Below are 226,392 nucleotides of genomic sequence, written 5' to 3' on the forward strand. Positions count from 1 at the left end.
GATCAAGGGGATACGCCTGGATCAAACGTCAAAGGATTCCCCGTTGGATCTATTTCTACAGACAGACAGCACTCACCTTGGACAGCAGAGGACTTGGGCTTTTGTTGCTAAAGTCTTCATGATAGCTGCATTAGAGGAGCTCCTTCGCTTAAACTTGAAAAGCAAATAATTTAAAAGATCGAAGTTTTGCGTGAAGTGCACTTATTTGTTATTCTCGTTTTATTATGAAGGAAATCCAGCTTGTGCTTATAGTTGTCAGTGGTGTCAATCTTTAGAGTCGACGTTTTGTCTGCAAAAATACTGGACATTTTTTCTGCCTCCGTGCAGGTTTTTTATATTTGCTAGTTGATCTGTTCATCATATGTTGCGAGGCGCACTTTGGATACCAGCTCAGGACTTTACGCGTTTCAACTGGAAAACCTATTTTTTAAATCTCAGCAAATTACACATAATTGTGTCCGCTAATTTTTTCCTCTTAGGCCCGTCCCCTCCAGCAACATGAGGCTCTTTCCATCGCGATTGAGCTATCTGTAAGTATATTTCCTTTTCTTCTTTACGCACTAACAGCTGTTCTTTGCTATATTTATATTTGAATCTAATCTAATATTTTTTCTTCCAGATTACTTCACCTCTTTGCGTTTTGCTACTATGCTCAGGTATGTGCAACATTTTGATTCTATATTAACAACTCCATATTTTTCATATTTTCACTGGATTGTTTATACTTCTGTTGGAAAGTATTTAAAATATCGTTACCTAAATCATATTAATATCCAGTTTGCATAAACGCGAATTTTAGTTTCCTATTTTTTAGATTTGCTTTAGGCAGATAAGTAAAAGTTCAATTGAAATAAGCCACTAAACACAGTGAGCTTGGAGAAGGTGTTACGTGTTCTTATCAGATGGGTATCACAGTGGGCGCAGTAACCTGGCAGGTAACACTACCATACTGGCACGGGGCGCGTGTGCATGAGCGCGTGAAGTATGCCAGGCTTTAGTCAATGATGAAACATGTCGTGGGGAGATAAAAACATAAGGGGTACTAAACTTTTATAGCCATGTCCTCTGCGCTTTTAATAAATCATTAGAACCAATAGGTTGTCAGCCTTAAAAGCGCTTGCGCACGATTTGGACAATTTGTAATAACGTTTGTGGGGAATTTTTTGCAATGAAATTTAAACCGTCAATTACAGTGTCTCAATGTTAAAGCAGTTTATTTTAGTTTAAACATATCAAGCGCCTTTTGTCTGATTAAATGAATATGTGATTAATAACTCTCATTTACGTTACTATACTTACTGTGAATAGTCTATAGGCCTATAGAGAGAGCAACATAATTTATAGGCCCATATAAACGAATGATGAAACAATTTATGCAAGTATTGATTATATGGTATTTAATTTCTGACAGGTAACCATTCAGTCCCCGCCTAATTTTACACAGCATGTGAGTGAGCAAAGTAAGGTGACGGACCGGGTCAGCCGTAGACTCATCCGGACCTACCAGCTTTACAGTCGAACCAGCGGCAAGCATGTGCAAGTTCTGCCTAACAAGAAAATCAACGCCATGGCCGAAGATGGCGACGTTCACGGTAAGAGCATCATCCTTATTTTTCATACAAACACGCTCTCAGTTCAATGATATCAAAATCCTTTGGGATGCTGTTTAATTAATTAAAGGGATGATTTTTCCTCAATTATTATGTCTCTGCTTGTTGCAAAATAGTTTTCAATAATTTTCAGTTTCTTGATTAAAAAAACGTGCATTAAATAGCTTGGCATCTGGTCAGTTGGTGAAGTTTAAAAAGAGGCGGAGAGCAAAACAAATGTTAAATGGATTTTAGATTGTTGAAGGTGATTCTCTAGAGGGACGCGCGGGTCTGGTAGAGCCATTAGAACTCATCTTACTTCAACCTTCTAAACATTTCCTGGAGAACATTCCCCTTCTCTCCTGACCAACTCGAGGATGAAAATATGTCTAGCCCAATTCTGACCCTTTCGTTTGCTTTCTAAGGACAGTCCTGTTGAAAGATCTCATACAACCTCAATGAACTCTAAATAACAGTTAGACGAACATATAGGTGGTGTTTTATTGGCTAATTATTCAAATGATTTCGTTTAAAGAAATCGAGGGTTAGCAGAGATATTGTAAAAAGGTCCTCACAAAAAGTGACTTTCATATGATTCTGAAAATAATAACTGATTTATGTTCAATTTGTTTTATGTTATTCTTCTTTTATAATTAATATACGTAACAATCTTATTTATGCATATCTCTCTCATGTGGTTTAATTACATAAACCCAATATTTATAAGCTCTGTTATGGTATTTTTGGAAGACTGGTTCTGGCTCTGCATGGCTGTGGTGACATCCATGTCACCTGAGCATGTTGTAGAGACAGCAGGGCTGTTAGTTGGGGCCAGTGCCTGGCTCCAGATCTGGGCTTGTGGTTAGGCTCTTTACCAGCAGGTTATCTGACCCCCTCCATTTGAACCATAACTCTTTACGATCACTCCGAGTATGGGGGCTGAATCAGAGAACGGCTGCAAGTGCTAATTCTTGGCATGGAGAATATATATTTCCCAGGAAAATTCTTAACATATCAATTTTTTTATCAATAAAAAATAGAAATAGTAAAATGTATTTTTTCATTCCGCCACTAAAAAGATTGTATATTTATATTACATATTTACATTTCTTTTTTGGTATGTTGATGACATATTAATTTACATATTGTTTATGCACTGAAAAAGTTGAAAGTCCTGCCAGGAAGTTTTTGGTTCCTTTCAAAAGAATTAAAGTGCACGTGTTTTTATCATTTTGCTAGAATTAAAGCTTACATAAATCCTAAAGAGTGGTCCCTTTGGATTTCATACGGTTATGCCCATGTGTGTATCTGTAGGTGTATGTATATTTTGATTTGTGTTTCTTTCTAAGTCCCATCATCTGACGTCTATTCATTTTTTTATTTTTACAGCCAAGCTCATAGTGGAGACTGACACATTTGGGAGTCGGGTACGAATTAAAGGAGCGGAAACGGGCTTCTACGTTTGCATGAACAGGAGGGGGAAGCTGATTGGCAAGGTAAGAGAAAACATCACCATTTATAAGTTAATTCAATAGAATATTATGTATCGGAGATTGGTTTGGTGTGCATCACAAGTGATAAGAAATCTTAGGCAGGGAAAGAAAGAAAAAATTCACACTTAATTCACAAAATATTACAGACTACCGACTGCTTCCTATCAGCATTTTAAATGCTTGTGGAGTTCTCCTCTGATCTCAATCTTACCAAGGAGATTTTCCAGAGAGTCAAACTAGTGTTTATCAAAGAGCTACGCTTTTATCTGTTAGTGGGCACCGGCTCTTTCCTGGGTGCAGTAGGCACAATCGAGTGTGAAGAATGGGATCTTTCTTCCTTTTTTAGCTGGCTACTCTTGTTCCAATGTGGATTTGTGCCTTCTCCTTGCTGTGCATGGTAATAAAGTGGGATGGAGGTTCGGCCCCCACCTCCCAGCACCCTGCCAGGTGGACCATCTGCTTGGCACCCCTGATCTTATGCTATCTGACATATTGGCCGCCCAACGACAGCCTGCATGAGAGCGTTTTTTTTCTTGTGTTGCTGTTTGTTATTGGTCAATACAGGAGTCTTTTTTCGGTTTTGGATTTTAGATTTTTAACAGGCCATTTTGTTAAGAGGCTGGGGAAAGATTTGGCTCATTACGGCATTTATGTGTTGCATTGGCCGGATAACATTTAATGGTCCTGTTGCAATGCTCACTAAAGTGGTAATGTTGAAAAATCTAATTATAAATGAAGAGTTTGGTTCCAAGACTAGACTAAACGTTTTTAACATTTTTCAAAAATCATGTTTTTTTATCTTTTAATATCAATCATACTGCAGTTAGTTTGTTTTGAGTTAAGCCATAAAAAAAAAATACAGCTAACTAACACAATAAAACAATAAAAACATGAGAACATAATAAAAACGATTTTTGAAAAATAAACAAAACGGAGTTATCTCATTTTGGAACCAAACTCTTCATATATAATTATACGCAAACAGTCATATACAGGTAGTATACATTTGGAATATATAGAGTTGATGTTTTTATCGATCAGTGTCTTGGGCTAAGTGTTAGGAATATATTCTGGATTCAACTTGTTAAAAATGAGTTAAACGGAAGGCAAAGTTGAAAACTGAAAGGCATACTTTTTGAAAATGCCCTAGTGTTTACTGAAGAGAGAAAGTCATTGGCTTCTGCTGTCATTTCTCTCTCTTGATCTTGGATCATAATGACTTAAGCATAAGCTGTGTGCGTATGGGGAAGAGCTATGTAAACTGGAGCAGACGTTTTTCAAATACTTTTCGATAAGCGGCTTATTCATAATGTGATTTGTCTTGTCTTTACAGAATAACGGTCATGGGAAAGACTGCATTTTCACAGAGATAGTACTGGAGAATAACTACACAGCTCTACAGAATGTGAAGTATGAAGGCTGGTACATGGCATTTACACGCAAAGGCAGACCCCGCAAGGGCTCCAAAACCAGGCAACATCAACGGGAAGTCCACTTCATGAAGAGGCTGCCCAGGGGACATCAAATCGCAGAGCACAGACCCTTTGATTTCATCAACTACCCTTTCAACAGACGGACTAAACGCACCCGCTACTCTGGAGAGCGTTGAAGAGTGACGCTGGAGGAGAGAAAGTGAAAAATACTTCTATTAAATAATCTTGTGGACTCCTGAAAACATTTTTGTACTGAGCAACAATATACCTAACCTTTAGTTTTTTTTATGAATTTTCAGAAATTACGAAAAAAAAAGAAAAAAAATCTCAAGAAAAAAAGAGATTTATTTTTGTACCCCTGACTTTTAGTACTGACCTGTGTCAAATGATAGAAAATCAAAGCACGGGACATTTAAGTGCTGACATTGTAGTAGTGCGTGGACTTCTTCCATCTTTCTCCCTTTCTGGTTTGTTTCATTTGATTTGGATGGTTTTCGAGTAATTTATAACTCTTCGTAATGCTGCTCAGGGGGACTTCAAGGGCCCGAGAGAGAATGCACTGACAACACAAGGCTGTATTCGGTTACACAGGCAGCCGGGGCACCTCTCGACCACCCAGTGATAAGATACCCAGCTCATCTCTCAGTAACCTCTCTGGTTCTTGATTCTGGAACTCTCTAGAGATAAACACGGTTAAAGCAAACAGAGCTTTAAATACATATTTAAATGTGGCAGCTACAATTTAATGATCACAGGTTTCCTACCGTGAACTGGAAGTGTAAATTCCAAGGTGTATAAATGTACGAAACTGTAGGAAAAGCTTTGTTCTTTGTTGCATTTTGTTTGTCTGTTTTTTATACAAATATAAATATATTTTTATTTGAGGATGTGTAAAATAATTTTAATGATGGAAATATTTATTTAAAAACGTGTAATAAATTTTACCTTAGGATACTGACGTCCGGCTCATCTTTTGTCTTGTGTTTTTGCATAATGAACCCTGTTTCAAAGTATTCCTTTGCTATTTTAAGGAATTTGTATACATTTTGTCTGTACAAGACACATTGAGCATCTACATGTCATTATCAACAGCAGCATTCAGCTGTCGATTAATCTCGAATCATTTTTAGGTTTGAAAGGCCTCATCTATAGAAAATAAGGCTAGTGCAGTCTTTGTATGAAACTTGTCATTATGTAATATATTCATAATAAAAACCACCATTGTTTGCATAACCCTTCTGGTTAGTGACCAGTACGGAGTGAGACACTGGGTCTCTCCCCCCAGAATGTTTGGAATGGCACAGCTCAGGTCAACGGCTCAGTAGGGCGGTCTCTCTCCAGGGGGCTATACTGTTTGGTCTCTCCTCTGGCTGAACTGGACATGCTGCGGCTCCCTGGCCCTGGATCCTCACCCTCAGTCAGGTGTTTTTCTTTAATCTCAGACCTTTAACTCCCTGTAGCTTAATCTGATTGGAGGAGTATCTGTTTTGTCCGAGCGGGGTGGTGTGTGTTTGCGGACAGGGTTCCAAGGAGCCGAAAGCTAAGATCAGAGGGCAACATATAGTGAGAAAGAGAGAACAGGGATTTGTGGTCTGAGATCACTATCACCTTTTTGTTTGTGATGAGGAGGATTATTAAAGCCCTGAAATACACATTACTACAGGTATGCTATGTAAATGATCAGAGAAAAAACATTACACATACAACTAGTTTCTTTTATATTTTCAAATTCATTTTTTAAAAGGGATAGTTCACCCATAAACTAAAATTCTTTACTCACCCTGATGTCATGCCAGAACGTAACCAAACAACACTGACCCTCATTGACTTGGACACTAAACCACTGAAACATTTCTCAAAATATCTTCTTTTTTGTTCCACACAAAGTGTCATAAGCATGTTTTTAGTGACATGGGTGATAAATGATAACAGAGTTTTATTTTGGGGTGAACTGCCTTTCTTAACTGCTTCATAAAAGCATCCTTAAAGTGTTGACATGACAGAACCCATGCATATTGTTGGTATCTCCATATTTTGTGATTTTTATTTTTTGCCATAAATCATTATTATTTGTCACACTTTATGTTTGTCACTGGGTTTTGCAAATATCTAACCAATACAGAGTATTAAATAGTGCTTGACAACTTTAACATCACAGTATTTAATCATTTAAAAAGTAGGCCTACCGTGTTTTTTCTATTTCCTGAAAAACAGGATTTGGACATCCAGGGTTTTGGATGGACAGCGACAGCACATTACCTATTTTAAAAACACTCACGTCCATGTCTACATAACTACTTAAGGTGAAAAATACACATCTTGATTCCAAAACTGATGTGACTTTCAAATAAAGTGGTTGACTTTTAAACCCCTGTATTTTGTTAGCCAACATTTTTTCTAAAATAAGGCTGACAGGGACAGAAGCACACAGTAACTAGTAAAACAAAGTGGAATTTCTGAAAAGGAGTTTGGTTACATCAAGAAATCACCTATAATACAATATGTGCATTACCAATCAACTACACGTTTGATGTTCCTAAACAATAGTGATAATAAATTAATTTATTTGTTCTAGTCAGGTCATAGTGTTTCATGAAAGAGAAAAAACACTATTTACAACCGACTCCCTGCGTTTTCACATTGATGACGTCTGCTATTGATTAACAGACCTTGACGGTTATTCTGCATTATCAGGCCTCAGTTTCCCCTGAAATTTGTCTCCGTGACCATAAAGTTGTAGGAAACCCAGGGGATCCAGCAGGTTGTGGGAAAAATCACACCTTCTGTGCAGCTTGTGATGGCATGCAAATGAAGAGCAATTCCGCTGAGAAAAGAGGGGACGCAAAACCGCTTTCATCCATTATATTGAGCTGCAACCGTCATCCTTAACCCCTGATAAACAAACAGGGCTACCTTCTTAATTTGCTTAGAGAGCAATTTAGACTTGTACAAGGCCCCCTGCTGAACCGTCAGAATGGCAGGGGTGAGAGAATGGGATGACCCAGACCTCTAGCTGCCTTTACTTCACATTCTGCCTAACCTTGGTCATAAAATCCTTCCTGCAAATTGGATCTCAATGGAGGAAACGTGGTTTCAAATGATGCAGATAAGTCTGCCTCAAGTGCCATTTCTATGAACAAGCAATTAAAAGTCTATATAATTGCAATTAAACGGCTAGATAAACCTAACTTCATGGTGCATCTGCAAATAATTTTACACTGCAATCCACTTCCAAAAGAAGGCTGAAGGTCAGCTGTATGCCTGTGATCTAGGCATATTTTAAATGATGAGAACAATCTTGTTGTTGTAATTTTGACATATTCTGCAAAATTGCAACAGTATCACAGTCAAACTTTCAGATTTCAGATCGCAAATGCCAGCAGCCAACTGTTAAGTTATAATTGAAATGCAAACATTGTTCAAAGAGAAGATGGGACTCAGCAGTTTACCTATTTGTATATGAAGCATATGGAAGAACTGTTGACTTTTCCAATTGGAGCTGTAATCTTTTGTTTGCCCATGCATTTCTAAGGCTGATTGTCTGAATGATCGGAACAATTACAGCCTAAATGTGTTTGCCAGCCACACAGAGGACCCTGCACCCCTTCTAAAAAGATCAAAAGATTCCCCCTCCTTCTTCATTTCCTTTCAGTCATGTCAATTCAGCTGGAAAGCCAACCATAAATGAATTTTTAGAACTTTTAGTATGTGGGACACGTTATCTCATTACTGAGGAAATACACATTTTATTTACAGGAATAGCTAACTCATAAATGATGCTTCTGTCATTATTTACACGCCCCATTTTTGTCCATATCTGTTGCATTTAATTTTCTGTGGCGCACAACTCATTATTAATCTTTGTGCCGCTCTACTCAACAGTCTGTCAACATTGAGAAAATGACAAAAACCCCCGCTATTAATGAGTCTACACAAATTGTATGCTCTTCCGCAGCTATAATTTTCCACTCCACTGTAGCTGTGAATAGGGTAGCAGGTGTAAGACTTGATCAGTGATGTCACGAGACAGGCAAGACCCAATGATGTGATGATGCTGATGTCACTGACATCCAACTTGACGTGATGCATCAAAAAACATTGCAGTCATTGGTCCCTCAGTTATATGTCCAGTTCATTTATTAAATAAAAAAAAACCCAAAATAAATTGCAATGTAAAGATGTATTTAAATTCGGATAGTTCACCCCCCAATAAAACCCCCACCTGTATGGCTTTCTTTCATCTGCAAAACGCAAAAGAAAATATTTTGAAGAATGTTAATAAGCAAAAACCATGGTTCCCATTTACTTTATGGACTCCAAACTGCAAGTCAATGGGGACCTACGGTTTTCTGTTGCACTGGTTAACTGGCCAAGCATAGCAAAGAGGAGATACAAACATGCAAGGTATGTGGATTTTTTTACCTTAAATCGTGTATACGCATTGCATTACATCTAAAACAAACGATAATATTCGTTTTAGCCGTGTCATATGACCCCTTTAAATAAAAAAACCGGCGTGCATTCATCAGACTGTGATTTTAACTGCAGTTGCGGCATTACGCCACAGCAAAGGCGCTGTTTCGTTATCAGCACCAGTGAGTGAGGCGCTGAAGAGTCGCAGTACAAGGAGTTGTATTTCACGGCTGTTCAGGTGAACATTGTTTCTTTTGCATCCAAGTACGTTCAATTTTTTTGAAAAGTTTCCTTAAATTAACCTGCTGTACATCATTGTAATGTATTAAACTGTGCAGTTGGCTCGTTGAATCAGCGTTATACTGTACACAGCGAGTTTGCCGGTATGAACGCAATTGTGATCAGAACGACTCGTAAACTAATGACTCATTTGAACCGATTTGTTTGAACAGTTGAAACTATTCAGTCACTAGCGAATATAAGAGAAAAGTGAATCATTTAAAGCTCAGTGAACCACAAGAGAACGCAGGATGTGAATGAGCTTTGCTTATTTAGTAAAACTGATGAGTTCAGTTGGCTATTGTGGGCTGAAATGTTAGTTGAAATGATAAAAAGCTTATTTGATTTTAAGCAACTTTTCTGTTGGTTGGATAAATTTTAGGTTTGATTTAACTTAATAATAAGTCACTTTCATCAAATTTTTAGAGCCTGAAGTGTTTGGTTAATCCATTTAAAGGGACAGTAGGCCTACACATGTATAAGATCAGGATGGCACCACCTGCACCTCATTTTGAGCCAGGAAAAACCCTGCTTAAATATCCCTGAACAGCAAACAATCTGCCATTTGTTTGTTTACAACAGCAATAAAAATTGTTAAGATTGTTGAGATTAATATTTAGAATTATCAACAGTGTCCTCTTGAAACCATTATTGTTGAACTCTGAAACGTACGAATGAGGTTCGAAAACCACAATTACTTGAGCAATGGAGAGAGAGGATATGGCTGTTTAAGAGGTAATATCTGTGACAGTGTATTGAACTAAACTCAGCTCAGTGAGGGAGTGACTGAGAAAGTAAAAAGATACAGAGGCCTGCGTAACATGGTCACCACGCTGAATGGGCTGAGGTCAGGCCACCACTTTGGTTCAAACAAAGGCAGCCATCAAGTAGTCGCATTACTGACAATCACATACCATAACCTGGGATCAAATGGCCCCATTGTGGAGCTAATATAAAAACCATGTTGTACAATGACAAGCAGTGAAAGCTTACATGAGATGGGGTCCTCTGTCAATTACAAGAGGCTCGCCATAAAAAGAGAAGAGGAGGATGAAGAAAAAACATCAAGGCAATTGAATGTGTCATAGAGTGAGGGTGGACAAGCTGAGTGATTGGAGGACAGGCCGAGTGAAGAAAAGAAGAAAATTGCATTCCACAAGCAACTGAGCATGTCTTCAGAGAAATAAAAGTCTTGAAAAAGAAGCCTGAATTCTGGGTCTGGACTTTGAAATGCTCCCTTTATTGTTATTTAGTTACAATTGACCTTATAAGTTATTATTTATCAACTGAACAAAGCTATGAGATAAAAATGTATTTAAGGTTATCTTTTATAAAGCGCTGTATTATAAAAAGATTAATAATAATCAATGCATGTTAATAAATATGTTTATTTTATCACAGCACATTCACAGTGGTGTAAAATGGCATTACAGAGCCACTTTATTTGATATGAATACATTTTTCCATTTGGTTGATTGACACAACTGGTAGTTGCACAAGTCTGTTCCAAAAATCTGTAGACAGCGGTTTCAATGAATTATAAAAAAAGGCTAAAAAAACACTAATACAAACTTATTTTGGACACTGAGATCCAAGGAGGATCTTATTAAAAAACATGGTTTGGGTCAACATTGGTTTATATTGTTACAGTAAAATTAAAGTACTCATACTGCAAAACAGGTTTTTAATCATACCACACATCCATATAAACTAATAAATGTAATATAAATATTTCATTTGAGCATTTTTGGTCATTTAATTGAATCTTGATAATCATAAAAAATGATGCTACATTTATCACACAGGTTCACGTTGTCTTCTCACAGACAGCATTAACAAAACCATTATCATCATCAAAATCAACAGAAACTCTAGTTACATCCTTCAATCCTACATTAAATCAACCACAGTAAATGGGATCAATGCCAACTGACCCTTTTATGTTGTAGCCGCGTATATCAATCTAAACAGCGCGCTGCGTGGATCATCACGTGACTCTGTTTGTGATGGCTTCCTGCGCTTCTAGTGTCTAGGTCTACACGCTTTGACAGAAACATGGGATTTTGCATATTCCTGCGTAAAACCGACGAATGTCTTCGTAACAAAAACCTTCATATTAGTCGAGTTGATAAAGAAAAGAGAGCAGGCGCCCGTCTGGAGGAAAATCCGCGATGTTTCTGTTTAGTTTACCCGAGGATGTGCTCTTGCTCGTGCTGTCTTATCTGGATAACAGATCACTTTGCCGTCTCTCTCAAGCGTGCAGGAGAAGCTACCAGTTCATCTCCAGAGACGCGGTGTGGAGGAGAATAGCTAAAGGCATTATTAATACCGGACTGACACGACAAGGAATAGACTTGTAAGGATTTTAAGATGAACTAAATGTGTGGCTAGCTAACATGATTTGGCCTACGCTTCGAATAAAATAAATACGTAGGCAGCGTAGGGCAAAGCACATTCAAAGAAACAGTGACGTAATGATAAACAGCGTAACTTGTGATTCACAAAGGCACTTACGCTGACAGTCACGTGCGTCTTGTTTACATGCGCAAGTGTTAGGGACGTTTTAATGAATGAGTAAAAGGTTTTAGTAAAAAATAAAAGGTTTTACTGGTTTATAAATATGACATTGCTAACACTTTACAATAAGGTGCTATTTGTTAGCAGTAGTGAATGGATTAGGTAACATGAGCTAACAGTGAACAATTTAGTTTTTCAGTATTATTAATCCTGGTTAATGTTAGTTCATGTCAATACAGTTCAATACAATTCATGTTAATTCGTGGTGCATTTACTCATGTTAACGGTGACAACGTTTGATTTTAATAATGTATTAGTAAATGCTGAAATTAACATGAACTAACATTAATAAATGCTGTATTAGTACCATTGTTAGTTAATTTTAGCTAATGCATTAACTAATTGTTAACAAATAGCACCTTATTGTAAAGTTTTACCATGACATTTTATTGTAGTCAATCTGAAGTTTAAAATGAATGTCCAAAGTTTAAATTTAGATATATTTACATAGAACCCCCGTATTAAAATCCTGGTAATTTTGGCTTTTAATCGCACTCTTACCTAAATTTAACATGGTTTTAATACAGCTATTAAGGTATTTTTAACAAAACCATAATTTACCATTGTCTTACTACAACTAACAATACTACTCTGTAGTAAAACTATGGTACTGCAAATTTGGTTTACACTTTTGCTATCAAAAAACCATAGTTTATTTTCCTTTACACTTGCCAAAGTTACTGTATTTTATTATTTAAATTACTCCTAGCATATGTACAGTGGGTTTGAGAGCTTGGTGTATTTCAGCTGACTAATATGTCAGTTGTTACACTTCTTGTATGTATGTAAAATTGTATTTACTTTATTCTGAAAAGAACAGTTAACAATCAATCTCCTATTCATTCATCACCAATTGTTTCAGATGTCCTTCAATTTCTCTGAAGGACAGAGTGAGGGTGTCACACAACTGGAGCCATGGAGTCTGTCGTACAGAAGTTCTTTTAAAATGGAAGATTAAGTGAGTTAAATCATATTTTATGTTCATTAATACCCTGAACCCTGGTCAGATAAAACCTGCAATGACAGGATGCAAAAATAACCTGAATCCTACACAAACTGTCTTCCCATACAGATAAGGAATGTTGTGCATGCCAGTAAAACAATCTTGTAAAGAGTGTGAAGGAAAATTCCAAAGATTATTGGAATATATCATTCTTTAATTTTTCAACCCCCAAATACATATTTTTTATAATGTATTCCCTGACTTGGGGAGTGTCAGTGACCTTGCCAATATGGACAAGACATTATTGTGTGATTTTTTTTATTAGCCCTCTCGTCACCTTAAGCCCCAAGATACAGATTGAACTACAGTAATAACCTGTGTAGGAGTAATTTCCATTCCTTGATTGTTCGCCTACAGCCTGTTGCCATGGATACAGCTGGACTGCGATGTGCTGTATCTCTCTCAGGCAGCAAACATCAGTGCGTATCATCTGAGAGCTCGAGGGGGAAAGTTGCAGAATAATCGAGTGGCCCTGTTCACGGGACACCAAGAAGATGTGTGCAGATTCGTTCTGACAGACACACACCTTATCAGTGCAGGAGGGTAAATTATTTTTCTCTGTTTACAGTCTTTCATTTTGATAGTTTTTCATACTTCTTTATATGTCACACTATGGCTTCATTTTTTTTCCAGTGATGGTAAAATAATCGTTCATGACAGAGGAAGTGAATACTCTATTGCGTATAATGGTCACAAACAGGAGGTGAACTGTATTGACTCAAAAGGGGGTGTAATAGTCAGTGGGTCTAGAGACAGGACTGCAAAGGTGAGCTTGTGAACTGTATTTATTGTCTATACTCTTACATGTATAGCCACCCCAATAAACAAGCATGCTTCTCCCCAAACACTCCATTGGCCTCTTTCCACTCTCTGTGTGGCATTGAGCAGATTTTAGCCTGTAGGTACTTTACAGGAAGCGATTCAACCGTGGGAAATAAATCTGTGAGTGATCATACAGATCATCCCCCTATCTTAAAGGAACAGTTCACCCAAAAATGAAAATTCTGTCTTCATTTATTCACCCTCAAGTTGTTCCAAACTGGTGGCCAAAAACTGTTTGGTTACAAGCATTCTTTCAAATATCTTTCTCTGTGTTTATCAGAACAAAGAAATTTGCACAGATTTGGAACAAGTCCAGGGTGAGTAAATGATGACCCAATTTATATTTTCTGGTGAACTGTCCCTTTAAATGATCACCTCTGAATTTGGACCCTGTCCAATTCAATCACTGTAACTCAATGTAAGTTACATTTATATTTAAGGATGTCTTTATACGGCCATAAATTCAATTTTACCTTATACCCATTTGTAAAGTGATCCTGTGCTACTGCTTGGTGGGTCTATTTGGTATGATGTCATAGTTAATAGATCCCATCAATCTAGCAGTGCTGGACAGTATTGAAGTTTTAATTGTAATCCTCACTAATTTGTGTAAGGGGGATCTGCCAAGGGGGTAAACAATAAACAGTGACACCGTGTCTACACCGGACGCAATGCAACAAAAGACAATAAAACGCATTAGAACACATTATAATTTTACATTTTGTCCGACAATCCCATTAGAACAAGCCATGTGTCATGTCGCGTCGCACCGGTCGTGTCCAGTGTAGACACGGTTGAAGTACTTAATAAAGTATTTTAAAAAATCAAGCATTATGCAGTTTGTGTGTAAATGTTTTCATATTTTACTATAAAACTAGATGAAAATTCTGATCAATAACATTTCTAAGCATTGTGTTAGTACTAAAATAACTTTGATAAAAGCATACAACAGTAAGCAAATTGCATTAAAATGGTTGCATACAATATGCTTATTTTTTCTTCATTTTAGATTTGGTCACTGACATCAGATCGACTCAGAGAGTGCTTGCACACAATTCCCACGTATGATCGAGTGTGGTCAGTAGCCATCAGCCCATCTCTAAGGTAAATCTGCATCCATTACTTTTCTCTGACTAGTATGTAGTTAAGAGTCATAGTAATGTCTACAACACAGCAAATATATTTCCCGTTTTACCCACGGTGCCATTCCTGTTGTGGTCACTCGTCTCACTTCATACTCGCTGGTTTTCTCAATTCTTCTGTCCATATGAATCACCAGCAGACCTGAACATCAACCTTTGCTTTCATCGAAGAGAACTTGAGATCTTTCAAATAATTAATGTATCATTGGGTTTGAAGGAGAGGGGTGGGGGTGGCGGCAGCATTACGGCTTGTGTGAGGTGAAGTGGTCATAGACAGGGTAACCCAAAGCAGGTGGCCAGACCCTTTTTTAATACATACTCTTCAATTTATTGCCATGCCATTGCTTTGAAGTCAATTAGTTCACACCTCTGAAATGCAGATGGAGAAGAATGTGATCCCAGCCCCTAAAGACATGAAAGAAGAATTGTGCCTCCTCATGGTTTGGAACAAGCCTCTTTTTAAACACTTAAATTGTGTAGTTGGACCTGGATCATACTGCATACAGTTTTTCTCATTTCTCTCAGTGCTCATAAGGAAAAAAGTCATACAGGTTTAGAACAACACGGGTGAATATGAATAATGACAGATTCTTCATTTCTGGGTGAACTATCCCTTAGAATTGTTTCAGTCTACAACTGGTTAACCGCGTCTCCCCCAGTACATCTGGGAAAATTTCCTGATGTGATGAGCTGTTTAAACAAGTGTAGGATGGAGCAAGACAGGCGGAGAGGGAGAGAGGGAAAAACGTGCAGGATGTTATAGCAGAGCGTGGTTTAAGTTCGCTGCTGCTGTCTTTGATTGCCGGAGCATGTATACTCCCACACACTTAATGACACACAGATACATGAAGCTGTAACATTAGCACAGAGTCTCCACCTGCCCCTGATCTGTCAAACGCACCTTTACAGTGCTGGCGAACGAATGGAAACACAGTGTGCCGGGAGACGCTAAAGGACACTGGCTGGCTCGGCCTTGTTCTAATCGTCTCATCTTTTGTCACGACATGGCTCGAGCGTAGCGGAAGAAAGCTGCCGCTGCCTGAGCAGATGCAATGGTTCAACGCAGTTTTAGCCACTCAGCCGAGGTATTAATCCCCGCTGCACGTCTCCACGGCCAAGAATTTAGATTTCAAAATAAGAGACGATTATCCACGTCATTAATTCTCCAATTTGATGGCTGAAATAGCAGGCCTCCGAAACAGACTGCTGCACCCAGATAATGGACCGCACTTCTTTACACTTATCGGCTATGGAAGAAGTTAATGAAATTGCCTTGAAATAGAGGCGTCAACTTAACTATAAACAGAGTTTTAAAATGTATCATTCTGTGGTTTGTTGGCCGCGCGAAAGCGAAATTAAAGCGCAAAAACAACCATTGAGAGAGAATTTCCACTTCGTCGACCACTGTGATTTTGAAATAACTTCAGAGTGGGATACCGCTTTGTTTTTACTACTACTACTAAAAGGAGTTTACCTGTTGAAAAGCTTTTCAACTGTTTCGGAGGATTAAGCTTTCCTACTTTGCACCAATCAGAATTGCGAAAGATAGACGTAGAGGTTTGAAAGTGAGGATTTCTTCATAATGATGGCGCTGTGTGTTTTAATTTGGAAACCTGAAGGCAGGGATGGGAACCCCTTGTATTGCAAATGTAATTGTTCCAACGTCACGCTTGAGGTATCTAAAGGGCGAGGAGTATGAGAGGAGACGCTGCAGTGAGCAGGAGAAGGGGTGGAGGACAAAGAACAGAGAGGAAGATGTCGGGAGAGTGTGCATATTGGTCGCCTCTGACACTCAGGTGTTAGGGGTTGTATTGTTTCAAACCAAAGCAAAATCACACTTTTGTATAAAACAAAAGAACCATGGAAGAAAATATAGGCTTTTTGATTTTCCCGCAGCCATTTGACTTTCTGAATTCTGACTCTATTTACTTTAACTCATTCGATTCTTGATGTCGAGTGTCGATTGTTCACCCAAAACTATTTGTTCCAAAAATGTTGTTCTTAAAGGGATAGTTCACCCAAACATTAACATTCTGTAATCGTTTACTCACCTTTGATTTGTTCCAAATCTGCATAAATTTCTTTGTTCTGATGAACCCAGAGAAAGATATTTGGAAGAATGCTTATAACCAAACAGTTCTTGGACCCCATTGACTACCATAGTATGAAAAGGTTTTACACAAAATCGCTTTAGTATTGCAGTGGTTGTTCAGATGACTTTTGTGCTATATTCCAAGATTTAAGTCTGTTGTGCACACAAAACCATCATAAGACATCACAAGACTCAGATGCTGTCTACACGTTTTCAAAACGCTCTTCGTCCACACTAGCGTTTCAAGTGTTTCCCAAAGGCTGCCCATCCACACTGAAATGTCTGAAAACGCTTACATCCATATACTGCGCATGAGTAAAACCTATGACACGTCAGCATGTGTCATTTCTGTCAGGCATTATTTACTTTCTGCCTTATTATGTTGTGGCAATATGGAGCAAAGACACAGGAAACTTAGATGTTGCTGCGGGTAACATAACACAAGACTATAAAGCTGCAAAAGTGAAAGTGAAACTTAACTCACGCTCCGCTGCCAAACAATAACTGCGAGTAACTAAATGTTCTGTCTCCTAAAATGCAATCTAAAGTATGCATGAACTGACATTAATGCTATCAAACAACTGAGTCACATGATGAAAAACGTGTCATGGTTTTAAACCCTGCCGTTTTCCTCATCCACACTACAATGCGAAAATGGCGTTTTCAAATGTATCCACTTTTGAGTGCATTTTCAAAAAGCTCAGTTTTCGTTGACAGAAACACTGTGCCAGTGTGGACTAAAGGCCAAAACGGAAAGAAAAATATGCGTTTTCAAACGAAAACGCATTAGTGTGGACCAGGGGCGGTTTTAAGGTGGGTGGACATCCGGGGCTTAGGCCAGAGACCCCCAAATATGTGTTCGAATATAGTGGCGTAGCAAGATCAGGTCCGGGCCCATATGCAAAAACTTTTAGGCAGCGGCTATTTGCACTAAGTTTAAATAGCAGTAGGTTCTGTTTACACTAAGTGAAAATAGCACTTCTTAGCGATATGCTATTTACACTACCTGAAAATAGCTGTATTTTCTTTGGATTAAGTAGAAATAGTAGTTAGATGTTATTGGTACTTAGAAATAGTGGCAGATAAAGTTACTCTTTGTACCTCAGTATTGTTGTGCATTAAACATTATGTAATAATAACAGAGTGTAAATCATTATATTTATTAAAATTACTAAAATGATGGCAATGTATTGAGATGATAAAGCCCTACACCTACCCCTATCCTTACGCTAAACTTTATGAATAAAAATGAATTTTAAGTTAACAAATGGCCTTTATGATCTGTAATGTGATAGAAAAAGGTAAAAGAGAGTTTTCAGCGCTAGGTGGATTCGAACCCCGGTCTCCAGTGCCAAGCTATACAGACTTTCCTCCTTACGCTGTTTGAAATGCCGTCGTTCTTACACGTTCTCTTTTCCAATCACACATTGGTGGGCAAAGCTATTGCAAATAGTCTCTGCCAACAAGGCGGGATATTTGTACTTGGTGTAATAGACATTCCGAAACTTTAAACAATCCACCTCCGTCTGTTCGCGACCGCATTGCGCATTACTGGACATCGGTTGTTTACTCAGGTTTGTTATTTAAAGAGCAGGTTTCAAGGTTTTTGTAAGTGTCCTAATGTTGTATTAGAGTCCCCAACAACATGTTCAAATGCATCAAAGGTAAAAAAAACAGTGCTATTTTCTTAAAATAAGTATTTAGTATCTATCCATTTCTCAAAGATCCCTAAACGATTCCTCCGAAGCTGTTCAAATGTTCCGCTTCTCTAAGCTCCTCCCTACCGCGAGTCCAGTGTGCTCCGATTGGCCAACTGGACCAATCAGTTGTGATTGGTCTTTCTTCATATACTACGTGTCAGAAACAAAATGCCCATTATGACAGTTCTTATCTCAGGAAGGTTTTTGTAAACAAAGACGCTGTGTGTAAAAATGGCATCAGTATTACCATATCACAAGTTTTTATCTTCATAAACTTATCTTCATAAACCATTCAGACTATTGTTTTCTGTTGATCTTTTTTCGTCATAGCTGTGGGAGAACAACAACGGCTCTATCCAAAAGTTGATCATTACTTTGATTATACAGAGAAAAGTAACTGAGCAAGTTAGCGAGAGCTTCCAAAGATAATACACACACCTTTACATAATAAAATGATATAGTGCTGCAGTCCGTTTTTAAAATAATGACAAGCAAACCGTTTTGTTTGAAGGGGATCGTGACCACAGCTAAACTTTGCACACTTGACAAAACCATAATGTGAGACACGTTAGCAAAGTGCTACCGTGACTAAACGATAAAGGGATACAGTTTGTACAATACTACGACATGTAGAACGACAACAGTCTACAATAACCGCCACATTATTAGGTAAGAGTTGGATTATTAAAACTGTAACACTCTTAACTTATACGTTGTTTACCTGGAAACCTACAGCTGTACTAAATATACAACACGGATTAGCACAATTACTTTAACGTATATTGTAAGCCCTCAATTTAACATGTACACATAACGTATTTATCATACTTACAGCTTGTGGTTCTGAGACGCTTGTTAGTCCAAATAAAGTTGGTATTGACTTATCTTTAAGGGTCTAGCGGCTGGCAAATCCCGCGTTGAACTCGCCAAAATTTGAGAAGCAGTCGTCGGTAAAATGACGAGCACATTACACAAGGTTGGAATTGTACTGCAGTGGTATCGTGGGGAAAAAAATGTAACCACTGATCCTTCACATCGTCATCCTTTGACAGCGAAAACAAAGTACATTTGCGTTCACAGCACAAAACACAGCGTCCCCTCGACATGTTGTATACAGAACATTACCTGAAGTGCTAGTGGGCAGGTCAGAGTGTTCCTGTTTCGCGGGAAGGCGGGGATTGTGCTGATGCATTATACTGTGACGTATCGATGTTACACTCAAAAGAGTCGAAAGCCTAACGATTTGTTTGGGCGGTTCGGAGTCGACTCCTTACTTTGGAAGCCAATATCTTAATTTATCATGGACTTTTTGGAATAACAACTTTGCAGATCGTCAAAATTGAAGGAAAGCTACGTTACACACTGAAATGCCGGTAATTTTATGAGATTCATGAAACCTGCTCTTTAAATGTTAATGCGCGTCAATCGCGCTCAAATAGAAATAGTAATGGCAGATCCCAAGGGAGTGCAAACTCCCAAGTGCCAGAAAGAGGGAAAAAGCGATGCAGCCAGAGTTTTGCACTTGTTTTTACACGTAACATGTGAACGGCCCTAACATTTCTATGATAAAACAGTTATCAAACATTAAACATTTAGCTACTTATATCGCGCATGCTCTTTCACAGTTAAAGCGGACCATAACCTCGGCTTCTGTCCATAGCAAATCCCACCATCTTTCATTTGTTTGGCCACCTCAGTTAGATTGATATTGACGAGCTCATTCAGAGTCCATATAAATTAAACTTCACACCATTTCGACACAGTAAGGTAACAAGTAATGTTGTTCATTATACATTATACAATAATAATAAGAGTGTAAATGATTGTATGTATGATTGGGACAATAAAAACCTCTCTACTACCCTTTACCTCACCATACACTTTTCAAATATTTTCTTAATTTTGTTGAAAATAAATGACTGCATGATCTGATATGTGATGTGAATGTAGTTCGGCAAAAGGTGGATTTGATCTTGCACTCTTAGAGTCAGTACTACTTGTTATACGTCTTACTCACTACACCAGAGAAACTGCTGGGTAAGTGGCGTTGTTTTTACACTCTACATCTTTATACGGAGAAGGACCCACTCACATTTGCCCATGGGTAGACGCGCAAAAGACGCAAAATGTAAACAGCCCGATTCGTACACGGCATGGTAATAAAACATTCAGGGATTTACCGAAAACTTTCGGGGCTTCAGCCCCCTTATAGCCCACCCCTAGCGCCGCCCCTGGTGTGGACAAGCTCTTACGTGACGCATGTGTTTTATGATACTTTTATGGTGCTTGCGCTTCCTTTGGAAGCCCCAATCATTTGCATGAAAAACATCCTTCTTTTGTGAGTCATACAGGTTTGGAACAACAATAATTTAATTTTCCCTCCCTCATTGCTGTCAGTTTTTCCAACGAACGTTATCTCAAGGTCGGTTTATAGTATAATCTGGCTAAAGTAAAATGCCAAGGTTGACTGTGGTCTGTCTTTTATCAACATGACTGATCCAAAGAGTGTGTCAGTCCAGTGGTCCTTGTCATTTTTCCAAGATTGCTTTTTTGGTAGCTTGGGTACATCATAGTGTTTCATTCTTTTTAAAATAGGCCATCTTCTCAGAGCAGTCACCTGCGTTTCTGAAGTTATATGGGAGCGTAATGTGTGTGCGCATTGGGCAAGACTAGTCCTGCGCAGACATGAAGAACGCCATGGTGGCTACATGACTTTCACAGCTGATGTTGCAGTGTAAATGCTCGCTCTGAACTTCCCTAAATGGTGTCATATGGCTAGCGGTCCCAGTCTTAACTGTGAGACCAATCCAAAAAAAAGGCCCCTCTCCCATTGCGAAGGTAATGGGCACTCTGGCTCCCTGCATTGTTCTCATTTCTCTCCAGTGGGCTGTTCTTCTGTTCTGAATTCCATTTACAATCCCATATCAAAGAGACAGCGCCCATATTGAAGAAAAAAAAACATCATTCAAAGCAACCCAAATGATTCCTGATTCTTGATCTGTAACCAGTGAGCTTGACTGGTTAACCCCCCCTCATTTCAGTCTTGTCTTTGTCTGCTTTGTCAGACATCAGACTCTCACCCCAAATGTTGATTCTTCTGCTCCTGTCCAAGGAAAAGGCCTGATTGCTACTAATGGCCTCTGATTAGCATACATTTTATCTTGAAGACACTGTTTTAGAATCTGGAAGATCTCGTTCAGTTGGTAATGTGGCTCTCAGAGGAGAAAGCAACACTTTTAAGTCCTTCAGTTGCTGTAATTGGAGGTAAACTGGGTTGAGAGTTTAAATGGCAGTTAATATGCATACTCTATTACATAATAACACAGTTTGCTAGCAAGGTTATTATAGTTTACTAAAACTAACATTTATCTTAATTAGAATCAATAACAAGATCATCCTAAACATTAATTTAAAAAATGGCCTCAGCAGAAGTGTTGCCTCAGCAAAAAAAAATAAAGAGTTTGTTTAAAAAAAACAGATAATGACAAATGTTCAAAAATCATGTTTTTTGTTTTGCATTCCAGGTGATATCAGTCAAACTGCAGTTGGGTTGTTTTGATTAAGTAATAAAAAATAATGCTAACTAACACAATAAAACACAAACACATGATGGCACAATAAAAATATTATTTTTGAAATATTTTAAAAACAGACTTTGCTAATGAACTCTTCAAATAAAAATTAAACTAAAACTGTAGCCTAATCAAATAAATTAAACTTACATAGGAATAAAATAAATAAATAAATGTATGTGAAAACCAGGGCCGGTCTATCGGGTGCTGGGAGGGCAGTGTTCCTCCAGATTTTTTTGGGTCCCCCCCAAAAAAATATCTAGCTGACAATTAAAATGATCAAAAATTTAATTCTTCTTGTTAAATATTTACTAAATACTCATTTGTATTATCTATTAAATATTGATATGTCAATTTAATCACAGAAAAATGTAAAAACTATTCATGCAATGAACTTTAATTAGCCTATATATCTGTTCAACCAGAATATGTAATTGCCCCCCCCCGTCTGATAATTCTAGGGCCTGGTAAAAACCAATCTAAAATTCTTTAATCTAATTATTAGATTATAACTACCATCAAAGTTCGTCTTCAATCATTTTCTTACTATCATTAAAATTTTTGGCATGTTCTTACTCTGTCGGTATTAAATATATCATAGTTCTTGAGATTATGTAGAATGATTTTATGTAGAAATAAAAAAAATGATTCACTGGCAGGGAATTCATGTTTGAAATGAGTTTGAAAAAGTTTATTTTTCTTTTAAGATGCTCCCTTGTTTCTATTTGCAGATAAAATCTGGTAAACTGATAAATGACAATGTCTATCTTTTTTAATATTAAAAAGTGTCTGTGGCAAATTATGTAAATTATAACTTTACAGTCTTTCAAAATATTTCATTTATGTTTCAATATCCTCGTAACAATTTGCACGAATATTTTTAAGTAAAATTTGCTGCTATAATTCAAGTACAACTAACTAACCATAATAAAGTAAATTCTACTTATTAAATGCATTTAGTTTTTGTTAAAATATTAAGTAAATATTACTAAAAGGGATAGTTCACCCAAAAATGAAAATTCTGTCATCATTTACTCAACCTTAAATTGTTCCAAACCTGTGTAAATTACTTTGTTCTGTTGAACACAGAGAAAGATATTTAGAAGAATGGTAGCAATTTTCAGTTCTGGGACAAATGACAATGGTAGTCAAAAGTGCCCCAGAACTGTTTGGTTTCTAAATTCTTCCAAATATCTAATTTTGTGTTTAACAGAACAAAAAAAAACTACAATCATTTTTTCTACTATGGTATTGAATAATGCCCCAGAACTGAAAATTGCTAACATTCTCCCAAATATCTTTCTTTGTGTTTAACAGAACAAAGTAATTTATTCAGGTGTAAATGATGACAGAATAAAAATTTTTGGGTGAACTTTCCCTTTAAAGTAAACAAACAAAAAAAGATTACGCTGAACAAAAACATGTGTCTAAGAGGCTGTTTACACGAGACCGGTTTCAACTAAAAACTGAAAACTTTTTATGCATTTTGACTGTTCATTTACACGAAAACGGCGTTTTGAGGGTCTGAAAACGCGAACATTTGAAAACGGATCCATGTTAATGCAGATCGTTTTGATAACACTGTCATGTGTACGTGAAACTTTTCAAAAACGCAAAGGAAAAACTTTTCCGTTTTTAACTTACTCTTAACGCAAACTTCCCGGTTCACTTACTTTCATATTGAAATATACAATGTTTTACAACATAGATGGTCAAGTAAGAAGAGACTGGTGGTCTCTGTATTGGCATTAGCACAGTTACTGCTCAATAAGTGAAATAACATACTTTATGACTAATATCGTGCCTCCCTCAGCCTAGGCACAAGCACTGCTCTTCTGAACAACGATAACCACAAAAAAAACCCAAACTTAAAAATAATACCAAAACTCTATTAAATCTCAAAGATAAATCAACAAAAAACACGAAGTCTTTCTCTTTACTGAAAAACACTTAAAATGACAGGTAATCTGGAAAACTAATCTCCTAATGCAGTCAGATGCAAAGCATGCTGGGAACTGCAGATCAACTGCCAAGATAGTTAAATCTACAAAAATTATTTATGTAGTAAAAAAAGTCAAGTTAATTTTACCAATTTAAATGGGTTTAACATAATAAAATTGAGTTGGATTTACTTAATAATTCGTTCAATTAAAATTACTCAAACAAAATAATTAAAACCTTAACAACCAAAATTATTAGATTTTATTCCCTAGATTTTTACGTTATTTTAACTCGATTTATTTTTATTTTAAAAACACGAACGTAATTTTACTAAGTATATTTTAATAATTTATTTTCATAAAATAAACTAATAATACTAAGGCACATAATCATTTTTTTTCAGTGTGTCTAACAAATCCCGTGTGAGAGTCTGTGTCCTTCCCTTATTACCAGTAGATGTAGAATTAGTAGGCAGCGCGTGTCTTGTGATAAATAGTTTCCTGTAGTGTCAGACATAGCTGATTCTTACAGACAAGATGAGGCTTGTTGAGTTTAGAAGAATCCATCAAGAACTAAGTAACTCTAGCCATAGTGTGTGTATCTTATAGCACACTTTCGCACTGTGCATCTGTTAGCAGGTTTGTTTGTTTGTTGTTGTTGTTTTAGTTTGATTTTCGAAGCATTTCACTTTTTTATAGAGAACGTAGCGAAGAAGCCCAGACATCCGTGTTATTTGGTTCGGTTCATAGCACTCTTTAAGCTTGTTTAGTTTTTCCAACATTGTTTAATTGGAGTTTAGATGAGGAGGCCTCACTCGGCTGATCAAACACATTTGTTGGCCTACGCTGAAATTCTTGTCTCTTTGTCGCCCAGGGGAATTTCCAAACCTGACTAATCAATGTCATACACGGACAACAAAGTATTCTGTGTAAACACTTGTAAGTGTTAATTTCTAATTTCGAAGCTTCCTATATGTTGTGCTGGGATAGGCCATGTCGCTATGAACAGAAGCTCCCTATCTAGCTATCTATCTGCCTCAAAGAGCACAGTGCACACACTACCTCAGCAGTTGCAATGAGCCCACAGCGAGCAGGCAGGGGGTATGAAAGGAACAGGGTGCAAGCGTCTAAAAGAGAAGCAACCCCGATGAGAAGTGAGAAAGGCTCCTTTTTGGGGAGGCCTGTTTTGTTTAGAGTTGGTGAAGCACAACTACAAAGATGTTGCAGGGGTACTGCCTTTGAAATTTTCCAAAGAAAATGATTGTTGGATAAACCGCCCCCAAAATGCCACTCTGCGGCAAACGAAGGGAGCGTGACCTGTGACCCTTGGTATAAAAGTACAGCGAGACGTACCCCTCCATACCACCCTAAGCTCGCCCCGCCCCGATTTCACCCCCTTTGCTCCACCTCATTCAAGCAATAAAGAGCAAGAGAAGGAAAAAAGGCTGAAATTCATGTCATTCATTTTGGCTTCTCATCTCTCTCTCTCTCTCTCTCTCTCTCTCTCAAGGCTGGGAGGGCGAGCCGTGTCTTAGGAGTCAAGAATTCAATTAGTTAAAAAAGGGGGAAAAACAAGAAAGAAAGCAAGAAAAGAAAGAGTCTGCAACAATAAAGCGATAACGGACAGAATGTGCGTTCCCACACGTTAAATACAGGCCGTTCACTTCTGAAAGCACAGCATGGGAGCTATAGCCTCTGACTGCAGGTGGTGTCCTGAATAATTGCAGTCAATATGCCCTTTCTATGCAGGCTTTGCACAAGCAGATCATTACACACATGCCACATACAGGTGTTCCTCGGCATATTTGAGATGGAAACCTTTGCTATTCCCGAAGACACATTTTTGCTCCGAAGTTAGCTGGGGAGTTGAACTCTGCTGCATGACTTGCTTTGTTCGTTCTTAGCCAGACATAAAACGAAACAAGTACAGTAGTGGTCAAAATGTCCAGGGGTGGGACATAGTTGCAAAATGTTTGCTTTTACTGCCCTCTCGGGTTAGAATAAAATATAATCTGTATGGTAGAAAATGGTGAAAACACTAAACTTTAAAGGTATTCATTGGTCAAACTAATTTGGCAAGCCACATCATATCATGGAATTTGGGTTTTATTTTAATATAGAAAAATGCATAGAAAAACAAAGTTAGCAAGAAATTCTTTTATTAATCTTTGTTGGTCCTCTCGTTTTGTAGTCATTCTCCTGGGTCTTGAATCAGTAAACAAGTGTTGTGTGTGAAATTTATTTAGCCTCCTTAAAGGGACAGTTCACCCAAAAATGAAAATTCTGTCTTCCTTTACTCACCCTCGAGTTGTTCCAAATCTGTATAAATTTCTTTGTTCTCATGAACACAGAGAAAGATATTTGGAAGAATGCTTGTAACCAAACAGTTCTTGGCCACCATTGACTACCATAGTAGGAAAAAAGACGATAAATTTCTTTGTTCTGTTGAACACATAAGAAAATATTTTGGAGAATGTAGGAAAGCAAACCATTCTTGGGCACGTTTGACTACCATTGTCATTTTTATTAGTCAGTGGTGGCAAAGAACTGTTTGGTTACGAGCATTCTTCCAAATATCTTTCTCTCTGTTCAACAGAACAAAGAAATATATACAGATTTCGAACAACTCGAGGGTGAACTGTCCCTTAAAAAGCATAAGACATTCTAATGGCGCTTTTCCACTGCATAGTACTGCACGGTATGGCGCGGTACAGCTCACTTTTGGGGGTTTTCCACTGGGTACAGTACCTAGTAACTGATACTTTTTTTAGTACCATCTCGGATGAGGTTCCTAGCGTACTGTACCGATACCAAAATGTGACGTGATTACACAGATCACTGATTGGGCAGAAAGAAATCTGTAAGATTTCACAAACTTTCTCGTATTTTTAGAAGTATTTTGTATTGCCGCCATCGATATGCTCTATTACTCGTGTGTTTATGTCACGTTCACAATGATACTACGGCAGTAGAGGCGGCGCAACTATGACGATAAGTTTATAATCCCCACCCTCTTTGAAGCGGTACTAAACTGCTGTGGAAAAGCAGACTGAGCTGAAGTGAAGTGAGCTGTACCGAGTCGTACTAAACCCGACGGTACCATGCAGTGGAAAAGCGCCATAAGCTAAGCTTCAGCTTATACTCCATGTACAAAAATGCAACAACGTTTTTAGAACGTGGTTTGGTAAATTTAAATAAAATTAGAAGACATCAATTTTGGCCAAGACTGTATATTCAGATACATTGTGAAAATGGGCACAGTGCAAACGCAGACCAAATTACAGTTGTTTTGGACTTTTTTTATATTGAACATGCCTGATAGCTTTTGAATTTGTTTTCATGTCAGATTTTTCCCCATGGTTGAATCACTCCGGCAGGTGTGGGTCAGAACATGCTGCAAAATAGTCTTGAAAATCCAACTGAGGAAAAAATGCTTAAAATTTGTGGTTGTAAATTCCAAATGAAATTCCAGTCCTAGCACAAGCGGCACATCATAATTGTCACTTGTATCGTCAGTGTGATTAAAAGTTTTAATGTTACCGCAGGCAGCTGCAAGAAAATGTGGACTTAACTGTATTATTGTTTGAGTCTAAATTAATGTAGGGTTGTTCTACTCGGCTAAGCAAAAGGTGGTGTGTGGAATGTTCCTCTGACCTCGGATTGCAGAGGACATGAACAGAAAGCCAAAAGGTCTGTGAACTCGGGTGTGAGCTGAACAGGGGGGCGGGAGAGGGGGGTTAGGGGTAACTGGGCTAGAGGACGGGGCAGGAGGGTCGACACAGAGAGGAAAAGAGAAAGACCCTGTCTATTGTCCTGCTCCAGCCAATATAAATACATCATAACCCTTTTCAATTCAAACATATTTAGAGACTAAGATGAAAGCACTTTAACATCCCCTTGAACAAAGCCATGGGTCAGCTATAACAAATGAACAACATCCAAAGCAAGGCTAATGCACGGGGGGTTAAACTCCCTTTGAACCCTGTCTTTACCCATGGGCCTTTGGATGCGACTCGGATACTCGGAAAATCTTTTTCACCTTTTATTCTTTTTAGAATTATCTTTTTAAATTTAAATCTTTTTTATATGGCAGAGCTCTCTCTCACCCATATGTTAATCTTTGCTTTTAAATAGTTTTACAGTCTTGCAATTCACTCTTAAAACTTTTTCTTGTAAATATATACTTTTTATGATTTTCCTAGTTAAATGAATAAAACTTTAGCTGCTTACATTCAGATCACACTCGCTTAACATGGTGGCTGTTTTTTGGGACATATTAGATGTTTTCTAGCTGGTCCAGCCTGGTGTACTGGTCAAAACCTGGACAAGCCGGTTTTTTATGTTTTCATTTCAGGGTAAAAATATATTTATTCCATAGAAACCAACATAAAAAATGTAACATTCATTTGTTTTGGATCTTTTTTTAAAAAGACAGCATACGGTATCACCGCAGTACACTCTTGACATTTCTAGCTTGCGGGTTCATTCACAAAGCGTTAGCGGTGGTCTTGACCCAATACGTGTGGTTGCTTGTGTTGGTGCTTGTGTTGGTTTGGCCCTAACAATGTTGTTACTGTGGAGTCCCTCTCTCAGCAGGGGCTGAATTAAAGTTTGTGTGACCCCTGCACTAATTTCATGCTGCACAGTTCCTCGAATAATGATGTCAGTTGATTAGGTTACCAAAATGGTTGTGTTGGCAGTGAACCCCTGACATGTTCTAATGATCCCGAGGCGTGCTGGTGTTTTTGGGGCAGAGGAGTTGGGGTCCGGTGTGGGTAGCGTGGGCAGAGGGGGTTCGGAGGGAGATTGTGCGTGGTTTTCCCTTTAGAGGGGCCTAGGGTCGAGGGAAGGTGGAGGCACATTAGGCGAGAGAGAGGCATTGACCTTTTACAGCTATAATATCACTGGGAGTCCCTTTCAGATCAATCAGAACTTGTCTGGGAGACAAAAATGTATTTAATTGTGGTATTCTGCAATTGTGTTTTTTTCTCTTTTTCTCTCCCTCCCTTGTGTTTTTTTCACAATCGGACTCAGCGAGGGATAAGTAATTGAAGTAATAGAGAGTAATAAGGGCTGGGAAGAGAGAGCTTTGGCCTTGCCCCTATTGTATCTTGTGTCACACGGGTTCAAAGGTCAGGGAGCCTGCATATTCTATTAGGGCGCACGGCCTTCATTGGGGCAAATGAGTTTACCCAACAGTAATTAAAATGCCAGCACTGGCCAGGCGAGCTGAATATGGTTGATGGGCCACCGCTAACTGGGTTGACAGCTGCCATGGCTGTCTTTGCCAATATGCTCGGACCCTCAAAGAACAAACCATCTGAAGCCATCACGGATGTTCTCTCAACTTTACGAGACTTTTCTCTTTTCCCCTGTCTAGCTCTGTTTTTGTCCCGATATTTAAGCATTTACATAAAAGGGCTTTATATTTCATAGGGCTGTCAAATGATTAATCGTGATAGTGTTTACATACTATATGTCTTTATAAACACATATGCATACATGCATATATTTAAGAAAAAAGTAATAAACATTTGTATTGGTGAATATTAATAGATCAATCTAAATATTTCCTAAATATATATATATATTTCCTAAAGATCTAAGTCTAAATATTTCCTAAATATATATATATACATGGGTATGTTTTTGTGTTAATAAATACAAAATAAATATGCACAGTACATAGATATATATCATGTAAACACAAACTTTTATTCTGGATGCGATTAATCGTGATTAATCATTTCACTGCCCTAAAGTCTTAGGAGCGTTAAGTGGGTGTACTTAGTTTCTCATGTTATATAGGTGTTATCTATAAAAATGTGTTTTTTGCTTTTGATCTTTAAAATAAAAATGCAAGAGATTCTACTAAAAATAAAAATACAATAATATACGAATATAGTATACACATAATTAAGAATATATATGTACAGAACATAGACATAAAACTAAATATTTACAAAATTGAATTAATATAATTTATACACAGTATAGCATATGCCCTGGTCTGCTATACATGTGAAAAATGGTTACACAAACACAACAAAATATGTCAAAAACCAGCTTAAAGTAGTCTACACTATTTGAAAGGCTTGTAAATGTGTTGCTGGTTTCTGTAAGAATTAGGTTTACATGTATGTTATAGTCAGTGGTGGAAATGCCCGAAAGTCCCCCGGGGAACCCAGTTGGGGACATATTTTGTATGTTATTTAGTATGTATGAAATGATGAACAATGTCTAACAAATCCTCACTTCTCTATCTTCTAAAATCTGTGTGTGTGTGTGTGTGTGTGTGTGTGTGTGTGTGTGTGTGTGTGTGTGTGTGTGTGTGTGTGTGTGTGTGTGCGTGCGCGTGTGTGTGTGTGTGTGTGTGAGTAGGAGTTGAAGGGTCACTGTCAATATCTGTTTTCGCACTGGGGGTTCGGAGTTGGACACCAGGCGCTACAGAGCTTATTCACACAGACTGGTTGTTAATTTGAGGCCACGCTGGTATTCCATTGTGAAGCCCATTTCTTTGCTTGATGTTAGTGGGAGGGCACAGAGCCCCATGCTCTTTCTCTGGGTTCTCTCTGGAGGTACGAAAGTATGCGAGAGAGGGAGACGCAGAGTCGACCATAGCTTTGTGCCTCGCGTTTTTACGCGCCATGTTAGTGAGCTGTGTGTCACCACACACACTTTACATAGTTGGCACAGAGACTAAGAAACCATTCTGTCAATGAAAGAAACCATCCCAGCAGGGCATTTGCGGAATACCTGAGTGTTAAAACAGCCACATTCCTGCGTGTTCAGTAGTGTGAGGACCCTATTGTTCAGCTCACCTCCGAACACAATGCAAGGAGCAGCAGAGCCTTGAGCCTCGCCCGCCAATCCCAGCTGTCCAGGAGGGCTCTAATCCCTGACTGTCACGCAGGTCAAAACTACAGCAGTCACACACCCGCCCACCCATACCTGCGCAACTAATTTTAACCTGTCACACAACTCAAATGGGGCATCTGAGTGTTTTTGTTTCTTTTCCTTTGCTCGCCGTTCCTCCTGTTTTCCCTAGATGTCTGGTGAACGAAAACACATCTGTGAACAAATCCGCTGTCTCAACATACCCTTTACACCTCGCTGCGCTCCATTCGCTTTTTAAAATTTGTTCTTAATGCGCCGTGTGTAATCTCTCCGGGAGCCAAAATATTACTCCACTGTTACATCATCCGTCCAGTATTTAAATGTTAAAAGCATTAAATGCTGGAACAAAGAGTGTTTAAGCATATGTTGTGCGAGGGACTAAAGACTCTTACTCAGACTGTTATATGAGTTTATTATTATTATTTTATTGTTATAATATTATTGTTATTCAGTTAAAACAACTTCAAGGTGTCTTGACAAATTATTAAAACACCTTTAATAGAGAATAATTGATATGTCTAATACTTACGTTTTTTTTTTTAGCAACTTTGTAACCGGAACAGCCTGCTGTGAGAATTTTGCTCCTCTTCGAATCTGGGATACTGAAAGGTAAATTTCTTTTATTTGAGTTATATTATATTATATTGTAAAATAACATACAGTAAATAATAAAATAATTTGTTAAACATGTCTTATGTTTTAAAGGGACAGTTCACCCAAAAATAACAGTTCTGTCATTATTTACGCACCCTCAAGTTGTTCCAAATCTTTATCTTATAAGATATTTGGAAGAATGCTTGTAACCAAACAGTTCTTGGACCCCATTGACTACCATAGTAGGAAAAATTCCCAAGTGCCCCAGAACTGTTTGCTTTCCTACATTCTTCCAAATATCTTCTTTTGTGTTCAACAGAACAAAGACATTTATAAAGCAATTTTTCCTACTATGGTAGTCAATGGTGGCCAAGAACTGTTTGGTTAAAAGCATTCTTCCAAATAACTTTCTCTGTGTTCATCAGAACAAAGAATACAGATCTGGAACAACTTGACGGTGAATACATGTTGACAGAATTTTGGGTGAACTGTTCCTTTAATGCACAAGCTTTTAGCAGTATTCATGCATTGTATATTGTTTTTTACCTCAGAAACTTGTATTCATATGTATAAATATTTAAAAAATGGTTTATTGCACGAAGAGTGAAAGAATCTTATCATTCTAATATCATATAATCGCTGCATTATCTCCTCAGCTCACAGTCTTTCCTCTTTGGGAAGTTCAAAGCTGACTTAAAAATTCCTGTCATGAAAGGCCAGGATTAAACCTGATACAACCTGACTGGTTTCCGTAATTCCCCAGCTTTACCTGCTGAATTCAGCCTGCTCGCATGTTGTCAGTCAGGGAAAGTAAAAGGTGGGGGGTTCCGGAACAAAATGACAAGGAAATTCGAGACGGGAAAAATTGCAGTGAAGGAGCAGAGGCGATTCCAGACAGATTTCCCTGGGAATCACATGTTCCATAGAAGACCGGAACACTGAAGTTTAGGTTAATGTGACTCACTGATGTGCTTGTCGTTTGATCTGTGAAGCAGAGGTAGCCAAAGTCAGCCTGATGGAGACACGTGGGCAGTCTGGTTATCAGAATGCAGATGCACGCACAGGTGAACTGGACATTGAATCACCAAGTACAACCCTGTTAAACTAGGAACCACGGTTGCACAGTACTGTGGGAGGCATTATTCATTCTACCTGATGTTGAAGTCGCCTGCTTTTATTCATCTGCATCTTGATTTCATCATTTCAAACTCATGGTCTTCACAAAATGTTGATATTTGATTTGAATGAAAATGAATGATGTCATGCGTGTGAGGAACGAAGGGAAAAGTAGTGTCAGAATTTTTAGTATATTCTATCAGCGCCTGAGTTTTAAGCATGAGGTGTGTAAAACACAGGGCTGGGTGCCGGAGCTCTTTGTGACCTGTCCTTTAGTCATATGTGTTGTCTTTCCTCCTGTCTTTGTGTGACTGCACCAGGGTCGGTCGCGTCCTGCTGTAATGTGTTCCCGTCTAGTAATCAGGTGCACCTTGTGTGAGGAGCACAAAGCCGCCAGTCACAGGGGGCCGAGAAACCGACTGATGAGTGGAGGGCTCGTGGGGGGAATGGGGGCTGCGTGTTGCTCTGTTTGTGTGAGTGTGTGTTCTGATGTCTCCCTTTTAAACATTTCCCAGACAGGCCACCAGCATAACCCTTTGAAAACCAGCACAAACATGACACACATTAGAGCGGTTACATTTACCCTGATCATGAGAGATATCAGGAGAGATATTCGACCCGCTTGCCGCAACAGACACGATTGTAGATTTTTTTCTGTTTGGAATGGGAAATCAACATTGCAATAGAGATCTTTTTAAATCCTATTAGATCTTTCTTTCCCCTAAAGATCAGTGATAGTAAAATTGAGACCTGCTCAATTTCCTATGAAAAGGACCGCAGTAATATTACATTTGTCTCATCAAGTTTCAGAAGCAATTTTGAAGGAACCCATCACCCAAAAATAAAAATTCTGTCTTTATTTACTCACCCTCGAGTTGTTCCAAATCTGTATAAATATCTTTGTTATGATGAAAAAACAGAGAAAGATATTTGGAAGAATGCTGGAAACCAAACAGTTCTTGGCCACCATTGACTACCATAGTAGAAAAAATGACAATGGTAGTCAAAAGCGCCCCAGAATTGTTTGCCTTCCTAAATTCTTTAAAATATCTTATTTTGTGTCCAACAGAACAAAGAAATTTACAAAGCAGTTTTTCCTAGTATGATAGTCAATGATAGTTAACGATGCCTCAAACTGTTCTCAGATTTACCTCAATAATATATAAGTAAATTTAAGTACAGATTTACTGAAAATAAGCTTTTGAACAAGCAACTGCCCTCCATTCCAGAATAATTTACACCATTTCTCATATCGAAATAATTTGTTGAGTGAAATATAGTGGAGGATCCTTAAAACACCAGGTTCAACTGTGATCTAAGCACCCAAAAGGTTCCAGTTTCTGATTTTTTGTTTAGCCGGCTACTTCAAGTACTTTTCAAATAGTGGCAAGAGCCGCTGACATCTTCTTAACATGTTCTTGAAAGATCAGGGCACATTTTAAGGAGTGCCTGTTGACTAGGTGGAGAAATAATAGACAAGGACGTGTACGGACCGAGATCACTCAGACCCTCATGTCTCAAAGTACCAGCTGACCAGCTGCTTGCTGAACTAATTAAGAAGCTTTGAGGGAAGAAAAAAAAGAGTTTGAGTATGAGGGAAATAGAGATTTCACTACTGTTTGCAAGCACATTAGTAGCATTATGTATTCTTTACTGCTTTTGTAAGTGGAATGCCTAAAATATTCTTGATAATAATCAAACTGAAAAGAGACACCATCTCCAGACACCAAATAATCAAATGAGAAACTGATTTTTTGTACCAGTTTTGTAAATCGGCAATCATTTTCTGTACATTAATAGTTAAGAAAATGTCTGTTCCATAGAAAAAATAATATGTTCGGAATGAGTGTGAGTAAAAAAGAGAATTTTCACTGTTGGATAAACTATAATTAAATGTTTTAGTCCAGATTGCTCGATGCCTTAGGATTTTTCTGTCAACTACTATTTAAAATGTGTTTATGAAGAAAGTCCTGATTTCATACTTCTTCTCTCGTCTCTTGCTCGCTTTTTTCCTCTCTCTCTCTCTGTCTTTAATGTCTTTCACCTCTTTAAGGTGAAAAAGTCTATGATCTCCCAGAAACAGGGACTCACAAGTGGTGCTTTCAAAGGACCCCGAACTTTTCACAAGGCTCTTGCCATCAAAGAATCGCACAATTGTCCAGAAATTCTTCACATTTTTCCTCTGAAAGACAGGGTTAAATGGCTGGATCCTACCAAGAGCTGTGTTATACAAATTGCAATCTCATTGTTTTTAAGGGAACGCGTGTGACATTTAAAAGTCTTCATTGTCCTGGCCCATACCGTTCTTTTTTCTTCTTTTCCTCTTTGCTGGTGGTTATTTCGACTGTGGGCTAAATTGGATGACATGCAGACAGAGCAATGCGATTTCTGTTTGTTTTAGATCCTGAAAACCTCAGCAGGGCTCTTTATGTACCTGTCTCACATCCTTTCAGGGCACTGACTGTTTCCCATAGCTTCCCTGTGCCAGTTTACCCTCTACACTTAACCTTACAAGAGCGTTAGCTCGAAATGACCTTTTCCTGTGGATCTAACACCCAAAGAAATGTCCTCAGCATTGCCCTTTTTCAAAATCCATCAATTCATTAAAGTTCCCTTTCATAAAGTGTGTGTGTGTGTGGCCCAAATGGTCGAACAGAGACAGAGGCCTGTTAGGGAGGCCAGCCCCACCATTTTTCTTGATGGCCCAGAGACCATAACTCACAACTAATTACCAACACATGCCATTCTTTATAGGGCAGAATGGGGATTTAAAAAGTCCAGAACAATATCAGAACATTAGAAGGAGGACGCTTGCATTTGCAACTGTCAGATTAGCCAGTTGTTGTTGCTTTTTTTTTTACAAAAATTAACTTTGTGGTCTGTTGAGCCGTTTGTTTTTGTAAACTAACGGTACTGTTTAGCGTGTTGACAAAATGTTTATTTGCGCTCCTACTTGTAAGTCGCTTTGGATAAAAGCGTCTGCAAAATGAATAAATGTACTATAGCAGTGCCATATCTATTTGAAAGACACATATTATATGAAAAGATGCATTTACACTGTAAAAAATGTTGGTGACATACATTTTTAAGTACAATCAACTTGGCTTTACAAGTCAAATAGTAAGTTTTGAAAGTTGATAAACCTTGAGATTAAGTTTATTTAATTTAATTTAAATGAGTTAAACTCCTTAACTTTGATGCGTTAAAGTAATGTTAAAAGAGCTGAATTGACTCGTAAAGCCAAATTTGTTCATTTTGGACAGTGTATAAATAGCATGTGTTTAGTATTTATTAATGTTTTCAAAGCATCTGTTCACTTTTTTTGCATGTCCACGTGGAATCTGTGCTGTAGAACTTGTAGAAAATCTTCCTGCTGATTTTAAATGAAAGTCCTGCTTGTTTACTACATATTTTTGCCATTTTTTATGTTTTCAGCTAGCAAAAAGGGTGTTGTTCTCTCAGATCTGTGTAACACATTTAACCTATTTATTAAAGGGATAATTTGCCCATAAATGAGAATTCTGTCATCATTTACTCACCCTTACTTTTTTTACTCACTCACTTGTCATTTCAAACCTTTTTGACTTTCTTTCTTTGGCAGAACAAAAAAGAAGATACTTTTATGAAAGTTGGTAACCAAACAGCGCCGGCACCCATTCACTTCTACTGTATGGACACAAAACTAATGCAAGTGAATGGGGGCCAGTTAACAACATTCTTCAAAATATCTTCTTTGCTTTCTGCGTAATAAAGAAAGTCATACAGGTTTGAAATGACAAGGGTGAGTAAATGATGACAGAATTTTTATTTTTGGGTGAAATATCACTTTAAGCGTCAACCAATTTCACCAAAATTGTGGGTTTTTTGCAGATTTGCCCGGGACCTGTTGATAAGTAATGCACACAAGAACAGCCAGTGATATTAAGGGCATTTTTTTGCTTCAGCTTAAACATATCCAGGGGTCAAAAGAGGATTAGGTTGAGGTCAGTTGTGTTTTGAAGAGTGCTTTAGAAGTATATAGAAAATAAAGCATTATCCGTCAAGCTCGGCTGTCTTTATGTGGTGGCCCACGGTGTTCTTGTGATCACTTTAGCAGATTGCAAATATCACAGTCACCCCCAACTTTGTGTGTTAGTGACCAGTAAGCTTGCACATGTCTGAACGGCAAAAGCTGTGAAAATGCATGATACGGCCCCAGTTATTGTTATCGAATCTCTAGTTGTGATTGGTTAAATTTTTGCCTGCAGTTAATGTGAATTTGTTCAAACGTTGTTCATTGAGTGAGCACTGTATATGTATCACTCCTCTGGGAGAGTCGATGTCACCGCGCTTTCGTGTCTTAATTCATATGTCCATTTCACCTTCTGACCTTAATAAAACGCGTGCAATCACTTGGCTAAATGACTCCTGTACTCCGAGTTTAAATCGAAGATCAATTTCTCCTTAGCCGCCCTCTAACCTTATTTCACTCAATCTAAAGCTCTCGTTTAACCAGCTTTTCACCCTTCGCTGTGATCAGACGGCGGTTCGAGAAGGGACGGTCTCCCAAATAGCGCTGTAAGATCAGACGCAGGGCCGGCCGCAGAAGAACAAGATCGCCTGCCATGCCGATGCAGTAATTTAAAAGATTATATGGTTATCCTCCATCCTGTAATCTTCACAGGTTCTCTCTAAAAAGAGAAGAAAAAACATGGGACACATAAAACCTGTGACCTAACAATTTAAGAATCCCGTGCGTTTGCTGTTGTACTTGGTACGGTGCTATTACTGGCTTTAAAATCAAAGCACAGATGTGTGGGCTTCTTTTACGATGCTTGTTTTTCTCACTTCACGCTTTGACATTTGCAGAGGCCCGAGCAGACGCCCGACCCGAGTTTACACGATTTCCTAAAGCAATTAAAAAAATATCCGATGCAAATTGCCGTCATGGGTCTGTGTTGTGTAAATAAATGTTTCGCATCAATTAATTGATTGTCCCCATTGTTCTGCACTGTCATCAGTTCAAGTTGTTGGCAGCATGTTATTTTAGCAGCAAGGGGTAAATGATGGGTTCTTGCTTTATGCAGATGCCTGAGGGCTAGAGCAGAGTTTGTCTTTAGGCCCACCAGGGTCTTGGCCTTTTGCTTCTACTGGACTATCTCTTAAAGAGCCTGTGTCTAAGAAAGACCCCCCTTGTATCCCCCAGAGCGAAGGTTGGGGATTACCAGTTTGCCCTCTGTGAACAAGCTCACAGGAGACCTCAATCGTGGGGGGCGGTCGCTATGGCCGTCGGGCTCCACTAAATGGTTGCTAGGGACCAGGTATCAAAGGTCCGCAAGTCGCACACAGTCACGGTCATGGAGGGAATTAAATAGCAACAAAGAAATTGTGATTCTACAATAATCTGGCCTCTGCAGCGTGGACGGGGGTGGAGGGCGCCGCGGGCCCGTTAAGACTGTGATCATAGGAGCGTGGTGCTGGCCCAGACACCCCCCCTCAGCCTCTATCTTTTTTCTTCTACCCCTTTCTTCTACTCCTCCTGCTCCTTTCCTCGTCTTGCATACATCTGGGAACGTACCTCGCCGCAAACTAATCTGCTTTACCAGCCCATTCAAACACCCAAATGTGTTTACTTATTATCTCCTTGTCCTAAGACTTAATTTAGCCTTTGTGTGCTCTGTGCATGTTGGAAACACAGGAATATAGTGGGATTTAGAGGTAATGAGAGATTAGGTGAGCGAAAGACGTTTGGTTAGAAATTAGATCTCTATTGACTCGGAGATGTGAGGCCTGGAGACGTTCCAATCTCAAGAACGAGTAAACACGACTTGTTTTATGTGTCTGCCTGTCATCGAATCACTTTGATAAAAGCGATACTCAGACGCACATGACCTCCCTCGTCCAGTCGCTTTTTGACTTGGGGAATGATAGGCCTGCAGCAAGTGTACGTCATTCTCTCCCGGGTGCTTGTTAAGTTCCTGTCTGTGTTTTTATTCATGTATTAATCTTCTTCAATGATGGTTGACAAGGTATAATCTGTAGGCTTCGTCTCTTATCTCTCTTTCTGTTTCCCAGGTGTCACCTGGTGTCGTGTCTCGGTACGGAGTTCCGCCGAGGTGCAGGTGTGTTGGATATCGTCTACGAGTCTCCCTTCCAGCTCCTCACCTGCGGATACGACACCTTCATCCGCTACTGGGATTTGCGCGTCTGCACCAGGTAACTGGCTTCTTGTGGGACACCCCGAAAGATGGATTTGTATGATGTCGTATGTTGGCCGAGAACCCACAATAGACTCTGTGCTGATTCAGTGCGATTCAAGGCGAATTAGGCTTAGCGCTTACATTGACCTGTGCTGTCAGCAGATTTGGCCTTGTCTACAGAGAGTAATAAAGTTAGCCGGTGCATCTCACAGAGCCAAGATTAGTGTTCTCTGTTAATCTAATAAGCCCTCCTGTGCATAGAGTACCGTTTAGATAAAAAAGAAGCCAGTCTTGAGCCTTCTCTTGGGTCTGTGGACACAATTGTTCCTCGGAGAGATTGAAAAGGACCCTGGACCCCCTCTTAGAGAGAGGCTATTGCAGAAGGACTCTCACCCACCCAGGTCCATGCTGGTTGGTGGGCCATATTGATGTGGCGCGGCGTGTCTCCAGGGCAACGAGGCGGGTGCTGGGGATCAGCAAGCTGCTTTTGGGGTGAAATAGGGCTCTATGTAGGGCTTTAGGGAGGGGGACCCTCACAATCGCATATGGGCAGTCAAGTAACACAAATCAGAGGTGATTGAAAGAAGGCCCTGGAGAGTTTGGGGAGGGGCAAATGTCCCCTCTTAAGATATCAATAATTCACAGTAAGACCAGTCAGGGGCTAATATGTGCTACGTCTTGATTCAAAGCCGTTAGTCATCTGAAAGTCATCATCGACTGTAAAGAGAAGGCACTTAAATTCACTTAGAACGTAAACTGTACATCATGGTTAAGTGTGTGCAAGTAATTTTAAGATTAATTGGGTTGAATTGGAAGCAAGCGCTTGAATTGTATTGCACTGCACAATTTTCTGTTTTTCAGTAAAAATACCTAAATATGCATAGAAGTTTATTAGTACCCTAACTTTGACTTCTCTAAGTTTAGTTAGATTTATGCTTAAAGAAAAAACGCGAAAAAACAAAAAAATCTATTAAAAAAGTTCATATTGCTGATGTCCTTCTGAAACCTTGTAACTCCATGTTTTGTGATTTTTATTTTTTGCTCAGAATCATTAATATTAGTCACCCTTTATGTTTGTCACTGGGTTTGGCAAGTATCTGATCAATAAAAAGTATTAAAAAGTGCTTGTCAACTTTGACAACACAATGTTTAATCATTTAAAAAGTACAGTGTTTTTTCCATTTCCTTAAAAAGAGCAAATTTGGACATCCGAGGTTTTGCAAGGACAGCGATGATATGCAATTTTGCTTTAATTTTGTTCTAAAAGATTTTAGCTATATTCTACTGGAAATCAAGTATCTTAGTAATGTTTTACCTAAGTTACAGGCTTAACAATGAAAAACAAGGTGATAAAGAATTAAAAGAGTGATTGGATGTTTGCCTGCTTGCACTCTTCACTCCTATCGGTTGACTTCACGTGTCTCAAAATACACACAATCATTTGGTTTTACTTCCATGTATCCATTTGTTTTGGGTTAAATAAGCAGGTGATGCTGTCTGCGAACTACATTCGGAGGCTGAAGTGTTTTTGTTTGCATGTGTGCATATGTGTGTACACATGTGCAACACAGTAAGATGCAATCCAGACGTCTCCCGCACGCTTCTGCTGCCCTGCTGTCTGCCACGCCGCCCAGTCACACTCCCTCTCCATGATTTATTCAACACACCATTAATGGAGAATTGATCTCTATTGGCTCAGCACGCGCACAGATACTTTCCTTATCATTGTTTCTTTTCTTCCCAACCTGCTCTAAAACAAGAGAGCCCCTTTCCGTAAACAATGGATGAGGTTTCACCCTTGTGGCCCGCCAGCGCAAATAAGACACTCGCCTTTAAGTCACGCGAGCAAAGCTAGCCATGGTGGCTTTGGCCCTTCGCTTTAGGACAGCTGGAGTTAGACTCTTGCTTCACATTGTCTCTATATATGCAAAAGCCCATTTATATTATTCTTTTAGTTGGTTGTTTAAAATATTTTAATGTGATTTTAACGTGCATTCTAATTTCGGTGATAAATAACTACAAATGGAAATTAGTCACCTGTTGATTTCAGTAGTAGTTCACTCAAAAGAAAAAAATTATTCACTTACTACTATATTATAGTATAGTATATACAGCCCTAATTGACAGCCCTAAAATATATATATATATATTAGGGCTGTCAAGATATAAAACATTTAATCGCGATTAATCACATCCTTTTCGTGCGATTAATTGTGATTAATAGCACACGTATAGTGAAATTAAACACACTATTTATTTTGTTTAACATGTTTATTTTAGTGCTGTCAATCGATAACAACATTTTTAACTAACTAATCACACAGCTTTGATGTTTTTAAATATACTTTTACATTCTAATAATTTCACATTTTATCTGTGTTCCTGTGTAGCTCAGCAATCCCAGGGAACACACACTGATGAAAGACATGTATAGACTAAAATGCACTGTAAGTCGCTTTGGATAAAAGCGTCTGCCAAATGCATAAATGTAAATGTAAATGATCTCCAAAAGAATGCAGAAACAACACATTTCTTTAACAGCCTCGTTTTATGAATGTAAGCCAACATTCTAATATTGTTGGCTTTGCAACTGATGTCTTTATTAAATATATTGTTTGTTTCTACTAATCAAACCCATTATAATAAGTGTGCCCTAATATACAGAAAATAAATAAAGTTCTCAAACACTTTACAGTCTTTACTGCTAAATACATGAAATACAGAAGAATCCTCATTAAAGCTACAAAATCACATTGATTTCTTCTTTTCTTTTGTTCTTTGATCAACATTAGTGACAGGACGCAGCCTTTACACCAGACGGGATCGCTGTCGCGTTGCGTTGAGCCGTGTTCCACAGCCAGAAGCTGTCAATCTATACTGGACGTGTCAATACAACCATTTCAAATCTCTCCTAAATAGTTTAATGGCCTTTATATTAATAAGAGCGTGATTATATAATGTCATGCTAGACAGTAATGACAGAAAAACGAATGTTGCGTTAATGGCGTTTAATATTTTTAACGCGTTAATCTGAAAGAGTTCTATATATAAAGGAACAACGTCTACATTCTGCAACATTATATATACTGTTTTTAGGAGCCGTATGCAGGGTTCACAAACTGTGTGTGTGTATATATATATATATATATATACATACAGTATCTCACAGAAGTGAGTACACCCTTCACATTTTTGTAAATATTTTACTATATCTTTTCATGTGACAACACTGAAGAAAATACACTTTGCTACAATGTAAAGTAGTGAGTGTACAGCTTGTATAACAGTGTAAATTTGCTGTCCCCTCAAAATAACTCGACACACAGCCATTAATGTCTAAACCGCTGGCAACAAAAGTGAGTACACCCCGAAGTGAAAATGTCCAAATTGCGCCCAATTAGCCATTTTCCCTCCCCGGTGTCATGTGATACAAGGTCTCAGGTGTGAATGGGGAGCAGGTGTGTTAAATTTGTGTGTCACTCTCTCATACTGGTCACGGGAAGTTCAACATGGCACCTCATGGCAAAGAACTCTCTGAGGATCTGAAAAAAAGAATTGTTGCTCTACATAAAGATGGCCTAGGCTATACGAAGATTGCCAAGACCCTGAAACTGAGCTGCAGCACCTGGTGGCCAAGACCATGCAGCGGTTTAACAGGACAGGTTCCACTCAGAACAGGCCTCGCCATGGTCGACCAAAGAAGTTGAGTGCACGTGCTCAGCATCATATCCAGAGGTTGTCTTTGGGAAATAGACGTATGAGCTTATATAATATAGCATTGCTGCAGACGTTGAAGGGGTGGGGGGTCAGCCTGTCAGTGCTCAGACCATACGCCGCACACTGCATTAAATTGGTCTGCATGGCTGTCGTCCCAGAAGGAAGCCTCTTCTAAAGAAGATCCACAAGAAAGCTCGCAAACAGTTTGCTGAAGACAAGCAGACTAAGGACATGGATTACTGGAACAATGTCCTGTGGTCTGATGAGACCAAGATAAACTTATTTGGTTCAGAAGCGTGTGTGGCGGCAACCAGGTGAGGAGTACAAAGACAAGTGTGTCTTGCCTACAGTCAAGCATGGTGGTGGGAGTGTCATGGTCTGGGGCTGCAGGAGTGCTGCCGGCACTGTGGAGCTACAGTTCATTGAGGGAACCATGAATGCCAACATGTACTGTGACATACTGAAGCAGAGCATGATCCCCTCCCTTCGGAGACTGGGCACTCACTGTAGCATCATTGTAGCAAAGTGTCATTTCTTCAGTGTTGTCACATGAAAAGATATAATCAAATATTTACTAAAATGTGAGGGGTGAACTCACTTCTGTGAGATACTGTGTATATATATGTGTATGTATATATATATATATAATATATATATATATATATAATTGTTTGTTGTTTTTTGTACTTTGTAGACCTTAAAGCTATATTTTGTGTTTCGCTCATGTTTGNATATATATATATATATATATATACCGTACATGTGTATGTGCATTTAAACAGGAAGTGTGTGATGGAGTGGGAGGAGCCTCACGACAGCGCCCTTTACTGTATAAAGACAGACAAGAATCACATGATTGCCAGTGGCTCATCATATTATGGAGTAGTGCGGCTTTGGGATAAACGGCAATCCCGCTGTCTACAGGTAACAGTGAATGTTTTAGCACTTTTTTATTCAATGTTTATGTTTTTTCGTTACTGTATTAAAATTCATATTTGCAATATTTGGTTGGCAGACGTTCCAGTTGGCACCCACCACCAGCAGCCCAATTTACAGTCTGTGTTTCAATACCACTCACCTGTACGCTGCTGTGGCCTCCATCCTCTATTCACTTGACTTTCGAACTGTGAAGTAACCATGCTTTTACACGCACTGTTACTTCAGAATTGTCCTGTTATGAGGAAGCACTCATCTTGCCTTTTAAATGATTGGGGCAGCTAATAATACAGTCTTCTCCTGGTGGATATTTCCCTCTAGCTTGCTCTGTGGCTTGGCTCTTGTGAGTGTGCAGGGTTCACGACCTTCTGTGGCCCAAGTCTTAACGGACTTAACACATTGCCAGCGACCTCTGGGATGTCTAAAACAAATACTGCTCAGATCTGCCAGCGGCCACTAATGGGATTTATGTTAAACCACAGCTCATATGATAATAGATAGATTGTAACTGAAAGTCTATTTTTCCAACAGTGACACGAATAAATGTGTTTCGTAGTCTTTGTATGTTGGTTTTTTTGGTACGACTGTGTCTGCTCTGTACTTCTTAGTCAGTTACGCTTCAAATGCTTCGGTGACACCTCAGTAATGCCCTGTTCACACATACAGGGGTTTTATCACTGGAGGTCACCGAGTGGCCATGGTGTTTGTCGCCAGTAGCTATTCATACTGCTCCTTAACGTTGTTGGTGGGCTGCGCACTGGCATCACATTTTATATCACATCACATCTGATCAATTGACATTATCTTACAAGATCATGTATGCTCCAGTGCTTTCTATTGGTAGCTGTCACATCACTGTTCATCTTCATAAAGTTTCTTAACTTTATTTTAAACTTTATGAATCTTCCTGTGCTACAGTTGATAGAACATTGCATTAGCAGCGCAAAGGTCATGGGTTTGATTCCCAAGGTTCACACATCTGATAAACGTACACTTTGGATTAAAGTATCTTCCAAATGCATAAATGTATAACTTAAAAAGCTGTTGTATGTGTGAACATCCCTAAAACTAAACAATCAGAACTGTTGCGTTACATGTGTTTGAATAATCTCTCGCTGGTGTTCCTAAAGAGGCAAGAAAGACATTTGGTGACCCACTAAGTGTTTTTGACTAGTGTTATACACCGTAAAGTGAGAAATCTGAGGTCAAAGGTTAAGTCTTAAAAGCTATGGGTGGCTGCTGGGTTTGTGCAGGAACGGACATCTGCAGGACAAGAACAGAATAACCCCAAAGAACAAAGCAACATGCCTCTGTTTACCCCTTCTTCTTCGACTCACAGCAGAGCAGTAGCTTAGTGCATGACCATCCAGAGCTGGTGGAGGCCTGCACTGACACAGCTAATCCATGCCATCCCAAAACAAATACCTCACGCTTCTGATGTTGAAGCCTCCTTGGATTTGACTCAGTCGCAGGATGCCACTGCAATGACATTGTCCCGCTAACCCTCTTGTTTCCTTTGGGATTCCTCTGTGATACCTTATATGTCCCTCAATGTATCATATAAAATGCACGGGTGGTAGTTATCACTGTATTAGAATTGTTGGCGTGTTTAGGTCCATTCAGCAGTATTCCACAAATTTAGCCTTGTAGCTTATTTGGTAGAGCATGATGCTAGCAAGACCAAGATACTTGGACGATTTTATAGGAAACACACAAACTAATCAAATGTACCTTGGATGCATACATACAGCAAGAACAAGAAAAATAAAGAGACCATTCCAAATATTCATTTAATCAGCATTTCTAGATTGTGGCCATTCCAGTCCAGTGTCGGTTGAATTTCACAAAATCAAACTTCAGGAGTGACAAAGTCATCCAACAGCAATGTGAAAGACTGACAGCAAGACACGTGAAAATATCACATTAAAAACTTTTCCTAAATATAATTAAATAAATAAAAATATAAACAAATATTATTGTTGTATTGCTTAAAAGAGAATATGAATTTGTTTTCTTTTCAATATTCGAGATCTGAAAAAATACATTTTGTCCCGTCTCTCCACAGTTTTAATTTTCTGCAAATAGAAACAATATTTTTAAAATTTGGGAGGAATATTGTTAGTAGTTCACAGAATGAAATAAATATGATAATTTTACCTAAACACATGCCTATAAATAGTAAATATGAAAATCAGAAAAACTCATTTTGAAATGGTCTCTTATTTTTTCCGCCACTGTATATACAAGAAATTAGCAGAAGGAAAATCTTCAGAAACCATCTGGACCTGATAACAATTTACCAGCATTAATGAAACGTGTGACACATGACCAGCTACAATACACATTTTGCGGAGCTTACAACATTCATGCAACATATTTTCCCCATGCCTTGTTTATACAGTACTGAGACGATGCCCAGAACAGTTGGCAATTGTTCTGTGCGTTCTATTCTGAGAATAAGACAGGATTCACATTGGGTGTATGGGATTTATAGTCAATCGTGGAATAATTGGATCATATGCAATGTGGCACAATCCATTAGCTGATCTTGTCATCGAGGATAAAAGCAATGCCTACACCTCCGTGCAGATATTGTACAATCATGCAGGCAATATGGCCTCCCGGGACTGAAAGATGTGGTCCGTTTAATAAATAATAATCCATTGGATTGGAGCTCAGTGTGAAAATGTGCACTCAGTCATTTTGAGGATGACATTGTGGATATTCCTAAAAAGAAAGCAGTCAGTTTTAGACTCTGTGGTTCAACGTGACTAAAACTTCTCTCAATTATTTCTCCGATTCTAATTTGACTGTTTACAATCATTGTCTGTTTGTCTAGCTAGCATGTCTGTCTGTCCCTTCACAAGGTCATTAACAAAAGCCCCTTTGGGAATTGTGGGTGAGCCACAAGCTCACAGTTTCTTACAAAGGTAATGAAGACCTTCAGAAGACGTGAGGAGGGGTTGGAGGCACCTTATGGGAAGAGGATTTGAGGATTACATTTTTCGAACCTACAGTGACACAAAAGAACACACACAAACATTGTTCTCAAGATCAACCGATGTCACGTCTGCCGTAATGTGATTATTTATTCCAGCCTTTTGTTCTCTCTGATCTTCACACTTGTCTGCGCATGCAGCACAAATTCGGAAATGCTGGTATACAAAAAAGGGACGTGGGATTAAACCACTTTACACGCTTCGCACCTGCACAAATCGCTGTAAAGTCATACTTGCAATTTAAGCTCGGTGTAAGGACAAAAGGTCTGTTACTCTTTGCGCTTGAAGGTTAACGTTTTCTACCAGTATTACACAACAAATATGTTTACACCATCAGGGCACATTCCAGCTTTGATCTCAGAAGAAACATCTGGATGACAAGGAGCCCTCACACGAAACCAACGTCGACGTTTCTGAAAGCATTATGATCTAATTTGTTGTAATGCATAGGTCCGGTTGTTTTGTTTGTTTGTACAGCATCTATTCTCACGCTGGACACATGCTCCAGCATCTCAACGCTGTTCAGAGCAAAAACCGCTTCATAAATTTAGATTTCGAAAGACAGGTTGAAGGCTGTAATGATGCATCTCGTGAGCTTTCTGGCATGCCTTTTTAAAGCCTCAATTATACTGTGATTCTCCCGGCAGATGTTGGAAGAATAGTGGAAAGCTGAACTATTTAACTGGGAGAGCGAAGTGTTTAGCAGGTGAAACAGTATCCGTCATGTTACCTTAGACTTTAGAAGGGTGGGAGCTTGTGCTTTCTCATGCTTAACAGAACATGTTTAGAGATAAACACAAAGTCTGATTTTTGAGGTTGGTCAGCTTAAGATGTGTGACTATTAATATGACAATGGAATGCTTTGGTGTATTTCATTCTTTATTCTCTTGCATGACAATCCGCAACTGTTCTCTTTATTTACTGACTGGATTTCAAACGTAATGCGAGATGAAGTTAAAAGTTTTGCTTGGCCAAGTTCACTGGACTTAAATGGAACTAAGGACTTCCTTAAGTGCAGGTGACCCTTGTTTCCTACAGGACGATGCTTTTCTCAAGCTGCATTAGCTTGTGGTTAAATATCAGGTGTCACAGTGGCTGATCACACACCCAAGAATAGGCTTCAACCCACACATCTCTGTGGACTCTGGGGTAATTTTACACCAACAGTGCCATCTAAAGGTCACAAGGAGGACATGTCCAAGTATGACTTCTGAATACTTCATCTTTTTGCTTATTCTGTTAATAAAATTTATATTTTTAAAGGGATAGTTCACTCAGAAATAAAAATTCTGTCATCGCCCTCATGCTGTTCAAAAGCTTTATATGACTTTTTTATATGGAACACAAAAGGAGGTATTTTGAGAAATGGTTTTGTGTCCATACAATGGAAGTTAATTGGGGCCAATGTTGTTTGGTTACCAACATTCTTCAAAATATCTTCTTTTGTGTTCTACAGAAGATAAAAGTCATACAGGTTTGGAATGACATGAGAGTGAGTAAATGATGAAAGACGTTTCAGTTTTTAATGCATACAAAGGTCATCTTTGCCTCAACTCAGAGCCAGCTTTCGGTTTTCATATGAATCAATTGCAAAAATACATCGACCCTGCCCCAAACCACAGATTCATTTGGAATGCTGTAAGCACAGGGCTTTAAATGTTATGCAAAACATTGCGTGACAAAACGCAAACGAGAATGACAGGCGGCGTATCTCAAATTGATCCTCATCATTTAACCTTGTTGATCTGCTACATGTATCCCCATTGAGCATCGGAATCAGATCCATCTGTCAAACACTTTCAAAGGCATTAGAGCTCGAATCAGAAAGGGGTTGACAGAGGGTGAACGGGTGGAGGGGTAGCCCGAGTCAACGGTCCTTCCCCACCTCTCCACTTCTGCTGTGGGAGAAGCCCAGGACCTGTCACTCATCTGTATGCCAGAACCGAAGAATACATGCCTTTCATGCGGACCTCCAGCATCTCTCCTAAAGGAATCCCACCAGCAGTTAATGAAAGGCACCCTTTCCCTAGAGGAGAAAAAAAGCTAATTTGAAGAAACTCGACCCTACTTTGCAAATCAGTCAGTAGATATCTGATTGTCACTCCAAGAGCTGGGGTCTAATCCTATTGTCTTTTCGATAGGATTACTTGTGCTGGGTACCTCTCCCCCTTTGGCACAGTGCGGGAGAAAAGGCAGATTAAGAGGATTAGCTTGTATCCTCCTAACTGTCAAACTGGGATGTAAGGATCCATTGACATCGCTGCTATGAATGAGAGAAGTGGCTAAAAAAGAGAGAAATAAAAAGCAGTGGACAAGAAAAATTCCTGAAAGAACAATGTGATTTGTTTGCTTTTGTTCCTTTTAACTTGGCTCGGTTCAAAGGGCCTCACCTAAGAAGCCGCGGTCCGAAACTGGAGAGATGTGGCCCTGGAATAAAGCAAGAGCCCTTAGCTATGTCTGTCAAAATAACATTTAGCACAAAATAAACAAGTTTACTTGAGAGACTACACTGATTTTTTAGGGATCAGTGGATTTTCAACAACAGCGTATGCTTTGCTTGTGTTCGAAACTTGAACAATGCTGCCTTCCCGGGCATCAGGAGGTATAGGAAGGCATAAAGACAAAGACAAAACATTTAACACCTGTTTGGTTCTGAAGGCAGCATTGATGTGTCCTATAGCATCCTATAATCCTGTGTGTATGGTTCGGTAGTATGTTGAACAAATAAAATTGGCATTGTGGCATTGTAAACGTATAAATACATTATTGTCATGTTTATATAAATGTTATGTACATTTTTGTAATGCTTCTGATTCTATTATAAGAAATAAGCATTACAACTGTGAAATGTTTGTTTGTTATCTCTAACGGTCATCTGGATTTGTGCTAGATCATTAGGCATGATGTTATGGTGCATTGGAAGTCTTAAAAGTTTCCTTGAAAGATATCTTCATACAGAAACACTGCCTGTTAAATTATTGACAAAATTATCATTTGTTTTCTACGCATGGAAACTGGTATCATAGTTAACAATCAAGTGTTTATGTAAAATGCTTAGTAACTAATCATTTTTTGTTTTTATGTTCTGCTTTTACAGACTATTTTTGTCAATGAAACGATTGAAGGACGTAAACTACCAAAAGTTGTTCCAACTTTCAGGCACTAGTAGCCAAAGACTAGTTTCCATAATAAATTACTTTTAGAATTATGAAACTATAAGCACTTTTCATCAGTTTACCCGTTTTACTACACAAATATTAAACCGTGCGTAATTTTGCATTGTATCATATTCTACAACTATCTGTGTTGTTTACATGTGAGGAAATACGCCATTTCCTGTCCCTTTAAATTGAAAGTCAGCTGAGTTCTTGATCTCAGCTGGTGAAGAATAACAAAGTTACGCCCTAATCAGTGACGACATCGGGTTAGTTGTTTTTAAACGACAGATAAATCAGCCTATCGCTGCTCTCTCCATTTTGCCAAACCAGGAAGTGTACGCTTAAACGGACGAATAGGCAGCCACAGCGGGGGCGGGGCTTGTTCAGACATTCAGTGTTTGTGAGCGAGTTGAAGGAAAGAGACGCAAGTAAAGCTAGCTCGCAGGCTAGCTTAATGTCCTGCCGTCTCGCAGATGTGTCGAAAGTCACAGGAATGGGCGGAATGTGGGGGGTCCAATACATCAGATTGGGAATGGGGTTGTTTATAAGTAACGCAGTTATTGGACCGGTCGGTTCGGTGTCAGCGGAAGCAGCGTTGACCGAGGTAAAGACACTGTTAGCATCCTTAGCTTAGCCGGCAGACTGTGTTTCTAAAACTAACGAGCACCCTACTTAGACAGCACTTTTGTGCATCGTAGGGGCGTATGACACCTGATCATGTTGCCTAGTTAGACAGTTCACTAGGCTTTGAGTCACAGCCTCTGTTTTTTAATTCGGTAACAGCTTTAGATTTTGAATTTGACAAGTCGTACGGTTTTTTTACATAAGTTTCGAAGCTCAGCTTTGTTGTGCCTCAGGTAAATTTGTCATTTTTTGTAACCACAAAGGTTAGATAGGTGACAATAACCTGCATGGCTTTTATTATGTTTGTATTATGTTACTGTGTTTTAGTTGGTGTTTGTGTTAAATAAAATAATTTACATTTACAGATGTCTGTAAACCAAGAAAGTTTAATAATTAGTTGACTGGAATTGTCTCTTCCCAATCTTAAATAAAATGTGTTCCTGTCAAAAAGCGAGAGATTAAGAAAGGTCTTTTAATAGATTATGAATAGTGGTATCTCCTGCTTTTAGTTAGTAAATGTCTTTGTTAACAGTCTCTATTGATCCATTTAACTACAAAGTAAACACACGCTGTTATTCCTTTGTTACATCACCTCATCTTGATAAAACAAACTCATAACAAACCAGTGTAAAAATTCCAGTGTGAATCTTCGAACATAATCCAATCTATGGACTGTTTGTTCTGTTTTTGTTAAGATTAGGATGTAAGGAGATAGCCTAAGGAAAGTATCATAAACATTTCAGACATGTTTTTCCTTTATGTGAGCTGTTCAAATTGTAAAGAATTTAAACAAAATAATCATAATATACAAAATTATTGACAAGACACAATTATAATAAGGTTAACAAATGCTCAAATTAAACACTAATGAATTTGGCCATGGAATACAGCCCCTCGGGCATGTTGAGGGCCAGGTTATTTTCATGTGGTTATTGTAATAGTTCAACGATAAATGATTGTTTAGTATCAGTGTTGAATTGTACAGTTGACAGCGAGTGACGCACAAATATAGGCAGGAGTGAAATGCACATATAACCAGCCTCTGTTTCTATAACAATCACATATTTAAAAGGTTACAGATGGCAGACTGAGGCTGTTTTGACTGGCTGGGCTTTTGTTCTGGCCTTGACTGTGAAAGGAATGTATATAGGGTGATGCTCTTATATTGTTGTGATGTAACAAGTGTTAGATCAAGGTCAGAGAATGGAAAATGAAAACCGTAGGGATTTGTTTGTTGAATTTGGGTCTTAATGCAAATGCCCTTCTGATATGAAAACTATAATCTTATCTCAGATCTAATCTGCTAACATGACAGAAACCACAAGCTTTGTTGACAGCAGTATCACATATTAGACAATGAATTGGCGTTGAATCTTCTGTGTTGCCAAGTCAACATGAAACTAGCAACCAATTTACATTACACTTTTCATTACCCCAACCCACACAAACAATATGTGTTCAAAGAAAATACATTAAAGGGACAGTTCATCCAAAAATGAAAATTCGGTCTTTTACTCATCCTCAGATTGTTCCAAAACCAGTATAAATTCCTTTGTTCTGCTGAACAAAGATATTTGGAAGAATGTCAGTAACCAAACAGATCTCATCCCCATGTACTGCTATAGTAGGGAAAATAAATTCTATGGGAGTCAATGGGGGATGAGATCTGTTTCTTTTAAATATCTTTCTTTTGGTGAATAAATGATGAAGGAATTTTTGGGTGAACTATCCCTTTAAAGAAACATTTATTTTGCAGTTTATTAATATTTGGTGGCAGTTTGTCATTCATGGGCTATAAAGACACGATTTCTGTTCATCACGCGTTAAGAAAATTTAATTTGTGGGTTTGTTCATTTTTATACATCATCTACTCTGTCACTATTATTTGTTAATCTTTGTTGTTTTTTGTCTTATTTTCTAAAACATTATAGAAGTGAAGAGGTGCAGCAGGTGCCTGTTTAATTCATACATACAGACTTTAGTTCACTAGTACATAATGGACAATGACCTCTCTCTTATTGTTACATTTGGCAGCTCAGTTTGTTTTTTAATAAAGTTAAAGTTCTACCAACTTGTGGTTTCTGTAGAAGCATATATCATTGTTTAACAACAACCTTTAGGCTCAGTGTAGGCCTGTCATAAAAGGTTTATATATTATCACTAAAAACAGTTTCTCTACAGAAAAAAAATACTTCCAGTACTCCACTGTTGTGCTTTTTATAACCACAAACATGTAATTATTACCTAATTTTTTACTCCACGTTAACCTTTTAACAAATATAATTCAGCTGTGCCTTTTTATCGCTGTTCCCTATATGGGCTTTTTGGCACTATGTTAGTTGCTTTCTGTTCTTGCACTGGTATGCAGTGCACTTTTGCTTTCTGCAGCTTGTTATCGCCAATCATTTCTCAACAAAGCGCAACAGAATACCGACAGAATTTACTCCACCTTTCTCTAGAAATACTGTATATTGTGCATCAGAGAAGCTTTCAAGTTCATAATCTTTTGCAAGTGTGCTTTGTATATAGCACAACACAAGACAGATCAGCAGTCGTCCTCCAACTCTTGTGTCTGTATGGGGGGGGGGTGACAGAGAGGAGGGACAGACCGCTTGTCTGTTCATCCTGTTTACTTGCATTCCCTGGCAGTGCTCGCCGGGTTTGAAATGCCATGAGGGAGGCTGAGTGTGTGTGTTTAAATTGAGAGCTCCCGCTAATAAACGGGCCAGTTCTTGTCATACTGTACCATGTGTGGGTCGAGGCCGGCCCAAGCCCAACCTCCCATCCCTCCCGTCTTTTCATTGGCCTTTACAGCTCTGTGTGTATAAGAACTGTCTCTCTGCTGGGTTGATTGTTGATTTGACCGTCGGATGTCTAGGATGCTTTTTCTCTTGGGCTTTAGACAGGTAATGCTGGGAAAATGATTAAAAATGGATATCAATGTTTTATTAAATAGTAGCTTAATGTGCATTGTTTATAATACATTCTGTGTGCAGAGTTATTTGCTTCTCAGTTGCATTTGTGGTTTAGGCCCTGTGTTTTTTTATCAAGTCACCTGCAGTTGAAACAGGATGCCACTGTGTTGGGCCATTTCATTTTTTATTTTTGCTGTGCTACCGTGCATATTTTGTCTGCTTTGAACCACAAATAATGTTTGCATTTAATTTAGAAATATATTTGAATGTTCGTTGAGGTTTTTTCAATATCATATAGTAGAAAGCAGCCATACCGTTTGGTTGGCAGGAAGTCTTTAACCACACTATAGCGCCATGGAAGGAAATAAAAGACTATTCTGCTGATTGTGCTCATGATGTGTTTTGTGTTTGGTCTCGCAGAACCGGCTGCTGTGTATCGGGGTGAACAACCAGAGCTATTACTGCAATTCAGGCTACTGCTGTGAAGAGTCTCAGTGCTGCAACAATTTCTATGAGGTTTGGTGTAAGTATCTCTCTGTCCCTTCTGCCTATATTTTCTGTTCGATGATCAACACTCAGGGTCATTTATCAGTGAGTCCTGGATGTTTTATACTTTGATACTTTGTCGGTTTTGGTTTAATTTCACATCTCTCTAAATGGGCAATTGTGTGGTATGTTTCTCTTGTGGTTTGTTTTGCTCACTAATGGTTTTAAAGGAGTAGTTCACCTTCAAAATGAAAATTCTGTTATCATTTACTCATCCTCTTGTCTTTTGAAACCTGTATGGCCCGATTCACATTTCACGTCTTTTCCGCGCGCATATTCGTTATTTTAAATGTAGACGCGCGGCAGGAAATAGGGGGCGACACGCTCTTTCAGAAAAAAATCTCAACTTTTCAGAAAGCCGCAAGAGCACCGCAGGTCATGTGACAAGAACCAACCAGCCAATATAGACAAGCTCAATGAAGATGGAGACACAGATGATTACAGCATAACTAAATCTAGTAGCAGAGTTATTGCAAGGTATTTTCGGTGCATATAATCCATATATCCTTTGTTTATACCTCCTCGTCTCAACGGCTATCGTGGCCCATGGTTGCTTAGCGACGACAGCACTGAGCCCTGAGGCACCCCTGTATTGAGATGTTGGGACTCAGAGACCTCACCTCTCCAGGATACTCTAAATCAGTGGTTCCCAACCTGGGGTTGCCAGAGTTCACATGAGGGGCGTGAGAGCTGACATGCTTTGGGGTTAAATAAAGCTGCATAAAATATTCCACTAATCATTTTAAATAAAAATATTTTTGTATGTTTTAAAAAAATCATGTGCTTACAATGCCAAGATAATGCAGTCAAAAATAGTTATATCTTATATCTTATTGACCCTTTGACTTTACAGTATCCCATACATATTGTACATATAATATATTACCTACAGTATATGTTTGTGTCAAAATTATCCTCTTACACAGAGGCATTATGTCTGGTTATTTACAGGTAATAATTATGTCGCACCTGCATTTGTTCTCATGTTTGCTGTAATCAGTCCAGATCTTTGATGCCATCCATGGGTGGCATTAGTGCTGTCACGATTATGAAATTTGATTGACGATTAATTGTCTGTTTTTGAGCTTTGACATTTAATTCTCATTCATTTTTGATTCAGCAATTGAAACGACCATATTGTTCTGAATACAAGACTGTGTTTTTTTCTTGGAAATACATCGGAAAAAATTGGGTCATCGTATATTTAAGGTTTAGGCTTTTACCTGTCAATAAAACAACCACCAAATACTTGTAAATTAAGTAAATTGATCAGGTGTGAATTGAAGCCACCATTAAAATTTGATTTCAAATTTTTTCTCACTTGCAAGACTACAGTAAAATTTTACTTGTGTGTTAATGAAATTTTGGTAGACTGGTTTTCACACTGAGATTTGCTTAAATAATATTAAATTGTACTGCAGGTAATTTGTATATGTTTTAGTTTTTTTTTTAAGTGATTGTGTTGTGGTGGTACATTTTACAAGTATTACCATGCTTTAGTAACAATATATACACTAAAATATGCAATATGCAGATGCACTACAGCTCCCCCTAGTGTCTTCTATAGAGATGTGCGATAATTGCGATGATCCGAAATCATCGCGATGAGGTCAAACAATCGCGATGAGACGATTATTTAATAATCGTGACAGCCCTAGGTGGCATGCCTTAGATGATGTTTAAGTCGTGGCTTATATTTAACACAGCAATTGTTTGTTGCCATAAACTGAAATGAGCATTAAGATGTTTAATCACACAGCTTACTGCAACCACATATGGTTAATATTAAATATAGTCCCAAAGTGACCCTCTGCGCCATAGCTGTCACCAGTTAACCTTTTAAAGATTTGGAAAGCTCAAGATATTCAAAACAACTTTATTGCAGCACTAGTGTTATACAGGTTATTCATTATCAGGATGATTTTTGCATGTTGGATATAAGTTTCAAGTCATACACTGGCACTCATCTAGTTGTTGTTCTGCACTGTTCACACCTGTTGGCAATGTTCCTGCATTATCAAATTACCCCTCGCCCTCTGGTGTACCATCTATTTTAATAACTGAGGACAAACCTCATCACCACGGTAATTACAGCACATCATATGCTGAGTCAAGGGGCTGCAGTTGGGCTTTTTTACAGCGTGCCAAGTATGTGCGACCAGGACAGACACAAACCCAGTGTAACTGGATCAGGCCAGCTCCTTTAAACAGCTGCTTTAAGTTTCTGTATTAGGAAAAGAAGACCCTCGTCTTCCAGAAAAAGTCTCTGCTTTATTTGGGGCAAAGTTTTACACACTTGCATCTCACATGAAATTGAACCACACCTTTCTTTCTGTTGGTTGATGAGTGTCCACCCAACTTATCCCTCGATTTGATGCCAGATATTAAGTTCTATAGTCTTTATGTTGTCAATGTCATTCCAAATTTCGAAACAGAGAACCCTTGATACTATGATTCAATTTGTACGTTAGTATTTTAGAACTCTTATGCATACACGTATATAGGCTATATGCAAAGGAACACTATTTTTAAAGTGACAGTACAGGAATTTGGCCATCAACATTTAACCTGATAATATTGCTTGATATACCCTTTTATTATGTTTAAAAAATGTTTACAAGATGTTTTGATCCTTTTGTGATTTATCTTCACATTTTTGGGGGGCTTTTTACCCTGTGGTGTACACAACATTGTTTACATTTAGTCATTTAGCAGACGCTTTTATTCAAAGCGACTTACAAATGAGGTAAACAATAGAAGCAATTGGAACAACATAAGGACAACAAAAAGCATAAGCGCAGTAAAACTGGTCTCATATAGCCTACCACAGTATACAAAGCTATGTTTTTTTTAAAGGATAGAAAGAGTAGAAAATAGATAAAGTCAGAACTAATCGGTCAGGTGTTGACGGAAGAGATGTGTTTTCAGCCGATTCTTAAATATGGCTACAGAATCTGCTGATCTTGTAGCAGCGGGCAGATCATTCCACAAATGTGGAACAGATCCAGAGAAGGAACGTGAGTGATTTTTTCCTTTTTTGGGATGGCACTACAAGACGTCGTTTGTTTGCAGAGCGTAGGGATCTGGCGGGTATATAAGCATGTATTAGACAGTGAAGATATGGGGGTGCCGAACCAGTGGTGGTCTTGTAGGCCAAGAGCAGAGCTTTGAATTTGATGCGAGCGACTATAGGGAGCCAATGTAACATAATGAAGAGAGGAGTGACGTGTGCTCTCTTCGGTTCATTGAAGACCACTCTTGCCGCTGCATTCTGGATCATCTGTAGAGGTTTGGTTGTGCGAGCTGGGAGTCCAGCCAGTAGCGCATTGCAAAAGTCCAGTATGGACAGGACAAGAGCCTGGACTAGGACTTGCGTAGCATGCTTGGACAGGAAAGGTCTAACAGGGTTCGTACGGATGCTTTAAATCCTGTAAAATGATTGAATTTGAATATAGTCATTTTAAGGTTAGAAAAGTGATTGGATTTGGGATCAAGTGCTTAAAACTGCCTAAAACTTTAATTTCGTTGCTTTCATAATAATTTTACGGAGAATTTTTCTTTTGAAATAAAATATACATTTTGCACATAACGAAAATACGAAAAAAATCGGCGCATGGCTATAATGTTATCTGCCAGTCTTTTGGATGTGCGCCCTCTGGTGGATCAGAGTAGGAGATGAAAATATGCCGGGCGTTTGCCGTTTCAATGCTCGTTGGCTGGAGGACGAATATTACAAATTATGGCTAAAACGTGGACCAAATCCTCGAGTGGCCACCTGCAAAGTATGCAAAAAGGACGTGCAGCTCTTCACCATGGGGCCAGCTGCGCTTTCAAGTAGGGCTGTCACGATAAACCGACGATAAATGTCACGTGATTTATGCACAGCTTTTGAGTGAAGTACGGGAAAATGCTGCTGCATCCGAAAGCCAGAGGGCACTCTTGTGCGGAAACTCCAAATACGCACTGCAGAAGAAGACCATGACACCTTCTAGAATCTAGGAAATGCCTATGGACATCTTTTAATCACTGTTACTCAAGCCTCATCAGGTATTTTTATGATAATAAAGTATATAATGATCATGTTTGTCGGGTGTTGCTTTTTCAAATGCACATTATAAGCGACTCAAACTCGCACTGCTTTTAGATCAGCAGCATTTCCTACTGATCCCAGAGCCGTGCTTCATGGACAAGCTACGCATTAAAAAAATATTGACACATTGCATATCGCAGCCAGCTCAATTGCAATAGGATTTAGTGGTACCGCAATAAAATATCGTGCAGCCCTACTTTCAAGCCACATGAAAGGTAAGTTTTTCGATTATTTCGAAATTTTCGATTAGGCCAATTAAGTTTAAGGTAGATGGAAAAATTCGCGAACTAATTAATTTTCGGGAGGGATGTAAAGTGTAATTGTAGGTCTTTTTTGCCAGATATGGTCGGAAATGAACAGGGACTCAGGCAGAAATTAGCCTATCTTACTTAAAAACTACGTTAAGTTGTGTGTGTGTGCTCACCGACTGAATTCTGCAGTGTCGCGAATTCTTTCTTTCATCAAACAACAAAGTGGTAATACGATGTTAACGATATCAGGGATTAGATTTTTTTCGTATAAATAAAGTTATTTTTATTTATTTTTTTTAGCTCGCTGGGATCACCCGCGTAAAGTGCAAAATGTTTTTGTGACGGGGTGGGGGCTGGGTGCTGTGTGGTATAAATGGCGTAGATGCGCCATCTAGTGGCTGTGTATTGAAACAGAGAAATACATTCCTGTTTTAGTTTTTTAACACTACACAAAAGTTTGAACAAAATACAATCAAGGGAACTTTTATAACGTAATGTTAAACAAATATCTTTAAGATTGAAATACATATGATAGATATGATAACCAGTTCATGTTTTTTCTTCTGAACTGTCACAAATTTACAGGTGGGGCATTTTCCATACTGTTAAAACAGTACCTTAGTCTTATCCTAAAGTAATATTGACAAACTAAATATATCATTTGAAAGCTTACAACCTACTGTTCCCACATTTGGTGACAAATTTTCAAAACAAATTACATAGGAACAGTATTATATTAATTGCATTTTAATGAGCAAAAATTATTTTAAATTTAAAGAAAAACTTGATCGATTCTCTATTTGTGATGCGGCGGCAACCTATAATTCGCACCCATGTTCTTTCCATGTTTCTTTTGTGTTATTTTATTTGGTCAAATCATATCAATTACAAATAAGTGCCCACAGTACTGTATAGGATGTCTGCTTTGTGAGTTAAATGACAATTTGCTCAAGTCTTTTATGGAATAAATTGAGTATAGTCAGTATATAGTATAATTACATATAATTGGCATACAGTATAACTATGGATTATCTACAAAAGAACATACAGTATATGTATGTCAGCATGTAATTAACGCAGTTGTAAGTGACTGGAAAAGTATAAAAACACACATTAAAAGTGCTTTTAAAGTGCTGGATTTTGAAGTTGGAAAAGGTGTAAGAACCCTGGTCTAATTTTCCTAATGTTGTAGAGGATGAATCTACAGGACCGGGTGGTGCTGGCAACATGAACCCAGAAAGTTTAGCTGATCATCAATTACTACTCCCAGGTTTCTGGCCATTCTGGAAGTTGTGATGGTTGAAGAGCCTAGTTGAATGGAGAGGTTGTGATGAATCTTTGGGTTGGCTGGGATTTCAAGCAGTTCTGTTTTTGCAAGGTTCAGCTGCAGGTGATGGTCCTTCATCCAGAGCGAAATGTCACTCGGGCATGCTGAAATGCATGCAGAAACAGTCGGATCGTCAGGCTGAAATGACAGGTGGAGTTGTGTATCATCAGCTGAGCAGTGATAGGAAAAGCCATGTTTCCGAATGACAGAACCTAGGGATTTCATGTATATGGAAAAGAGTAACGGTCCAAGCACTGAGCCCTGAGGCACCCCTGTATTGAGATGTTGGGACTCAGAGACCTCACCTCTCCAGGATACTCTAAATCAGTGGTTCCCAACCTGGGGTTGCCAGAGTTCACATGAGGGGCGTGAGAGCTGACATGCTTTGGGGTTAAATAAAGCTGCATAAAATATTCCACTAATCATTTTAAATAAAAATATTTTTGTATGTTTTAAAAAAATCATGTGCTTACAATGCCAAGATAATGCAGTCAAAAATAGTTATATCTTGTATAAAATAATTATTTCAATTTTTCCGGCTCTATCGGCAGACATACACACGGGGCTTCGCGGTAGCTGGAAGCACTGTCATTGGCTGTTCTCGTTATGAGACTCACATGAGAAACATCCTCTGTCAGGCGTCAACGTTCGTGTTAACATAAAAATCAAAAGGAAAAATAGCAGAGAAACATAAATGCGGTGGTTCTTCTTCAGAAATAAAGGAAAAGGTTTAGACGCTATGACAAAACCTACGTAAATTTAGGTTTTATTAAAGGACAAGACAAGTCTCGGCCAGAATGTGTGTTCAGTGGTGAAAAATTGGTAAACGACAGCATGAAACCAAGCAAAATGAAAAGGCACCTTGTAATTACTGCTTAAAAATAAGCAGTAATTGACAGTAGCCTATATCTCTTTATGCAAGTATAGCAATGTTAATGTTTAACAGTTCTTTCATAATGTTGTACATAACTCTGTATGTTCATACAATAACCCGAAAATAGACTGAAACAACCTGAAAAATAACCTGAAAATTTATTTGAGTATTCAAGTAAAAATGTCATTAAAATCTTTTACTCATATTACTCATATTAAAATATTACTCATATGTAACCATTTCATTTAATTTATTATTCAATCATTTCATGTATTTATATTTACTATCTATATATGTGTGTGTGAGTAGCAATTATGTGTGTATACACATACACACATATTTGAGGGTTGGGGGGGCTCTGATTGTCATATACAGTATGTACGTGGGGGGGGGGCAAGGAAAAAAGGTTGGGAACCACTGCTCTAAATGACCTACCTGAGAGGTAAGACTTGAACAATTATAGCACCACTGCAGAGACACCCATAGCCTTGAGGGTCGACAGGAGGATGTGGGTGTTAACGGTGTCAAAGGCAGCAGATAGAGCCAGTAGGATAAGTACAGATGATTCAGAGGCTGTTCTTGCCAGTCTCGGGGCTTAATTGACTGAGAGCAGTGCAGTCTCGGTGGAATGACCGCTCTTGAAACCAGAAAGGTTGCGGTCCAGGATGTTGTTCTGCATGAGAAAGGAGGAGAGCTGGTTAAATACAACACGCTCAAGAGTTTTGGCAATGAAGGGGAGGAGAGATACCTGTCTGCAGGATTAAGAGTGGGTTTCTTCATTAGCGGGGTAATACGGACCTCTTTGAAGACTGTGGGAAATGTACCAGTGGTGAGAGACGAGTTTATAATGTGGGTCAGAGCAGGAACAACCGCTGGAGAGATGACCTGGGTGGTTAGAAGAAATGACCTTGGAAACGTCATCTTCAGATAAGAAAGAGAAAGAGGGGAGCGAGCATGTAACGGGAGTTTGGGCGTGTACAAGAGGCGGCGAGGAGAACTGACTGCTGATGGTTGTCGTTTTCTTTACGAAGAAAGACGCAAAATCATCAGCTGTTAAGTCCAATGGAGGTGAGGGGGCAGGCGGGGCAAGGAAGAGCAGAGAAGGTTTTAAAGAGAGTATGAGAGTCAGGCGAGTTGTTGATTTTAGAGTGGTAGTACTGAGTTTTCGCAGAGGAGACATCAGCAGAGAAAGAAGAGAGGAGAGACTGATAAAGACAACATTGTTAAACTTGGAGGAATCAGACTACAAATAGATTACTTATCGTGTCTTTACATATTAAGCTGGGATAAGAGAGAGCATTGCAACATTGAAAAACATCCTTGACCTTTAACTTCTTTCAGTCTTGTTACATTTAAATAGATCCTAACTATTAAATACAATCCCAACCAGGCACTGCAGAAGTGTTAAGTGTCTAGTCACTTTCTGTCCCTACTGAAATGAAGTGACACAATCACAGCCAATCAGATCTTCGGACCAATGAGCATTCACTGTGCATGAGGACACTACAAAATAAAAACAAAAAGATATTTCAAAATCCAGATTACAATGCATATGAAGGATGGCTGTTTTAAATTTGCTGCACTTAAAGGAACAATGTTGAGATTTTAGCGGCATCTAGTGGTGAGGTTGTGAATTGCAACCAACGGCTCACTCCACCCCTCCCATTTTAAGCATTGTGAAGGTGTTTTTCTTTATCATGGAGAGGATAATGTCATCATCCACCACTTTTATCTCATATGAATGCCCAGGATTTTTTTGTTGCTGAGCTCAGCGGTGTGTTTTTTTTTCTTTCTCACATGTACCAAATTGTTGGTTTGGCCACTCTTAATGTTCCTGGCAACTTTCTGATGGATTTGTTGTGTTTTTGAAATCTAACTATGGTCTGTTTCACTTGCATGGAGATCTTCCTGAACCCCATGATGTGGGTTCACAGCAACAGCTTCCAAATGCAAACACCACATGTAGAATCAACTCCAGACCTTTAACATGCTTCATTTATGAAGAAATGATTTGAGGAAAAGCTCATACATGTGAATAAAACAACTTTTGATTCCACTGTCCAGTTACTTTTGGTCCCTTGAAAAAGAGGGGAGCCTCATATTAAAGAGCTATAATTTCTAAAGCCTTCAGGTAATCTGGATGTGAATACACTCAAAGTAAAGCTGAGAGTGTGCACTTTAAGACAATATCCATTATAAAACTGTAACTCGAATACATTTTGATACACAGATAAAAAATAAAAAAATGTGCTTCTGTCCAAATATTTATGGGCCTAACTGTAGCATTCTGGTAATAGATCCTCCTTAATATCACACATAGCACCTTTAACATCAACATTGCTTTGTTGTTGTTGTGTGTTGTAGGGCTGTCACGATTATGAAATTTGATTGACGATTAATTGTCTAATAAATCATTGCGATTATGGCGATTAATTGTCTGTTTGGGGGCTTTGACGATTAATTGTCTGTTTTTGAGCTTTGACATTTAATTCTCATGCATTTTTGATTCAGCGATTGAAACGACCATATTGTTCTGAATACAAGACTATGTTTTTTTCTTGGAAATACATCGGAAAAAATTGGGTCATCATATATTTAAGGTTTAGGCTTTTACCTGTCAATAATACAACCACCAAATACTTGTAAATTAAGTAAATTGATCAGGTGTGAATTGAAGCCACCATTAAAATACTATCAGTCATAGAAAAGCTTCTAGTCTGTTTTTTTCTCACTTGCAAGACTACAATAAAATTTTACTTGTGTGTTAATGAAATTTTGGTAGACTGGTTTTCACACTGAGATTTGCTTAAATAATATTAAATTGTACTGCAGGTAATTTGTATATGTTTTAGTTTTTTTTAAGTGATTGTGTTGTGGTGGTACATTTTACAAGTATTACCATGCTTTAGTAACAATATATACACTAAAATATGCAATATGCAGATACACTACAGCTCCCCCTAGTGTCTTCTATAGAGATGTGCAATAATCGCGATGATCTGAAACCATCGCGATGAGGTCAAACAATCGCGATGAGACGATTATTTAATAATCGTGACAGCCCTAGTGTGTTGTTTTCTCAGGGTTTTGGTTGGTCCTGACGCTCATCGTCATTCTGGCCTGCTGCTGCGTGTGTCACCACCGTAGAGCCAAACACAGACTACAGCAGCAACAACGGCAGCATGAGATCAACCTCATCGCTTACAGAGAAGCCCATAACTACACCTCCGTACCATTCTACTTCAGTCAGTACCCACCTCAATCCTCTCTTTTCTTGCCTGTAGCTCTCCTGATAATCAATTCAGTCAGCTAACCGTAGTCTACATGATAAATATGATTAAAATAATCCTCTTTTCCAGGGTTTCTGCCTGGCTACCTTTTACCACCGTACGAGGAAGTAGAGAACAGACCTCCGACCCCCCCGCCTCCATACAGTGCCTCTCAGCCAGGCCAGTCCACCAGCACTGACCCTCTGTGTTCTGATCCACCGAATGAGCTCTGTTCTCCTCTGCAGTCCAGCCCTGTTGCCTCTGCATCAGAGAACTCTTCCCCAAGACCCGGCATGGAGCAGACACATTCTCCCACCACGCACCGCCCTACCAGAAACACCCACAAACCATACCTCAATCTAGAAGAGGACGGGCAACTCCAGCAGGTTGCGTGTGCCACCTCACACAGCCTTGTAAAACAGGGTGGCAGCAGTGAGGATCTGACAAAACCTGGAGATCAAAGTTTGGACTGTTCTCCTGACAGCAAAGACAAGACTCCAGGGCGCCACAGGCGCTTCACAGGTGACTCTGGGATTGAGGTATGCGTGTGTAGTCAAGGGCCTGGAGACGAAGAGGAGATGAAGGAGCTGGTAGGTCACATAGACGGAGAGATGCTTGAGGAGCAGGACTTCTGTGATAGCTGTAACCCTCGCTGCATTGGGCCTGGGGATGAGGAGCAGGTTCCGGCCACGTCCGACGGGGCTCTGGAGCACAGAGAGAGTCAGCGGCCTCCCGTCAGCCTCCATCTGCACACCATCAACGAACAGGAGGGTCCACATCAAGGCAACAATATGGATCCGCAGAGTTGAGCACAAGCTGTTCCAGCAAAGACTCGCTTTAGACTCGTTTTTCCCTTTACTTTGTCAGTTTGTACTGTCAACAATGTCACTGAGTAAACTGTGTGTGTGACGGTTTTAAGAGGGTGAAAATGTGCGACTTCTACGGTTTGTATGGATTATTTGTATAATCTTGTAAGGACATTAATAGGCGTGTTGCCTCGAGAGAGGTCATGATCAAAGCCACAGGGGAAATTTTGTTCCTCGGTTTATAGCCTTGCCGGGTTGATCCACAGCTCACAATGGTTTTGGAGGGCTGATTTCCTCCCACGAAGATAAAGATAAGAGGTCAGGGTATATTGATCTGTGGTTGTTTTGGTCACATTCTTACCTTTAATATCGTTTTTAAAATACTGCCCATCTCATAGGAGCAAGATTACACCATGTAAGAAAAAAGGGTAAAGACTGCCATGGCATACCAAAGAGCAGTCTACTAAAACTTCAGAACTTTAATAGTTTGTTCTTAAAGGTCTTGTTTATTTTTTTCTAAATGTATGATCAGGATTGTCAATGCATGATGTTATTCAGAAATGAAGGAAAGGAATAGTCTCATTTTTTTTTGCTGGGTATGGATGTTTGCTTTTGCCTTGTTATTGTATTACGTGGTCTCAACTTTATCTGAAAAGATACCATGTTTTGCATGATTATTTGCAAACGGAATAGATCCACAAGCAGAAATCCACAGTTGTCAAATACCACATGCTGTGAAGTTTATTATGCAAAGACTCGTTAACTTTAATGAAGGCTGAAAATATATTTGTACATAGACCTAGCTTGTTTATTAACAATAGGTGCCTTTGTTGATTTCCAGTAGTTCATATGCCTTAAAAAGTACAATTGTGTGTGTGGTCAGATTTTTGCATAGATTAATCAAGGACCAATGATGAGTAAACAGTTTTGATCAATGGTAACTTCTTGTTTGAGAGGATCACTTGATAAGCCTTCCATCGAAACATATCATTTATGTTTTGCCTTAATTTAATTTCTTGATTCTAGTGCAAGTTGTTTTTGTATCTTAACACTGTAAGGGAACTCTTGCACCACTAATAGTAAGGTGAGTTATGTATAGACTAATACATAGAATAAGCTTTTAATGTGTTTATTGTAGCAGATCAGGTTATGTTAGTATTTTTTACAGCGGTAACACTTAACAATGAGTTGCTATTTGTTAACATTAGTAAATGCATTAGCTAACAATTAACTATTTCGTTTTTCAGTATTTATTAATCGCTGTTAATGTTAGTTCATGTCAATATTTTGTTTGAAAATGTTTGATTTTCAAACAATGTTTGATTTTAATACTGTATTAATAAATGCTGAAATTAACATGAAGTAACTTTGATAAATGCTGTATTTGTGTTGTTCATTGTTAGCCAATGCATTTACTATGGTCAACAAATAGCACCTTATTGTGAAGTGTTACCATTAGCACTTATGTTTGGTTAATAATGAGATGGACTGTGTTTCTTTGTGTGGCAGTGAGACTGCCTTAAGCTGCTCCACTGCATTCCTCACACTGTCCGTGTGTTTGGATTAGCAGTTAGTTTTCCTGCGATGTCTCAAGAGCTAAATGTAAATGGGGGGGGGGCTAATTTTCTTTAAAACACACAGCAGTTAAATTTGGTTCCTACTGCGTTGGCTGGAAATACTGGTTCTGGAGGTGGATTCCAACATAGACTCTGTGCCTTTGGAAAATTTATGTAGCAGTATTGTCGGACTAACCCCTACATAGAGAAAGTGTGGACCTTGAATCATTTGGACCGGTAATTACATCATAAATGCATTTATTGTAATACTGATTTCTTTGGCCAAAGATTGAAGCCATCTGTTCCAGCATGGTGCTCATGTAGTCTATTCTCTAGCTCTCTCTAGATCCCAATTGTTTTCTTTACTGTTTGAGACCAAAGTTGTTTAAAAGTGGAAATCTGAGTCACAGTTTGGGTTAGCTTGCTGTAAACAAGTTGTTTGATTGTCATTGCACTGTTTTGACACTGATGCAGTGTGATTGTGTGATTTAAGGTGATGAAGGCTTTGCAAGCCAATTGCTATCATTTCTTAAGCTTTGATTTTAAGCCTGGTACTACGTTTTAGTTTTGTATCTGTAGTCACTTTCTTTTTCTATATAAAACTGTATTTTCTGCATTTTATAAAGACTCAACCAAAACATGATTATGTTCCATATGGATTAAAAAATCTTGTAATTTAAAAAGTCAATAAATTAGTTCTGTTACTTATTCTCATCCAAAATGTCTGGAAGTTTATTTGTTTTATGTTTAAGATAAAGAATTCACTTTGTGTCAAGAAACTCATTCAGAAGATTTTATTTTTCAATTTATTTTCATTTAACAGTCAGCTTCACGATAAAATATTTACATGTCTCAGGATTAAAAACAGAAGTAGGAAAGACACAAAATACATCAACTCAGCACTTCTACATTTGTGGAAGCTTTTCCCAGTCTGCTCTAAGTCTAGCAACGACCTTGTATTTCTTGGGTTGAAGAACCACCCCAAACTTTCCCTGGAGGTCGGGCAGAGGATGGCCAGCGGGCATCTCAAGCGTAAACCTCTGCAGAATCCATGAGAGGAAGAGAAAGAGCTCCATCTTTGCCAGCGCTTCGCCGAGACAAACGCGCACTCCTGCGCCGAAAGGCAGATAGCTCGCTGGTGGGCAGCATAAACCATCGCCCTGCTCGTTCAGAAATCTCCCTGTCAAATTAGACAAAGCGCTGTATTAGATTGCTGCCATGTTTCATTTAATACTAATTCTAAATTCGAATTATTTTATTGTTCATAATCATATTAAGTTATTTAATTATCACCTGGGTCAAACAGCTCCGGGTTTTTCCACTCTTTCTCGTCATGATGTAAAGACCACAGGTTAATAATGACTCGCGTCCCTTTCTGCACAGTGTACTCTCCCACACTGTAAACAGTAAATAAATCAATATTGTTGTGTTTTTAACGTGTAGAGTAATGGCTGGAATACACTACAAGACTTCTAAAATTGGAACACATTTTTTTAATGCACTTGCACATTTTGAAAGTTTCAGATAGAAACACACTAACTGATCAAATCTGCAGACTGGCACAGTCTTTCTGCAACAAGTCCAGACTGAAAATCTGGGAAAAAGTCTAGTGTATTTTAGCCTTAAGTGCGAAGACACTGTAAACGAGTAAATACGTCAGTATTGTTGTGTGTTGAATGTGTACGTTAACTGTGAGGTTGTGTGACGTCAGTACCTGGAGTCCTGGAGCGCCACGTGAGGGATGAGGAGAGGGGAAACGGGTCGGATTCTCAGCACTTCTCTTATCGTGGCTTCTAGATAAGGCAGATTTCCTCTGTCACTGAGCTGAGGGTGCCTGTCTTTTCCAACCTTAGCGTCTAGCTCCTCCTGAATGTTTCTCTGAACCTATAACGTTCAACGTGTTGTTAAAAATCAGTCTTTTTTATGTAAACCATTCAATAAACTCAATTGTATGCAGGTACACTACCTGTGGATTATGGACCAGGTATGCTATCGACCATTTTAGGACAGTGGTAGTGGTTTCCACCCCTGCCCCAAAAATGTCCCCCACAGTCATTAGTACGTGATCTTCAGTTAAACCAACATCATGAGTGTTATTGTTCTCTGAACTGCGTTTGGCCCTCAGCAGTGCATCCACCAGATCGCGCTGGACGTTATCATTGTAATTCACCTGTAGAGGGAGACAAATCTCAGGTCATCGAGAAAGAAATTGACGATGAATAACTTTTTTTACAGCTGTGCATTAGATCTGCATTGTGTTAAAATAAAAAAAGTGATGTTTACCTTGTGCTCTTCATATTTTCTTTGAAGTAATTTGTCTCTGATGGAAACACATTGTCTCAAGATTTTGAGGTCTTTATTTGGAAATATCTTGGAGAAGGAATAAATTGTTACAATTCAGAATTCAGAATATACAACTAAAATTAAAAATATATACTTCTAGGAAATAATAACTGAGAAAGCTGAGCATTTTTTCTTTTTCCCAAGCTTACCTGCAGCCATGGGAAAATATCCACCAAGCTGTCTTTGGCAACAGTATCCACAATTCCCTGACTGTACTGGAGCATAGACTCAAACTCAGCATCCCCACGTTTATATGAGGAGCTGAAACACAGGGCACACACTACGTTTGTGACGGCACGTGTCAGCTCTGGTGCCATATCCACTGCACTGTTCTGAGTCTCAGTCAAAACATCACACATAGAGCTCGCCTCTCTGCAAACTAAAGGAAAAAGCAAGAGAAAATGAGAAAATAACATTGGTTCTCTAATGTTGTATATTCTGTATACGGCAGGGTTAGGAAAGTCACTAGTGAAAATGCTTCTGTTTAGCTTTTTCGAAATGTATTACAGATTATTAACACCATCAAGTTCAATTGAAAAATTAACATGAATTCTTGATTTCATTGTATTGCCTTATAGTGTTTGCAATATTGACAGCATGCACTTGATCTGCCATTTACAAAAACATAAGTTCATGTAAAATCTGATGCTTCATCATATTATGTTCTTAAGAACATTTTGTGAGTTACTGTGATTACAAGGAAAGAGGAAACTCCATTTGTAAATTTCAGATGGTTAGTGTAGCCTACATGTGCACATAGACATAGCAAAATCTGATGAAGATGTATTCTTATAGAAGAAGTGATATACTCACTTATCTTCTCAATAGAAACAGATCCTTCTCCAAACATGCAAAGAGCCCCATGCACCATTTTCCGATGGAACTTCCATGTGGAACTGTAGTCAGCAAATGCTATGTCTTTTCCATCTCGAGTTAACAAGTCTGTTGTAACCTTAAAGAGAATCATGCAAAGCTTCATGTAAAAGTTACATAGACATAATACAAGTTTAGTTACAGTTAACTTACAGTTCGTGGCCTTCCTGCAAATATTTTTCCTTTTTTGATCAGGACCTCTTTTGCATGATGGTGGTTGTTCACAATAAGAACTTTGTGAGAACCCATCATGAGGGAATAAAGATGTCCGTATTTCTTCTGAAGCTGCTGAAAGTGGATGTGTGGGGCAATGTCAGTCATGAGACTGAGAATACTCCCAATGATAGGCAGTGAGGGGAGGCTTGGGGGAGATCTGTTGCCTGGCATGAATCCATTCATTTTTCTTTTGAGATACAGCACTGCCAAAGCAACTGCAGAAAACAGACATGAACAAAAAAGCCATGGCATAATATGGGACTCAGACATTGTCGACTACATTCAAGCAAGTCTCCACCAGCTCTGCAAACCAGCAATATCTGTGTGAGCAAGCCAGCGGGAGATTTTATGTGAATCCTTCAATGCCAGCTCCTTGACCCTGAAATAGTTTAGCTTCAACTTTCAAAATGTCATCAGTGCGGGTTTCAACAAAGCTGCTAATTGCTATCTCACATTCAAAGGTGCAAAGTGTAAGAATCTATTATTGTCTTTCTTAATTTCTTTCTTTTTTATATATAACTATTTGCTTATTTTATATTTTATTTGACTGAATAAATTAATAGATCATAGAACGGAAAAAAACCTGTAAAAACTAAAAATTTTATATTCAGATTATTTCTGGCTAAGAAGCAAAATTACTGCATGCGGTATAGAAAACAGTTGACACATCCACTCTTTATTCAGATATTTTATTAAAGATGCAGTAATTTTTGTATGCATGTGGTATTGGTGTGTTTTGTGGAAGATTTTCAAACGTGATGTTTTGCCTTAAGTGTGGTGTTGTGCATTATGAGTATAATGATGAACTAGTGAATTATATTGTTTGTGTAAACATAACCATGATCCTATATTATTAAGGAAACTCTTAGTGTCTTTTGGCTAGGAGATACACAACCTATAGATAAACTTAGCTGTGTGACATTTACAAGAATGCAATGTATGCAAAGTTAAATATGTGAACATCCAAATATGGTATAGAGCAGTGGTTCTCAACCTTCTCATGGTCGCGACCCCCTGTAAACCCATTTAAAGAACTGGCACCCCCCATACTGTACATTGACGATAGATAAGATCATGTGTAAAATATCTTAGATATAGTTTATATATATATATATTAGGGCTGTCAAACGATTAATCGTGATTTATCGCATCCAGAATAAAAGTTTGTGCTTACATAATATATGCCGGTGTTCTGTGCATATTAATTTTGTATTTATAAACACATACACATAAATGCATATATTTAAGAAAAATATAACAATTAATAAACTTTTATTTACAATTTCAATTATTGGTAAATATAAATTAATATATTTAAAATTTCCTAAATATATAGAAAAGTATGTGTATGTTTTGTCTTTATAAATACAAAATAAATATGCACAGTACACATATATATTATGTAAACACAAACCTTTATTCTGGATGTGATTAATCGCGATTAATCGTTTGACAGCCCTAATATATATACAGTATATACAGTATATATATAAAGAAGTAAAAAATACCTGTATATGACAAATTGATCAGACTATAAACATAACATACTCTGCTGATAAAAACAAAAGAAACCATCACAGAAATGTATGGTTTCCATTAAAATACCATTGTGAACCATTAGCTTTTTGCATTAAAACCATTACAAAGTTGTAGTGTTTTAAACATTATTCCAAAAGGATTAATCTGCCAGATCACAAGAACGGTGCGCGTTTCATTGATTTTAACGTCACAATTTATAATACAGATGCGGTGTGGTGTCATTTACCTGTCCAGGGTTTTTCCTGCATAGAAAAATTGGAGGCGGCCGTCTCCGGCAATGTCGTGCCGCCTCAGGCTCTCGCCAAAATTATGTTGTGAGTCTTCACAAGAAATTCTGCGTGCATTTAACAGACTGTCATTTGTAACTGCAGTTGCGACATTACGCTACAGTTGAGGCGCTGTTTCGTTATCAGCACACTGAGGCGCTAAAAAGAGTTGCAGAACAAGAGCCAGCCTGTGTTTCACGGCTGTTTGTTTTGCATCCAAGTACGTTTAATTTCTTGAAATTTCTTAAATTAACATGACGTACAACATTGTGATGTCTTTAGCTGTGCAGTTGGATCGTTGAAAATCAGCGTATACTGTACACAGCGAGTTCGCCAGTATGAACGCACATTGCGTTTAGAACGACTCGCACATGACTCATTTGAACCGATTCATTTAAACGATTCATTCGGGAGAGAGAGACTTGCGCTTATTCTGAAATTACAGTCTGAAAGACAAACATACTTATATGATCTACCTGTTTCTTAAAATGGTGTAGAGGTAATTGCTGCTGCTTCCAGAATGGACGTTTGCCTACTTTGTAGATATGCTTTTGTGCGCAACCTAAAATTGCACTGCGCAGGACCTACAAACTGTCTGCGCAGCCGCGCACGCATGCAGCTTCGGAACATTGCCGTCCGCCAATTTGCAATCGCGTTCCTCTGTGCATTCGCGATCGAGTTCCAAAGATTGGGGTTTCGGGGAACCGTCATAGCCTACATTTCAGTGGCGTAGCTGCGGGTGTGCCAGGGTGTGCCGGTGCCACACAAAGTGGCAGATGGCACAACTAAAAATAAATGCAGATTTTTTTAAGTCTTAAATTAACCCTTTGGCGCGTATACGATCACACTGGTGTGATTAGAACATTCGGCGCTTTGGCTGGCACTGAGCCAGAGACAAACTTACTCAGTCCTCTCACATATCACAACTATTCAGTGCTTTCAATCACATAATGTTTATTTTAGGCTTCATACATTTAAATTCACGTGCTGTAAATGCGGCACAAACAAACATGACTGTTAGCTCAACTAACGCGATCATTATAAAAGGTTTAAACAACAAAACACATTCATATAGATACACATAGTCAGCAATCGGAATATCAGATATTTCATATCATAGTTAACAAGTTTGTGAATATTTTGAATAAAAAAGAAAAATTACGTAAAATCAATACATCAGTCATACAGCTGCTGTCGTTCTGCGGTGTGTCTGTCACGTGATTAAGCAGTCCCGTGTCGCCATGGAAATATTAAAGCGATAAGTTCTAACGGTTGCCTTGAAAAAAACTCACGCCTGGGAGTTTAGCGGTTTGACATTCGGACGTTTTTAAGTTGTGAATCCGCATCGCGCTGCTGTATGAACACGTTATCTTATTTTGCACACCGTGATTTCGTGAATTCATGTGAAGCGGTTTCCCCGACATGATATCCGCGTTTTATTTTTGCGACTTTTTTTATAAACGCGTATAACTCACGAAGCTGAAGACTTAAATACTTAAAACGACCGTCATCTTGTCCAGTTTGATTCGTGAATTTTTTCACAGTAAAGTTTTTGTCTGTCAAATCGTGTTAAGTTGTTAGATACGGAGGATGACAAATACACAGTCTTTACCATTGACAGCTACTTTCATTGTACATGCACTCAAATTCCATGCCAATTTACTTGTTTACGCAGCCTAATTGAGAAAACTTTCACAAACAAATTTCGTCTTTTTTATATAATCTTACATCTGTGTTTATTATGTCCTGTAATAATAACACTAACGGTTCGAGATATTATACATAACAAGCCTATAAATTAAACAAGACAAGTGAGTCATACAAGTAATGGTACCGTTGTGATTGGTGAATTGTTTCAGTGTTTTCATTGTTTCAATGTTGCTTTACTTAATATGGTTAGTTTCACAAATGGCATTGCAATTTTGTCATGTTCTTATTCATAAAAAAAGCTGCATAACTCTTATAAGTCACCATAAAAATGTTCACAAATTGACTTATAGTATATAAGTACTAATAGTGATCTATGGCTTAAAAGGAACAGAAGGCATACTATTCCTAAAAATGGCCTGCAGTCTCCTACTTAAGTCTTTTTGAGTTTAAAATGAATATTTAGATTTGTGAAACATTTCACAGATCAGTATTTGCCCAAAAACATCTCTTGAGTCCTTCAGGTTAGAGTAAAATCAGTTTACAGGTTACGACAGTCCATCGCCACTCAACAAATGGCCTAAAATGGTGAAAAACACTCTCTTTAGACTAAACTTCATTTGTGAAAACTTTCAAATTGATTTGACTATTTTGCATGGCCTTATGTGTATTTAAACTGCATATTAATAGTGATCTATGGCTTTAAAGGGACAGGACACCTACACAACTTAATAATGGCCTCTTACTTATACTTAAGTCTTTTTGAGTTTAAAATGAAATATGCAAAAACATACTTCAACGAATCTTTCAAACTGTCAGAAACAAGATGTTCTGGTCTGATGAATCTCAGATTCATGCATCATGTCTGGAGAAAAACAAGCACTGCTCAACACCTGTACAATACCGTCTTAACAGTGAAGTGTAGTGGAAACAGCATCATGATGTGGGGGTGTTTTTCAGCTTCAGGGACTGTACACAAAATACGGAGATAATGAGCATGAAAACCTAGCCCAGAACATTCAGAACCTCGGACAGGGCAGAAGGTTCATTCTCCAACATGACAATGATCCTAAGCACACAACTAAAACAATGCAAGAGTGGCTTATGGACAACTCTGTCTATGTCCTTGAGTGGCCCAGCTAGTGCTTGAACCCAACTGAACATCTCTGTAGAAACCTGAAAATGTTTGTCTACTGATGATCTCCATCCAACCTGACAGAGTTTGAGAGGATCTGAGCAGAAGAATGGCAGAAAATTGCCAAATGCAGATGTGTAAAGCTTTTCACATCATACCCAAAAAGATTTGAGTCTGTAAAGGCGCTTTAACCATTTTCTGAGTTAAGGGTGTGAATGTTTTTTATTTTTAATAAATTTGCAAAGCTGTCAAAAATCAGTTTTTTGTTTTGTCATTATTGTGCATGGAGTGTAGATTAATGTAAAAAAAATCATTTAAAGTAGTTTAAGATGAGGCAGCAGCATAACAAAATGTGAATAAAATGAAGGGGGTTGAATACTTTTGCAAGCCACTGTATATCATAAATCTTCTTTAAAGGCGTACTATTTCGACTTGGCATTTGATTTAGTATGAACTTTGCTCTTGTATGCATTGTCTGTTTTGTTTTATTGTGATGAGTTGTGCATTTGAATGTCATGGTTTTAGGGTTTCATGTATATAGTGCTGGTCATAACTTTATGGAGATGCAGATTTCATTTTCCAACAGGACTTGGCACCTGCACACAGTGCCAAAGCTACCAGTACCTGGTTTAAGGACCATGGTATCCCTGTTCTTAATTGGCCAGCAAACTCGCCTGACCTTAACCCCATAGAAAATCTATGGGGTATTGTGAAGAGGAAGATGCGATATGCCAGACCCAACAATGCAGAAGAGCTGAAGGCCACTATCAGAGCAACCTGGGCTCTCATAACACCTGAGCAGTGCCACAGACTGATCGACTCCATGCCACGCCGCATTGCTGCAGTAATTCAGGCAAAAGGAGCCCCAACTAAGTATTGAGTGCTGTACATGCTCATACTTTTCATGTTCATACTTTTCAGTTGGCCAAGATTTCTAAAAATCCTTTCTTTGTATTGGTCTTAAGTAATATTCTAATTTTCTGAGATACTGAATTTGGGATTTTCATTAGTTGTCAGTTATAATCATCAAATTAAAAGAAATAAACATTTGAAATATATCAGTCTGTGTGTAATGAATGAATATAATATACAAGTTTCACTTTTTGAATGGAATTAGTGAAATAAATCAACTTTTTGATGATATTCTAATTATATGACCAGCACCTGTATATATTTATGTTTATATTATTGTCCATACTGTTCAGCACTTTGGTCAGCCTGGTTGCTGTTTTTAAATGTGCTTTAGAAATAAAACAAACTTGAAACTTGAACATCAAATATCAAATTTATCAAACACATTAATTTATTATGTAAAAAATAATGTATGGCATCTAATTTTACACTGTTGGGAATTCAAGAGAGTAAAATCAGTCAGTGCAAGTTTTCATGAAGGAGTGTTTACTCAACACTATATGTTAAAAAATGATGAGCTGTCATGTGATGCAGATTTCTCTTGTAAACCGGAGATAATTTACAGTGATAACTGTGATCATAAGGTTTATGTATGTCACGACAGGAGGACAGGTAAGGGGAAGAACCCAAATGCAGGCAGCAGTTCAGGGGTTAACAGATTTATATATTTAATGACAAAAAACAAAACACCCACGATGGGGATATAAACAAGAAAACAAGATAACAGGAAGCAGGCAGGACGTAGACTAACTAAGATTAAACTAAAAATAAACAACACTAGACAAAAGCTAAACTAAAGACTTACTAACTCGACTTGACTGGGGGTTTTCACAGGACCACAGCAAACACGGGCTACATCAAATACACTCGACGACACCATATACAATACACCAGCACAGGACAAAGAAACAAGAGGGCATTAAATAGGAGAGACAAACGAAGGATAACGACACAGGGCAGGTGAGGGTAATCAGACACAGCCGGGAAACAATACAGGAAACGAGAGGGGCGGGGCCAATGACGAGACACTGGAGAGAACGCATATTATTGTCAAAAGGACAATAATATGTTTCTCTCCACACATAACCAAAGGGTTTGTCATGGCTCTGCCACAGGACCAAGAAAAACATGACTAATAGAGGCAGAGCCATGACAATGTAGGCCTAAATAACAATAAACATATGTAAGTAATAATAAATAATGATATATGATAATAATAATGGCATAACACATAATAATAAATAAACAGTAAGCATATGTACATGTAGTTCTTGTTGTGATCCAGCTTGTGTTCCATGTTCATTGTTAAGTTGGATTTGTGTTTTTGAGTATGTCCTGTTTCCTGTTTCATTTTGTTGTCCTAATATTTTTGATTATTGGCCTCATGTTGGTTGTCTTCCAGTTGTTTCTTGTCTTCTCGTTTATCCCAGTGTATTTAAGTCCTTGTGTTTTAATTGTCTGTGTCAGTCGTTGAGATATATGATGTTATTTCATGTTCCGTTTTAACTTGTTTTGTTCCTTTATTAATTTTTAGGTTTCACAGGTCTCCTGCCCCTTTAAAGCCACATCTCACAATAAATTATGAAATTAATAATGAAATGTTTTCGCAAATGAAGTTTAGTCTAAAAAGACTGTTTTTTTTACCATTTTAGTCCATTTGTTGAGTGGCGATGGACTGTCATAACCTGTAAACTGATTTCCTTTAACCTGAAGGACTCAAGGAATGTTTTTTGGGCAAATACTGATCTGTGAAATGTTTCACAAATCTAAATATTCATTTTAAACTCAAAAAGACTTAAGTAAGAGGCCATTATTAAGTTGTGTAGGTGTCCTGTCCCTTTAAAGCCATAGATCACTATTAATATGCAGTTTAAATACACATAAGGCCATGCGAAGTAGTCAAATCAATTTGTGAAAGTTTTCACAAATGAAGTTAAGTCTAAAGAGAGTGTTTTTCACCATTTTAGGCCATTTGTTGAGTGGCGATGGACTGTCGTAACCTGTAAACTGATTTTACTTTAACCTGAAGGACTCAAGAGATGTTTTTGGGCAAATACTGATCTGTGAAATGTTTCACAAATCTAAATATTCATTTTAAACTCAAAAAGACTTAAGTAGGAGACTGCAGGCCATTTTTAGGAATAGTATGCCTTCTGTTCCTTTTAAGCCATAGATCACTATTAGTACTTATATACTATAAGTCAATTTGTGAACATTTTTATGGTGACTTATAAGAGGTTATGCAGCTTTTTTTTATGAATAAGAACATGACAAAATTGCAATGTCATTTGTGAAACTAACCATATTAAGTAAAGCAACAGTGAAACAATGAAAACACTGAAACAATTCACCAATCACAACGGTACCATTACTTGTATTACAAAAATAAAACGCGGATATCATGCCAGGGAAACCGCTTCACATGAATTCACAAATCACGGTGTGCAAAATAAGATAACGTGTCCATGTATACAGCAGTGCGATGCGGATTCACAACTTAAAAACAACCGAATGTCAAACCGCTAAACTATCTTTACTGCGGTGCCAGACCGCCATTCTGAACATTTTAAACTTACGTGTAAGGGTTTTAATAAAAACAATTATACTCGTGGTATTGTTGTTTACTTACAATATTTATGGATATGTGGCGAGTTTAGTTTTACACATCAGCCCAGTGTATTCTGTAACGTTATATGCAGAGTTGGTTTTTTTGCACTTTAATCTGTTAATAAATGTGGCACACCCAGTTTTTCAAATGCACACCCAGAGTCTCTTTTCTGGCTATGCTACTGCTACATATGTTGCTGAGAATGCAACAACACATGCCAGGTTACAGGCATGCTAAAAGTAACATATGGGAGGTAACAACGAACTGTATTTATGCATTTTGAGACAAGGGCCCGGTTGCATAAAGCACCTTAAGTTTTGCCCTTAAGTATGACACTTAAGGGGTGATTTTCCTTTACCAAAGACAATAGGAGAATAACTTAAGTAAAACTTGAGGTATACTTAAGGACACATTTAAGGGAAAATTACACTTAAGGTGCTTTATGCAACCGGGCCAAGGTCTTTAGTTGCTCAACTCTGCTTGTTGTCTATGATAATAAAGTCTATCTTTTGGCTACGGAACCCACAGTTTTGAGACTGATTCTTCATAGCTAACAGGAAATCCTCCACAGTTTGAAGTAAACTGAAGCTGGGCTTTGAAAAGAATTTGAGGAGGCATTTACTTTGCATTTTTTTGCCAAAAATATTTTGTTAAAAATTAAAATTAATTAAAATTTAACATGCGGTGTCATCAAAAGCAAATATTGTTTAAATTGTGAAAACTAAATGTTGAAAGCATGCTGTATTTTTGTGACATGAATAAAGTAAGTATATTAGTATTTCGTGTTAACGCATTTTCAGTCTTACGCTTAAAGGGATACTTCACTCGAAAATTCTGTCATCGTTTACTCCCCTTCGAGTTGTTACAAATCTGTATAAATGTCTTTGTTCTGATGAACACAGAGAAGAATGCTTATAACCAAACAGACCCAGACCCCCCCCCCCCTTGGCTCCCATAGTAGGAAAAATTACTTTATAATTTTTTTGTTCTGTTGAACACAAAAGAAGACATTTTGAAGAATGTAGGACAGCAAACAGTTCTGGGACACTTTTGACTACCATTTTATTTTTTCCTACTATGGTGGTCAATGGGGGGCAAAATCTGTCTGAATTTACACAGATTTGGAACAACTCGAAAGTGAGTAAATGATTACAGAATTTTCCTTTTTGGGTGAAGTATCACTTTAAATTGTTCCTCGCGAGTTTCCGTAGTAAACAGGAATGGCTTCCTCCGAGACGCAACCTCGCTTCGGTCAATCTGTTAAAGGTTTATTATCTGATAAAGTCACTTCTTGTAGTGGGGATGTCATCGCTCTAACTCGTCAAGTGTTAAAAGGATCCCGCAGCCAAGAAGTAAATATTGAAAACGTTATTTAATAAGATTATTATTATATTCACTGCTAAACTGAGATAGCCGCCTGGCTAACGTTAGTAGTGAGCTGCCTACATAGACAGTGACAGGGTGATGTATACAGTAGGTTGCATAGGTAACGTTAGGCGGCTCCTTCGGTTTAGAGATGCAATCAGTGACTCATAACGTGACTGCAGTTAAACGAAGTCATAATATTTTCTTGTGCTACAGCTACTCAGTCAGGCAGCGAGAAATATGGTAATTCAAGAAGATACCATTCTGCACTCTGAAGATGTAAGTTAAGTGATTACAGACTGATTTTATATTTTACTCTGATTTGTATGACGCCAGTTTGATCTGTAAATAAATTAATGTAAATTAACTTTGAAAAGCAAAAGCCATATCTTTACGTGTCTTTTTTTTACAGAGTCTACGGAAAATGTCTATTATAACCACCCACTTGCAATATCAGTAAGTATAAGTGCTGTATCTACATCAACATGATGAACACTAACATTAATGTCTCTAAAATGACAGAATGTTAACTTGTTTCTTAAATGTATAAATGTAGGCCTTTACCTAATAACCTGTAATTTGAACAGATAGCAAATTGTATTTTAGTTGCTATATTTATCCTATTTGTGGTATTTCACTGTTTTGATGATTAGCATTCAGAAAAAAAAAGCGTAAATGGCTCCAAATGTTTGACCCATAATGTGACAGCAAATGACAAGCTGTGAACTAGCAGGTTATAACTTATTACAGTGGACTAATCAGCTGTAAATAAAAACACACAATACCACATAAATCTATTGTTTATTTCCCTCTTAACTTTAGGCAAGAGGCTATTCAAAAGAAGTAAGTCATAACATTGACATAATTTCATGTTTTTATGTGACGCTTTGTTTATGCGCCTTTGGAATTAAAGCAACTCTTTCTCTCCTCTCTTTGTCTACTTTTCAGTGTGGAACACTCAAAAAACCTACAGGACCAGCTGAGACATTTGATGAAATAATGAAGCTGAGCTCTTCTAAGATCACACTGTGAATTCAGCCTCCTTTTCATGTGTTTTTTATTGATTTTTAACAATAAATCGGGCATTGTGTAGCAAACACTGCTTAACTTCTTTAAGAGTGCAGATGATGGTATTGTAAAAAGAAGATTGCTCTTATAAAAGATACACAAACCAATATTGTCTTTGCTCTATAATCTGCTACCGGATGGCCCCTGCAAAATTTCCACAAGACCTTCAAGTGAAGGTTTTTCTGTAAGAAAATCTTTTCATATTTGTCTTCTTGTACTGATAGTACATCGACAAAAAATGTGTTTTGTCTTTCTGTTTTAAGCAGGACAAGGTTGCGTAGGAACATTTGCTTTGATTCATTTGCTTTTTTAGGACTTGTTTAAAAGAAAGTTCTATTTACAAATTGTGTTTTCTTGTTATATTATTTATGTCTTGTTTTATAATGTTGTTGTGCCATATTTACTTGAATATATTTGTATAAAACTTCACACAAAACATTTCTAAGCTGTTAGTTAATGAATGAAGTTAATTAATGAAGTATCCTTGGTCTATAGTGATCCAGCTAAATTAATTGTATGTGTACAACAGAAACATGTCATTTGTTGATACGTGGGGTATGTGGTGAAGTTTATCCCACGTGCAATATCAGCAGCCCCTCTGCAAGGGCAAGCAGATGGATGTCCTAGAGAGCAAGGCCTTGAGCAGAACTCTTCAGGGTTCTACTACATATTCTTGACTAAGTCTGTGCATTTATTATTCAATTTAAACATAAACATTGAATCAAAAGTTTCATTAGATGCAAACAATTGCATTTAGAAAGCATTTGCAATGGCAATTGCAGACTTTAAAAACAACAGAGCAGAAATTTGAGATGATTCTAAATAATCAAGACTTACATATGCAGCAAATCCCGTGATAATAAAGGCCATACATTAAGTCTGATTTCTTGACAGTCTTGCAATGCACATTAACACTCGCAGGATCATAGAAGTCAGGAATAAAAACCTTGATATGGAAAGAATGTTCTGTACCTCCCTTAGTTCAGCTTATCACTCTTCAAGGTCTCTCTTCTAATGCATTCTTGCACCACGCAAAGAGCTCGTTGCACATACAAACGAGTGTGTTCCTGTAGTTCATTGGTAGAGCAGTGCTTTAGCAACTCAAAGGTCATGGGTTTGATGACAGGGGTCACAAATACTGATCAAATGTATTTGTGATGTATTTATAATGTACAGTATAGGTCGATGTGGATCTCTCTACTTTGAAGCTCTTTTGTTGGGCGATTTTTTTAATAAACCACTTTTAGTATATGCAATTTCAAGCTTTTCCAAATATGGCATTAGGCACTTCACCGTCAAAACATGGTTGTAATGTTCTGCAACATATTAATGTGTATTTGTTGTTAATTGTAGTGGTAAATGTCAATGCAACACGCACATAACACACAATGATGTAAATTATACACAAGAGGTACAATGAATTTAGAATAAGAGGGATGTTATTAGTAAGGTTTTGTCTCCCTCTACAGGTAGAACATTAGCAGAGCGTAAACTGTTTGCTTTGTTGTACAGTCCAGTGATATTCGATGAAGTAACGTAAGAGCACAAATAACTTTGTTTCATGGCGTGACGTAATAATGAACGAATGCTTTATGTTTATTGGGTAACTAAACTAATCTTCACTTTCGGATCTGAGCTATATAAGAAATGAATAATATTCCCTTCGTTCTGTTTCTCTCCGATATTTTTTCTAATGTTTCTTGTTAATAGTTTAACCCGCTAAACAATGTGTTTCTCCGATGTGTTTTCCTCAAAATCCTCGAAACGTTAATGCAATCTATTGGCTAGTAGTTTAATCGGCGAGAGACTGTTGGCCGCTGGAGAACACTCCTACCCTTTAGGTACCCCTTATTTCAACCATTGATTGGTTTTCAACAACACCCACTACCGCTTGTAAGGTCCTTGGGTCCGCCTCTCCTCCGGCATTCCGTGCGTTGTTATTGGTTACGGCCTTCGATATCCCAGCCGTAATTTGCATACGTCAACCGGTTGGTCAAAACGAACGTCCGTCAAGCGACATCCGTACAAACAGCAGTTTACATAGAGCGTGCTGGTGTGTCATCGTGCTGCAGAGAGGCAGCGATACGCGGTGAGTAATGCCGGCCTCGTCGCTTGATGTCAACCAGGCTAAAGACAGGATGAAGGCGGACTCCGAATCCCTCTGACTGTGGCATCATCCGTTCATTCAGTAAAATCTGCCCATTGTCAACATGGCAGAGCAATGGACCGCAGTGCCCACTTCTAATATGGCGGCGCTGAACCGGGCTCGATCATTGACTGTTATTTTCTTAATGGTCAGCGGTTGTGTGATCGGCTGCGCGGACGGCAAAGACGCGTCGGACGAGACTGTCATCATCGGTATCCGACTCGAGGAAACAGACGAGGTGTCTTTTATGGACAGAGGTTATTTGCGCGTCAGCGAACGATCTCGTGTCAGGTTAAGGGTCTACGGGCAAAACATTAACAACGAGACGTGGTCCAAACTCGCTTTCACGGAACACGAGCGCTCGAGTGACAGCGGCGCACCTGCGGAGAGTTTCGGGGACGCACCTGCCCCTCGTCCCTGTGGCATCCGATCCTCGGACATCATCATTCTTCCCAACGTGGAAGTGAATCGAAAGACTTCTGGGATTATCGAAATAGAGGTGAAACCGCTGCGAAAAACAGAGAAGAGTAAATTGTATTACCTGTGCATCGCCACTCCTGTACCTGCCGCACCTGGCGCGCAGGACTTGTGGTCAGAAAGCACATGGGTTTATCACGACGGGCATGACACGAAAGTTCTCGTGGTGGAGGAGAAAAAGTTTCTGCTGCCTTTCTGGCTGCAGGTGATTTCTATTGCCATGTTGCTGTGTTTGTCCGGTATGTTCAGCGGGCTGAATCTGGGACTGATGGCGTTGGATCCCATGGAGCTCCGGATAGTCCAGAACTGCGGCACGGAGAAAGAGAAAACTTACGCAAAGAAAATTGAACCAGTGCGCAGCCAAGGAAACTACCTGCTTTGCTCTTTACTTTTGGGAAACGTTTTGGTCAATACCACTTTGACTATACTGCTTGATGACATTGCTGGTTCAGGTCTTATTGCTGTAGTGGTGTCCACTATAGGAATTGTGATATTTGGAGAAATTGTGCCACAAGCTATTTGCTCCAGGCATGGGCTCGCTGTAGGTGCAAACACAATATTCCTCACAAAGTTTTTCATGATTCTTACTTTTCCTGCGTCTTTTCCTGTCAGCAAACTCTTGGACCATGTCCTGGGTCAGGAGATAGGCACCGTGTACAACAGGGAGAAACTTCTGGAGATGCTCAGAGTGACGGATCCGTATAATGATTTGGTAAAGGAGGAGCTGAACATCATCCAGGGCGCTCTGGAGCTCAGGACTAAAACCGTAGAGGATGTCATGACACCTCTGCGAGACTGCTTCATGATCGCCAGCGATGCCATCTTGGACTTTAACACCATGTCTGAGATCATGGAGAGCGGCTACACGCGCATACCAGTGTACGAGGGGGAGAAATGTCATATTGTGGACCTGTTGTTTGTGAAGGACTTGGCCTTTGTGGATCCAGATGACTGCACTCCATTGAAAACCATCACCAAGTTCTACAGTCACCCTCTTCATTTTGTCTTCAATGACACGAAGCTGGATGCCATGCTCGAGGAGTTTAAGAAAGGTAAAGTTGAATGCAGCCAACCCTGTTCCTGGAGGGCGACCTTCCTGCAGATCTCAGTTCCAGCCCTGCTCCAACAAACCTGTCTGTCATTTGCTAGTAATCCTGAAGATCTTGATTAGCTGGTTCAGGTCGGTTTAATTGAAACGTTTCAGAAAGGTAGCCCTCCAGGAGCAGGGTTTGCTTACCCCACTTTTACAAAAACCCTTGGATAGTATATCGATCATTTACTGTTGGATGGTATTAAATAGTTAATATTAATAATTCATTCTGAAAAATTCCTTTCTTATTCTAAAACTGGGGGTTCATGAATGCCCTAAAAAAATGATACAAACCAGAGAATCGCTTGCAGTATTTAGCTTTCAATGCTCAGGATAATAGTTTTGTTTATTTTGATGAAAGGTCTGTGATAAAAACAATTGTTAAAAGTGTTTACAGGAGCAGAGTTCATGACAGGTCCATATTCGCTCATATAAGTGTGTATTCAGCAAATTCAGGTTTAGATAAAATCTGAGCTTATGTTTTATGATATCACAGCCCATAAAGCTGTTTTATGATCGCCGGTTAGATTTTCATGCCTAAGGAACCCCTCCTTCAGCAGGCAGACAAATCGGTCTGGCTTGCAGTTTTCATTCGCTCTTCCTGAGCGGTCAGAACATGACGTCTCCGAGCAAAGGCTGTGAAATATTGCTCTGACAGAAATATGAGTTACTCTGGGCAAGTTATGTCATTACGTGTTGTGGAAAAATGCTCAATATGCCTTTGTGTGTATTTAAATGTTATAAATGCTTGACGTTAGCTCACAATAATTTACCCCATTAGATGTTATTGAATTGTTCTGGGTTCGAGAGTGCAGTTGTCAAACTGGGCTGTCACCCTGTCGGGGATGCATACCTCAGTAGGACCGAGGCCCAACATTCCACAAATTGTGCCTCAACAGGAAATGGACTTAAACAGATTTGGGCAACAATTGAGGTATGTGTTGTACAGTGTCGAGTTTGACTCCATCAACAAAGCCTGTCTTCGATGCCCCACATCTCCTGTGTAAAGAACTCTATATTACCCACATCAGCCCTTTCTCTCTCTCTGTCTTTGTTGGGACTCGGCATACCTTTCGAAGCACTTTTACTCAACAAAAAAGTAGTGATATTTTGTTATGAGGACAGCAGGTTTGTCGCACAAAGTGTCATAGGGCAAGTGGTCATTTAGCGGATTCTAATGGATTCTGCATTTATTCCTTGGAAGTTCTTCATTTTAATTTATTTTGTTAGATTTTTTATTCAGATATTGTAATGTTGCATTGTAACATTTCAATGTTGCTCTTTAGCCTTGGCCTCTTCTCTTTAAAATCGACTCTTGCTGGGAATGAGAGGCATTTGTGTTCAAAATGTTGTAGGGTTGGAATGTGTAATCCTGTAAGCGGGGTCAGGAATTCACAGGGTTAATCGATGTTTATGTTGATAAATTATGTTGACAAACATGAAGATGAAGTTTTTTAATGTGTTTGTACAGTTAGTGCTTTACATCAGTACAGAAAGTGTGCGTACGCAAAAATCCACGGCAACATTCATATTTGTAAAAACGGTCTTTGACGTGGAAAAGTGCTTGGCCACGTCAGGGTCTGAGCAGACGTACGCACTTTTGCTTGTCCGAGTGCTGCAGGTTTTTGGAAATATAAGTCATTCTTGCCACTCGTAAAGGGTTTGGGCGTTGATAGGTGCTCTTTCATATATCAGTGACATTAATTAGAAATCATTAAAAGGTGGAGATCTGAAACCGTTAGCTGAATGCAATTTCATGATCATTTGTGATTTATAGACTTCACATCTGATAGAGAGGCGTACATGCGTTTTCTGTGTGTACGTTCACTCTATGAATCTATGAGAAATGATCGTAAAACCAAATTTAGTACGGTTTCTATGCAACATTCTATAAATGAGGCCCCTGGCCTTAGTAGTAAGTATTTTTAAGTCGTTTTTAAAAACATAATTTATTATAAAAACATTACTGTGGGCATCTTAAGACAGAACAATCACATTGGTATATTTTAAATGCCAGTGCAAGTTGTTATCGATCAAGACACCTCTAACATTTAAATTAATCTGGGACTAGGCTTAAACCCTATCTGGGAAACCACCCCTAATGCTTTTAGTGCATTACTGTCAATGATATTTGAATATATATTTTTTTAAATAAGATAAGCAGAAGCAGATTTCGTTTTACTTTTTCAGTTATTGTGGATTGCCAGATTTAAACACACTACAGTCTAACATAATCATGTTAATAGTAGTGAACCGAAAGGTATCTTCGTAATGATGCCTTTAATGTGCGAATCAATCCAAAACATTGTGTGATGAGCAGTTAAATAACTCCGTTAATAGGGCTTTTTTGCACCAAAGTTTCTCTAGAGATTTGTGGTCCGATAAAATGGAACAATTGTTAGTGTCATTAAAGTCTAGACTAGTTAATAAAAGGATGAATTCATGAAGTTTTAATGTCTTTACTTTTAATTTTACTCTATACCTAGACCAACAAAACCTACCCCCTGTCCCCTGGGCTCAATGAGGACGCTTAATTATAGCGGGTCTTTGGGCTCTTTGTTTCTGGGTGTCCCCTCCAATGACAGTGGGCTTCAGGAGATGCTCTGTAATGCAAAAGTAATCTGAAAACCACAGTTTTATGTACACTTTATGCATTATAAGTGCTGTTTTTTCTTGTATGTGAAATAACAGTTTATATACGTTTATATGTAGCCCGTTATACCGTTTATGACACCGTGAGCCACAGGGGAAAGAAGCCTGAATTTTACCCAAAAACAAAAATTGTTTCATCATACTCGCCCTCTTGTCATTTCAAACCTGTATGACTTTCTTTCTTCCGCAGAACACAAAAGAATATATTTTGAAGGATGTTGATAACTGGCCCACATTGACTTGCATTGGTTTTGTGTCCATACAATAGAAGTGAATGAGGGCCATTGCTGTTCGTTACCAACTTTCTTCCAAATATCTTCTTTTGTGTTCTGCAGAGGAAAGAAAGTCATACAGGTTTGAAATGACAAGAGGGTGAGTAAATGATGACAGAATTTTCATTTTTAGATGAACTATCACTTTAAGACTGTTGCAAGTCTGTGCCTTGGGAACCTACAGTTCTTTTTCTATTTAAAAAAGGACCAGATAAGAAAAGAAGCAATGCCTTGATAAGTGCCTGCAACGTTTGTAGGATGTTCCAGTTTTGCTTCACAGACGTGCCACCCACAGCCCCGCTGACTATTTATAGAGAAATTCCATTATGGAAAATATCTATGGAAAAACCTACTTCCATAAATAAATTGGGAATGGACAGATCGTGTCTGTATGTGTCGTCTAGAATGCATGTGTTTATTCGGAGTCGTCTTGGTTCCGTTCACTTGAGTCCAAATGTTTAATGTTGACCGTTCTGGAAAGCATTCCATTAATCATCATTTTTTCTGGCTGTCCATAACAAAACATTCTCGTAGAGCGTCTCGAATATGAAAAGAAAACGTCTTATTCGTAGACGCCTGAAGTCGTATTTTTTATGCCTTGGGAACTGGGGGAGAATTACAGGCTATACGTCTCCAAAGACAGCATGTGTATATCTATATGTCAATTTCAACATTTACTCTCTAGAAATGTACAGTAGACCAGCCAGAGCTGGAAGGACGGAATGACAGCGTTATGCGTTTGGATACACTTAAATATCTCCTCAAAATTAGAAGGTCATTTTTTATCTGCTGTCTTTGTGACACTGTGTGGGTGTTTCTTGGAAGCTCAGAACAATGGTCTTTCTTTTTGTATATAGGACCTGGTTGTGCTCTGTTCGGTTGTAACTGGACTGATGAACGATCAAGTCATTTATTGTTTCTTATTTAGTCCATGTGCTGAGTAGTGGCTTTCTAAAACTCTCTTAAGATCAGATGGGGTGAGAGATGTGGGCTGGCACAGAAAGAGCTGTGACAAAGAGGAACTGTTAAAGCGATTTTTATTTACGAAATAATCCCAGCTTCCCACTGTTTTAAAAGTCTGACATGCTTGGTTTAAATGGAAACAGACGTATATCTCCTCAGGCAGTTGTGCTCAGTGATCGCAGCAGGCATGCACCGTCTGAGCACGGGATAAAGTGAGGTAAAGTCAGTCAGTCATTAACTCTGCTCTCTCTCTGCTGGCCTGTAGAAATGTAAGAAACATCTTTCTCATTGCTTTAACTGGCATTTGCCAACATTTCTGAAAAAAGTTTACATGGACACCCTACATAATGGATTGCTACAGTGTCACGCCGATGAGAGCATCGTCCAAGTCGAATGGAAACTTCATTTTCGGATCTAATATTAGCTCTGGCTCTGGAAAATTCCTTTTAAATGATCACTAGCTGAGAAACAGGAAAAGAATTTTCTTTAACGTTTTGGTTGACAGTGCTGGGCAGGAATTTTTTAAGCAGCTTATCGAGGAGGTCCTGGGAAAACAGATGTGGAACCATGAGAGATTTGCTAAGAAAACGCGACACACGGTTGTCTGACTGACACTGAGAGCCTCTTGTTTGAACAGTTTTTTTTTTGGTTGCAATTGTCAAATACTGACTCTTTCGTAGATGACTTAAGATGGATGGTTTTAGTAAGCATGCGTGGCATATTTGATCCATAAACCAACAGAAGTGAAATTCGGGGTATTAGTGCGTTTATGGTCGTAGAGGGTTTGGAAGGACCACCATGTTTGATGTTAAGAAAGATACATCGCAGAACAGAACTTATAATCATTTATAAATATATCATCAATAACACAAATTTGGACTAATTTGTATGATTTTGAGAGTGGAGTGTGAAGAACACCGTTGAGATGCAATCCATTCCCCAGAATTCCATAGATTTTCTCATAATCACGGTGTAACCGTATGTAACCCATGTGTTGTTTTGTTTGGCCGTGGCGTGGCAGGTAAATCCCATCTGGCCATTGTCCAAAGAGTGAATAATGAAGGGGAGGGAGATCCATTCTATGAAGTTCTGGGCATCGTCACACTAGAGGACGTTATTGAAGAAATCATCAAATCTGAGATTTTAGACGAGACGGATTTGTACAGTGAGTAACTACTCATTTAAATCCGTTTCTCACGTATTTACATTTTGCAGTTCAAATCGAAACATCATTCTTAATATTGTCCATTTATTCCCAATGCAAGCTGACAATAAGACAAAAAAGAAGATCGCTCACAGAGAGAGGAAACAGGACTTCTCAGCTTTCAAGCCCACCGATAATGAGTTGAGGATGAAAATATCACCACAGCTTCTGCTGGCCACGCTGCGTTTTTTGGCAACCGGTACTGAATGTCCAGCATGTACAGTAACTACATGTGTTTTTTCCCAATTCCCAAGAATTCTGTTAAGCTTATAAAGAATTACTGTGCCTTATTTCTTCCCACCAGAAGTGGAGCCTTTTGGTCCAGCTCAGATGTCTGAGAAGATCCTCCTGCGTCTGCTGAAACATCCCAACGTCATCCAGGAGCTCAAGTACGATGACAAGAACAAGAAAATGTCAGAGCACTACCTCTTTCACCGTAACAAGCCTGTGGAATACTTCATCCTCATCTTGCAGGTCTGAGCCCCTACCAGCCATATTTCATTGTTATGAGTGTGAGTTTTGATGGTTAGAGACGTCACTGTGAATGCCAAGTCATCTTTTTTTGGCCTGCAGGGGAAAGTGGAGGTAGAGGCTGGAAAGGAAGGAATGAAGTTTGAAGCTGGTGCCTTCTCATATTATGGAGTTCTGTCTCTAACATCCTCACCAGGTCTGAACGATGGATTGTCACACTCATTACACACATATTTGTATGGATGTTATTTCAAATAATTAATGCTAATTGAAATTTGAATGTACATTCTCTTCTAAAAGTGGGGTAAAGTCTCAGCTGCGTTTCTTACTGTATGATTCATTTCTTAATCATAAATGACTCTTTCTAACAAATCAAGCATGATGGATGTTTCTCTGTGGATTTATTATAAAATTTCCTTGGGGATGTGGAAGTTCTTTAACTCTTAAATCAATCATAAAAATGACAGTGCACATTATGCAAATGATTCTTGAGGAATGTAAATCATATTTTCCTCCTCATGAAATCCGTCTGTCCTCCTTTCTCTATCTTTCACTGCCTTCCTCTTGCTCTCTAGTTCCTCTCTCATTGTCCCGAACCTTTGTTGTGAGCAGGGCAGAATCTCTGGCAGGATCTCCAGGTATTGCACTTGTTTATCTGCCTTTTCAACCTTTTTCCTTTAAAACCCTGACACTCTTATTCTCAATGATCCTCACATTTAAAAGATCTTAATAGCGCCTAAAAAAATGTGACCTGCTCATTAGAAAACCCATTAGAATACTCTAATATTTAAATAGATAAAAGAATTGGAATCAATACACAAATGACTTCTTAAAATGACAATTTGTGTCTGTAGCCATAGAAACAGATCTTAGATGGTGTCTTTGTGCTTGGGACTTTAATTTTCAGTGATGAGCACAAAATGTTCTTTTGTGATATTTTTCAGCTGTTGTGAACAGTTAAAACAGACATGAAGTCCAAGAAGGCAAAAAAAATAAGATCAACTTACAATACTACAATAACTTTAAATGCAAGTTATGCATGAATTTATGAAGCATTACGTTATATAATGCGGAACATATCAATAGCTAATCTTCATTCCGTTATCAGGAAACTTTGAATTCATAAAATTTTAAAGTTAAATTTGACATTTGACATTAAGATGACATTAATGGCTTTTTAATGAAAGTTGCTTGAAAGTAAATTCCCACAATTTTTTGTCATAAATTTGTTAATTACACTGGTTTTTATTTATTCATCTTTGCAATGATGTGTCATTTAAGACAAATCTTACACAACGTTGCAAATAAACATAATAATGGCAATAGAATAATAACAGTTTTAGATATGGCGTTTGATGTAGTTTCCTCTCTAAATTCAGTGTCGTGTACATTTTAATGCTGAAGTTTTCTATGTAAATTTGATCAAATCCACACAGTTAGACATCTGACCCCAGGATTATATACATTCCAGTGGAATGACTGTTGCGCCGCTTCCCCACGGACACCCTTTGAACTCTTTCTTTAAGAAGGCTAATCTTGTTTTGATTAAAACACTTCACCGCGCATTACGTGTGAGTTATTAAACAGAAGTTCTAATTCTAATTATGTCATGTTTCTGACAAAGTTTGGAGAAAGTGTTTAAAAAGAGAGCAAAATATTTACCAGATGAATATATAATAAAATGATGAGAGTTCTAAGCGGGTTCACCGTACCGTATTATATCACAATGGTAAATGCTCCAAGTCCGTTTCTTGCTCTTTCGGTTCATATACATAGTTTAATAATTTGCTTAGAGACGTGACAAATTAGGATTGCAAATGAATAGATATCGAATTTAGTGTCTAAACAAAGACAAACATTCCAAAACACTGTTATCAAAAAAAGACAGTGTATCCAGAGCCATTGAGAGGGAGAGTTCTGCCAACGGAAGTCCAAAACGCTGGAGCGTCACGTGATTCATGGAGCTTTCAGATATTTCCAGGAAGTTATGTTTTCTCTTTAAATGCTTTATTTCTTTCATTTTTTTATTCATTAAATGGCTTTCGTCTTTAAATGGGTTAGAAGTTTACCTCAGTTGGTCTGTTTAGTCGCAGCTCCATGCGTTACTAGTAACTTCCTTGAACTATTGAGAGCCTCCATTGGAATGAAAAAACTGTTCCATTGGAGTCAACGGAGTTGACGCGACTCAATGGCTCTGAGTGTATCTAAAATGAATGGAACACAGACAAGCGTCTTTACAGTTTGTTTACACCATACTGTGCCCAGCAGCTGACCACTGACCAGTGTGTCACCCTTTATTTACATTACAGAAAATAAGTCACCTCCACGACCATTTGGACTCAACCACTCGGACTCCCTAAACAGGAGTGACCGGATGGAGGCGGTCACTCCCACGCTGGGCAGCAGCAACAACCAGCTCAACTCCTTCCTGCAGGTCTATGTGCCAGACTACTCCGTGAGAGCCGCATCCGACCTGCTTTACATCAAGGTCTGAATGTTACTGACATTAATCATTTACTTTTGAAATGCTTGGAGTGTTTTTAGATGCAAGTCTTTTAAGCCTGTTTGAAGCTTTTTTGACGTTTGAGACAGATTGTACCTCACAATTTCTTTTGTGAATATAGCAGGGCGTGAAGGGAGAGTTCACTCGTTATTTATTCACCCTCATGTCATTAAAAACGTGTATATAACTCTTTCTTCTGTGGAACACAAAAAAAGATATTTTGAGAAATGTCTCGGTGGTTTTGTGTCCTTACAGTGGAAGTCAACGGGGGCCAGTGTGGTTTGGTTACCAACATTGTTCAAAATATCGACTTGCGTGTTCTGCAGAAAAAGAAAGAAATACAGGTTTGAAATGACACAAGGATAAATAAACGATGAACGAATTTTCATTTTTGGGTGATCTGTACCTTAAAACAAGCTTTTAAAATGTGTTTGTGCAGGAATTCCCGACTTCAAATCCCAACCATATTTGTAATGTTGCAATGCTTAAGTTGACTAGCCAAAATAAACTTTCCAAAGATCATTCATCTCTTCCCTCCATCTATCAGGTGACCCGCCAACAATATCAGAACGCCCTGATGGCGTCCCGCATGGACAAGACGCCTCAGTCCACCGACAGCGAGTTCACCAAGATCGAGTTGACCTTCACCGAACATCAAGATGGACCGCTGGACGAGTCGTCCACTCTTCTGATCCAGCAACAGAGCTCCAACAATTCACACAAACCCAACCACACTGCCCACCACGACGGGGCTATTTAACCACCCTCGGGCTGAATGAGGGACGAGAAACGAGGGAGATAGATGGTGAGAGATCGTGCACTGTCTGTTAACCTCTCCCTTTCCACGTAGTCAGCGAGAGGCATTTTCGTACACTGGGCAGCTTCACTTTGACGCCATGGCGATTTCAAGGGGATCGGCACGGACTCGAAGACTACACAATGTGAAGGACTGTGTATTCCACAATGCATGCACTAATGACCTTAACACGTTTCGTAGGCAGCGGATCAGTCAGGGACCACATCATTTTGCTCACTCATCTACGGACGGAGGGATCACGCTCAGGCTGCCCGTCACTCTTGGCCAACATCCGGGAGATACGGGGACCGTGGCTACAGCACACTTGAAGTACAAGCTCTGTCTCACACACTATCACTTTCTGTTCAAAGAGAGCTGCGAAGGAACGAAGACCCACATCACAACTCGACCAGACAAGAGAAGGTCAAAGAAATAATTGTGCCTTTAGACAGAGCTGAGGTACTCTCTGATTGGTCAACAGTGGAGATATGGAGGCCTCTGAGGGCCTGGGCGACACGACGCTGGAAGCCTGAGAAGATGCGACCATAGAAAAGAAAGCATAGCAAACATTCTGAACATTTTCCATAGAAGCATATGACGCCCGAGAAAGCAGTAGTCAGGATGCATATTAGCCTATCAGACGACCAGAACTGAAAGGCCTCATGACCAAAGACATTTGACATTGGGCATAAAATTGTGGTTCACTGTGGATCTTTAGCGATAACAGATCTTTTAGAGGTAACTAATCTAAGCTATTTCGAGTATGGGAACTCCACAGCAGCTTCAGACACGAAATGCATAAGCAGACGAAACCGCGTTTGTCTGGATTGTGCCAAATGATACCGTTTTCTACAGCAATTTCTTCTGCCCACCCAGGTTCATCCACGTCAAGGGTTTGTGTGTCTCATACATGTGCAGATATGCTACGTACAGCATTTGCAGTACAAAGAAATCAAATGTGTTTACATATGAGGGCCTTCTTCATCTATATGAATATAGAGATGTTTTTACTTCGATCCTGATTGTGCCGAGGTACGGCGTCACCTATTTTAAGGTGAATAGAGTTTCGCGACTGGTTCCATTTTTATGTACGTCGGACCACTCTTTTATTAACAGTGTTTTGATTTCCATTGCTTTTGTTGTAATCACATAACTCATTTTTAATACGAAACATTTTGTAAAACGTCACAACTACCTTGCTTCAGATTTTAGAGAGACGCATTCTGAAGGCTCTAAATATTTCAGGAACTTGCATCTTAACTTTTGTCTTCAGACTCCATAACCTCATGCTTATTATTTTTATTAGAAGAAAAAAGCTATCCATGTGGGACTGTGTCATTGGAGTTTAAAAGAGGTACGTGAGTCGAACAAACAGGAAAAAGGAAAACAATTCACCATTGTTGTATTTATTTTGGTTTTGTCATAATTTACATTTTTGCTCTTGATACAAAGGGGAACGATTCTCTGGCTTGTGTTTTGTATAGCTGGGTAACTTTGGCTTCGTGACTTCATGTTGAAAGGGTGTTTTTTTCAGAACCTACTGCTTTGCTCAGAATTACAAACCTACTGGATATTAGGACATTCAAGTCTGAAGTATTTATGTAGCAACCTCTCAGTGCAATAGTGACACAGCTATGCAGGGACAATCATCACCATAATAATGTGCTTACGCAGGATAATATAGCAGAAAATACACTAACAGAGTTTATTAAAAGAGACTGAGAGGTGATGTAGAGAGTCCAGTAGATTAACATTATGCAGTGATAGAGCTCGAGATGTTGAATGTAAAATCCATTCTGTACTAGAAACACTAACAAATGCATCTATACGCATTCCTGTTCTTGTGTTACATATGTTTTATTCCAGTTCTTTTAAAGCTGTGTTAAAGAGGAACACCCTTCATTTTCCTTAAAGGGATAGCTCACCCAAAATGAAAATTGTTTCATCATTTACTCACCGTCTTATCATTCCAAACCTGTATGACTTTCTTCTGCAGAAGCAAACATGGGTGCCCATCCACTTCCATTGCAAAACCACCGAGACATTTCTCAACATTTTTTTCAGAAGGAAGGGTCATACAGGTTTTGGTGAATAAATGTTGACAAGATGTTTAATTTTGGTGGAGCGGTCTCTTTAAAGCATTCACCGGTGTCCTACAAATTAGACAGTGTTTTAGTGTTGGATTGCTGCCTTAGAAGAGAGGACACGTCTTCAAAAATGTGGTGCTCTAACATGCGGTTTGAGTCTATCATACACTGCTGCTATTTTCAATCTTGAATGTGTATAGAGATACTGTACAGTCATAAATCAGAGAGTACTATTGTATGCTTACAGTCTATAAACCAGACAATACTATATCAGATTTAAATATACATATATATATATATATATATATATAATGCAGATGGAAATTGCTGTAATAAAAACTATGTTTGACAACTTTATAGCTGTCTGCATTTGTGATTAATTTAAATACTGTTTTTGAGCTGGTCATCTCAATGTGTGATACATTAGCACTAGTTAGAAACTTAAAATTCGCTGTCCTTCTGAAACCACGGATGTCCAAATTCGCAAATGGAAAAAAAACTACTTTTTAAATGATTAAATACTGATAAATTGACTTGCATTTTAAAAAAATCGATTAGATATTTGCAAAACCCAGTGATAAAATGTGACTAATAATGACGATTTATAGCAAAAATAAAATAACGAAATATGAAGATGCAAGGTTGAAGGACAGCAGCGAAATGCAGGTTTTAGGAGAAAAAGCAGCTGTAACTGAATGACCACAAGGGGGAGCTGCAAAACAGATTTGCCCTTTATTCTCACATAACCGCTTTTATATTAAGTGACATAATATGAAAACCAAGCCAGTGTGTAGCACACTTTACAGATGGGGAAAAAACTGTAAAGTAATGACAGCATTCTGATTTATTTCTATAGTAAAACGACAGTCGTCACATTGTCTGTAAATACAGTTCTCCCTGTAAAGCACAACAGAAAAAAAACAGAAAAAATGCATGTTGATAAAAAAAGGAAACTATTTTGAATTCACACACATTGGGCAGCACTGTTTTCAATTCACACAAAATCAAACAAACCCAGAGATGTCAAACAATTATAAAATACAGACAAATCAAACATAATGAATGCAAATAAGCCCCCATGTACAGTAGATTTAACTTAACCTACGATCAAACATAAAAAAGGCTGTCATTTTGTTAAAGTAACAATTTTATAAACTCAAATATATCAAAATTACGCAGTAAAGCCATAAAATCTCTATAATCCTCAAGAAAATCTGTAGTTTGTCAAAATCCTGAACAGTCTTCAATTATGGATGCATCACTTCACTCTCTATGCTTCTTTATAAATTATAATGGCAACGTTTACTTGAGTAAACCACATTCCCATTTTTTCTTTCGAAATACTGTTACAAACAAACCAAAAGTTACAGTTAGGTTACAGTTTTACATATGGATGCACATTGGTATTAATTCAAAGCAACAAGCAACTCAAGCAAAAACAAAACAAAACAAAACCACTGCTGGGCTTGAGCTCTGTGTCAATCAAAAAACAAGGTTAACCCTTTACATAACAGAACCCTGATCAAGTTTATGACACACAAGCAAACATGGGTCCAGGTCCATGAGACTAGTTAGTTACTGTAGTTTCTACCCCGGTACACATTACAACAGCAAAGAAACCTTTGTTATGACCGAGTGTGATTAAGGGATGAGCCTTCTTTTGGTCCACTGTCACCCACAATGCTTTGTGTCCATTGGCAAGTGCAACTCAATACATTCAAACCAGCTTTTAATCCTAAATCACCTTCTACAACCAAATGCTATGCTGTTTACACTAATGTCAAACAAAGTTACTTCAAATTTTAATATTCATTTGAAAACATCCGGTAGAACAATATACCGCTGGATATAAAAATAGTAAATAATCTATGATCTAGATTCAAGGTCTAATAACACAGTGACCATGGCGAGTGCATAAGACAAATTTCAGCGTTGGCTTTTTCCTCCAAGTGTTTAGTAACCAATGTAAAGGTGAGGTTGAATCCTACAACTCCTAAGAAACCTGAAACCCTGTAACCAACACTTCACCGATGCATAAAATGGCAACAGTTGCATTATTTCAATGTATGCTCGGATCACCGAATAACATGACAGCGATTTGCATTCTAACAGTTCTAATGAAAGAAAAGATCAGTCAGAGGGGAGCAACTTTGTACTGGATAAGCTTTCATTGTTGCTGTGACATCACTAAAGTAATAATTCCCAGCATGCTCTGTGGCTCATTGCTGAAAATATGCAATCTATTATACTCCTTGAAGCCACAATAAGAGTGTAAGCATGCTATACAAGCTTAAATAGACCAGCGACAGAATTTGTAACTGTTTTACATGTTCCCTTAATATCATGCAAATGTCATTTGTTGAGTATTCACATCACCATGTTACCAAAACAAACATTTTCCATTGCATTTTTAAGTGAGACCAGGGCTCACAGACAAATACAGTATACCTTATTAAAAAATAAGAAGCCGGATTTACAAAAGCCCCAGTTCAGCTTCATACTCTCATCAGACATTAAACTCTAAATACTGAAACTGGTACAGTAATCTTTAGAATAGACAGTGCAAGAAATAAACATACTCTTATATCTTTTAAAATATATGGCTGAATGCTATAAACATACTTTTTGAAATAGAAGATGCATGTGTTAAGAACCAGAATCCAGTTAACAGTGATGTCAAAGGTCAACTTATTCTTCCTCTTCCTCCTCTTCGTCGTCATCTTCATCGTGGCAGTGGGTGATTTCCTGCGGGGTCTGAGGGAAGAGGTGGGGTGGATTGATCTCGCTTATGGAGCGGGTCAGCTGGTGTCTCTTACACTCTCTCTCTCTGAAGTCAATTGAGTGGCGGTTGCGTGTTGCCATGGGCGACTCCATGTCATTAATGTCCACGTGAGTGTGCTCCACGGTGGACTCGTGAGGCATCTAAACATAAACCACAGCTTGAGTTTATTACATGAAATCGGACTTTCTCCATGGTTTTATAATACCGTTGCTGCACATTACAGTTGGGTGGTGTAAACAAATTTGAAAGTACAACATTTATAGTACTTTAATGTTATATGAATACACTGTATATTATTTTAACTGGAATATCAACAAAAACATTTATCTATGAAATAGTCAATGTAACGTCGATTGAAAAAAACGCAATCTTATTATTCATGGCAAATTGAAATCTGGCACCCGTGTAAACACAGCTACTTTGTTTAACTTTCAACAAATAACATTGTTTTCTTTTTTATTAAATGAATATGATGAGCATCATCGCATCATCATAAAACACACGTCAGAAATTGAATCGTATATCTATATTACCGTCGCATGTGCCAATGTTGCATGACAACCATAAAGTAATATTTTTTCATGCCCATCACAACTGTATCGTGTTTGTTGACCTCACCAGTACATGGGCGGCTCTGAACAGGTAGCTGAAGGGATAGTACAGGAGATTGATGAAGGACGCAGCATACAGATCAGCGTAACGCATCACTTGAGATGCAAACAGAGTCTGACGAGAGCCACTGCGGAACAGGCTTCCCATCATCCCATAGCACATGTCCATGTCATGGGTTACTTTCTGAAAAGATTAGGCAACACACAACACATTAGAATGAAGCAAATGATGGTGCTTGATCTCTGTGTATAAGTAAACGTACCTTAATTCTCCTCTGAAGTGAACTGATATCAGGCCTCTCATTGCTGCTACTGTCCAAATGCCTGTGGAGAGAAGAAAGATGGCGAGTTTGTGACTTAATACAATAACGACTAATTAAAGTCTGAAACAAATCTGAAAGTGTTGAAAAAGGGATGGAGACTGCAGAGTAAGGGAAAGGGAGGGTACAGTGGAGGGTGAAAGTGACGACAGAGTTAAATATAGGAGAAGCAGTGAGCAATTGGTTTTAAATAGAAGGGAATGCTGACTCCATTTTCCCGCATATCAAACAGCAGTGCTTCTCTAGGGGCGAGAATCGCATGCCAATGGATAGACAAACATCAGAGCGAAGGTTTGTGGTGGTACCTACTTGTAGAGCTCTGCCAAGAAAATATCCAGACTCTGCAACTCTTCAAACAGTGCTGTGAAATAAAAAAAAGAACATGGTGAACTGGAGTTCGGTGAACTAGTGAACTCTACCCCCCTTGATCATCTCCCATTGATCACTTCTATCTATGTCACAGCCCTGCAGATTCCTTCGTGTTGAACCTTATAAATGACCCATACAAAGATTCTGACTCACAGCTCTTGTCAGTCCACACGTGCAGCTCCTGAGCCAGCTCAGGAATCACCAGAAATGTTCTCCAGCCCTGACGCTTCTTTGACTTAAGGATGTCCCCAAAGATGTGGTCGCCGATGTACAAAATGTCCTTCCCCTTTGCTCCCAGCAGATCACACACTATGTCCGAGGAACCTGAAGAGAAAAACATCCAATCAGGCAATTCTCGCAAAATTGACAAAATAAACAAGACAAGCACGTATATTATCTTACCACCAGAATACACTATGCCATGCTGCAAGGGACCTGTATATGTCCCGATCTTCAGCCTCCCAGTGGTCTACAAGAAAATACATGGCTGAATCAATGACTCAAGGAAAAAAAGAGTAAGTGTAGGCAATGGCACCCGACACATGTCGGTGTAGAAAAGCTTACCGTGTCCACCTGTCTCAGGACTGTTCCCTCCCCAAAGAACAAAGGCTTTCTGGCATCCACCAAAATGAGGTCAAAGTAGGACTGCCAGGGCCGATGAGGTGTACCCGCCTGTAATAAAGAAATAATAGATTCAGTCTGTCACTGTCATACGCTGTGAAAGCGCAATGCAATTAGTTCACGTATGGCCCTTGACACACACTGTCATTCTGTTCATAAATGCTTACCCAATATTTGATGATAGTATGCTTTAATAAAAATCTTCCGACTTTGAGCCCAACGGGTACACAGACGAGCCATAACTGTTTATTAACAGTTAACCCTCGGGGAGTTCCACCACTACAACTAATGTTGTTTAAGGTTTTCTACACAGTTATGAGGCAGATGTGTATTGACCGTTTTTTACTGGACATATTTATTTTATTGGGGACCTGAGCCAAAACAATAAAAAAACTAACAATGTACCAATGGTAAACTAGTGTACCTTGAAAATGGTTAGCTGACTTACCTTTGGACCATGTGGAAATTCAAACAAGTATGTCATGATTTTCTGAAAAAGATTTAAAAAAAAGGATGTTAAGAGTATCTTTTCTGGAACCCCTTTGTAATACATACCAAAAACAAAATCAGTATTTTTATTAAAATATAGAGATTAACTCACATCTGTGTACTTGTAATCACTGTTGGTAACAAGGAACACTTTGGAAACTTCATTCATTCGACTTAAAAGCAAGGGCAATTTGGCCTAGATGAGGAATACCCAAAGGAAAAACACAGAAAACAATTATTATGTGAATAAATAATAAACAATCAATTTATAATGTGATCATTTGTTTGACTTACATCCTTCACCACATATTTCTCCAAATTCTCGACTGTCTTCTCCTTCAGTGACCCCTAATATATCAGAGAGAAGCAAACGTCAATAACACGAAACCCATAAAGACTCTAACATCATAGCAGTCAAAACGACATGCATTTTTTACCTTGAAATGGACCCAATCCACAGCATCTCTGACATCCTGAAACATACTCTTGAAGGACATCTCCAGATCTCCATCTTTAAAGCCTGTTTCACAACTGTGGCAGAAATCGAAACAAAAACATATAAAGTCAGTTCAGTGAAAAATGTAGCTTTGGAAATAAAAGAGATTGTCTACTTCCCCCATCATCTGATTTCTGATGTCAGAAACCCTCAAATACAATTGTGAGAGTAACCATTTCAGGGTATAAAACAAACCTTTTGTATCTGGCACAACTAGTGAAGAAGTCAACCAGGCAGGCAAAGAGGTACGTCTCTGACAAAGAACAAAACAAACTATGTTGACCAAGACAAATAAACTCTGTTTTATATTTATTATATTGATATTGCTTTAAAAATGTTCTACTATGTGTTTTTAGAACTAAAGACTCATCACCTGGTAGGTTGAAGAGTGTGTTGAGGATGTAGAATCGCTCTGTATCTCCACGCTGGATGAATTTATTTGGGTAAAGCTCTCTTATCTCTGGACTACACATAAAAATGAAGAAATAAGAATATGTAAAACTTCTTGCCAGGCTCCTAATTAATGTCCACAAAATAATTTATGCAAACAAATACACCTCTTATAATCTTGACTGGAAATAAATGACTTGGGTTAAAAAACAAAAACAAATTGAGAAGTATATAACCACAGCATCGAATCGCTCTTAACTTATCTGCCTCGACTCACCCACGGAGGAAGTTGAAACCATGAGCGCACACAAGGATGTTTCCGTATGTATCTACTTTCAGCAGGTTTCCATACAATGCATCAAAAACCAAGCCTCTGCAATGTAAACAGAATGTGCGTGAATTTAACCATGCAGTAGTAAAAAAACGTGAAACTGGCACTATAACTGAAGGATCTTTCAAATCACCTTGTTGGAAAAGCAGGATCATAGACAAAGTTTAGCAGCTCTTGTGGGTAACCAATGGAAACCATTCTTTCCACAGTCAGATCAAAGCCAAGTGATTCATACTCTGGAGATTTGTACACTATTGACAGAACAGAGAGAAGACAGAAAGAAGGTGTCCAGTTTTAATTTGGTCAACATAGCAATGATGATTTATGAAATTGTGTAACTGCTATTTAACATCTACTTTCTATGCCAGTAAAAGGAACTGAATGACATCAGTAAGGAAGCAATGAAAGGAACTTAATATTCTAAGAAATGTATAGCAAATTCTATCAATTTTATCCTTGGCATTTCTGTGAACATCTCCATTTCTAGAAAGCCGTGCTTTAGCAGATGGTGCCCGTCATTTTCTATTTTAAACAGGCCTTCTTTTCACAGAACACCATTTTAAACTTCAATGCGGAGTAATCTATAAGTGGACTTTGCTTAGGGCTCTATGAAATCCTTTAATTTTTTCCCAAATTCCGTTTTTTTCCGTTTTTCCACATGAGAAAATATTTAAGTAAACTATAATATTCACTTATAAACTATATTTAAAAAAACTACAGTGGATACTTTGAACCATACAAGGAAAACAATCTGTAAAAATAGGGTATAATGTACTTAACTATGTTAATAAACCAGAACATAATCTTTCTTTCTTTTGTTTTCAGGTCTACTTAAATTTAAGTACTATTTTTATAATTTTGTGAGTGTTATAACTTATTCAAGTTAACCAGACTTTTATTTTGACAGTATTATGCCTGCAGTACACGCCATAGACATATATAACCTGGACGCCTCATTGTCCGCTGGATCGTACGTCAACGCCGCCGCCATATTGGTGAGGGCAAAAGCTGACTCCAAAGACATACGAGTGAATGGCGGAGATGCAGTTTTCTGGATAACAGGCACAAATAATGGATTTTCACATTTTCTTATGACAACCATTAATTTTAAAGTAGGCTATAACAATCGAGATATGATGTGACTAGAGACATGATAAAGTTGTATCAAGCACAAGTTCTCCCATTGGGTTCAGTGGACTTTTAGTGTACTGTTGCCCTCACTAATATGGCGGTGCCGTTGACGTTATCGCAGCAGCAGAGCAAAGCAGCCAATGCTATTTTTATAATTTTGTGAGTGTTATAACTTATTCAAGTTAAACAGACTTTTATTTTGACAGTATTATGCCTGCAGTACACGCCATAGACATATATAACCTGGACACCTCATTGTCCGCTGGATCGTACGTCAACGCCGCCGCCATATTGGTGAGGGCAAAAGCTGACTCCAAAGACATACGAGTGAATGGCGGAGATGCAGTTTTCTGGATAAAAACACAACATCGTTTTCATTTCTCAACTTATTTCATATCTTTTCTATTTAAGTGGAGTACAGAAACGTTTTGGCTCCAGTTACTAATGCTACGGAGCACGTTTTGTTGCTTGCTTTCTGATTAATCTGATTAAACTTTAACATGTAATGTCACTCACTGTCTAGGACCGCAATTGTTTTTAAAAAAAAGTTGACTTTAACGCAAGGAATCTGGCTGACCTGTACGCGCTCACTCAATGGATCCAGAGATGAACTGACAGGATTACCTCCAGTTAAGTGGCCTGACATCTATACCTACCAGACAGAGAAACCAAGTGTTTACAGTAAAGATTGAACTGAGAGACATCTATAGATGTCTGCGTGTGCTAACAGTGGCAAACGTTAGCAAATGCATTTACTTGAGCACAGACCTGACACATAACATGAGCCTTGAATTCTCACTGTTCCCTCTCCCTTTATACTAATGCACTTGTGACAACTAAAAATAGATGACAAACAGTTTCTTTTACATTTAGTTTCTGGCCGATAGTTAACTGCTACTTGTATAACTAACAAAGTTAGCGAGCATATCCTATGCATTCAAAAGTTAACGCTATGAGAAAAATAACCTTGTTCCCCAGTTTATGATTTAGGCATACGGGAGATATTTGTAGACACATACCCAAATCATAATCCACACCAACAAAAGACAGTAGTTTTTAATCTTAGGTTACAATATAAGAATCGAGATATGATGTGACTAGAGACATGATAAAGTTGTATCAAGCACAAGTTCTCCCATTGGGTTCAGTGGGCTTTTAGTGTACTGTTGCCCTCACTAATATGGCGGCGCCGTTGACGTTATCGCAGCAGCAGAGCAAAGCAGCCAATGCGGCGTCTAGGTATTTATTATATCTATCTATGGTACACGCAATCTAACCACTTTTAATACAGACACGCAAAAAGCAAGCAGATTATTTAAACCGCATCTGAATAATTCTAACGTTATTCATAGCACAATTAGCATTTTGTTAGCTGTTTAAATTTACTTTCTGTTCAAGAAGTTATACATTTGCCAGATTCCGTGCCATTCCGTGTTTATACAAAAATAATACATTTTTACGTCTGGATTGCGTGATTCCGTCTGCGTTTTCCGCATTGCGGAAATCATAGGGCCCTATTTGCTACAGCAGCTACTGGTGTCTCTTAGTGTCAACAAGAGAACACAGAGCAGGTTAATGGAACCTTGTAAAACTAGATTCTAACAAGACCACTGGAGACACAAAACCCATGTTTAATTCAAAAAGGTGAGCGCCTTATCAGGAGTCAAATCTTCAGCCGGGATACAAAGCAGGGCTGCGTTTCCCGATTACGTTGTCTCTTAGCACGCTACGAAGACTCTAAAGGTACACCTTAACTACAGTTATACCTTTTCTAGGCGTGTTTCCCGAACTATACCTTAGGAGGTTACTTTCTTACGTCTTAGCAGGTGTTGTCCATGGCGGTGGTGCTGAATTAATGGATATCGATCATTCGACAATCAACTATTCACTCTACACAGGGACTGCTTCACCGCGTTATGTGAGGTAGCGGCATTCTTTATAAAATAATCACTTTAGAAATAGCTGAAGTTGCATTTATTAGGACTCATAGGATAAAAATAAACCAAATTTCAAACTAAATCCAACCATGGATATTATTTAATTGTGAAATGAGAACCTGCAATCTCATGCCCAAATGTATCAACCCATTACACTAACTGGCAGTATGGTCATTTCTATCAAAGGTTCTCAAACTTTGGGTCATAAGGAGGGTCACGCAAAGCCACTTGCTGTTGCGGTGCATTAAAAAGGTTTATTCCAGCAACTAACAATTAGACTTGTATAGTTCACACGTTTATTGTGCGTGGACACTGGATGCGCAAGCGGTGAATTACAGCACGAAGCATGTAGCTTATGGCCGCGTTTATTAAAACATTAAAATATAATCAAGATTATTAATCGCACTTACAATATCAAGGGGAATAATATACAGTAAACAAGTATGCCATAATTGTGCAGCCCTACAATAAGGTATTTTGATATCGCAATTAAATGTATTCATTCATGACAAGAAAAATAATAAGTAAAGGGAGTGAATGTGTGTTTTCTTCCCTATTTTCTACTTAAAAGGTGTTAGAATTTTATTTATAGACTGCGATGTAAATAAGACTTTTTTCACAGTGGCCACTAGCAGGGTGAACTCTTAACAGTGATAATAAGGTATAGCCAAGAGCGCTCCAGACCAACCTTCCGAACGTATGACTTACAGAAGGTATACTTAACTAAGAACATTTCGGGAAACACATATTTACGATAAGGTACAACTTAAGGTATAACTTAAGAACGACACAGCTATAAGAAGGTTTCGGGAAACGGGGCCCAGGTCAGGAAATGGGAAGGTACTCAGATTACAACCCTGCTTCACTTCCACTGCCCTTGAGAGGGGTACTATTACCAACTTTTGATCAAAGAATCCAGAACACATGCACAGCATCAGTTATCAATCAGTAAACTCTATAACCATCATGTCTTTCAATGCATGTACTATAAACATTAGCACTTGGACCTCATCACAATATTAACTAGATCTGCAAAACAACATTTTCTTAGTGACCAGAAAGCCTTTTGCTTGAAAGACAGGAAGGAAACGACAACCCTGTGACCAAGCTTTAAGGGATCCCAAACTGTTGGAACTGTCAATATAGCAACAGGGTTCAACCGTTATAAAAAAAGAACATGTCCAGCTAAAGATTTATTCTTAGATAGCATAACATGCTGTCCAACATTGAGCTCAGATTGACTAGTGGTAAAGTAAAAATAGTTGTGGAATAAAACATTTTGTAAACAGCATTTGTAAGCAAGCATTTTTCCAAATATCGTTGTCTGTGTTCATCAGAACAAAGACATTTATACAGATTTGGAACAACTTCATTGTTTGGGTGAACTGTTCCTTTAACAGCCCCTTTTCAACTTACTTCAAATTGTGTCAATTCAAAACAACTGGCAATGCAACAATAAAAAGGCAAAATGCAGAAAGTTATTCTTACCTGCTAGAGTGTAATCCATATCAAAGCCAAAGCTTTTGATCTTCTCCATTGCCAAACTTCTGTTGACAAATACTCTGAGGGGGTAAACAAGAAAATCAATACTAGCCAATGTTATTCAATATCTCTCACTTGTAAAGAGTGTTAAAATTATCAGACTATTATTCCGGCACAATCTGTAAACTGTGTGGCTGTGATGGAGTTAATATTAATATAGATAATAAGCAACACTGACCAATAACTCACATCTCTCTCTACTGGCACAAAATATGAATTCGGTTAAATTGCATTTATTCTTTGTTTACCCAACAACAGCAAAATATAAGATGCATAGAACGGCTATAGGCAATATCCCTTGATTTCCCACTTAATCAAGTTTTCAGGAAAGAAATTAGCTGGTCATTGTTTCAAAACAAAAACACCAATACAAATTTAAGTCTGCTGTGACAACTCTGTGTTAATAACAAAGCATAAAACCACTCATATACTGATTTTTGAAATACTTGAAAAGTTATTATGAGTCATCAAATAAAAATATCACTTAACAAACATTAAACCAGATATCCATCTCTTTAAATGAATAGCTCTTTTATGTTTTACTAGCAATGCACTTCCAGGAAAGCATTAAACATGAATTTGCATTTACTCTGGAACGAATGAGCTGCTACACTACAGGGAAATGATGTGTTACAGAGCATGAAGAAAGCCAGAGGAAAAATGAAGAAGTCATCTCACTCTTTTGTTCATTGTATTTATAATGCTGTGATGATTATATGGTAAAAATGACAATTACAAAACAATTAGAAAATGACAATCAGTCAGCAATTCACATCAACAACAAAACTTTGGCATACCTCATAGAAGGATGACAATGGGCCAGTTCCTGCGGTAAGCTTTGTAATAAAGGAATACATGGACTGTACATTATACCAGTACATACAGACTAATGTACGGCACTTCATGAAGAACTGCTCTTTCTGCCTCTTAATGTTTGTTCTACAGAACACTTTGCTAATGTACGTGAATATATTTACATGTAACTGAGGATTACTCTTACTAAACAAGTCTTTGCCACAAGCACAGCATTTTTGAAACTTGTAAGTATTATGCTGACAGGACAAATTTACCTGCCAGAATGCATTAAAGAATTAAGCCGACTCAGTTAGGAAATACAGGCTTTGTTAAACATAATATTAGTGCATGCACATCTTGTCAACAAGCATGACTTTTTTTCAGCTCAAGTAGCATCTGATATAATGGCAATGCCATACAAAGCTACTAACATTGGTGAAATGTATGATTACCTGTGATGCACATCTCTTCTGTACTTCTTCATTGATAAACCATCCATGTTGGCTGGAAGTTCAGCATAATTTTGGAGCCGATCACTCCAAGATGTCGTCATCTTTAACAGTTATTAAGTCTGAGAAAGATACACATATTTCTCAGTTTTTCTACAATTCACATGATACATAATGTGGCTATGGGTATAACGAAATAAAATGAAAAATGAAAACTAGTGTATCAGAGGTTACTTTTCCACCACATTATTTAAATTACTGGATTATAGCTCAGTCTGCTAATATTATTATTTAAAACTCAACAACAACAGAGGAGACAAATAAACCAATAATAAAGATACTGAGCACATGTCCATCAATACATATAATTCACCCAAGTACATTATTTATCATTCTTTTAAAAAGTCGGTGGAACAGCTGGCAAGTGTATTTCCTGTTTGTCAGACTTCCATTAAAAGCATAAAAACACACAAAGCTGCAAGCTACCTGAAACATAACCCTTAAAATATTTATAAATATTGATATAATGGGCATATTATAATGGGCTGATTGTGGCGACATGAAAGGGATACTTCACCCAAAAATGAAAATTCTGTCATCATTTACTTACCTTAGAGTTGTTCCAAATGTGTATACATTTCTTTGTTCTGATGAACACAGAGAAAGATATTTGGAATAATGCTTATAACTAAACAGGTCTCAACACCCATTGACTACCATAGTAGGAATAAAACAATGGTAGTCAAAAGTGCCTCAGAACTGTTTTCTGTCCTACATTCTTCAAAACGTCTTATTTTGTGTTCAACGTAAATTGTCCTACTATGGGAGTCAATGGGTGTTGAGATCTGTTTGGTTACAAGCATCATTCCAAATATCTTTCTCTGTGTTCATCAGAACAAAGAAATGTATACACATTTGGAACAACTCGAAGGTGAGTAAATGATGACAGAATTTTTCATTTTTGGGTGAAGTATCACTTTAACATTAGATAAGTTATGTCTGATGCACATTTAACACTGCAGCCTCTTTCAAATAAACAACAATTTGCAACGTAAAACTCGCAGATAAACAGATTTACAGTTAACGAAAAATATTAAAGCATAATTATGAGCAGCTCTTTCTTCGTGCTCATGCAGTTCCGTGATTGCAAAGTTAGCACATCAGCTAATTCACATTCCTTTAGTTTTGAGCCACCGGAAACTAATATATTAAATGAAGGAATTCTATTAACGAAAGTCGTCATAAGAATGACACGCACATCTTCTGCAACGATTTAACAGCACGACTAGTGTTTACAGAAACGGTTTTATTGTCGCGCTCTGTCAGTTGGCTACTTACCTCGCAGCCTTCAGTGAGCAACAACTGCAGCTCTGCGCTATCTCCGCACTGCGCATGCGCAGACATAGTAAGCGCATAAATCACTTATGATTACAACATTCAACTTTCTATTAAACACACAAGTAAATCACATCTTTTAGTCAAATATAACACTATATAACAGTATAGACAACCTGTGGATATTATGGCATACAAACATACATATAGATGGCAAAATGTAATTTACAAGTGGGGCGCACAGAACGGTTACAGTGAGACTATATTTACTGACACGTGGTTGTTTCTGTTGCATTATTGTGATCAGATTAATGATCAACAGCAGAAATCAATGGTCAACCAAAACTGCGAAAAGAAGGATCGCATTAGAAGAGAAATGTTGCCATCTACTGGTTGTCAACTGTTCACCATGTTTCCAGAGTTTTTAACAAGTAATTTAAAGCCACAATATGGAAGAATTTTGTTATGAAATATCCAAAAATCACTTGCACAGTGTGATACATTTCATGCAGTTGTGTACTTACATTATCCCAAATGTTCCCAAGAATGTGCAAATCCAGAGAAATTCCTATTTAAAATAATGGCCCGTCCCTTGACTCCCTTGTAATTGTCGTATATCAGTGACTTAATATCCAGTGCTTCGCACTAGCCTCAGTTTCCGGTTGTAGAAACTACGGCAACACGCAAATGCGGAAGTGGTTATACAGCATCTGGGACGCAGCATCTGTTGTTCTGTTATTATGGATCACGATTACTCTTTGGCGAGTAAAGGAGCCCCCAAAAAGTGTAAACGTAGGCCAAATGAGGCAAGCAGGCTTAAGGACAAACGAAGAAATAAAACAAGGATTCATATCCTTTTTTATATAAATAAAAGCGTTTTCTAAATGGAGAGAGCTTCGCGACCAACTTAGACTCGACAGAGACTCCGCTCTCGCAAGTGTTTTAATAGACAGGTAAGCACTTTTTTTATTGTACATGAAATACTCATGCACAGATTATTTGAATAGTTATGAATGCAGTTACTCTATGAAATACAACAGTATATGTCGCACAAAAATATGTAGCCAATAACGTTACTTGTAAATGCTGTGGGTTCGTTCCAATTTACTTTTTAAACGACGACTGTATGACTGTTTTAAACAGGTAAAACTGTGTAGCATTACGCTACCAAATCAATTGACAAAGTCCAATATCAGTCGCGGGCTATAGCATTACAGTCCACGTTTCTTGCAAGCTAATTCATTACGATGACATAAAATACAATTAATTCATTACCTCGTCCATGAACATGATGGGTGATGTCCATACACCTCTGGATGGTGAAAACGACATGTCCCATAATTCCACTCTCCTACATAACGTCATTTAGCTTCGCCTTTTGTTGTTGTTTCGAAAGTGCGCCATCTAGCGGTCCAAATTTTCCATATTGTGGCTTTAAGCAATTCTAACTACTTCGATCTGTCTGTTTATATCAAAAGACGCAAACTATACTTAAAACATTAAAATGAGATCAAGTGAAATTAAATGTGATATACTAATGAAACGAATCTTACTGCTGGAGGGGTGGAGGAAGTCTGATTTACATGTACACATAGACAACTTGTTTAAAAATAGATACATTAATAGTTTTTAGGTTATTTTACGCCTATTTAAGGATTTCTGCAGCAGTTGTTTGTACGTTATTATTAGATTTTAAAAAGTACCAATATCGGTAATTGGGATATAATATCTGTTTATAAAAAATGTAATAAATATAAATATTTGAAATTATTTTAAAAGAATGTAACATAATTAATTTTATACCACTTTGAAGATATATTAAACACTTCATGATATGCAAGTCTAGAAAATAAATTATACAAATAATACAAATTACAAAATACATTTTAAAATAGTATGAGATGTTTTAGCTGTGATATAGTCTCATTGTCTCATAATTTTGGCTTGCAGGCTTGCATGTGTTTTGTTTGTGACGGGGAAAAAAATGGTAGAATATTTTCAGAATATTATAAAGCCATAAAGAATTTAAGACGTTACATCATGACTAAATAATCAATGAAACTGTTGAAGTTCGGAGTCATGCAGCACTGCGCAAACCCGGACAGTTCCATCTACACGAGCTGTTTAAAATGGATCAGAAAATCTGCAAACTACTTTATGTATAAATTCACTGTCAACCCTGTTAGCATACAAACGAAATCAACGTTTTTAAGATATGAATATTATCATAATCTTGATTGTCACCACCAGAGGGAACATGTACGCGCAGATGAATGAGACCGTCCGCTGGGTATATAAAGAGAAGCACACCCATTTTTAGACTCCCTTAGTTGCTTCAAAGATGAGCTACGGGTCGAACCAGTACACGTCCTCATCCTACAGAAGGATATTTGGGGAAAGCCCTCGCTTTACGGGTTCCCCTTCTAGAATGAGCAATGTTTCTTCGCGGAGTTCCGTGTCTTCCAGCGGTTTCAGGTCTCAGTCGGTATCCCGCAGCAGCGCATCTCCTCCGGCGTACTACAAGAGATCTGGTCGATCGTCTTCTTTCTCCCCGGTCCATTTCGACACCGTGGACTTTTCGCAAGCATCCGTGGTAAACAACGAGTTCAAAATCGTCCGAACCAATGAAAAGGAACAACTGCAGGGTCTCAATGACCGTTTCGCAATGTTTATTGAGAAAGTGCGCAATCTGGAGCAGCACAATAAAGTGCTGGAGACCGAACTTGTGAGTCTGCGCCAGAGGCAGAACGAGCCGTCTAGACTTGCTGAACTCTATCAGCAAGAGATCAGAGATCTGCGAGCCCAGCTGGATGAAGTGAGCAGTGAAAAGTCCCATATTCTTATTGAACGAGACAGCATAGAGGAAGACTCGCATAAACTCCGAGGAAAGTTCGAGGACGAGATCAGAGCACGAGAAGAGGCCGAGCAGACTCTCAGGTCGTACAAAAAGGACGTGGATGATGCCACGATGGTGCGAGTGGACCTGGAAAGAAAACTCGAGTCCCTTTTGGACGAGATCAATTTTCTGAAGAAGGTGCATGACGAAGAGGTGGCGGATTTGACGAGTATGATCCAGGCAGCCCAGATATCTGTGGAAGTGGAGTTGTCTAAGCCCGATCTCACGTCGGCCCTCAAAGAGATCCGTGGCCAGTACGAAGTCATTGCGTCTAAAAACCAACAGTCCGCTGAAGAATGGTACAAATCAAAGTTTGCCAGTCTGAACGAACAAGCCATTAAAACCAGCGAGGCTATGAGAGCCACAAGGGAGGAGATCAATGACTACAGAAGACAACTGCAATCTAAAACCATCGAAATTGAAACACTGAGAGGAACAAACGAATCACTTGAACGACAGATCCGTGAGATGGAAGATGCGCACAATACCGAGGTCGCAGGTTATCAGGTAGGCTTTATTAAACTTATAATGTATTTTTTTCTTCGATTTTTTACTTGTTGGGACTTGAGGTGTTTACTTTGATCATGTACACTTGCCTAATCCCTTTTACACGTAATTCATGGCGTTTTGATAAGTGAAATGAGCTCAATGGTTTCTCTGCGGGCTCTGTCCATGGTGCTGAACTAATGCGCACGAGTTGGCCGAGGTTAATTCCACTAAGAGTCTCTTGATAAAGAGGATTTTGGCTTGTGCAAGGTCATGGTCACTTCGTGACAAAGGCCTCAAAGTTATTTTCCTTTCATGTTTACAACTGAAATACTTAACAAATGTGATCATGTAATAGCAACTATCTAAAATACCATACGCATTTCAGAATGATCTATTTCACCTAAAAGTGAAGAAAGTTAGACTGTAAATGAGATTAGCGTCTCTGAACCTCCTGCTGAGAGATTCAGTGAAAAAGAGATCAGCCTTTTTAAACAAGTCAGTCGAATTTAGGTGCAGACATTATGTACTGAATTACTTAATGTAATACATTTCTTAATACAGTATAGAACTTCTGTCATTTGATGGACATTGCGTGTAATGAGAAGGCTGGTGTTAAAATATTAACTATTTTCAATGCCATTTACCAGGAAACATTTGGGCAGCTGGACCTCGAGCTTAGAAACACAAAGAGTGAAATGGCTCATCACCTCAGAGAGTACCAGGACCTTCTGAATGTCAAGATGGCGCTCGACATTGAAATTGCAGCATACAGGTAGAGTACAAATTTTGTATGGTGTTACCATGTTAAATATGCGCAGAAAATTAATAGCATTGAATGTCACTGTATGACTTTATAAAATAACTTTTAATCAATCTTACTTAATATCTTCACAGGAAACTACTGGAGGGTGAAGAAACCCACTTCAGTTCTGGGGTGCATTTCTCCAGCGCACCCAGCATTAGTTACGGGTATCAGAGTCACTCCATTTCTACCTCAACTCGCAATCCCAAGAAAGAGAAAGAGGAAGAGACACAGCCTAAATCCAAAGCAGCTGCTAAGCGAGATGAAAATACTGAGGAAACAGCTGTCATTAAGAAGACAGAAAAAAGTGATAATGTTGATGTTAATTCCAACTAGAATGTTGCTATAGATTATGTAGTATTTAGTTGTTTCTCTAATAAGAACCTGTTTATTATTGTGTGATGTCAGTCTTAATGTTTGACACAGTAAACACTGCCAGTAGTTGTTTATGGTAAAACACTTTAATGTTACTGTGACAATGTTTGAAACACCATATCTAGAATGTTGGTTTCACATTCCAAAACTATTGCCTCAGATATGTTTTCCTAATTGTTGTACTTTAGCTTCAGGGATAGCATTTTAGCACTGTTAATGACCATAAACCATAATGTGAAAAGATGAGTGAGATACACAATAAACATTAATTTAATGATTTTAGATAGCATGCTTGTTGGGAGCATTGCGGCATATTTCTAACAAGGGACCAAAATTATTGAATCTTACATCAACTGTACCACATGTATGCCTTAACCACACCAAGAGCAGTAATTAAAATCTCACGATTATTAATATTTGTCTTGCTGTTTTTATTTAGAAACCACTCTCTCCAACATCAACAAACATGTATCACACATAAAATACATTTGTATCTCTATGTATTTTAGGTACTACATATTTAATCGTTGTTTGAGCCTTTATACACAATATACTTTAACAAACTACAAGTAAATGCACTTCTGATATATATAGGTATACCTATATTTATCAGAAGTGCATTTACTTTTTTTGAAGTGACCTTCTGTTTGAATGCTAATAGATTCTATTTCTCTCCACACACAACAGAGAATTTAAAGATCTGATTGATTAATCCCTGTCTCTCCTCACAGCTTTTGCCATGTGCTGTTCTGAATGACAGTGTTTTGTTGAAAATTTGGCAGATGACCTTTTAGGATTTATTGTCCCTTTGGAAAACGGGTAGCTGGACTATAAATTCTATTCAGAATAAAGTCAGCAAAAGTGAATCTTATACTCACAAGGATACAGTGAATTGGATATAGACCATTAAAACATAAGTTAAACAAATAAATTAAAGCTCTGACGCTAAAATTAGAACAGGTTTCTAGCTATATTGTACTTAATACTGTTAAAGCACCTTAATTTGATGTAGTTCGGGTGGAGGCGGTTCCCTTGGAAACCATTCTCTCTAGTCTTTCGTGACCCCCTGGGTTTTAAGCAGTTTATCTCTCGACCCCTCCCTTTATTCTTTTAGCAAACCTCTCTCTAGAGCATTTCATGATAGTGGCTTTAGCAAAACGAACCTTTATTAGTATCGCATGAGATGATTAACGTTTCATAACATTTAGGCAAATGTATCTTTAGTGAGGACAATAACAGCGTCACAGGAACACACTACAGTAATCAGAAGTGGGGCATAGTTACAAAGGATTTTTCAAAACTGTAAAAATGTGTGAATGAAAATGGATCATACTTAAATAAATCATACAAATAAACCAACAAGGACAAACCTCTATTTGCTCACATTGTTGCTTTTTCAAAAATGATTATATTTTTTTAATACTCAAACAATTCTGTAACAATCCTACAAAATCAAAAGAGACCTGGAAAACCCAGAATAAAGTAAACCACAAATCACAGTTGAAGGATAAAAAAGACAACTTAACAAATCATTTAATTTTTTCAGATAATTAAGAGTAAACTAATAACTAATTTCCACTACTGTGACAGTGCGAATAGTAATAATGCACCCCAAACAATGATATTTCTTATGAGACTAGGAGAAAATTGCTTTAGTTTTTCTGCAACATCAGCAGAAGCATAAAACATAATTTACAGAAAAGTAATGCATTTATAAAGTAAAGTTTATTGTTTTATCAGACAGTGTTTAGTGTAAATATTTCATTACAGTACTGAAGTTTATCAGTGCATTTGCTGAAACAATGCTGGTATTTTTTTATTTTGCTTTTAAAGCATAAAATAATCAGAGCTGGAAGTACAAATCATTTTGCATAGTATAATCTTTTTAAAGGGATAGGTCACCTTAAAATAAAAATACTGTCTTCATCTACTCACCTTTTCCAAGTTCCAAATCTGTACAAATTTCTTTGTTCTGATGAACACATTTGGACAAATGCTTGTAACCAAACAGTTCTTGGACCCCATTGACTACCATCGTAGGAAAATTTTACTTTATTTTTTTGTTTAAAAAAAGCAAGGACAGAAAACAGTTCTGGGGCACTTTTGACTACCATTGTAATTTCTCCAACATATGGTAGTCAATAGAGACCAAGAACTGTTTGGTTACAAGCATTTGTCCAAATCTTTCTGTGTATTCATCAGCGCAAAGTCTGTATTCATCAGCGCAAAGAAATTTATTGAGATTTGGAACAACTAGAGAGTAATTCATGACAGAATTTAATTTTTTGGGTGAACTATTCCTTTAAAGTTCAGTTTAGCCCTCGTTATGAAATATCTATACACCCTGGTTCACAGTTTTTTACAGTAGTTGGTCTCTTTTGTAGCTTCTCTCACTGAGCTGGCAGCACAAGCCCAAAATGCAGAACCAACATCCCATCCTGAAAGAGCACAATAATACATTTAAGTATCGATGTATCATTAACTTGATTAATACTCATAATCATATTTGTTGAACCAAGAAGAAAATATAAAACAAACACAATGTTCAGAACCTGGCCTGTCTCACTCACACAACAAATATGCTAAATAAAGATCTCATTTAAATGTTGTAAACAAAAATCCTTTATACAAAGAAAACCTCAGTTAGGAGAGTCTGCTGTGAATGCTATTTTTAGAGACATCAACACTTGAGGCTGCAGGTGAGGCTCTAATGTAATGCTGTGTGAAGAGAGTGAGATAGAAACTAGATGAGGCGCCTGTAGTTCACACTTATTATAAGCTTACTTCAGGCTGGGTTGGATCTCTCTCAAACATCACACTGCTACAGTTACTGACTATCACAATCCACAAATAATTACCATTATTTTCTGTATGTTGTCTAGCTTATGCTTATATGCACATATTTACAAGTTCATATGGAGAAGATCATGAACTACATTCTTATCAATTTAAAGGATGAAAAACTGAGCTCATGTGACTGTTTTGTCAGGCACCTACCTGTAATGCATGTTTTCCCAGGGTGTTACACACTTCTCTCAAAGACTGGCAGTGTTCAAGGAGATGCTCCCCACATACAACATCCACCTGCCAATGTAGTCAACAATTCAATTGAATGCCACAAAATAACTCTATTGTTCAAATAAAGAAAATTAAATATATGCTAAAGCCATTTATATACATACAGTACATACAACTTTTTGATGCCTGCCAATGCAAAAGACATATACTATGACACTATACTATGCGATTGCTAAGATTGAGAGATGGGCATTTTAACCAATTTTGTAGTTAAAGCACATATAGAATAGGTAAAGCTTTTCCCAAACTGACCAAAAAATGTTAGATAAAAAGCACTTTAAGCCTCCAAATGTACAAAAAAATACAGCTTCTATCCTATTCTCAACATCATTAGGCAATTTTTAGAGCCTAGTAGAGCGGTGTAAACCGCTTCCCATCTCCCAGACTTCACGAATTCGTCATTTATCTCTAGATTTCCCCACCACTAAAAGTTTCCTCGCTTGGCCAGACAAGTTTTGCTAATCAAGAGTGATTAGGTGCCAGGAAAGTACCTTAAACCAGTAATCCAGGTACGACTGTTTAGCTTTACAACGTGCAACCTGCATTTGTCCATATGGCATATTTAGAAGACCACAGCCTTAAACTGCAAGAGACTCTGTTTAACCAGACGCAGCTGTCTGCAGTAGTTACAGCTGAATAACATAAGTATGAATAATAGAGTTAAATACTTTTTTTAACAGAACCACTGTTATTCACAACTGCAGATGGCTATTTCCATGCTTGACTGAGCCATGGTCCTTTTCAAAGACTTAAATCCTTATCCAGCATTGGGATTAGTGGGAAAACTAATTAAACGGCAACGTGGCTGGATTGTAAAGTGTGAGAGAGCCACTGAAGTGTTTAGAGAGAAAAGGAAACATCCTTATAACATAATTTCGTTAAACACTCTTTTGCATAACCTTATACTGGAAACAGCACTGGCTGATACTAAAGAGCTACTGATTTTATGACTGAATTAAATCGAAATGAATTATACTGTTGGGTAAAAATGTAAATGAAGACGAATATATTTGTCAAAGAATATATTAGACATTGAATGACTCGGCATGTCTTTCTTCTGTGCAAGAAGCATCTGATTCATTTTACAAGTCCTGTCAGTTTGAATTATTGAGCTTTTAACACAGCAGGGGTGTGTGTTCACCCGACACATCCTCAGCCACTGTCAGACCTCTGAAAGAGCTGGCCATCTAAAATAGTTTTTGTGCCACTGGCGTAAAAAACAACCTGTTCAACACTTGCAACATCATCTTTGGTGTCTAAAGAGGTGGTTTACAATACAAAATGTACGCAAGAGTGGGTGAGTAAAAAATGTCGGTGAAATAAAGGGAAATAAAATGCATGTCTTTGTGTTTCACCTTGTAATTTGGGCTCAGCTCCATCTTTCTCCGGATAAAGAGCTCGACATGATGGATTGTAGCTTCCCCTGAAACACGTACATACTTCCTCTCGAGAGGCTTGAAAGTGAACAAATAATTAGAATATTAAAATAGAGTGTGCCTACATCACAATTATTATTTTAATTCTACACAAAACATAACTGAAATTTATTTATTCATACTGTATAAGGAAAACAACACAATTTGAACGTTACCTTATAGTTTGCAATGCCCTCTTCAGCTCTGGAAAAACAAAAAAAATTATAAGAGATATTTAGTAGAACAGATCACATCTCTCTTGTTTACACAAAACAAAATAAATGCACAGGTAGTCTTTTACAATTGTGCATAATCAGTTCAACCAAGAAAACAGAAAAAGAACGCTCTGGTTTTTAATGGATTGGCTCCATCTTGTGGTGCACATGATCTTCTTGCCATTCAGAAAATATAGAAATAACAGCTGTCACCACCCAGTTGACAATCATAGTGTCACATATTTAAAATAATTAAAATATTTAAGTAAAAATGGAAAGAAAAAACTTTAGAGCATTATTTGGGTAAGAAGTTTTTTGTTGTTTCAAATGGGAGCAACTGAAGTCAACTTTAAAGGTTGTCATTGAGCACTTGTAACTGAAAGTTAATAATAAATGTGCAAATACACTACTGACCCCAAAAACTCCAGCATCAGAGACATATCCAGCTCTGAGGGGATAGTAAAAACAGACTGAGGCAGCATGTCTCTCCTCTGTCTCGGGGGCAGCTTGATGGCTGGCGCTGGCACTGCCACTGGGGTAAAAGAGAAGTGCATCACGAAATCTTAATCTCTCACAGCACCACTCAATTTGTTTTATGTACTGAAAAGCATACACTATATTCACAAACCTGGCTTTGGAACTTCAAGTCCTCTCTTTTTATAAAATTCACATATCCGTGACCTTTCATCTAGAAAGACAAAAATCCAAAATTACTCAAATGACAGACTGTGCACCCATATGAGCCAATCAATAAAATGCTGCTTACCTCCTTCCAAATATGGAACCATTTTAAATACAATGTCTTGTAATTGTCTATCAGGTCTAAAAGAAACACAAAGACAACTTGACTCCTTAACAACCAAGCTTAAACAATATGCCACAGAACATAAAAATCCCTAAGGACCCATGGGGCATATGGGAGGCCATTACTGTTCATGGTGCCAGCAATTAGACAAAAGGGAGTGTCCTGAAAATAACAACTATCTCTAGTGGTAGCCCTAAACTAGTAAACAACAACAGTATAGTGATTTCATCATAAAAATGATGAAAAAATAGGAAAAAATAAAAGACAAGGATACCTTATGTTGTACAATGGCTGTGTCTGGTGAACTACAATAGCACAGTTCGGACACCTGTTGCTGTAGAAAAAGTGCCTTACTATACAGCTCTTACAAACTGTGTGAGTGGAAAGAGAATGAAAGTCAGATAAACTGGTGTAATGCAAAACATTTCAAGTTACGACTAAATTATTTATGACTATGAAAAAAATAATTAAGACTTACAGGTATGAAGACACTCTGTAATGGTGGTTGCGTCAATGAAAAATCCATTGCAAAGGGCACAGCGAATATACGGATAAAATTCCCTGAGGGGCAGTGAACGCTTTGCACAAAAAGAAAGAATTATGTCAACGTTTAGTATGCAAGGCCATCTACATAAATAATAATAGAAACCCAATAGCAAATGTAAAATTTAATTTTGTGTAATAACAATGTTGTACAAACTTTTGATGTCGTACCTCGTCGTCGTCGTCATGATCTCTCTCGCTGTGGTCAGTTTGTTCGTCTTCACAGTAGGAAGTGTTTGTTGACCCACGCGCAGATCGCTCCGCTGCACCTCTCTCTACAGTTTCGTCCATAATCCACGCAAATGCTGTTCAAACGACTGCACAACAACGAAGATTGCCTATCCGGTGTCTTCTACAGTGTTTACAAAAACTGGATAACGAACTGTTAATTTCAGATACACTTTCTACAACACTTCTGTACGCGGTGCGCGCGCGCGACACTCAGTAAGCAGTTTTAATGCGTATAAAATAAAAGTCCCTGCGCTCAAATACATTAACCAGTGGGCACTTTAACTTGACTAGAATAAAAGTCCCAAAATTTAAAGGAGGAAAAAACTAAGAACTTAAGAAATTAAGACAAATAAATAAATGACTGAGACTAAGAGTTGTAAGAGAAAACGCTCAAATAAGCACATCAATGTAAAAAACGAACAAACACGACATACACAGCAGGACATTAAAGAGTATAGTAGCCCAAATTGATATAAATGGCCTGCATTTACGTATTCACTGATTGTTTTTGCAGACATGGTCCTTCAAAACCAGCTGCGCTTGTCTGCTTATTTGGGAATCATGTATGCATAGACAGAATAAAGTAAGAAACCTTTTTGGCAGTGTCAGTGTGTTTCTGCTCCCTACTGGCGCAAGGGAGGCATGACAGAAAACATGGCGGCGTCCAGGAGCAACGTGGATGAAATTCGTGATCGAGTAATATTGGGTGAATTTGGCGTTAAAAATGTAAGTTAAGCCTCTTCGAGAAAATGACATGTGGTTTGTTGTATGCTGATGTGGACATAGATGAATAGGAGATTAAACATTTGCAATCTGATAAAATGCGGGTGCACATGCCATGCAGTTTCACTGTACAGATGTATATGTAAACTTCTAGATATTAGAGTGTATTCCAGTTATCAACATATATAACTGTTATTATATTTCAACCATATTCAGGTCCATACTACAGATTTTCCTGGAAATTATCCTGGTTACGATGACACATGGGACCTGGAAAAATTTAAAGAGGTGTGTGCGAAATTGAAAGGATTTTACATTCATTGTCACGAATATCTTCGTTGTTAATTCATTTAATACCTATTTGGTGTAAACATTTGTCTATTCGTCCCCTTCAGAATTTCAAGATTAATATTATACATTCCGATGAAACCACGTTGGAATTTGATATGATTGGAACAGATGCTGCAATTGCAAACGCTTTTCGGCGTATTTTACTTGCTGAGGTAAGGTTCATGAGGTCACCAAGATCAACTTATGCTATTATAGTGTTCATGTGGCTACAGAAGACCGAGCCAGTTTCACGAAGTTGTGTTTTTTTATACTTCTATATTATGCAAATTCCGAAATAGTTGTTAACATTATATTATTAATAATTTCTATAATTAATATTTGATTATTTACTCTTAAATAATTATTTAATTAAGTGTTTTCCAAACTAAAATTCCACCATCATCATTCTTTTGCATTTGATGTTTTTTTAATGGTTTTATGTTTAACATCTGCAGAGAGGTGTTGAATAGCAGGTTGTATTGTGAGAGCACAGCCCATAGGGCAGTCAACATGTGTTTAATGGAGTATAACTCTCTTCCTAAAATAAAGGATGGAAATTTCATCTTCCGGAAAATATTGTTATACAGAAAATTATTTCAAAAATGAAACTTCTCTGAGAATTATTGATCAAAGTTAATCGTATGACAAATAGTCATGTAGCTGTATTTTAGGTAACAGCAGTAATTATATATATTTACTTGGTGATAAAATCTTCATTGTTTATTCATTTGTCTAACCTCATTTGCCAATTCAGGTCCCAACAATGGCAATTGAAAAAGCGTTCATTTACAACAACACATCCATTATTCAGGATGAGATTTTGGCCCAAAGACTTGGTCTTGTGCCCATTAAAGCAGATCCTCGTCTTTTTGAATACAGGAATCCAGGTGAGAACATAAAGCAAACACCATCAGAATGTTTTTTTTTTTTTAAATATATTAACTGTGTTCAGCTGTAAGAAAAATGTATATCATTTCATAACTGCCAGCACAAACTTGTGTCATTAAAGACATAAAGACATGGGGAAGTGTGTGTTTTGTTTATCAGAGGATCAAGAAGGTACAGAAATTGACACAATTCAGCTTCAGCTGAAGGTAAAATGCTCCCGGAATCCTAGAGCACCTAAAGATTCATCGGATCCCAAGGAATTATATCTTAATCACATGGGTGAGTAAAGTGAGGTTTACTTTATACTTCAGATAAAGTACAGTTTCATACTGGTCATGTCACTTTCACACAACTTGCATGACAAGTCTTAATACTGTAAACCGTAAGAATCAAGTCAGTGAGTTTTATACTACCTTCCAGATATATTTGTAGTGTTTACAGTGTTATGTTGACCTCTTGTGTTTGGTTTCAGTGTACTCCGGTGACATTAAATGGATCCCAGTTGGAAACCAGGCCGATGTGTTTGCAGATGCCAAGATTGGCCCTGTGCATGATGACATTCTCCTGGCACAGCTCCGACCAGGACAGGAACTTGATATAGTCATGCACTGTGTCAAAGGAATAGGTAAGCTAGTATCAGAGGCTTTTTATGGTACATTTTTGAGTATCGGAGTTGAATAGTCCTTTTTAAACAAGGATTAAATATTGTATAACTACAAAACAACACATTTTTCTTGTCTTTTTATGAATTGCTTTTTATTGGCACCTCACAGGAAAAGATCATGCAAAGTTTTCTCCAGTGGCCACTGCAAGTTACAGACTTCTTCCTGAAATCACATTATTAGAAACCATTGAGGGGGAAAAGGCAGAGAGGTTAAAGCGCTGCTTCTCACCTGGAGTTATTGAACTCGTCAATGTTAATGGTACGACTTTCCCCATTTAATTTACAAGTAGTCTTAATATTTGGTACTTCATATGTTGTGGTATTCAACAACTCATGCATTTTAGGAAAGCAAGTGGCAAAGGTTGTTAACAGTCGTTTGGACACATGCAGCAGAGAAGTTCTCAGACACGAGGACTTGAAGAACGCGGTGAAACTCGGAAGAGTGCGGGATCATTTCATATGTATGTTCACAATAAAGGGCGTTGCATACAATGCAGTATTGTTTGTGATTTAATAGAGATGTTATAAATGACAGTTTCTTACTGTGTTCTCTCCTCAGTCTCAGTGGAGTCAACAGGGATTCTGCCTCCTGAAGTCCTGGTTAGTGAGGCCATTAATGTCCTCATTGCAAAGTGCCATAAGTTTCTTGCAGCACTTGATGCAACAGACACGGAGTAGAAAGAGGAAAATAAGGCCAGTCACACTCTGAACAGGACTACATATCTATGGAATTAAATTGTGGGATTGGTTTCCTTAAATTGTACATAGCTTTTATTCCAAAACTTTGACTGAAAATTTTCCTTTAAGTATGAATTCATATCAATTTCATCACCACATGCTAATCATCAATTGAACGTTAGCGGTGGCTAACACCCCTGCACAAACAGTTCTGAAATCATCCTTTAGACTGAAAAGTCTTTTTCGAAAAATGTTTAATTTCTAATCAAAAACTTATTCCTGAATGAACCCAAGTTTATTTTTAGTCAATTTTGACTACAACAAATAATGCTGTTAATCTCATATTTGACCAGATGTTTGGTGACACGTTTGTTTTTCTATGTGCATTAAAATCTTTGTTATTGACAAAATAACAAACTTGTCTATGAAGTCTTGTCAGAGGTTTGCCCTTTTTGGCTTTTATTCCTGCTTGTTGTCAGGATACAAAGTTTTATTTGTCATTCGTAAAACAGTCATAACTGTCAACAAATTCTTACAGTGAACAGTCATCATCATTGACATGGATCGTTATTATTTCTTTCCTTTTTTTGAACTTCTGTTTTCATAGCCTCCACTAGCAGGAAGGGCAAAGAGTGTTGTTTTTCCTGCCAGCTCTTCTGTTTATCAATGATATCAAATGCTCCATCTTGGAGACAATGTTGACTGAGGCGATAAATTCTTTCTTCTAAAATGTACTTAGATTAATTAGCTGTATACCCCATGATGCTGTTTAAGCATCTAGTTTTGCAAGCAGAATAAATAATGCAGCGTTACCGAGATGTTTTCCTTTCGTTGTAGTGACCTGTAAATTTGCAGCCCTATCAATTAATATTAAACCAAAGACGTGTATGTGGTATTTGTTTGGTTTGTATCTTAAAGGGATATTTCACCCAAGAATACTAATTTTGTCATCGTTTATTCACCCTTGTGTGTTTCAAAACCTATATAATGACTCTTTCTTCCGTGGGACATAAAGTTTGAGAAATTACTCTGTGCTTTTATGTCCATCTAATGGGAGTCAATGGGGGGCAATTATGTTTGGTTACAGACATTCTTCAAAATATCTTCTTTTGTGTTTGGCAGAAGAAAGAAACTAATACAGGTTTGAAGTGACATGAGGGTGAGTAAATGATGAGTTTTCATTTTGGGCAAACAATTCCTTTAAAATACACTTATCTTCACCAATCCACATGTGCTGGTTATTTTCTATTGAGGCTGATAAAGTGCACAGAGTTTCCTTTCTGTTCTGAGTTATACAGAACATTCTGACTGAATTACTCAAGCTAATTTCTAGCATATGCTGCTGTTGCCAGAGGCAGATGAATCTAAAAACCAGCTTTACGTTTGCATGGTTGGGCTTTGCTTGGCACATCGAGGACAATGGAAATATTATCTCTCTTTTTTTTATTCACGGGATGATACAGTCACTACAACACCTGATGGACTTCATGCAGATTTGTGCATGACGTCATTTTCACTTTGTATGTAACTCCTTTTGTCGGCAGGAACGTCCAGAGATATTCTCTTTTCCAGGTGAACTCTTGTGGCTTAAATTATTATGATCTGCAATCTACCAAACATCTTTTACCCCATGCCACACATTATGAACAGATTGTTTAAATTGGGCCAGAGTGTATTCAGAGACGACGAGTTGCAGAGGGACGAGGCACAATAAGTGGGTCACCTTCTATTGTGTTGCTCTCATCGCTAGAACAGCTGCGCTGGGGAGGTTCTGCTGAGACTGGTTGAGACTGGAACACACGGACAGAGTCACTTGGCATTCTTCATTGCTCTCCGTTCTTGCAGACTGTGTCATTACTCAGCTTTGCTTTTTGGCAAGACTCGGACACCGCTCGAAGCATAAAAAGACTAATTCTAATATCTTTGTTGGCCGGAGCTGTTGTTTATGAAACTGTATTATTTTCCTTAGTAAGCAAATTGAAGTGAAGGGATCACTTAATGTTGTTCAAAACCTGTCTGACTTACTTTGTTGTGCAAAACACAAAAGAAGATATTTTGAAGATTGTCGGTAACCCAACAACATTGGCCTCCATTGACTTCCATTGTAGAAAACTGAACATTTAATTTCCAGCTAAGAGGCCACCCACAGACTGCCTTGAACTTTGGCAAACTCTAATCTGATTGGCTGAATTTAGAAAACTTTGTAAAGGGAAAAGTGTGTTTTGAGAACTGTTTGAGGGGACTGAGATTGGTGAACAGAGAAAGATATTTGGAAGAATGCTTGAAACCAAACCGCTTTGTCCCCACTGAAAAATTACAATGGTAGTCAAAAGTGGCCCAGAACTGTTTGCTTTCCTACATTCTTCAAAATATATTCTTTTGTGTAATTTTTCCTCTATAGTGAATTGTGACCAAGATCTGTTTAGTTATAAGCATTCTTCCAAATATCTTTCTCTGTGTTCATCAGAACAAAGAAATTTATACAGATTTGGAACAATTCGAAGGTTAGTAAATGATGACAGCATTACAATTTTTTGGTTAACTATCCCTTTAAGAAACATCACCAGTTTGATGTTCAATAATAGTCACTATATGAATGAATAACATTCTGAAAGTTAAAGGGGTGGTTCAACAGCGTTTCATGCATTCTGACTTCTTTACAATGTTAAACGTGCTGGCTTCTCATTCTTAACATGGTCAACTTGTCAAAAAACGAGTTGGGCGTCTGATGTAGTATTTCTGTGCTCGATACACTCCCCCACGGTTCGTATAAGTTTCGGGAAGTTTTTGTCAAACATGAAATTCCTGTACGTAACAACTTTTCTTAGTCCCTTATTGGGCAATTCTCCCGGAAAGGCATGCCCACGTGTCAACCAGCGCAACCGAGAGAAAGAGCACACACACGTCAACCAGCGAGAGTGAGAGAAAGAGCTCGCCCATCAATGTGCTCCTTTGTTCGTTGTACAGAATTTCAGCTGTGTTTGTTTGTTCACTGCATTTCGGTGATGAATGTTATGTAAGGGATAATGTACAGGCAGCTGGTTGTTATCGCAGAAATAAGCCCCGACAGTGTGATCAGGACCCGACGCAAAGCTGAATGGGCTTATTTCGTGATAACAGCCGGCTGCTTGTATATTATCCCACTTATAACACGGCTACCTGCCACATGGGGGGAAAAAATGGACATGAAATGTGAATTTGAAATATTTTATCAGCTAATTTTTACCGAATGCAGACCTTCCGCGAGGAAAAGCCGTTTACTTTCGGTTTTTAGGTAAGAAACGACGTTCAAATGTCACAAACAGGCAATTTGGTTTAATCATTTGTAAATACAATGTCATATATGTTATTAAAAGACATATTTTTGTTTAATTCGTTAAAGAAAACCTGTCAAAAGGATTTGCTGCATCCGGGTTACCGTGTGTTATTAGTTTTGAGAGGTGGTTATCTGGTAATAACGAACCAGCAAATGTCGCTACTGGCCAATCAGAATCAAGCATTCTAACGAGCCGTTATGCAGGATTTGGAGATCATTTGAAACTGATAGATGGAGCGGTCCCAACACTAAAAGATGCCAGACATGAACTAAGTGAACCTGAGTCAAATGTGTTTTGCTGTACGAGCATTATGTAAACAGCACAAACTTATAGTGAATCAACAGTTATGCAGGGATAATGCGATGATGTATTGTGTTTCTAACCCCCCCAACACCTGGAGGGCCTCGCCTGTTTTTTCGGAAATAATCATACAGCTGTATATGTCTCTTATAAATTTGATCAAACTAAATACTCTTCGAAGATACGAAGTATGCAGTACTACTCAGGTACTCAAGATTGACATGAGATTGGCAGAAACTGTGTTTTACCTCCGCTTTAAGAATCGGCATAGATTACACTGAATAATCGGCTATCGGTATCAGAAAATGAGTATAGAAATTTAGTATCGGTGCTTCTCTAGTATTATGAAATATAAAAAACTACCCCTTAACAGCACATAAAAAATAACTGTGATCGTTCACTTGAAGTGTCCTCCTCTTTCTATTTAAAAAGGCCTAAATTAGAGCAATGGATCGGACCTCTTGCTATTCATCCCAAGGTCGTTCTACACAAGACTAGGCAAACCTTGACCTCTTGAATCCATTGCTAATAAAACTTTCATTGCATTTGTCTCAGAGGATGTTTAAAGCAAGGAGGTGGCCAGAGAAACCAATAAAACTACACTAAATCCAATCTGACTTTTTGTTAAAAACAGTCTGCCACAGGATTCAGCTCCAAATGCTGATCTATAGCTTGTTTGGCTATGTCCCAAATAACCTTTGCATTAAACAGTCTCTATACTTGTAGCAGGTCACAGGTGGCTGGTCTCTCGGTCCCCAGGACCAGAAGAATTAATTGAATACGAGGCGCCCGTCTGCCTGACCGTTCTCCTGCCTGCCTACATGATTGCCTGCCTGAGTGGAGCTGTGTATTCCAGTGAGTGAGAGACAGAATAATGCCGTGCCTTGTGTGCCCCGGCGAGCTAGCACTGCTCTGCCGTTGCCATGGTGACAGTGCCCTCGCTGGGTACAGCGGGCTGGAGAAGTTGCTCTGGCTCTGCGTCATATTTATTCCAGTGGATCCGTGCGCTCTCTCCCGCCTCTTCCATTTGCTCTCTAAATTCTCTCTCTCTCTTTCTCTCTGTCCATGCTTTTTAGGGCTAATTGACCCAGCTCCAGAACATCAATTCACAGAGCTTCGACTGCCACATACAGCGTGCACCCTGAAGAGGTAAAATTGTGACTGAACAGTGTTAACTTGATGACATTAATTTGCATGTGGTTTTGTACTGTAATGATGTGACTGTAATGACATTTGTACTGTAATGATGTGTGCAAAGGATGCCTTTGCCTTTCACACTGAATGTTTTGGGGTTTGTTCTTCTGCAGTTAACTGGATTAAGAGTTGATCATAGATCCTCGATAGTACGGCAACAGCAGGAACGCCTGTGAGGGAAGGTGAGTGCGTGTGTCAGCACATGCAGGTAAACATTCAGTGTTCAACAATGGTTTCACACCGCCGTGTGTCAGAGAGTGTGCGGGAAGGACAGAGGAGGGATCATCTTTGTTTTCAGTGGAGCGTGCGAATGTGTGACTGATAATGAAAGAGAGAGAGAGAGACCCGAATGTGGTGAAGAGCATCTCTCGAGGCACGGGCTTCAAAGCCAATCTGTAGCTCTAAAACACAAAAAGCAATTTCCCTTGAAGCCTCAAGAGCTGTGCGGAGAAACCTCTTTGTTCTTTGCTTATACTATGTTTTCGACCACAGCTTTTGGCTACAGAGAGTAAATCATGTGAGCAGTTATTAGTCACCTTTAAAAGTAATTAATTACAGAAAGGATGAATTAACCTACCGTATAAGTGCAAAGTGTCTTATTTTACGTTCGATTGGCTAGTCACTCATGCGTTCACCAAAACTCTTGTCTTTGTGTCATCATATTGATTTTGAGTGACAGGTGACACGTATCAACAAGGATGCGATGAAAGCACCGCCACGTACCCTTAGGAACGCCAGATGAGAGTCTGTGAAATCAAGAGGTTGTTCTCAACCTTTCAGCGTTCGCTCCCCCCTCTGGAGTTGTCAGACTGTTTGACAGGGGCCGTAAAGGACCAGTGGTGTGTGAGATTCGGTAGTTAGAAGCACAGCCCACTCGGGAGGAGGCTTTGAGACGGGAGAGCAGGATAAAGCGAGGGAGGTGGCGGATCGATCGCAGGGCTGACACAGAGCGGGTGCCATGTGGACGGGGACCTCTCCGTGTCCTCTGGGACTGAGAGAAAGCCAGTCTGAGCTCCAAACCAAAGGAGGGTGGAAGGAATGCGACAAAGCCCGTATAATTTCATTTCATTTTGTGCAATAACTTCTACATTCAAGGTGACTTGTTTATTGAATTGCTGAAGCAGTTTAATGCACTAACTTTAGCCTACACCTCATTAGGCCGTTTCTCCAATGTCCTGGGTCTGCAGGTAGGCTTTGCATTTTTAATCTAAAATCTTTTGAAAACTATTACCAGAATATTTTTCTTGTCAGTACAAATAAATGGCTGGCTGGTTACACTTACAAAAATGGCACAACCATGTATTAGGAAACACGAAGTACCCTGTGCTTTGGGGTATCTTGTAAATATCATTGTATATGAAAATGCTCTGTGTGTAAGAATTTCCATTTGAAACCATCACTGCAATACTACCCCCCAAGGAGAACAAAGGAGATGTTGCTGCAATGTACAAATCAAGCGCAAGATAGAAGACCATAGCTGTAAAAGGACAAGAACGAGATCAGTCATGCAGCAGATCGAGAGTGTGTCTCACTCTGGCAGGGGTGAGCTGTGCAGCAGACCCCAGGGAGCTTCAGGAGGGCAGGCTGTACGTGTGTGTGTGTGTGTTTGTGCAGTGTGTCGTAGCTCCACTAGGCAGTAATGACTCTGAGCCTCTGTGCTCCGACTGCCTCTGTTTATCTCGTGCAAGGCAAAAATAGGCAATACATCTACAGAAAAAGAACAGCATCACATGGACAGCATGCTCTAAAATCTGCCTCACAGGTCACTTTGACAACGTTGGCTCTTGCTTTTACCCACCCCCGATCCTCTCCTCTGTCTCACACACACAATCTGTGTCTCACTCTCATATTTTCTCCCTCCCACAAGTATTCCAATTTGCATATTAATGAACCTGGGCGCAGTGTCGAGCAGGAGTGTAATTCCTACTTCCTGCTTCTCGCTGAGCTCTTGTTTCTACATTTTGATTTTTGTGCCCTCCTCCTGCTGACTCCCCACCCCTTTCTATTTGTCAGAAGAAGCCCATGCGAACAGTGCGTGGACTGAACAACACCGTTTCATTAAGAGCAGTGCCAAACATGTGAGAAGATGTCTGTTGGAGGTTGTGCTTGCCCAGGTAAGAGCTCTAATCTCTTCTGCGTGGAGAGCTTCTGGAGTTGCGAAACAGCATGGGGATTTTTTTGAAGGGGGGATGAAATACTGAGCGCTACCTGGAAGATCTCACATGTCGCATGCATCAGTAATCTGGAGACACTTAGGACATCTATTGCTTTGTGTCATTGTATCTGTGGTGTGTTTGTATCAAGTGAAAAGAGCACATTAAATAAAACTGAAAAGAGAATAAACACTGCATGTGCAGTTCATTTGTGTATTGAATTTCACATGAAATGGAATGCAGTTGTGTGTAGATTTTTGTATGTGAACCCTTAGGAGAGACTTCCTGGACGTTACTGTGACCTGAATAGCCTCTCTGACTGGTTTAAAGTAGTTGTGCAGAGCGCGTTCCTTCTCGTGTGACGTCAGCCCTCGTTCGCACATCTTAAAGTACTTTGCATAGAGGAACATGTTAAGGCTTTACTTAAACAGGATGTTTTGGCAGTTTCAGAGAGACGTTTTCTTGTTTCCTACAGTTTTCTGAAAGCTGTTTAGGTGTTGCTTGATCATTTGTGCCAGTTGCAGGGAATTATGGAATGGAAACTTAAATAAATGTTTTTTTACATTGCAAACATTTTTCAAACACTTCAATGGATAGTTCACCCAAAAATGAAAATTCTGTCATCATTTACTCACTCTCAGATTGTTGCAAAACTGTATAAATATCTTTGTTCTGCACAAAGGAAGATATTTGAAAGAATGTCAGTAACCAAACAGATCTCCATTTACTGACAGAGTATAGGAGAATAAATCTTATGGGAGTCAATGTGGGATGAGATCTGTTTGGTTACTGACATTCTTCCAAATATCTTCCTTTGTGTTTATCAGAATAAATTTATACAAGTTTGGAACAATCTGAGGGTGAGTAAATGATGACAGAATTTTCATTTTTGGGTGAACTATATATTCAAGCTAAGGACGTGCACAGACATTTATGCAGCTGTTGTTCTCGTAATACTTTGAAATCTTAACCATTTCTCCTAACTAATTTATGGAATTGCGCAACCTGTCTCATGCATAATTCACCATGGCCCGGTTTCACAGACAAGGTTTAACTTAAACCAGGTGCCTTAGTTGAATTAGCACATTTAAGTCGCTTTTATAAAAATGTTTTAAAAAGAAACATTATTGGTGTGAATCTTAAGACAAAACAATGGCACTGACATATTTTAAGATATGTTAGGGCAAGTTATTTTCAGTTAAGACAGCTCAAACATTTATTTTAGTCTGGGACTAGTCTTAAGCCTTGTTTGTGAAATCGGGCACATATGATTGAGTCTTTAGTCTTTGGTCTTTAGTTGGTAGGTGCTAAAATCTGTTAAGTGTTTGACATCACGCTGTCCTTCATGCAACAGTATTTGTTGAAATGCTGGTGAAGAAATCTTCAACTCATTAAATGCAGTGAACTTTGTGGTGTGATCACAACATGAAATGTCATGAGACTGTTCTTTGGTCATATAACTTGTGAGCCATGTCGTGTGAAACCATTAGGAGTGACAGGGTATAATACAAAAAAGCTGATTTTCCTGTTCTTTTGCCTTTTGGTGGAATATCCAAATCTGCAGATAAATGAACTACAGAGCTTGTGGTTTCTCTAGACTGAAGGTTAAAATACTGCTTAGACTTGTTGGGCCCATAATGATCATCTGTAGCAGATCGAGTGTGATCAAGAATGCACAGAGTGGAATAAACTTTAGTCTTCTGCAAGTAGTGTCTCATGTTGACTTTGCTGTGGAGACACATGTGAGCCAGTACCCAAACAGAGAGGACTAATTTACACCCGTAGACACAGGAAGCCTTGTTTCTGACCTGGTCTTTCCCTGCATCCTCTCACAAGGTAGTCTCTGGATCACCAAGGTACGTTTTAATGTATGTTCAGTGTATGGAAGTTTCCAAACCTTGAGATCTGAGTTGCTTCATGGAAAGATATCAGCATCATAAGCCTCGCAATGTCCGTCCTCTCCCTCAACGCGACTGCAGATTAAAAACAAGGTTTTAGACGAAAGGCAAGTTGGAACCAGTGTTGTTTCGGTGTCTTAAACACAAGGCAAGCAGTTTCTTCAGACACTCTAGAAAGATATTTATCTCGGAGCACGAAAGCCTCTCTGGCAACCCCACTGATAAACAAGCCAAAATTTGGCATATAACATTTGTTTAAAATCAAGTCACAAGGGTACATTTTTATGAGCGTAGTCATGGAAATTTCCTGATTGCTTTCCTTTTTTGCGGAGGGAGGCGGGAAAGACGGAGCCGAGAAGAAAGGAAACGGGGAGAGAGAGGCTTGAAATGAAAGCGAGATGGCTGTTGAGTTGCTTTTGTGTGGGGTTTCTTAGTGCTGTTTCATAAAAGGCAGACAAACTCCATAAAGCCTGCCTGTGATGTTCATGTCTGTCAGAAACAAGAAGCATCCTCCCTCCCTGTCTTTGCCCCTCCTCTTGACACAGGTTTCGTCTGAAGTCTGGTTTGTTTACATTCCTTCGCTCATGTGGGCTGCACGTATAGCGCTGCGGCAATCTCCCCGTCTGCGTGTTGCTGAGCACGGATTGCATGTTTTTAATGGCCCCTTTTATAGCTTTGTTTGAGCAAGATAACAACCCATGCCGAGGCTTTTAAACGTGAGCTATTTGCACGAGTGCTGGTGCTAAAAGCTCTATCCTCCCACTCACGCACCCATCCACTCTATTCAAACCGCTCTCCAATCTGCCTCTCATGTGCTCCGTTAACGTTACCTCACGCAGATAGCCACATGGCCCCTCGATTCAAAGGAAACGACTTTAAGCAAAGCTAAAATAGCAACCTCACAAAGCTGGCCTGTTTCATGTTGCACAACGGCCACCAGAGCCAAGAGCAAGGGTAGGGTGTGCCTGACAAGTCAAGAGAAGCTGCTGTACTGATTTACAGTTTCCTTGCTGGATTGGCAATGCCTGTGCACAGTGTGTTTTTTGTGTGTGCGCGCATCCCATCCCCCCCTCCACCCGTTGCTTTGGAGCCGCGCAGATCTGTCTCATTACACAGAGCTAGAACAAAATGGCTTCCTGTGCAGAAAATACGCTCCCCTTAACTTGTCAGCCACTGGCAACATTAGGATGTTGCTGCTCATTATGTCACGTGTCAGTGATGGTGAGAGAATATGTGAACTGGCTTTCGCCAGCTTCACAACTCCAGCACAGTAAGAATCAATGTGACATCTGAGCAGAAAGGAAGCATTTTTATTCAATAAAAATGTATGCTTGATATGGCAAACCGCTCAATATTAGACTTTGATGCAAATTGTAAAGCTTTTCAACTAAAACAGGTGATAAATTCCAGAGCCCCAAGCAAAATCTGCAGACCAGTATCGTACCATGGCCTGGATGCTTGGCTTGGGTCAGGAACCTAGCAACCACACACAAGACCCCAGCCTGGAACTACATCACAGCACATAACGTCCGTTTACAATACTGTAGCACTGTGGCAGTATCTTTTACATGAGCAATTTCTTAGTAAAAATGTAAACATTTATTTTACTTAATAAAGTGCTTAAATTGTGATTATAATAAAAGGCTTGTTCTTTCAAAAGAGCTCAAAGAATGACACCGATTAAGAGAGGGAAAGAGCAAAGACTGTATATTATTATTATAGTTTTGTTTTTATTTTAGTTTTATTAATATTTTGTTTTAGTTAGTTAATACAACAATTACTATGTAAGTTATTAATACAATATCTTTATTAAAATATGTATTCATTGTATATTAAGTTATTATTAGTTTTCATGTTAATTTTAGTACTTTCGCAATTGTATTATTTATTTTGTTTATTTTAAGTTTAATTCATTTTATTTACATTTCAGTTATTTTTTTGGTTCCTCGATTTAACTCAGTTTAATTGCTAAGTGAGCATTTAATTTTCGTTTAGTTTAAGTTTTTCAAATAATGTTTAAGCTGATATTTTATTTGATTTCTAGTAACCGAGTTTAAGGTTTTAATAGTTTTTAGCACTGTTTTGAGAAACTAATAAAAACCTTGTTGAGAATTAGTTTTATAATGTGTATAAAATTTCCCAATTTAGTGGATCCTGACCTGAGACTATAATATATTATATTATATTATATATATAACTCTCATGACCCAACCCTGCAGCTGCTGTGTCCAGGAGAAACACACTGCGTCTATTTATAACACATCATACACACACACATTCACCCCTGTACCTGAAGTCTTTTTACATAGGCAATACAGAATGTGTCTGAGCTGATTTATTCCTAGTGACGGCAAATGTGTTTTTCCTCAGTGTGTTTTACTGCTCATTGATTTTTCTCTGCATTCTCATCAAGTAATTCTCCAGCTGGTCTTTGAGTTCTGACACGTCTGTTTGATGGCGTAATGTTAGCCAACAAAGTAAACAAATTCCACCTTTAATTATCAGTCATTTAGCAGACACTTTCATATCCAAAGTGACTAACAGCACATTTATAACAGGCACAGTCCCACTGGAGGATTGAGGATAAGTGTTTTACTATAGGGTATAGTTCATGCCGATGCTGAATACATAATACTCTGCCATTGAGAGATCTTGGTTTGTTTCCTCTTACAGCACAGACATTTATGTTTTCTGGTGATTTAATGGCTTGAAGATATCAAAGAGACGCTTGGGGAAAAACCGCCAGTTTAATCTACTAATGGGTTCACTAGGCTTTGCGTATGTCTCTGGCAATCTGACGCATGTAAGACTTTTAGGCGGTAATGAGGGGTTTGTAATGAAAGGAAAAGGAATCACCTGTAGAGCACTAGATATATAAAGGCCTGAAGAAGCAGTTCCCTGCTGGGTAACCGCAGAACATCATCATCTGTTTAGAATCACTGCTAAGTGATTCTTCTAAAGTGTGTCCATTGCTGTAGTCTAGATGAGTAATGTCTTAAGCTTGGACTTTTTTATTTTTGATCACAAAATCACAATGATACTAACATTTAAAGGGATAAAAATAAAAAAATAAAAATTCCGTCATCATTTATTCACTCTCATATTGTTCAAAACCTGTATGACTTTCTATCTTCTGCAGAATACAAAAGATTTTTCGAAGAACATTGATACTGGCTCCCATTTACTTTCATTGTATGGGCAAAAAAACCCCACTGATAAATCTTCGTCTGTGTTCCACCGAAGAAAAAATGATGACAGTTTTTATTTTTAGGTGATCTATCCCATGCAATATAACTCCTTATATTAGCAATATGTTTTAAAGATACTAATTTTCTCAAATCTTTAGGATATTTCATTTATTTAACTTAAGTAATGTTTGATTTATTAAAAAACAGTAGATCAAATGCAAAAAGCACATTAGATTTCATTCCTGCATGTTTTCTTGAGTGGGGACAGCCATTAGATTTGTATTGCAGTCAGTCCTCTCGGTAGTTAGTATGACTCTCACATACAGTATGTTGTCTGTCGCCAGAGCATTATCGCGCTCTGCCAGCCGTGTAGCTGCGAGCAGCCTGGGTGAGCGTGAGGCACATGGATCCGCCTGCGCTTGTGTTTGGGAGAGATGAGGCAATGGCATGACAAAGAGCCCCTGGAGCCTCGAGAGCCAAGCAGGGGCCTCATCAGGGAGAGAGAATTTGTCAGCCGTGGCCGAGTGCAGCGTTTTCCCCATAAAAGTGTTAAAATGAGAATAACTTCACTGCTGCAGATGAAGACCATTCATAAAGCTCATAAATGAATTTAGCAAGGGCCCCCAGTGAAGTTCAGCTATAATCCTATAATCTTGTTCAGCGTGTCTGGATGCAACATTTAGAGTCAACACAAAATAAAAATTTACCCTAATACATATTTCTGGTCTTATTGAGAATGATTCATCAATGCATGATATTCTAAATACATTTTTAACCAACAAGTTTTGAACTTTCTTGTCCTCTAAAACCAAATCATTTAGGCTGCACAGGCTATTGGATAATAGCAACCTGAGATCTGGATTCATTTTGGTATGGAGCTTATGGATTTCAATGAAAGACTTACGTACTTGACTTGGAAACAAGTCATTTTAGTAAAACCAGGGTTTATTGTTGATGGCAATATATGTTGACAGCAGCATATTAAATCCTAAATCTTAATGCTTTTGTATATATCATCGTGTTGAGATAACTCACACCCTCATCTTACACACTAAATGATATAATCATCCTTATTTTCTGTCAATGTTCGCTTGGCTTCTTTCCTAAGATTGTGATGCAGTTCTGTGATCCAGGATTTATGCCCATTCATTGACAATAGAGGGCAATGTTGTTCCAGTTTATCTGAGAGTATGGATAGGTTTATTTAAAGAGACCTGACATATTGCCTGCATGTGACCCACAGCCTGTTGTGAATTGGTGAATTTATTATGTGCTGGTTAAATCCCAGTTAATGTAATATAGCCATATACTATCTTGTAAAGTATATGGCTTGAATTGTTATAGTCTTTGTCTATAAAGGATTACATAAAAAAATTATGTCTCAGAAATGTCAGTTGCTAACATTTTTCAGAATATCTTTCTTTGTGTTTATCAGAACAAAGAAATTTATACAGATTTGGAACAACTTTAGGTTTTAGAGTAAATGATGACAGAAATTTCATTTTTGGGTGGAGTAACCCTTTAAATGCATAGAGAAAAGGAACAACATGAAATAAGTAAATGACAGTGGACATTTTTGGGTGAACCTTAGTTACCAAGAAGAGAAAAGAGAGAAATACTGAAGCAGGGAAAACATTGAGCCAGGAAGCAATGTGGTATTTAGGAAAATATTGTATCATCCTTATGAAAAGCATTTCCTCACTGTTATCTCATAGGATGAGTAGTACACATACATCAGCCATAAAAAAGCATCTTTATTTTTTGATACATTGTTTTTATGTTTCCATACTGTAGAATGGCGTGACAGTCCCTCTGGGATAAATGAGCTGTAGCCTTCCCATTCTTGATATTATCCATAAAGATAATATCACTTATTATAGTTTGTTTTTTTACACTATAACTATAAAACTAAGCTAATCATACTCAGTCATATATTGTTTTATATTTTTATATAGTGCAATACTAGATAAGAGAAGATTAATTAAAAGCAATTAAGATCCTAGTTCCTAACAAATAAAACAAATACAAAAAATAGAGCCATAACATCTGAAACACGTCCAGAGTTTACGACTGTTGTAAGGCCACAAATGCAGTGATCTGGAATTTTTTCTTTGTACAGCTATTTGTTGACCACAAAAATGACTTTGCCTCTGCAGTGATTTCATTCAAGTCATGTGCGTGTAAAGTACTAAAGCACAGTTTAATCTAATCTCGGTATAAATGTTAAACGCGTCTGGGGGAGGGGTGAGTGTGTTTGGATGGAGGGATTGATGCTCCAGCACAGCAACCAGCGAGTGTTGAGGGGGGTTGCACACACAGACGGGCCTAAGCCATTGTTCGTTGCAAGAACAAAGGGTCGCACGGGCACATTTCCTCTTTACCCCATTGAGCCGGGTTTCCTTTTAACACCCTCTACAACTTCCAATACTGCAACAGCATTTTGTACTTACCGTTTGCGCAGCGCAATGGTTTTAAAGGGGTAACGTTAATGCTGATGTTACAGCTATCCGCGCTTTAAAAACAGCTACCGACAGGCCGGGATATTATCAAGAGGACCGAGGAGGGAGACCGTCGATTCCTGGTTATTTTTCTGCAGGTGCGACTATAGCTTGTGAGCATTGCAAAGGTGCTTCATTGCAAGATTTAACGTTAGCTGCCGAGAATACGAGGAAATGCGTTGAATCGCGTCACTATGGTAATGCTGTTTACTCTGTTGGGATCCTGTGCGGGGCCTCGCCTGTCTGTTGTTGCGAGAGGAGCCTGGCCTTGCCTAGCTAAGCTAGGCTACCAAGTTTGTAGTTATATCAGGCAGTTGCATGTTTGAGCTTCGTTTAAATCTTGCAAAACATTATTATAAAATCAAGCAACTTGTGAATTTAAAGCTGAATCTGGTTATTTTGGATTAGGGGACGTATTCGTAAAATGCATTGTTTTAAAGTGCGGCTAAATCTCAATTGTAGCTTAGCACAAATGTGCACACATCGAACGGCTATCTTTAGTACTTTATAATAAAAAGTTTCAGTACTTCATATTACCTACATACTACCTTTTCGAACAGTATTTTTAAAAATTGTTAAAGTTGCAAGCTTGTAAATACTTGAAGCAAAATTTAGTTATTAGTCTTTTGTACTGTTACGATCCTATCACGGCTATTGACACAACGCACTGATATTACTCGGACTGTGTAACGTAAATAGCGTAGCGTGAGGCGAGATGTTGTTTTAAACTTTTCGGAGTATTAGTAATAATCTTATTGTGCGTATTTATGCAAAAAGACATAGTATGTTGTATCTTATGATGTATGGGTCTGTAGATGAACATGGAAGAATTAGTGCATCTTGTTTTTATGTAACGTTATCTATGGGGACGTTGAGGATTCGGAGACTAATGATGGCCTTTGCTTACATGCATTAGACTTACAGAGACAGAACTTTGACAAACTGGTCCACGAAACTCAAGGATGGGCAGAGTTGTTTCTGTGGCCTTGTTTTTTAATCTGGTAACGTTAACTAGGCCGCTCTGAGCTATTAAATTCACTCCAATTTACTGTATATAAAATGAAATATGAATAACCCTTCAATCAATGAGTAATTTGTACATTGCATTAGATTAGGCGTAGCCTTGGTGTTAGGTTGTTAGGGATAAAGTACTAACCGGAATTAACCGAATGGGGGATGGGATGTGTCATTGGAGGTGGGGAGTAGAGCAAGACAATGTCTTGTATAGTATGAAATTATTAATTTTATAGAGAAATAAATACCTGCATGGTTTTGTATTATTCACCTGCAGCTGTTCCAAATGGGTCAGCGTGCTTATAAAAATGTTTGCAGGGCAATTTTTTGAGTGGATTTAAAAAAAAAATATATACAGTATTACATATTGAGACTATTTTCTCTGACTCCTTCTCTGTCTTTTGTATCATAGGCTGTTCGTCCAAGTCGTTCAAGCTGTACTCCCCAAAGGAGCCTCCCAACGGTAGTGCCTTCCCTCCATTTCACCCAGGCGCAATGCTGGATAGAGATGTGGGGTAAGATTTAAAACTTATTCACTTCATAGTGAAGGCTGCATGTGTTGTCTTTCCTTTTTTTTACGTTTATGTAATAATTTTATTTAGCTAAAGCAGATCTGTATTGCGTTCGGATGTTTATGAGTTGCATGAGTTTGAGTACCCAGAAAAGTGCTTTATAAATGTAATGAATTATTATTATTTATTTATCTATTTATGGGCAGCCAAACCTGTAAACATTGTAGACATTATTAATGAAATTGTTCTATTGGTGTCTATACTGGTTCTTGTATTGCAGTCCAACACCAATGTATCCCCCTTCTTACATGGAACCTGGAATGGGGTCAGTGTTTTATGTATTATATATTTTTTGAGGTCCTGACTCCGCAATAAATATATTTTCACACAGTTTCAGAGTTTGCCTTTTTTGATACGGCATTTCATATTTATGTACGGTAGTTTGCAGTAGACATTACATGTGCAAAAACATGAAAACCCCATTGCATTTAGTTCTTTTGCGTGCAATAAAAATTGGTGGCATATCATAAGCAGACCAAAACCTTTAAAAGCTTGCAGTGGTTTTCTAGATCCTCTGAACATTTTCTTGAAACGGGTGTATGAATAATGAATAGATATAACTTTCTGCTCTGTTGGTTATTACATCATTAATATGTACATACATGTTACCTGCAGGAGGCACACGCCGTATGGGAATCAAACAGACTACAGAATATTCGAGCTTAATAAAAGGTTACAGAATTGGACAGAGGTAGGGAAAAACTTCCTTCTGACTGTGATGACTCGCCGTTTTGAATATTTTTAACAGAACATCTATTCCTTTGCTGAAATGAAAAATAAACCTGTTTATGTAGCGTTCTTTATCCTACTAAAATTCTTTTTTTATTAAGGAAATAGATTAATTGCTTTTTGTATGTTTTTTCCAGCAGGACTGTGACAATCTGTGGTGGGATGCGTTCACTACAGAGTTTTTTGAAGATGATGCTATGCTGACTATCACATTCTGTCTGGAAGATGGACCCAAGCGATATAGTAATATCCTCTTATATATTTTTGTTCAGTCATGCTAACAGTATTTTTCCCAGTACCTCAATCAAACAATTAACACAAAGTATGATTTCATAATACACAAAAACATGCAGCACTTGCCAGCTATTTGTTGTTTCAATAAATGTGGAAGTGTGAGACTGATTAACAATAAGAGAAATAAAAGATAGAGAAAAAGAACCAATAGTTCTATAATACACAATGGTACGGATCAGGTGGTACTTCAGTAAATGGTTACAAATAATAATTACACTTCATGTTTTTGAATAGGTTTGCATAATACCATATAGACAAAACAACAAGGAAGCGTGTTCATAGTTTCCTTTTTCTGTAACTAAATCCCACATTCTTTTCTATTTGCAGCTATTGGCAGGACTTTAATCCCACGATACTTCAGAAGTATTTTTGAGGGCGGGGCCACCGAGCTCTTCTATGTTCTGAAACATCCCAAGGAGTCTTTCCACAACAACTTTGTGTCCCTGGACTGCGATCAGTGCACCATGGTTACACAGAATGGCAAACCCATGTTCACACAGGTATTGGCACCTATGTAAATAAAATGTAACTTTTTGTACAGACTAGAGGCTCTATAAAGTCTCTATTTTAGTCGATGGGTTGTTGACAATTCAGTCATAAAGACGTCCTGTATCATCTGGCCCATCCTGCCCATCCCTAGTATGACCGCAGTTGCACATTATGTAAGTTTCAAGTCATAACCATTTTGTTTTATATATTAAATATATTGGTATATTAGCCTTTATGTGTTGCCCATTCATTTCCTTTCCAAAGTGAATGCGGTGTCAAATAAGGCTTACATCAACTCTTGTTGTAATCTTAATTGGAAATAAAAGTACTTCCATTCAGTAAGCTCTGCAATAAGAACATCCCAGTCCTTTCATTGGATTGCCATTCAGAGGAACTGCACCTTTTGTTGAACTAACAGTATGACCTGTGAAGTGCTTTTATCTCTGCAGGTGTGTGTGGAGGGCCGACTGTACCTGGAGTTTATGTTTGATGACATGATGCGTATAAAAACGTGGCACTTCAGTATCAGACAGCATAGAGAGGTTGTGCCGAGGAGCATCCTTGCAATGCATGTGAGTTTGTCATTTGATGCCACTGTATCGCATCACTCTGCTCCTAAGACGCTAAAAGTTGAAACTTCTTTGTTTTTTAACCTTTTCCAACAGTCTCAAGACCCTCAAATGCTTGACCAGCTATCAAAAAACATCACGAGATGTGGCTTATCTAACTCTACGCTGAACTACCTCCGAGTAAGTTCATCGTACATCACCCTATAGAAAGATTTCTTTGGCTGCCTGTATATTTTTAGTTTTTTTTCCCATCTGCAATTTCATTAACCGAACAACGTTGTTGTCTCCTATAGCTTTGTGTTATCCTAGAGCCCATGCAGGAGCTGATGTCCAGACACAAGACGTACAGTCTCAGCCCACGGGACTGCCTGAAAACCTGTCTGTTTCAGAAATGGCAGAGGATGGTGGCCCCACCAGGTGAGCATCAGGTGACTTTCACCACACCAAACATCCAACCAATACTCCATCAAGAGTTTCCTAAATAACCCCACTCATCTCTCTTTCCAGCCGAGCCTGCGAGACAAGCCCCCAGCAAACGAAGAAAACGAAAAATGTCGGGGGGCAGCACCATGAGTTCGGGAGGGGGCAACAACAACAACAGCAACAGTAAAAAGAAAAGTCCAGCCGGCGGTTTTGCGCTCTCCAGCCAGGTACCTGTAAGCATCTCATTTTGATGTCCGTTTGCAGCTACGCACGAGCTGTGGGAGATGGGTGGCGGGAGGAGGGCGGGAGCAAGTAACAATAGGAAGACAGACCCGACTTATAGAGACAAGTGGACATGATCCAATGCTGGGCAGTCCCTGGTCCTTTTGGGCCGCAGGTCTGTGGGTTTTGTGATTTTTGTCAAGTCTGTTAAAGCCTGTTGGGTGTTTTGAGCTCTAGAGACGCAGCTGTTACTTGAGACCCGAGGTGGAATAAACCCGTGCAGCACTCAAGGATCCGGGATGCCCACCGCTGATCTTTTCACTATGGCAGAGCTATTTAGTGTTCCACACTGTTCCCCAATGACTGAACTTAGCCTTTTCACACACGCACGGTTTAAGTTCCTGTGGCTGGTGAACTGTGCTGGGCTTCAGGATTTGGGCGCAAGTGTCTTATAGCGGGCAGAATAGTGGAGGTCTACTTCTGCGGTTGCGACGTGGTGTTAAAAGCAACCGTGTCCCCCATGGAGCACCCCCGGGTTGCGGGGATAATGTTTGCGCCCCTTCCTGTCCCCTGCAGGACGTGATGATGGTGGGAGAGCCCACTCTGATGGGAGGGGAGTTCGGGGACGAGGATGAGCGGCTCATCACGCGGCTGGAGAACACACAGTTTGATGCGGCCAATGGCATCGACGACGAGGACAGTTTCAACAGTTCCCCAGCCCTGGGCACCAACAGCCCCTGGAACAGCAAAGCCCCCTCCAGCCAGGAGAGCAAAAATGACAACCCCACCTCGCAGTCATCCCAGTAGAAGCGTTAGGGGCTAGCGAAAGGCTCGTTTGAGGACATACTCGCATGACATTTCCTAAAGCCTTGATTAGTCCTCGATTGGCTCTCATTTTTGTATCTTACGGTGCAAGAGTAAAACTCATCGCCATCCGCGAAACATGACATTTTGTTGATTTCGTTGATTCTTTGAGTCGTTTTCCAGCCATGCCATCAGTCAGAGCCTCGACTCGATCAGGCTTAGCAAAGGCAGCCGTATCTGTGGGTTATTGTTCCAACCTCGGGTCTCTCTGTTGCTGTGCTGTGACACGCACGGCCGTTTCTGTTGTGCTCACCTGACAGGAAAGGATCACGTTTATTTAAGCGTTTAGGCTAGTGATGACCATTGTGTGCACCTCAGACTCAAACCCAACGCTCCGTTTTTAAAACCTAAATTATTTGTTTTGTAGGACCTGGTTGGAACAAAAACCTGTACAGTACCGGAGCTTGAGGACCGGAGTTGAGAACCACTACGTAAAGTCCTTAAAGTAAAACGAAATAAAGTGTAAAGCATTGGAGTTCTTGAGTTTGGTCATGCCCAAAATGGTCACGGAGACCATAAAGCCAGACTCAAAGTGTTTAATTTTTGTATTTTGTTTTTGTTTTTTTATTTTTATAACTATTTCTAAGGAGAAAATAAGCAAGCAAAATGAAACTCTAGATATCCTTTGCACTCTTGTCACTGTATTTTGGATATATTTTTCTTAAAAAAAAATTATGATGAATTTTGTTCTTATTAAAAAAATGATCATCTGTAACTGGAAAAAATGCTGTCAATCTCATTGTAAAATAACAAATTTTGTATTGTTATTGCTATCAATATTATTGTAAGTACTAGATGCTACTTGCTCTGAGCTTTACATCTTTACTCTCATTCTGTTTGTTTAGATTGTCACTGAAAAAGGATTACATGATCATGGCATGTATGTCTGAGAACGGCATGTGTCAGACATTAGCTAGTTCAGCTGTAACAGTCCCATTGTTTGCAGGATCTAAATCCTACACTGTTATTACCACTGGCATCACATTCTGTTCATAGATAAAATGCAGGTGGCCAGACCATAGCTATGTACTTTTTAGTTACAAAAGAACAGATCAAGTCTAAAGTTTTTGTTTAACCCAGTTGTTCACACTGATTCGTTTGCTAGGAAAGTTTAGGAAAACCTTTTTAAAGATGGTATATGAGATATACACTTTATGATTTTTTTCTTCCCTAATGCCACAGACCAAGAAGCAAGATCCTTTAATCAACACATTTATAAGAATATTTTTTCCATTATTTTGTTTGTGTATTTGTGATTGTATATTTAAGATTGTAGCCAAGTTCTGTATACGTGTAATTCTATTTACTCTTCTTTAGAAGCCTCTTTCAACCTTCACTAAAAAATCTGTCGTATGTCAAAAGTAAAACTGAACCTCTCGTTTCAAAACTTGTTTTAGAGACATTTAAGGTACTACCTTTCACCTAAGAACTACCTTTTGCCTTAGAAGGTAGATTATAGTTTTTAAGTCAATGTACAATGTATTTATTTTTTTAAAGTCTTTGTCATTGCATATATATCAAGACAATACATGTTGCTGTGTATTTGATGTTGCCTCTGTACATTATTTCAGCGTTGTTTTATTATTCAGATTGCATACAAACTTGTAAATGGAATTTAATAAGAATTCTTATTAGGTAAGGTTAAAACCGTCCAGATCATTATTTTCCCTCTTCAGGTTAAAGTGTATTGGGTTATGAAACACCAGAGGGCACTCCTGTAAGCTCTTCATCTTATAAATAATGATTAAACCCTCTCACCACGAGTCTATGGCAACATTATACGAAAAATTATTGCTTTGTCTAAACTCCTCTGTCATATGTAAAATACAGTGTTTAGGGTCCATTAACCATATCGGCCACAATCCCATGTGTGCTCTTTCCTCTCCTAGAGCCACTTTGTTAGTGGTTGTTTTATAACTATATTTTTGCCTAGTTTCTGCCATTGACAATTGATGTATGAAATAATAAAATGAAATTTCACAGCTGCTGTGTGGCGTACATGGTTCAAAGTGACTACCATTTGATTCTCCACATTCATTCAATTTATCTAGTTAATAATCTACAAAACAACAACAGCATTGCTATTTTCTAGTTTAGCTGTCAAGATGTAGATCTTTTCTCAGAGTACTAAATTCTGAAGAACGGTTAATGAGAACAATAAGGGAAAACGTCAAAGGGATACTTCACCCAAAAATTCTGTCATCATTTACTCACCTTCGAGTTGTTCCAAATCTATAAATTTCTTTGTTCTGATGAACACAGAAAGATATTTGGAAGAATGCTTTTAACAGATCTTTCCCCCCATTGACTCCCATAGTAGGACTGAACTATCCCTTTAAGTGCCTGTATTACAATATAAATGGTTCCACAATTGCTTGCTTCCAGGAAATCCAAATGATTTTCTGTGTTGCGCCAATAAGTAACTATGTCGCTTCGGATAAAAGAGTGCTGAATAAATGTCAATGCTAAGTAACTCTTGTCACCCTTGTACTCGTGTGTAAATATGAATTATGAGTGCCTATGTTTGTTCACTGTCATTATCAAACTCATATGAAATATAGTCTTTAATCACTTAAGGTAAATCTAACAAACATGTTCTATTTAAAAAGTACTTAAAAATGAATCAACGAAAATGTGGTCAACTTCCCGTCAACCTGCCCTCCAACTTTTTTATTTGATCGCTTCCTTTTTAAAAATGACCATTTGTATATCGCTCTTAAACTCAGCCTTCCATTCATCCACCCACCCCCCATTCCACACCTCATCCCTCCTCCTCTCGGTTTCTATATTTCACGTCAGTCACTGCAGTTGAACTTCATATCAGACACTGGATCTTACCACAGTTGAAACTGGTCTAGGAAACAAAACCGTCAATACCTCAAAGACTTTAAAGAGAATACAGGTACTGTTCTAATGTTTGTGTGTGTTTGCTCTGTGGAATATAACTGCTTCAGCTCTCGCCGACTCTCTCTTTTTATTTCATTCTCAAATTACAGTTTAGGGGTAAACAAAAGTTCAGTTTATGCTTGATTCACGCTGACAGGTTTAATGTCAGAGCAATGACATGTCTATTACATTTTGATTGGACTGTCATAGAGTTCTGCTTTTGCTTTTGGTAACATGTCTACAAAGGAGTTTGAAGATGGTTTTATCTTTGCAATAAACATTATTTGCAGCTTTTAGAGGACATAGAGTTTCTTTTCAGACAATTTGTTTTAATTTCCCACAAACTTTTTTTGTGCTTTTCAGGAAAGAGGATGTTGTCAGTGAGTACTTTACTTTAGAAGTTCCCTGTTTTCTTTCTGTAATAGTATAATGATAGTCATTAAGTGTAACACAATGGTCAGTGTATTCATGTTGATCTTGGTTTTTATGTAATTACTTTGAATGACTAGTAGTTTCACAATATAACTTAAGGAAACAGTAAGCCATGTTGCGTGATGATTTCTTCACACGACCTAGTTAGCACCAAAGGAATATATATATATATATATATATAAATATTTTTTTTAATTTGTTCAGGTTTAATTGTGACATTGATTCCCAGGTGAAGTTTGACAGCCATAGAAACAGAGACATGAGTTGAAAGCTCTGCCACTGACTAGTAATCACGATGGGGTTCATGCAAGGGCTGGAGCTCGGTACTCTCATCATTTGGAGCTGCTTCTTGCTTTTGCTTCAGCCATGTGGAAGCATGGAGCCCTCATGTCCAGCAGACACAAGGAGACCTGCGCTCCAAACTCCAAATTCAACATATACTCAACTGAACTACAACAGTGCCTTTATGTCTCCCATTGTAAATTCTTTCCTGGGCTCTGTTCAGAGCAATCCTTTCCCTAAAGGTGAGTGTACCATTCAGTATTAAGTTATTTTGGTCTTTCTTGAATGAGATTGTGACACGAGAGTGTAATGGATTAATAGGAGAAACTAGGCAGGGTTTGTCATCCACATGGTTTGGTGTTCATTCGGGTGGGATAAATCTACTCGGTTAATTGCCAGAAGCGTAACCACTGGGCACTATGCAAAAGTCCATTCAATTTGAATATTCCATCATCTTTTGAAGTGCTTTGCTTACCACAGAATATTTTATTGCAGCGTACCGGTCTTTTATGTAGTCGTAATCGACATCTCAAATGGCTGAGTCAATATTTGAGTTCATTAGTACCTTGAAAGAAAAAGAACTTATCATAAGATGAGAGAAAAACCCTACATATACAGAGCGCATAAAGTTTGAAGCCGCTCACAGAATGTTATCAGTTTATGTTTGGTCTGTGCAGAGCATGTAAAACTATTTGCTCTGAAAATAGACGATATTGCTCCATAGAAACAAGTCAATGTTGTTCCACGTTCATTATTCATTAATTTTTTGCCCACGAGAATCTTCAGATGCGGCCCGCTCTGTCTGCATTTCTGGTTTAACTTTAGCAAAGTCTTGTAATATAGTGTATTTGTAATGTATTGTAATGTATTCTTTATATGTCACCCTGTCTAAGAGATCAGAAGCATCGACATTTGATTTCAATCATTTTACTTTGATTTGGTTTTTGAGGTTAATGTTCCTTACGTTATGAAAAATGATTTTGTGCATCAAACAGTAAATCACAAAAAATGACTCTAGCTTTGTCACAAGCAGGGTCACATTTGTCATAATTTCCTGTTTGAATTTTTTCTTCTATTGTAAAGCTGCTTTTCAACAGTACAACATTTTGAGAAGTGTTCAATTTAAATGGAAATTTAAACAAATTAAACACCCCATGCCATGTACTCTATCCCATATGTAAGCCATATTTAATATCTTTTTTTTGTGATTTTCTTGTGAAGCTACTTTGAAAAAATGCAACATTGTAACAAGTGCTATATAAATTTGAATTGAATGATTCTAAAAATATGTTTTTATATTAGCTATATAAAAAATACTTTTTACCACTGAGATTCTATTGGCCAAATGCTTAAACAAAAAAAAGTAAAATAAATTGTTGTTTCAGTGATTAAGAAAAAGAAATGCACAGTTTGACATGTTTGCCAATGACATTGTTTCTCTGTAGATCTGCTGATTGATATGATAACACATCCATCAGTAATCATGCAAGCGGACGGGGTCAAAGAGGTATGTGAAGATTCTGTATATGTAAATGTTAAACCTAGCCAGGTACTGTATATATGATCACAGCAGGACAAAATCACATATTGTTGGCTGTTCTTAGCTATACAGTATGTAGCTGGCAGATATTAATGAAGAAGAGAAACGACATCCTGAAGAACATCCGTTTGATGGGGTGGCTCTTTGATTAATCATAGATTTGGTTACCTATGATAAGTATTACAAATACCTTCAGGGTAGAACAAGTTTTAATTTCTCAATAAACATGTCGCTATGGAAACGCACTGTATAATTATCTGTGCGTAACAGGAAATATTGCTATATGATGCCAACACAGACACGTCATGTTGTGTAAACACTGCCTGTTTGCATGCCTGCTTAGATGATATACAGAAAGCCACCATGTATGCATAGCACATGAGCCTTATATTTAGGTGTACTGTATATGATGTCAGCAGGTGTTTTTTAACTACACCTACATTTTGCAGCGTAATATAGCTTTTGAAGTTATTTAACCACAGTGAGCAACCTGTCTGAACTCTTTTATGTTGACAGGTTTTGAAATATGAGACAGGTTTCCTGGTCTGTGTTGCCATTGGGATCCTGTACATCATCCTCATGCCTCTAATTGGCCTAATCTTCGCCTGCTGCCGTTGCTGTGGTAACTGCGGGGGCCGCATGAACCAGAAGCAAACGTCAAACATCCACTGCAAGAGGAGAAGCTTTTACTGGTCCACGTTTTTCATCACTTCACTGATCTTGTGAGCAGAAGTTTGAATTTCAATGATCTTGAGCCATGATAAATGTCATTTTTGGCAGTCAAAACGTATTAAAAACGGGCTTTATCAGAAAAATGAAATGTATTAATCCATTACTTGATTCTGTTTCTAATGTTCACTGCTGTTCTCACATGGTTTATTAATATATTCAGGTCGGGGAATGTTTGCATGTTCCTAAGCTGTACGCACACTTCAGAAACTTTGAAGAACAGCCCCACAGAAGTCTCAAACATCTTGGAAGATGTAAAAAGCTATATTGCAACTGTTCCAAAGGTACAGAAGAGAAATGTTATTTGTTTAACAACAAGTGTATATCCTTTGGGTCAAATCTCGTCATTGTATAAAGTAACTTTTTTGTCAGAGTATCAAATACATTACATGTCATTAATGAATGAGCGTAAAGTTTTCTGTTTTCTTATAGCAAATCAGACAAGTGGTAGATGAGAGTTCTTTGACTGTGGATAAGGTGAAAAGTACCTTAAATGGTATGTTTTCTTATCAATTCATCAATAAAGCTTTTTTTCTATTAACCTAAATGCTACTTATTTATATTAAACTAATTGAACCTTTTTGTGTTTCTTTTTTATAAAAACAGGCTCTTCGCTTGGTGAATTTATCCAGAGTGGTCTTAAAGGTCATCTCGACCCAGCAATAAAATCCATTTCTGAAATAGCCCAAGGTACATGTACGGACCAATGCCAGAATTATTCATTTTCGAGAGCTAATATTTCCTTTCTGACCATAGGATACTGTGTCCTATATTAAAAAGCCTAAATTGAATCAATTATTAATATAAATTCTCAATCTTTCATATTAAGATATGCTACTAAACTTTCATTTATTTATTCAGTAGGCCTAATGACGTTTTCTCTAGCATTTCTCCACTCCGTGATAAGTTTCACTTTTGGTTTCAACATTTATTCCAGTAGTTTTACTAATAACACAATGGAGAGTACTATTTGGACTTTAAAATCTATCCGAGCCAGTATTGTGGCTGTGAATTATTTGGACAGTAGTCTCAATATAAAAGCAACCGTCTGTGAAAACCAGACTAAAGTCTCATAAACTAATTATGAGATAATGAGCATTAAAGTTGAATTCTAACCATTAATTTCACTATTATTTCAATCTTTGGCATGACTTATTTTCAAAGAATGTTCTTTACAAAATGTAAAATGATTTTATGTAGAAAACTGTAAATCACAAAAAATACTTTGGCTGGATTGTTATAAAAATGGTGCAATGTACATGCAATATGTATTTTTTTTTTCATGTTTTACTTTTCTGTATGTGTGTTACAGTGATAAACAGCACTGGTGTTGCACTCCAGCATGTTAATAACACTTTGGAGCAGCTGAAACCGAAGGTGGATGAGCTACATGTTAATATATCTGCAGTGAAGCAGCGCATTAACGTCACCTTGTTGTTACCGGGCTGTGTGAACTGTACCTCCCTTCAGCCAGAACTAGACAAACTATCCCTGGATGGAGATCTTGAAGTAAGCCAAAGCAGACCTCTCATGAGAACAAGCAACTGTAAAGCTCATTGGGGAATTCTGTAATGGCTGTTCAGTGAAGCATGTCGCGTCCTGATTATCCTGATTCTGCTTCAGTCTTTCTGGTTGTTTCAGGATGAACATTGAAAACAAATTACTGTTATCTTTTTGAAGGTATAGATACATTGTGGTTGCAGTCTCAGCCGTGTCATTGAAGCAGAGTGGGTTCTGTGTCAATCTTCATGGGAACAAAAATACAGTATAAGCGCTGATATAAAACCCGCACAATACGCACAACAATATATGGGCTTGGGTTACATACACAGTAGTTTTCTCCAAATACAAAGCAGTTTTACCTGCTCAGCCGTGGTACACAAAAGCTCAAACGCTCCCATTGAAGGGATGCAGTAGGGACACAGGAACACAGACAATAAGGAGGAACATAAGAAGTTATTGTGTTAAGGTCAGTGTTTGCAAGCCTTTTCTCTTAGAAACCTTACACAACAGAAAGAGGTTTCCATCAGTACAAGCTTTAAATAAGAATTGCCGTGGTGGTGGATTTGGGTACAACCAGTACTGCCCTCTGGTGGCAACTTGACGTTCACGCGTTACAGCAGCAGTAGCTGTGTAGAAGTTTAAAAAGTCTGAAACCACATTTTAAACCTGAAACTATACACAATTAAAGGATTTTATTTTAATTAAAAGATTTAGCTAATGCAACTAACAATTAGGTTAATTTATATTTTTTACTATTGTAAGATGTTAACTATGTTGTCAATATGTTGCTATGTTTGCAAGCACGTACATTCCATGACATTTGCATATGTTCTGTTTGTCTCACATTGGTGTTTTTGACAGTTTCCTGATCAGAATGACCTGATGTCTGCTGTAAACAAAGCTGAAAATGCTGATGTCATCGGACAGGCAAATAAGGTGGGGGCAAAACACAAAACTGGACGTCTGATGGTTTTTACAGGAATACAATTATGTACTGTAGTGTTATTCACTCGAAAATCACCTAACTATGTTTGCTCTACATAATATCTTTATCTCCTTTATCCCTCCTCTGTCTGTACACAATACGTCTATACGGTGTAATAAACTGTATACATATGCACTTATACGTGTTTGTCTATTTGTTTAATAGTTAAAATAATTTCTACATACTGTAAAAGCTGTTTGGTGAATTTAACACATTTATGGTTTTCAGGGGAAAGATTTTTTTGACAATATTCCACAGAAGGTGAAAGATGAGACCAGGCAAAGTGTAAAGAGTAAGTGTGTGTTGTTTGTTTAATTGTTTTGTGAGTATTTTTTGTTTGAATACTTTTCAGATTGTTTTACTGAATGTAAAAGTTTTTATGGCCACCAAATAATCAAGGTGAAGTCGTTTCACAATGGACAATGGGATTTCTGTATAATTTGCTGATAGTTGTTAAAATGATGCCATGTCTTTTTATCCTGTAAGTGGCTCTATTTGAGCTTGAAAAATTAAAATCACAGATCTCAGACTTGACTAATGGACTTCCACTGGATGTACTGGAGAACATCTTACAGCCACTAACTGAAGTGCAAAAAGTTGTTTCAGATGTTACTCAATACACACAGCTGTCAAGTAAAATCAGGTATTATACTGGCTTGTATCTGTAATTTCCCATGAATTTGTGAATGTCATAAAAATATTTATACTAAAAAATATCAAATGACTCGTTTAATTCAGAATCTCAGAATAGTCAATATTTTGTTTGTGTTCAGCCTGGCTGTTGGATTGGTCCTGAGCTGTCTGATTTTGCTGGTGGTGATCTGTAATTTTCTGGGTCTTCTGCTTGGTGCAGTTGGTCTAAAACCTCTGGATGACCCATCTGAACGCTCCCGCACATCTAACTGTGGAGGAATATTCTTCATGGTGTAAGTACAAAAATACTTGCAAATCTGGGTTTGTATTACAAAATGTTTTTTTATATATTGAATTCAATTCTGATATACAGCTGCAAAAAAATAAATAAAGAGACCACTCCAATTGAAATCTTCTTTAAGTAAATGGTTCAATTTGTTTGGTTTCATTTTGTAAACTAGTGGCAGCATTTCTCCAAATTCCAGTTGAAAATATTGTTTTATTTGCAGATCTTGAATACTGCAAAGAAAATGCATATTGCAAAGAAGTTCATATATTCATGACCTAGAATAAAGCCAAAACTTGAGTGTTTTTTTCTACAGCTGTACAATGCACGCATGTCAGTGTATTTGCAATGATTTCCTCTGGTGTCATTTTAGAGGAGTAGGTTTCAGTTTCCTGGTTTCCTGGATCTTCATGATAGTGGTGCTGATACTTTTCATAGTGGGGGGGAATGTCCATACCTTTGTTTGTGCACCATGGCAGAGCAAGGAGATCTTCCAGGTATTTTCAGAAATGATGACTTTTTTATTACATTTAAACATTGGACTTTGATTTGGTGCCAAATGTTAAATATCTGTACAGTAAAATGAGTTACAGTAGTGTAACCGTACCTTACACCCACGTGTGTTTTATTAGATTCTAAGCACTCCAGGGCTCATTCCAGGATTTAACTTATCTACTACACTGCAACTGAATACAGACCTGACAATTGGTAGTGTGTACAGGTGGGTCGCACCAAGCTGCATGATCGATTAAACAAATATGTGTATTCTTTGTCCAATACATATCAAATGTCAATTTCTTTTTCTTAGTGACTGCCAAATGAATAAGCCTTTATGGACCACACTGCATTTAAATGGTATCATCAACCTAGAGGATATGTTAAATATTTCAAAGGTAGGACATTTTTACATTTTATCAAGAATCAGCTGAATCTGTTTTTTCACCTGCCTGGCACAAACAATGATACTCTGTGCTGAATCTCTCAACAGTTCGAAAGGCAGATCTATCAGTACTTTGAAAATGCACATATCAATATAGCAAATATCACGATCCTCACATCAGATGTAAAGTCCCAGTTACGCAATTTCTCTGACAGTGCCAGCAGCACGAACTTCAGCAGCATCACACAGCAGGTGCACTTTATAGGTCATTTTCAGATCAGCATGTTTTCTTTGTAAAAAATTAAATCAAGGATAATGTAATCTTAAGAAAGTTGTTTCTTCTTTCTTTTTAAAAGTCTGCATTCTTTTGTTTTTCAGATGAATAATATTTCTGAGACTAATCTGAACTCATCTGCAGATGATTTGGATGACTTGGCCTCTAAACAGGTAAGAAATGTATTGAAATGTTCTTTTCTAGGTATGATGGGGTGCAACATTTATTTGTATATTTCAGACGATTGGAAATATTTCGGATGAACTACACAAGGAAGCTCAAGAACTGCGAAACATCCAGACTGCAATCACTTTTACCATCATGCCTTTGGTGGTACGTCACAACACAAAAGACATTAACATTTAAAGAGTTAATACTAATCAATATTCATTACAAAGTGTTTTGTTTCTTAGCACTTTACTAGTTGGGATGGGTTGCTTTGGTTTAGTGTGACATATATTTTGTGCTTCTTTGTAGGTTGAGCTGAAGTCCACCATTAAGAATCTTAGCAGAACAGCATCACAGATCAATGTGAGTATAATATATTGAACATACTATGCATCACTATAAAAACAATAATGGCGTGGGATGTAGATTTAATCTCTTTCTGCAATTATGTTCTAGGACACTGTGGAGAATGTTCTCAGAAATGTTGCCTATGCTCAGGACATCATGAACTACAATATATCACAGATTGTGAAAAAAGTAAGTGTTGCCTGGTAGGAGCTATAGTTCCCTAAATCAGGATGATTTAGAAATCTTTGTGTGTCATAATAGTTCTTTAATAATAATAATTCTTCCTTTTCTTGTGCAGGAGAGCAGGAAATTCGTAGACTGCCAATTTAAAATCTTTTGGTCATTCACTCAATGGGCAAATCAAACAGTATGTATTTAAGGGGATAGTTCACCCAAAAATAAAAATTCTGTCATTATTTATTCACTCGCATGTCTCTTAAAATCTGTAAATGACTCTTTCTTCTGTGGAACTCTGAAGTGGCTATTTTAAAAGGTCTCAGTGGTTTTAATTTCATACAATGGGAGTCGTGTTTTTTGGTTACCAACGTTCTTCAAAATATCTTCTTTCATGAATAAATGATGAAAGATTTTCATTTTTGGATAAACTATCCCTTTAGATCATCCTTTTTACTTAAAAATGCAATCTATCCTAATGCTAAACAAACTTGTTGCTGATCTCAGAATGTTGTGTTGTATCGTGTCAGGTTACGGAGCAGCTGGGCCGCTGTGGGCCTGCAGCTGCAGCCATCGATAGATCAGAGAATCTGGTGTGTAGACATCTGGTGGCAAGTTTGGTAAGAGTTGTTCAAGTTTTGCTAAGATTTTTTATCTTAACTCTTCTACAATGAACTATTGGACATCTGGCCAACGCTAATGCCCCGTCTCTGTTACCAGAATGCCTTTTGGTTCAGTTTGGGTTGGTGTATGATGTTCCTGATCCCCAGCATTATCTTCTCTGTTAAACTTGCCAAGTTCTATCGCAGGATGGAGTGCACAGACGTTTATGAGTAAATTTTCTCATTTGTTTTCTAGATGTACTGGCAGATCATAAATTAGCATCAAAATCAGAGCATATAGTTTATTTGATAATGAAAATACTCCATTCTAATGATTATTGTCTGATTTCTCTATATAAAGGAACAAAGTCGTGATGGATAAATTCCCAAGAGCCAGTCTCAACCCTCAGTCAATAGGAAGTTAGAAAACATTTTACAGAAATACATGAAGATGACTGAAAACCTGTGCACGTTAACTTATCAATCAAGGAAACACACACTTACTATATATTTGACAATCATAAATAGATGTTTGTGCCAATTCCAGTCATTTCTTTAGGTTGTTTTGAGTATTGTTTCTGATCTGACAATGATTGTACAAATGATGGACTTTTGTGCAACTTTTATTCCTTTTATTTGATGACTTTTTATTCTACTGTATTATTAGCGCAGTGCACTCAAACATAAATATGTGTCAAACTTTCAGTACGTAATGTCAAATCTTTTTGTTTTATACAGCAATTATGTGTTCAAACACGTTTTTATGTAACAATCGTGAGGTTTAAGCTTTAGAAAGCACTTTATGTAAAACATATATTATTATATAAATATTATTTTCTTTACGATAAATAGACAGTATGGAGATACTGTTACATGTTGATACTATAGATTAATTATATTTAAACGTTTAAATGTTTTGCTTATTTGCTTTTAATACAAAACATACATTTCAATGAGATGCTTGTTCTTATGAAGAATTTAATAAATAGACAATTAACTGTGGAGATTGACTGCGAAGGATTGCATTTGACTGCTGCTTCCTGTGAAACATTTCTATTATTTATATCTATACATTTCATGAATCTCTGAACCTCTTTGTTTGGTGTAAATCATTGCTTGCTCTTGTCCATTATCCTTTAGAAACCTCTCCCCAGCACACCCTCTGTCCTGTGACTGTGGCCTCATGGCGCAACTGCCATTACGGCCACATGTCAGTCAGAATGAACTGCACTAGTGGAGGTATTAGTAGTGGAACAAACATTCCATACATATCTGTGCTGCTTACTTAATACAGACAACAGAGACTTTATTCAGTAGTCTTTGACATACTTTGAGGAAAATGTAATGGATTCAGACAGAATTTTCATTTTTGGGTGAACTATCACTTTAAGGCCTTACATTTGGATTACATCTGGAGTATTGTGACAGATGTGTGCTGCATACTCATACAATTAGTAAAGAGGATACCCATGCAATTACTCCTGAAATAATCTAACCAATACCGAAATTATATTGAATTCTCACCATGAAAAAAGGTTTACAATTACAACTCTTTCTTAGCAGACTGGTTAAAAGGAACACAACTCAGGCTTGTGTATGTCAAATGTATTTTTTTTTTAATAACCTTAAAACAAACACACACTGTGATATAGTATGCCTATTTTCAGTGTTTTAGTTACTTTCGAGCGTGAAGTCTACAAAGAACTCCTTTGACAATTCATCCACAACATGGTTTGGGATAATCTTACGGTTTGTACAATAAAGAAAATGTGTGTAACTTTAAGGTTTTGTGGTTCTCAAATACAATTAGTTGTGTCGAGCCAATTCAAGCCAACATGAGTCATTCCAGTGTGTTGAGTTTAAAGCTGGTCACTGTAATTCACTGCATAATAGAATTTAGTTCAATTCAATTTAAAGCAGCGCTGTGAATGTTGCTGCAGCTTAGCCCTGTAGGAATGCAGTGGGTGGGGCTCCAAAGGTCTAGTGACTTCACATTTCAGATGTTATGAACGTCCGAAATCCCCTCTCTGACCACACAACCATAAAAAATGTGTTTACTTGTAACCATCAATATCAGGGAAGTGATAACAGAAATGTTTCACTTTACCTTACTTTTTTTAACAATTCATTCTCATTTAAATGAGCCAGAAACAGATCTGAGTATCTGAAGAGCAGAAGTACAGAGTAACACTTAATTGCGTTTTACAAAGTTAAATGCCCTTTAATAGCACAAAAGCAAAGGATAAAGAGCAATCCTCAAGCATTTAACATGTCAATCACGTCTAAGCAGCCCAATGCATCAGCATGCATGTTATATTATATAATACTGTACATTTCCTGCGTACCTTATTAATAACTAATACAAATTATAGGTGTGATACATCTTCCATGTGTGATTTCAATAATTACAACATATGACAACAAACTGTAGTGTCAACTCAGCAAAAGACATCATGGTGCCCAGGGGTGGGTAAAATAACAATCAGGGTGATAACATGCCTCCATCTGACGATTCCCAAAACAGACATGTCTGGAAGTTTCAAAAGAGAAATACAGGTTAAGAGGAAAGCATAAAGGACCTGTCCATATGCCAAACACATGTAAGATGAAATGCAGTAAACCAAATAAATGTTAAAAGCAACCGTTGTACAAACATTAAACGAATATATTACATTTAATATAAGGGATAATATCAGTAGTACATACTTTACAATTTGAATGGTTAACAAAATATTGTCTGATCCAATACAGACCCGTAAGTCAGTAAACATGCACAGTAAATACTGGGAAATTACTATTACTAAATAGGTCTCCTATCTTTATGGGAAGGACAAGCATTTGATTTTGATAATGGAAAATTCAGAGCAATCCGGCTTGAGATGTCATTTGGGTTCCAGGTAGAGCACGGTCTAGTTCAGCACCAACTCCCTTTGCCTGCCGTGGAGGGGTGGGAGGAGGACGGGTGGGTGACTGGAGGATGTCCGCATACCTATGACTAGGTTTGGTCTCCCTTTGGAGAACTTTTCTAAGCAGTGGTTTCAACAGCCCGATGGTGATCTGGCTGCCCTCAGCCTCAAAAGGTCCCGAGTTCTGTGCGGACGACGGCAGATTTTTCAATACGATATTGAGTATGCTAGTAACGCTCATGTCGTCTGGGCACAGAGTCCACAACAGATCCAAATAAGGGTCTAGATCCCTATGCTGGGACACTTCACACAGCAAAGCGATGAAGATCTCTTTGTTCAGAAGCGGGCTCTGGCGGCAGAACCTCTCGGCTACCTGCGTCACACGTTCCCACTGTCCCAGTTCAATGAGAATTCTCAAAGCTTGCATTATCGCATTAGGCCGCTGACTGCACAAGAGCAGCTCGACTTCCAGGTGTTGATGGGCACCTTTGCACGGGAGCACCGTCAAAGCCCGTTTATACAGCGGAATGCTTTCAGAGCTCTCCTTCCCACCGAAATTCCACGAAGAGGTGGAGGATGCGCCAACCTGCTGTAGTGCCAGCTCGAGAAACCTGGGCAGCCAGTCAGGCTGGAACTTGAAGATAGAGTGGCACAGGAGCTCAAAGACAGGAAGCACAGCGTTAGTGTGTTTCTGTTGACCGTTGCAGTGAGCGAAGTTTGCTGTTGGCTGGACAGGGCTGAGGATAATCTTCCATAATTCAGCAGATGCTTTGGAGGATAGAGAACCCTCACCGTTGCACCTCAGCTGGAGGGCGGCCTGCATGGCATGCCAGGACTCGGCGGGAAAGAGATGGAAGATGCTGTTCAGGTATTGAAGGTTTTCCTTGTCGAGTTCAGCGCTGAGCAGCCTGCAAATTTCCTGCTGCACTAGGTTTTCACAGTCGCTTTCTAGATCCTTCTCAGAAGCCTTTAACATCGACGTTTTGATGTCCTCTAGCAAAACAAGGCTCTTAAGCTCAGATTCGAGCGAGTTCATCAACCTCTCTTGACCTGAGGATTTTTTCTCAGACGTTTTGCTGTTTCGGTTGTTAAGGTAGTCACCGAGGATGGCAGCCAGTGATATGGGGGCCTGAAACATCCCACCTTTTTTGAGCTTTTCCACTGTGAGCTGTGTACTGCTAAGACTTCGTTGCTGATAATATTTACATGCCTCTTCAAACACAGCCTCGACTAAAGCACTCTCTGAGTCAACGGGTATTGACCTTGCTTTAGCATCCAGTTCTTTTTGTGTAACTTTAAATAATCCTGCCTCTGAAAGCATTTGTGGAGATTGAGTGTCCAAAGTGTTCACAAAGAGACGACCCTCCCATTTCAGACTTATTCTCTCTAATTCCAGACCACATTTAGTATCTATCAAGAAGAGGGTCCTGTTTACTGTTAGTGCCAGGATTTCTTTATATACATTAAGGCTATTTTGCGTTTCACCACTGGTAAGGCAATTGTCAGGCAGTTTGTATATTTTCCATAGACCGCCGTCTCTCTTTATAACGCACACCCATCCAGTGCTGAGAAGTAGGAGGAGATCTCCATATCCAGCAGGTGAGACTCCACAGATATCAGGAGGATTTACAGTGGAGAGAATGCCAACGCAGTCTGTAACCAGTCTCGTAAAATCAGATTCCTTCTTTGAACTTTTCATGAGAAGTGAACTACTACAGGTACTGTGGACTTTAAAAGTGTCATGTTCAGGAGACCACGCTAGGAAGACTTTAAAAACATCGACGGGAGAGTTGTCTGTAACAGGCAGAAGATACACCAAATCCCCAGAAGCGATGGTCGAGTATCGAGGATTATGGTGGAGTGCAATTTTCACACACCCCAAACTGACACCCCCTTCATTCACTTCTACAGTCCTCATGCAAATACAGTATCTGAAGTTGTTGCAGGCACCACCAGAACTTTCTGACAGGGGTCTTTCCTCACACCACACAATGAAATTCAGACAAATGCAAACAGACACTACTTTTGCTGTAGGGCTGTTACACAGATCCACAGTCTGCAGTAAATGCCATCCTGGTCTGCACTCCAGGAATTTCCAGAATTCTGCTTTTCCATTTTCAAAAAAGATTCCAAGGACACAAGATCCGTCTTCTGCTTTGCTCTGTGTCATATAAATCACATCCACTATCGGTACATTGCGCGTCACCGTTAGATCAGCGTGCTTCTGACACTGCATGAGATGGGGTCTCTGATTTTTGTCATATGTCATAAGACCACTTCTGGGCGTCTGACGCACGATGACATGAATGTGACGTCCATCCGGACTCAGACGAACATCTGACAGGCGTTGAGAAGAGATGTTGGAGTACGTCTGCTTTAAAAACTCCTTTAAATCGTTTCCTTTCGTGAAATCGCCGAAATCGGTAACTTGGTCCAATTCGAGTCGTGTCATGTTTGCTGAAATACGGGTCGATCTGGAAGAAGCGCACGCGTTAAAACGCTTTCAGTTTGGACTACTGATCGTCCGCAGGCTACCAGAAGCACACTCAACGTTTATCTCACGTAATAACTTCATGATCGCAAATGTTATAACTGTATAATCCGCTAAACCTGTAAAATAGACGTGGATTTCACTTGTGCTGACCCTCTCCCAGTCCTCCTGACATCACGAGTTTGTTAATTTCCGGACACTGTGGTTGTGTTCAAAACCTAGTGATTCGCTGTCTAGACAGCATTTTTGGATCTCAAGGCTCGCGCGTGCGCCACCCAGATGTGATATCTAGGTAGGGAGCGCAATAACGTTTTAAACATGCCCTATGCGATGTTTTTAGGAGGAGTTTAAAAGCTCACCCTGATCTATCGCACTATGAATCTACATCATCTGTTTCTGTTTACTCTGTTCATCCTCTCCTCTGGGTTTTAAATGATATTTTTTCATATGTTTTTTCAAACTATTTCAAAACACAACCAGTAAGGCAAAACAAAATGAGCAGAACTTATTACATTATACAACCTTAAAATTACATGACAAGCATTCATATATTTCACGTTATAATCACAATCCAAAACGCCTCCAAATGTTTACGTTCTAACAAAATAAAGTAAAAGAAATACAATTTTGAATTGATTTTTTAAGTAACTGTAATTAGATATTCTATGTATTTTGTTCACAAATATACAGGTTATAATAAAAACATTTTATGATTTGCTTCTGAACGTCACGCGTTTGAAAGAAGCCGGAAGTGACGTGGGGCGTAAGTGTACTTCCTTAGATTCCCGCGAACTTGGTTGATGCAAATGATAGGTAAGCACTCTGAAGATTTGTGAAGTTTCTAAAATCTCAAAATTCATTGCAATTTGCAATAATCTTACATTAGTGCTGATCGCATTGCTTTCTGGTTCTGTTTTTATGTTTGATCGCGTTTTTAGATGCAGTAAATAACGAGCATAACCATCATCACTCGTCACCAATAAACACAAAGGCTTTTGGTAGCTAACTTAACTTATATGTTTATTCAAATTAAATGTATACACGCTTTAACTGTCTGGTTAGCAAGCCTATTTAGAAAGTCTGTTTTTTACGTTGTGTAGTAGTTAAGTTGACTTGCTGTCTTGTGATTATCAGGAAGAGTAACGTTACTGTCATAAACGTTAATGCGCTGTTTTGTACTATACTCCGCTATTCTTTACTGTTCTATTTGAAACTGTTATGCTACACTATGTGCTCTTGTATACTACCGTAGTACTATGTTTTTCTATGCTGTAGTCTTCTAGAGCTTGCGACATGGGTGATGAAGATGAGATTGGCGGTGGTCCCTCAGGAGTTAGTGACGAAGAGGATGATCCAGCTCGCAGAAGAGAGATCAGAAGCAAGTACAGGGATCTCATCAATTCTGTCCAACGTGAGTACTAAACATGTCCCTTTTAGAATTATCATTTGGTTGGCATTTGGTTTATAAATGGAGTATACTTAAAAAAGCACTGTCTTTCTTCATAGAAAACCGTGAGGATATGTTGAACCCTGCTAACAATAAACTCATCGATGTTTTAGAAGAGGCCAACAGACTTTTTGCCAGTGGTAATATATTGGATAAATGATTTTCCAAACCTCTTACAGTGCAAACATAGACCACGATATGAGATGGTTTTATGTCCATCTTCTGCTGTCAGTTAAGCAGGCGCGTGAAGCAGCGCTGGACGCTCAGCTCCTGGTACTTGCCACTGATCTAGGAAAAGAGAAAGCTAGTCAACTACATGCCGAAGGCTCTGCATTTGACCCCAGTGCATTTGCAGAACATTTGGTATGGTACTCTTGAAGCCAGTATCTTGTATTTTGCCTCGAAACATAAAAATGAACCTTGTGTATTATTATTCTAAAATTATTTTTTCTTTTATGACCATTCTAGTTGTCCTTCATGGGTCTGAATCGTTTGGAGGAGGAGGATGATGATCAGGATGGACATTTGAATGGATATTTACCACAAGATGCCTGGCAGAAGCTTGCAAAAAGATCTGAAGTCTGTTTCAAAATGGCCCCATCATTCCACTACATGTGAGTATGTTCAAGAGTAGTGTAACCTGTATAACAATACATAAACATAAATTTTATACTGGCGTATATAAATACGAACCTAGGTTTGTTTACCTATGTTTACAAAAATCATAAATAAAATATGCAATAAAATATGTTTATTTCAATTAAAGGTTGGGCTCATTTTTGGCAGAGCCTCCTCCACCACGTCAGCGAGTGGAAAGGCAGAGGAAGGCACCCAGCAAAGAGGCAAAACGAATTATGCCCACTCAGGTGTGCACATTATAATGCAAGCACCAACTGTCTTTTCAGTTATCCACCTTGTTCGTTTGACCTGCTGCTTTTATATAACAATCCATGTATGAAATTGTTTAAAAATATCTTGCAGCTTAAGAAAATGGAAGAATCACAGCAAGAAGCTACAGAGAAGGAGGTTGAAAGGATTCTTGCATGTCTACAGAAATACTTTGCAGATGACCGTAAGCATATTGTACAACAAATTGTTTAAATTAATTATGCAGCATCTGATGTTAAATTACAAGAATAATTCCCACATGAATGGACTTTAACCAGCACTTTTGTTTTGTTTAAAACCTAAATCATCAACCTTTTCCGGAGCAGCTGAGGAACCCATTTCATATTATGAGTTTGTCATTGACCCTAGCTCCTTCTCACGGACCGTAGAGAACATCTTTCACACCTCTTTTCTCATAAGGGTGAGTCGGAGTCTATTGCAGCTGTTTAAGATTCAATATGGGTCACACAATAAAGAATTAACATTCTATTCTTTTTGAACTCTGACAGGATGGTCTGGCAAAGATCTACTTGGATAAGGAGGGACTTCCTTGTATAGGTAAAGTCTAGTCATCCTTTAGGTTGTGTGTGGTTAAATTCACTTGCAGATTGTATTTAAAGGGATACTCCTCCCAAAAAGAAAAATCAATCAATCCAAAAAAATCTATAATTTACTCACCCTCAAGTTGTTCTGAACCTTTATTCATTTCTTTGTTCTTATGAACACAAAGAAATATATTTTGAAAAATGTTAGCAACGGACATTTCTGGGACATCATTGTAGGAAAAATTATTTTGGTTCGGAACAACTTGGGGGTAATTCATGACAGTATTTTCAATTTTGGGTGGAGTATCCCTTTAATTTATGTTACGTTATAGGTCCAGTAGAAGAAGGTGAGATAGAGACCGGTGGAGCAGCTGACCGTAATCAGTGTGTCATCTCCATCAGTCAAGCCAGCTGGAAGGTGAGAACATAATGACTATGTTTGGTATACATTTGCACTATTACAGCAGTAGTATTTAATATTAAATGACTGACCGATATCTCTAATCTTTTACTTGAAGGAAATAATTGAAGCCTTTGATATTAAGGAAGCTTTGATTCCAGCTCCAAAAACATTGTCACAGGAAAGCTAAGTAGGAAACAAGTGTAAATATGCAACAACTCCTACAATGTTTGAAAAGTTGTTTATGAAGTCAAATGTTTTTTTAATGTTTAAGATTTTAATTTTAATGTGATATTTTTGAAGTGTGTATCACTTGTAATAAGTGTGTCTTGAACAATAAATGCCAAGTGAACTTGTCAGTGTTGACATACGAGACGAAAGAGCTCTCCACCCTTCACTGGCGTTTCTCTGTTAAATCTCAAAACAGTTTTTTTGGTCATTTTTGCCATAACAATTGCAATATAGTATGAACAAATATGCTGAAATTTCCTAGATTACCCTTTTCATGGGTTTATTATTTCATAAGAGGCGCGCATTGTAAACCATTATGCAAAATTTAAATCTTTTTTGCAAGTCAAAACTCTTCACACACCCTTCTAGCCACAGTTTGAGAGTTAGTTTAATCTATCAAAAAAGCATATTTCCCTGTTATCAAATAAGATGTTTCGTTTTAACTTATCGAACTGAACATTTGACATCAATAAAGAGATTGCTTGTGCACAGTATGTCTAGTAATGCAGTTCTGTTTGGATTTCCCTATGCAAATCATAAGTCTTTGTACTAAAATCTAGTATGTAAATATGCTGACTTTGTAAATGCATGTAGGATACATGTGAATAGCACCACCTAGTGGTCATGTATTGTGTTTTTGAAATTGATGGTGTGATTTTCTATTAGTATATACAATGCTATAAGTCAAAATTTTCAATCAGGAAAACACCCAATTTAAAGACATTTTATATATTATATAAAAATAGCAGACTAAGTCTAAATAAAGCTACTAAGTAAGGTCCAGCTAGTTTGAGAGCAAATGTTCGTTGATTGTTATGCATTGCAATAGTTATAAATAGCAATACATTCATATTTCATAATAAACAATAAATGTTTGCGGTAACTTGGGTTAAAGGGTAAAATGATGGAGAGAGACAAATGCAGTTAACACAATTTGTGTCAAAAAGTGGTTGTTTTGTGAAGCTGCACAAATCATTTCTGTTTATGTATGTCTCACATTTTTAAGTTGCTTTTTTAAGAAGGGGGGATATTGTGTTAAATGGTTGTGTGCAAAGTTTGGCAGACACAATTATTATGGTTTTACATTTTTTTACCTTAACAAATCCATTTTAATGGATCTATGTATAATTTGTCAAAGTATGTAAAGTATGGGGAATACTGTACTGTAGCAACTTGTTATGCTGAGTCAATATTAGTTTGATAAAGTTTATCGATTGTACTAATATTGCACTACAGAAATTATAGGATGCTTTAAAAATCTTATCCGTTTTGCCTTGTATTTTTTGGTTTCATACAAATTCATATCGAGTATGTTAATGATAATGTGTCTAAAGAGGTCATATACTGTGGAGTGCTATCCCTGTGCACTTTGCTGTGGCCATATGTTCACAGATTGGTCCAAGTTTGGATTAACTGCTCTGTAGTTTGATCCCACAGACATCTGAAGCCATTTAGGAGGATCTGCCTTGTGTTACACCACAATCATCCCACTGCTGTCTTTACTAATGCTGTAGTGGTGAAAGTCTCCTCTCCTCTCAGGTCAGTGGTTAGTGTTAGGATATTAGTGTTTGTAGATTTGTTATCTGCTGGTTTGTTTTGTTTTAAATTTACCAAGTTAAACAGGGTGGGTGATGTTTTTTGCAAATAAGGGAGAGAGTTGCTGTCAGCGTTTTATCTTGCTGAAGGGATAGTTACGGTAACTTATTATGCAAATGTATGAAGACAACATCGGTTTAGATTAGCGCTGTGTGAATGTTATTACGAAAGTTATTGTCAGATGTTTCTTCAAATGCTACTTTTTCTACAAAGCATAGTATCTCTATTGAACACTTAAACATTGAATATCTTTTAAGGACACAGCTACTGTATATCTTTTCCTATAACAGTCTTTATCAATACCTTCTGATTGAATTGTAGATGAATTTAACTGAACTCTTACGAATTTTCACTTTTGATAGATATTTGAGATATTAGCTAAACGTATTGTTTGTAATGTCGTGGTAGTGTTATTGTCATCATTTATTAATGTGTCGGCATGAATGTCTTTTATTTTTGTGAAATTTCTTTGCCTGTCCTATTTCGGTTGGATGGCTGCATTACTTTTTATGCTGCACACAACGTCATCCAGCCTGCAGCTGTTGCTTTTAAACCAGCAAATATTCTCAATTTTTCCTTCTTATTCTGGCTCTGCATTTTCTCTCCTCCCCTTGCACGTGTGAGTCTGACAGTTGCAGTCGATAGCACCCCCTTACTGTGCTGCATCTCTTTGCATCACTGCTGAACTGAAAAAGAGAGAGAAAATGTGCAAACACCATTTTTGCATTCTTGGACTGCTGTTTATATAATTGCATTGCTATGTAACAGACCAGGAGCATGTATGTCACATACATACCCTGGGCATTGCAGTAGATGAGGTTTATTCACGCACACACACAAGTGTGTCCCTGCACGCTTGGACTCACTCTCTCGCGCTCTGCCTGGATTGATCAGTGATGCCGTGTCTCTGTAGTGGCGATGCAATTCTGGAAAGAATATTTTTGCAAGCCTTGTAGTGCCTCTGTCACGTCTCCTCAGGAGGACATGGACTACAGGATGGGAAACTGCATTGGAGTCGCTCGCAGCCAGGTAACGCCGCTGTGCTTCTCGCAGAAATCGCAGCTAGAATGGCACGGTGAGACTGACTGAGCTCGGGGGATCCAGCGGGAGGGAAGGAGATCTCCGCTGGTTTTATGGTTGCCTGTGCAGACAGAAAGAGGATGAGGGGCAGTATTTGTGTTGGAATGGACTGACGTCAGGGGGGTATGAAAGGAAGAAGCGTGTTATTTTGGCAGTGTCTTTTGGTGCGGTCTGGAGTGCTCGGAGCTCGAGAGATGAAGAGAGGGGAGGGAAAAGAAAAGGGAACGGAAGGAAAATGAAGGGGGAGGGGCAATAGCTGACAGTTTATGTACAGCGTAAAATGAGGGTGGAAATGAGAGACGCGAATAAATAGTAGCCAGTAACGTTAGACAGTGTTTTGGGCAGCATGGCAACAGCCGAACTGAGTTTATATATTAAGCTGAAAAATGGCACGAGCGAATTAAAGCATTCAAGGAGAGTTAACTGCTGATCCTTTGCAATCAGTGCATCGAATTTGTTTTACACAACAAATGTCTGTTTGTATTATTGTGAATTACCCCCAAGTAAATAATCCATAATTGTTCAGAGATAAATGGGTGTCCGTCAGGGCTGTCACGATATCACATTTCACCCCACGGTTAGCGTGGTTAACGAATTTCTGGTGCATGTATTTTCAGGGTATCTGTCCTAATGGTTTTTTTATGCTATCGTTCATATTCATCTTCAATTTGAATTATTTTGTGTTTTCTACTTTTTGTCCATAACAAATAACAATACAAATTTGAGTGTAAGCATTATTGAGAGAGTTTGTAACCATTTGTGGCTCTTTAAGGGAAAACGTTAAACGTTTGCTGAATTATTTACAATATTATAATATGTGTAGAATTAACACGACGTCGATAATCATGTTTTTGATATCACGGTTATTGACGATCACTGGTATATTGTGACACCCCAGTAATGCTTCATTATAATGTCATACACTACAGTCATTATACACTCACCTAAAGGATTATTAGGAACACCATACTAATACGGTGTTTGACCCCCTTTCGCCTTCAGAACTGCCTTAATTCTACGTGGCATTGATTCAACAAGGTGCTGAAAGCATTCTTTAGAAATGTTGGCCCATATTGATAGGATAGCATCTTGCAGTTGATGGAGATTTGTGGGATGCACATCCAGGGCACGAAGCTCCCGTTCCACCACATCCCAAAGATGTTCTATCGGGTTGAGATCTGGTGACTGTGGGGGCCATTCTAGTACAGTGAACTCATTGTCATGTTCAAGAAACCAATTTGAAATGATTCGAGCTTTGTGACATGGTGCATTATCCTGCTGGAAGTAGCCATTAGAGGATGGGTACATGGTGGTCATAAAGGGATGGACATGGTCAGAAACAATGCTCAGGTAGGCCGTGGCATTTAAACGATGCCCAATTGGCACTAAGGGGCCTAAAGTGTGCCAAGAAAACATCCCCCACACCATTACACCACCACCACCAGCCTGCACAGTGGTAACAAGGCATGATGGATCCATGTTCTCATTCTGTTTACGCCAAATTCTGACTCTACCATTTGAATGTCTCAACAGAAATCGAGACTCATCAGACCAGGCAACATTTTTCCAGTCTTCAACTGTCCAATTTTGGTGAGCTCGTGCAAATTGTAGCCTCTTTTTCCTATTTGTAGTGGAGATGAGTGGTACCCGGTGGGGTCTTCTGCTGTTGTAGCCCATCTGCCTCAAGGTTGTGCGTGTTGTGGCTTCACAAATGCTTTGCTGCATACCTCGGTTGTAACGAGTGGTTATTTCAGTCAAAGTTGCTCTTCTATCAGCTTGAATCAGTCGGCCCATTCTCCTCTGACCTCTAGCATCAACAAGGCATTTTCGCCCACAGGACTGCCGCATACTGGATGTTTTTCCCTTTTCACACCATTCTTTGTAAACCCTAGAAATGGTTGTGCGTGAAAATCCCAGTAACTGAGCAGATTGTGAAATACTCAGACCGGCCCGTCTGGCACCAACAACCATGCCACGCTCAAAATTGCTTAAATCACCTTTCTTTCCCATTCTGACATTCAGTTTGGAGTTCAGGAGATTGTCTTGACCAGGACCACACCCCTAAATGCATTGAAGCAACTGCCATGTGATTGGTTGATTAGATAATTGCATTAATGAGAAATTGAACAGGTGTTCCTAATAATCCTTTAGGTGAGTGTACATTTCACACTATACAGTGTCTTAGCTCTTCCTTCCTATAGTTTTGTGTATTTCATGGCTTAGTGTAATTGAATCATTTAAAAGTGAAACGCATGTATGCTGTTGTGCAAGTGTATGTAAGAGTGCAAATTACTAAAGAGGTATCAGACAAAACAAATGTATAAAATAATGCATGTAGTTTTTATGTCATGCAAAGTTTAGTGAAAAGATTTAAAACTCTGTAAATTACGTGGCTGCCAAACTGTTTCATGTCCATGTTTTGCAAAGTACATGAGTGTGTTGACAGGCTTATGAGATTGTGTTTGTTTACAAATGTTACCAGGAGCCTGCACAGCCCAGCTGACTCTGTCACCACTGTCTTGTCCGAATCATGACATTCCCCTGCCATGGCCTCCCTGTCAACCCAGTGCTTTAACCCCCCTCTGTTTTTGACCTGTCTGCCCGTCCTGCTCAGAGCTTTGTGAAGATAGCAACGCAGTGTGCCATTCGACTCAGGAGAGTTTGTTTTCTGTGCTATGGTGTTGCAGTAATGGACACAATCTACAGCTCTATGTAACTGTGTCACAGTGGACATGGATAAATAAACTGCTCATGCCTCTGTGAGTTAGGTGAGTGTGTGCACTGCTTTTGATTCCGGCAGGTGATTTGATTTAACTTTGCTTTTGTTCTTTTTGTTCTTTTCCGCAGTGAGCTACATCAGTTCAAATGTATTTTATTGGGGTGCCATGGGTTTTTATAGTCAGTCCACTTTTAAAATCTATTTTATCTTTTATTTAGTTTTGATGTGGCTTGGGGCACAAGTTAAATAGTGTTTAACTGAAAGAAAACATATATTGTACCCTATTAGAACATTATTTTTTACCTCCATGTTAAAACAGTAGTCTGCCTGAGGGACGTTCCCATATCACCAGTAATTCAAAAGGCATTTAACACTTGAAAGTAATTTCAGGCATGCTCAAATAATGTTAATGATGTTTAATTACTTTTAGCAATAATAATTTATTTCAATAATATGGTATGATAACTGAGAACATGTTTCTTGGGTCTGGTACTTAGAAGAGATGCCTGCACCAAATACACAAACAGGGCTGAAATTTCTCCAAATTCAGGCAAGGCAGTCATTTTTGATTGGTTGTTTCTCTTAGAACACGTCCAAAAATGGCTTTTGAGAGGGGATAATCAAAACTGAACTCTTCAGTGTATTATTTGCATGCAGTTGTTGTCTAGATATACAGCGCTGTTTGTTTAGAAGGGAAACTGATGCACATGACTCATGGCTTTATGGGAAGCCCTTAAATAACAAGTGACAGACAGGATCTATTTATAACACGTTTCAAATTCAGGTTTGGACTAAAATGTACTGCAGGCTCTAATCACCCAGTCAAGTCACATGCATGGGAACACAAACACTTGAGTGGCAGTCTTATATTGCCTAGTCTGTTTATTATTGTTTATTAGTTCTGTGATCTGGATATGCTACATGATGATCTTTCATGTCTTTCTTTGAATGGATTATGTGAGATAATGTTTTTGAATAATGTAGCAATATTTTATGTTTCTACTATTGAAGGGAAGCTGCATACATATTTCATTGGCTCTTCATGGGTATGCATGTGTCGTCACTTTCCCACATGAACACGCCGGAACGTGCCCGCTTGAGTGGCAAAACAGTGCAAAATTCATGGTTACAATATCATGAAACGCAATTCTGCGCAATATTTGAGTGCCCAAGAACACCTGATTCCTTTGTTAGTCGTAAGCAGTGTTGGGTAAGTTACTCTGAAAAAGTAATTAATTACTAGTTACTAATTACATATTCAATAGTGTAATTAGATTACTGTACAAATTACTCTGTCCAAAAAGTATTTAGTTACTTATTACTAATTACTTTCTATATCCTACATCAACCTTGATTAGTTAAGTGATTGAAGGATAGACATAAAACGGCTTATTTAATTCATTCAAATAAATAATATTAAACTACATAAAGTAGTATTATTAACTGACCAAAGTATTACAAATGTGAGAATTATACATTAAAGCACGGATTTTAAAGTTAGACTTTGAATTTTGATGTCAATTCCACTATTGCACACACATATTACACAAAGGATTTAGTTTAATTACATCAGAAGTAACTGTAATTAAATTACAGAAAAAATAAGAGTAATCCCTTACTTTACTTTTTCAAGGGAAAAGTAATTAAATTACAGTAACTAATTACTTAGTAACTAATTACACCCAACACTGGTCGTAAGGTAGTTGTAAGGATCACCGTCGAGTCCAGTTGCTTGTAATTTTAGCAAATAAGTGTCTGTTTTAGTCCCGGTTTCTTTGCTACTCGTATTGAAAGCAGCCATTTTGCTGGGTGTTTTACCACTCAAGGGAGCGTGTCCCGGCTTGTTCACGTGGGAAAGTGACGTCAATGCATACCCTCTATTGCTATTGATTTTAATTGTGCTTGTGTGGTACTTCACCAAAAACCTCATCAGCAGAAACACACAGAGGACTTCCTCCATGCAGCTCTGACCAGACATCGGTTTTATTACCTTATCCCAATAACAGTCCAATAACATTGTGGCATATTCAACAATGTACTCAAAATTTGATAAACGTTTAATGGATGTTATTGTCGGGATCGTTCCGTCAAAAATTAAATGTCTGTCATTTATTCACTCTCATGTCATTCAAAACCAGTATATGACTATTTCCTCTTTTGAAGATATTTTGAGAAATGTCTCAGTTTGGGTCCATACAATGGAAATCAGTGGGGTCCAGTGTTGTTTGGTTGCCAACATTCTTCAAAATATCTTCTGAAGAGATGTGTTCTTAATATGTTCTGAAGAAGAAAGTCACACAGGTTTGGAATGACGCGAGGGTGAATTTTCATTTTTGGGTGAACTATCACTTTTAAGATCAGACTGAAATGTGACCCAGTCTGTATAAACCTGTCTAAAGTCTCCATCTAATTATTGCATAAAGAGCATAAAAGTTGGATTTCAAGCATTATTTTTAGTATGATTTCAATCGATGGCATGTCATTACTCATGTAATTTATAAAGATATCAAGGTTATAGTTTCACAGAATGTCCTTTACTTTATAATTGTATGTAGAAAACGGTAAATCACAAAAAACATGGGTCACAAATGATCAGTGGTCAATATATTAAATTTGAACATGTATTTTAAATGCACGATTTGATTGCTCACAGCACAGTGAGACATAGGGCGGTCACAAACACCTTCTCACACAATCTGTGAAATGATGAGTTTACCAGAGCATCAGATTAACCTACTGACACAGCTAATGGATCAAAAGACTCCTAAACACCCAACCTGTTCCGTGACGTTAAGTTTCAGTCCTAAAAAGCTGGTAAGATACTGTCAGTTGTGTATAAATACTTTTAATTTTCTATATGTGAACTCTTGAATAGGTCTACTCATTGCATTTAATGATCACACAGGGCAGATGAGATCATCAGTGCTGGGTTTCGCCTGTTGTAGTTGCGGTTGTGTGATGTTCCCGGGAGCTTTCTGCTGGCTACAGATCAGCAGTGTGTCCGAAATGCTGCAGGATGCTGATTTACGTTTATAATAAGCTTGTGGTGCTCCTGAAGGTTGTTATGGCCAGATGTCTGTTAGTCTCATAGAAGGGCTTTTTTCATAAGCTAATAAGACACTAACTTTTATGCATTATGGAGCTCAAGCCAGATGGGCCTGAAAACATGACTTTATTAATGGGGTACGTGGAAGTTTTCCCAGCTGATTTTCCACTGGCTTCTTTGACTTAACCACATTAAGACTTCAGAGAGTAGATTTAATTGTGGAGTCTGAACATGAAGGAAATACCTGTAACTTGTATTGTTTGATGACTGTATAGCTACCAGGTGATATTTAGGAACAGAGGATTAGTAACCGCTTGTTTGAAAGGCATGATTGGTAAATGTGAGATTGTTCTCACCACCCTGAGAATTAAGAAGCTGTTTAACCGGACAGCAGCTCTGCACTTTGTTCTGCTTTCACCAGAGCCTCTTAATCTCAACACATGACACATACTTACAGTACATATTTCACTCCCAGTTTTGCTCAAAGTTCAGCGTTTCTCTTTATGTCTGGTGTAGAAATTGTTTATAAATCCTTGACGGTGTCCTTTGCGCTATCTGGTCCCTCAGCCTGCCGTTGGTGGTCTGATGTGAAGGGGTCACTTTACAGCAACAACATGGGGAATGAGATCAGCACTCAGGAGCTGCCGGTAAGAGGTTTTCTGATGAGATCTGCTGAATAGCTTAGCACTGCAGCGTTTCATCGCTGTGTTCACGTCTTAAACTAGCATGCATTTGTGCCTTTAATTGATTAGTTGTTGTTTGGAGCTGTTGTGCTTTTGGTGATCTGTTAACACTCCCACACCGACTGTCATGCTGCCTGTTAAAAGATGCCTTTGTGGCGATACCACAGGTTGAGACAGAGATGCTCACTTTTTATATCTGTTTTCAATTTGTTGTCAAACATTTGGTCTGAATTTGGCTTTGAAAGAGTGCACGTGAGATGTGCACTCGTTCTGCATGCACAGGTATGTGTGTTTTACTGTTGCAATACTAACTATTCTAGGATAGTATAACCAAAAATGGAAATTCTGTCATCATTTATGACCCTGTGACCCTGTAAATCGTATAGATTAGGAGGATCAAAGTAGCCAGAGATAAAACTGTACGTAAATGATATTATATTAGATTATATTATAGTACATTTTTTATGTTTATAATGTAATAAATACTGGCCTTAATCAATATTAAAAATATTGAGATTCTATTTTCACAGAATGCACAGTAGGCTGATTTTATGAAGGAATTAAAATGTAATTTGATTAAAATGTTTTCACAGGTAGGGCCACATTTACTCATTCCCATATGTCGCTCCAAGCAATGGCTTTCTTTCACAATGCACCTCAAAATTTTAAATTACAGAAAAGACAAAAAAGCACTATAAAAGTAATCCATATATAATGTGTGCTATAGTCTTCTGAAGCCAAACAACACCATTGTGTCAGAAACAGAACTAATGTCTGGAATAGACTGAAATTGAATTGTTTTTTTAAAGTGATAGTTCACCCAAAAATTCTGTCATCATTTACTCACCCTCTTGTCATTTCAAACCTGTGACTTTTTCTTCTTCCGCAGAACACAAAAGAAGATATTTTGAAGAATGTGGTTAACCGGCACCCATTCACTTGCATTGGTTTTGTGTCCATACAATAGAAGTGAATTGGTGCCGGCACTGTTTGCTTACCAACATTCTTCAAAATATCTTATTTTGTGTTCTGCGGCAAAGTAACAGGGTTGAAATGACATGAGAGTGAGCAAATTAAATCATTTTCATTTTTTGGCGAACTATCACATCAAGTCTTTATTTACTAAAAATCTTGCTTGACAGTTTTGGTCACCATTGTCTTTCTAAATGGAAAAAAAGTTCTGCGATACGGTTGGCTATTTCTTTAATCTATGGTTTGATTAATGAATTTAAGTGACCTTAAATAAACTACCCAGCGATTATTTTAACCATTTGTGCTTTGCTTTTTTCATGGATTATTCTAGTCATCTTGGTTCTCAGAGTGAACTTTAAGTGTTCTTGGTGTGCTTCCAACAACAACAGCACTGCACACTTTGTCTGAACTCTGCCATGCATTTCTTCAAGAACGATTGCTTTCACCACAACTGCCCCATTTTATGCACCTATTTGTCTCTGACACAGGAGGTCGCCCCAGACAATGTGGTGCTATTTCCCCCAGAAGAAACACCGTTTGATTCGTTGTCAGAGGTATTGGAGGACTGGTGCATGCGTGTGAATAAGTTTACTGTATCTGCATGGTTTTTCTTTAGTATGCTTTGCTCAGAAATCGACAGGTGATGACAGAGAGAATATGGTGCAGCAATTACAGTTGAATGGTTTTCAAATGAGTTTTATGTGCATGAATGCGTTAGTTCAAAGCTACTGACAGTGAACTCAAGGTATATTTTTATCAGCATGTTTGTTCCATGGGAAAAATGACCTTTGTGTAGCCAACGCAATGCTATCAGTTGAGCTACATGACAACTTTCCTACAGCTCAGGAGCCAAGTGCTCAGTGGAAACAAAGTTATGCCAATGCAATGCCTAAAAAGTCCAAGTCAGTTAACCTTTAAGATTTATAATTGAGGAAGGGGTTATTATGGGGACCCTCACCCTAGGGAGTCATTTAATACCTCATTTAACAGGTCTGTGTCCTATCTTCAGCTTTGAGGGTATATGTTGTTAGTTCACAACAACTTCCAAAGTGTGTCTATAATAACATGATTCCCCCCGTGGGCTACTTGAAAATTGTCCTTTGGCCCATTTCCCAGCATTCACCTGGAGTGTGTACATCAGAGCGCTGCGCTCGATCCCACAGCAGGAAGTGACAGAACAGCAGCAGATATAAGAGGCAGGGGGTATTTACAGAGGGAGCCGGGGGAGGGATCAAAGGACAGAAGCGTCAGGCTGAAAGAGTTTAGCTGGACAGGAGGGAGGGATCAGTACTCATGTTGCCAGTGAGTGTCCTAGTGTGAGCCTTTGTACTACTGACTCTCTGGAGGAGCGTTGTGTGCTGATACACACTTCCTGGGACTAGCAGAGTTGTCCTCGGAAAGGGCACGGATCTGTAGCAGTGCAGGAGCTGAGTCAGGAGTCTGGGGAGGAGAGTGGAACACAGGCACGGCAGCAGCATGTTTGTGTCTTTGCCCGGCTGAACCAAAACACGCACACGTCTCTGCTGACGCTCTCTGGAGTGCTGCACTGTGAAGCTGCAGAGTTCTCTTGCAAATGTGTGTGACTTTTCAGTCAAGGTGAGTTTGCGATTCATTTTGTTGTGTCTTTGAGCTGTAGACTTGAGTTTTAAGAGTGGTTGTTTTTGTGCAATTTAACAGAGCTCAAAATGTGGATTGTTGTACTGGTACGGTTTCGTCACCAAGGACATTTTAAGATATTAAAAAGACATTGAAGTATTGGGTTGAATTTTGTTTAGTAAGAACTGGCTTGAAACAAAATGTTTATACACTTCATTAATCATTGTTTGTGGTGTTAGAGACCTCAGATATAAAACCGTGAATAAATGTAGAATGGTTTTACATGCAAACATTTTTTAAATGTAAATCGCTATGTCAAACCTAAGGCTTAGAAGACCCTTAAAAGTTTTATATACTTTGTCGTGTATGTGTATTTCACAGCTGTCTGGAAGTTTAGTGTTGGGCTCATAGAATTGCCATGGCAACCGGTAGCCCTACATAAGCAGGATCTACAATAGTTAACAACAGGGATTTACTGTAGTTGAGGACAACGTGGTCTGTTAAAGGGCCAGGGTAAAAGAGACCATATGGGGTCTGCTTTTCACGACCACTCATCCTGGAGGTCAAAGAACAAAGGCAGTGACCCTTTAAAAAAAAGACAACAGGTATTGGGTACTATTCCATTCTCTAAGCAAGGACTCTGCATGTCATACGTATGGACCTACAAGAGTGTAGCGCTCGTCTTATTTCTGCCTAAACACTTGATAAACTGACAGATAGTTCAGTAAATGTGATTAACAGTAATTTATGTGTGCTCATTGATGTTGTTGAGGTCTTCGATATAAGTTCAGAGCAGAAACAGGAAACTGTGGAACATGAACTCTAGCGTGAGAAAGAAGATTATTTACAAATAGTATACTGTAGGTGTGAAGAAATGTTTTACAGTACTGTATGAACAAAGTGTTATATTCTTCAAATGACCAGGTATTAACAATGTACTGTATGATCCTTTAAGACATATAAGGTGTTATGAGATTTTTACACTTGCTCATTCCTTAGATTTGAAAATGATGTATAAAGTATTGTTGATAAACCCTTTGGCTAATGTACATCATTTCAGAATTTAATGACAGCATGCATTCAAGGCATGGACTTTGCAAGTTTGTGCCACATCCGATAGCCTGTGTTATCATACTTTGATAATGTTCCAAAGAACGACTTTATTTGCTTTAATGAAAGCAATTAAATCTGACCTCGTGTACAAAGACATGAATGTCACAGATTTACTTAGATTTCATTTAGTGACCCAGAAATCTCCCAGATTATTAATGTGTATTAAAACCCCTTTTAAAATGTGGCTTTTGTACAGCATTTTTTAAAATCACATAAAAGCCTTTGTTTTCTGGTCTGAGACGTGTAAAGAAATCTTCAGGCTGATGGAAGAATCCTGGAATCGTCCAGCAGATACTACAGTAGGTCTCAGCTTTGTTTGCAATCCAGGTGAGGGAGAGAGTAGGAATACAGCAATACAAAACAGGGATTGTTCCTGTGTGAGAAATGCACTGTTCTTCACAAGTGTTGCTGTTTTTTGTGGAAAAAGATTTTCATTCCAGCCAGCCACCTGTTACTATTAAACATGACTGATATTTCAAGGCCTTGCATTTATTCCTGATTTGGTGAACAAATTAAAACTCTATTAATGGAACCAGTCCCCTCTGGTCTGTTTGCTGTTGGGAGAGGATGTTTAATTTAATACTGTGTGCCTGATTTGAATTGAGTGATGTTTGTGCTCAGAAAAGCCTGGGAGTGCTGTAAATATTAGTGCATGAAAGTGTCTTAAAGCTCAATTTTGGGTGAACTATATAACACATAACCTGAAGTAGGGGCGGTATTATGCGTGTGTGTATAGAGTGTGTACAGTGCTCAAAGATGATGGAAACGATCGATGGATGAGGGGTTTCTGTGTAATGCACCTCTAATGTAACTTTTGTTCCCGAGAACCTGAAACATGATCCTCTTTAGCTCTACAAAGACTCGCCTGTGAATCGTACTGTCTTTCAATGAATGTGTTTTTAAGGGTTTAAGGGAGTATTTCCTTACAAAGTATTTATTACACAAGTGAAAAGAGAAAAAAATATCTCAGACTGTAGTGTTGTGTGATGTCATTTTCATGTTTGATCTAGTTTAAACTTTTAAGCAGTATCGAGCTTTTGAAGTGATGTGTATATTTTAGATTCTGTGATTATGTCACACTTTTAAGTCTCTTCAGTCCTGCATGTGACAGTCATTTTTACAAGAAGAAATATTACATGTAGTTTCTTTGTCAACTGATGAGGTCATAAGACAAAATGTTTAAAAATTATAGAACAATTAACCCTTCAGATAGTTTTAGTTAAAGTGTCGCAATAACATGTTGTCTTTCTTCACGCTTGTTTTGGAGGTTTGCCATTTAAATTAATGCAGTCATCCATGTAATGTCTCTAGACATTTAATCTGCAATTATGTGTTTAAAGTGCAAACAGTGTGATTGTCTGTTTGGCTGAATAAGGCTAATATCTAATATCATTTGGTAAATAGCAGTAAAACCTGTTACCACATTAGTTTATGTCCTTGTAAGAAGGCAAATGTGTTTGAACAGAACTGAGTCACAGTATGGTATAGAGAATAAATTGTAAAACATTGTTTTTTTTTAAAGAGTTGTCTAAACGTACTGAATGACAAATGATCAGGGTGTGTAGTCAAGCTCAGTTTTTATTGACATGGCAGGTGTGTTTTCTCTGAGCACAAATGTGTGTGTGACTGTGAACAAATTGTAATTATTGTAATTGTGCAAGTATATAAATTATTTGAAAGTATAATAAATTAATTTGAACAACTAAGTGTTAGGTGAACATTTTTAGGTACATGCTGCCGGTTGATTTACTGATCTCAGTAACATTGAACCTAAAGGCTGATTCAAAACAGAGCCCAGCTGCACCAGACCACAGTCTTAACAGTTTTTATTGCTTTTCCCAGGCTGCAGTCCACGCTGACAAGGTGAGCCCAGAAAACGAGAAGTCTAACGGTGGTGAGAACGGATCCGTCCATACGGACACAACTGCAGCGGAGCCACAAGTGTCTGATGAAGAAGACAAGCAGCGTAAACAGGAAGAGGAAGATAAAGATGAGCTTGAGTTTCCTCATGATCTGCTGCCCAGCATAGACCTCAGCACCGAGCTCAATCTCACCTGGGGAACCTCACTTGGGTAAACGTCATTTCTCTTTTACTGCTTTTGAATCTCTTTCTACTCCCTGCTGGGAAAGTTGGATGCAGTTTTCTTCAACACTGTGGTCTAAAGTTGTACAGCTAACCATGTTCCAAGACACAGCTACTAGCTTAAACTGGATTTTTTAGTTGTTTATGTACATAAAGCAAAGTGTGTAAGATCGGCACAGACTTCTCCTTAACAGAATTGTAACCAGATACTTAAGGGCAAGTTTCAACAGGATAACTGATTCTTTCGAAATGCAAATCTTTCCACCCAGTTGTATTTTGCATACACATGTCAAGTACAAATATTGCATTCCCCTGAACTCTAGAAAGATAAAACATGTGATAATATTGGTCCCTGCTTTAATTTGATAAGTTTTGAAACTTAAAACTACAGAGTAGATCATCCTGACACTCAATTCTGTCTCACCTTCACAATCACAGCAAAACACAGAACGTACTCTCGCCTTTATTCTCTTCCTTGTACTTTGTCGGCTGGATAAACACGGAGTGAATTTCCATTAATGTCTGACTCATTTCAATGGAAATTTTGACTGAATACACAATTGGCTGGCCTACAGAAGACCGTGCCAGTTGTTAAAGAGTACATATTACGAGATCATGTAAATTACATTTCATGCAGTGTGTAATGTTGCCGTGTGTGAATGTAAGCAGTCTTCCAAGTTGTAAAGCCGAAGGTGAATGAATAACAAAGTTATTGGCTTGGAAAAAAGGGAGTCAACTCTGAATCATGCAAACGAGTCGTGCCCTAGTCCGATTCGGAACCGCCGTGGATTTACGTCACTACATATAGTCCACTCCCCACCTACGTTTTGCTATAGACTGCCCGCGAAAACTTCTCCCCCAAACACTGTAGCTCGTGAGCCTCGTGAGCGGTAGACTAATCATAGCAGACTAGACCATCTGACCAATCAGATCAGAGTAGGCTGGTGGAAAGAGGGGATTAGATGGATGATTCGCCGAACAAATCATTTGAGAGTCAGTCAAGAAGTAAGGTAAGAATAACTGCCTCTTATAACAAAATAATTTAACTTTATAATAATAATGATGCACATGATTAAAAGCTTCAATATTATATATTATTATTTTATTACATATATATAAGTTTTTATTTTGATTTAGCAAGAGTTAAAACAACAACTGCATACAGAAGTCTTAGAAATCTCCAAGCAATGCCAAACAACTGGATAAGTGAAATGTCGTTAAATAGAAATAAACTATTTAAAGAATAGCATGTTTGGACTTGAAAAAGGAAAACATTTCTAAGATGGCCTGTCTTTTTATCTAAAGATGCATTTACTTGAGAATTTATAAACATTATAACAGAATGTTTTGTGTTAGTTATGGTTAAATAGTTATGGTGTAAGAAAAAACATTTCTAAAAAAACAATTTCTTATTGTTTAACACAATTTAAGTAAATTCATATTGTTTTAGAGATTTTTTTATATTTTATTATTAAATATATTTAAGAATAGTACTATATTTACTTGAAAGCTAAAAAGAAGTACTGCTCAATAAAATAATTTTTTACAGTGTAACCAACTCTTCATTGACATACAACAGGTTCATTTCTAGGAATCAGAGCTGTGATTTTCTCACAAAGTATTGTCATAATGCATAAGCTGTTACTTATAAGTGAACTGTTTGCGTTTACAGCTCTATCAGTCATTTAATCTTTCAGGAATAGCCCCAGGTTTAATGAATTGAGTGGCTCATGTTCGACTCATGGGTGTTTATTGTGCATGTGTCTGTGTAGCAGTGAGCAGGTGAGCTCAGATGATATGAAGAATGGAACAGTGGCACAGAACGGCACTGCCAACCCTCTGCTGGCAGGCTTACAGCACTACATGGAGGCCAGTCCGCCTGTAGTGGGCCTCATGAAGAGGTAACAGAGACATCATGAAAAAGGGGACAGAGAGATACCAGATAGAGAGTCTACGTAACAAATAAATCATTTAATTTGGCACAAAATATATTTATTCATAAATTTGTTTAGATATGGTAATATCTCTACCTCCATTTCGTGTGGCTGTTGATGTGGCATCGGTTTGCTGAAGTGGCTTGGAGTTAATTTTCTGGACATGTTTGAAAGTTGAGCTGGTTTGCTGTGAACTAGTGTTTTTTGTTGGTTTGTGACTTCGACAGCTGCAGTGGCCCTTTAACACACTTGCATGAGGTGAAAGTGTTTGGCTTATCAGATTTTTCTACAGCTCCTCAACAGGAAACTGTGTTTGAGTGTGGTGTGTGTGTGTGTTTGCGCTTGTTTTGTGGACGTTTCAGACTGTGTCAGTTTTTTCCTGTTTCCAGCACAGTCACATGCAGTATGGTTGTAATTGCATAGGGTTGCACTGACACAGATGACACAGATCTTTATTCCTACTTGACATGTTTTTAAGTTAACTTCTCTGAGGAGTGTCCTCTTAGTTTGACATTAAGTAAGCAATACATTTCTATATGTATATAATTTTTTTGTTTTACATTATGTTCCTACTCCTACTTCCCTGAAAGGGTATACATCTTTTTTGTTCTACTTTATTTACGCTGCCTGACCACACAGAAGGGAGTGGTTCAGTAATTCATGCAGGCATATGCCAAAAGGCCTCAGGTTTTAGCATACACACACATAATTGCAGTAACTTACACTGCAGCACAGCTGCCTCACTTTCCAGTTATGCCAGAGTATGGCTTTAAACTTTTTTTTCTGAATAGGAGTGGCAACCAGTCATAATCGTTTGCTGAAGGTGGCGTGGTTGGATCTGCTCTCATGTACTGTGCAGTATATCATCAATCTGACAGGTCACATGACCTTCGTGGGCCAATCAGAGCGTGTGGCTTTTTTCTCCTCTCCTTTGTTTCCCTTTGGGGGGTGAGGATGATTGATAGATTTTAGTTGAAAATGACAGGAAGAAATGTTAGGTAAGCAGGCACGGGGAAGGCAGTGTGGGGAACCCAGAGCTGTCATATTACATCAGCTGTAACTGTTTTATTAGTTTTTTGCTCACTGACTGTGTTTTAGGTTCTGAAACATTAGTTACTTTAGTCATAGTGATTCTCTAGGCTCTAAAGTGTCTGCTGTAATAAGTGTTAAATGCACATTTTGTGAGTTTTTGGATTGCTGCTGGAATCATAGGTAATTTGTTAATGGATGATAAAGGCACTGATGCATTAACCTTGCTCTGAAACAGCATGTGATTTTTATGCCTGAAAGACAGTAGAGGAAGATTTTTGCGAAGTCTCTTACCAAGTAAACTGCTCACATTTAAACCTTTTAAAGTGATTTAGAAATATGAAACTTTCAGAATGTTGATTATAATTGGACTGCAAATTACACATGATTGCTAATGATTTGTGCTTTTCAAGAGCAGTCAAAATTGCAATAGGGAAATTAAGTTGTGTACCTAATCAAAGATTGAGATTGTGAGTATGATGTGCTTGTTTTAGAAATAATATTTTAAGGCTGTGTGTTTGGTTTCCTGGCGTTTTAATGCATTTAGTTTTGCCATTGCATGAACCCTCATCCTGTCGCATCCGGAGTGTTTGGCTCGGTGTGAAATACTGAATGTTGCTCACATCAGATTCATTGTAACTTCTCCAACACTCTCTTTTGGTGCACCCTCAATAGCTGTGATGCCGACCAAGTCTGTACTGCGAGCCCATCAGAGCCTGAAGCCCAGTTATCAAGCACAGCTCTGGAAAATGTTCCATCCTTTAAACCTTTGGATGCAGTGGACTATGAACTTGAAGAAGCTTTTAAGGAATGTGAGAACCAGATGGCTGTTCTTGGCATGTCCTCCTTTGAAGACACCTGGACTCCAGGTGATGTGGACAGATGTTGCTCAGTAGCCCTGCCTGACTTTGAGGAGGAAAATAAACAAATTGAGAAGATTGAAGTCAAAACGGATGCTGGCTTGTCTTCACACAAACTTGAAGAATCTCATGAAGGTTGCCATGGAAGTGATGGAGCACACAAAAATGACTCATTGGCAAGCGACGAGGAGGTGTTTAGCTTTAGAGATTATGTACTGGGAAAGAAGGAAACTAATACAGGCGCTGTCAGAACTGATGATATAGTGGGCTGTGTCACAGAAAACTACAGTGAGGAATCTAGTCAAGTGTTAGACTCAGAACAGCAAATAAAACCAGAGACAATAATAGACAAAGGTGAGAACATACCAAATCAAGAATTGATAGATAGCAGGTGGACAGGTACACAAACTATTTCAGAAAAGCAAACACTTATTCAGTATCGATCGATACAAGATGTATGCTCGGTGAAATACACCCAGGAGGCCGAGAGCACAGAGGGATTCAAAGATTCAGACAGGATTTACTTTAATGATCCAAGAGCCACTCAAGAGGCAAATCCTGTGAACGAAGAACTAATGAGCTCAGATGCACAGATTCACAACTCAGATGTAAACGTAAAAATAGATCCACACAGTCATTTCATAAGTGACTCAGCCACGCTTACTGATAAACACACTTGTGAAACATTGTTTTGCTTAGAACCAAAAATAATCACTCAACCAAACATACAGAAACACATTGAGTCAGGGACACAGAGGCAGAGCAAACAAAAAGAAACAAATACAGAAGTAGAATCAATTTCAAACCATCAAAGAAAGGAATTAGTTCTCCCCAAACAGCTGAGCGCTGAGGGTAAACAACCCATTTGCTTCCCATCACCAGAACCTGACACTCACCTAGCTCATCTTTCCCAATCTGGGGCTCCACCTGTCCTGATACGCCACTCCCCAGAGGTGCTTGAGCAACACGATGACCGGGACGGCACAGATGGTCCCTGCGAATCAATATCAGATGGAGAAAAAATACACCACAACCACGGTTCGATTGGGGAAGTCAAACATGAGAAAAATGTGTCCGTTGCATCTGCAGTTGTGATTGATTTTGGCCGAACTAACTCTGCCTGTGAACATGAGCCCACAGGGAGTCGTGATTTACTAGAATGGGGGAATGGACCTCCTTCAGGCAGCAGGGTAGACGTGCTCACGCCAGTGCGGGGGAATTCACACTCACTGAGCCGAGCTGGTGCAGGAGAGGAGGAGGAAGAAATTGCCCTTGAACAGATTTCAGCAGAATTTGCTGGTGATACGTGGTTACGAGGAACACCCACGAGGCTAGAAAAGATAGAATGCGAGGGAGAGAAGAGAGGTGATGCGTACCGAAGTGCTGCAGAGAGAGAATCAGCAGTGATAATTTCGGACCTGCTGCAAGCAGATGAGATCTTAAAATCAGAAAGAACACAGAGTGAAATTACAGTCGAGCAGGAGCAAAAATGCATAATTTTTCCACAGATTAGTAGCTCACCTGTTCAGCGAGTGGAAGAGAAAGTAGAGAGCTGTGACAGCAGAATGCCACATAACTCATCAGAGAGTGAGGAGAAGGGAGGGGGGCTGCCGATCGTACTCTCACCAGTCGGAGATGATAATAGTGTCTCAGTTGGCGCAGAGGACAAAACCCCGGTCATCATTTCCTCTGCAGGCGTCCTGGGAACGTGTGAGAGGAAGGCGGAGAGCTCCCGGTCGACAGAGAGAAAGGGAGAGGAAGAAGGGACAGAAGAGGAGGGGAAAGGCGGAGCACAGACCGTAGCACATGCCGAGACGTGTACATCCCACAGCATCACAGCATTGGCGACACAAAGTGAGAGTCATATCATCCCTGGTGTCACAGATGATGCATCATCTGCTCTGACCATCAAAAGAACAAACGACTGCGACTCCATCAACCCACCCCATCCTCCCTCCCACTTAAACACCACGGAAAGAGAAGCGCAGAGAGAGGGAGAGGCTTGTTTGAATCGGAGCCCAAGTGCGTCAGGAGACGACTTGACAAGAAGCGATAGATCACCTCCACCAGCACTCTCTTCTGAAAGTGAAGCTCTCATAGCGCAAGCCAGCGATCAACAGGTACAGAGCGCTTCACAAACTGGAGACACGAACGGTGACACACCCATCAAGACAGAAACACAGCAACAAACACAGGCAGTAAGTCCAACATCATTTAAGCCACAGCCAGACATGAAGAATATCAATGAAATGGCTGTCAACCTGGAAGGACTTGCATCAAAAAGCAACCGCTCTTTTGGGGATCAAAAGGATAAAATGTTAAAATGCCAAATGACTGAATGTGCATCTTTGCCCCCTCTGATGGTGTTTGAGAAACTACGTCACCCAGTTAAAGAGACCAGCTTCAACTTTGAAGGTTTCCTCAACACCAACAAACCACCACCGACCCCAGGCCAACCGCAAAACAAAGAGGGAGATGAACCAGGAGCAAAGAACAAACCGGTTGTCTCTGAGGAAAAAGAGAACAAGGAACATTTTGAAAAGCAGGAAGAAAAGAAACAAGTTGAAATTATTTGTAATGAGCTGAAAGACTGCAGAGAAGAGGGAAAAATCCATCAGGAGCAGAATGAGAGTACTGAAGATATTTGTGTTAAAATGGGTAGTTCTGACAAAAATGGAGAAGTGACAGAAACCATCAAAAACCATCCTGTGATCCCTCTGTCACATCCAGCTGCAGGTGAGAGTATCAGCATTTCTAATACAAAGCCTGTGCATTGTGAAATTCTGAAAGAAGTTGAAAAAAGTAATGAGAAGAAGCAGGAAAATGCAGAATATTCCAATGTTACTCAGATCAGTCCAAAAGTTGTGAATGAGTCAGCATCCACTGACAAGAATAGTGATATACTACAAGATGTTTCATTACAAGAGAATAGAAGTTGTGAGGACAGCACCTCTGTGGATTACGTGGGATCCAATATCACTGTATTTGATGCGGATGAACAGAAACATACAGAAGTCCTGCTCACAACTACAGAAATGAATGATGAGAAATGTATTTTGACTGAAACAGGTGATATAGAAAAAACAAGCCAGGAGCATAAGTTGAACCCGGAACAGCATGCATGTGAAGATGAGCCACAGGTAAAAACAACCTCCATGTCTTCAGAAGCAGCCTTTGCCTTAGACACCGATAGCACGGACCTCTGGATAATCAATACTATGTGTTTATCTCAACCAAACCAGAAATCAAACACCGAACAGCCTGCTACAACCTCAGAGATGCAAATTCTGCCTACAGCAGATGAATACACAGACAAACTGCCCTGTCAGACTGAATCACAGCTGAATGATGAAATAATGACAAGCGCTGCATTGGATGCTGACGACAAAACCGTCCCTTCTCCTGCGGTGGAGACTTCAGTTCCAGCACAAAGAGATCCTTCCTCAAACAGCACACAAAGCACTACCAGTGATGCCAGGGATGTGTCTGTCATTGTACTAAGGACTCCAGGCCCACTGCTGAGTCATTGCAAAGCCATTATTGACGGTGATATTGCTTTAGCAGGAGCTGGGAAGCACTGCAGTGTGGACAGTGTATGTGATTCCCACACAGACGTTGTAAAGGACATTAAAGGCGACGTAAATGATCAACAGTGTAATACGAATGAAGAGATGGTGACACAAAATGCAGATGATCCATCCCATACTGTTGGTGTCTCCATGCAGGAAATTGCAGCTTCATGTGGATCACGTGTGTTTACGGCTGATAGACCAGAAGAGGGATGTGGTTCATTGCTAGGGTCAAAGAGTCCAGAAATAGATGAAAATGCAAAGGACATTAGAGAATTAGATGTTTTTGTAGAAGGGAAGAAAGATTTAAACTCTGAACATGAAGAAGATTTAAGTGGTGTTTCTATGAATAGTATAACAGTGGTCGGCACAATAGTTCAAGACAAGCAAAATAGTCAATCTCATCTCTGTGATGATACATTTTTTGAATACAAACCACCTGTTACACTACTGTCAGATCCTCCCTCTGGTCATGTAAGCTCAACATCATTAGGCAGCGAATTACAGTCCATTACCAATATGCAAAACTCTTCAATAGAGCCAAGCTCCTTTGAAACAACCTGTGCTCATGAATCACTTCATTCTCAGTGCACTTCAACAACACAGAAAACTCCCAGTGAGGACATCAAATGTGATTTGCGTGTTGCACAGAGCGGGCCCCATACGCCTGAGGAACCTGCTCTTCATGTGTCTTCAGACGATAAAGAAATCATTGAAGGTACAACTGAAGGATTCATGCCGGTGATTGGAGGAGAGGAGAACAAGAAATGTATCCAGGAACCTCAGGGACGAAAACAAATTTCCTGTGCATTAAGTGAGTTTAATGACTTTAAGGAAGTAGGAAACCAGCAAAACAATAGGAAGGAGTCAGCAATGAAAGAACAAGCGGAAAAGACGTGCAGAAAGCAGGAGGACAACAAAGATGATGCACACACATTTCAAGAACAGGATGAAACTACTGTGAAACCTGGAGAACATGTTGATGAAACAGAAGAACAGAAACAAGAGTTAATAGAAGTGGATGTCGAAAATGACTTTAGCAAAGAAAAACAATTGCATCAAACCATTAAAACTGAAAAAATGCAGGAGGACAACAAAGATGATGCACATACATTTCAAGAACAGGATGAAATTACTGTGAAACCTGGAGAAAACATTGATGAAACAGAAGCACAGAAACAGGAGAAAGTAAAAAATGACTTAAGCGAAGAAAAACAACTATATCAAACCATTCAAAGTAAAAAAATGCAATCTACTCCTGTGTCTGATTCTGTGGTAACCTCAGAAGGGTGTATGGAGGAGGACCTGTGTTTTAAAGAAGAACCACGTGTAAAAACTCATCCAGCTTTGAGCCAGTCAGATTTGTTATTTTCACAGTCCCAAGAGAACCATCAGCAACCAATGTTTATGGCCGCCTCAGAAGTAGAATTAGTTATGAAGGGGACTACGGATAAAAGAAACAGTTTAGCAAATGCTGAGGCCAATAATTATGCAGATGCTGAGGCTAGTGAAGAGCAAGACAAATTGATTGTGTGCTGTACACCAGAGGCTCAAAGTTCTGTAAACAACAAACCAGAGAGTTTCACACTGCTGGAAGGTAATAAAAGAGGTGATATAGTCGACATTACATGTCCACAGAATGAAGAGCAGAGTGTTCAAACGGCAGATCTTAGTGGTGAGAACATCCCATTTCCTGATTGCGGTGAAAGCAGCTTGAGAGAAAACACAAACCTAACAGAGCAGGTAGTAAAAGAAGAGAATGAATTGGTGTCATTGGCTTCTGAAAATACAGAAAATGAGGACAAGGAAGCTAAAGAGGAAAAATATCCTCCTGTCTTAGCATCACAGGAAAGTGAGAGTAAACTTGAGGAATGTATCAACTCACAGAATGTATGGAACGAAATTCCTGATGCCAAGAAAGACTCTGAACAGCCTGTAAGTCATACAGACGGATTCACTGAGTGTCCCAGAATCTCACACCATGAAGCGGTACAAAAAACAGAAGAGCAGTGTTTTAGCTCGGTTACCCATGGAGACACTGAGATCAGACCTGATTCACAAAATGATGTTGTACAGATTCAAGAAACTTCTACGTTTCAGCCAAAGGAGGACTCAGATATTCAGCCCTCCGATGGGCAGCTCTCCACAATCGTAACCCCTGATTCTGCCTCTGTGCTTCCGGAAAATATTAAAGATGAAAAAGTGACAAGTATGGATCAGGACTCCAAATTTTCAGGAAGTCTAGGTTTGAGCCACCCAGTGCAGCTCATTGGATCTCCAAAATGCAGTTCTGAATCTGAGACATCAGTGCCGACAATAGATCAGCCTAATAAGTATTTGTCAGAGCAAATCTCACACTGTACCCAAAACACAGAGAAGCAGGATACACAGTGTACTAAACAGCAGCTCACACATTTAGTAAATGTAGATCCTGGAAACAAAATTGGTACTGTTAAATCAGAATACACTGTTTTAAAGAAGACACAGCAGGCAGAGGTAAATGAGCTCAAGGAGAATGAGGAGGAGAATAAGACCATTGGAAAAAAGGATCACATGGAAATGTCTGAGAGTGCTAAACTTAAGTCTTCAGTGTCTGTTGTTGAGGAGAGCAGATCCAAAGATGAAGACAATCCGAGCAAGTTGTCAGTACTTTTGGATGAGCAATCTGTAGTTCTCAGGGATGGAGAAACCATCAGTAATGTAGACCTGCCAAAAAAAATTGCTGATGAGACATGGACAGAAATCAAACAGGCTGCTGTCAATATGACATCATCATGTCCCAATACATCTGTCTCTTCACCCAATGACTCCCAGGATTACCTTCAGCTCCCTTCTGAAGTTTCTCAAGAGTCTAGTCAGCAGGTCACTACATCTTTTGTGCAATCTTTACCTGAAACAGCCACAGATATGGTCAACATTAAAAGTGATCAAAATCCTAACATAGCAGATAGATCTATTGAAGATATAAGATCTGTTTCCATCAAAAACACAGTTCAGAACCTTGACATTGAGGCTAAAGAGGAAAGCAGCAATGTGTCTGAAGGTGAAGATGGTTCGCTGGGTTCAGCACAGGTATCACAAGTTAAGAACAGTTTATACATCCAGTGCCCAGGTGTAATCTCTGTTCCTGCGAGCTCAGGTACAGTCAACTCCCCTGAGAGTTCTGATTGGCTCAGAGATCTAAAAGAGGCAGCGGCCATGTCTCATATCATTCCAGAGCACAGAGATGAAACAACTTGTGGATCTGCAGAAAACAGGTACTGCAGCTGATGTGTTTTTGTGTATTTCAAAAAAGGGATAGAGTGGAAGAAAGTGGTCATTGTTTTCAAAGTAATTTCATTTGATATCATTGTTATTTTTCCAGTCCAGGTATAAAGTGTGAGAGGTCTCTATAGAGTTATTGCAGCGGTTGCTTATGAACATTGGCATTTTGAGTAAAACAGAGCCAAGTGCAAGTTGTACAGCCTATTATCTCCTGAGAGTGACCTCAACAATGACATCAACTCATGCCCTTTTGTGTCAAGAATGAATCCTTTCATACCCACGCACATTGGGCTTCTTATGTTTGAGAACACATGCACTTACATACGCAGAGGCTGTACACTTCTGATAGGTTCTTTGCTTTGGGACAAACACTGAAGATGTATTAATCTGCTCTGCCTGTTTATCTTTTCTTCTCCAGGCCACTTGGGACCCTCAGTTCGTATCAAGCCGAACCAGAATTCAAAACTCCCACTGAGGAAGGTTTCCCCCCTTTGCCTGAGAGTTTTTCGCCTGAGATCGAGGATAATTTTCCACCTGTACCTGAGAGTTTTTATCCTGAGATCGAGGACAGTTTTCCCCCTGTGCCAGAGATTTTTCCCCCTGAAATTGAGGACAGTTTTCCCCCTGTGCCAGAGATTTTTCCCCCTGAGATTGAGGACAGTTTTCCCCCTGTGCCAGAGATTTTTCCACCTGAGATCAAGGACAATTTTCCCCCTGTGCCAGAGAGTTTTTCCTTTGAGATTGAGGAGAATTTCCCTCCTGTGACTGAGCAGCCAGAAGAACCATCAGACTGCAGGTAAGACCTTTAGTTTGTTACTGAGTGTTGCTGATAGACTAACCACATTTGATGTAAGTGCCTTCAAGTAATTACGGTATGTTTTGAATGAAATTCTGGTCGGATCTGACTTCACCTAAAAGTGAACCATGTCCTGAGTTGAGAAGGTTACCTCATGTAATCTACAACCTCAGTTAGCTTGCGGTTTGCCAAGGAAAGGGTCTGATAATGATCTATTTTTTAATAATATTCCCCAGTCTCTCTTCATTCTATATCTGCTCTGCTCTAGCCGGCACATAGCAGATGAAAGTGGACCATTTGCTGCCTGTCAATCACAGCTGTTAGCTTAGCTCCTCATCTCCAAAGACACGCTGGAGCCACAAAGACCGATCAAGAGGAAGAGAGTCTGTGACCTATTCTTGCCCCAGAATCCCCACTCTCATTTGCTTTCCACATATGTGGACTAAAGGAATTTCGGCTGTTTCTGACTGTGTGTGTGCGCGTGTGCACGTGTCTACTTAAGCATGCGTATGTGTTTGCTATTTGCGCCAACGCCCTCACATGAGGTCATAGCAAGAGGCCTGTCAGTCAGGAACAAAAGCCATAGTTCAGTGCCGCTCCAGTTGAGAATACAATATTACCCTGTGTGAGGACAGAGAGATTAGACAGACAGACATAAGATGAGAGAAAGAGAGAGTGAGGCAGTGTGGCAGTGATAACTGACTATTGACTGTAGAATTAAAAGAAAATAGTCGCACGCTTAGTTTGTCAGGTGCTTTTTCAGGCTATGGACTCTGGGTTCTGATCTTAGGTGAGTTCTTCTGTATATTTCCTTTGCTTTTTTTATACATAGTGGTGTGAGTTGCTGGGGAAAGGTGACAGATGCTTTGTGGTAGTCTCTCTGGATTGGTGGGGGGCATTAGAAAGACAGGGAGGGAAGAAGGAAGCTTGTTCTCTCTCTCTCTTCATTTTGCTTGCTCGCTCACTCAGTGTTTGTTTTGACAGTGTCAGACAACTGATGATAATGATTTGCTTGGTTTTGACAGATGATTAAATTCTAGCTTTGTAAGGGACAAAGTGCTATAGACAAGTCAGGGCTGTCTCTATGGGTGTATTAAAGCTTTGCATCTAATAATTTGCAATAATTGTTTGTAACTGCTTTGTGACTGTGCCAAACCTCCTTATATCCACACACCCATATAAATCCTTTAATCAGTTTATGTGATGTGAGTTCATTTCATTTTTGCATGCTCATAGATATTTTAAATGTTCTTGAGAGATTATATAATAAAAATGATTTACAGCTTGTTGCGTGACTTTACAGCCTAAATGTTATAGTCGGGCTGGCTACCAGCTTTCCACATCTGTGAGTTCATATTATCTTGGTGGATAACTGTGGCAATTGCAATAAATGCCTTAGCAGCTATTATTTAGTAATTCATCTTAGATTTCATCAGTGAATACCAGAGGATTTTTTTGTAGATTTTAATTCCTTGGTGCTACCGCCACTCCCCACAACAGCTGCAACAATTATATAAGATTATATAATGAATGCATTTGTCTGCAAGTTTACTTCAGAGCTAATGTTGATTTTAATAGAGCTTACCACAAACGTATTAAATAGGTCATTTACAGCAGGCTTCAGACAGAAATAGGGTGGCTGAATATGTCATTTCCAAACTATTTCATATAATTTAGTTTCACCTCTGAGTGTTTTTGCTTGATCCGATTAAAATCCACTTTTGACTGAAGCGAACGCAACTGTGGATGCGATAGCTCCCAGAAGACAGAGAGGAAGATGGAGGGAAAGAGGGTTGGCTTGGAAACCATGTGATGCGTGACGAGAACCTAGCAACAGTTACTGTGGCAACAAGTGTTAGTCACAGCAATTATTCTGAGTTAAAGGGAACACAGTTATTTTTAGAGAAGGCATTGACATGGGGCTTTTGATCAAAACCTTGCACAATTTTTCTTGACAAGACAACAGGCCTTAATAATTGGAATCAAAAGAGAACAGTGTGACACAGCCTTTCAACAGCGGTTATCAAACCCAACCACACTGTAATTGTCTAACAACGCCTTAAATATACCTGTCAGTCCATTTGATGGATTGCATGTATATAGGGGTGTGAGATGCTGTGATGTGGCGACTGTGCTAACAGTGGTGTTGTTGTTGATTTTATGGCTGGTTATGGCACTAGCTCCCCTCTTTATTTACTGCAGGCTGTTTGCTATTAAAAACCTGTCCGGACTCATTCCTCTGGACACAGCTGCCCCCTGGAGATTAGATGTGTATTTGTGTGCATGCGCTCTGTCCATTAGATCCGGTACATTAGAAACATAGTTGTGTACTTTAAAGCAAACAGAAGCAGAGGAACCTGAAAGTGGTTTGCACGGTACTGTAATTCTGCTGGTAATGTCTACAAGTGGCAAATGTTAGAATAGCCCAGTGCTATGTGCAGTTGTTTTGACTGTGCGGAGAAATTAGTTGTATTTTTAGTATGTGACATGAGGCACGCCTCTTAACAGAAGCAGCTGAAGGGTTGTCTGCTGCTCTGCCTGTTGGATTAGGTTTTATCTCCAATATTGCTCAGCTGGGCGTGTGCCAGCTAACCCTGCCATGTGTTAGTGAAGGAGGGTGATTTGTGAAGGGTGGTATGACATTTATATTTATTGTAAGATGTTTATATCCTGTACAGATAAAGTTATTATTGTACAGTAATGTACAGTACATGTGATTTATTTTGTTATTGTCATTTTACTCGTGTTCTTATTAGAGCCATGGCACACGTTTTGACTTTTAGTCATGATACACATATGGAAAAGTGGATATACAGTAAATTGTATGATAATGTAATAGCTGATTACAGTATATTATTATGGCATGCTTATATGATTATCATGTGAAATTTTGTGTTTTTTATTCTGAAAAACTTTTTTGTTGTTCCTCATATGCAGTCACACGATATTCTTACAAATTGAACCAGTCTTCAAAGGAGAGAATTCAGACACTTGTAATTGTCTTTAAGTACTATAGTCCAAATAGTTCTGATCTAAACCATCTCATAGGCAACAGAACTCTTCTCCTCACCCTCTGTGTGTTTGCATGTGTACTTGTGCCGTTTATGTTTGTACATGTCTGTTTGTCGTGCAGGCCCCCCATTACAGAAGCTGCTGAGAGAAGTGAGCCTGTCCTCTGCTCCCCATCACCCCCACCACAGCACGCCGTCGCTCCTGCCCTCCCTGCCCACCTCCTCCACGACACAGAGTTCCCAACCCCGCCTCCTACCCCTCCTGAGAGAGCTCCCCCTGAGCCTCCGACCCTTCTTTCAACTTCAGCTTCCCCTGATCTTCCCGAGACTCCCCCTGTCGCTCCTATACCACATCAGATCCAACAGCTCCAGCACTGTGAACCTTCAGCCAGGTAGGATACAAACCGTATGCTGTTTCTTTGCCAAAATGATGATGTTTCGTTCTAATTGAGCTATTGTTCTTGCTCTATGACTATGTGTATCTTAAAGCACTGTTAAAATATGAGGGCAAAACATTGATCATGCTAGCAGATGACAGTTCGTGTGAGACTACTTCCAGATGTTTCCATGCATCTGTTCTTAACTTTTTGTGGAAAGTTACAGTTATGAAGATTATTGATTTATTTAAATGGATTAAATTGACTCGGTTTGTTCTTAAAGATATAATTCATTTCACTTGCGTTGCATCTGGAGGTTTTGGTTGACAGGTCTAGTAATAACAGTGTTGATGATGCTGAGGGACTTGTGGCATAAATATGAGGCATTTATAAATAAGAGAACCGGTTTACCATCATTTTACCAGGCTTTGAATAAGATTGCTAAATCTTCACAGATTTTTGTACAAGATACAAAATCCAAATTTTTTTTCACACTTAAAGGCATCATTCACACAAAATTTCTGACACCATCGACTCAACCCTCCTTCCATTGGTGTAGATTGAAAGGAGGACAATTTAATAAGGAGAGAATGTTATAATGTCTTGGTAAAGTTTAATTTCTTTTCACTTCAAATGTAAAAATATTACATAAGCTATTACATAGCTAAAATGAAATGTAAATCCAAACAGCATCTGCAAACAAATGCCGCTAGTCCATTTTAAGAAGTTTCTCAGCCTCGTACTATGTGTATGATGTGAAGGTATGAAGTCAGTTTTTTATGAGATCGCTGTAGGATTTATTATGGATTTTTAACATGAAATAGCTGTCTGTTGCTTTAAGAGTCCGTGTTGGCAAAGAGATTGTTGCTGCTGTTTAAGAAGACTGATTCTCAATTGTGTGCATTGCTATAAAAGTTATGGCTATCTCAGACTGTGCAGTGGTTTGATAAGAGAACAGAATGACTCAGCCATTAATTGCATTTCTTTAATCAGACAGCAGAGGGCGTATGTGCGCGTGTTACTCCTTTCTGCCTGGACCTGAGCTTTGCTGCCCACTGCAGCATGCAGATTGTAAACACGCTGCAAAAAATGACTTTCTTACTTTTCCAGTAAAAATGTCTAAAAATTCTTGAATCAAGATGCATTTTCTTGATGAGAAAACTGACCTAAGAAAATAAGTCTCGTTTTTAGTAAAAAAATATGAAATTTTTGTGAATTTGTGTTTAAAACGAGCAAAAAAAATCTGCCAATGGGGTAAGAAAAATAATCTTGAATTGAGTGACTAAGAAAAAGGTAAACCTTAATTCAAGATTATTTTTCTTACAAATGCATCTTGATTCAAGAATTTTTAGACATTTTTACTGGAAAAGTAAGAAAGTCATTTTTTGCAGTGCACAAGAAATTGCCTGTGACTTTTGGTAATCTTTTGATCATTGTGTTTTATCTGCAAACTGTTTTGACTTTGATGGAAATTACCTGATTTGTGTGAAACTGATTCGTTATATGTTATATCCTATTATATATGCAGGCGCAGGACAAAAATATAGACAGTTTCAAAATTATTTTCATTCTGAATTTACTATTTGTGTTCAGGTAAAATTATCATTTTTGTTTCATTCTGTGAACCGCTAACAATATTTCTCCCAAATTTCAAATACAAAGATGGATGGTCTCTTAATTTTTCTGCGGCTGTATATATATCACATCATAATTCTAATAGGTGGATATGTAAATAGACACATAAATATGAATTGCTTTTTAACCCTTCTGTGTACTGACACCCAAACCTTGAAGCAAAGTGTTAAAAGCTTTTTGTAAAAACATTTGCTTAATGAGATTACAGACATCCACCACCATCTAGGCCAATTTAAACTGATGCCAACGAGATCCATCTTGATGCATCTTGACATTAAACTTCCGTTAGGGGAATGAATCCTGTCCTGTCCGTAAACTACTATCAAGGGCAGTCCTTATTCTGTTTGCATTCTGTTTACGGTATTTCTCTCTTTCTTAGAATCTCTCACTCAGTGACACTGAAATAGAAACAGCTCTTTGTAGAAGATCATTTAGTATGCGAAATGCATTTGGATAAGATATGGATACGTAGGTCTGCAGTGTACAGTAGGTCTGCAAAAAGCAAGATTTTTTAGTACTGCTGCTGGCTTACAGCTTTTAACGTGGTCCATCAGTAAAATTTTGTATTGTGTATAAACTAAAGAACAATTTTAAATATATTTAATTTAGTGCAAATGCAAATGTGTTTTCTAGATCTAAAAACTAAAGAACTGACTAGCCTTTTTGTACTTTTGTACTATAAGCCTATAGTCTCTGCAAGTTCAAAGATACTAAAAGCTCATTTCTTTAAAACTCTTTAAAAAACTTCCTTTGCAATATCTTTCAGTGGCTTCTCCACTTGAAAATTTAATTTTCAGTTTCCTGTGTCTGAGCATACAGGCTGAAGTTTTCAGTACACCCTCTGCATCTGTACATTATTGTGAATCTGCAATTTGGAAATTTTCTTAATGATACAGGCAGCCATAAGAGGTGCCAGGTATCTCTCTCTTTCCCACACATTAAATTGTACTTGGCACGCACAATAATGACAGTCAGACTTTTGTTTTTATAGTTAATATATGTGTAATATACTATATAACGGAAATAGTTATGTGCATTTTGTGATGTGTTGCAGTTGCAGTGATATGGTCAATGACAGTCCTGTTCTCAGCTTCATCTTTTGTTCCTATTGTTAAACCCTGATTCTTTCAAGGTTTTCATATTTCACATTGTTTACACAAGAACACAGGATCACAACACAGTTTCAGTTTTTCCGACGAAGACCATCTCTACTCACTGTCTGGACCTCGGGCCCTGTAAGTGAATAGGCAGATCTGTGCGAAAAGCTCTTTGTTCTGCTTTCTCATACGTGAACAATAGATTTTTAATCCTCATGTTTCAGACACCCCCACCAATGACCCAATTTCCCATAACTGATGCTGTCTCGCACTGTAAATCAATATGGATTAGCTTGACCTGTGTGAGTCCCTGCCACTCCCCTTTAAACACGTTCTTTACTGATACAAGTTGTCTTTCTCTTTGCATCTTTTACATTACAAATTTAATTTACCATATTTTGAGAGTTCTGGTGTTTATATGCCTGGTTTCTTTCCTCTTTAGTTCTCAGAAGGGTTGATGTATTGTGTGTACGTGTAGTTCATTTGTAGTCCATTGATTTAATGGAGTGTTGCCTGAAGTTGCTTTTAGATAGATGTTTTGTCTTGCATACCAAAATGTAAAAAATGTTTTTAAACATCACTAGTAGAATTTTCATTAATCTGTCTTTATGTAGGATGATTTTTAATGGATTACAGCATTTTATAGACGTGTTCACAATTTTCCACGATAACCCCAAACAATGATAATTTTATAAATATCAATCCTCTCAATAACATCACTAAATTGTGAACATTAGCAGAAGTATTGTCATTTGCAATTTTTTATATATCTTAGTTTTTATGTGTATTTATTATTAAATTATTGCTGCTCCACAGCTCACAGATTGAAGGACGATCGGGTGAATATGTGTTAAATAAGCAAAATGAGAGAGACACAGATCATCTATTAAAGGTGTTACAATACAAAAAGCAGAAATGACCATGTGCCTCCTCTTCTGTCTCGGTGTGTGAAACAGAAACCTGTCGGCTTGGCGTGGGGTCTCCTATTGTTTGTGTTCTCTGTGCTGATAGGGCACAAGAGAGTTCAGATATACAGGGAAAGGCTGCTCATCTTATAAAGTGGTCCGGTCCCTGGAGGCAGAGAGAGTTAGAGAGGGAGGGGTTAGTGAGACAACCAGCAGCGAGCTGCATTACTAAGTAGCACAGCAATCCAATGAGAAGACAGACTTGCTGGAGAGCAGAAGAATCATTTATTCCTTTCCTTCTTTCCCTACACTACCCTCTTCTCTTTGGCATTTGCCTTCACGTCGTTCCACTTCGCTACCCATAAGGCTTAGCTGTGCTGTTCTATTGTTGTTAAGGATACAGAATACAGAGAGAGATTCAGCCTCCCCCAATGTAATGTAGAGCGACTGAGCGTCAGAGAGGAAGCAAGAGAGAGAGTGCAAAAGAAAGGCACCACCAGGGATGCTGATAGCTCACTGTGGGTAACCCGTATGCCCCCGATGCCATCTGGTCCAGCAGGAAAGCAGCGCACATCGGCCACCCGACCTCCGCTCCTCTGCCCTGACGCCTTCAGGACGAAAGACGTGGAGGAACAGGAGGTGCAGGAGGGGGGGAGGAGGTGGGAGACGGGTACCACCGGAGATCATATAGCTGAGGATGGGAGCCGTAGAGTCCGCTGAGAACGGGCAGCCCCTCTGTCCATCTCAAGAGCGCCCGGAGAGCATGTGAGTAGGAACGGAGAGGATTCGGAGGGGGGGGGTCTTGATGATCTCATTGTCGGCGCTGGTGTTGTTGTTTTGGTTGAAGTGTCTGGTACTGAATGTACAGCTCACCTGGTTTGAGTCTCTGTTGAATATTTCTGATTTTTATGCATGCAGGCTTTTAGAAGATCATGTCACAAAACCATAATTTTCTGTATTTGACATAAATAGAGAATTTATCATCAAATTGTTGTTAGGTGATGTTTATTTACATTTGCCATGTATGGCGGCAGTAGGATTTGGTGTCCCTCCTTGTGTATCTATATGTGTGAATTTTTGCATTTATACAAGTGTGTGTGTGTTACAGTCTGGAGGTCGTACAGACGTGTAAATGGGGGAGTAATGGCTGTATTTAATAAGGGAGAGATGTGTGTGTGTTTTGTGGGGGATGGAGGCTTATGCTGCAGCACAGAGAGAGAGAGAGAGAGAGAGAGAGAGAGAGAGATGGTGCTGAAATAGAACACTTAGATGTTTTGGAGGAAAGGGGCGATGGGGGAGGGAGAGTTCGGCTATTTATGTTCCATGTGCTATTCATGACATTTAACAAAGACATATTAAAATGATAGTTTACCCAAAAATTTAAATCTACTCACCCTCGTGCCATCTCAAACCTGTATGACTTTCTTTCTTCTGCAGAACACACAAGAAGATATTTTGAAGAATGTTGGTAACCGAACAATGGCGGTATCCATTCACTTCTATTGTATAGACACAGAACTAATGCAAGTCAATGGGTACCACCATCGTTCGGTTACCAACATTCTTTAAAATATCTTCTTGTGAGCTTCAGAAAAAAAGAAAAAAGTTTTTTTGGTGAACCATGGAGGGGTGGGTTGGCCAAATATAAAAAGTCTGTCATCATGTCACAGATCCTCTTGTCATTTAAAACATAGGACTTTATAGGATTTTTTTCTGTGGAACACAAAAGAAGATATTTTGAGATGTATCATTGGTTTTGTGTTCATACAATGGAAGTCAATGGGGGCCAATGTTATTTGGTTACCAACTAAAATTTCTTCTTTTGTGAAGAACGAAATTCATGCAAGATTTGAATGACAAGAGGTTGATAAATGATGAATGAATTATTAGTTTTGGGTGAACTAACCCCTAAGTAATATGTTATTATGGCTGTCAAATACGTAACTAACAATATCAGTCTATTCCATCATAAAGATATTGTGTAGCATTGAAAGTTTTGTAATATAGGCAATGAGTCATATGGAATTTTTATGATCCTTTGAAGCCCTAGTCCTCATCCACTTTCATTGTATGGAAGAGAGCATCTCATTCAGTTTCTGTTTTGGTTTTCCATTTAAGAAAGTATAACAGATTAAAAAACATGTGGTCAAATAATGACTTAATTTTAATTATGGGATTAGTTCCTTCAATTCCTTCAGTACCAATATAAGGCTTCACTGCAGTTTATTCTTATACTCTAGCTACATCACATTTTACTATAGTTACTGACCTATGTGCAAAAAAACCTGAAATCTGGCATCACAGCTAGGGATGACGGGAAGTTGAAATCTGCATGGGCTCTGTCAAAGTGTTGTACATCATGCAGTGCTGCTCATTCAGTCATGACTTTCATAGCTTTTAACATTTTTTTTGGAGCGTTCTTATGTAACAGCACTACACCTGCATAATTTATGTGGGAGTTTAAACTGCAACTCTAGACCTTCAGTAGCTTTGGTAGTTGCTACAGATTTGTGCATTGATGAGGAAAATGTTTTTTTACATGCAGACCACTCCATTACATGAATTTTAAATTATTTTGTGGCATTCGTGAAAAGTTGTCTGGGACATAAAAACAGGAACAATTGATATTACATTCCTTCACATGTTTATGGACAGACATGCTCAAAAAGAAATACAGTTTCATAATCTGCAATTCCATATACTGTACCAATTCTGTGTGGTTACCAGTGCAGACACATTTTCTGTTAAAACGGTTTTCAATTGACCCTAAACACAATTTACATTAAACCTGTAATCTGTGATCTAATGGCTGCTAACAGATGGTTAAGAACCATGACATCCTCTGTGTCCATGGATGTTACAGTACATGGAGCTGTCTGGATATACTTTAATCCTTTTTAGTAGTTTAGTAGATTTCGGCAGACATATTTAGTGAGATACTTTGCTTCAAATGTATTTCAGTAGCCAGGGAACGTAAATTTGTTTGAGTCATTGCTTCAGTAAAGTCCTGGGATGCCTGTTCTTTATTAAAACTGTCATTCAGAGTTTATGACTTCATCCACAACCTTGAATGTCTGCTCCAAATCCTCTCCAGTGATATAATTTAATGTTTCAATTCAGTCTCGATTCACTGAAACAGTGCTGCACATTTCAACTACAATATACGGGGTTCAAGAGCCAAATTGGATTCTTTTTGTAAGCCAAATGTTTTCTATGATTATTTGATCCCAAAATGTTGGTCGACCTTAAAGAAATATCCACTATATGTAACTATTCCTCACTGGTTAAAAACAAGCTTCTTTTTACATGTTCAATGCTTAATCTGAGATTGTTAAACTTGATAAAGAACTGCTCTTAGGGTTCTATTCTTGCTATAGGACATTTTGACCTGCTCTTCTCATAACTTCCTGTCCTCTTTCTACTTTCTTCCGAAGTAAGTGGCAAAAGGCCAAGAAGAAAATAGAAGGAAAATTGAAAACGGAGCTGCAATACTCACGGGTTGAATGCCAAGGCACTAAAAGCACAATTTGTCCTTTAGATTTGACTGTTTGGCAAGAATGTTCCAGACTGAACAAAATATCTATCCTGTCATCAGGAGCATTATAATGTGATGTTTGAATTTGCGCTCATTTAATGAAAAACCTACTGTATATCTTTGTTTTGAGCTGTCAGTGTGTCTTACTGTCTCACTATGGGTCTTTTGACAACCTTGTGTTAAAAATGACTGCCATGGGTCATACAGAGTTTTGAGATATTGCTGATGGATATGGTGATGCATGCATATGACAGGGATCCAGAACCCATAAAATATTGAGAGTGAGAGTTCAGATAGGGAAAGCTGGTACATGACTGTATCCCTCTTGAGAAGAAGGGAGGAAACTGTATGTTATAACAGCAGTCTGAGCGGGCAGAGATTATATGACTGATGGCTGCATTATAAACCTCTGTGATTTAACTGCTTAAGCAGAAAAGAATGACTAGCACTGTGTTCATTAAATTCTGGATGTTAAACTAGGGAAGGGAGGAGCTTATTACTAATACAAGACTGTTATGACCATCAGCAATTTTCAGATGCATGCATATACACCGCAAAAACTTTAAGTTACTTTAGTGACTTGTAAGGGTTGAAACATGACATAAAAGACGTGTATAAACATCAGAATAAAAGAGAACGTTGTGTCCATCAGTTACATTTCAAGCATTTGTAATACGTTTGACCCTTTTTTGGAAGTTGATAAATAGTGAATAGTTGAAAAAAGTGAATTGTTGATTTAGGGATCAGTGACTTGAAATTTCAAGCCGACATTATGACTTTCCTTTAAGCTTCGTAGAAATCATTATTTTTAAGCTTTGTAGAAATAATTATTGCATGTGCATGCAGTATGCTGCATTGGATTGACATTTTAATTGATGATTATTAGAGGATTTGGACAAATTATTTTATTTATAGGCCTATTTCCTAAATGAAAGATGGTATTCTCTGAATTAACCTTGCAGCTTGGTTAGATCACACATAGTATGATTTTAAACATGTAACATAGCATACTTAATACTGTTTTGCCAACTTTTTAACTGACTAGTAGGCAGAATGCAATATCTAAGAAAGCACTATTCTATAGAAGAGTTTGTTCGTTTCCTGTCTTTTACCGTTTCCCTTGTCTCCCTCTGCTGGTCATTTTGTGTCCTAACCACAGCTGACAGTACAGTTTATGATAGGCACATTACACTGTTTTCATCAGTAGGTTATTTGTTAAAGCTTCCGAGTATCGTAATGCCAGCAATGTCTTTTAAGAACCGATGATGTATTGCATTAGCTCTTTGCATTTATCTTAGTTATAAAGTATATTAGTGCAGTCATCCTTGTTATTCACAGCTGATCACACCTTAAAGCGTATGAGGATGTTTTCTCTCTGTGAGAGTAATAACTGTCCTTTCAATTCAGGTTAGCTTTGTTTAAACAGGTTTCTGGGATGTCAAATTCACAGCAGTGAGTCTCTCTGACTGGGGTCCACCCGTGTCTATTCAGTGACAGAGAGCCTGACTGTCTCCAGGCAGAAAACTTACCCAAAGCCGACTCGTCACCTGTGTCTCCTTTCACTTGTTACATTTCCCTCTGTCTTTTCCATTAGATCTGCATGTTTATTGCAGATGTTTACACAGCATGCTACAATCACAGATGAGCATTCTGTCTTTCAATAACGCACCAGTCCTGCATTTACAATTTACAGTTGGCGGTTTGCAACTGCTTCTGTCCCAGTGGCTACAACATTATGCTCAGTTAGATTTACTAGTTAAACTGAGATGTATTAGATCTGTTTTTCACAGTGTGGAGGGGAGTTTTAGAAACGAAAGACAGGAAGAATTGTTCTTTGTTTCTTTAAAAGCCTTGCGGGGAACATAAGCTTGATGATACAGCGTTCCACCTAATTTCCTCCGCAGACCTTTTAGAAATAAATCAGGTTTTTATTTTCCTATACCGGCAATAAATAGCATGGCATTTTTATATGCGCTAACTAATAGACGTTCTGTGCATGTGTGGGTTTGTACGAGAAAAGGAAATTTGAAACATCAGCCAAGATTTTGTGCAAGTTGCCAGTACGTGCGCTGTCTAGCGCATGGGAGCATATGTCTAGAGAGCACCGTCACCATGGCAACAGTGTGTTTGCCAGATATGTGAGAATATCCCCACACGGTGATGCTGAATAAATGGTAATTAACTCATCTAGTTTATGTTGCTCCAGTGGGCTATATTCGTTGGCAATACGTTGACCAAAGATGTCTTGCTATTTAATCTTGTTACTGTATAAGGAGCCTGATGGCAACACCAGCATCCTATGCAGGGGACCAGCATCCTAAACACAAATATGTGATGATCAGCGTCTTTTAACAGGGGGCGGTTATGTTCACTGCACTCAAGGCATCAATGCATTCATCAGGGCTTGATACAGAAAAACTCGGTGTGTAACAGTATGCCAAAGTCTCTGCTACAGCTCAAAGAAAGCAGATGAAGAGGAAAGGTTTCTGGCAGAGGAAAGGTTCTGACAGAGAGAGAGAGAAATGTGTGAGGGGGAAAGAACTGATGATAATAAAATGATAATAGTCAGAACATTATGTTTGTCTTTCCTTTACTCTACATTGTCAGAAATTTTTTTAGCCTGCCTATAAGAAGTACCTATAGAAAAATTCATATTTTTGCATATGTACAGATACAGTTCCAGTTTTTAAAAAGTTACAACAGGTATGTTTTTTTAAAGGTACTGCCTCTTATTTCAACACATTTTAAGTGCAATTTTTTTTAATGTATGTTGTATTTTGTATGTATTTAAATTGTATTCTTGTCTAAATCTTTAAAACTAAATACATTTATTTGAGAAGCAAACTTGTAGATGATACTTGTAGTTAATTTTTTAGTTATTTAGAACTTTTAAAATGTAATTTAATTTCATTTCATTAGATAATGATACCTTAAAGAAGAAAAATATATTTGCCAATACAGCAAGAAAACCTCTATTCAAGAAACTCACAATACTTTTGACCAAAATGAATCTTATTTCCTGAATATTTAGATATCTTAACTGGAAAAACAAGACAAAAATACTGATTACAAAAATTGAATTTTGCAGTGTTATGCCAAAGGAGCCTTTCTCTGCTCACAATGGGGGAGGGAATATTTGCCTGAGCATCTGTTAAAGAGAGAGAGAGAGGCAGTGAGTCTGCAAGGATCTACATAGGGTCTCTTTCGGACAAAGCGCTGCATCACAGAGAGAGCGCATTATATTAAGCCAGAGGCTGGGAGCGAGAGACTCAAGGGATGAGGCTAGAAAAAACGGATAGAAAGCACAAAAGCTTTGTAGGCTTCGGTCACAACACAAAGGAGAAATCAGCATTAGGAGGGACGTGTATATGTGTTTGTCTGTGATCGGCGACAGACAGACATGGCGGTGAGCGCGTGGCAGGCTCTGTCTCCACTGCAGTGGGCTCGCTGGGGCTGGGACACGCTGCTGGGTGGGACATCAGGAGAGGATGAAGCAGACCCAGCCCTGGGGGTCCTTAGACGCCTCAGCTGGAGCTCCAGACATGACTATATGATCCATGGCAGGCAGAGGTAACCAAATATTCAATATTAGGGGTATCATAGGTTAAATTAAAAGAATTTGACTTTGAAATTACACATGTCCCCCTCAGTGTCTGCGGTTACGGCCCTGGTGTTGGGTGAAAGCGGGGATAAGGGCTAATGCGGTGAGACTGGCTGAAGGGCTGCATGTCTTGTGTAGACTATGCCTTTGTTGCTGTATTTATGTGGATTAACTAGAATGTGTCTATTGTGTCAGATTTTTCCTGTAGCAACATGCTACAAGCAACATGCTGACGCCGGCCTTTGTTTGGTCCTCCACAACTAATTGTTTAATGTAGCTGAATTAGTTTAATTATGTGGTGCAAATACTGTTTAAGCTGTGTTGCATTCATTGTGATATGCCGCCTCATAAACAATGCGTTTTATTTATCCTGTCACTACTGGACTTGATGTGCAACTTCATTCAATCAGATTATTAAACAATTTTGTTCATTTCTTTTCTGCAGGAGTTCAGACTCGGACGGTGCATTTGAAACCCCCGAGTCCACCACCCCTGTGAAGTCTGCTGCCCCACCAGTGCCACCAACAGAGCCACCCGGCACCACCTTAGACCCATTGTCCTCAGAACAAGGTGAGAGAGAATTTGTTTTCTATTTTACAAAGGCTAATGCCTTAAATAGTGTTCTCTTTGTTGCATGCAGGGGTATTCAATTAAAGTTTCAAGAGTTCCGGTTTATATTTGCTTCCAAACGGAGGTCCGGACAATTTATTTTTTGAAAATAAATAAATATTTTATCAATTTAGCCCACTTAGATATATATATATATATGTGTGTATATATAAAAGATGTGATCTTTTATCGGGCCATTTATTTTGTATTTTGAAATCCACAGTATTTATGTATGTATATATTGTAGGCTCTGTGGCTAGGGGAATGCCCTCTTAATAGAAGTCTGATAATTAATATTTGTAAATAAAGAAACTACTGACAACAACAAATGTAATGTAACAATTAAAATGCCCTCATCATAAACAGAAAACAAATTTACTTACTAAATTAGCCTTAACATGCCATTCATACCAGAACTACTTCTATCATTAAATAATTTACCAGCTAGAGCATTGTTCATTACAAAATGTGACCCTGCTTGTGAAAACCCAGCAAAAGTCTTTTTACAGTTTTCTACATAAAATCATCCTACAGAATATTCTGTGAAAAATAACAATAATATCTTCAATATTGACTGAATAATGCCATTTTTTACAGACAGGGTCACAGACCCCCCATACATTTAGTATAAAAAAAATGTTCCAACGATCCAATGTGCTCACTGAATTACATATAAGGTCTGCAGATCTTTGTTATTGAACACATACTCCCTCTAGGGGACATAGTGTAGTGGTGTATTAAAATGAAGTCCTATAATGTTTTTCTAGTCTCTTCTTCTTTATTTACTTAGATTAAGTTCACTGAATTTGATTACACTTCTAAATAATATCATCATTCATTAGTGTGAATGTAAGCCCTTATTTAGTGATCTAGTTTTCCAAATTTTTAGCAATAGTCATTCTTTCTCTGTCTTTACAGTTTCCACTGTTGACATCTGTGCCAGTGACGATCAAAACCCAGACTCCCCGCTTCCACCGCCGAGTCGCTCTCCGTCTACTGTTTTTGATGAGGACAAACCAATCGCTGCAAGCGGTGCCTACAACCTCGACTACTCACTCACCAATGACCCCCTCCAAGAATCAAATTTTGGGCCTGGGCAGAGTCGTACGCCCCTCACGCGCTCTTTAAGCCTTCAGTCTGGTGACTTAGAGAGTCCAGGAGACAAATCCTCGGAAGGTGCTGACAAACCCTCTCACCCACGAACAGAATCCTTCAGCATAGGAACAGAGAGTGCTCCAGGAACTCTCCGTAGGGTGAAGAAGCCCCGTCCAGGGTCTCTAAAGAAAAAACCTCTTTCCAGGCAGAACTCAAACCCGAAACGTTCCTCACCCAAACCTGTTTCACCCAGCAGCACGCCAGAAGAAAAGAAAAGGGAGAAACCATGTGCTGAAAGCCCCTTGCAAACCCAAGAAAGAGCAAGTGCCTCACCCAGCCCTAGTCCAAGTCCAAGTCCTGCTGGCACCTTGAGAAGGAACAGAATAAAGTCTCGAGTGGAGAGTCCTCCACCATTGGCTGAAGAGATCACACCTGCCCCCACCTCAATAGCCTTTCAAGAGGTTGTTGATCCGGTGTCTGAAGCCGTACCTGTCCCGGACGAGGACTCTCCAATCCCTCCCTGTGCCTCCTACAAATGGGATCCGGATAATTTTGACAATATTGACCCATTTTGTACGGGAGGAAGTAAAATCGCCAACTCGCCAGTTTTGAACAGGAAAGCTGATTTCACATCAGTTTCAGACCCCCATACAAGCACTTCGGTTGCTCTAGAGGAGCCCTGCCCCCCTGCTGCAGAGGAACCCGTCAACGCTGAGAAGCAGCCAATCATCAAGCGTCAACCGGTCAGACTTGAGTTTGACTATTCTGAGGACAGTGGAGAGGCGTCACACAACGGTCCCCCTCCTAAAAAACTGGGCAAGAAGCCAGGGGCCAAGATGCCCATTAGAAAGCCAAAACTGGGGATTAAAAAGGCTCCCCCAGCTCAGAAAGAACAGCTAGACAATGCTTCCATCCCACCACTTTCAAATGACAACGATGAGATTCCCATTCCCAAAGCATCGTACAACTTTGACCCTAGCAAGTGGGATGACCCTAATTTTAATCCTTTTTCATCAGCCAGTGGTGTCCCCAACTCTCCACACCTGTCACAAGGAAACTATAGCTTTGACCCAGACTCCTTTGATGTATCTGCGGATCCTTTCAAACCACCCAATAAGATCGTCAACTCACCCCCAAAAGCTGCCTCTTTTGACGTGTCCGCCAATGATAATGAGAACGACAACATTGTTGAGTTGGAGGATCACAACCTGAACAAACCTGCCAAAATGAAGAAGAAGCCTCTTAAATCGTAAGTTTGCCTTAATTCTGAAATTATTTTCTTGTCAAATGTACAGTACCAGTCAAAAAGAAGTGCTTGACTGAAATGTTTCTAAAAATCTTAAAAATCTTTTAATCTCAAAGTGTATGCTTAAATGTCTACAATTACTTTTATAGACAAAAATATAATTGTGCCAACATATAAATGTCTTTCTTTGGAAACAAACCAAAAATATTAAAAAAATGTTTTTAAGCGGATGACTTGGGACAAATATTGAAGAAAAAGCAGCCAAAAAGGGCCCTGAAAAGATTGGGACTCCTTCAATACTCTTAAAAAATATTTGCAGGGTGAGAACTCAAAGGAACGGTTCACCCCAAAATAAAAAGTTCCCCACAAATCTGTATACATTTTTTTGTTCTGTTGAAAAATGCAAACAGTTCTGGGGCACTTTTGACTACCTACTATCAATGGTGGCCAAGAACTGTTTGGTTACAAGCATTCTTCCAAATGTTTTTCTCTGCGTTCATCAGAACAAAGAAATTTATACACATATGGACCAACTCAAGGGTGAGTAAATGGTGACAGATTTTTATTTTTGGGTGAACTGTCCCTTTAAGAAGCTGAATGATAAAATGCCAAAATAACCATTCTGCAAATTCTAGTCAAAGGATGGCTACTTTGAAGATGCTAAAATGCTTCTAGTCACAATATAATTCCCATAGTTACAATTGTCCTACTCCATAGTTTTGATAAATGTACTATTATTCTAAAGGGCGTAAAAATCTAAATGAGAGTAAGTGTTTTCAAACTTTTTGTCCGTCACCAAATTATGTTGGTTAGCATATGGCTTTTTAACTAACTCAACCAACAAGCCTTTCTTAGTTAACAAGCTCATTTCTTTAGGAGGGGAGGTGTTATTTTATGTTTTTTACTGTAGCGAACTGTATATAATGCTTGTGATTCCTTGTGTCCTTCTGGATGGTGTGTTAGTACGGATGTGTCAGCCTTTTGTGTCACTTATCTGTTGATCTTATATATCACAGGGCACCCAACAATTTCTCTTCTCTGTGTTGTTTCTTGTAAGTAGAGAGATGATGAAATAAAAATCTGTCAGTAATAATATCATGAGTAATAATATAACTTAAAACGTCTTAAAATATATTATTCTAAAAGCTGGTTTCATGAGGTTACCTCACACTGCTTTATCATTCATTTAACACATGTCAACTTGGCAGATTTCACACGATTCTTAAACTGTTGCTAAATTTACTGCTATAGTTCAATTCATGGGTGAAAAGAATAAAGGGTAAATATCACAAATACTCATCATTATACTCTTTAGGTATATCCATAAGAACCCATTTTTAATGACAACTTAACATTCATATGCCGTATTATACTAATAAAAGTACTAGATGTAAACCACAGAGTAACTACTTTCATTGTGCTCTATAACATTTTAACTTGCTTTAAAATGTTAATCCTCAATAAAAAGCATTGTAATTTACTGGTTGAACTACAGTATACTTGTATTGTCACAAGGTTTTCCAACATTGTCAGAACAACACAGGTATGTATTATTCAAGTAGAACTGTTGTTTAAGAAAAATGCTCTTGAAAAAACTTTTTTAACAAAAAGCCAAGAAGATGTGTATTTTTCTGTTCATTCCAAAATGATTCTCTAAACACACTTATCAAGTGTCTCTTCTATTTTCTCAAAAAGCAACACCTTCCGAGTGAAGAAATCTCCAAAGAGGTCTCCGATTTCAGAGCAGACTGCACAAGTGAGTTCCCACACTCCCACACACGTTCTCACCAACGCAGATGGCCATTCTGAGGATTATGTGTTTCTCCTCTTCAATGTCACCTCATATCATAACAGTGTTGTCCTGTGTGTTCTCCACTCTCACCCTCCACCTCACACCCACATCTTCACCTGCAGGAACACACGCCCGACGCTAACCCTGACCCTTCACAGGATCACGCTACTGATGAGGAGAAACTGGCTTCCTCCACCAATCAGAAATGGGCAACTCGACACGAAGTGGAGGCGGAGCTGAACTCTGACCCCCAAGACTTCCCCCAGCCGTCTGACTTCACAGCTTTTGTTAACAAGAACAGTTTACCCAAAGAAAATGATGGTGAGAGAGTGAATCAGAAATAGCTATGATTCATGGATGAAATGTCTATAGTCCTAAACTTTACATAGAACCGTGTGAGGAGTAATATAGAACCGGACAATACAGTATAATAGTTTATTTTCTTCGAAAACATAAAACATCTGGGTAAATCTAGCTTGATATATACCAATTCAGATTTTTAAAGTTAAAGATTACTGCCAGATAAAAAATATTATTTCATTGTTTTTCCGATAGAAATCAAAAAGTAAAATGTATTGTAATGAGAATTTTAGAATGTAACTTGCTTAATTGACAAGAACATAATCACACAATGCAATAAATAAACAAATAACCTTGTAAAACAAAACTATTTTCTTTTTAAAAGAATGATTTTGGGTTGACCTACACATTTTTTTATGAAATTCACCTGATTATGTAACACGTGTTAGTGATCCTTCTCTGACTGAGACCCCAAATGACCCCACAATGACCCATTTCATTAGCCTTTGACCTAAAAGTAAACCAGTTGTACCCTGAGACCTTAAACTACAGTAACTGGGTCATTGGAAGAGGAACAGATGAATTTATCTGCCTGTCTCATGTTGGTCATGTTGGATGTGAACTGATAAACGGGGTATGAAGGGGTGTCCCAGTCTTTGGGAGCCGTGTACTATTTTTAAGCCTTCATTTATCCTTTCTAAAATATTTAATCTTTTATATCTTCCTCGTTTTCATGTGTCTCTCTGCAGTTACTGACTATGAGATTGAATACATGGAGAAGATCGGCACTTCTGCTCCTGTGAGTAACATACATAGACAGATCGCTTAGTGCAAATACTGTCAAAATGATGTTTACTGAGATAATGATATATTACAGTTACAGCTTTTTGTGCATGTTTGTTTACAGTCTCTCTCAGAAAAGAAACCATCACTTTACCTAAAGCTGGACTCGGTGACAGACAGTCCAAAGAAAAGCTCCAGCATGCAAGATTCTGAGCCGAACTCACCCTGCACTGGGTAAACCACCAAACTCGCATTCACAACCGTGTATTACTTTCAGATCCCATTAAACAGCTTGATCCGTTTCTTTCCCATGTTGAAACAGGAATTTCGAGAGTCATGTCCCTGTTGGTTCTGATGATCATGAATACATGGGGTCTTTAAAACACGTATTTTCATTGACGGTTTATTCAATTGCTGTTTGGTGTTTGTGTGTCTCTTCACAGGAGCTTTGAGGAGATGGAGGCTCAGATCTCACAGGGGAAGTCACCAGTGTTGCCTCCGCGCAGCGCTCGCGAGCCGAAGGCCTCAGAGAAGAACAGAAAGAGAGAGAGTCAGCCTCAGAGTCGAACACAGAGCAACGGTGGCGATGGAGCGGTAAGTGCAAACCAATTGAGCACAGAGGGATCTCAATCGTAAAGCTTGCATTTATTTTCATAACAGGCATATCTGAAGGTGGGAGTGATTCTTTATTTTGTTAATTTCTGATTGAACATTTTACTGTGTATTTACAGTCAATCTACATTTTCATTTGCAGTCATAAGGGAGTATTACAGTAACAATAAATACATAACATCTCACCACCAGCATCAGTATTATATCAAATTATGTTAGGTGCCATAAACAGATTATAGAAATGTTCAAATGCACTAGGCTAAATAAGAGCTTGCTTTACCTCACTGACACCCAAACACCTCCCACTCCTCTCACCCCAATCCTGCTCTCGGTCCCATCGCAGTCCCCCATCCAGGGCCCCATGGACCCTTCAGATCTGCCCCTCTTAGACAGGCTGTCTGATTCATCTACCCCTCTCAACTACCTGGAGCCGGACCTGGCAGAGACCAACCCCACTGCCTTCGCCCAAAAACTGCAGGTGTGTAGAGAAGCCCTCCTGCCCTATTTATTCTCCCCTGGACTTCTGCTTCTCTGTGTGTGCGTGTGTGTTTCATCCCTTAACTGTGTTTACTGTCTGTATCTTTTACACTGTAAAAACATTTTCTTATTCAGTATTTGAACCTTTGTTTCAGTTTTGTTTTGACCCTTTGTGCTGTGATCACACAAGTGTGTTTAAGTGATAACATCAACCAAAAGTTTTTTTACAGTGTAGCGGATCCCACCTCATTCATAACAATCATGTAGTGAAATGTGTACAAGCGTCTGTGTGCGTCTATGTGTATATTCTATGTTTTTCCTCAGGTTTAGTATTTCAGTGGGGCTAGTCCAATTCTAACCCCTCTTTTCCTCCTTGCCCCCCGCCCCCACTCCATGGGTCACTCCCCTTCCCTCTACTCCTTTCCTCCCCTTGTGGCCCAGGAGGAGCTGGTGCTCGCATCTCTGAGGATAGAGGCTCTACAGGTAGCCAAAAACATCTCTCAGAGCCCCTCTTTGTCCACTGTGTCCCCTCAGGTACTGCGCTGAGCCAGCCTGCACCTGTGTGTGTGTGAGAGTGCGTGTGAGCACGTGTGTGATATCCCCCTTTGAACGGACCCCCCCAACTGCTTTGTTGGTATGTGAATACCTACCCATAAACTACCTCACCATATTGTGGACGTGACATCTCACCCCTGGCGCTCCCCATGTGACGTCTCTAACTTGGCTCCTGTCCCCTTGATTGGTGCTATTTTTCCCAATCCAGCACCCTCTTGAGCAAAAGAGGAGTGTTTTCTCCCAGGGCTTTGTGACAATCCTGCATGTTTGCCTGGACAGGAGATGCATAGAGACAGTGTGGTCAATGTGACTTGGTAACTAATGTCGTACAATGTTTAGAGTAGAAATCGCTAAATCAAATATAAGGGTATTCCTGTAACTATGAGCACTTGTATTTCTCAGGAGTTAATTTTTATTAACACATATTTTAGATTTTAACTTCACTTTTTGTTGAATCAGTCACATTAAATACATTGAGATATTATTGTGCATAATTTCTGTAATATATATATATATATATTTTTTTTCTGTAATTTTAGAAAATTGGCGCATAAATGTAAATGTATGTATAAAAAACTAAATGGTAGAGGTGAATAGGACAGTCAGGGTTGCCACATCTGCATAAACAAACCAGCCCAATGGCCTAACAAAACTAGCCCAATGACCCAAGCACGAATAACATTTCACTGTTATGCATTACACATTTCAGTACAATCATTTACTGAAAATCATTGTATAGCAATAAAAACCTTTAAACATAACTTAATCTTACCTTAAGAATAACAACTGATGAACACAATCTATCAGCCTCTAACCAGTGGAGAAAAAAAACACCCAAAAGATTTAACATATCCCAATTTTGAAGGATAACCTGGCAACCCAGATTACAACATTTCCCTGATAGCACACTACATCTGGCAGACGTCTATTTGACGTCTGCATTTACATCCACAAGACATCTGCAATACATCTCGGAGACGTCTGCTGTCAGATGTCATATAGACATCTTGAAGACGTCTGTAAGATGTTTATGATTTAGAAGGATGTAAAACTGCTCTTTCGAAGGTTGTTTAGCAGATGTTTTTACACAGCAGATGTTTTCCAGATCTTTAGCAGACGTCTTACAGACATATGTGTGCCTGCTAGGTTTAGACACTTACGGTGCTTGTTTATTATCGGTGGACAAATAAAGTCATCAGCTGGATCATTTTAGGAGAGTTTATTTTCCAAATTCCACACATTCAAAAGTGCTCATAGTTAAAGACATTGCTCTGACTAGAAGACTTCTATTAAAAAACTTTTAGTTCCTTGTCACATTCTTGCTGGTTCCTGATTTTGATTGGTACTAATTTACACTAACTCATTGGAATACAGTGGGCATACAGAACACCTGTATGCCTGGCCTGAGGACGCTGGTGTGGCTTCACATGAAGCTTAGCTGTAATCAGATCTGCTCTCAGTCTGACCTTCAGACAAGTCATGTTGGATGTGTGACCGTCACCTCAGCCTGAACATTTCTACAGGAAATGGAATGAACAGACTAATCACCTCACTGTACATAAACCCACCACAGACCCTCTCACACTCATTCTGTCTTCTCACTCCACTCATGATGTTGTCTTGCACACTTCACAGTCTCGCCTCAAGAAGCCCATCCCGCACCGCTGGAATCTCAACGGTTGTCACATGGCTAAAGTAAGATGGACAGAAAACAACCCTTCTGCTGTTAACTATAGACCTCTACAGTAATCCATATGTGCTAATCCCAGTGTCCTTGTACCACCATTAGACTAAACCACCATCAACTTTGTTCCCAGTGCAAAAATATAAGCATACAGACGAAATGCATATCATTTCATCTGCATTTCTACAAAATTCAACAGTGTTTCCTGTGCAAAATCCTTAAAACAAGATACATTTTTACTAATGTTTTCAGAAAATATATATTTTGCCTAAAATAAGAAACATTTTATTCAGTTTTGCCGTTCAGATACATTTATCTTGTTTTAAGATATATTTACTGGAAAGCCATATAAAAATACTGAAAATATAAAAAATATTTTTTGCAGTGTTTCTTTAACCTCAAACCTAATATCTATGCCTATTCTGAATTGCTGTATTCTCAAGACAGAAAAGTATATACTTTTCTAAGTAAAAGTATGTACTTTTACTATATAAAAGTTTATACTTTTAATACTCATTTTAATATCTGAACTTTTTGGCTTTGTCACGTTGTACGTATTAACAAATTAGCCCTCACGTTCCAGACACATTTAATTGATTTTTACTTACATTTTACGCGTTCAGATTTTGTAAGTCTTGCATTTCTGATCTTTTATCCACAACATAGTGTATTTTTTCACTATTGCAAAACTAGTGTGGTCCTTTTTGTAGAAAACTGCAGGAAAGTCCCCACAGACAGATATCAAACTCTGTCACAGGACGTCCCGTATACCAAAGGTACAGTTTTAGCCCATGCTTAAGTTCTAGACTTCCGAAAAAATAGATTTGACCTTAAATATATCAAATGTATTTTTGGCATAGTACTGACAATGAGATTATGGACTACTTTAATATAGAAAAAAGAGTGACACTATATTATATGGCTGTATTGGAGTAATGAGGTTTAGTGATGACTACCCCAAATTGATGATCTTCTTGAAATATTAAATATTTTAACATACATTACTTGTTAACTGTCTCCCTGAATTATTCTCACAGACACATTTCATATGCTGCCTCACCACGTTCTATGTATCATATTCTTTTTTTACCCTTTTCAGTAGTAAAAAGCCATCTTTCATGCACATACAGTAAGATACACGTACAGCTGAAGATGTCAAGTTACATCACAACCTCACCGCTGTGCTGTGCTGTACTGAACTCTGTCATGCATATCAATTTTTAAAGCCTTTGTTCTTCTGCAACATTTCCTATTCCCTGCTGACTGTGTCAGGGTGATACAGTATAATGTATGTATATATATGATAAGACACTTCCTATTCTCGTGGGCTGGATGACTCTTTAAGGTAGTTCAATGTCTAGATACCATAATGCAGAATGTGATTGTTGGGAAAGGTTATTGAAACAAGAGATGAAGACAGAACTAATCCCCAAAGATTGAGACTAAATTGGAAATAGGCCCAGTCTTGTTTGAGACCATACACCAGATCCACAGATTCACACTTTTCAAATTTGATAGAACCTATTTTCAGGTTAGGTTTTTTTTGTTCAAACCTCCTATGGCGTGCAGCCCAATTATGGAATAAATGGTATTAAGTGTACATTAAATGCTTCTTTCAGACCAAACATTATATAATTGGCACTTTGTACCCCTCCACATGACCCCCTACCTTGAACCAAAAGCCAAACCTAATTAATCTCTTAATCCAACTCTGTTAGAAAGAATTAATCAGCAAGTAGTTAAGAGCTAAACATGATGATTATTGGGTAACATCCTGAAACTGGCTGTGAAGTCTTGTGGAAACAAAAAAATAAGAACATTAAGAACCATTTTACAATTAAAATGTTGATATTAATTATTTTCTATCGTTGCCAGCATTACAAAAAAGCATGTTCATCTTCTATTTAGGATATACATGCAATTTCTTATATGTTTGTAACCAGACACACTCTTATTGCACTCAGTTGTTCTTCAAAGGAACCGTTTATGGTCATTTTTTATGATCAAGGAAAATATGATCATCAACTCAATTCATTTTAGTTCTCATTATTTGATCTTCAATGACTAACACAAGGTTCATCTGACACAGCATCGGATCGGGTCACAGCCCCAAACGTTTCATGACAAACATCTTAACGCAGCCATCTCGCATTGGGATTCACAAACTGAACTACTGGAGACTTTGAATCCAAACTAAGAGCCTGCTCTCCATGGCATTGTGGCTTTGCTGCGTAGAACCTGTAGATGATGTGCTGCCCTTCTCCAGGATGTGTGGAATGAATGTCTGCAGAGATAAACTCATGTTTTTAATGGTTTCACAACTCTCTCTCTTCTCGGCACCAGAGGGAAATGGCTTCGCCAGGAGACAGTGGAGTTTCCAAGAGTTCCCTCTATTCTCGAGCGGGATACAGTGAAGGTGAAAGCCCTCATCTGCCTCATGACATGGACCACTCACTGGGCATTGCCCGAGAAGAGGTATTGTATAATCTCGACCACATTTCACCTTATATGAGGCCACATTATATTATTGAAGATGTAATATTGAGGTAGTCCTTCCATTTCATTCATTCATTTCACTTCATTAATTCTCTAGAGTTTTAAAATAAGTGAACCAGAATGGAATAGTAGTTATATTATAATAGTGAATTCTGAAAACTTAAGTTATGGATTGAAATCACAGCACCGATTTTCCGATTATGTGTGAAACCTGTATGTTGCTATTTTAACCATCAGATTGTTGTCAAAGAGAAAGAAGCCCTGGAGTGGAAGAGGAAGTATGAAGAGAGCAGACGAGAAGTGGAGGAGATGAGGTAGGTTTTAAACCGCAGTCTTTTTAGGATGTTGGACTTGGCAACACTGCAATAAGCTTTCCGTTGATTTCCATTAGGACAATATACAACTATTTAAAAATCTGGAATCTGAGGGTGAAACAAATCGAAATATTGAAAAAATCATGTTGTCATGTTGTTAAATTATGCTAACACTTTTCAAGGTCACTTTCTTAAGGATGCGTTCTGTGGGGGTGCTCATACACGGACCGCTGGTTCAAACTTGCGTCATTTCCCGAGCTCTCCCCTTTCCTTTCCCAACATTTTTCTGTACTTTTATGATCAATCAAACGTGAAACTGTAAAAGTAACCATGTACTCACATCTCACACATCAACCTCAGTCCACCTCTCAATCTGTTTATCTCTTTCCTACTGTTTTCCTAAGTCCTGCCCTATAGTGTAAAGCCAATTAAAGAGGACCTTAATGTATCAGATGTGATAGAACTACAGTTTTGCTTCGACCACGTCGCGTGGCATGTCACGTGGAATGGTTTTTATTTTATAGTTAAATTTTGCCTCAGGATTTTTTGCATTGGCCGTTTTAGCATTGCATACTGCTCAAAGCTGCAGTGTTGTGTGATAAAAAATATTTATTTCAAAATGGTACCCTTGTCATGCCCCTTGGCGGACGAGGAGGTTGAGAAGCTTGGGGATTACGGCCAGCTGGACTGTGCCATGCTAGCGTGGATAAGAGCAGAGCTTAGTTCATTAGTCTGATTTGGATTAGGAAGGACTAAGAGGCTAAGGGAAGGCAAAGCTTATCCATCTGCTTACTGTGCTCCGCTACACTCGGGTACGGTAAGAATGACCAACTCCAGCCCCTCCCTTTGGATCTGAAGCTTTGTTAGTGAACTGCCATACTGCTTACTACCTACATAGGTAACTGCCCTCTAAGGGCGCCATTAAAAATTAGTGTTCTAGAGTTCTCTAAATAGGCAGCAACTTTTGCAAAAAATAACACTTTTCTTTTCATATATTGTCATTATTAGATGAGCATCAGTTATTTACACTATAATCAATATTTCACTCATTTATCTGATGATGTCAATTGTTTTGATGCCTAACTTGATGTATGCTCTTTGCTTGTAGGAGAATAGTTATGGAGTATGAGAAGACCATTGCAGAAATGATCGGTGAGTCTTCCAAACGTGACTTTATCATCTGCCGCCAACAGGCAAACATTTTGGTTTGCTTCAGTAGTGTAAATGAACAGGCACAATCCCTCCCAAGTCATGCAGCGTCTACACATATGCAACACATATGCACATGTGCAAGTTTTAATTTCTCATTTAATTTGCAGAAAAATCTTGTGTGCCTCTGGACGCAAACACTGGTCAGTTAAAAGCACAACCCTTCATGTCTCTCTGTATATTCTACTTGACTCGGCTTGCTTTCGCAACCTAAAGTGACCTGCTCAAACACGTCCCTTACCAGGCCTCACCCACTGACAATGTTCATTATTTCTTTGCCTTTCGGTATTTACCAGCTGTAGGTCTTCTTTCTTTTAGGCTTTAAAAGTGGGTGCCTTGACATGCTTTTCTTCTTTTGCATCAAAAGCAGTTTCCTGGACGTCCTTCATTTTTCACTTTTGAAATTCACGATTCATTCTTTTCAAAAGACACCATCCTCTTCCCAGCTATATTCATTTCACGTTATTATTTATTCAAACATATTGGATTTCTTTGCTAATATTTTCCTTCGTTCTGTTCATTTTCATCTTCACTCTTCTGGATTTGGATTCATTTCATTTCTGGCACCAGTTTGATTACTTTAGGAAGTTGTTCCATATCTGTGACACGCTTTTCTCTCACATGTCCCTCCCTGCTGGCTTGATTTAATGCAGTGCCTTCTTTCTGTTTTGCTCCCTCCGTCCCCCATAAATATTTGATAAATGACTCAGGCATGCCTGGTAAGTACAGCGTCTTTTCATTCTCTTCGTTGTGATACACCACATATGATAGTGACGGGCAGGAAGAGTTTCTTATATTGTCTGTATTTCAGTGTAGTATCGTTTGTCTTTGGACTTTTCATAAACCTGTTCTCAAATATCTCAATCACTACTACTTCATAATACCTACATACATGAAATCCAATAAAGACCAACAGGACTGAGCACTTATTTGCTCAAAATAGCTGTCTTGTTAATAAACAACTAAAGTGTAAAATCCTCCATAATTTATTTATATGTGAGTAAATGTTGGTTAAACAAACTGTGGAGTGTCGTAAAAAGCATTTTCATCTCTCATGCTTGTCTTCATTTAGTGTGTGTGAGTTGTTTGCATGCCTCACAGGGTGTTGGGGTCAAAATAAGAGTCATCATCAATGATGTCGTTTACTTCTAAAGTACCATAACATTCATCCAGTTCTGCTTCCCAGAGCAGATTCCATCATCTGTTTGAGTTTGAGTGGTGTAATGTAACACTACAATAGTTGTGTTACTGTAATATCAACCTATGCTCTTGTGTATTTGTGTGTGTGTGTCTCAGAGGGTGAACAGAGAGAGAAGAATCTATCACATCACACTATCCAGCAGCTGATTCTAGAGAAGGACCAGGCTTTGGCTGACCTCAACTCCGTGGAGAAATCTCTCGCCGACTTGTTCCGTCGCTACGAGAAGATGAAAGACGTTTTGGAAGGCTTCCGCAAGGTAAGTCTCTTACAAACACTTGTGAGTTTACAGTACAAGACATTGTAACAGATGAAGCAAGGATCTTTCTATTGTTAGAGGCTAATTTCTCGTCTTTTCCTCAGAATGAGGAAGTGCTAAAAAAATGTGCCCAGGAGTACCTGTCTCGTGTCCGTAAGGAGGAGCAGCGCTACCACGCTTTGAAGATCCACGCTGAGGAGAAACTGGATAAGTAAGTACAGTTTAGATCTCACGCAGATTTGTTTTATCTGCCTAGAGCAACACAATACAGTAAATGACTGCTTAGCTGTTTAACGGATCAAAGTCAGGTCAAATATGAAATGATAGCATGTGTTTTACCATGCTACACCTGCAGGGCGAATGCTGATATCGCTCAGGTGAGAACCAAAGCTAAACAGGAGCAGGCAGCAAATCAGGCCAGTCTGAGGAAAGAACAGATGAAAGTGGATTCACTGGAGCGCACGCTAGAACAGAAGGTTTGACCATACTCGTTCATTTGCTACTGACATCTCTTACATAACTAAAAACGGACTGATTCAAATGTTTAGTCACATTGAATCTCATAGCATTTAATCACGATTAATCGCATTCAGAATAAAAGTTTGTATTTACATAATACTGTATATGTCTGTAATACTGTGCATATTTATTTTGTATTTTATTTTTAAACACACACACTTGCATATATTTAAGAAATATATATATAATATATATATATATATATATATATATATTTATATAATTGAAAGTACTGGTAAAAATAAAAAAATATATGTAAAGATTTCCTAAAATTGTATACATGTATGTCTATGTGTTTATAAATACAAAATAAATATGCACAGTACACATACATATATTATGTAAACACAAGCACTGTAAACATTATTATTATTTTTATTATTATTATTAAGAAAAGACAACAAAATAATGTCCAATTGTGTTTTTTCTTGCAGAACAAAGAGATCGAAGAACTGACCAAAATATGTGATGAGTTAATTGCCAAGATGGGGAAGAGCTAACCATTAGACAATGTTCTGTTCATACAACAATAGGACAAAAGAACAATGATCAAACGAGTGGTGTAAAGATGGAGGAAGATTAAAATGTTCACTATCACTCTGATGGACAGAACAATGAACTTACCACAAACGTTGTGGATCTCACACTACTGATCTTCACAAAACTGGACTCCCCATGAGGACCCGGGTGAACACACTAGAGTCTGGCTGTAATTACGTTCTCTTCATTATGATGCGTTAATGTACACCTATGTTGAGGGTCTTGTGAAAGTACTTTCCACCAGTAGAGAATTTTTTTGAGAGTGTGTATAGCTGACAGAGAAAGAATATGTGTGAGTGTGAAGTTACGAGTGCCGTTGCCATGACAACCACTGATGGAGCCGACTGTTAAACTGATTCCTGTGGTTCCCTCTTCTTAACCTACAAAACAGAAATGACCGCGAGACCGAGAATATAGAAATATATAATATAAAGAATTGAATCATTCAGTTGTCACAAAGTGATGTTCACAATTATGAAAAAATGCATGTCGTATGCCTTGACAGTTTTGTAAATATGAAAAAGACTTGAATATAGTAAAAGAACACAACTGCGGGTTTTGATACGGTTAGTTTGATTTGCTGCTTTGCTTATCTTTGTAGATACTTGTTGTTCGTTTCGTTGTCTCCTAGCAAAATTGATGTGCGATTTTATTTTTGGATTTTATATTGGTATATAAATGAACCCAGTTGTGACTGTCGATGGTTCTGACTTGAACAAATTTTATCCGGATTTGTCTTAGTCCAGCTATGGCTGATGTTTCATACGTTCTGCCAGTTATGCAGGTGATGCTTACAATGTGCAATAAAAGATGGCAATACAGATCTTCTGGTCTTCATATCTCATATTACCATATCTCACAAAAAATATAGATTACCTGTCAAATGTTTAGGGTCACTTTTTTATATTTTTATACATTGGCTGCTTTTTCGTTATTGACATTTATTTACATATATACGTTTAATAAATAATTACATAAAAAAGATAAAATTATATATAAATAATACAAAATAATATATTTTTTTCTGGAAGATTTAATGTTTCTATTTTATTTATATTTCTAGAAGTATTGTGGACATTCCAGTCCAGTGTCTGTTGAATTTTAACAAAATCAAACCTCAGGAGTGACAAAGTTATTCAACAGCAATGTGAAAGACTGACAGAATGACAAGACACATAAAAACTGATAAAAATCATAAACACATAATCATAATAATTTATCATATAAAAATATTTTTTAAACATGTAAAATATTGCTATTGTATTGCTTAAAAGTGAATATAAACTTTTCTTTGCAGTATTTGAGGTTTGAAGAAATACAGAGCACCTTTTCTGTTATTTTGACCTGTTTCTACAGTTTTTATTTTCTGCATATAAATGCAAGAAACAGTATTTGAAATTTGGGAGAAATATTGTTAGTAGTTCACAGAATGAAACAAAAATATTATTTTACCTAAACATACCTATAAATAGTGAGTTCAGAAAAACTGAAAATAATTTTGAAAAGGTCTCTCAATTTTTCCGCAGCTTTAATATTTACACAAAATTGCATGCACATATATTTATGTGTAATTTTACTCCACATAAGATCATGAACAACATTTTAGTTGAACTACCCTAAACTTTTGAACTCGAGTGAACAAAAGAGTTATGTATGAATTATATTTGTTGAAGGGATTTACTCCCACTTGGTCATTTTAAAAAGCATTTGGAGATGTTAATGAACAAACAAAGAATCTTGCTCAGATGATCTTATGAGTCTGGAAACATGTGCATTAATTCAATGGCAGATGGGCATTAAGACCTCTCCAGACAGATTATTAGTGCCAGTGACAGCCTGGCACACGACCAAGTTGTCTGTGAGGAAGCAAAAAGGGTGTAAGATAAGTGTAAGAAAAACTACATAAAAAACAAAAACTGAAAGAAACAACTGCTTTATTTTATAAGCAATCTCACAGACAGTCATAGATACACTAGCTACATAAAATAAACGGGCTGAAATAACATAAAAACTTCATTTTTATAAAGTGTAAAAGGAATGAAATGTAATGAAACAAAAAGTATTGATTGACAATTTAAGAAAATATTAAAAAGTTACATAAAAAGCAAATGTGAAACAGACGATCAGTTCAGTATCTGTTATTTAGTTAATGTATACAATCAGATCATCAATTCTCCTTTAACTACAGATACAGATTTATTTATTCATTTTCTATGGACTAAAGTATAAACACATTTAAATAGCCCTTGGGGGTGGTTATAAAATAGTCTTAATTTGATTGGTTGTCTCTTAATTTCTGATCTGTCACCAAGGACATTACTGTGAACTGGTTACTGAGTAAACTAATACTGTACATAGAGGATTCATTATGAGATCTGGGTTGTACTGTATATGGGACACCTGGCTAGTGTGCAGCGCTGTAGGGGTGGAGCGCAGTAATTGATCCCTCATCTCTGATTAGTCTAGATGGTGAGAAGCCATTCAGATCTTAAGATTAAACCACAGGCCTACAGTAAGTGGACAGGCCGGTAATCTGCGCCTCCTCACTCCTGTTGGGTATTAGCTCTCCAGAAGCAGGGCTTAAGATCAGGGGTTTTAGAAGCAAGCAACCTGCTTTTCATTGTACTGACCTGACAGCCAGAGACCACAGGAGACATGCGATCTGTCCATTTCTGCCTGCTGCTGGGCCTGTGCCTCACCTTCCTTCTCGCTCAAAGTAAGTGACCTCTGTGACATTGTCTTCTTCTGTTTAGCTGGCCCATGATCCTCTCGGTTGCAGTGGTTGAAACAGACAAATCCTGATTATCTTTTCAGTCTAGACCTTGCAATCTGGTCTTCTGGTTCGTTTCTTGGTTGTCTTTGGTTGTGTTCTACAGTTCACGTTTTCTTTGTTTTATTTAGTTTCCTCAAACCAACATTTTTGCAGTGGCTTGTGTGAGAAGGATTGCGTGAGAATATCAGGTCGGTCTTGATTAGTGTTAAAGGACTGTAAATGTGAGGAATTTGTAAAAGCAAACGTTTAAATACATTGAAAGCCACAAAAAAAAGATAATGTTTTCCTATGTTTTCAAAATAGTGATGCAATTCAGCAGCAAATGATTGTTTGATGTAGCTGAGCAGCATATTAATGGTAGTTTTTAAAAAGTAAGAAAATACACGTTGAAAGTGTTAAATGTATACAAGTGCAGAGTAATATTTGTCACTTTGATTATATCATTGAAGAGTATAATTTTGATTTAGAAATTAGCTTGCTCTTAAATTGTGCAAGGCTTTGCATTTTGCTAACAAATTGCAAAAGTTCCTTCTGCGTATAGTTTTTCCTCATTTGATGGAACAAAAGAATCTCTACAGACAAAAAGTCATAATTGGCTATATAAAGCAGCCACAGTATGCTTTTCTATAGTATTGGTGAAAGAATGTTATTTTAGATTAAATAGTGCAAGCTCTATATTGTATCAAACTTTCAAACTAATGCTTGTAACCAAACAGTTCTTGGCCACCATTGACTACCATAATATGAAAAATTACAATGGTAGTCAATGGTGCCCCAAACTGTTTACTTTCCTACATTCTTCAAAATACTTTCATTTGTGTTCAACAGAGCAAAGAAATTTAAAAAAGCAATTTTTTCCTACTATGGTAGTCAATGGTGGCCAAGAACTGTTTGGTTACAACAAGCATTTTTCCAAATATATTTTCTGCGTTCATTAGAATAGACATTTATACAGATTTGGAACAACTTGAGGGTGAGTATATCAAGACAGAATTTTGTGGTGAACTGCTCCAGAAAAAGCAAGGAGTTTGAGCTGTGCAGTCATGTGGCTATGTGTCTAATCTTGTTGGCTTGAACTTCAAAGGGTGTTTGTTTCATAAAACAGGCACTTCTAGGAGATGATAGCAAAGAGGCACATCAAAAAGGCTTAGACACAACATATTCTGCTGGGCTTTTACAAGATATAGTCAAAACACTGCCTTGTGTCTCTACTGCGATGTTGTTGAGCCAATGTGTCTGTTGAACGATTGCTAGAAAAGATGTCCCCAGTGAATAAAAGGTGGAAAGTTAGGATCAAAAAGCTCTGGATTTTAATAAGACTGCTTTAAAATGATTTCATGTTGACACCATACTTGCCGCTGCTGCACTAAAGCTGATTTGTCATGCGGACTGAATGTATGTTACCAAGTGCACATTATCATCTGTATACTCTGTCATGTGCTGTGAATTTGACTATGTCTCTTAACACATTAAGCTTTGCTTAGTCAAACGTGTCATGATTTATTTTTTGCAATATGCAAGCAGATTATGAATTCTGTGAAATGTATCTCCGCAGTGTTACATTCAACAATAGCCAGGCCTAGCACAAATTGACATATTGAGCCAGGGTGCTCATGCTGGCAATGCATGTTTCAATCTGGCTTACAATTTATTAAAAAAATAAGATAAAATGTGTTGTTCATGTAACTACATATAAACTTACTGCCATATATGAAGAGTTTGGTTCCAAAATGAGATAACTCCTTATAAAATAAAAAATGAAAAAATCATGTTTTTTATGATGTTGTCATGCTTTTTTGTGCGTTTTATTGTGTTAGTTAGCTGTTCCTTTTAGTTATTATGGCTTAAATCAAAACAAACCACCTGCAGTTTGATACATTTTAATTGGAATGCACAATAAAAAAACAAGATTTTTGAAAAATTAAGTTATCTCAATTTGGAACCAAACTCATCATATGTACTATACAGTATGTTTAGGACTGGATCAGCATCAGCCTATAATGTTGAGTCGCTTCATAAACTGTAATATGAAATGGATTTTGTCTTTTTTAGGTGAAGGGCTAAAGTGTTATACCTGCATGGGCGCTACAGATGAAGACTGTAATCGGCAGGGCTCCAAAACATGTCCAAGCTATTCAGATGCATGTACTATCGTCCGGGGACACGGCAGTAAGTTTAACGGTAATGTATTTAATAGTTCTTCCATGGACAGATGAGAAAAGCTAGCTTAGAACGTTCAATTCTCTAAATCAGGCTGAAGGATACATCTTTAGGAAAATCATTACCAACTGTAGCGTGTGTGTGTGTGTGTGTGTGTTTTAAAAAGAAATATTGGATCAGACTGCCCCGTCTGGTCCCAGCTTAGAAATAGCAGGAGGTCGACAGTACATCTTCCTTTTCAGGATCAAGTCACATTAATATGTAATCACGTTCTCATGCCGTTCTTGTCTTCTTAGGTGGCGTAATGAAGTCGTGCTCCTACAAATCCTTCTGCAGCCAAGCTAACAGCCAGGGCTACAGAGCTCCAGGGGTGAAAGTTCATTGCTGCTACTCTGATGACTGTAATGTGGCAGGACAAGCCACTAGAATCAGCACAGGGGTCAACTTCCTTCTGGGGTTTCTGTTATTCATCTGCCATTTGTTGTCAAACTAATGTTGCTAGACCAACTGATCTGGCTGTTAAAGTCTATGACCACTGTGGAACTTGACGGAGCGCTGTGTACTCTGTCGACATACATCAAACGAATCATAACACACTGCAAATTTTAGCAACTTGGAATTCGTAGAACCGTACGTGCACAGATGTTGTGTTATAATTCCACTCTACACACAGCAAATGTATTTATGGTATTGTCTATAGGGACTCAAAAGAGCCGAAAGCCTTTTGTTCTTAAGGCCAAATTAATCTAAATAAGCTTTATTTAAGTCAGTTTTGGTGATACAAACAGGGAAAAGAACATGAGATGAAGAGTTTGGTTCCAAAACGCTATAAATCCATTTTGATTAATTTGAGTAAAAATGTGTTTTCTTTACAAAGAAAGTGGCAAGATAAAAACCACTATTTTCTGTTTCAAAGTTTCACATAGCATCTTTAGGTTCTAGTAACATAAAAAATTCAAATCCAGATTTTGACACTGATAATTTTTTCCCCAAAATGCAATAAATCCATGACATTTTTTTTCCCAAAATGCAATAAATCCATTGAATCAATATAAAAGTTATTTTTCATATTGAAACTGTTGAAAATACACAACAAAGTGAGTTGATCCACATATGACAGCCTCTGAACTCAATACAATACTAATCTTACATACAGGCACTGGACTAAAAATACATTCAATCAGTCATCGCACCTAAAATGAATTCAACGGGTCATCTTTTTAATGCTATAAATTAGTGCCTCATCTGGTTAATCTCCTCACGTAAATGATTAGATTTCGATGGTTTACGTTTCTTCCCACCGCAGAAACCAGCACAGGTTCATCAATGCCGTCAAAATTATTCCTTTTTTGTTTGTTTGTTGAACACAAAGTACAAAGTAGATCAGGGAAACTAGGATGCCGACCGTATTCAGAGCCGTCATTACTGTTTACAATGCGTGGAATGGTGTGCTGTGATTGGTTGAGCGGATATACCGCATTCTGCAGAGAAGTGAGACTGGCGTATATTGCGGTTTGGAAAGAAAGGGAGAAAACATGACAGAATAACACGGCGGATATCGCATTTTGTGTAAAATTAAAGTATTAAAAGTGACTTTCAATACCGACCTGATACAATACTGATTTTGGCGGAAATTCATTTTTTTTTTAATGGCGTTTATCGCGTTTTGGAACCAAACTCTTCAGATGTTTAAGATGAGCCTCAAGTGTGTTAATTCACACCACTTTATGAATGGAAATGAACACAGAGAAATCATGCAGACTTTCTGGCTCTGTTTGCTTTTGTTCTTGACTGTAAATAAACTTTTTTTTCTCTATATGGTTTAAAGGCTATTAATATGGGATTGGGATTTCGTAATGGGATTCAATCAGAGTGGAAAATAATATAAGTGGCTAATAGTAAATTAAATGCATTTGCTTTCCATATCCATAACAGGATTTTAAACTGCATTAACTTTCCAATATTAGCCTATATCTTGGACAGATTTTACCCAAACTACTGTATTTACTATAGTAAACTGTAATACAGTGATATAATATGCCTACAATATAGGCCTGCTACAATTATCTTAGGGGAGAGTGTATTTCTTCACGTAGGACTTATCTTTCTACTCCTTCTTTATCCTGTTTAATTATTTTTAGATTTATATTTATATGTTGCGATATTTTCTATGCTCTGTTTATTTCACAGGTGTATCCAAAGGCTCTCATGCTTGAGGTGCTTTACATCTACTTAACACAAGGTGTCAGTATACATTCACATATCAACAATAATCACCATACAATAATGTTTTTTTTGTTTAAATCTTGCGGTGCCTGTTTTTTTATATTTATGACATGTGATAATATGCTCCTCTGACTCACAGACATCAGCATTAGCCTCAAAAGGACAGTTCACTCAAAAATGACAATTCTGTCATCATTTACTCACCCTCAGATTGTTCCAAACCTGTATAAATTTCTTTGTTCTGCTAAATACAAATGAAGATATTTGGAAGATTGTCAGTAATCAAATCTCCCATTGACTGCCATAGTCGGGGAAATAAACACTATGGGAGTCAATGGGGACGAGATCTCTTTGTTATTGTCTTTTTTTTATCATTTATGTTTAACGTATAACTTACACTTTAATTACAATTAAATTA

At 38.4% G+C, this 226,392-nt stretch overlaps 16 protein-coding genes, 1 long non-coding RNA gene and 1 other non-coding gene across 35 annotated transcripts in view; 13 read left to right on the plus strand and 5 right to left on the minus strand.

The window, feature by feature from the left end:
- Nucleotides 1-5,467, plus strand: part of fgf8a (fibroblast growth factor 8a) — a 5,610-nt gene extending 143 nt beyond the window's left edge. The window contains exons 1-5 of the mRNA XM_057342039.1: nucleotides 1-530; nucleotides 620-656; nucleotides 1,412-1,592; nucleotides 2,979-3,085; nucleotides 4,416-5,467. The exon at nucleotides 1-530 is cut by the window's left edge and continues 143 nt beyond it. Coding sequence (XP_057198022.1) covers nucleotides 499-530; nucleotides 620-656; nucleotides 1,412-1,592; nucleotides 2,979-3,085; nucleotides 4,416-4,691 — 633 coding nt within the window. The 5' untranslated portion in view covers nucleotides 1-498 and the 3' untranslated portion in view covers nucleotides 4,692-5,467. The remainder of the gene's footprint in view (nucleotides 531-619; nucleotides 657-1,411; nucleotides 1,593-2,978; nucleotides 3,086-4,415) is intronic.
- A 5,140-nt stretch (nucleotides 5,468-10,607) lies between these two features.
- On the plus strand, nucleotides 10,608-44,056 carry fbxw4 (F-box and WD repeat domain containing 4). Its single transcript, XM_057342367.1, has 9 exons — nucleotides 10,608-11,563; nucleotides 12,647-12,742; nucleotides 13,145-13,330; nucleotides 13,421-13,553; nucleotides 14,619-14,713; nucleotides 31,496-31,561; nucleotides 38,717-38,857; nucleotides 43,341-43,482; nucleotides 43,574-44,056. Exons 1-9 carry the CDS (start codon nucleotides 11,379-11,381, stop codon nucleotides 43,691-43,693), a joined length of 1,164 nt encoding a protein of 387 aa, XP_057198350.1. The 5' UTR covers nucleotides 10,608-11,378; the 3' UTR covers nucleotides 43,694-44,056.
- Nucleotides 44,057-50,038: 5,982 nt separating this feature from the next.
- wbp1la (WW domain binding protein 1-like a) lies at nucleotides 50,039-66,630 on the plus strand. Its single transcript, XM_057342240.1, has 4 exons — nucleotides 50,039-50,255; nucleotides 53,611-53,713; nucleotides 63,362-63,523; nucleotides 63,638-66,630. The coding sequence occupies exons 1-4, from the start codon at nucleotides 50,106-50,108 to the stop codon at nucleotides 64,354-64,356; spliced, it is 1,134 nt and encodes a 377-aa protein (XP_057198223.1). The 5' UTR covers nucleotides 50,039-50,105; the 3' UTR covers nucleotides 64,357-66,630.
- A 111-nt stretch (nucleotides 66,631-66,741) lies between these two features.
- LOC130559140 (steroid 17-alpha-hydroxylase/17,20 lyase) lies at nucleotides 66,742-69,670 on the minus strand. Its single transcript, XM_057342045.1, has 8 exons — nucleotides 69,279-69,670; nucleotides 69,066-69,204; nucleotides 68,402-68,631; nucleotides 68,193-68,279; nucleotides 67,876-68,079; nucleotides 67,624-67,793; nucleotides 67,203-67,306; nucleotides 66,742-67,089 (listed from the first exon to the last, which is right to left on the minus strand). Exons 1-8 carry the CDS (start codon nucleotides 69,609-69,611, stop codon nucleotides 66,815-66,817), a joined length of 1,542 nt encoding a protein of 513 aa, XP_057198028.1. The 5' UTR covers nucleotides 69,612-69,670; the 3' UTR covers nucleotides 66,742-66,814.
- Nucleotides 69,671-78,664: 8,994 nt separating this feature from the next.
- Nucleotides 78,665-80,895, plus strand: borcs7 (BLOC-1 related complex subunit 7). Its single transcript, XM_057342396.1, has 5 exons — nucleotides 78,665-78,800; nucleotides 79,030-79,092; nucleotides 79,226-79,269; nucleotides 79,636-79,656; nucleotides 79,762-80,895. The coding sequence occupies exons 1-5, from the start codon at nucleotides 78,669-78,671 to the stop codon at nucleotides 79,811-79,813; spliced, it is 312 nt and encodes a 103-aa protein (XP_057198379.1). The 5' UTR covers nucleotides 78,665-78,668; the 3' UTR covers nucleotides 79,814-80,895.
- A 1,026-nt stretch (nucleotides 80,896-81,921) lies between these two features.
- On the plus strand, nucleotides 81,922-95,087 carry cnnm2a (cyclin and CBS domain divalent metal cation transport mediator 2a). Of its 2 annotated transcripts, XM_057341498.1 has the most exons (8): nucleotides 81,922-83,556; nucleotides 88,503-88,646; nucleotides 88,747-88,884; nucleotides 88,990-89,159; nucleotides 89,259-89,352; nucleotides 89,732-89,794; nucleotides 91,466-91,644; nucleotides 92,207-95,080. In XM_057341498.1, exons 1-8 carry the CDS (start codon nucleotides 82,092-82,094, stop codon nucleotides 92,417-92,419), a joined length of 2,466 nt encoding a protein of 821 aa, XP_057197481.1. In that variant the 5' UTR covers nucleotides 81,922-82,091; the 3' UTR covers nucleotides 92,420-95,080. The 2 variants fall into 2 exon arrangements, with proteins under 2 accessions (XP_057197481.1, XP_057197482.1); XM_057341499.1 differs by lacking the exon at nucleotides 89,732-89,794 and having other exon boundaries at nucleotides 92,207-95,087.
- A 168-nt stretch (nucleotides 95,088-95,255) lies between these two features.
- On the minus strand, nucleotides 95,256-108,190 carry nt5c2a (5'-nucleotidase, cytosolic IIa). Of its 2 annotated transcripts, XM_057341500.1 has the most exons (19): nucleotides 108,144-108,190; nucleotides 106,809-106,927; nucleotides 106,359-106,397; nucleotides 105,508-105,581; nucleotides 101,085-101,202; nucleotides 100,898-100,993; nucleotides 100,604-100,695; nucleotides 100,426-100,483; nucleotides 100,172-100,265; nucleotides 100,029-100,082; nucleotides 99,847-99,930; nucleotides 99,694-99,735; nucleotides 99,189-99,296; nucleotides 99,027-99,093; nucleotides 98,778-98,948; nucleotides 98,565-98,616; nucleotides 98,199-98,259; nucleotides 97,943-98,119; nucleotides 95,256-97,464 (listed from the first exon to the last, which is right to left on the minus strand). In XM_057341500.1, the coding sequence occupies exons 2-19, from the start codon at nucleotides 106,907-106,909 to the stop codon at nucleotides 97,231-97,233; spliced, it is 1,722 nt and encodes a 573-aa protein (XP_057197483.1). In that variant the 5' UTR covers nucleotides 106,910-106,927; nucleotides 108,144-108,190; the 3' UTR covers nucleotides 95,256-97,230. The 2 variants fall into 2 exon arrangements, with proteins under 2 accessions (XP_057197483.1, XP_057197484.1); XM_057341501.1 differs by lacking the exon at nucleotides 106,359-106,397.
- Nucleotides 108,191-110,444: 2,254 nt separating this feature from the next.
- Nucleotides 110,445-113,110, plus strand: inaa (internexin neuronal intermediate filament protein, alpha a). The gene is made up of 3 exons (XM_057342789.1): nucleotides 110,445-111,543; nucleotides 112,173-112,297; nucleotides 112,420-113,110. Exons 1-3 carry the CDS (start codon nucleotides 110,482-110,484, stop codon nucleotides 112,661-112,663), a joined length of 1,431 nt encoding a protein of 476 aa, XP_057198772.1. The 5' UTR covers nucleotides 110,445-110,481; the 3' UTR covers nucleotides 112,664-113,110.
- Nucleotides 113,111-113,272: 162 nt separating this feature from the next.
- pcgf6 (polycomb group ring finger 6) lies at nucleotides 113,273-119,202 on the minus strand. Its single transcript, XM_057342790.1, has 10 exons — nucleotides 118,930-119,202; nucleotides 118,694-118,793; nucleotides 118,490-118,586; nucleotides 118,177-118,232; nucleotides 118,039-118,098; nucleotides 117,825-117,942; nucleotides 117,372-117,399; nucleotides 117,136-117,234; nucleotides 115,700-115,786; nucleotides 113,273-115,140 (listed from the first exon to the last, which is right to left on the minus strand). Exons 1-10 carry the CDS (start codon nucleotides 119,047-119,049, stop codon nucleotides 115,093-115,095), a joined length of 813 nt encoding a protein of 270 aa, XP_057198773.1. The 5' UTR covers nucleotides 119,050-119,202; the 3' UTR covers nucleotides 113,273-115,092.
- Nucleotides 119,203-119,625: 423 nt separating this feature from the next.
- On the plus strand, nucleotides 119,626-123,065 carry polr1c (RNA polymerase I and III subunit C). Its single transcript, XM_057342368.1, has 9 exons — nucleotides 119,626-119,715; nucleotides 119,929-120,000; nucleotides 120,108-120,215; nucleotides 120,797-120,929; nucleotides 121,090-121,209; nucleotides 121,403-121,555; nucleotides 121,704-121,853; nucleotides 121,939-122,055; nucleotides 122,154-123,065. The coding sequence occupies exons 1-9, from the start codon at nucleotides 119,632-119,634 to the stop codon at nucleotides 122,270-122,272; spliced, it is 1,056 nt and encodes a 351-aa protein (XP_057198351.1). The 5' UTR covers nucleotides 119,626-119,631; the 3' UTR covers nucleotides 122,273-123,065.
- Nucleotides 123,066-126,886: 3,821 nt separating this feature from the next.
- On the plus strand, nucleotides 126,887-143,821 carry ldb1a (LIM domain binding 1a). 7 transcript variants are annotated; one of them, XM_057341732.1, is made up of 13 exons: nucleotides 126,887-127,038; nucleotides 127,197-127,265; nucleotides 129,097-129,197; nucleotides 138,247-138,349; nucleotides 138,627-138,671; nucleotides 139,022-139,097; nucleotides 139,276-139,378; nucleotides 139,757-139,929; nucleotides 140,368-140,490; nucleotides 140,584-140,667; nucleotides 140,781-140,904; nucleotides 140,995-141,143; nucleotides 141,709-143,821. In XM_057341732.1, exons 3-13 carry the CDS (start codon nucleotides 129,170-129,172, stop codon nucleotides 141,937-141,939), a joined length of 1,239 nt encoding a protein of 412 aa, XP_057197715.1. In that variant the 5' UTR covers nucleotides 126,887-127,038; nucleotides 127,197-127,265; nucleotides 129,097-129,169; the 3' UTR covers nucleotides 141,940-143,821. The 7 variants fall into 7 exon arrangements, with proteins under 7 accessions (XP_057197715.1, XP_057197714.1, XP_057197719.1 ...); XM_057341731.1 differs by having other exon boundaries at nucleotides 126,889-127,038; nucleotides 139,273-139,378; XM_057341736.1 differs by having other exon boundaries at nucleotides 126,889-127,038; nucleotides 142,364-143,821.
- On the plus strand, nucleotides 140,146-140,280 carry LOC130559771 (small nucleolar RNA SNORA13). The gene has a single exon (XR_008963617.1). It is a non-coding gene; the product is annotated as a small nucleolar RNA SNORA13 (small nucleolar RNA).
- An 894-nt stretch (nucleotides 143,822-144,715) lies between the features above and the next one.
- On the plus strand, nucleotides 144,716-154,421 carry prom2 (prominin 2). 2 transcript variants are annotated; one of them, XM_057341729.1, is made up of 25 exons: nucleotides 144,716-144,898; nucleotides 145,246-145,262; nucleotides 145,544-145,838; nucleotides 147,042-147,103; nucleotides 147,653-147,858; nucleotides 148,029-148,149; nucleotides 148,298-148,361; nucleotides 148,472-148,555; nucleotides 149,178-149,374; nucleotides 150,230-150,304; nucleotides 150,582-150,645; nucleotides 150,840-150,996; nucleotides 151,127-151,279; nucleotides 151,646-151,769; nucleotides 151,905-151,993; nucleotides 152,081-152,165; nucleotides 152,261-152,404; nucleotides 152,531-152,599; nucleotides 152,667-152,759; nucleotides 152,904-152,957; nucleotides 153,051-153,131; nucleotides 153,241-153,309; nucleotides 153,647-153,736; nucleotides 153,837-153,949; nucleotides 154,080-154,421. In XM_057341729.1, the coding sequence occupies exons 3-25, from the start codon at nucleotides 145,610-145,612 to the stop codon at nucleotides 154,141-154,143; spliced, it is 2,487 nt and encodes an 828-aa protein (XP_057197712.1). In that variant the 5' UTR covers nucleotides 144,716-144,898; nucleotides 145,246-145,262; nucleotides 145,544-145,609; the 3' UTR covers nucleotides 154,144-154,421. The 2 variants fall into 2 exon arrangements, with proteins under 2 accessions (XP_057197712.1, XP_057197713.1); XM_057341730.1 differs by lacking the exon at nucleotides 145,246-145,262.
- Nucleotides 154,271-159,300, minus strand: LOC130558957 (BLOC-2 complex member HPS6). The gene has a single exon (XM_057341727.1). The coding sequence runs from the start codon at nucleotides 159,074-159,076 to the stop codon at nucleotides 156,578-156,580; it is 2,499 nt and encodes an 832-aa protein (XP_057197710.1). The 5' UTR covers nucleotides 159,077-159,300; the 3' UTR covers nucleotides 154,271-156,577.
- Nucleotides 154,271-159,735, minus strand: LOC130558962 (uncharacterized). The gene is made up of 2 exons (XR_008963523.1): nucleotides 159,235-159,735; nucleotides 154,271-156,248 (listed from the first exon to the last, which is right to left on the minus strand). It is a non-coding gene; the product is annotated as an uncharacterized LOC130558962 (long non-coding RNA).
- Nucleotides 158,965-164,041, plus strand: nsmce4a (NSE4 homolog A, SMC5-SMC6 complex component). Of its 3 annotated transcripts, none has more exons than XM_057341740.1 (11): nucleotides 158,965-158,989; nucleotides 160,391-160,526; nucleotides 160,622-160,702; nucleotides 160,795-160,925; nucleotides 161,031-161,176; nucleotides 161,329-161,428; nucleotides 161,544-161,634; nucleotides 161,777-161,871; nucleotides 161,960-162,008; nucleotides 162,328-162,413; nucleotides 162,514-164,041. In XM_057341740.1, exons 2-11 carry the CDS (start codon nucleotides 160,409-160,411, stop codon nucleotides 162,583-162,585), a joined length of 969 nt encoding a protein of 322 aa, XP_057197723.1. In that variant the 5' UTR covers nucleotides 158,965-158,989; nucleotides 160,391-160,408; the 3' UTR covers nucleotides 162,586-164,041. The 3 variants fall into 3 exon arrangements, with proteins under 3 accessions (XP_057197723.1, XP_057197721.1, XP_057197722.1); XM_057341738.1 differs by lacking the exon at nucleotides 158,965-158,989 and adding an exon at nucleotides 159,840-159,928 and having other exon boundaries at nucleotides 162,514-164,040; XM_057341739.1 differs by lacking the exon at nucleotides 158,965-158,989 and adding an exon at nucleotides 160,044-160,113.
- Nucleotides 164,042-164,148: 107 nt separating this feature from the next.
- Nucleotides 164,149-219,638, plus strand: tacc2 (transforming, acidic coiled-coil containing protein 2). Of its 6 annotated transcripts, XM_057341722.1 has the most exons (28): nucleotides 164,149-164,165; nucleotides 171,635-171,714; nucleotides 173,211-173,276; nucleotides 177,274-177,503; nucleotides 179,287-179,415; nucleotides 181,153-188,163; nucleotides 188,589-188,966; nucleotides 192,100-192,369; nucleotides 203,573-203,697; nucleotides 204,655-206,080; nucleotides 207,094-207,129; nucleotides 207,773-207,833; nucleotides 207,932-208,190; nucleotides 208,919-208,968; nucleotides 209,077-209,186; nucleotides 209,396-209,546; nucleotides 209,908-210,042; nucleotides 210,483-210,575; nucleotides 212,232-212,291; nucleotides 212,991-213,056; nucleotides 214,624-214,755; nucleotides 215,014-215,090; nucleotides 216,199-216,242; nucleotides 216,410-216,442; nucleotides 217,596-217,756; nucleotides 217,861-217,967; nucleotides 218,112-218,232; nucleotides 218,710-219,638. In XM_057341722.1, exons 2-28 carry the CDS (start codon nucleotides 171,682-171,684, stop codon nucleotides 218,773-218,775), a joined length of 11,430 nt encoding a protein of 3,809 aa, XP_057197705.1. In that variant the 5' UTR covers nucleotides 164,149-164,165; nucleotides 171,635-171,681; the 3' UTR covers nucleotides 218,776-219,638. The 6 variants fall into 6 exon arrangements, with proteins under 6 accessions (XP_057197705.1, XP_057197704.1, XP_057197706.1 ...); XM_057341721.1 differs by lacking the exons at nucleotides 164,149-164,165; nucleotides 171,635-171,714; nucleotides 207,094-207,129 and having other exon boundaries at nucleotides 173,124-173,276; XM_057341723.1 differs by lacking the exons at nucleotides 164,149-164,165; nucleotides 171,635-171,714; nucleotides 207,094-207,129 and having other exon boundaries at nucleotides 173,124-173,276; nucleotides 207,992-208,190.
- Nucleotides 219,639-221,347: 1,709 nt separating this feature from the next.
- On the plus strand, nucleotides 221,348-225,564 carry ly6pge (lymphocyte antigen 6 family member pge). 2 transcript variants are annotated; one of them, XM_057342628.1, is made up of 3 exons: nucleotides 221,348-221,531; nucleotides 223,641-223,769; nucleotides 224,045-225,564. In XM_057342628.1, the coding sequence occupies exons 1-3, from the start codon at nucleotides 221,471-221,473 to the stop codon at nucleotides 224,239-224,241; spliced, it is 387 nt and encodes a 128-aa protein (XP_057198611.1). In that variant the 5' UTR covers nucleotides 221,348-221,470; the 3' UTR covers nucleotides 224,242-225,564. The 2 variants fall into 2 exon arrangements, with proteins under 2 accessions (XP_057198611.1, XP_057198612.1); XM_057342629.1 differs by having other exon boundaries at nucleotides 223,641-223,757.
- The last annotated feature ends 828 nt before the right edge of the window (nucleotides 225,565-226,392 follow it).

This window comes from Triplophysa rosa, linkage group LG9 (genome assembly GCF_024868665.1).
Source record: "Triplophysa rosa linkage group LG9, Trosa_1v2, whole genome shotgun sequence".
In the NCBI taxonomy this organism is placed as follows: Eukaryota; Metazoa; Chordata; class Actinopteri; order Cypriniformes; family Nemacheilidae; genus Triplophysa; species Triplophysa rosa.

Excerpts from the sequence above, each read along its gene's own strand:
- fbxw4 (XM_057342367.1), top strand. The coding sequence starts at position 11,379 with ATGTTTCTGTTTAGTTTACCCGAGGATGTGCTCTTGCTCGTGCTGTCT. Across the intron at positions 13,331-13,420 it reads CACCTTATCAGTGCAGGAGG|TGATGGTAAAATAATCGTTC; the intron begins GTAAATTATTTT and ends TTTTTTTTCCAG. Across the intron at positions 13,554-14,618 it reads CTAGAGACAGGACTGCAAAG|ATTTGGTCACTGACATCAGA; the intron begins GTGAGCTTGTGA and ends TCTTCATTTTAG.
- wbp1la (XM_057342240.1), top strand. The coding sequence starts at position 50,106 with ATGTCCTGCCGTCTCGCAGATGTGTCGAAAGTCACAGGAATGGGCGGA. Across the intron at positions 53,714-63,361 it reads CAATTTCTATGAGGTTTGGT|GGTTTTGGTTGGTCCTGACG; the intron begins GTAAGTATCTCT and ends TTGTTTTCTCAG. Across the intron at positions 63,524-63,637 it reads CTCCGTACCATTCTACTTCA|GGTTTCTGCCTGGCTACCTT; the intron begins GTCAGTACCCAC and ends CCTCTTTTCCAG.
- LOC130559140 (XM_057342045.1), bottom strand. The coding sequence starts at position 69,611 with ATGTCTGAGTCCCATATTATGCCATGGCTTTTTTGTTCATGTCTGTTT. Across the intron at positions 67,794-67,875 it reads ACCTGGTCCATAATCCACAG|GTTCAGAGAAACATTCAGGA; the intron begins GTAGTGTACCTG and ends TGAACGTTATAG. Across the intron at positions 67,307-67,623 it reads GTGGCGCTCCAGGACTCCAG|TGTGGGAGAGTACACTGTGC; the intron begins GTACTGACGTCA and ends TACTGTTTACAG.
- borcs7 (XM_057342396.1), top strand. The coding sequence starts at position 78,669 with ATGGCTTCCTCCGAGACGCAACCTCGCTTCGGTCAATCTGTTAAAGGT. Across the intron at positions 79,093-79,225 it reads CCATTCTGCACTCTGAAGAT|AGTCTACGGAAAATGTCTAT; the intron begins GTAAGTTAAGTG and ends TTTTTTTTACAG. Across the intron at positions 79,270-79,635 it reads ACCACCCACTTGCAATATCA|GCAAGAGGCTATTCAAAAGA; the intron begins GTAAGTATAAGT and ends TCTTAACTTTAG.
- cnnm2a (XM_057341498.1), top strand. The coding sequence starts at position 82,092 with ATGGCAGAGCAATGGACCGCAGTGCCCACTTCTAATATGGCGGCGCTG. Across the intron at positions 88,885-88,989 it reads GCTGCGTTTTTTGGCAACCG|AAGTGGAGCCTTTTGGTCCA; the intron begins GTACTGAATGTC and ends TCTTCCCACCAG. Across the intron at positions 89,160-89,258 it reads ACTTCATCCTCATCTTGCAG|GGGAAAGTGGAGGTAGAGGC; the intron begins GTCTGAGCCCCT and ends TTTGGCCTGCAG.
- nt5c2a (XM_057341500.1), bottom strand. The coding sequence starts at position 106,909 with ATGACGACATCTTGGAGTGATCGGCTCCAAAATTATGCTGAACTTCCA. Across the intron at positions 101,203-105,507 it reads TATGGATTACACTCTAGCAG|TGTACAAATCTCCAGAGTAT; the intron begins GTAAGAATAACT and ends TTCTGTCAATAG. Across the intron at positions 100,696-100,897 it reads GGTTTCAACTTCCTCCGTGG|TCCAGAGATAAGAGAGCTTT; the intron begins GTGAGTCGAGGC and ends TTTTATGTGTAG.
- inaa (XM_057342789.1), top strand. The coding sequence starts at position 110,482 with ATGAGCTACGGGTCGAACCAGTACACGTCCTCATCCTACAGAAGGATA. Across the intron at positions 111,544-112,172 it reads CCGAGGTCGCAGGTTATCAG|GAAACATTTGGGCAGCTGGA; the intron begins GTAGGCTTTATT and ends GCCATTTACCAG. Across the intron at positions 112,298-112,419 it reads ATTGAAATTGCAGCATACAG|GAAACTACTGGAGGGTGAAG; the intron begins GTAGAGTACAAA and ends ATATCTTCACAG.
- pcgf6 (XM_057342790.1), bottom strand. The coding sequence starts at position 119,049 with ATGGACGAAACTGTAGAGAGAGGTGCAGCGGAGCGATCTGCGCGTGGG. Across the intron at positions 115,787-117,135 it reads AGCTGAGCCCAAATTACAAG|GTGGATGTTGTATGTGGGGA; the intron begins GTGAAACACAAA and ends CTACATTGGCAG. Across the intron at positions 115,141-115,699 it reads TGGGAAAACATGCATTACAG|GATGGGATGTTGGTTCTGCA; the intron begins GTAGGTGCCTGA and ends GTGCTCTTTCAG.
- polr1c (XM_057342368.1), top strand. The coding sequence starts at position 119,632 with ATGACAGAAAACATGGCGGCGTCCAGGAGCAACGTGGATGAAATTCGT. Across the intron at positions 119,716-119,928 it reads GTGAATTTGGCGTTAAAAAT|GTCCATACTACAGATTTTCC; the intron begins GTAAGTTAAGCC and ends AACCATATTCAG. Across the intron at positions 122,056-122,153 it reads AGTGCGGGATCATTTCATAT|TCTCAGTGGAGTCAACAGGG; the intron begins GTATGTTCACAA and ends TTCTCTCCTCAG.
- ldb1a (XM_057341731.1), top strand. The coding sequence starts at position 129,170 with ATGTCTGTTGGAGGTTGTGCTTGCCCAG. Across the intron at positions 140,491-140,583 it reads GGAGCATCCTTGCAATGCAT|TCTCAAGACCCTCAAATGCT; the intron begins GTGAGTTTGTCA and ends CTTTTCCAACAG. Across the intron at positions 141,144-141,708 it reads CGCTCTCCAGCCAGGTACCT|GACGTGATGATGGTGGGAGA; the intron begins GTAAGCATCTCA and ends TGTCCCCTGCAG.
- prom2 (XM_057341729.1), top strand. The coding sequence starts at position 145,610 with ATGGGGTTCATGCAAGGGCTGGAGCTCGGTACTCTCATCATTTGGAGC. Across the intron at positions 152,600-152,666 it reads ATGACTTGGCCTCTAAACAG|ACGATTGGAAATATTTCGGA; the intron begins GTAAGAAATGTA and ends TGTATATTTCAG. Across the intron at positions 153,310-153,646 it reads CTCAATGGGCAAATCAAACA|GTTACGGAGCAGCTGGGCCG; the intron begins GTATGTATTTAA and ends GTATCGTGTCAG.
- LOC130558957 (XM_057341727.1), bottom strand. The coding sequence starts at position 159,076 with ATGACACGACTCGAATTGGACCAAGTTACCGATTTCGGCGATTTCACG.
- nsmce4a (XM_057341740.1), top strand. The coding sequence starts at position 160,409 with ATGGGTGATGAAGATGAGATTGGCGGTGGTCCCTCAGGAGTTAGTGAC. Across the intron at positions 160,926-161,030 it reads GTGCATTTGCAGAACATTTG|TTGTCCTTCATGGGTCTGAA; the intron begins GTATGGTACTCT and ends TGACCATTCTAG. Across the intron at positions 162,009-162,327 it reads GGAGGGACTTCCTTGTATAG|GTCCAGTAGAAGAAGGTGAG; the intron begins GTAAAGTCTAGT and ends GTTACGTTATAG.
- tacc2 (XM_057341721.1), top strand. The coding sequence starts at position 173,139 with ATGCATTTCTTCAAGAACGATTGCTTTCACCACAACTGCCCCATTTTA. Across the intron at positions 207,834-207,931 it reads TTTCAGAGCAGACTGCACAA|TGTTGTCCTGTGTGTTCTCC; the intron begins GTGAGTTCCCAC and ends ATATCATAACAG. Across the intron at positions 218,233-218,709 it reads AGCGCACGCTAGAACAGAAG|AACAAAGAGATCGAAGAACT; the intron begins GTTTGACCATAC and ends TTTTTCTTGCAG.
- ly6pge (XM_057342628.1), top strand. The coding sequence starts at position 221,471 with ATGCGATCTGTCCATTTCTGCCTGCTGCTGGGCCTGTGCCTCACCTTC. Across the intron at positions 221,532-223,640 it reads CACCTTCCTTCTCGCTCAAA|GTGAAGGGCTAAAGTGTTAT; the intron begins GTAAGTGACCTC and ends TGTCTTTTTTAG. Across the intron at positions 223,770-224,044 it reads ACACGGCAGTAAGTTTAACG|GTGGCGTAATGAAGTCGTGC; the intron begins GTAATGTATTTA and ends TTGTCTTCTTAG.